Raw genomic sequence first — 288,358 nt, 5'->3', positions numbered from 1 at the left:
CAACCTCTCGATATACTACAGCATCATCCGCAAAAAGCCTCAGTGAACTTCCGATGTTATCCACAAGGTCATTTACGTATATTTTGAATAGCAACGGTCCTACGACACTCCCCTGCGGCACACCTGAAATCACTCTTACTTCGGAAGACTTCTCTCCATTGAGAATGACATGCTGCGTTCTGTTATCTAGGAACTCTTCAATCCAATCACACAATTGGCCTGATAGTCCATATGCTCTTACTTTGTTCATTAAACGACTGTGGGGAACTGTATCGAACGCCTTGCGGAAGTTAAGAAACACGGCATCTACCTGGGAACCCGTGTCTATGGCCCTCTTCGATGCAACTCTCAAAAATCACCGAGAAGATCGACTTTGAAATATACCGCATGTCTTTAACTCAATAACTCAGGTCGACGGCTCACACGGCGCTGTGGTAGAATGCTCGCCTGCAGCCTGGGTGGTGTGGGTTCGAGTCCTAATCAATGCAGATCTTTAAACCAATGTTGCATGTTCTACAAACATTTCCATGAAGCGTGAAGTACATAAAAATGCAAAAACATTGCAATTTTTAACGAAACAATCTGTATTAACAATATTTATAAAGAATAGGTAAGCAAGAACTTATATTTTGAATGCAATGTGTAGTTATAAATCAGAAAACATGCCTCGTTATAAAAAAACTGATAATTAAAAATGTGTTAATTAACATATATTTGATGAACTTTATATTTAAATTATTTAGGTGGCTGCTCTGCGGGGAAAAATAAGAAGCAAATGACCGAAACGAGACACAAACAAAAGATTATGAGTCTCCAAGGTTACCGAGTTTTTCGTATTTTATGCTTCATAGAAATTCTGGTAAAACATGTGTCATTGTTCAAAAATTTGCACTTTCCAGGAATCGAACCCAGGCGTCCACATTCCAGGGGAGCATTCTACCACATAGCCATGTGGCACTATGACAAAATTGGACGAGAATTACTGAATAAAAGACTCTCGGAAAGTTTAAATGAAGATTTTCTAGAAAGTACACAAACGTGTACCGTAGTCGGGAGCATGTAGATTATTCGTGCGTTGTTTCTAATCTCCTTAGTATACTTTTTTGTCCCCGTTCAGTTTGAAATACCGACATCCCATAATTATAAAACTCATCATTTTTTTGCGAATAATGCGCGTCTTCTTGTTTCTCATTACATATTTCAGGCAAAATTCCTGTTTCCATTTCAAATACAAACTCTTAATTATCGATGTTTTATGTAAGACTGCTCGTAAATGTTGTTTAAATTAAGAAAACATAATTTAATTTTTAAGTCAAAAATGAAAACCAAAATCTCTTTGTTTGGACTATGTCCATCGTTTTATACTACAGAGGTATATAAGTATCGTAGAAACACGAAAAACAATCGTTTTCTCAGCATCGAGCACATCATAGAAACGCTGCATTTTTCGTTTGCTACTGTACTATTACAACGTGAACCCTACAGAAGTGACCTGCAGCCAAGCCGCAGGATTTGGCCCGAGAAGTAACAAGACTGTTAAGCTGCCAGACGTACTGGAACTAACGTAAGCAGGTTTTTCACGTCACTGCCGAATGCTGGTGAAATATACAACGGCTCGTCGTAAAAGAAGAAGAAAAATGGTGCGCCTGGTTGGCTTCGTGGATTCTGTTGTTGATGGTTCGTTATCAACGTAGCAGGTGACACTTCCAGAACTGAAATGTATTTCTCGGATTCGGATAAGGAAGGAGTTACGAGATTACCAGACGACTGACTGTTAATAATACCTTCAGTAGGTTCAATATTTAGCTATACGGTGAAATACTTCAATACTCTCTTACGTTGCACACAGCTTACGCAGAAAAATTACCCTGTGGTTTTCTCAGGAATTTTCATCATTCTTCTTTTTAATTACAATAGTAATTTTGCTAAAAACGATAACATGTTGCGGTTTTCGTCTGTCGTCTAAGGACCGTATTGTGGGAGATTTTCAGTGTAGTATTTCATTCCGCTTCAAAATTAAATGACATTCGAAGCTGCATTGCTCCTCTGCTCGTCTCATTTTACGTGTGAACTGCAGCTGGCCATGTCACTGCAGGCTATCTGCACCAGCTGAACAGCCAGTGCTGTCCAAGTTACATGCGACGTTAAAGCTGTTGTCCCGTATTACCGCAAGGTCGACGTGAGCGTAACGCACAGCACAAAACGTACCCTTATTTTTGTTCTTGAAAGTACTTCAGACAGCTTGGCTGCAGTCCCACGTGAAACGGAAATCCAATGAGGTTCCAACAAACACGGAAGAATGCATAGTGCAATGTTTACATTAGGTTTATTCTTATGCTGAACGGATTATAGTACGAGAAGTTTCTAGCCACTGGGAGTGTAAACAGTCACTCAGTTTCTGGCTGTAAACGCACATTTGATGCAGAGGAGCTCAGAGAGACGTTCCAAAAAGGGACCGTCAAAGCCGTTTTGCCGAGCACCAGGAGAGGTAGACGTAACTCGCTCAACAGTACACAAGCTGCTAAATTAAAGACATCGCTTGCGCGCTTGCAAAGTTCAAACAGTGCAGGCACTGAAGCGAGACAACTTGCAGTTTCATCACGATTTCGATACTGAGATGCTGGACCTCATCGGTCAAAACTCCAAGTATCTATAAAATGTCGTTTTCTCTGACGAAGCAATCTTCCACACACGTGGGTAGGTTAAATGACACAACATTAGTATCTGAGATTCCGAAAGCCACCTTAGATTTCGAGAAAATGTCAGAGACAGCAGAAAGGCAAATGTGTGACGTGCACTGATGAAAGACGGCGTGGTTGTGCCATTTTTCTTCATCGAGTAAACAGTAACAGGAAGCATTTATCTAGACATGATTGAGCAATTTGCTATCCCTCAGCTTTTTCCCACCCTTCGTCAAATATGATCTTCCGGCAGGATGGTGCACCAACGCAATGGAGTTCACATGTTCATGACTTCCTGGACCGAAAATTACCACAGCAATGGATTGGGCGGAATGGGTCATCCGAGAAGCCACCGCAATCTCTGGACATAACCCCTCCGAATTTCTTTCTGTGGGTTTATGTGAAAGACAATGCGTATTCTACGTCTGTACGTGAGCTTGGCTATCTCGACAGAAGAGTTGTGAATGCAACAGCTTCCATCAGCCCAGACATCCTTGTGCACACATTGGTTAAGACAGAGTATCGTCTTGACATTTTACGAATTCCTAAAGTAGCCCATCTAGAAGCGTATTAATTTTTTACACCAAATTTTTGAGTTACTTTACATGATGCCGTAAACAGCAAATACCTCTGTTCCATAGGTTTTTAATTACATTTTTGTAAATTAGACAGCTTTGATGTGGACAATCTGTAATGTAACAATAGATCCCAAGTAGCTAAATGTTTTCAAAAAGTACAGTTGACGTACATGCTGATACACATCGTATTCTTTCTTGATTACCGCAAGAATTTTAGATAAAGTCTAAAGCACAAATGTCAACATAGTTGTGTGGGGACATTCCCATCAACACTAATATCATAAATGAATCCAGCAGCACCCTCATAAATATCCTTCAAAGTTTTGGCATGTCCCTATTGGTCAATAGTGCAACAAGGGTTACTACAATGACTGCGTCAGTAATTGACCAGGTGGCCACAAATACGGACAGGGAAAAATGTGATGTAGCTGTAAAAGATCTCGGACTATCAGATCATCTCTGTTCAAATAACAACAGCAAAATCAGGCGTCGAATCATTCCCTAAACTACAAGCCTACAAACATCTATCATAAATCAAAACAAAAGATTTTTCAAAAGAAATAGCAATACAAATCTGGAATGAAGTGTATAAGGAAACCAGTGTGAATATGAAATTCTCTAAATTCTGCACATTATTTAAATTGAACGTTGAAAAGGCATTTCTAAAAGTATGCATGTCTGTATAAACATATCACAAAAACAGATGGACAACAGCAGGTATTAAGAAGTTCTCCCAAACACTTAAATACCTGAGTTCCATGAAAAAAGAGTCGCAATTATCCAGAATTCTTAAATTTCTATCATAGATACAAAAAGCTCTATAGGAAGGTGCTGACTGCTGCAAAAAGTCATTTAATGACAAAATAACATATAATGCAGAGAATAAAAGCAAATCAGTCTGGAATATTATACAACAGGAAACGGGCAGAGGCAGAAAAACATACTGCTACGGCAGAGGGATAAAGTAATAAATGATCCACCACACTGAGCAAAGTATGTAAACGAGCATGTTTCAACAATTGCAAAGAAGTTACAGCAAAAATTTCCCAAAACAGGTATAACACCTGTAAATAATTTTGTACTAAATACAATGATGTTACTTCCAACCACAGAGAATGAAGTCAATAAAACCGTTCAAATACTAAAAAATAAAAAGTCATCAGGTTTAGATGAAGTACCAATGAGCGTACTGAAACAATGCATAGAGATTATACAAGACTCCCTAACAAATATAATAAATGAATCCTACACATCAGAGACATTTCCAGAGTAGTTACAACAGGCAAGAGTTGTACCTTTGCTTAAGAAAGGTAATGCAGAAGACAAAGAAAATTACTGGCACATTTCCCTGGTGTCACCATTCTCAAAAATAATAGAAGCAATTATGAAAGACAGATTAATGAATTACCTGAATAAATACAATCTTTCAAGCGAATCACAGTTTGGTTTCCGAAGTGGCAAATTACGAAGTCAGCCATAGTGGATTTCACAAAACTTGTACTTCATGCTCTCGATGAAGATGAGTGTGTCACAGGCATATTTTTGGATCTTTCCAAGGCCTTTGGTACAGTCGACCACAAGATTCTACTAAATAAATTAGAAGCGTTAGGAATAGACTGGTTTCGATCATACCTAGCAGATAGGGTATACATACTACAAATAGATCTAAACAGTATCAGAACATTATTAGAACCAAAATACATTAATATAGGGGTTCCGCAAGGTAGCATATTAGGACCAATACTATTCCTGATATACATCAATGATTTTCCCAGTTGTGTTACTAATGGTGAATAAATTCTCTTCGCTGGTGACAGCAATATCATAGTCTCTGAGAAACAAGACAACTCCTTGCAGAGAAAGCAAATGAAACTCTTAAGGAAGTTTATGATTGGTCAATAAGCAGTAAGGTGACATTGAACATAAAGAAAACTAATGCCATGAATTCCATTTTGAAGAGGGAAAATGACAATGTTAAATTAAATGTAGATGGCACATCTATAGACTGCATAACAAATGCAAAATTTCTAGGAATGAATATGATTCTCAGTTGAAGTGGTGTGGCCGGCCGGAGTGGCCGAGCGGTTCTAGGCGCTACAGTCTGGAACCGCGCGACCGCTACGGTCGCAGGTTCGAATCCTGCCTCGGGCATGGATGTGTGTGATGTCCTTAGGTTAGTTAGGTTTAAGTAGTTCTAAGTTCTAGGGGACTGATGACCACAGCAGTTAAGTCCCATGGTGCTCAGAGCCATCTGAACCATTTGAAGTGGTGTGAACACACAAAGGTCTTTGCAAAACAGAATGTCATCAGCATGTTATGACCTTAGAACCCTATCATCAGTGTGTAACATGCAGTGTCTTTTAGTTACATACTATTCATATGTGCACTCAATTCTTAGCTATGGCATTCTTTTTTGGGGAACAAATGCACAAAATATCAAAACAATTTTAAAACTCCAGAAAAGAGCCATAAGAATAATAACCAACACTACTAGTCGAGCTCATTGTAAAGATCTGTTCAAAACACGGGACTTTAACTGCTCCATGTGAATACCTTTACCAGTCACTTGTACACATCAAAAGTAACATTGGTAGCTACTGCACAAAGGGCTCTGTCCATGACCATGGAACAAGAGCTAGACTCAACTTACATTTGCCAAGAAAAAATAAACATAAAACTCAAAACAGCATTGCAAAAATACACTTATTTAAAAAAACAGCTAAAAAGTACCTGTTATGCAGTAAATTGTATACATTGAAGGATTACTTAAATAAAAGAGAGCAGCGTTTGGTAAACAAATGTTATACAAATACGTAATAATAATGATTACAAAACATCCAACATTCCTTATAACACCTTCCCCTTCACACTATACTTTTTCCTTCTTTTCTTTTTTTTTCTAGAAAAGCCTACGCCCAAACTATGCATAGCACAATACTAACACTTCTTCCTCTTTCTGAGCTCAACATCTCACTCATTATAGAAGGATGCTGACTCAGTTTTTAGGACAGCAAATGGGAAGTTGCGGTACAGAAAATGGCCCAGAGATCACCAGTGAGTGAGTGTTTGTATGTGTAGTGAGTGAACTGTTATGAAACAATATGTGTATAGTGTGTGCAGTGACTGACAGTGAGATATGAGTGGTGGCATTACATTATTTACTAAGTTATTTGTAAAAGGAGTATTGTTTATCAGGTGTAAATCTAAAGACTGTCTCTGACTAGAAGTCTGTAAATGTATGTTTATACGAATTAGCTTATTTTAAATTGGTCTAAACTTGTAAATACTTTGAGATGTCCTATATCCTTGTAAAAAGAGATCTACAAATGAATAAAGCTACTACTACTACTACTACTACTACTACTACTAATACGCATTCAGAAACTCATTTTGGAACTTTCATGTTCGCAATCAATCTTGAAGTGAATGCGTATTAAATTTCAAATTGTTAGCAGTGCCCAATAGTCGAGACGATTGGCGTCTTGCGTAATGATTATGGAGGACACGACACGACACCTCTAAAAATCGGGACGTCCCACGAAAATCAGCTCGTCTATTAGCGCTAGTTACTAGTGTGCTACTGAATCAGGCAAATTGATGTATTTAAAATTGTGGAAATCCCGAAACATTCAATTACAAGATCATGTCACAAGCTTTAATGTGCTTACCACAGTATACCTGGGACGTGATTCCACATCTGGCTTCGGGAGAAACGATCACAGTACGTTTTTTAATCACACTCTTGTAGAGATAACTGTTGACAGAGAACGTAATTATTGAAGTTCACTGCGTCCTCATTAAGAACTAATGTAGAGCTGATTCCTTAGTATCAGGTAAATCAATTGTTAATATCGTTATTTGTTTCGTTTAAATAACTGGTTTATCTTCGATTTATTCGTGGAATCCATACCGCCATTTCCGAAATTCGCTTCGTAACCTTGGAGGCAACGATCCGGTGTGATATGAAGTGGAACTAACACACAAGATCAGTCAAAAGTGAAAGCGGGATACGGACTTCGTTTCGTAGATACAATTCTGAGAAAATGTAGCGAATGTTCGTTGCTCAAGAACTTAAGCATTATGCTTCCTTAAACCCATTTCGAATGCTTTGAATTTCTGCGAGACCGATCCGAAGGAGGAACAAAGCCATTATTAGTGCTACTGAGATGGCAAGGTATCAGATCAATCAATACGAAAGCGTTAACTGGGTGACCTGGACGTTAAGCGAAAAACGAATTGGAGCACATAGCTCGTTAAAAGGGCAAGTTACGAATTGTCTCGTGAAACCAAGTCAAAATATTTACATAATGTTCAAAACATGGACAGCAAATATTTCAACACGAGTCTATGCATTCAGAAAGGTGTAGCTGCTTCTCCTGTGCAAATTATTATGTCATTTCTCAAGTAAGAAAGTTTTCCGGACATCAAAATATCTTACAGTCCAAGAAAATACGTATCTGCGAGCCTAAGTAAAGTTAATAACAACATTTGGACATAGAGGCACCGTAGACTACATGAAAATTTCAGAACTTGCATATAATTTTCGCCGCAGATAGAAACTTTAAACATCATACTTATTACGAGTTAAATATTATCACAATTGCTAAAACATGCTATTTTCTGAAGCCTATACTCACCAATTTAAAAAGAAATAATGTGAGTCTGGACTTAACTAAAACTGAGTATAGGTTTTGGACATGCTTAGAGCCACTTTAGAGATCTAACTGTACCATACTTGAATTTAAGGTCCGTTTAAGTTTTTTGTAGAAGACATATAATTTTAAAGTTATTTTCCATCGTTACGGAAGCGGACCTTAAACGCCAGATGCCAACTTATTATCCTTGTCACAGGCTAAATTTATGTAGTGCAGCGTGTGGTCCAGACAGGACTTGAATTCTCCGTTCCGTGACATTCGCATACAGAAAGCAGCCATTCTTTCTTCTGAAGAGATATCTCCATTTCTTACAAGGGCATAAACGTGAGCAACGCAGCACACAACCCCCCAGAATAGAAAAAAACGGAGGAAACAAAGCATCACTGCAGCTTACTGAAATGATAATTCAATAAAGAAACGTGCCCTCAGATTTACGATTAAATACAGAAAGATGTGGATCCTAAAATGAAATACTTTCTCACCTTAACTAGTGTCTTATTATTCATCACAGGGGTGAATATTACGATTATAAGGTTCAACGCCAATGCGTAATCCGACCCTTCTTTACTTTGAGAATTTCACTTTGCGGAACTTTATCAAAGTATCTGTAAGTTATTTAATTATGCTCAATTTGTTTATTCTGGAAATTGTAGAACTCTGGGATTGTAGTGAAAACTGAGGATGTTTAGAGCTAAACAGTAACCAGATGTAACTATATGAATCTCCCTCAGTTTAAAGCCGTGCAATATACTGCAGATGAAATGTAAGTATTGTGTAATGAAACAGTATAGCTCAATTTAGTTTAATTAATCATGCATACCAAGAGTCTTTTCTGTAGTATAGCCAAGCAATTTGGTTCGAGTTATTTTACAGTCTGTTTAATTGAATTCAGAATTACAGATGAGTTAATCTTCTTCGTTAGCGTTCAGTCCTAGGACTCTAAGCAACGGTGTTCTTCGTTGCAGATCTCCACTCTTCACGCTCTTTGCCTCCTTCTTCATTTCTGCGTGCGAGCTGCCAACCGACACATTTTATAATTGTATCGGAATCCTCACTCGTGTTCTTTCTACAGCTCTTATTCCACTGACGTATCACTATTATTGTTTTAAATAGTCTCTCATGTCTTAATAGATGTCCAACAATCTGAACCCTTCTATTTCGGTAGTGTTTCATAAACTCCACTTTACTGTTAAGGACTCCGTCGTTTTTGATTTAATAGTCTATATGATTTCATGATGCGTCTGCAACAGTACAGCGCAAAATAATTCAGTCTTGGCCTTTGCTCTGTCCCCAAGTCCAGATTTCTATTGAGATCTGTTTGAGTTTTTGAGTTTTGTGTTAATATTGCAGAAAATGTACCCAGTTAAATAAAAGAAAAGTTGATAATAGAACGAGTTGTCCAGAATACATGTCTTCAGCTTTCTTTAAGCTTCAGCTATTCTATCTATCAGGTATTTTATGTTGGCAGGTAAAGACTGAATCAAAGATTTTTACAGCATTATTTCTGAGCTACAGTTGTTTTCAACGACTTGTTGTTTATGTCACTTCTTCTTCTTGTATTTTTAGTCGTGGATATCTCTAGTCCTACTAAAGCCGTAATTGATTATTCACAACAAAATGCTTGGGAGAATACATGTACTATGATTTTGTAAATATGTATTAGGTTGATGCATAAGTTCGTAGCCTTTTTCCATAAGTTTAATAAACACAACAGATACATATATAACAGAGACTTTAGTCATCATAACATCTCCTTCACTTTTTACAACAGTCTGTCAATATTAGTGCAGCTTTTCAATTCGGCGACTGTAAAGATCACGTGGTTTTGAGACGAAGAACTCGCCGAATCAAGTTTGGAGCACATTTTCACCCAGAAACGAAGTTCCTTGAAGGTTCTGCGATAGAGAGGGAAAAAGGTGAAAATCTGAGGGCGCCAGATCAGGTGAATAAGTTGGATGTGGAATGAATTCCCGACCCATCTCTTGTATAGTGTTTATGGTCAGTCTAGCAGAATGGGGGAGGGAGTTATCATGGATTCTTCCCGGTCGTTGTTCTTGGATTGATTCTGCAAGGCGTTTCAGTTGTTGACAATAAATGCCAGCAGTGATGGTTATACCTTGGGGAAGTAATTTGTACTACAACACAACGTCACTGTTCCGCGAGATGCATAATATTATCTTTTGTAAATTCGCGCACATCCTTCCTTGTACGGGGAGTTGCTGCTTTGTTTGGGCTCAGTCATCTCTTTCTTTTCCTTATTTTAGCATAACGATACCATTTCTCGTCACCAGTAACTATACAGGACTGGTCGGTATTGTACACAAGCAGACTGATGACGAGGAAGCAGAGATGCACGTCAGCATCCGCTGATTTTTGTGGTTTTGGGTTAGAGCTTGGAGTACCCATACACCCTATTTTTGAACCTTTCCTACTGCATACAAATGTTGCACGATGATGGAATGATTACAGTTTACCACATTTGCAAGTTCTCGAGCACACTGACGTGGATCTTTGTGCATTAATGCGATTGATCGATCTTCATGTAGCTCGAAGGTCTTTCTGAACGTGTGGAGTCACTAATGTCAAAACGATCCTCCTTAAAACGAGAAAACCATTTTCTTGCCTTGCTTTGCCCAATGGCATTATTCCCATACACGGTGCAAACGTTCCTGGCTGCCTCCGCTACCGTCAGCCCTCGGCTCAACTCAAACAGAAAAATATGTCGGAAATGTTCAGCTGTGACCACTCCATTTTCTGACGTCTACAGCATCACTTGCTATGTCAAAATGGCAAAATGACAATATGTAAACAAAAATAGCAACAGTTAACTACAAATTAAAAAATGACTGTTAATAAACAAATCCATGGCAACTGGAATACCAACATGCAAAAAAAAAAAAAAAGCGCTACGAACTTACGCAGTTTTTTCAATACTCGTCTGAATGGCGATAGCTAGATAGTAGCTTAGCTTAGATTAGATTAGATTAGTGCTTGTTCCATAGATCATGAATACGACACTTCGTAACGATGTGGAACGTGTCAAGTTAATAAAAGGTGTCTATACAAGATATTACATTACACAAAATATTACATGACACTTAATATTTTTAATTTTTTTGTGAGGTTTGGGGAAATTACCCACTTACTACATCCAAAAATTCATCTAATGAGTAGTGTATAAATATTGTTACTATGTGCTGTTTTACAACAATAATATTGTTTCTAACAGAATATTAGTCACAGAAAAGACTAGTGATAAGCAAAGAAGTTAGTGGACTGAGTTGTCTACGTAGCTTCAGAGCCTCGCCTTTGTGTGTGTGTTTTTCAGATTTAATTTCTCATGCTTAAGCACGGGTGAAAATGTTGCTGGCTCCCCTTTTGAGGAAGACCATTCACTCATTAATAATTGTGATTTATACTACGCCTGATGTAGACATAGAAGCTCCTGTGTTCTTATGGGTACGGCTCACATTTATGGTCGTTCGCTGGTATTTTAGAATGTGTCAAACTGAGTAAGGAGAGCGTCACTCTAACTCCTTAATGCAACATCTTAAAAGTGAATGATTACGAGTTAGCGAACAGCTTTCTATTTTTCGTCCTCCACTGTCATCATTCTTTAAGTGAAGTGCAAAATGGTTAAAATGGCTCTGAGCACTATGGGACTTAACATATTAGGTCATCAGCCCCCTAAAACTTAGAACTACTTAAACCTAACTAACCTAAGAACATCACACACATCCATGCCCGAGGTAGCATTCGAACGTGCGACCGTAGCGGTCTCGCGGTTCCAGACTGAAGCGCCTAGAACCGCTCTGTCACATCGGCCGGCTTAGTGAAGTGCACCACATTATTAGTTTTCCTTTAATTGCGCAACGCTTCAATCATTATCAGTGTCAAAAATATTGAACAGTGTTCACCGCCCTCGAAAAGTATCTGAGAACAAGAAAACTTTGAAATTTTTGCATTATACACATCTCAGAATAACTATTAAAGTGAACAATATGCAATTATTACTGATTTGAGAACAGAATTTAAGTGTCACTTTATCCCCATTCCGTAATTATAAACTTGACTGCACACATTGAAAATATAATATGCAACGCCTTCAATTAAAATATTCATGCTTAACTGTTTTACGCAATGCAGTTCAGTGACAGTGGGTCATCCACGAATTTGTTACATTATTTCTCTTACTCTTGAACAAAATGAAAAAGGCAGCTGATATAAGAAGCAAATTGCGTCTGATGATTGGCCTGTAGCGACTGAAGCACATTGTGAAACACAATAAAGCACGAATTTTTGTGACTGAAAGCTCTGCCCGAAAATGTACGTCAGTTTCACTTTACAACTTACGTACGTTATAGTCTGAAAATCATTGTCCATTTACTTTTCCTCGTGTGGATTGTGGTACAAAAAACGTTCTGAGTATCGTGCGCCAGTGAATTTTCACTTGACTTGTAGATCATACAGCCATATCTCCGAATTTTTATGTTTTTCTTGGTATAAAGCCTTACTCTCATACTGAAAATTATTAACTGTGTGCTGTGTGTTTGGATGCACGCAGGGATTTGTGCAGTCGCTGCTAGAGGAATTTATCCGGATCTGTAAGCTAAATTCCACGTTCACATACAAATAATTACCGTCATCATTATCTATAATTCTTTCTGCATGGATTAAATGTTGCTCCTATACCATTATGTTCCAAAATTCGTAAGTCAGCCGACAAATATTTAATATCACGGTACATCGAGTTTTAATTGAAACTTGTTAGTTTACAAGCCATCAATCAAAACAGTCGTAGTTATAGGCGGTCATTTTTTTGTCTTTCATAGAACGGAATAGCGTAACAAACTTCATGACTATTTATTACCTTTGTCTTTGCTTCAATGAGGATGTGAAGATGCGTAATTATTTCTTAAAAAATGAAAATGAATTACCCGTAAATATTTGAAACGGTAGCAAGAATAATACTGTTTAGTTAAGTCGAAATGTCCTGTCGTCTATTAGATATGGAACCATCGAGGGATATTTTACGAAACGTCCACCATAGTCATTAAAGTTTAATTTTCACTGTTTCTGACGTACGTTTATTAAAACCTCCCAAGCTCAGGAAAAAAATAAGCTGCTTACGAGTCCACTTACCTAATTAAACTTGGGATCCTATTGGTAGGTTTTACTGATAGCTGGTAGTTCCGGCAGCGGACTGTGGTTTTGATTTCCAACGGCAGGACCAGCACGTTGACCACGGCTCGGCCGTGAACGTGAATCGCTGGCCTTGCTTCTTGGGAATATAAATCTCACTACATTGTCAGAGACCAGTTGCCCAACTGCGCATTAATTTAACATTTCCGTAAGAAATTAGGACGCGTGACATTACTACATTAGGCTGTGCGTGTTTAGATTATCTTAACCCGAAGTGTTTACCCACGCACACAGGTCTAGTAATCGTAGAACAAGCTGTAATTACTAAAAATCATAAAGATCAACTCTGAAGCATAACAACAGTGTGACTCTGTTTGTCAAATCGGAACTCGAACACGAAACTTTGATTTTCACTCTGACAACAGCGCCTTCTGACCCTGCCTCATGGTAGTTCTAGGAGACAGGTACTGTGTAAGAGGAGCCACGCTAATTGTATACGATATGAAAAGAGGAACTTCCGTGAGACAGGCGGAGATGGTGACACGTGGCAGTCAATTGCCGAAATGAGGCATCCATTTTTTAGTTTCATGATGTTATTTAATTTAATTGGTCTGAGTTCAGTAGAAGGCAGTTGATGTATGCCCACGTTTATAAGGAGCAATAGTAAGTGATCAAATGAAACTAGATGGTATCAGTCCCATTTTCAAGTCTTAAACATCTACGATGTATATATGCAGAGCGCAGCCACGAATTTGTATAAAGGTCGGTATTCGAACGCGGGTCTCCCGTTCACCGGACGGATCCGCTGACACAGTAGCTTTGCATAACAGCACGGACTACACTAGCACGCCTTCCCCTCGATCAAAATTCCCATTCACGGCTCAACTCTCTTGGTATTCCCCCTAAACTCAAACAGTATTGCAGAGGCAATCCAAACGCAAAAATTCAGTTCTGAGAGCGCATGCTGTTACAGCGTTACCTGTAAATACCACATTAATGCAATAAATGCTCAAAATGATGTCCGTCAACCTCAATGCATTTGGCAATACGTGTAACGACATTCCTCTCAACAGTGAGTAGTTCGCCTTCCGTAATGTTCGCACATGCATTGACAATGCGCTGACGCATGTTGTCAGGCGTTGTCGGTGGATCACTATATCAAATATCCGGGGACGTCAGATCCTGTGAACGTGCGGGCCATGGTATGTTGCTTCGACGACCAATCCACCTGTCATGAAATATGCTATTCATTACCGCTTCAACCACTATGTGTCGGACATCCATCATGTTGGAAGTACATCGCCATTCTGTCATGCAGTGAAACATCTTGTAGTAACATCGGTATAACATTACGTAGGAAATCGGCATACATTGCACTATTTAGATTGCTATTGATAAAATGGGGGCCAATTATACTTCCTCCGATAATGCCGCACCATACATTAACCCGCCAAGGTCGCTGATGTTCCACTTGTCGCAGCCATCGTGGATTTTCCGTTGTGCAATAGTGGACATCATGCCGGTTTACGTTACCGCTGTTGGTGAATGACACTTCGTCGCTAAATAGAACGCGCGCAAAAAATCTGTCATCGTCCCGTAATATCTCTTGTGCTCAGTGGCAGAACTGTACACGACGTTCAAAGTCGCCTCCATGCAATTCCTGATGCACAGAAATATGGCATGGGTGCAATCGATGTTGATGTAGCATTCTCAACACCGACGTTTTTGAGATTTCCGATTCTCGCGCAATTTGTCTGCTACTGAAGTGCTGATTAGCTGCGACAGCAGCTAAAACACCTACTTGGGCATCATCATTTGTTGCAGCTAGTGGTTGACGTTTCACATGTGGTTGAACAGTTCCCGTTCCCTTAAATAGCGTAACTATCCGGCGAACGGTCCGGACACTTGGATGATGTCGTCCAGGACACCGAGCAGCATACATAGCACACGCCAATTGGGCATTTTGATCGCAGTAGCCATACCTCAACACGATATCGACCTTTTCCGCAATTGGTAGACGGTCCATTTTAGCACGAGTAATGTATCAGAAGCAAATACCGTCCGCACTGGCGGAATGTTACGTGATACCACGTACTTATACGTTTGTGACTATTACAGCGCCATCTATCAAAAAGCGAAAAAAGTGGTCCAACTAAAACATTCATATTTCTTTACGTACTATACGAATATGTTATAAAAATGGGGGTTCCTATTTTAAAAAAACGCAGTTGATATCCGTTTGACCTATGGCAGCGCCATAGCTCCATCTAGCGGGGCAACCATAGCGCCATGTGGTTTCCCCCTTCAAGCTAAACAAGTTTCGTTCGATGTAGTTTTTTCGTTTGACGCTTATTTCGTGAGCTATTTGAACTGGTCACGATCAGTGGACCACCCTGTATACACCGTACAAGTCTGAGACTTCAAAGGGTTTCTAGAACCGCATGAAGTAGTTTAATTTTATTAGAGCACGGATGTCTGGGTTTCAGGCAGGATCTCCTGTTTCGTTCGAAGACGAGGTGTTGTTCCAGTACAGTCGGAGAAGCTCTACAATGTTGTTGGCGTTTAGGGGAAATAGCTGGTTGGTTGAGGCGTGAATGGGAATTTGGATCGAGGTGGGAGACGTACTAGTGTAGTCCGTGCTGTTGTGCGTGGCCACCCTACCAGGGTAGCGTAGTTGTTAGCGCAGCTGCCTAGTGAGCGGGAGACAGGGGTTCGAATACCGACCTTTGTACAAATTCGTCGTTGCAGTCTGCGTCTATACATCGCAATATTCAGTGGGTGCGGTTGTTATCACGTCAGTTAACATCTTGCTTTGTCTACGTATTGATAGTTCCATGCGAATTTTTTTGTAAACTTTCGTGAATGGAGAATCCCAGACCGAAGCACCACCTGAGGATTTTTTTTTTTCCGCAGTGAGGGAGGTCGCGTTAGAGCTACCATCCTTTGTGGCCTAAGTGACAGGTACTGGAAGGCCCAGTGTGGCTGAGCCTCCACCAATTTCTAGGTTTTGCGTACCATCCACAGTGAGGTCCAGTCACTGTGCCATATTTGTAGTAGGTGTGGTCCAGTGCCTTCCCAGTAGGTCATATAACGTAGAGAGAGAACAATTCAGTTCAGGTGACTCGACGAGCTTAGCGGGCCGGCGCAGCGAGGTTTTCCTGCTTCATAAAAGAAGTTTGTTATTAATTTAATAAGTCCTTCCCAGAAGCAAGTGTTGCGAGACGGTGAGAGCCCTTTGAGCTGTGCGCGGCTCCTGTTCGTGCCGTTTATTGCTTGACATCTTGTCTTTGTGGTACTGCCATTCCGTTTCTTATTCGATTTACTGGCGTTACTAAGTTGCTGGCTTGGCTGCCCGTGAGTGGCAGCAGCAGCGTTTATCGACTATCTTTGGTGCGACCGCTAGTAATTGCGGGTCGTCGTGTGTCGGGAGTTCAGTCAGGACGGAGCAACAGTGAGGTCCTGACAGCCATGACTCGCCCGAACATTGCCTACACACATGACTTGAGTGGGGATGACCTTGGTTGGTCGTTCGGTCGGTCGTCTCATCGGACGGCGTGTATCTGGTCGCCAACCGCTTCTGGGTCCTCCGTGTGTGTCGACTTGTGATTCGTCCTTGTTGTTCCATAGTCACTGGTTTTAATATTGTTCGAGATGTTTGTGGAAGTGTTCTACATCTACATATACATACATACTCCGCAATCCACCATACGGTGCGTGGCGGAGGGTACCTCGTACCACAAGTAGCATCTTCTCTCCTTGTTCCATTCCCAAACAGAGCGAGGGAAAAATGACTGCCTATATGCCTCTGTACCAGCCCTAATCTCTCTTATCTTATCTTTGTGGTCTTTCCGCGAAATGTAAGTTGGCGGCAGTAAAATTGTACTGCAGTCAGCCTCAAATGTTGGTTCCCTAAATTTCCTCAGTAGCGATTCACGAAAAGAACGCCTCCTTTCCTCTAGACTCCCTCCCCTGTTCCTGAAGCATTTCCGTGACACTCGCGTGATGATCAAACCTACCAGTAACAAATCTAGCAGCTCGCCTCTGAATTGCTTCTATATCTTCCCTCAATCCGACCTGACAGGGATCCCAAACCCTCGAGCTGTACTCAAGAATAGGTCGTATTAGTGTTTTGTAAGCGGTCTCCCTTACAGATGAACCACATCTTCCCAAACTTCTACCAATGAACCGAAGACGACTATCCGCCTTCCCCACAACTGCCATTACATGCTTGTCCCACGTCATATCGCTCTGCAGTGTTACGCCCAAATATTTAATCGACGTGACTGTGTCGAGCGCTACACTACTAATGGAGTATTCAAACATTACGGGATTCTTTTTCCTATTCATCTGCATTAATTTACATTTATCTATATTTAGAGTTAGCTGCCATTCTTTACACCAATCACAAATCCTGTCCAAGTTATCTTGTATCCACCTACAGTCACTCAACGACGACACCTCCCCGTACACCACAGCATCATCAGCAAACAGCTGCACATTGCTATCCACCCTATCCAAAAGATCATTTATGTAGATAGAAAACAACAGCGGAGCTACCACACTTTCCTGGGGCACTGCAGATGATACCCTCACCTCCGATGAACACTCACCATCGAGGACAACGTACTAGGTTCTATTACTTAAGAAGTCTTCGAGCCACTCACATATTTGGGAACCAGTCCCATATTCCAGTACCTTAGTTAGGAGTATGCAGTGGGGCACCGAGACAAACGCTTTCCGGAAGTCAAGGAATATGACAACCGTCTGATACCCTTCACCCATGGTTCGCAAGATATCATGTGAAAAAAGGGCGAGTTGCGTTTCGCAGGAGCGATGCTTTCTAAAGCCGTGCTGATGCGTGGACAGCAACTTCTCTGTCTCAAGGAAATTCATTATATTCGAACTGAGAATATGTTCGAGAATTCTGCAACAAACCGATATTAAGGATATTGGTCTGTAATTTTGAGGATCCGTCCTTCTAGCCTTCTTATATACAGGCGTCACCTGCGCTTTTTTCCAGTCGCTCGGGACTTTACGTTGGGCAAGAGATTCGCGATAAATGCAAGCTAAGTAAGGAGCCAATGCAGTAGAGTACTCTCTGTAAAACTGAATTGGAATCCCATCAGGACGTGGCGATTTATTTATTTTCAACCCATTCAGCTGCTTCACAACCCCAGGTAATCTGTACGAGACTCAAACGACGGTATGATTGTACGATCCTCCTGCGTGAAAGATTTCTCAAATGCTAAATTTAAAATTTCAGCTTTCGTTTTGCTGTCTTCCGTTGCCAGGCCAGACTGATCAGTGAGTCACTGGATGGAAGCCTTCGACCCGCTTTCCGATTTTACGTAAGACCAGAATTTCATTGGGTTTTCAGCAAGATCTTTTGCTGAGGTATGACGGTGGTAGTGGTTGAATGCTTCGCGCATCGCTCTTTTTACAGCAGCACGAATCTCTACTAACTTTTGCCTGTCCTCATTCTCCCGATCTTTCTTGTACCGCGAGTGCAACTGTCTTTGCTTCCTGAGCATTCTCCGAATTGCGCTGTTAAAGCACGGTGGGTCTTTTCCGTCCGTAACCCACTTTTTCGGCACATATTTGTCCAATGCGTGATTTACAATGTGTTTAAAATTTGCCCATAATTCTTCCACGTCCATCGTACCGGAAGAAAATGAAGTCGATTCATTTACCTAGTGGGATGCAAACAACTGCTTATCTGCTCTTTCTAGTAAGAATACTCTCCCAGCCTTCTTGACCGACTTTTTAACTTTCGTAACCATAGTCGTAATGACAACATCATGATCACTAATCCCTGGCTCAACATTGACAACGAGGTGTGGTCTCTTCGTGGCTACCAGATCTAAAATATTTCCATTACGCGTTGGCTGTCGATTTAGCTGCTCAAGACAGTTTTCGTATAATGTGTTCAAAAGTAATTCACTCTGCGGCTTTTCTGTACCACCTGTAATGAATCCATAGACATCCCAGTCTATACTAGGTAGGCTGAAGTCGCCTCCGACTAATATAGCATGATCCGGGTACTTCTGCGATACAGAGTGTATACTCCCTTTGAATGATTCTAGAACTGTCACGATGGAACCTGGTGGTCGGTAATAACACCAAACAATTAACTTGAAGGTCACTCTCGTACGTTTTTCTCGAATAACTCGAAAACCCTGGCCTTCAGCGAAAACGTCTCCCAGTATAAAATTTAATTACATTAAACTTTCTACAAAAAGGTTGTTCATTTTACTGTAGGACTAATAGTTTGCTCGTAGCGAGCGACAGAATATGAAAATCTGGCGCGTGGCTTTTAAAAGTCAGGTATAACATTTCGGGTTGCCTAAAACGACGTCGGTCGGGGCGGCTGAATTACCCTGTATATATACGAAGAGTACGCTGTGGACACATCCATTGTGACACAATTTCTGTGTCCACAGGGCTGCAAGCATACGTGAACTGGTTCGGCGAACATTCATACATCCTACGTCACCTCAAAAATGGTTCAAATGGCTCTGAGCACTATGGGACTTAACTGCTGAGGTCATCAGTCCCCTAGAACTTAGAACTACTTAAACCTAACTAACCTAAGGACATAACACACATCCATGCCCGAGGCTGGATTCGAACCTGTTACCGAAGCGGTCGCGCGGTTCCAGACTGAAGCGCCTAGAACCACTCGGTCACATCGGCCGTCCTAATCTCTGGTGTAAGACAGTATTAGCGCGATCTCTCCTGAGGGTCAATAATTATTTATCCGGTGTGCTTAGAAATAGCTTCTATTTTATAAAACAGTTCCTGTCTCAAAGTGCCGAAATGAGTACAAGTACATTGATCTGACTGGATTCATTAGGAACTAAAAATATATTGAAGTTTTCGTATTAATTGAAGACGAATAAGTATAAATGAACGGAAGGCATTGAACTGTTGTATACAAATGAAACAGTTTCTGCGCCAGTCACTAATTTATTTTGCCACTACGCACTACGCGTTTCGATGGTTCGCTCATCATCTTCAGGTGGATAATCGTTTGTTTACAGGGCTGGTGTTGCTGGAGAGTACAGACGTATTTTCACAGTCGGAGATCAAGGGCAGTGTAGGTTATTTTGCATCTTAAACTACACTGTTCTTGGTCTGCGACTGTGAGAAGACGTCTGTACTCTTCACCAGCACCAGCCATGTAAATAAATAATTGTCCTCCTGAGGATGATGGTGTGAACCATTGCAACACGCAGTGGCAAAATAAATAAGCGACTGACGCAGAAACTACTTTACTTGCATTGATTAACAGTCGCAGCCCTCACAATGCCATCCCTTACGGACGAAATATTCATTGGATTGTTGGTATGCCTTCCATTCTGGGAATGCCAGATGACAGCGTGTGGTTTGTGTTGTATTGGTCTACGGATAATGAAGCGGAATTTGAAGAGCAACGCAGGTAAATGACCAGAGAACGACTGTCATTCTTCTTAGGCACAGCGGTTTCAGGCCGGCCGCGGTGGTCTAGCGGTTCTAGGCGCTCAGTCCGGAGCCGCGCGACTGCTACGGTCGCAGGTTCGAATCCTGTCTCGGGCATGGATGTGTGTGATGTCCTTAGGTTAGTGAGGTTTAAGTAGTTCTAAGTTCTAGGGGACTGATGACCATAGATGTTAAGTCCCATAGTGCTCAGAGCCATTTGAACCATTTGAACAGCGGTTTCAGCTTCACGAAACGCTTACGCATTTCGCGACGCCTTTCTGTAAATAACGTTGTTACATCACTTCCTATTCTAATGAATATTTTTCCCACGCAAATGTCATTGAATACCAATTAATTCTTTTCACAGCGTCTTCTTATGGTGACAATGTTCGTAGACTATGACCTACATTGTTACAAACCCGCGTGCTCCTAGCCCATGAGAATTCTACAGAAATGTATGCAGCTGTCCTTCAGCGAGCGTTGCTCATGGTGAATGCTAATCAATGACACTACGCACTGGCGTCCCCGAAACCCCTCCCCCCCCCCCCCCTCTTGAAATCTGGTAGTCAGATATTTCATTCGTAATGGAATTCTCGCGAATTTCTAGCAAAGAAAATGCCGTTTTATGTACTAGGAGAAAAAGAAAAACGAGTGACGTTTCAAGGTAGAAACTATGTTCACTCTTGAAATTTTGGTCTTCTCAACATAGCGCCATATGCAGCCATTCTGTACTTCAGGTAGCACGACTGAACAATTATGTGACGAAGTGGAGAGACGGGGACTGGCTAACCAGGATGTGGCTTTGGGATGTATCCCACATTCAAGTAGTCGTAAACCCACCCAGAGCTACGCCCAGTGAACCTAAAACATAGCATAAAAAACACATTTTATTCAACTTTAACTATACGACTTTACAGTAAAAAAGGCAGAAATCATGAAAGTAGTGCAATGCAAACGAGGTGTCACAAAAATTGAAAAAACGTTTTTACAGTTCATTTCGCGTTTTTCTCAACTTCGAGGAACAGCAGTGTCGTCATATACACTCCTGGAAATTGAAATAAGAACACCGTGAATTCATTGTCCCAGGAAGGGGAAACTTTATTGACACATTCCTGGGGTCAGATACTTCACATGATCACACTGACAGAACCACAGGCACATAGACACAGGCAACAGAGCATGCACAATGTCGGCATTAGTACAGTGTATATCCACCTTTCGCAGCAATGCAGGCTGCTATTCTCCCATGGAGACGATCGTAGAGATGCTGGATGTAGTCCTGTGGAACGGCTTGCCATGCCATTTCCACCTGGCGCCTCAGTTGGACCAGCGTTCGTGCTGGACGTGCAGACCGCGTGAGACGACGCTTCATCCAGTCCCAAACATGCTCAATGGGGGACAGATCCGGAGATCTTGCTGGCCAGGGTAGTTGACTTACACCTTCTAGAGCACGTTGGGTGGCACGGGATACATGCGGACGTGCATTGTCCTGTTGGAACAGCAAGTTCCCTTGCCGGTCTAGGAATGGTAGAACGATGGGTTCGATGACGGTTTGGATGTACCGTGCACTATTCAGTGTCCCCTCAACGATCACCACTGGTGTACGGCCAGTGTAGGAGATCGCTCCCCACACCATGATGCCGGGTGTTGGCCCTGTGTGCCTCGGTCGTATGCAGTCCTGATTGTGGCGCTCACCTGCACGGCGCCAAACACGCATACGACCATCATTGGCACCAAGGCAGAAGCGACTCTCATCGCTGAAGACGACACATCTCCATTCGTCCCTCCATTCACGCCTGTCGCGACACCACTGGAGGCGGGCTGCACGATGTTGGGGCGTGAGCGGAAGACGGCCTAACGGTGTGCGGGACCGTAGCCCAGCTTCATGGAGACGGTTGCGAATGGTCCTCGCCGATACCCCAGGAGCAACAGTGTCCCTAATTTGCTGGGAAGTGGCGGTGCGGTCCCCTACGGCACTGCGTAGGATCCTATGGTCTTGGCGTGCATTCGTGCGTCGCTGCGGTCCGGTCCCAGGTCGACGGGCACGTGCACCTTCCGCCGACCACTGGCGACAACATCGATGTACTGTGGAGACCTCACGCCTCACGTGTTGAGCAATTTGGTGGTACGTCCACCCGGCCTCCCGCATGCCCGCTATACGCCCTCGCTCAAAGTCCGTCACTGCACATACGGTTCACGTCCACACTGTCGCGGCATGCTACCAGTGTTAAAGACTGCGATGGAGCTCCGTATGCCACGGCAAACTGGCTGACACTGACGGCGGCGGTGCACAAATGCTGCGCAGCTAGCGCCATTCGACGGCCAACACCGCGGTTCCTGGTGTGTCCGCTGTGCCGTGCGTGTGATCATTGCTTGTACAGCCCTCTCGCAGTGTCCGGAGCAGGTATGGTGGGTCTGACACACCGGTGTCAATGTGTTCTTTTTTCCATTTCCAGGAGTGTATATAGAGTGAGTCACTAACTACTGCCACCTAGAATAACTCGGAAAGTATGATAGGAGCTGAAAAGTTTGTGCGACAAAAGTTGCGTAGGACAACGGGGACCATTACACGCCATTGGTTTTTTGTTGCTGGGCGGGGTTGCTTCAGAGATACGAAGGTCAATTTTGTTGTTGTTTTTTTTGTTGGGATGCTATAGTTTGGTACTTATTTTCTGATAGCAGCTATCGAGGCGAATCTAATGATGTGTAACAGTAAGGTCTTTGAAGGTCAACAAAGGTGGCAAGAACGTCCATTTACAGAAGGTGTTCGAAGTGATGACCATTGGTATCAATGCAGTGCTGCAATCTTCTTATCATGGATTGAGTGGTATTCCTTATCACTTCGGCACTTATCGAAGCACATGCTCTGACAATTCTCTCTCGTATATAGTGCAAATAGTAAATATTCGCCGAATATGGCATATCCATCTTTCGTGCCATTGGCATGTGAACACCATTCGATGGTTTCGCAATACTAATAGGAACGGTACGACTAGTATCGTCGAATCAAGCGAATGTGAATGATATATTCCTTTGAAGAACAAGTCGACATGTTTCTCATTTACGGAGAATGCCAACTAAATTCAGTGAGAAATAGAGACTTATACGCTGAAAAATATCCTCAACGTACTCACCCTACACGTCATACATTTAAATATGTGTGAAACTGAGAACAACTGGATCTTCAACGCATCGGAAACATATCAGGCAAAGGGAAGTTACTTGGCAGGAAACGGAAATTGGTACACTTGCCACTGTGGTTCGAGATCCTTGTGTTAGTTGGCGCCAAATCGCAAGCGAATCTGGCATGAGCCAGAGTAGTGTTGTTTGTGTTCTGCATCGCCATAAATATCATCCTTTCCATATCAGACTCCACCAAGTGTTAACTGGTACGGATTGTATGCGCCGCATTTAATTCTGTCGATGGGCTCGACTTCAGATTCAGAGGGATGACACATTTATTAATTTGATTTTATTGACTGACGAGGCTACTTTCACGAACCATGGAAATGTTAATTTGCATAACATGCATTGTTGGGCAACTGAAAATCCATGTTCGCTGCGGCAAGTTGTACACCAAAAACCGTGGTCGGTGAATGAATGGTGTGGGATTCCGGAGGACAGAATTATAGGCCCCTATTCCATCGAAGGAAATCTTAATGGTAGTAAGTACACTACATTCCTGCAAGAAACATTAGGTTTGTTATTGGAAGAAATACCTTTAGGAACAAGGAACAGAATGTGGTGTCAACACGATGGGTGTCCGGCTCATTTTTCGCTGATGGCTAGAAACGAGTTGCAGAGACAATTCCCAAATCGTTGGATTGGACGCGGGGTAGATGTGTCGTGACCGGCTGGTTCGCCAAACTTGACACCTCTGGATTTTTTCTTGTAGGGGTACGTAAAAGACTTTTTTTTAAAAAGACATTCCAACTACACCTGAAGATATGCGAGAGAGAATTGTCAGAGCATGTGCTTCGGTAAGTGCCGATGTGATAAGCAATACCACTCAATCCATGATAAGAAGACTGCAGCACTGCATTGATACCAATGGTCATCACTTCGAACACCTTCTGTAAATGCACATTCATGCCACCATTGTGACGTTCGTTGACCTTCAGTGACCTTACTATTACACATCATTGCATTCGTCTCGATAGCCGCAGTCAGAAAATAAGCTCCAAACTATGGCATCACATTAAAAAGAAAAGTTGACCTTCATATCTCTAAAGCAATCCCATCCAGCAACAAAAAAATCAACGGCATATAATGGTCCCCTATGTCCTATGCAACTTCTTTTGAGCTCCTACAGTAGTTTCGGAGTTATTCTTGGTGGCAATGATTAGTGACTCACCCTGCATATATAATTCTGGAGTAATAAAAGCGTACCAAAGTTGGCTGGTTTGGAAGTACACCCTCGTCTTGACTTTCTTAGATGATGGGAGAGATCTTTCATTAATTACCACTTATGTTACACTGTCACTGTGTGATAATTTCTTATGTATTAGGGGTGTTTGAACTTAAATAATGTTTTTGAAAATACATGCACATGCTCGAAGTGAATATCCTCAGGATGTGTTATAAAAGACAAAACAATAATCGTCTTCCACAGGCTAATAGACCAACAGTAGTAGCTCATATATTATAGTGATGGAGAGGCCCGTTCTACTTCTTCTTTTTCTGCTGGCTTTCAGCATCATTGCGGAGTATTCTGTTAGCACCAAGTCCTTGTGACGAGGTTGTTTCATTCATGACTGCAGGTTTATATTAGCATGCAGGGGATTTTATAGGCAGAAAGAGGGGAAATATACATGGCTATAACACTTTTATTTTATTTACAAATTCTTACATTTATCGGGATATACGAGGTGCATTCAAGTTCTAAGGCCTCCGATTTTTTTTCTAATTAACTACTCACCCGAAATCGATGAAACTGGCGTTACTTCTCGACGTAATCACCCTGCAGACGTACACATTTTTCACAACGCTGACGCCATGATTCCATGGCAGCGGCGAAGGCTTCTTTAGGAGTCTGTTTTGACCACTGGAAAATCGCTGAGGCAATAGCAGCACGGCTGGTGAATGTGCGGCCACGGAGAGTGTCTTTCATTGTTGGAAAAAGCCAAAAGTCACTAGGAGCCAGGTCAGGTGAGTAGGGAGCATGAGGAATCACTTCAAAGTTGTTATCACGAAGAAACTGTTGCGTAACGTTAGCTCGATGTGCGGGTGCGTTGTCTTGGTGAAATAGCACACGCGCAGCCCTTCCCGGACGTTTTTGTTGCAGTGCAGTAAGGAATTTGTTCTTCAAAACATTTTCGTAGGATGCACCTGTTACCGTAGTGCCCTTTGGAACGCAATGGGTAAGGATTACGCCCTCGCTGTCCCAGAACATGGACACCATCATTTTTTCAGCAGTGGCGGTTACCCGAAATTTTTTTGGTGGCGGGGAATCTGTGTGCTTCCATTGAGCTGACTGGCGCTTTGTTTCTGGATTGAAAAATGGCATCCATGTCTCATCCATTGTCACAACCGACGAAAAGAAAGTCCCATTCATGCTGTCATTGCGCGTCAACATTGCTTGGCAACATGCCACATGGGCAGCCATGTGGTCGTCTGTCAGCATTCGTGGCACCCACCTGGATGACACTTTTCGCATTTTCAGGTCGTCATGCAGGATTGTGTGCACAGAACCCACAGAAATGCCAACTCTGGAGGCGATCTGTTCAACAGTCATTCGGCGATCCCCCAAAACAATTCTCTCCATTTTCTCGATCATGTCGTCAGACCGGCTTGTGCGAGCCCGAGGTTGTTTCGGTTTGTTGTCACACGATGTTCTGCCTTCATTAAACTGTCGCACCCACGAACGCACTTTCGACACATCCATAACTCCATCACCACATGTCTCCTTCAACTGTCGATGAATTTCAATTGGTTTCACACCATGCAAATTCAGAAAACGAATGATTGCACACTGTTCAAGTAAGGAAAACGTCGCCATTTTAAGTATTTAAAACAGTTCTCATTCTCGCCGCTGGCGGTAAAATTCCATCTGCCATATGGTGCTGCCATCTCTGGGACGTATTGACAATGAACGCGGCCTCATTTTAAAACAATGCGCATGTTTCTACCTCTTTCCAGTCCAGAGAAAAAAAAATTGGAGGCTTTAGAACTTGAATGCACCTCGTATGTTAGAGTTTAAATAGTACCATAATTTAGTGATCACATCTGATATGGCAGGTTCGTACATATTTCCACTCATTGACGCACTGCACGTGTCATAGAGCTGATTGATGCTTTCTTAAGGCAGATAAGAAGTTTGGTACACTAACTCCATCAACTGGGTACACATTTTCTTGAGAGATCTGTACGCATGTGGTTGCCAGCTCAGCCACTTGTCTAGAGCATGCTGGATCGTTTAACTGGAATAAAACAAATTATTGAATGTTTGCACCTGTATATGACTGTACCCCTTTTCTTTAAAAATTTAGTCATGCCTGTGATGTCTATTGAGGTGATCCTATGAGTACCTAGTATCACTGACAGAGCCGGATCAATTCCATTGAAAACTGCAGCAATCTGTATCAAAATTTCACATAGATGAACCCACTCATCTAGGGATAATATGACTTTGGATTCAGTGTAGCTATGATTTTCGAAAGCTACCACTGGGTAGAACTTGTGATCTGAGATTGTTCCCACACTGACACGTTTGCTACCACTGATGTAGAATATTTTCATGTCTTGTGACTGTGATGGCTTCACCTCACTTGCAAGAAGAAAAAATTGATTTAGATATACATGTACAGCCACTTTCCTCTTCTGCTTCTTCTTCTTTCTCTACTACTACTATTACTGCTACTATACTGCTATCACTACCACTAATACTTATATACTGCATGAGTGTATACTGCAAGTTCTGAACACTGAAGCATCTTTCAACCTTTTGAAATAGCCCATTAAGTCGCTGCTAAGGTTAGAATGATGACTGCAGGACTTTGGTGTTTCCAGTGAACCTGCTAAGTCCAGCCAACCTAATTATTCTCTTACCAATTATACCAGAATATACGATGATGTTGTACTTAAATACTATGTATTCAATAATACAGTGTTGACACATATTCCACTTTCAAGTGACTTTAACCTAAAAATGTGTACAAGGTGATTTTTGAAATTTATAAAAGAACACATGAAAGCATGCTGTAATTTGAATGCAGCTGACTAGTATTTGCTTCCTAAAGTACTGATGCCTGTTTTATGCAACATCACACACAGATTTGACACGCTATCACCAGTGTTACAGAGTGATGAGCTTATTTAATTACTGTGATAAGCTTTTTCATAAGGATGGAGAATGTCAACTTGACGGACCACTTCCTGTTAAACTGTACTGTGATGGCTGTGAAAGGAAACAAACGAAATAAATAATTTTTAAATGTGTTCTTGCTTTTCTTTCTCTTCATACATTAAACCGTGAGGTTGTTACAGAGCAGCCAGTTGGTAATTTACCCACTCTATTTCTCTTTCAGTGCAAGTGCTTTACTGATTGAGCTACACCAACAATGCATCTTGGATACTGTATACATCATGGGAGCCAATGGCAGAGACATTAGCCCATGCATGGCGCCCGTTTATCAAAGCAAGGAGATGGGTGTGCATGGTTCCCAACCTGTTGAGTCCATCATTCCAACTCTAGTGGTGTGGAAGATGTTCAGAACAGAGTTGATTCTGCCCTCGCCCGCCTCTTTGGGCGAGTACAGTGCTGGTGTGGAAGAAGACACCTGTTCCAGTGTGAATGTTTGTGTTATTTACAATAATATTATAGTGTCAGGGCACCCTATGTTTTTCTTCAGACAGGTTAGGAAGAGCATATTTGGTGCAGTATGATATCAGCTGTTAAACGTTTAAGGCTTGTATTTATGTGTGTATTCTTGAAGAGTGAGAGAAAATCGACAGAATTGTAATAAATACACCAAAAACGGTAAACAGCAGAGAATACCTCTGCCTATGATACTCTGCTGGAAATTGTAAAAACTGAAATGGCGAATATTACCTATCTTTGCTGCTGCTGATATTTGACAGTGTTCATTGACTGAGGAGAAGAGTACAAATGCTAAGTCCTGTCCCATGGTGCTGTGTATCCAAAGAGGGTGGTTGTGAGGAGGCTGATGGTGGAGGACCAATAGGAGCACCCTATTTGAATGGGAGAGGGAATGCCACCATTTTTGCAGAGTAAATTGTAGTTATTACGATTAAACAAAAATTATGATCATTAAGGTAACATCTATCAGATTAAGCTAAAAGCATTCAGTCACCTGTGCAAACACTAGTGCAGGTGCATTACTTGGTAGCCATCTTGGGCCATAAATTATGGTAGTTAAAATGAGAGTTATAGACCATTAACTTGATTCTAAATAAACAAAACTAAGAGCTGAAGTGAATGGATTGTTTACATAAAGATCATTAAATTAGGCTAGGGAATTGTCTAGTTTGTTTACATAAGAGAATAATGGACCCATTGTTCCAAGAATGTCCCACCTCCACTACTAACCGTCTCATAATATTCCGGGTGCAACTTTAATAACCCCCAATATTCACGAAACATCTACATGGCGATCGTGGATCAACACATTGTATGTTCAGTGATATGTGGACTGTATAATGTATATGCTGCACTGAATGAAACATTTCAGTTTTATTTTCTTTGTATAATTTGTCTTTGTATTGTATATTTTTGTTTTAAAGCATGAAACAAAATTTACTGTTGTAACAATATAGCTAATATAAGTGTGACATTATCCCTAATTGGTAATAAGATCGAAATTTGCTGAAAGAGGGGGACAGCTGCTGAGCATACATGCAACACAACTTCCAGGAGATGAAAATCGAATGTTGGAAACCAATTTTCGCTGACAAGTTTACATGTTAAGGACTGAATCAACTTTACTAGCCTGGTCAAATACCAGTTTCCTGTTTGTTAGCTGCTTTCCATGAATGGCCTCCAAAATCAGCTCTATTGATATATAACTATCCAACATGATGGTTGTTCCTCCTCAATTAAATATAGAACATGGATAATTTCTTGATCAGTCAGATATTTCATCTTTTCCTTCTCTGCATAAAACGTAATTCCATTCAGATTCATCAACATTTTTAATAACAAGTAGAAGCTGATACACTAGTGTGTTTCAGTAACGGCTGTGCATTCACCTGGAACAACGTCTGAAGGGTGGTTAGGCCATAGATCTGTTTTTAGCGAAATTTGTTATGAAAAAAATTATTGAAATAATCATCTAAATTAATGCAAAAGCAAATGTAGTAAATGTGCTATTTATTGGGCACAGTGTCGATACCTCCTTTGTTACACACTAACAGATCAATAATCGGAGGACCAGGAGATTATTGATGCTATGTTATTATGCAACTTCTCATGTGTACGCGGGACCCAATAGTTTCATCAGGGCGATGAAACAAGGTTACGTTTTTACTTTAAGAATATTGTTACCTAGATTATATACTGTGCATACGTAATTTTAGTAAAGTGTAGTTTCTTTTTTCAACCTGTAAGCGTTTCCCATACCTTTCCTGAGTGCCTTTCTTTATGTTTCAGCATCTCATCAGCTCAGATAGACACAGTTAAATACTTTTTTACCAAGAAAGAAAAATATTGCAACGAAAGCAAAGATGAGCAATTCTTAAAACTATTCTAGTTTCCCTGCAGACAAGTGTTGAGTAAACATTTATTTCCTGATGATTTTTAAAGAGTTCAAGTTGTCGGTCGGCCCTAAAAGAAGAGAAAATGTACTAAAATGATTTTTGGAAATTAGTGGTTCATATCACTAACTAAAATATTTGCTCCATAGTCCTTTTCTACACTGAGAGTAAATGGACTTTTAAACAGAACCAAGAAATACTTATCTTTAAATAATATTTTTTTTATCGGCATAACTCAGCTGTTTCTTGTGAGTATATGGACATTAATCGGTGAAACTGACTCTTGTAGCTATGTTGTTGATTATACAAAATAACTGTTCAGTAAACTCCTAGCTCATGAGCCCCTATGAGCAACCGCACAAATAATAAACTGTAAGTTAGAAAATCACTGTTTACATGGCCTCTGAATACATGGCTGGATTTGTTAAGTGTTGGCTATGCTGTTGTCTAGTGGCCAACAAATACATTTATCAAATTAAACTAAAAAAGGATCCAGTCACTAAGTTCAAATAAATGCTTTCAGGAGTTTTCGGTGAAAAGTAGTGTCCACTGCATTTTAAATTTTTAACAATATTGAATTTATTCAATTCACTGTAACACTCATCATAGGTTAATAATTCTTTGTCACTGAACTAATGAATGTTTGAGAGAGGGCTTAAATGAAACAGAACAGTACCTGAGATCCATATAAACTTTCAGAAAAATTTCGGAAAATAACAAAAGGTCGTTTAGTGCATTCTGAGCGCAGGTCGCTCACAGGAATAACCATGGTAAAGTTTTACTGTTCAGAGTAGATCATCTAATGTGAAATATTCAAAGTACATAAGTTGAAAATATTTCAGAGTATTCACTAGTGTCACACATAAATATTATAAGTCTGTGACTCAGTAGTTACAAAATATTTGAACACACTCGAGACAAAACATACTGCCGTGCATACATAGTGTCTGTCCCAGATCCCAATCCCAGATGTCCCCACATCTGAACTAAAAGTGTCCCATGCAATGCAGCTGTCTCTACTTAAGACCACGCTTTGACCAAAATCAAGCCCACACACTTTTGACTTCCGCAACACACATAAAAACCATACATTTAGAGTTATATGAATGTATAATACACCAGTTAATATGTAAATCTTCTAAGCTTTTTATTGCTGTTCTACATTCTCTGTAAGTTGAATAGTTTGTTCACAAATAATGATTTTACACAGGTAAATATTACTTTAAGCTCTGTCAGTACTGATTTTAATTCTGAGGTAAACATTACATTTCTTCCACATACACTCCTGGAAATGGAAAAAAGAACACATTGACACCGGTGTGTCAGACCCACCATACTTGCTCCGGACACTGCGAGAGGGCTGTACATGCAATGATCACACGCACGGCACAGCGGACACACCAGGAACCGCGGTGTTGGCCGTCGAATGGCGCTAGCTGCGCAGCATTTGTGCACCGCCGCCGTCAGTGTCAGCCAGTTTGCCGTGGCATACGGAGCTCCATGCCGCGACAGCGTGGACGTCAACCGTATGTGCAGTTGACGGACTTTGAGCGAGGGCGTATAGTGGGCATGCGGGAGGCCGGGTGGACGTACCGCCGAATTGCTCAACACGTGGGGCGTGAGGTCTCCACAGTACATCGATGTTGTCGCCAGTGGTCGGCGGAAGGTGCACGTGCCCGTCGACCTGGGACCGGACCGCAGCGACGCACGGATGCACGCCAAGACCGTAGGATCCTACGCAGTGCCGTAGGGGACCGCACCGCCACTTCCCAGCAAATTAGGGACACCGTTGCTCCTGGGGTATCGGCGAGGACCATTCGCAACCGTCTCCATGAACCTGGGCTACGGTCCCGCATACCGTTAGGCCGTCTTCCGCTCACGCCCCAACATCGTGCAGCCCGCCTCCAGTGGTGTCGCGACAGGCGTGAATGGAGGGACGAATGGAGACGTGTCGTCTTCAGCGATGAGAGTCGCTTCTGCCTTGGTGCCAATGATGGTCGTATGCGTGTTTGGCGCCGTGCAGGTGAGCGCCACAATCAGGACTGCATACGACCGAGGCACACAGGGCCAACACCCGGCATCATGGTGTGGGGAGCGATCTCCTACACTGGCCGTACACCAGTGGTGATCGTTGAGGGGACACTGAATAGTGCACGGTACATCCAAACCGTCATCGAACCCATCGTTCTACCATTCCTAGACCGGCAAGGGAACTTGCTGTTCCAACAGGACAATGCACGTCCGCATGTATCCCGTGCCACCCAACGTGCTCTAGAAGGTGTAAGTCAACTACCCTGGCCAGCAAGATCTCCGGATATGTCTCCCATTGAGCATGTTTGGGACTGGATGAAGCGTCGTCTCACGCAGTCTGCACGTCCAGCACGAACGCTAGTCCAACTGAGGCGCCAGGTGGAAATGGCATGGCAAGCCGTTCCACAGGACTACATCCAGCATCTCTACGATCGTCTTCATGGGAGAATAGCAGCCTGCATTGATGCGAAAGGTGGATATACACTGTACTAGTGCCGACATTGTGCATGCTCTGTTGCCTGTGTCTATGTGCCTGTGGTTCTGTCAGTGTGATCATGTGATGTATCTGACCCCAGGAATGTGTCAATAAAGTTTCCCCTTCCTGGGACAATGAATTCACGGTGTTCTTATTTCAATTTCCAGGAGTGTATAAGTAAATGATTTGTTTGCTTTTCAAATATTTTAAACATCTCTGCTTTCATTTACAATTATTTATTTGCCCTTCATTGGCTCAATTGAGGTGACCATTATTTCATGTTTGGTTGTAACTCAATAGTACTTCGCTGGGAAATGCTATTCCATTGTCTTTCTCCAGTCTGAGAACTGATGATAGCCGAAATAAGATACTCTAACTAGTGTAGAGCTTGGAATTTTTAATACAGCACTGCAACACGTGCAGATTTAATAGGTGGACTATGACACAGCATGCACCTAACCCAAGCGGTACTGTTAACAAAACGATAATCTTTAAAACTTCAATTATGGCTTGTTAAAACATGAAACTGTGAAAAAAGGTACGGCAGCTACTCAGTTTCATTTCAATGCAGTGTTTGTCGTATAAGAAAAAATGTGAGGCAAGAGAGAATTGCGTTATTTAATTATAACAACGAAATTCCTGCGCCATTTTACAAATACCGGTAAGTAACGCAAAGCTAACTCAGTTCTTATCTTAGAAACACGTTTACGTCTTGAATTCATTGTTAGATCCAATTACAGTAAAGTAGTCCTTTTTATCCTGTAGGATACCACTACCCACGGAACTTTCGCCACAATAAAAATCAACAAACATCGCATCTACAGCATAAACTAAATTTAATTTTAAACGTGAATAGTTGTCTGACGATGAATATGTAGGTTCGAATATGGTAGCGACACTATTTTATTTTTAATAAATAGCATTAGTAACAGTGGCTGGTAGCTACGTTAACTTTTTGTAAAAATTAACCTGAATTTTTACATATCCACAGTGTCACTGTGTCAGTTTTCAATGAAACACTCGAAGTCAAGCATTTGTAATTTGTCAAGCATTTCTAATTTTGGATTTTTTGACTTCGTCTCCTACCAAAAAAATGCATTTTTTTCTATTAATCGAAACACCTGTTTGTCATTTTCTGTGTTTTGCGATTTATATCTGTAAAATATTATTAATGTGTATGATTGTTTTTGTATTTAATGCCTAAGAATTTTAACAAGTATATATTATTATTTTGTTGTGATTTCTCACCTGAAACTACTTTAATTGAGTAAGTGGATCTGTACTGGTCGGCTTGATTTTATGTTCTTTTATCGCGTGTCAATTTTGTTTATGCAAATTAGTCGGAATAATTTGCTTCAGAAATTATTATTAATTTTGAAATACTGTTTAGAGAGTAATATTGGAGTGTGTCGTGTACTTTTGTTTTCCAACATGTTGGACATCTTTGGCATGTTTTCTTTTTCGGTTGTAATTACATAGACAGATTTTTACGCCTTTTACATTTCACTCTCCCCTTGTATCATACCTTTTCAAACACAAACTGAAATTTAGGCGAAAACTTGTGTCGTCATAATCATAGCGATTATGTTATTGCCGCTCCCCATTTCTTCATCGTTTTGTTTTGTCTGGTGTGGTGCAGTTGGGATTAGTTTTTGTGATAAATCTGTCGTGATAGTAGTTTGTGTGTGTGTGTGTGTGTGTGTGTGTGTGTGTGTGTGTGTGTGTGTGTGTGTGTGCGCGCGCGTGTTGAGAGAGAGAGAGATGGAGAGATGGCGATCAGAAGCACGTGTTTTCGAATAATCCAGGACGTTTGATATACGAGACCTATTCAGAAAGTAAGGTCCGACCGAGCACGAAATAGAAAACCACAATGAATAGCCGATGATGCTTTGCACAGATGTGTTGGACACTGTCTCTAGTGTCTGTCGATCACGTCATGTCGTTCTTTTCAGTTCCGAGCGCAGAGTGAGCACGTAGAGATGCCTCGAAAATAGTATCTCCCGCCAAGTATGAGGGCCTATTGTGAGATTTCGCCTGATTTCAAGCAGCCAGCATAACGTATCTGTCATTCATTTCCTTCTTCGTGTCAATTCTCGGCAGCACACTACAGGGGCAACGGAGAGGCTCCTCCAGCTTTTTCGATGGTTACTCTTTGCCCTCCCACTCACCATACACCCCAGTCGTAGCCCCTTCTGCTTTTCATCTGCTTGGATGAATCGCTGGCTATGAAGACAACATTTCAGCACAGACAACGAACTGCAGACCAGAGCAGAGAATTAGCGGAAAGCACAGGCGGCTGCCTTCCGTGGCGAGACGTGGTACAACAGCACGACAAAGTCGAAGTGGAGACTATGAAGAAAAGCAGCTGAAAGGTATAGCTAAGTATCGCAAATGAAACATTTTCACTGATCGGACCTTACCTTGCGAATAGTAATCGCAGTATGTTTTCGTTGAAGAAGTGTCTTCGTATAATTAATTAATTGTCACTACGAGTGTGTAAGACGTGTATATTTCTATTGTCAAATCACAATTTATGAAAGATATTTATACTTTATTAATATGATTAAGTAGGAATAATTAATATTTGTCATGTTGGAAATAGTTGTGGTAGCAGGGAATGTCTGCACCAAAGTATTGCTGGCAAGAGAGACCGCACATTGATATAATTTTAAAAAGGGCGGGAGAGACCGCGTATGGATACATTTTAAGAAAAGAGCGGGAAAGACCGCGCGTTGATACATTTTGTAATGGTAGCAGGGATTGTCTGCACCAGAAAGCGTTGTTGGCAGGAGAGACCGCACTTTAGCGTTCGTAGGAAGTCAGTAGTAAGCGAGATGTGAAGCGAGTCGGTAGCAGGTCTGAAGCGAGAGGTTGAGAGGAGTGGTGTGCCTGCCAGCCACTAGCTATGATTTATAAGAGATTATAAACGGATGTACAGAGACATCAGCTAACTATTATCGTAAGAGGAACTAATAATACTGAATTAATTTTTTGAGAGACTCAAGACTACTGAAGGTATGTTTGCGCATTGCTAGTTGTAAGATTATTGTAAAAAAAGTAAGTCCCATTTGAACGTTTGTAAAATCATTTCATTCAGAATATAATTAATTTTTGCGAGCAATATTGCATTACTGATTATAATCCATCTCAAAAACCATCAACGTAAAACTTCGCAAAATATTAATGTTGTCAAAAAAAAGTTTAACTATGAATTACGTAACTTCAGTCAAATTAATTAAAGAATAACCTCAGCTTTGCTATTAAAGAATAACGTCAGCTTTGGTAACAAATACAGCCACTTATTATGACGGCCCACCAGTAGCTAATAGAGTATAGTAGAACAGAGTAAGTATATTCATGTCGCAGTTCGATGTAGCAGTCAGATGGCGATCCAGTAACAGTAAAAAAGGTAAGGAACAGTTTTGGGTTATTGCAGGTAACGACTGAGGGCGACGACAACGACACTTTCTATGTTTCGTCGAAATAATCAGAAAATAACTTTTAATAAGCAGCAATTAAATTTGTATGCGAAGATTGAGAAAGAGAATAAATTTCAAAAAGAAGATTTCATTTGTTATTACTAAGCAAGAGATAGAAATAAGGGAAGGTTTCATAGGTTAATGTAGAAGGGAAGGTTGCGTAACAAAAGAGATACAGAGGAGACGGTTATTGCGTAACAAAAGAGATATAGAGGAGACGGGAAGGTTTCAAGTGTTTTGTTGCATACTGTTTCGTACTTGTGGGCGTTTGTGAGTGTTGTTAATGCTCAGAAGAACAGGAGTTCGCAGGGATTTTGACCCTGTACGTTGCCCTAAGCAGAGCATCGTACGCACGTGGATCTACGAATTCAGGCTCAGTGCCGACGTAGCCAGGTTCGTCGAGGAGCGCCTTGGAAAATCCGTTGGCGAGGGGGCGGGAGACTGGTCGTGGCTTACGTCACGTTTCGGTACCTCAGGCCGGGCGCGCCCACCGGCACACCAGCCGCTGAGGCCAGGGAGTGCGATCCGGGGCCAAGAAGCGGCAGCAGCGCACAGTTGCTAGCCACCGTATCGAACGCAGAACGATGAAAGTACAGAAATTCTGAGATACAGCATCAAATGCTTTTTTTCATTAGTCTTCTGACTGGTTTAATGCGGCCCGCCAAGAATTCCTCTCCTGTGGCAACTTATTCATCACATTTCACGTCCTCAATTATTTGCTGAATGTATACCAATCTCTTCCTCTGCAGATCTTTTCGCCCCCACAGTTCCCTCATGGAAGCAATTCGCCGGCCGCGGTGGCCGTGCGGTTCTGGGCGCTACAGTCCGGACCCTCGGGACTGCTACGGTCGCAGGTTCGAATCCTGCCTCGGGCATGGATGTGTGTGATGTCCTTAGGTTAGTTAGGTTTAAGTAGTTCTAAGTTCTAGGGGACTGATGACGTAAGATGTTAAGTCCCATAGTGCTCAGAGCCATTTGAAGCAATTCCCAGATGTCTTAACAGGTGCTCTAGCATTTTCACCTTCTTCTTATCAGTGTTTCACAAATATTCCTTCCCTTGAACGGTTCTGCAGAGAACCTCATCATTCCTCACCTCATCAATCCACCTAATTTTCAACTTCTTCTGTAAACCAGATCTGAAATGCTTCTCTTCTGTTCCGGTTTTCTCACAGTCCATGTCTCTCTGCCACACAACGCTATGCTCCAAACATACGTTCTCAGAAATTTGTCCCTCAAAATTAAGATCTATGTTTAATACTAGTAGACTTCTCATGACCGGGATTATTCTTTTTGCCACTGCCAGTCTGCCTTTTATGTCCTCCTTGCTCAGCGCGTCATGGGTTATTTTGCTGTCTAGGTAGCAGAATTTTTTAACTTCATCTACTTTGTGATCACCAATCCAATCCTGATCTTAAGTCCCTCGCTGTTCTCATTTCTCCTACTTTTCATTACTTTTGTCCTTCTTCAATTTACTTCCAATTCACATTCTGTACTCATTAGTCTGTTCATACCATTCAATATATCCTGTAATATAAATCTTAATATTGATATCCTTTCACCTTGAATTTTATTCTCACTCGTGAACATTTCTTTTATTTTCGTCATTGATTCTTTAACATATAGTTGGAAAAGCAGGGCCGAAAGACTACATCTCTGTCTTACACACTTTGTAATTCGTGCACTTCGTTCTTGTTCTTTCACTCTTACTGTTTCCTCTTGGTTCTTGTACATATTGTACATACCAGTCTCTCCCTAGAGCGTATCCCTAGTTTTCTCAGGATTTCGAACGTCTTGCATTATTTTACATTGTCGAAAGCTTTTTCCACGTGGACAAAACGAGTGAACCCTTCTTAATTTTTCTTGTCTTGCTTTCATTATCAGCCGCTAGGTCATAACTGCCTCTCTGGTCCCTTTATCGTTCGTAAAGCGAAACTGATCGTCATCTAACACATTCTCAAATTTCTTTTCCATAGTTATGTATATTATTCTTGTCAGAAACTTGGATGTATGAGCTGTTTAGCTGATTGTGCGATAATTATAGCACTTGTCGGCTCTTGCAATCTTGGAAATTGTGTGGATGATGTTTTTCCTTAAGGAAGAGGAGGAGGGGATTAGTGTCGATGCCCCTTCGACAACGAGTTCATTAGAGGTGGAGAACAACTTCGGATTATGGATGGATGAATAAGGAAATCAGCCGTGCCCTATCAAAGGAAGCATCGCGGGATTTGATTGAAGCCTTTTAGGGAAATAATGGGAAACCTAAGTCAGGAAGGCCGGACGTGGGTTTGAACCGTCGTCCTCCCAAATGCGAGCCCAGTGTTTTAACCACTGCGCCTCCTCGTTTGGTGTTTTTCTGAAAGTCTGATGGTACATCACCAGGCTCGTAATTCTACATTCCAACTTCACTAACAAAAGTGTTACCATTTCGCCCAATGATTTTACGAATTCCAATGGAATGTTATCGACCCTTCTTCTTTACTAGCTTTTAGGTCCTCTAGCGATCTTCTAAATTCTGATTCTAATACTGAACCCCCAATCTCTTCCCTACTGACCCTGTCATCAGATAAGTGCATCCCTCCACCCCTCCCCCTCACCCCCGCAAACCTCATATACGCACCCAATGTACTCTTTCCACCCATCCGCTCTCTCCTCTGCATTTAAAAGTGGAATTCCCATTGCACTCTTAGTGTTACAGCCTTTGCTTTTAATTTAGGCAAAGATTGTTTTGACTTTTCCATAAGCTGAGTCAGTCTACTTCTCACACTACTGTTATTAGAGGGTTTTCATTTACGTACGGAGCGCGAGAAGAATGATAGCCTAAATTTCTCTGCGCGGGTTGTGTTCGTAATTCGTCTAACATTGCCTTTGCGAGGGAGCAATACCTAGAGGCTTTTCAGGATTATAGATTCATCAATAAAGCTGGTTTTTGAAACTTCGTAAGCAGGCTTTCTTGCAATAGACACAAACTATTGGGTTGGTGCATAAGTTCGCAGTGTTTTTCTATAAGTTCTATAAACACCAGAGTTACGAGATAGTGGCAACTATTTATTTACAGCTCTTACAAAATAGATACACGTTTCAAAGTTTTACTGGCCTTCAAAGTAGTCACCAGCATTGTGTACAACACGTGCCAGCTATGTGGAAGTCGTAGGATACTCTTAGCAGTGCCACTTGTGTTGATAGTTCGAGCGGCGCGGTCTATTGCCCGACGAATTTGTAGCAGTTCTGAAGCGAATGCCGTGAAGTGTTTCCTTCAGTTTAGAAATCGAGTTGAACTCAAGAGGGCTTAAGTCAGGAGAGTGTAGTAGGTGGTATAGCACTTAGCAGCCCCATCAGTCAAACAAATCAGTAACTGCTTGCACTGTACATGCTTGAGCATCGTCCTGCAAAATGATGGTCAGGTCCTGCAGAAAGTGTCGTCACTTCTGTCTTTTTGGAACATAACCTACTACCAGCTTAGAGACAGAAGTGATGACACTTTCTGCAGGACCTAAGTCGTAGGTTGTGTTCCAAAAATAAACAGCTTAAAGAAATGACGCTTTCTACAGGACCTGACCATGATTTTGCAGGACAATGCTCGACCACGTACAGTGCAAGCAGTTACTGATTTGTTTGACTGATGAGGCTGCTAAGTGCTATGCCACCTACTGCACTCCCCTGACTTAAGCCCTCGTGAGTTCAACTCGATTTCTAAACTGAAGGAAACACTTCACGGCATTCGCTTCATAACTGCTACAAATTCGTCGGGCAATAGACCGCGCCGCTCGAACTGTCAACACAACTGGAACTGCTAAGATTACCCTACGACTTCCACATCGCTGGCACGTGTTGTACACCATGCTGGTGACTACTTTGAAGGTCAGTAAAACTTTGAAACACGTATCTATTTTGTGCGAGCTGTAAATAAATAGTTGCCACTATTAAAGTTCCAACTCTCGTACACATAACAGAGACATTAGTCATCAGTAATATATACCCTCACTACTTACAACAGTCTACCAACGCTAGGGTAACTTTTCAATTCCGTGACTGTAGAAATCACGTGGTTTTGAGGCGAAGAAATCGTCAAGCCATGTTCGGAGCGCATTTTCATCCGGAAAGGAAGTTCCTTGAAAGTTGTTCGGTAGAGAGCGTAAAATGTGAAAATCTAGGGGCGCAAGATCTGATGAATAGCGTGGGTGCGGAATGACTTCCCAACTCAACTCCTGTTTAGCGCTTTTGTCAGTCTAGCAGAACGCGCGTTATCGTGGAATGGCATCACTTCACGCAGTAGTCCTGGTCGTTGTTCCTGAACTGCGTCTGCAAGACGTCTTAGTTGTTGATAATAAATGTCAGCAGTGATGGTTAGACCTCGGGGAAGCAATTCGTAGTTCATCACACTGTCGGTGTTCTCCCAGAGGCGTAACATTTTCTTTTGTGAATGCGCGCAGGTCTTTGTGCGGGGAGCTGCTGCTTTGCTTGGGCTCAAGCATTCCTTCCTTTTCCGTAAGTTAGCATACAGACACCATTTCTCGTCACCACTGATGATGAGCAAGCAAAAATGCACATAGGCTGTGGCCATCTGCTGATATTTGTGGTTTTGGCATAGAGCATTTTTGAACTTCCTCATTGCATGCAAATCTCGCACGATAGTGGCACGATCACAGTTCATCGCTTTTCCCAGTTCCGCACTACACTTACGTGCCTCATTGTGGATTAACGCATTTACACGATCTTCATAAAATCCAAAAGGTCTTCCTGAACGTGAAGAGTCACCAATGTTAGAACGAGAGAACCCTTTTTTTGTCGTCCCCTGTCCCGTAGCATTACCCCATACACGGCACAAATGTTTCTGGATGCCTCCGCTGCCTGTCACCCCTTTACTCAAACAGAAGAATACATCGGAAACGTTCCGGTTTCTCCACTTGGCACTCCATTTTCTAGCGTCCGCAGCTCCACTCACTATCTCCAAATGACAAAATGATAATATGTAAACCCAAATAGCAAGAGTGAACTACAGATAAAAACTGACAATCGATAAATAAACACACAGTAACCGGAATTCCAGCATGCAAAACAAAAATGCTACGAACTTATGCACCAACGTAATATCTTCAAGTGTCTGCCAGTTTAGTTTCTTCCACATCTCTGTAATAATCTCCCACGGCCAAAAGGACTTGTGGCCATTCTAGCTGCCCTTTTCTGTATACATTAAATATTCTTTGCTAGTGGTGTTTGGCAGGATCCCATTCTCTTGAGCAAAATTTTAGAATGGGTCGAACGTCTGCTTTGCAAGCAACCTCCTTTGTAAACTGATTGCATATTTCTGGTCTCCTAGCAATGAATCGAAGTCTGACACCTGCTCCACCTACGAGCGAATATACAAGATCATTTCATATCCCTATATTCTGATAAACACGGGTATTTGTATGAGTCGAGTGGTTCTAACCTTGATTCATTGATATTCTAGTCACAGGGTTCTTATTTTCTCAGTAGGTGACATCGTGAAGGGTTCTTCAATACACGTTATAAACAATCTATCAACCACTGATTTCATGACATTTTTCCTTGACACTTTTACTGTTTGTCGTCATTACCGGTTTCGAACGATTTGATCAACATCAACTGGTCGCGGGATCATACGTATTTACAATACAAACTATTTATCAGCTGTTGTATGTTTGAATGCCATGGTGCCCTACAGTGAAAACATTTCAGACTGATGAGTTTTCGAAAAGGAAATGAAAATCGAATTGTACGATAAACTTATAGCGCATGTATTTACAACGAACGGTCCTAGTTGCTTTGAAGACTTAATTTTTTCGTGTAGCACGAAATACTGTACTGATTAAAGGTGCCAGTAACACTGCGTTGCAGGATTTTTAATCACAGTTAGCAATGTGCAGAGTTAAAATGGATCACCATTTGCACTTATGCATCTAACAACTTGATTTACATTAACTTCGCTTGTTCTAGAGGTATTGCTAACAAGCAAAGATGCTACAAATCAAAGATACGTGCTGTTTACGTTAGACATCATAGATGAGATACCTTCTCATTCAACTCATCTCTGATATCTAATGTAAATAACGTCATATCTGAGCTCAGTAGCATCTTTTTTTGTCAAAACTGCATGTACAACACTTGATATTAATATAAAATTAAGTTGCTCAATATATAAGTGCAAAAGATGATCCAATTTTAAGTCTGTGCATTCGTGATTTTGGTTGAAAAACATGCAACATAGTGATACCGATACGTAATTCAATAAAATATTTCGTGCTACACGGAAAAGAGTAAGCCTTCGAAGCGGCTAGGTCACATTCACACTCACTGTAAGTTCATGTGCCAAATGTTTATATTGTAATTCCAACATGAATGTATCCGCAATTTTCATCTTCTTTTAAAAAATTATCAATTTGAAATATTTTTACTCTAGAGAAACATGGCCTGATTAACAAAACATTCGAAACCTGTAACAAGAAACAATGAAATGTATTGAATAAGAAGCAGTCCAGAACAACCGAAAAGAGACTACAGTATCAGAATCCACGATGAATCTCGTATAACACACCAACGCAATATACTAACTACTTGCGTTGTGTGAGACAGAATAATATAACCCACCAAAGATATTTACTGCCAAGAGCTTAAATTCAAACACTGTTGTTTCCTGTAACTAGCTGAGTCGTTCCAGGACGCCTGATGACTCAAATGCTGTTAGTATATCCTCCTTTTCTTCAAATTCAAATGACTTCTTCCGACAATAAATTATCGGTCAACATCTCTCTAAGAAACATGTCCCACAATATACATTCCAACAGAATTTAGCAACAAAGTTCCGGAAACATACCGGCATTTGCATTTATACGTCACGAATTAAATCATGTTTCATTTAAATAAATGTGATGTAAATCTTTCTGGAAGATGCAGTTTCGTCGAGTATTCACATTAAAATTACATGAAGTTACAGTAGTAGTCAAAATGCTTAACTCAAATTGATGTCTACAAAATTATTGTCGGTGATCAGAACATATTATTCTTACGGCACGTTTTTGAGCAATGAAAACGTTCTTTCTTTAACATGAGTTGCGCCAGAATATTATTCCAAACGACATTGTAGAATGACAATGCGCAAAACTTGTTAACTTACTGATTTGTTGGAGTTTCCACCATTGTTATTATTTCGTACCCGTGTGTTAATTTTATAATTGCCGTAGTACCTTTAGATGACCAGAATTAAATATGTAGTGTCTTTCTCGAATAGAGATTGAGACCATTCGCAGAAAACTACTTAGTGATACTTTTAAGAACATTACGTACCATTTCTTCTGTTGCAGTAGGTATACGTGGATTGAATCCAATGTTGGCGTCATCTGCAAGATTAACTAATTATTCTAGTTGTACATTAAGAGGAACGACGTTTAAATATACAACCATAGTGACCTAAGACTGAGCCATGTGGAATTCCGTAACGAATTTCTCCCCAGTTGGAAGAATTTCTCCCGCTTACATTGGTTGAATTATTATGTATATCTGCATTCTTTTGGTCAGATATGACATTATACATTGGTCGACTATTCCACACCTTCCATCAAACTTAATTTTATCTAGGAAGATTTGTGATTCACACAGTTATATGCCTTAGGAAGATGGCAGAAGAATACAAACCGATACTATTTTTTTATTTAATGCTGGTAAAAAGTAAGAATAGTAGCTTTATTTCTAGGGTAGCCTGAAGGACAACCGAATCAAGAAAACAATTAAGACATTTCAACCAATTACAAAATAGTTACGACTCCAAAATATAGCGAACGAATGATCAGACGGTAAGCTAACAATTTTCTGGGGAGGGTAAACACAGCTCAGAGACATTGTGAATATCTACAATGTCATCATTATGAAACTACTCGTATAATCATCGTAAATCTGATGATGTTTCTACATTGACGAGAACCGATAGTTGTGAATAAAGCACTTCATGCAGCTATGCGGCTTTGGAAACATTTCATCATTCTTGACTCTTTTAACTGTTATAATTCTTATGACAATTTCTAGGCCTATGGTTATTGAGTGTTATTCACAGACAATCATTTACCATCACATATTTTTTTTATGAAAGGAACGCTTCTGGTAATAATACGTCTCCATAAACACATGTTAACATAGTCGAAACAGCGATGCAGGCGACGCCATTCTGACGGGTATCAGCTATGTTTGCTGCGGATAATGATCAGTCTCCTCCACACAAGCCGCACATTGGACCAAAGATAACCCGCACGACAACGTCGGAGAACGAAGGTCGCTCACAACAGACTCCTCAAATAGTGGGGCAGCCACTTCCCAGAATAGAAACAGCCCTCCAGAGTTCTATTCATGAGGAATCCAGTACTAGTTTCTGTGTTTCGTGCTTCAATACGTAACATGTGATTGGTAGGAGGTTTACCGGCATAAAGAATTAAAAACAAAAAACTCACCTTCAAAAATAGTATGTGTAAAGCCGAGACTAGAAGTCAGATTATAAGAGGAGAGTTATACGACAGTTCTCCTTCTATGAGAATTCACTCACTGGAACAAATGCTTCCGTTCAGTCAACCCCTGACCAGTCACTCCAATATTTTTATTTGTCATTTGATTGTTCTGTACAATGGAAGTATAATAAATCATATTATAAGAAGATCTTCAGTTGGGTACGTAAGATATTGCTGCTTTATATAGTAACAAACAAGTCTGTTTATGTATTTCATCTTTCCCTTGATTTATTTTAGTATCTTTCACTAGTACTAATTCCATTACCTGATCCTGTGAGTGGTCGTATTCGTATCGTATGTCATGACTGCTTTTTTCTCGTTTCTTGACACTGAAGTTCCATGAATTTTATTGTACATCACTATGTGGTATGGTTCATACCTTTTGTCAATACGTCATTTGTGCATAATTTTGGTTTTGTATAATTGGTTTGTATACCTTACGCATTTTATTTTATATGTCTATTCTGCTGATAGCATTTTATACCAGTGTAAAAATTGCTTTGCCGCGTGCTGTTTAACTTTCTTGCGTTCTGTACCTTTTTGAAAATTGTGTGATGTATTCAACAATTTTTAAGGAAACAAATTAAGGCTTATCATTCTATTTTCGCCGCAATGCAGCACCACCTACGTATGCTTCACCGTACTGTGCTGGGTTAAATTTTCTACCTAGAAAGCATGATGTAGTTTTGAAATTAGTATGTAGTTTTGAAATTAGTTTGCCATGACAGCTGTATCACTTACAACGTGTCTTCACGTATCTGGATACCTAGATGATCTGGTGTGTATGTCCGCTCTCAATATGACGAAACATCGTAATGCTTGTAGCCTACTCCTGTCATGTTGCTTGTATACCTCTGTGTATTTTCTGTCATTTGTATTTTGATTTATAAACGTTCTGATAATAGGTATCTTCCGAAATGCGTCAAATGAAGCCATTGGTTTTTTAATTAGCAGCATTTCATTTAGCGACCAATTCAGCAATTTTGCATACATATTAAAATCACAGATATCAGCAGGTGGCCATATGTGCATCTTCGCTTGCTCGTCGTCAATTGCCTCGTGAACAACACCTGTGTCGTTACTGGTGACGAGAAATGGTGTCTTTATGCTAACATAAGGAAAAGAACGGAATGATTGAGCCCAAACAAAGCAGCAACTTCCCGCACAAAGACATGCGCGCATCTACAAAAGGAAAGTTGTGCAACTGGTGGAACAGCGACGGTGAGATGCACTACGAACTGCTTCGCCGAGGTGTTACCGTCACTGCTGACATTTACTGTCAATTACCGACACGTCTTGCAAACGTATCCAAGAACAACGACCAAGAAGACTGCGTGAAGTGATGCTACTCTGCGATAACGCCCGCCCGCATTGTGACACGCTGACAAAAACACTGCACAGGAGTTCGGTTGGGAAGTAATTCCGCACCCACATTATTCACCTGATTTTGCACCCTCAGATTTTCACTTATACCGCTATCTATCGAACAACCTTCAAGGAACTTCTTTTGCAGATGAAAGTGCTCTTCGAATATAGTTCGACGAAACTTCCTGGCAGATTAAAACTGTGTGCCGGACCGAGACTCGAAGTCGGGACCTTTGCTTTTCGCGGGCAAGTGCTCTACCATCTGAGCTACCCAAGCACGTCTCACGACCCGTCCTCACAGCTTCAATTCTGCCAGTACCTCGTCTCCTACCTTCCAAACTTTACAGAAGCTCTTCTGCGAACCTTGCAGACCTAACACTCCTGGAAGAAAGGATATTGCGGAGACATGGCTTAGCCACAGCCTGGTGGATGTTTCTAGAATGAGATTTTCACTCTGCAGCTGATGGTAGGGCACTTGCACGCGAAAGGCAAAGGTCCCGAGTTAGAGTCTCGGTCCGGCACACAGTTCTAATCTGCCAGGAAGTTTCATATCAGCGCACACTTCGCTGCAAAGTGAAAATCTCACTATGGTTCAACGAGTTCTTCGCCTCAAAACCAGGTGATTTCTACAGTCGCGGAATCGAAAACTTACCCCAGCGTTGGCAGATTTTTGTTAACGGTGTACGGGTATATATTATTGATGACTAAAGTTTCTGTTATTTGTATGTTTTGTGATTAAACGTATGGAAAACTGCCACGCCCTTATGCACCAACGTAATAGTTTCATTTGTAAGAAATCGGTTTCATAACTCAGCAGCTATCAATATTAAAAAATTACTTACATACGTCGGAAAATTCGTCACATTGTCCACTACAGCTTAGAGTAAACTGCACTGCGATGTATTTACTTATTCTGTATTCATTTCTTGTAGCCATTCTTAGCTGCCTCACCTTGTATAGTTGCTGAAGAGGGTGACGAAATGCAGAGCCTTGCTTCAAGGCTGTTGCCGGTTAGTTTCGTGTTTACGAGGTTGCTGAGTGACACTTATTAAAGCGAACCGAAAAAAAATCGTTCATTTGCTGTCATGCCAAAGTTTAGAGTCTCAGACAGAGAAATACACTACTGGCCATTAAAATTGCTACACCACGAAGATGACGTGCTACAGACGCGAAATTTAACCGACAGGAAGAAGATGCTGTGAGATGCAAATGATAAGCTTTTCAGAGCATTCACTTACAACGTGCTGACATGAGGAAAGTTTCCAACCGATTTCTCATACACATACAGCAGTTGACCGGCGTTCCCTGGTGAAACTTTGTTGTGACACCTCGTGTAAGGAGGAGAAATGCGTACCATCACGTGTCCGACTTTGATAAAGCTCGGATTGTAGTCTATCGCGACTGCGGTTTATCGTATCGCGACATTGCTGCTCGCGATGGTCGAGATCCAATGACTGTTAGCAGAATATGGAATCAGTGGGCTCAGGAGGGTAATACGGAACTCCGTTCTGGATCCCAACGGCCTCGTATCACTAGCAGTCGAGATGACAGGCATCTTATCCGCATGGCTGTAATGGATCGTGCAGCCGCGTCTCGATGCCTGAGTCAACAGATGGGGACGTTTGCAAGACAACAACCATCTGCACGAACAGTTCGACGACGTTTGCAGCAGCATGGACTATCAGCTCGGAGACCATGGCTGCGATTACCCTTGACGCTGCATCACAGACAGGAGCGCCTGCGATGGTGTACTCAACGACGAACCTGGGTGCAAGAATGGTAAAACGTCATTTTTTCGGATGAATACAGGTTCTGTTTACAGCATCATGATGGTCGCATCCGTGTTTGGCGACATCGCGGTGAATGCACATTGGAAGCGTGTATTCGTCATCGTTATACTGGAGTATCACCCGGTGTGATGGATGGGGTACCGTTGGTTACACGTCTCGGTCACCTCTTGTTTGCATTGACGGCACTTTGAATAGTGGACGTTACATTTCAGATGTGTTACCACCCGTGGCCCTACCCTTCATTCTATCCCTGCGAAACCCTATCCAGCAGGATAATGCACGACCGCATGTTGTAGGTTATGTGAGTGATCCCTCTGCCTCTCGCATATCTCAGATGACCCGACGTCTTGAAATTTGTCTCGTCCTAACCGAACTGACAGAAATTTCCCCGGTCTTGCTATCATTGCGCTGCAGCCGCACCAAACAGTCGCGTCGTTTCCGTGGCAGCAGGGCTGATGTACACCATGCTCCACGATTCATCAGCGAAATTCGGAGAATTCAGCGTTAAGTGTGGCGCCGGCTCCAGACAAAGGGTAGACTAGCAGTGGAGACTGAACCAAGAGCGACTTTCCCTTAACTTCCCTCCTAAACTTCTTTGAGACGCTCTCTCACCACTGCTACGGCCAATCGCAGGGCATGGCGCGAACGCCCGTCCAATGACGAAAGTATAATAGTAAATTTTGCTCCCACGAAGTTTTTAAAATCTGTGCCGGTCACAGGCTAGGTCAAGTGAAAAGAGCCCTGAAACTGTTCTCAAGCGCTACGGAATGTCCGAAGTGCGCAAAAAAAGAAAAGAAAAAAAAGTGAGTAAAAAGTAAAACGAAAATCTGTGCTGTTGCTGCAGAAACAGTTCCCGCCTAAAGGAACGTCCAGCCTTGTGTTAATCACAGCCTCCCAGCCGGCTGACCGTTGTAAGAGGATTAGTGTCGACCACCACAAAAGGCAGCTTCCGTCCTCGGCACACCAGTGGGCACTCGAGGACTGAGCAAGATGCTTGCGTGAGGAACCCCATCGCGTATTTGTCTCCCCAAAGCATAGTAGAAATGTAAATAATATGAAGGTAGTGATTGTGTGTGTTTGCTCGTGTAACTAGAAATAAAAATAAGAAGTCGTTAGTTTAAATCTCCAGTATGTTCATCTTGTGGGCATTGAAGTTGACATATCGAATGAAGGAGAAAATAAAAAGAAAATTTACCTGTTCGACAATCTTGTAAGTAAAAGTAAAATGAGAGATGGCTGGCGAAACTGGCCACCGCCTCTTAAGCCTGTTAGGTGAAACTGAAACTGGTGATAGTGGGCCCACAAATGATTATACCGAGACTGGGAACTAAGGGACGAAAATTTACCGGGTGATCAAAAAGCCAGTACAAATTTGAAAACTTAATAAACCACGGAATAATGTAGATATAGAGGTAAAAATTGACACACATGCTTGGAATGACATGGGGTTTTATTGGAACCAACAAAAAAACAAATTTCACAAAAAGGTCCGACAGATGGCGCTGGACAGCAAAACGTCAGTGACTGCGCATGACAATCATCTATAAAAGGAGCTGTAATGAGAGAGAGACCTTCGTGATGACTGGGTGTTGTGTGATGTCCTTAGTTAGGCTTAAGTAGTTCTAAGTTCTAGGGGACTGATGACAATAGATGTTAAGTCGCGTAGTGCTCAGAGCCATTTGAACCATTTTGAGAGAGAGAATCAGATGCGCCAGCAGTCGCAGCATGTTGACGTTACCTGAAAAGGCGCTTTTAGTGAAGCTGTATTATCAGAATGGGGAATGTGCTAGTTCAGTGTTACGATCCTGTCGCCATAGGAAGGGGATTCCGAACGGGTAAAGGTCCGTTGACAAATGCGGCTGTGGCGAGAATGATTTCGATGTTCGAAGCCACGGGTTGTTTAGACGATAGACCCCGTAGTGGCCGACCGAGCACAAGGCGTCATGCTGCTGAGACAGTTCAGGAAGAAATGTAGCGGGTTCGTCTATGCACGGGGAAGTCAGCGCTCGTGCAGTCGCACGTCGCACCGGCATTCAATACACTACTGTTTGGTTGGCACTGAGGCGTACCCTCCGATGCTATCCGTACAAAACCCATCGGCATCATGAACTGTTACCTGGCGATTTACTGAAGCGGAGGGCACTTGCGGTGTGGGCGTTCCAAAAGATGGCGGAAGATGACGATTGGTTGAGTAACGCGTTGTGGACCGACGAAGCTCATTTCACGCTCCGAGGGTCTGTCAACGCCCACAACTGCAGAATTTGGGCTACCGAAAATCCTATAACTGTCGTGGACACTCCATTGCACGACGAGAGAGTCACGGTATGGGTTGGATTTACCACATCTACCGTTATCGGGCCTTTTTTCTTCGAGGAAATGCGTGATTCTGGTTTTGTAAGTGCTACCGTGACGGGTAAGAGGTACGCCGATATGTTACAGAATCGCATCATTCCGAGCCTGACTGATAAGCACCTGCTGGAATGTACGATGTTGATGCAGGATGGTGATCGTGTGCTCAGCCGCCACTTTCGTCATGCTTGGCCTCCCAGGTCCCCAGACCTCAGTCCGTGCGATTATTGGCTTTGGGGTTATCTGAAGTCGCAAGTGTATCGTGATCGACCGACATCTCTAGGGATGCTGAAAGACAACATCCGACGCCAGTGCCTCACCGTAACTCCGGACATGCTTTACAGTGTTGTTCACATTATTCCGCGACTACAGCTATTGTTGAGGAATGATGGTGGACAATTGAGCATTTCCTGCAAAGAACATCATCCTTGCTTTGTCTTACTTTGTTATACTAATTACTGCTATTCTGATCAGATGAAGCGCCATCTGTCGGACATTTTTTGAACTTTTGTATTTATTGTTCTAGTAAAACCCCATGTCATTCCAAGCATGTGTGTCAATTTGTACCTCTCTATCTACATTATTCCGTGATTTATTCAGTTTTCAAATTTATACTGACTTTTTGATCACCCGGTATATTTATTGTGTTATGGACATACACCGCGTAAACTACATGACAACATAGCTCACAGTATTCGTTCAAAGCGACGACCGTCAGTCTCAATGGATGCGTTGCAACGGCGCGTGCAATTCTGTCGCGCTATCGCGAAGATCGCACAGCGATTGTCTGTCTATGTATGGGCGGGCATTGTCCAAGATCACCTAACAGGTCTTTAATCTGTTTTGTCAAAAACTGACATTTTGAGCCTGTGGCCGTGTACAAAATGTAGGTTGACTCTTACATAGAAGATAACAACAGCCAGCCACTTTTTACAAAGTTATTTATTTATATAAACAGCACCGTTATAGGTTTGGAGCCGACAGGTTCATCTTCAGACGGCTAGTTCACGTTTTAAATTAGCTTTCGCCTTTTGTTTCTCCAGCTGAAGAAATTTCCTTGGGATGGTGGTTCCCTACATCCAAAACAATATGTGAAACAATGTCCTTTTAACTGTAATTGTGCTTTATACCGGTTTTAAGTGATGTAAACAAATTATTAGAGGAAGATGGTTCGGTTACTTACGATGAAATGAAACATTATGGTATGTTTACGTAATATCACCGCAGTAATACTTTATTACTGACTGCTTTATTTATTTATCTTAATTTTAATTAGTTCTCTTTCAATGCAAATACTAAGTACTAAACATTAGCAGTTTGTAAGTTTCTACTGTCACATACATGTACATAACTAAATATCTCTGAGAGTGGAAGTCTTTGGCATTGTTATGGTTGTAATATCGCCATCTTTGTATACATTTCTCCATGAGATGAAACGTCTTAGTGTGCGAGTGGTGCTTTACATTACGTGCATACATATGCATATAAAAAGAAGTGCATCATACAGTTTTCGCTGCTGCAATATCATAAGCAGTCTGCACCGAAACATAATGGGGCGGATTTTTCATCGTAAGTAACCGAAACATCTTCCTCTAATAATTTGTTTACACACTTAAAATAGGTGTGAGGCACAATTAGCGTTAAAAAGAGAGTGTCTCACATCTTCTTTTGGTTGTAGGGCACCACCACTCCAAGGAAATTTCTTCAGTTGGGGAAACAAAAGACGAAAGCTAATGTATAATGTGAAATAGCAGACTGAGGATGAACCTGTCGGTTCGAAACTGGTAACGCGCTGTTTATATGGATAAATAGCATTGTAATAAGTGGCTAGGACCTTTATTGCTGCCTCCCCGTTTGACTGGTCCACGTTATCCGGTGTTCCTGCGAGATGTGGTGTCGTAGTTCTTGAAAACTGTACCCATTGTTAGCCGCGAAAGGATATGGTTCCAACACGACATTGCACCAGCCCACTTCGATGTTAATATTTGCAACCACACTGGACTGGAAGGGAAGGTTCTGTACTGTCTGCTACGGTCGCAGGTTCGAATCCTGCCTCGGGCATGGATGTGTGTGATGCCCTTAGGTTAGTTAGGTTTAAGTAGTTCTAAGTTCTAGGGGACTGATGACCACAGATGTTAAGTCCCATAGTGCTCAGAGCCATTTGAACCATCCTGTACTGTGGCCAGCGCAATAGCCGAATCTCACACCTGTGAACTTTTTCCCCTTTGGTTGCGTCCAGACGTTGATGTGTGAAACCCTCGAAGAAATGGATAAAGATCTGCTTACTAAGGTCCAAGTTACCTGTGTACTGGTACAACAGACACCAAGTATCTTTCTGAGAGTGAGGCAGAGTTTTATGCGCCGTTGTCATGCATCACTGAGGCTGATCATCGCTTTGAACAGTTACTATGAGCTATGTTGTTATTCCGTGTACGTTGTGTATATCCTTAACACAATAAATATGCATTTACGACCACTGATTCCCTATCTCAATATAATCGGTTGTGGAGCCACTATCACCTGTTTCAATTTGACCCAAAACGTTTGAGACACCCTTTATAGAGGCAGGGTAGCCCAAGAAAGGCAGGCTTTGGCGAGGTAGCCACACAAAATGGCTGAAATGGCTCTGAGCACTATGGGACTTAACATCTGATGTCATCAAACCCCTAGAACTTACAACTACTCAAACCTAACTAACCTAAGGACTTCACACACATCCACGCCCGAGGCAGGATTCGAACCTGCGACCGTAGCGGTCGCGTGGTTCAAGAATGAAGTGCCTAGAGCCGCTCAGCCACAGTGGCCGGCGTAGCGACACATGTCCCAGAACCACAATAAAAAGAAAGAACAGACGCTCTTCAAATATGAACAACGAACCATTCCGTGATGCAGAACTGTTGTGTCGTTGCGTTTGCCGTTGGTGCTTGATGGGCATCTCGATGACGTTCTCGCGCTTGCTAAATGACCCGCGGACGCAACACGCCGTTGTTCTTTGGATTTTCTCTTTCTTCTTCATTAATCCTACTTAGTAAAGGTCGCATACTCGGGAAAAGTACTCACGAATCGGACAAACGCGGATTTTATAAACTGCCTCTTCCTGTCGGAGAAGACAGGTAAAAACTTTCTAAAGCCAAGATCGGACAAATATTTCTTTCGTTATGACAAACGGTTTCGACAGACTTTGCTGTCATCTTCAGGTCTTCTCCAAACGAGAAAATTCAAGTTATCTGATGCACTCTCCGCACTTCTCTATATAGCATATTTCCGAGTAGTATGAATATGTAGACGAAACGTACGCGAGTTGAACGTAGTTGCGTCAGGGGACCTATAAACAACAACAATGAAGATAAATGGCAGAGATCACGGTCGACGCCGACGACTGTATCTGCGGGAGCGGCGTGTTTGCTTGCTGTCTGGGTGAGTGGCGCGCTGTGGCAGCGAACGCGCCGGCCTTGACATTGAGCCAAGCGCGGGGGCCTGCGCCGGGTTCGAACCACACTCCGCTAGGCGGCGCCGTCACAGCTGGTGCGTAAGCGCGAACACGACTATCGCAGTGCTCTGGCGTTACGACTGACAAAAGACACACCGCTTTTCAGACCACGCTTCATATGCTGATTTCCAATTGCAGAACGTGGACACGTGAGCGTGATTTCGAGTTTGATTGCTGCTCGCTCAGAAACGTCAGAACAGTACGTGCTCGCCAATGCGGTACGCGACATCAACGCTTTAGAGAGGCAGTGACGTCAGCACATGCGACACGTCACACAGGGTTTTTTTTCCCAAAATGTGTACGTCTCACATAAGCTCTTCTTTTCCTTGAGCCTTTGTCGCACATCGGCGCAAGGACGGCAAATTATGAACGGATTTGGCATAGTTAATGTAAGGGGTGACTGGATGAAGTTCTTGTCACCATCTCATTACTCCCTCCCCCTCCACGGGACGGAATATTAGTACCCCAAATGTACGCATCTAGTGTTATTCAAGCGGAAATGAGCGAAAGTTTTCTGACTGTTTGCGTCGTTTATATACCTGTCCTGGAAGCAGCGCTTTAACACCCACGGCTATCCGGTCGGATCATATCAGAAACCACACAGGATAATCCTCCCCTTAATCGACTGAACTTGTGGTTTTGTAGCTGGTACCATGCGTCCTTGTGACTCGTCACAGCTGATGGAAGTTATGGCAGCGAAGTAGTATGTATGTGCCAGTCGGTGTTATGAAATCAGTGCAGTCAAATGAACACATGACGGAATGGCAGAAAGGAACTGCCGTATTTGGACGCATCAATGACCACACCGTGAATGAATTTGTCTGACTTGTTGGTGTATCAACGCGGACTGTCCAACGTAGCTGCGCGGAATGTCTTATCATTCTCACTCACGCAACACGGCGTAACACCAGTGGTAATCAAAACATCCTAACCAGCAAATGCTGAGGAGTGTTCCGCTGTCGGATCACCCATTTTCTGATATTTTTCTTTAAGTGCAAATATTTGTGCTGATGGCGCAAGTGGTGTTTCTGGGTCAAATACTCATTACGACTCCGAGAGCGCGCGTGCGAGGGAGAGATTATCTCTGCCTCGTAAAATACAAACTCTGCGGATATAATGTAGAACATTACGTCTACTAGGAACTTACTTACTTCGGATGTAGCAGTTTCGAGGAGTGTGACCGCAGCGGCATTGTTGAATGTTGCCATTTGAATACGAAATGTAATTTGATTAATTATGATAACATTTCACCTCATACAGCAAGATGATTTATCCTGAAATGTGACTACGAAGATCATTTATGGTAAAACATAATTTCATGAATGGAACAGGTACGTTTAATTCTTTGGTTATTTTAAATTCTCCCTTGTCGGTGGCTCGGAACATTATTTGTTGTGTCGTAACTCGTAGGGAACCTTGTATCCTTCGAAATCACCGCGGTCGCTTATGCTCAATTTTGAGAGAGTGATTTCTGGACTCTTATCGAAATTAACACGCAACTTGAACACTGATTGCCATGCTGCATAACGAAGAACGTCAGAGCATCCAAGACGGCTTCCCCACGGCGTACGCTTGTGCCTCTGACTATTTTAAGAATTTCCAGAGTCGACGATCGCCGGAATTCTACAGAGCCACAGAAATTTTACTCCAGGTCCTGACTTCGACATCGAGATTCCCACAGAGTATGATTACGTACTGTAATTGTCTAATCTTTTGTTTTATAGACTTGAGAATTCAAACAGGAATGAAATCTACACTACCTGGGAGTGTGGGCCGCGCGGGGTAGCCGTGCGTTCTGAAGCGCCTTGTCATGGTTCGCGCGTCTGCCCCCCGTCGGAGGTTCGAGTCCTCCCTCGGGCATGGTACGTGTGTTGTCCTAGCGTAAGTTAATTTAGTTAGATTAAGTAGTGTGGAAGCCTAGGGAGCCACGACCTCAGCAGTCTGGTCCCACAAGAAATTATCACCACCTCCCATAGGAGATATTTGTGTTAAAAGCGGATTCTCTCGCCCAAAAGTTTCCATTCAAGTAATTAGACATTAGTCAGTCCTAATAATTTAACTTCAAGTTAATGCGGAGAGAAGTAAATCGCCTCGTCGTCCGACACGAATTGTTGCTGTTGCTGAATACAAATGTACCTCAATTTCTGAGCGAAGACTGTGCGCACTTAAGAGTCGGGTACCCCACAAAAGACCGTTGCTCACAATGGCACATAAACATCTTCGTCTACTATACGCCAAACAACATGGAGACTGGACAGTAAGTGACAGGAGGCATGTAGAGTGTTCCGGAGTGTCTCTTTTCAAATGACGCAAGTCATCGAGTGCAAAAATAGCCCTGTGAGGTGTTTTACGCTCACCCAGTCTTAATCCCCTCGAAAATGTCAGGAACTATTAGCACCAGTGGGTGTAATTTAACAGCCAACATCCCCGTAGTTTGTTAGATCTATGGGGTCTATTCGTCAATGAGTGGCTTCAGCTGGATATGGCATACCTAAGTAAACTTTTGGTCTCGTACTCGACAAGTTGAGAGAAATATCAAAACCAGAACGGTGTTAAGCGGTATTAACCTGGTGACTTCCGGGTATGATGTAAGGGGCGATCACAAAGTTTCCGTTGGAAGGCCCTACTGTCCAGAATCGGTGTGCCAGTCTGGCAAAATCGCCTGGAGCACTGAGCTAATCATACCACTGACGCACCAGGTTGAAGATACCCGTTTGATAAAACACCATGTCCTGCTGCGTGAAGAAGCCCTGGCGAGTCACTGCCTGCTGCACATCCTCGTCCGAGAGGAATCGTCGAACCTTCAAGGCCATTTATAAGGGACCGAAGACATGATAATCGCATGGGTAGAGATCGGATATAGGGAGGTGCTCGATTGCTTCCGTCTTGAGTTGGCGCAAATTCTACATTACGACATTTGCGATATGAGCACGTGCGTTATCATGAAGCAGCAGTATCCAGTGGTCCAGTTTTCCCGGATGTTTCGTCGTAACTGCATACTCATTCTTCTTCCTCCGATGGATGTCTATCAATATTTGTCCTTCGGAAGCCAAGAAAAGAATAAGAGTACATTGGTCCTGTTTGGAAGCATTTGATAATAACGTCGCCATAGTTCACGTTCCGAAAGAGACGAATGACATGTCGGTGCTCATATTCTGGCATCGTAGTCGCGCTACGTTGCATATAAGCTGCAGCAATACCCCTCCGATCACCCCTTATAAAAGTGTGGGATCTGTGTTAGTTGGGCCACTTTTTTTTCTAGTTAAGGTCTCTGCCAAGACTGCCTCACCTGTGCCAACCCCCTAGTCTCAGAATAACACATACAACATCGCCAATTAATGTTGGATGTACTCCAATCTCTGGCTTGCACTACAGGTTTGTCGCTCTACGACTCCCTGTAGCAGCGCGGCAATTATTCCCTGCTGGCTAAACAAGTGTCCTACCATCCTGTCCGTCTAGTCAGTGATTCATTTGTTCCTTTCCTCGCCGATTCTACGGAGAACCTCGTCTTTTTATCAGACCGCTTAATTTCCAGCATCCTTTTGTAAAACCACGTCTCAGACCCTTCGATTCTCTTGTTTCCGGATTTCCACAGCCCATGATTCGTTTCCACGGACATTCTCATAAATTTCTTACACATCTTAAGGCATACACTTGGTCGGCTTTTTTAACGAACAATGACCTTTTTGCCTGTGCCTCTCTGCTTCGTGAGTTAGTTTGCTTCAAAAGTCGTAAAATCCTATGGTTTTGTCTACTGTATGATGGTGTGCAGTGTGTATTGAACTGGTGACCTAGAAACGACGGAGAGGCTTCGTCCCGCCGTAGCCCTCAGTGGTTCACAACCCCACAACAGGCCACAGCAGTCCACTCACCCCAACGAACAACCCACACCGAACCCAGGGTTATTGTATAGTTCGGCCTCCAATAGACACCCCCCCCCCCCCCCGTCCCCGTCCCACGCCCCCCGGGAATGTCTCATACCTGACGAGTGAAACCCAAAATGATCACGCGGTAGAGTGATTATGGTGTACGTGGAGACAGTATTTGCACAGCAATCGCCGGCATAGCGTAACTGAGGCGGAATAAGGTGAACCAACCCGCATTCGCCGAGGCAGATGGAAAACCGCCTTAAAAATCATCCACAGGCTGGCCGGCACACCGGACCTCGACACTAATCGGCCGGGCGGATTCGTGCGGGTGACCGGCACGCCTTCCCGCTCGGGAAGCAACGCGTTAGACCGCGCTGCTACCCGGGCATGCTATGTGATGGTAATTTTCATGTTGTGATACATCTATTGATTTTCGTTTCTCTTGCTATCCATTAATTCTGTCTTTCTTCGGTTTACTCTCAATTCATATCCTGTAACCGTTAAATTATTCATTCCACCTAAGTCCCGTAACTCTACTACTCTTTTCGGATTCTTATCGCTCCATGTAAACGGGACGTTAAATTCAAATCTTACTTTCTTATAGTTATTTCTGGGATCTAATCTGTATGTAAATATCTTGAATTTTTTCAAAGCTTGCCTCCATTATCAAGGGCAACGTCAGAACTGCGTGTCTAGTGACGTAACGTTTCCTGAACTCTAGCTGGTCGTCATCTGACGGGTCCTCAGTTTTATTACCAGTGTTCTCTATGTTATTATTCTTAGCACCTTGGAGCATGGGCTGTTATTCTGACAGTGCTGTAGTTCTCGCATTTATCTGCCTTTGCTGTCTTCAGGGTTGCGTGCATGATATTCTTCCGAAAGTACTATGGTTTGTCTCCAGTCTTATAACCATTTTATTGCCGCTTCTCCCAATGATTTTAGAAATTTCGAAGGCACGTTTCTGTCCCTTCGGCCTTGTTTTATTGCAAGTCTTCCAAGGTCCTGTCAAACATTTACTCTAAAACACTTGTCATCCATCTCCTCTTTCCTCTGCACTTAATAATGGAATTACTGTTATATTCTTAATGCGGACGATATGCTTTTAATTTCAACAAAATTTCAGCAACATTATCTCGTTAACATATCTGAATACAATTTCTTACTGGAAAATGATATCACATAAAAATGTGGCATTACATTTTCTGTTCACTATTTGCCAGCACGAGAATGTTACTCAAACTGTTTTTATTTGTATCCAAGAGGACTTAAAAAACAAAATTAAGTCTGATGAGTGTTCCGTGTGGAAAATAAAAGTATATATATTTGAAAGCGTTGGAGATTATGATTTTCTTCAAAAAATGTGATTACTCCTTGCACGTGGTTTCTTTAAAAAATGTGATTACTCCTTGCATGCTGTATAATCGGGAAGAAATGTAACCACTGCAGATGGCGACACAGAGTTTGCATCTGTTTGGGTCACTCTCCACGAAGATGTTCGTTGTTTCATATCTTATCTCAATGTGATTTATGTGTTTCTATGACTTTGAGCTGATGTCATCCTCTTTGTAGCTAATCATCTGAAATACTACCGAGCGTGGTGCACTCGCTTCAGGTCCGTCAAACATGCAGGCCTGTCCATTCGAGCTGCGTTCTTCGTATCGCGTGACTCAGTAATGCGGGGAGGTCTGTTTCAGTGGCCATCGTTGTTCATGAAACTGGTCTAGTGACCACCGAACAATTTTCAACGTGTATAGAACATCGTTACATGGCTAGTAGGGTGAGTCTTCGAAGAAGCTATTATCTGAGTCTTTGACGAGGCAGGGTTTTTTCGTTTCTTTTGGATTTCACCTGGAGAACAATACCTCGGTTTTAGTGATGAGTATCCGACCGAGTTTTCCTCTAACACAATCAGTAAAGCTACAAGCGCTTGCTTTGAGGTCTGGAAATGATAAACTCGATTTCCTTCGTCAGCGTGTTAAGTTTTTGCTGTAGTGGAGATATACAATATATGTTGTATGTTTGTTTTTTCCCTCTCAGTCACTTCAGATCCATTGAGGATACTAGGATCGGAGAAAGCAGCTGAAACCGTCATTAGACATTAAATGTATTTTTTAACATTTGCCGTGTGTGATTGGATCCTGCATCCCGTTTCTCCACTGAGCACTGTTGTTAATGCTGTCAGTATGAAAGGCCCAGGCTAGTACTGCTAAACGGTCAACACGTAGGACAATACCGTGTTCGCAGGCGGAAACCCTCTCACAGGAACTGCAATGTAAACAAGCGGGAGAGCAACGCGTTGCCACGACAGGATTTCACTTTATCTACAATTTTACGAGTTTTCAAACTTGAAAAGGAACTACATTACTGGCCATTAAAGTTTCTACACCACGAAAATGACGTGCTACAGACGCGAAATTTAACCGACAGGAAGAACATGCTGTGATATGCAAATGATAAGCTTTTCAGAGCATTCACATAAGGTTGGCGCCGGTGGCGACATCTACAACATGCTGACATCAGGAAAGTTTCCAACCGATTTCTCATACACAGACAGCAGTTGACCGGCGTTGCCTGGGGAAACTTTGTTGTGACGCCTCGTGTAAGGAGGAGAAATGCGTACCATCACATTTCCGACTTTGATAAAGGTCGGATTGTAGCCTATCGCGACTGCGGTTTATCGTATCGCGACATTGCTGCTCGCGTTGGTCGAGATCCAATGACTCTTACCAGACTATGGAATCGGTGGGTTCAGGAGGGTAATACGGAACGCCTTGCTGGATCCCAACGGCCTCGTATCACTAGCAGTCGAGATGACAGGCATCTCATCCGCATGGCTGTAACGGATCGTGCAGCCACGTCTCGATCCCTGAGTCAGCAGATGGGGACGTTTGCAAGACAACAACCATCTGCACGAACAGTTCGACGACGCTTGCAGCAGCATGGACTATCAGCTCGGAGACCATGGCTGCTGTTACCCATGACGCTGCATCACAGATAGGAGCGCCTGCGATGGTCTACTCAACGACGAACCTGGGTGCACGAATGGCAAAACGTCATTTTTTTCGGATGAATCCAGGTTCTGTTTACAGCATCATGATGGTCGTAACCGTGTTTGGCGACATCGCGGTGAACGCACATTGGAAGCGTGTATTCGTCATCGCCATACTGGCGTATCAGCCGGCGTGATGGTATGGGGTGCCATTGGTTACACGTCTCGGTCACCTCTTGTTCGCATTGACGGCACTTTGAACAGTGGACGTTACATTTCAGATGTGTTACGACCCGTGGCTCCACCCTTCATTCGATCCCTGCGAAAACCTACATTTCAGCAGGATAATGTACGACCGCATGTTGCAGGTCCTGTACGGGCCTTTCTGGATACAGAAAATGTTAGACTGCTGCCCTGGCCAGCACATTCTCCAGATCTCTCACCAATTGAAAAGGTCTGGCCAATGGTGGTCGAGCAACTGGCTCTTCACAAGACGCCAGTCACTACTCTTGATGAACTGTGGTATCGTGTTGAAGCTGCATGGGCAGCTGTTCCTGTACACGCCATCCAAGCTCTGTTTGACTCAATGCCCAGGCGTATCAAGGCCGTTATTACGGCCAGAGGTGGTTGTTCTGGGTACTGATTTCTCAGGATCTATGCTTGTAACTGTAATCACATGTCAGTTCTAGTATGATATATTTGTCCAATAAATACCCGTTTATCATCTACATTTCTTCTTGGTGTAGCAATTTTAATGACCAGTAGCGTAATAGAAAAGAATTCGGTCTTAGTGTTATACCTAAAGAATACAGTACACATCTTCTCTGTGCGACATATGTACTGTTTTCTTCCCCATGATTCCCCCATCCAAGCTTATTTCATCTCTAAGATTTCAAATCTCAGCATTACTTTCTTCCTTCATTAATTTACGTTTTATATAAATTACCTAAGCAAATAATTATTTATAATTTTGTTAGAGGTCCTAAAAATCTTCATATCCTAAGAAAATACCTTCATATATCCACACGCAACCTCACCTCTGCGCATATAAATAAGCTCATCGACTACTTTTTCTTCACCTTTGTTATTTCTTCTCTCCTCGATATGGGCAGGCTGGTAGCGGATGAAACTGCTCTTTAGCCTAAGGTTTCATGTTTTTAACAAAGTTATAATTATATAAAAATATTAAATAAATTAATTTTAAAAATATACTTTATCATACAGATAAGAAAACAACCGTATTTTGAAACTGAATTTATCTGCGTGTACGAAACATATAATACAAAGGCAAATGTTTAATTATGCATATTTTGATATGAGATAAGTAGTGATCCTTGGCAGCTCATCGCCATCCCATCTCGCCACTCCACTTCCATGATCCCTCAGTCAGCCCTGACACATGTAAGCAAGAACATGTGCAGAGGGCTACAGTATACGTTTAAGCGCCGAGAAATGTTTAAATGTGGCATATCAGTTGGAAAAAAACCTATACTATGTGCATGTATAAGCACTACAAGCAAAACAACTAATAGATGCATGAACGGTGCATAAAATGAATATAAGTGTTAAACAAATATAAGCATATAGTTATAAATAGAAATAATTATATTTAAGTGACTGGACAACCATCACTATACCTCATATATTAAAATACTCAGAATTAATTTTCTTTGAATTATACACCACTGAAGATGCCCAGAGTGAGTAGGCGAGACATGTTTGGTGCACACAAATAAATTCAGTTGCAAAACACGGAATTTTTCTTACCTGTATGATAAAGCATAATTGAAGTAGCCACTAAAGAGAAATGGCGCCAACATTCACAATCTTTTTAAAATTATACACTTGTGAATATTATTTTCTGGTTTTTCAATTTTAGACGATTTTACTCAAAAGATAAAACTGATTCGCGGATGTTGATAATCTTGAAAATCGGTGGTAATCGGTGATAATCGGTGATGCTGCTGATTCATGAAAATGATCAAGTTAATGATGGAGGTGGAATGGCCGGTACTGTAACGAGGCTCTGTTAAAGAACAGGAAGCAACTAATAGAAGGGCGGCGGAGAAAAAACGGCGGGGTTGAGCGTCGTTGACTAGGACCATACGGATGGATTTCATCGTTGAGAAATGGTAATTGCTTGAAGTTCGGCAGGGAGAGGATGAACAAGGTACGGAGATGGGGAAGAGATGTAGTGGTGTAGGGGGTATCTGGATTGGTTATTACTGGATAGGATACTCGGTACTGGGACTGGGTTTTACCATTATTGTATTGGATCCGAAGGTGCTCCACGAAGAGGTGTGGGACACGGGTGATATGGTATGGGATGCGAGTTGGGAATGACAGGCGAATGAGGAAGACTCCACTATATGACACATCGGTGTTATTAATTTCAAAATAATAATCAGACGAGAATATGTAGATCCACTAGCAGATTCATTTTCTGTGTGATGGTGCATATATCCAGTGTGAGGAACTAGAGAACGACACCGTAGCCAATGATCGCAAAACAAGTATGACCAGCGAAGCGAAGGCAGCGCCAAACAAGACGAGGCAGGTTTCCGGGGGCCAACGACCCAGCTGCTGCTCGTCACAGACTGCGGCCGCCGGCTGAGCTGGAAGTGGAGGATGAATGACCGTCCTTGAACAAAATTCTGCCCGCCCAACCAGTTCATTCCACGAGACCACGCTGGAAGCGTCGCCGCTCTTAGAAATTGACAAATTATGTTCCCCATCCTACAATTCTGTTATTATTAGCATTAGTATCGCAGCCATTTCCGGAAATTAACAGTAATTTCGAATTCGATAAGTCAGATGGTGAAAGCATATTGCTATGCAAAAAAAATACAAGGAGGCCGAAACACGGAACATCGAGAGGGTGCTCTGTAAACTAAGCCCAGTGAAATTTGGGCTCAGGAAAGGTCGTGGGAAGGCCCACTAATCCCCCTGTCCAAACTCCGCAACGTACCCGGCGAGTAGAAGAACGGAGGGCTCTTACGTGAAATTTTACCTACTAATGATTACTCTTGAAGAGGACTGGAGATGCTCGCACAAGAACAGTAAAGTTACAGCACTAACAGTCGAAAGTGATCATAATTTAATTTATTTACTGACAGACGTAATTACAATTTTCTTGATGCAATTAAAATTTTCTTGTCATGACCGGATCTTCATACAGTATGATGAGAAACGTAAAAGCCAAATTATAAAACGAAATTTAAAAATCGTATCTGTTCTACTTGATAAAGCATACTTTACAATAAACATAAAGAAAAAATAATTTTCCGTGCGTATGGATCAGCATATGATATGTGTAATGTACACAAAGTGCGTTGTCGTACTAATAAAAAACCAGGAGTATGCCCATATCTAGATGACATAAGCTGTAAATACACTCCTCGAAATGGAAAAAAGAGCACATTGACACCGGTGTGTCAGACCCACCATACTTGCTCCGGACACTGCGAGAGGGCTGTACAAGCAATGATCACACGCACGGCGCAGCGGACACACCAGGAACCGCGGTGTTGGCCGTCGAATGGCGCTAGCTGCGCAGCATTTGTGCACCGCCGCCGTCAGTGTCAGCCAGTTTGCCGTGGCATACGGAGCTCCATCGCAGTCTTTAACACTGGTAGCATGCCGCGACAGCGTGGACGTGAACCGTATGTGCAGTTGACGGACTTTGAGCGAGGGCGTATAGTGGGCATGCGGGAGGCCGGGTGGACGTACCGCCGAATTGCTCAACACGTGGGGCGTGAGGTCTCCACAGTACATCGATGTTGTCGCCAGTGGTCGGCGGAAGGTGCACGTGCCCGTCGACCTGGGACCGGACCGCAGCGACGCACGGATGCACGCCAAGACCGTAGGATCCTACGCAGTGCCGTAGGGGACCGCACCGCCACTTCCCAGCAAATTAGGGACACTGTTGCTCCTGGGGTATCGGCGAGGACCATTCGCAACCGTCTCCATGAAGCTGGGCTACGGTCCCGCACACCGTTAGGCCGTCTTCCGCTCACGCCCCAACATCGTGCAGCCCGCCTCCAGTGGTGTCGCGACAGGCGTGAATGGAGGGACGAATGGAGACGTGTCGTCTTCAGCGATGAGAGTCGCTTCTGCCTTGGTGCCAATGATGGTCGTATGCGTGTTTGGCGCCGTGCAGGTGAGCGCCACAATCAGGACTGCATACGACCGAGGCACACAGGGCCAACACCCGGCATCATGGTGTGGGGAGCGATCTCCTACACTGGCCGTACACCACTGGTGATCGTCGAGGGGACACTGAATAGTGCACGGTACATCCAAACCGTCATCGAACCCATCGTTCTAGCATTCCTAGACCGGCAAGGGAACTTGCTGTTCCAACAGGACAATGCACGTCCGCATGTATCCCGTGCCACCCAACGTGCTCTAGAAGGTGTAAGTCAACTACCCTGGCCAGCAAGATCTCCGGATCTGTCCCCCATTGAGCATGTTTGGGACTGGATGAAGCGTCGTCTCACGCGGTCTGCACGTCCAGCACGAACGCTGGTCCAACTGAGGCGCCAGGTGGAAATGGCATGGCAAGCCGTTCCACAGGACTACATCCAGCATCTCTACGATCGTCTCCATGGGAGAATAGCAGCCTGCATTGCTGCGAAAGGTGGATATACACTGTACTAATGCCGACATTGTGCATGCTCTGTTGCCTGTGTCTATGTGCCTGTGGTTCTGTCAGTGTGATCATGTGATGTATCTGACCCCAGGAATGTGTCAATAAAGTTTCCCCTTCCTGGGACAGTGAATTCACGGTGTTCTTATTTCAATTTCCAGGAGTGTAGCTTCTTCTCACATTCCTAGCGCTACATCTGTGCGTCCTTAATGTTTGATTTCAAAACATGAATACAATTTTCTTCGTATTTATAATACTGCATATAATTGTCATTATTGCTAAGTGGAAGATTTATGAGCGTTATAAAATTGTATATCAAATAAGGTATTGTTCAAAAGAACAGAGTAGCCTATGCGTCTTAAAATAACACGAAAAACAACCATAAAATTTTTCAAGGGACATCGCTTAACATGAGTTTTCATATTGTGATATAGTATGCGTCATGAAAGAAGTAAAAGAAAGAAGTAAATGAAAGAAGTAAAACCTTAAAAGATTTAAACCTTAAAACAATTACAATTAGTGCAACATGCGTATGTAAGAGTGCATATCTTAGAGCATTATGTCGACGACTGGAAGTGTCCTTCCGGGAGTAGGATGTTAACGTTGCTGGTCGTTTGCATAGCGGCGTTTTGAGCGGCACAGCTTCTCACTGCGAGCACCAGCCAGCTCTTGCAGAAATAAACTGCAGTATCTGCCTTAAACGGGCAGATCATGATAAATGTTAAAGCAGACATCAGTAGCAAATTAATTTTGATCATCAACCAGGCTTTTTGCAATGCGGATCTCCAGTTCTTCTAACGTGTGAAGTAGTTTGCCTTAAAAAAATGGCTCTAAGCACTCTGGGACTTAACTTCTGTGGTCATCAGTCCCCTAGACTTAGAACTACTTAAACGTAACAAACCTAAGACATCACACACATCCATGCCCGAGGCAGGATTCGAACCTGGGACCGTAGCAGCCGCGTGGTTCCGGACTGAAGCGCCTAGGACCGCTCGGCCACAACGTCCGGCCTTTTTTTTTATTTTGTGCATCATTTCCGTTTGCTCTTCGATGTTATCAATGCCAACTTTAATCCGTATCAAAATGCCAACGTAAGTTAGTCGTGCTAAGTGCGATTGTTCAAACGGTCATCCATTGGAGTGGAAGAGAGCTTTCGGAATGCAGGTGGAACGTACTTAATGAGCACGTCGTTTCCAGGATTATAGGGAGCAAATTTAAGTGATTTTTGTGTGGGTTTATATTTCAGTGATTTTTTTTTTTTTTTTTTTTTTTTTTTTTTTTTTTTTTTTTTTTTTTTTGTCTGAGCTTAAATTTCTGTAGGGGCAGTTTCAATGCATAAGAACGAGGGAGCGGCGGGGCCGTTGTGGCGTGGTGGGGCTTGGGGGAGGGGGTTCTCGTGAAGGGGGCCAACAAATACTTCCGCCAGGACAGAAATGTAATCTCGGACACTGGCCTAACACTCAAATAGAAGTTCCCCAGCCGTATGTTTGAGGCGCAGAACTGCATAGAAGTGGACGTAGTCACTACAAAAACTGTAAAGACGAAACCGGAGGCGTCTGAAACGTGGCGTTACTGAAGTGTGTTTTGAATTCACAAATGAAACCATGGCTAAGAGTGATGTGTACCGAGGACGACTCCGGTACCAAAGTTGATTGTGACATATGAGCGAAGTCATCCAACAGACGTACATTTAACTTACTTTACCCCGTCCCTCTATCTGGTCCGACTACAACTGACATAAGTCAAGAGGGACATGTCCGTCTGACAGTCACCCACCTATTAAACACAAGCTGTGTCACTTGTGGACGCAACCTGATGGTCCAGTGCTTTCTGCGTCTTGCGCATTTCATTTGTAACACTTATATCGATTAGAAGTAGGTTTCTATTATGTAACTGAGTATCTACAATTATGATGTATTTATTCTTTGTTAGTTAAAGTGCTTCATTTGTAACTGGAAATTAGAGTACTGTAATGTTTATATGGAAAAAGATAAATAATTTCATTATTTAAAATAATGAAATTTTATAATATGTGTATATTTATGAGAAAAACAATGTATACTGGAAACTGGTTCATGCTTAGGGCACTTATATTGTAAAATGTAGAAGATGTAGTAAAGTCCCTCCACAACGGATGTGGCATGGCGTGATGTAAAAGATGGTTTTGGCGATCGAACTGGGCGGCTCCCTGTTGTGAACGGTACGCAGTCAGTGACTAGCCGTTGCACGGTACACATCGACGGTGCCAAGGGAGGCAATCGGAAGCCGCTTTGCAAGGAAGTTTGCCTCGGATGTGGATTTGGCTGTTACTCGGTAGTCTCGGCAATAAGGAATGGCTCAAACACGTTAAAAATCTGTCGCCAAGAAGAAATTGTATAGAGCATTCAAACATCAAGAGCCGCGAGTACAGTTCAGCGGCCACGTCGCTTGCCACCACATCTTCGCCACTGCTCCACCAACTTCATGCATACAGATATGTATCAGAGCATGGACCACTTAATTTGTGTGAGTGAATTTTAATAATATTCCAAATGCTATAAATCTGTGTCTGGAACCATAACTTCTATCCTGACCATGAACCTAAGCGGGATCCTCTCCTAAATGCTTATAAAACCGAGTATCCTGTTTCAAATGAACGAGCGATTTTTTTACGTTGGTAAAATGTGCAAAGATTAGCAAAAGTGAAGTTATTTAGAAATTTGCTAAAGTACCCTCAGTTTACTGCACAGTATCTTTTTGCAAAAATACAGTGCCAGATTGTGTAAATGATACGATCTAAAATACCTGCTTCACATGTGATAGAAAAGATAAACAAGTTAAACTCGTTTTAAAATTAGTAGTGTCTTAATTACTATCATGAATGATTTTTTGGTGGTTAATTGAGCAAGGTGTCGGACAGTTTGTCTTAAAAAGGAAAAACATAAAGTATTCCTAGTGGGGCTACGAATTAACTTTTGTTGAATTAATTTTTGCTACTGAAATAATCATAGAGTTTGAGTAGTGATACAATAACAATTTATGAGTCCCCACATATTCTTCTCATATTAGAAAGATAACTCAAATATTATTGATACTAAAGAAATTTGATATATTTCTTTAAATGGGAGTATAAACAGTGCAATTGTAATATTGTTTTTATTAGTGGTTGTTACATGTCAGTTAAGTCAGAAGCCTCCCCCCCCCCCCCCCCCTCTCCTCCCGTCCAAGTTTAGTGCTGCACTTATTGCAGTAATATTTCAGTACTGATTCAATGATCTTTAGAGTAGCTCCTATTAGTCTGAGTTTGGCACAATTTTGCTTTCTATGATTACTAGTATGTGCATTATTGGTGACTGCTGCTACCCACAACTCAGAGCGCCATGTGTCCGTTTGTATCCTGTGATCTATTCAAAGGGAAATACTATTGAAAGTAATTTAAATAACTAATATTCCGTTTTCTTAAACATATGATTCCAAATTAATGTGCCTAATTGGGCTGGCGACCGTTCATTTCTTCATTCGTGTATGAATTTAACACTTTCATTAAAACCCCTAGTTAAAGTCTGTTTAGTTTTTCTATTAATTGCAGTATATTCAAAATTACAGTCCGACACCTTTATCCATTAGTCACAGACGCGGTCAAAATTTCCCAAATCCTTTCAGAGGGTAACAGTAGCTTGTGTTGTAGGAGGTTAGTGTCATACATTTTATGACGAGACTCTGCCGTGATCTTATTGGTTGCTATATGCGTCAGCAGTATAAGGTGAATGTTGGATTACATAGCACAGATTACTGAATGTGCTAAACCTAGACGGCGAAGAGACGTTTACGTCGAGATCACTAGATACAGAGCACTTGTTCGTTCGAAGAAATATGGGAAAGCAATCGGCCGTGAATTGTTTAAAGAGGACATCCCACCATTCGTAGGAGTGATTTATGGAAACTACAGGAAACTTAAACCAGCACGACTGGATGGAGATTTCAGCGGTTCTAGGCGCTTCAGAATTCTTCAGAAGAATTTGACAGAGCACTGAAAGACCTGAGTCGAAACAAGGCCCCCGGAGTAGAAAACATTCCATTGGAACTACTGACGGCCTTGGGAGAGCCAGTCCTGACAAAACTCTACCATCTGGTGAGCAAGATGTATGAAACAGGCGAAATACCCTCAGACTTCAAGAAGAATATAATAATTCCAATCCCAAAGAAAGCAGGTGTTGACAGATGTGAAAATTACCGAACTATCAGTTTAATAAGTCACAGCTGCAAAATACTAACACGAATTCTTTACAGACGAATGGAAAAACTAGTAGAAGCCGACCTCGGGGAAGATCGGTTTGGATCCCGTAGAAATACTGGAACACGTGAGGCAATACTGACCTTACGACTTATCTTAGAAGAAAGATTAAGAAAAGGCAAACCTACGTTACTAGCATTTGTAGACTTAGAGAAAGCTTTTGACAATGTTGACTGGAATACTCTCTTTCAAATTTTAAAGGTGGCAGGGGTAAAATACAGGGAGCGAAAGGCTATTTACAATTTGTACGGAATCCAGATGGCAGTTATAAGGGTCGAGGGACATGAATGGGAAACAGTGGTTGGGAAGGGAGTGAGACAGGGTTGTAGCCTATCCCTGATGTTATTCAATCTGTATATTGAGCAAGCAATAAAGGAAACAAAAGAAAAGTTCGGAGTAGGTATTAAAATCCATGGAGAAGAAATAAAAACTTTGAGGTTCGCCGATGACATTGTAATTCTGTCACAGACAGCAAAGGACTTGGAAGAGCAGTTGAATGGAATGGACAGTGTCTTGAAAGGAGGATATAAGATGAACATCAACAAAAGCAAAACGAGGATAATGGAATGTAGTCGAATTATTTCGGGTGATGCTGAGGGAATTAGATTAGGAAATCAGACACTTAAAGTAGTAAAGGAGTTTTGCTATTTGGGAAGCAAAATAACTGATGATGGTCGAAGTAGAGAGGATATAAAATGTAGACTGGCAGTGGCAAGGAAAGCGTTTCCGAAGAAGAAAAATTTGTTAACATCGAGTATATATTTAAATGTCAGGAAGTCGTTTCTGAAAGTATTTGTATGGAGTGTAGCCATGTATGGAAGTGAAACATGGACGATAAATAGTATGGACAAGAAGAGAATAGAAGCTTTCGAAATGTGGTGCTACAGAAAAATGCTGAAGATTAGATGGGTAGATCACATAACTAATGAGGAATAATTGAATAGGATTGGGGAGAAGTTTGTGGCACAACTTGACCAGAAGAAGGGATCGGTTGGTAGGACATGTTCTGAGGCATCAAGGGATCACCAATTTAGTATTGGAGGGCAGCGTGGAGGGTAAAAATCGTAGAGGGAGACTAAGAGATGAATACACTAAGCAGATTCAGAAGGATGTAGGTTGCAGTAGGTACTGGGAGATGAAGAAGCTTGCACAGGATAGAGTAGCATGGAGAGCTGCATCAAACCAGTCTCAGGACTGAAGACCACAACAACAACAACAGGCTGTTCAGTCCGGAACCGCGCGACTGCTACGGTGGCAGGTTCGAATCCTGCCTCGGGCATGAATGTGTGTGACGTCCTTAGATTAGTTAGGTTTAAGTAGTTCTAAGTTCTAGGGGACTGATGACCTCAGATTCTCAGTCCCATAGTGCTCAGAGCCATTTTTTGGATGGAGATTTAACCCCCATTCTCATCCACCCTCACCACCAATACCAATTATGTGTCTAATCTACTGCGTCATTTTGCTTATTTAGATGTGCGAAGATGAATACTTGGCATAGCGTAGCAAAGGATGGAGGAAACTGCTCAGTTGGCACGCTGATAACTAAGCGAAAGCGAGGTAGAGACGGTAGTTTTTAACTTCCCGTCGGCAACGAAATCGATAGGGACGGAAGGATGCCAGACAGTTGCGATCGCGGACATTTGGGGTCTGTTCGGTAGCTTCTTTCCACACTTATTGATTGCGACAGAAACCGCCCATCGCCATGGGAAGAAAAGTAAAGGTACGATGTAAAAAGAGAGCAAATGTTCAATAATCATTTTGAACGCTGCATTTGTGAATATTTGCATTACTATGACTCACATTTCAAAAGACAATAACGAAAGAAGAAATGGGTATGTGGATGGCTGAAAAGTATGACATACTCCACGTTAATTTACTCGCTAAAATCCGATTGCCGTTGCGGCCAAAACTTTATTAATAATGTGTCGTGGCACAATATTCAAAACAGAGAAAGAAAATTTGGTCACAGACCAGGAAATTTTTCGTTTAAAAAAGTTAGATATAAGTTGTAAGGTGGATATAATTTCGCACCTTACAAGCACTCATCCACATACTTTGCCGTGATTTACAACCGGAATTAGGTATCATTTGATATGTTGTACATCGTTTATATAAATATTTAAAGAAAACTGACATTTTCACGTACTGCTTGTAAATAGTTGCTAACGTTTATTGCAAAACAGAGTAATGAATGATTGCCTTTACTAGTAGAGGTTGGAACGCCAGTGGAAATGAAACGGCAGGCGTAACTCAAGCCCTGGATGGAAAAGCCCGCACAGGTGTGTTGGTCCTCTTTAAACACAGGACGTAGCCAAGACAGAGGGTCGGGGCACCTGAGCACTGAATCACAATACAGCGGAGGACAGTCGATATTGTAGCGGGGCCGGAAGGATAACCGGGAAATACTTCGGAAACTCTGAAAATCTTAGACGTAGTAGAGAGGAACGAAGAAGCGTTACCTCGGAAATTCCGAGGATTTTTACTCTGCGAAGTGTACCATTGTATCTATTCCTAATTAACGACCATGGGTATTTCCTCGCAAACTTTCCGCGCTGGACGACAAAAGACTAAAACATGGTTGGTCGGCGTTCGGAAGAATCTGTAGAGAGGGAGAATATTCTGTGGTTTGGAGAATATGATTCACCTTCTGCAGTTTTGAGGGAGGGGAGCCGACCTTTGCTGGGAAGCCATCAGGGGAGAGAAAGAGATCTTTCGTTTCGAGCACCCGTGTTTGACGGTAACTCAGTATCAGCTTTTGTTGGTACAGACGGACTTGCTGTCTTTGCTCGCATGAGATTTTATAGTTATAACGGTTAGGCACTGTACGGTTGCGAACTTATACGATTCTGGACTTCCCTCCCTCAGTGTTCTGTGACTGAGAGCACTTCTTCTGTCTACACTCACGTCGAGACATTATTTGAATTCCGTACTTGTGGCTGGGAGTCCGCGTTTCTTGTCTATAGAACACAGAGAGGAGAAGACAGTATTAGATTATACTAGTCACAGGACCGTCTTCTGCCGTCCTAGTGTTTGAAAGAGTTTATTTTGTGGCTGGAGTTGTTCCATCATCGCAGACGTGTACGAGAACCATCACTCCGACGCACCGGATGCAGTACATATGGTGATATTGCTAATTGCTTCGGCTTATTAGGGCTATAATACTAAACAGCTGTGACCATGTAAGTTTTATTTCCACTGAGGTTGCACACCACTGTAGATCATCTTTGAAAGTAGTGTTTCTAGTTTTGGTATGTAGATGACGTCGGTCATCTCCCGGTATTTATATTAGATGGGGCAGCTATAAAAAGGGGCAGATTTGGGCAATCGATCAGTAATATTAGTTACGAAATATAAACATTTGTAATATAAAGGGTTTTTTAATCTACAATAAATGTATACGCAGAAACAACATTTATCATTTAGTAGTTACTAGTTCCCTTAATCATTCATTTATGTTGAAGTTGTAATCTATATGTTAAAGAGCAAGAAGGAGGGAATAATATCACAATTAAGAGATCCTAAGATCTGCTTCAGGGGGTAGTTCGACAGGGCAAAATCTTGATCTTCGCATTCAGTATTTTCCGTTGCGCACATTCATTTCACACCCGCATGGAGTAGCATCTTGGAGATGGCCTACCCTACCAGGATGATACTTAGAATCTTCTGATAGTAGTCATAAAGTAGTTTGAAACCTCGGAAGTTTTCCAAAAAAAAATTTTTTTCTACCCGTTGATAATGTTTAGGTGTTATTGGTAGTGATCACCAGCTTGTGTGTATAGTTTGCAGTAGTAAAGTCACACGATAACATTTAAAATAGTATTTGTGTGTAATACTGTACTTCTTTTCAGAGTCGTTGCACTTCAGCCTGCTGGCTGCAATTTATAGATATTAATGTCAAGTCCTTTGTCGTTGTATTTTGTTTGTATTGTAACTACACTGCTCGTTCACGACGTTGCCATTAGTTGAGCTTCTTCGTTGTAGTTATTTTATCTTATGTGCCCGTTACATAATAAATTAGGGTAGTGTAAATTGTGTGTTTTTTTAAGAGACAACTGTTATCAGGGATCACTCCATGATAACTAGGGCGAAAGCGCGCTTAGTAGCACAACAGATCACTAGTTGTAACAACACGGGGTAGTCAAGAAAGCCTTTGGGATGAGAAAGAGTTAGCTTCATTAGCAGCACAAGGCACAGGTGAGGAGAATACCGATCCAAGGGAACATTTAGAGGATGTTAGACACTGTCAAGCACGTGGTGGGCAATCCTGATAGCGAAGTTGAGGATCAGAGACACGCTGAGGCAAACGTAAAGATACGGGACTATCATGTAGGGAGTCCAAGTGAACGCGGAACAACTAAGAATCGTGATAGATCGCCTTCAGTGACATCGTCACGAGGCAGCATATCAGGGGCGCTCGGTGATGACTTTCTTGAGTACCGAGAAAAGGAAAGAGAAAAGGGGAGAAGATCACCTGAGGGTAGAGGAAGAGAAAGTCACAATAGGAGAGGAGATTTAGATAACATAAATGTGTTGGACATCCCTGCATACCTAAAAGCAAAGGGAAGTAAAATTCAGGAGGTCAGCTCAGAAATGGGACATAAAATTCAGAAGTTCGGATCAGAAATGTGAAATAAAATTCAAAAGGTCAGCTCAGAATAGCGAAGCGAAATAAAAAAGGGGAATGATGAAGTATGCTCTGAAATCATCATCATCATCATTTAAGACTGATTATGCCTTTCAGCGTTCAGTCTGGAGCATAGCCCCCTTATAAAATTCCTCCATGATCCCCTATTCAGTGCTAACATTGGTGCCTCTTCTGATGTTAAACCTATTACTTCAAAATCATTCTTAACCGAATCCAGGTACCTTCTCCTTGGTCTGCCCCGACTCCTCCTACCCTCTACTGCTGAACCCATGAGTCTCTTGGGTAACCTTGCTTCTACCATGCGTGTAACATGACCCCACCATCTAAGCCTGTTCGCCCTGACTGCTACATCTATAGAGTTCATTCCCAGTTTTTCTTTGATTTCCTCATTGTGGACACCCTCCTGCCATTGTTCCCATCTACTAGTACCTGCAATCATCGTAGCTACTTTCATATCCGTAACCTCAACTTTGTTGATAAGGTAACCTGAATCCACCCAGCTTTCGCTCCCATACAACAAAGTTGGTCGGAAGATTGAACGGTGCACAGATGACTTAGTCTTGGTACTGACTTCCTTCTTGCAGAAAAGAGTAGATCGTAGCTGAGCGCTCACTGCATTAGCTTTGCTACACCTCGCTTCCAGTTCTTTCACTATGTTGCCATCCAGTGAGAATATGCATCCTAAGTACTTGAAACCGTCCACCTGTTCTAACTTTGTTCCTCCTATTTGGCACTCAATCTGTTTATATTTCTTTCCCACTGACATTACTTTCGTTTTGGAGATGCTAATCTTCATACTATAGTCCTTACATTTCTGGTCTAGCTCTGAAATATTACTTTGCAAACTTTCAATCGAATCTGCCATCACAACTAAGTCATCCGCATATACAAGACTGCTTATTTTGTGTTCACATATCTTGATCTCACCCAGCCAGTCTATTGTTTTCAACATATGATACATAAATAATATGAACAACAGTGGAGACAGGTTGCAGCCTTGTCTTACCCCTGAAACTACTCTGAACCATGAACTCAATTTACCGTCAACTCTAACTGCTGCCTGACTATCCATGTAAAGACCTTTAATTGCTTGCAAAAGTTTGCCTCCTATTCCATAATCTCGTAGAACAGACAATAACTTCCTCCTAGGAACCCAGTCATATGCCCTTTCTAGATCTATAAAGCATAGATACAATTCCCTGTTCCACTCATAACACTTCTCCATTATTTGCCGTAAGCTGAAGATCTGGTCCTGACAACCTCTAAGAGGCCTAAACCCACACTGATTTTCATCCAATTTGTCCTCAACTAATACTCGCACTTTCAACAATACCTGAGAAGATTTTACCCACAACGCTGATTAAAGAGATACCTCTGTAGTTGTTACAATCTTTTCTGTTTCCATGTTTAAAGATTGGTGTGATTACTGCTTTTATCCAGTCTGATGGAACCTGTCCCGACTCCCAGGCCAATTCAATTATCCTGTGTAGCCATTTAAGACCTGACATTCCACTGTATTTGGTGAGTTCCGACTTAATTTCATCCACCCCAGCTGCTTTATTGCACTGCAATCTATTGACAATTTTCTCCACTTCCTCAAATGTGATCCTATTTCCATCATCATTCCTATCCCATTCTACCTCGAAATCTGAAACATTGCTGATCGTATTTTCACCTACATTGAGCAACTCTTCAAAATATTCCCTCCATCTGCCCAAGGCATCCACAGGATTCACCAGCAGTTTTCCTGACCTGTCCAAAATACTTGTCATTTCCTTCTTACCTCCCTTTCGAAGACTGCTAATTACACTTCAGAATGGTTTTACAGCAGCTTGACCCATAGTCTCCAACCTGTTTCCAAAGTCTTCCCAAGATTTCTTCTTGGATGCTGCAATTATCTGTTTGGCTTTGTTTCTTTCTTCAACATAACTTTCTCTGTCTACCTGAGTTCTAGTATGAAGCCATTTTTGATATGCCTTCTTTTTCCTTTTACAGGCTGCCTTGACTGTGTCATTCCACCAAGCTGTTTGCTTCATCCTACTTTTACACACTACCGTTCCAAGACATTCTTTAGCCACTTCTAGTACTGTGTCCCTGTACCTTGTCCATTTCTTTTCCAATGACTGTAATTGACTACATTCAACTAACTGGTACCCTTCTGAGATCGCTGTTATGTACTTGTGCCTGATTTCCTTATCCTGAAGTTTCTCCACTCTTATCCTCCTACATATGGACCTGACCTCCTGCACTTTCGGCCTCACAATCCCAATTTCACTGCAGATTAAATAATGATCAGTGTCATCAAAGAATCCCCTGAATACACGTGTGTTCCTCACAGCCTTCCTGAATTCCTGATCTGTTATTATATAGTCAATGACAGATCTGGTTCCCCTGCCTTCTCAAGTATACCGGTGAATTTTCTTATGTTTAAAAAAGTAGTTTGTGGTTACTAAGCCCATACTGGCACAGAAATCCAAGAGTTGTTTCCCGTTCCTGTTGGCCCCCATATCCTCTCCAAATTTACCCATAACCTTTTCATACCCTTCTGTTCGATTTCCAATCCTGGCATTAAAATCACTCATGAGCAGAACACTGTCCTTGTCCTTTACTCTAACAACTACAACACTGAGTGCCTCATAAAAACTTTCCAACTTGTCTTGATCTGTCCCTTCACAATGCGAATATACTGACACAATCCTAATTTTTTTGCTAGACACTGTCAAATCTATCCACATCAGTCGTTCGTTTACATTCCTTACTGCAACTACGCTGGGTTCCATTTCTTTCCTGATGTAAAGCCCTACACCCCATTGTGCTATTCCTGCTTTGACTCCTGACAGGTAGACCTTGTATTCTCCCACTTTCTCTTCTTTCTCACCCCTTACCCGAATGTCACTAACAGCTAAAACGTCCAGCCCCATCTTACTTGCATGCTCTGCCAGCTCTACCTTCTTCCCAGAGTAGCACCCATTGATATTAATGGCTCCCCATCTCATTACCATTTGTTTGCCAATTCGTATCTTAGGAGTCCCTGGTTTGTCAGTTAGAGGTGGGACTCCGTCACCTCCAAAGGTCCGAGGCATTTTGCTCTGATTGTTGCCAGCATCATATTTAAAGTACCAGGGAAGCAGGTTGCTAGCCTTGCTTGCCCCGAGTTCCATTGGGTTTTACCCCTAACGGCTGAGGGACTAACCGGTGGATTTGGTAGTCTTTGCCGTATGAGCACAAAGGTGACCGCGACTCAGAATATGTCCGAGATGCCCAACCTTATTCCAAAGTAACTGGTATCCCGACTGTCGGGACCACTTACTTGGCCACTCATACGTTGCCCGTGGTTCATGAACTAGGACATGACTACAGGAACCCACACCATGCTCTGAAATGGGAAGTAAAATTGAAAGCCTTAGTGTCGAGATTCAGTCGATAAAACACGAAACGTAGGAAGTGAAAAATGAGGTAGTGATGCTCGAAACAAAACTAGAACGAGAGATTGCTGAGGGCGGAAGGTCCGCAAACGAGGTGCTGTTACTAGCGAGCAGGGCAAAGCGGATTGCTCTTGAAACATTAGAGAAGACAGAAAATACGACAAAGATAGGTAGAGGTGCATTAACGAAGTAGTAGAGGCGCGTGAAACGAGTAGAAAAAACACAGCTGCAAAAGACAGAAATTGCACCAAATAAGGCATTGACCGCAGAGCTCTCACAGTCTAAACGAAACGTAGAAAGCAAAATTAAGCAACTATCTCAGGAAGCCAAGTCGCAACCTAAGCAAAAATGGCATCTCAGAAAAGAAATAGTAGGCGATTTGGAAATAACAGAAACCGAAAGCGCCAGTTCAAACTCAGCACGATCATGTCCAAGCCCAGACGATACTAGAATGTGCTCTAATTTGAGTTTCTCGTCAACTACAGACTGAAAGCGTATCTGCAGAGCAACGAAATGTCGCTAGTGATATGATCCCCGCGTCTACAGAGGCATGACTGGGTCGCAAATTTCGAATATGGAGAACAGCAATGAGATATTTCATACGCATAATTGTAACCCGATAATGCGCACCATGGGACATTTTTCCAGTGATGAAAACGTGACAGGGAGTAGAAGAGAGGACGCCCAAGGTAACGGTAGACAGGAAACGTTACTGCTAAGTCAGAATGTGGCAGGCCAAGCGGGAAGAAATTCTAATGAACTTTTCGATTTTAAGCATTTTATCTCTGTACGAAAATTCCAGCATTACAAATACGAGGGTGATGTTTTACACCCAAAAACTTTCATTGGCCAATTTTTGATGTCCTTAGGTTTGGTTTAAGTAGTTCTAAGTTATAGGGGACAGGTGACCTCAGATGTTAAGTCCCACAGTGCTCAGAGTCATTTGAACTATTTGACGATTTGATTTATCATTACCTCCTCACTGGCCTCTGATGTACAAATTGGACTTCGTACGTTAACATATCGAGGGAATATCGGCCGATTACATGCGGAAGATTGGAAAAACATGCACGTCATACGAAGAGTTTCGTGACCCACTTTTAAACAAATACTGATCCAAGGAGACACAGGACAGAATCAAACTGGAAGTAGTGATGAGCAGGTTTCCGTAGTCCGGTGAAGTATATCGAAAACTTGACCAATAAAAATCAGAATTTAGACGACCCATGCACACCGGCTGAGATCATAAGATTGTTTTACATGAAGTTGCCAATTTCCTATCAGCAAACTCTTGTCGGCCGATGTGGAAGTGATGTACAAGGATTCAAGGGTATCCTAAGAGAGCTGGAGTTCGCTTTCAATGTGCAGAAGGCGCGAGATAAACGTAGGCAGAGAGGCAGAGGCAGAGAAAGAAGGGAGAAGAATGAAGGGAATAATAGAGGCCATAATTCGCAAATCAACATAACTCGGCCGCCTCACCAAAACATGGACCACAGATATCATAGTGGGAACAATGTACAATGGAAGAACTATGGCACGGAATATAGGCAACAATATGAACGGAGATGGGAGCCACAAAATAATGGCGCATCATGGGGCGACAATAGAGAAAAGCGTCAACGGTCTGACCAAGGATGGGGTGGGATGAATAACAACAGAAATCGTGAACAATCAAATGAAATTAGACCACCTAACCCTGGGAGAGTACGCCAAAAATCTTTTGGACTTAATCTTGTGAGCCATCTCAAACCATTTATAGAATGAGTAGGAAGACTTAAAGTGAGCTTGTACGGCGAAAGTAAATTATATTGTATATAGTTAGCAATTAAGTTTTTGCAATGAAAGGATACGTAGATTTATCAATAATTTCTGTGCTATTATCATGTTAAAAGAGGTACTACACTGCATAAAAGGACAGGAAGTCGAGAGTGAGAAAATTAGGGCATATTTCTTTGTGTAGGCTATAACTATGTGCGCAGCAAGCTGAGCGTACAATTTAAAAGGTGTCCGGAGTTTAAGATGTGCGATCTGTCCATGAAGAAATAAAGTAAACGTAAGAAACGTGTGGTATTGCAAAAAAAACAAAAAAAATGTTGTGGTACTGCAAAAAAAAATGTTGTAAAGATGTGCGAGTAGATAAGATTGTTATCCAACTGATGTGGAACGTATTAGCAGAGAATGTCTGCATTTTGAAAAGATTTTAGAAATACTTCATGAAATGAGTGGCTATTTTCCACGTTTAGCAATGTGGTCACAAATGAGTGACTTGCTATCAGTGGTTTGTGATGACATGCAGGTGTGTCGTCCAAGTATGATTTGTCTTCATTCAGAGAAACGAGAGTTCACTAGGTGGCCTGCTCAAAGTGGCTAAGCAAGAGCGCACCGTTACTTGTATATGGAAGTGTTGTATTTATGCTGTTCAGAGAGACGGAATAATTGTGTACATGTTGGCCAGTTCTATGGAATTCCGTATGAGCGCACCGAAATATTGTTTGAATGTTATAGCGACATGAAATGGAAGTGTAATAAGGCGATATAGACAAGTAAAAATTAATAAAGGAAAGTAAAAAATGCTATATGTTAAATCACATGACATTGTGGGTAATACATAATGGCATGGTAGTTGTGTTGATAAGCAGTGATTTTGTAAAATGTACTAAAATCTTTACATTTGCAGATGCCACTAGTAAAATAAAATGTAATTTTACTAACGTAAAAGGAAGAGTTAACGGCAGATAAAGGTAATAGCAGCAGCTCTTTAAAAAAGACAGCGGCAGAGAAGGTATTACTGAGTAAAAATATGGCTCTGAGCACTATGGGACTTAACATCTATGGTCATCAGTCTCCTAGAACTTAGAACTGGACATCACACAACATCCAGTAGTAAAAACATGAAAGAAGGTATGTGACAGTATGATTAAAGAAAGTGTCAGTAATTTTGTACTAAACTTGCTACACAGTTTATGATCGTCAGCAGGAAGCATGCCGAAGCATGAAATGATGAAGAGGCCCACCTAATCATTCTTTTGTGTATGTTTTGTGCAGACGTTCACTTTATTGTTCACAGGTGTTCACAACGACATCCACAACGAAACCAAGAGCCATGAGATCGGACGGTCTTGTGATACCCAAAGACAGTGTAGTACTTTGAATAGGGTTGTAGTTAGACTAGTATAAACATCCTACTGGCCCGTAGTTTAACAAGTAGTATTCGCAATTGTAAACATTGTGATCTGGTGATGATCATAATTCTACTGTTATGTGTATTTTTTCATAGATATTTAATAATTAAATTACGTAGGTTGAGGAATATGAACTTTTATAATTAACATTAATTTTGTACATTAAATTTTGATCCGAATAATAAGAGTAAATATGTGAGCGTATTGGCTGATTGTACTACTAGAACAATAATAAATGTAAAAATAAATGACCTCACTGGTAGGTGTATCTAAAAAAAAATTATATTTCATAACAGAAACATGCAATGATTTTGTGTTATGTATTGCATAGTATTTGTGTAAATCGGAAAGTAGTTGTATGTAATAGTGAGTACTGGTTTCACAAAAAGAACCTTTTGCGAGACACACTGGAAGCAACAAAGTGATGTGTGCATGGAACAGGAGGCTAAGGGCACAGCTGCAGAGAAAAGCGGAAGCAAGGGATGCCGTCGCTAAGCCAAAGCCATGTTGGAGACGAGGACTAACAGCAGGCCTATTCAAATGTGGCTACTCGGGTGTCAGGCGACGACTGAGCAGGTACGGTACTATGCGGCAATCCACGGCAGACCTGCTGGGTTAGGTCAAGATGGGTGTTTAAATGGCCACTAATGACTTGTCTCCTATTTTGTATTACACAACGGAGACGAGATAAGCAAATTGCACTTATGATACAGTCACTTAATCCTACAGCGCAACTGCTAATAGCTGTACGGGGCTGTGAACTCTGTTTGCTTTTTCCTTCTGCTGTTCTCTGCCAGACAGAGACTGATCCACATCATAGTCTGTAGCAGTCAATCACCTGGCACTGACTTCTGAGGAAGCTGAGTCACACACAGTGACTCAAGTTCCACGTATAATGTCACCAAACAGATAGCATACCTGTCCACAATTATCGATATCCTTATCCAAAATACGATATTTATATCAAGAAAAAGAAGCGACATGAAGAACAGAAGAGTAGGAACACAAACATAGTAAAAAGAAGAAACACAAAGAACTAAAGATTGCATACCATTACAGTTCTCTTACATGACGCAGAAGAATTTTAGGTGATCTATAAAGATCCTACCTGACTATACCTCTCTCGTACTGTGTGCAAATTCGACGAAAACTCGGCTTTTTCAGAACATACACCCATTTACCTTGCTGTATATTCTGAGGATCTTCCACATCATCAACTCTGCGAGAGACTTGTAACCTGTTGGGATCAACAATGAACGGTCGCAGGTTCGAATCCTGCCTCGGGCATGGATGTGTGTGATGTCCTTAGGTTAGTTAGGTTTAAGTAGTTGTAAGTTCTAGGGGACTGATGACCTTAGAAGTTAAGTCCCATAGTGCTCATAGCCATTTGAACCATTTTTTGATCAACAATGAGCTGAGGGTCCAAAAATGGACTTGAAAAGCCACCAAGACCGATCTCAAACAAGTTGTTGAACCGATCTTCACTTCATAAACTTCACAATAAACTGTAGCTTCTATCCCCATACACAAATCAAGATGAAACTGTGTTGTGAAATCCGAATCAGTGTGTGACTCCTGATAAAAAAAGGCGTATCATTTTATGAAACTAGTAGCTTCCGATACATTTATCATTTCTGTAAACATCTTGTACTTATTTTTCATGGTGGTCCTAAGAAAATAATTGTATTTATTCACGTGAAATTACTGTTCGTCATCCTCTTAGATTACGATGCTATATGCTTAAACGATTTTAAATATTTGTGTATTTATTTATGTAAAATTATTGTTTGTCAGTTTCTTTGATAATGATGCTATGAGTTTTAAAATTTTAATGTATTACATTTTTTATACACTGTGAACAAGAACTTTAGTTAAAATTGGTGGTCCATCCGAACTTTTATTACAAATATTAGTTGTCACAGTAAATGTAAATGCAGTTTGTCAAATAACGCTTTAGAAAATAAGATTTTTGAAATGTTTAAGGAGTATACACGTTATGGAAACAATAGACTTGGACAATCAGTTTGTGAAATGATTTTTTTTAATGCAAGTCAAGAGCATAAATACGACCACGTAAAATTTACGCAAGATGTTTCACAGAATTTTATATAATTGTATAATGACCAATAGATAACCTCCAGAATAATTAATGTAACTGCTTGTTTTGCATTCTAATGGCTAAATGAAGCACATGTAATTTCTTGGATGACCACCTTGAAAAGATCATAATACTGTAATATTTGTTGCCTCAACCTATGTCGTAGGGATGGATGAATGACAGAGAACATGGGCCTAAGTCTAAAGAAAAATGGGAACCGCCATTTCTGAAAGAGCATAATAAAAATTTTTGTAATGTTAGTGAAATTTCTTTTGATAACATGGGTTATTTTCCATGTTAATGTATATTCCAATTGTCATGTCCCGAAAAATTGTTCCAAGCATAAGGAGCAGACAAATTACATAATAAACCTGTAGTAAATAAATTTATGACAGTGAGCTCATGAATGACCGTAGAACGACCGTAGAAGAACATATCATGATTCAGTTGTTCCTCTGCCCTCATATTCTTATTAGTTTGCTTGTACAGAATATTGATGGTTAGATTATTTTCTACTGGATGAGATAATACTGTAAGGATTACCCAATCCTAGTACAAAATAGTTCATTATGTGGGGGTATTGTAAGGTGGCTATAATTTCGCACCTTACAGGCACTCATCTACATACTTTGCCGTGATTTACAACCGGGATTAGGTATCATTTGATAGGTTGTACATCGTTTATATGAATATTTAAACAAAACTGATATTGTCAGCTACGGCTAGTAAATAGTTGCTAACACTTAATGAAAGGTGTCGGAGTGTCTTTATTATCAAAACGGTTTAATGAATGATTGCCTTTACTAGTAGAGGTTGGAACGACAGTGGAAATGAAACGGCAGGCGTAACTCAAGCCCTGGATGGAAAAGCCCGCACAGACGTGTTGGTCCTGCGTAACACAGGACGTAGCCAAGACAGAGGGTCGGGGCACCTGAGCACTGAAGCACAATACAGCGGCGGACAGTCGATATTGTAACGGGGCCGGAAGGATAGCCGGATAATACTTCGGAAACTATGAAAATCTTGGACGTAGTAGAGAGGAGCGAGGAAGCGTTACCTCGGAAATCACGCAGGCTAGGTTATTTCCGAGAATTTTTACTCTGAGAAGCGTACCATTGCATATATTCCTAATGAACGACGACAAAAGACTAAAATATTGTTGGTCGGTATTCGGAAGAATCTGTAGAGAGGGAGAATATTCCATGGTTTCGAGAATATGATTCGCCTTCTGCAGTTACGAGGGAGGGGAGCCGGGCTCTGTTGGGAAGCCATCGGTGGAGAGAAAGAGGTCTTCCGTTTTGAGCGTCCGTGTTTGACGGTCGCTCAGTATCAGATTTCGTTGGTACAGACGGACTTGCTGTCTTTGCTCGCATGAGATTTTATAGCTAGAACGGTTAGGTACTGTACTGTTACAAACTTACACGATTCTGGACTTCCCTCCGGGTAGGGAGTCGTCGTTGAGTACCCAGCGTTCAGTGATTTCTTCTGTCTATACTCACGTATTCATGGAGAAGAAGTAAAAACTTTGTGGTTCGCCGATGACATTGTAATTCTGTCACAGACAGCAAAGGACTTGGAAGAGCAGTTGAACGGAATGGACAGTGTCTTGAAAGGAGGATATAAGATGAACATCAACAAAAGCAAAACGAGGATAATGGAATGTAGTCAAATTAAGTCGGGTGATGCTGAGGGAATTAGATTAGGAAATGAGACACTTAAAGTAGTAAAGGAGTTTTGCTATTTAGGGAGTAAAATAACCGATGATGGTCGAAGTAGAGAGGATACAAAATGTAGACTGGCAATGGCAAGGAAAGCGTTTCTCAAGAAGAGAAATTTGTTAACATCGAGTATAGATTTAAGTGTCAGGAAGTCGTTTCTGAAAGTATTTGTATGGAGTGTAGCCATGTATGGAAGTGAAACATGGACGATAAATAGTTTGGACAAGAAGAGAATAGAAGCTTTCGAAATGTGGTGCTACAGAAGAATGCTGAAGATAAGGTGGGTAGATCACATAACTAATGAGGAAGTATTGAATAGGATTGGGGAGAAGAGAAGTTTGTGGCACAACTTGACCAGAAGAAGGGATCGGTTGGTAGGACATGTTCTGAGGCATCAAGGGATCACCAATTTAGTATTGGAGGGCAGCGTGGAGGGTAAAAATCGTAGAGGGAGACCAAGAGATGAATACACTAAGCAGATTCAGAAGGATGTGGGTTGCAGTAGGTACTGGGAGATGAAAAGGCTTGCACAGGATAGAGTAGCATGGAGGGCTGCATCAAACCAGTCTCAGGACTGAAGACCACAACAACAACAACAACAATACTCACGTAGAGACGTTATTTAAATTCCGTCCTTGTAGCTGGGAATTAGCGTTTCTTGTCTGTAGAAGACAGAGAGGAGAAAACAGTTTAGATCATACTAGTCACAGGACCGCCTTCTGCCGTCCTAGTGTTTGAAAGAGTTTATTTTGTGGCTGGAGTTCTTCCATCATCACAGACGTGTTAGAGAACCATCACTCCGACGCACCGGACGCAGTACATATGGTGATGTTGCTAATTGCTTCTGATTATTATGGCTCTAAGACTAAACAGCTGTGATCACGAAAGTTTTATTTCCACTGCGGTTGCACACTACTGTAGATCATCTTTGAAAGTAGTATCTTCTAGTGTTTGGTACGTAGATGACGTAAGTCATCTCCCGTTATTTATATTAGACCGCGTAGCCATAAAAAGGGGCAGTTTTGGGCATTTGATCAGTAATATTAGTTAGGAAATATAAACATTTGTAATATAAATGAGTTTTTGATCTAAAATAAATGTATAAGCAGAAACGACATTTATCATTTAGTAGTTACTAATTCCCTTAATCATTCATTTATGTTTAGATTGTAATTTATATGTTAAAGAGAAAGAAGAAGGATATAATATCACAAGTAAGAGATCCTAAGATCTGCTTCAGGGTGTAGTTAGACAGGGCCAAATCTTGATCTTAGCATCAGTATTTTCCGTTGCGCACGTTCATTTTACACCCTCCTGGAGTAGCATCTTGGGAAGTATAATTTCTAGTGACAGGTGGATGCTTTGAGTGATTTTTATTGTTGGATTGGTTAAGCCAAATCCCACTGCTCACTGATTAAATGCTAGTGGACCGAGCTGCGACCAGCTAGTTTCATCATTAAGCTATTTAGGGATATTGTTATCAGGTCTGAACACTCTTTAATTTTTACAACCAATTAAGGCTTCATGATTTTTATGCAAGAACTACAGTACATTTTATTTATAACTATAACTTAATGTTAGCACTGACAGTGCTACTTCAGTATGCTCAATAATTGTAATTAAATAATCTGTCAGGACTCAGTAGTTTTCATACGTTTCTTTTGAACATATTTTAATGCAGCTTCCTATTATGGGCAATGGCTTTTAAGCTGAACCGAATGTTGTCAGTCTCTTCATAATTCTATGTCGTCCAGCTTCAAGTATTTCTTTTTTCCTTCAAGGTTCGATTCCACCATCATGTACATGCAGTTCACGAGCCTCACTTCCTTCTTCAAGTATTCCACCAAATAGATGATTCAGGGGTGAGGGTTTCCAATAACACAATTTGTTGTGCCATCTTTCAACAGCCTTCCTCGTTCCGTGCCTTTTCCCGTAGCAGTTCTGCGTTGCTACAAGTATCTCCTCATTCTGTAGCCAGTGTTCACAAAGCAGAGGAAAGTTAGATAGCCTTTCGTAACCTATCCATTACTTACGTCCGCCTGTTTAATAAATGGCAGCACTGTACACATGCTGACCTGAAGTCTTAAATCTTCTTTCTTGCGGTAATCCTCAGTTAGACCGAGATCTTTATATCTTCTCCATAAAATCTTCTTCGTATGGAAATAACATCCACTTATTTCACTTGAGGGAAAAATTTGACGAAGGGCCGATCCACAGCTGCCTCAGAATCGACGTTCACTTCTCTAAGACACCACCGAGGAACTAATTCTTTAATCAGATGAAACAGGCGAACGGATGTGTCTTTCTTCTTATTAAGAACAAATGCAGGTACCAGGAAGAAAGTTTGTTTCGTCACGCGGGCCTCCTAAGTCTGCGTGTATGATATAGATCTGCGCAAATTGCTTGCTGCAGCTCTTAAATGTTCCATCCACAAAAAATGGATAGACGTTTTTAAGCTTTCTTTTCTTCTTTTACACTAAAATGGTTATCCCCTCATCTAATTTATTGTCTTCAGGAAGAAATCTACTGTGATAATCCAGTTTTAAGATATCTTCATGAAAGTCAATCTCGTAAGAACTCTTGGGCTCGTGTTAGCTCCGCCGCGCTTAACTCCGCTGACGACGCTAGATCCTTCTCGTAGATCTTAAGGCAGGCATCACTCTAACAAAGTCAAAAACTTCATCATGAAGATTTCCATTTCATTCACATATATCTCGGATAAATGCGTAGTTTCTTCTCGGGCCCTCCTCTTCGCCATTTGCTTTTTCATTTCCAGAGCTGCATTATCAGGTGGTCCACAGAGATGTTCTCATATGTTAAACACTCCTCCGTTCTTCAAATGCATCCGTCCCTTACAATGATCGGACTTTTTGCGTAAGCCCACATACGTAACGACACCTTCTTTAGATTTCTCCACTTTAGGATATGCGTAATAGCTTTAATGAGCAGAAGACCTGCCCTCGATCGTTGTAATAACTTCCATATTGCTGGTCACACTAGGAACTTTGGAAGCGATCAACATGAGGACTTGTGTTTCGACCAGCGTGGAGATATCCCTTCGGAGCATGTGTCTGGACACCGACCAGCGGAATTCCAGGGGCCGAAGGAGGTGGAGACGTACCCAACCCCTCGGAGCAGGTAAGACCGCAGATATCAAGAGTTGCAAGTGTCCGAGTTCGCAAGTGTGCTGACACCGAGACGGAGCAGAGCCTCGGATCAAGGAAGGAAATCGACCGTCCACTTCAAAGGAACTATCCATGCATTTGCCTTAAGCAATTTCGGCAAACCTAAATCTGAATGACCGGACTGGGATTTAACCCGCGTCCTCCGGAATGCGAGTCCAGTCTCACCATTGCTCCTCCACGCTCGGTGGTAGGAAATTGGGGGAAGGGATCAAGGAGGGGGGGGGGGGGGTGGCATGTGGTTGTGTGAGGTCGCTAACAAGCACACATGCTGCTGGCAAGAACTTCAACCATAGACTCCTTATATTCTGTGATGGTTGACACAATTTCCATCCTGAATGAAAAATTTGACCCAAGAAAGCCGCCGGTTGGCATCGTATTGCTCCAAATGGCGAGCACCACATATCTGCATCTACGTATCATCGAACCTCTGTTTCGGTACGAGCCCTGAACACTTGTTTTCGTGATCCCTACTTGAGACAAATATGGAAACACCAAAAATATCGTAAAGCCGTTCTCGGATACTGGTTCTCCACATACACCCAACAGAATTTCGCGACAGCAACGTTTACTTTCTACAAAAGATTCCGTTTCAAGTCTTTGAGACTCTCTGTTACGATCCTCAATGCACATATCTTCATTCAATCGATGTTTACTTTCATGCCTACTGGATAAGGACACCAAAATTGGAAGGAGTCTTCTAAAATTAGACGCACTATCATCTTGTGTTTCCCTTCAAAGATGTACCCCTCCAAGAAACTCCAAATCTGTTAGCATTTCATTTGATTTCATGTGTTCATCCCGTTTTATATCGCTTCTTGGTAGCCTACTACTTCCATGAATTTAAATAATGGGCGAGTTCAAAATGCTTGGCACTAATACTTTAAGAGCGTACGATTTTTGTTATTTTTGTTTCGCTTTGGAGCATCATAGTTATTTGACTGTGAAATTTGACTTCGTGGAAGAGGTCTCCCTTCCAAGCATAATTTTAAGCTAACACTATCCGTAATCATTCTTTCCAACCTGCTACAAAGTGTCTCGGATGATTTTTTTTATCTACTAGAACTAGGAGATAGTCCAACTGGAAGAGAACTGCTGAAGTAAGGTAGCGATTTGAATTCTATTCCCGATTCACACACAGATTGCTGAATTTGCAGAACTTCAAATATTCTTGTAAAAGATTTTCATTCCACCCTAAAATTCATGTACCCCATGCTGACCACATTCTGGTTAATGCCATTATAAATCCCACCAGATGTGTAGAAAGCACGAAGTCACTTCTTCAAAATAGATCAATAAAAATATAAAGAAAGCCTCAATGATAAAACGTGGTCGAGGAGTCGTTGCGACAGAGAACCATCGTAGTTAGATGGGAACGGTGAATGTACTATCCGTTCTTTTGTTGAAGGAATCATTATTCTTATCCTGGAAAAATGTAAGAAACCTCATTAGAATTACCCGTATGTCCATATTTGAAAGGTAGTCACACTCAGTAATTACGATTACGAACCATAGACGCAAGTGCGACCAAAACAAAGACGAGTCTCTTGGTGCGTCGCGTTAACATGCGACTTAATTCGCAATTATCGCCACGTTAGTCTTAGCTTGTCGTGGCACAAAATGTGATTACGTTTCCTTTCAGTTATATCTCTTCGAAGAGCAGCAGTAATTATCGCTTGAAACAACGAAGGAATATCAGGGTTTAACGTAACGTAGACGACGCGGCCGTTAGAGACTGGGGAACAAACTTTCTTTGCAAAAGAACCATCTCGTCATTTTTCTTTAGGAGGTAGCTCTCTTTGAAGGCATGAAAAATTGGTGATTTCCATTATCTTTTTTTATCAAGTAAAATAAAAATTAATGCCAAATCTGATGGTATAGTCTTATTCCTTACACTTTTGTCCTGAATAAATCATTCTTGTGTCCACATCGAACTCTCCCTGTAAGCGCTGCACCAGACGGAAGGACGTATTGCAGCCGGAATATTGGTCATCGGGGGAATTTCCGAAGTTCTTCTATTGGACACGTAACAAATAATTTCGTCTAAGTCATTGTCTATATGTTTTCTATAAGCATATACAGGACAATTTAAAAATTTTCCTCATCCACAAAAACGAGACGAAAGTGTCTACCAAAAACAAAACAAACAAAAAAAAAAGTTCGAATGTGTGTGAAATCTTATGGGACTTAACTGCTAAGGTCATCAGTCCCTTTTGAAGATATCGCAAAACGGCCTCGTGTGAGAGAATTCGATTTAAAATGCTGGCATCGAATTCCGATCAAAATCGTATGTACCGTTCTCAAGTTATGTTTCCCGCCAATTTGAAAAATACACTTTCAAGATAAACGTGTTTAAAGCTTTGAGTTACATTTTCTGTAGTTAAACATACCTGTAGCCAGCGATCCCTGGACCATAGAGCAATCCTCCCAGATCCCAGAAGGAGAGCCTCCCCTATCTTCTTCGTGGCTATGGTGGTCCCGCGGGCCTTTTCAGCAGCTTCTGTCATCCTCTGCTCTGCTCGCTCGATACGCTTTTAGTCCGCTTTTGTCCAAAAGTTGTAGCAGGCTGGTTCGATCTCAAGTTCGAGTATGTTCATAACTTTCTTAATGCCTTTTTAGCCGTCGTTGAAGTTACGTGTCGATTGTTTTTTTGCCTGCTGTGAATGGTTTTTGGAGGAACTTTGTCACAAATCTCCTTGTAACTTAATAACGAAGTTTCTGGGCCATTAGGGGTGAACACAAGATTAACACAGACGTTCCACAAAATATTTTAAGCCAAAAAGAAAAAATCGATTTTTTAAATTTTTAAATAGGACTGGCACCTTCAAGCGACTTAACGAAACAACGCACGCGAACGTACAGACAGACAGGCAGACAGAATGTCTCTGTACCATATAAGCACATGCTCATGATAACATTTACTTACTGTTTCGTTTATTTGCTTTATTTAATTATTGTTATACACTGAAAGTTCATCCATACACCATACATGACACGCGCTACGTGCCACATAGCCGCAATGCCCAGTTTTCAGTGGTTGGGAGAGGGGAGGGGGGCGGATGTTGAGGAAAGAAAACGTTAACAGTACTAACTGAAAACTGTAACGCGATTTAAGATTATGTACATACGATATTGCTGCAATGGAAAGTGTTTGCATTTCCGAACACTTGAAGAAGACATTTGTCGTAATTCTACTTAATTAAATCATGTGTTACATATTACAGATTAGTACAAAAGTTTTATTTATATATTTCGAACTTGTATAACATCATACTCGACAGAGATTGTTTGCTTGGCATTGTTAACAAACTTCGCCTAAAAGTCATTTATTGATATGCCCTCGCACCAGCGGCGTAAGCCACAAAGCTAAACATTCTGACGATAAGAACTGGGGTTAGTTTGTGCGCTCTTGTTTTACCTTCTTTTCTCTTGTGTCTTTACAATAGGTTTATCTATCATTTTTCCACACAATTCTGTAAACCTTATATGCGTACGTAAATGTTTAACCAATCGAGATGCACCAGTGTGCTTAGTTTCTTCCACCGAATGTCGCAGTGTTTGGTTTTCAGCTTCACAACAAAAAGTAAACGTAGATGAGGCTCTCCAAAAAGGTAACTTGCCCCATTTTACGGCTATGCAAACTCCTGTCTACTGCACTGCGAAATCGGAGCGTTTTGCTTTTTAACATGAGTCGTAATTCGAGACAGCCTACAGAAGTCAGCGTCTGAAAATAAGTGCGATTGTCAATTCTGCTTGCCGTGATTTGAGCCATGGGAAGCTGGGAGCAGTGATTACCTTACTCTTCCCGCTTAGTAAAAATAAGAGTAAGAGCATTCTGATGAGTTGGTAACTTTCATTAGCTAGCAGCCGAAATTTATATTAGTTTTTTGGTGGAGAACGTACTACTCGTAAAAGACAAGCCAATGCTTAAATTAGCGAAATAAAATTTATTAGCTGTTACTTCATATCGTAGTAAATATTACGTTTAAAAAGTATCAGTTCGTATGGCTTATCAACGTTGCGGGCCTTATCAGCGTGATCTTTAGACCGTCCCTGCGCCTGGTGATTCTTGGCAGCGATCCAGCAAACCTGTAACCCCTGCTAACAATACAAGCATTTTTTTTTCAGACAATACTGGTTGCTATCACATAGAGCAAACAAATGCGGGTAGTTGGAGACGGACGAAAATGAGAACTTCTGGGAACAGAAAAATATGTCTCGACAATCAAAAGGAATAGAATACAATCTGATAACGGTGAACCTCTCCAAATACAGCAGTCCACTTACATTTGGTTTAATAATCCATCTGGCCCTTCATGCAGTTGAAAGTAGGACATGTACCAAAAAAAAGGTTCAAATGGCTCTGAGCACTATAGGACTTAACATCTAAGGTCATCAGTCCCCTAGAACTTACAAATACTTAAACCTAACTAACCTAAGGACATCACACACATCCATGCCCGAGACAGGATTCGAACCTGCGGCCGTAGCTATCGCGCGGTTCCAGACTGAAGCGCCTAGAACAACTCGGCCACAACGGCCGGCAGGACATGTACCCTCCTAGCGAACTGTTTGTTTCTTTTCGGAACTGGAGGTACTTGTCAGTAACCAGTGACCCGAAATTCTCACGAAAAAAAAATAATTTTTCGCGGTTTCGTGTCTCAACTAGTGAAAACGGAATCCTTACTGGACCACTTTGTTGCCCCTTGCGTCTTTTAAGACCCTTTTTTCTCTGGAATAGGTTGACGTATCAATTTCAAATTTATGTCAGATACTGAAGTTTATGATCCAGTGGCTGTGCAAACAATTTAAGGGTCTAAATCAACGCAATAAAAGATTCGGTTATTTATGTCACATATTTTGATACCCGCAAAGTCACTCATCAAAACCTATACGATACTTTCCGTTGACCTACAATTACGAAATTCGACGAGAAACAAGGTTTCAAAGTTCAACTAAAGTAAAAAATCTAAAACTTGTTACATTGCAATTATATCACACAAAAACGTCTTTCGCCATGTGAACTTACATTGCATTCATTCTGCGTCAAAAACATTAGTGGATGCAGGCATAAAACGGACACTGAGGTGACAAAAATCATGGGATCCTCCTACACTACTGGCCATCAAAATTGATACACCAAGATGAAATGCAGATGATAAACGGGTGGGTATTCATTGGACAAATACATTGTACTAGAACTGACATGTGATTACATTTTCACGCAATTTGGGTGCATATATCCTGAAAAATCAGTACCCAGAACAATCACCTCTGGCCTTGATACGCCTGGGCATTGAGTCAAACAGAGCTTGGATGGCGTGAACAGGTACAACTGCCCATGCAGCTTCAACACTATACCACAGTTCATCAAGAGTAGTGACTGGCGTGTCGTGACGAGCCAGTTGCTCGGCTACCACTGACCAGACGTTTTCAGTTGGTGAGAGATCTGGAGAATGTGCTGGCCAAGGCAACAGTCGAACGTTTACTGTATCCGGAAAAGCCCGTACAGGACCTGCAACATGCGGTCGTGCATTATCCTGCTGAAATGTAGGATTTCACAGGGCTCGAATGAAGGGTGGAGCCACGGGTCGTAACACATCTGAAATGTAACGTCCACTGTTCAAAGTGCCGTCAATGCGAACAAGAGGTGACCGAGACGTGTAACCAATGGCACCCCATACCATCACGCCGGCTGATACGCCAGTATGGCGATGACGAATACACGCTTCCAATGTGCGTTCACCGCGATGTCGCCAAACACGGTTACGACCATCATGATGCTGTAAACAGAACCTGGATTCATCCGAAAAAAATGACGTTTTGCCATTCGTGCACCCAGGTTCGTCGTTGAGTAGACCATCGCAGGCGCTCCTATCTGTGATGCAGCGTCATGGGTAACAGCAGCCATGGTCTCCGAGCTGATAGTCCATGCTGCTGCAAGCGTCGTCGAACTGTTCGTGCAGATGGTTGTTGTCTTGCAAACGTCCCCATCTGCTGACTCAGGGATCGAGACGTGGCTGCACGATCCGTTACAGCCATGCGGATGAGATGCCTGTCATCTCGACTGCTAGTGATACGAGGCCGTTGGGATCCAGCAAGGCGTTCCGTATTACCCTCCTGAACCCACCGATTCCATAGTCTGGTAAGAGTCATTGGATCTCGACCAACGCGAGCAGCAATGTCGCGATACGATAAACCGCAGTCGCGATAGGCTACAATCCCACCTTTATCAAAGTCGGAAACGTGATGGTACGCATTTCTCCTCCTTACACGAAGCATCACAACAACGTTTCACCAGGCAACGCCGGTGAACTGCTGTTTGTGTATGAGAAATCGGTTGGAAACTTTCCTCATTCAGCACGTTGTAGATGTCTCCACCGGCACCAACTTTTTGTGAATGCTCTGAAAAGCTAATCATTTGCATATCACAGCATCTTCTTACTGTCGGTTAAATTTCGCGTCTGTAGCACGTATCTTCGTGGTGTAGCAATTTTAATTGCCAGTAGTGTAATATCCCCGACCAGCAGCTCGACGTGGCATATACTCAACAAATCGTTGGAAGTCCGCTGCAAAGAGCTATGCTGCCTCTATAGCGGTCCATGATTGCGAAGGTGTTGGCGGTGCATAATTTTGTGCACGAACTAACCTCTCCAATACGCCCCATAAATGCTCGATGGGATTCACGTCGGGCTATCAGGGTAGCCAAATCATTCGCTCGAACTGCCCAGAATGTTCTTCAAACAAATTGGGAACAACTGTGGTTCAAATGGCTCTGAGCACTATGGGACTTAACTTCTGAGGTCATCAGTCTGGGAACGATTGTGGCCCGGTGACATGGTGCGTAGTCATCCGTTACAATCTCATCGTTGTTATGGAACATGGAGTCCTGCAAATGGTCTCCAGTAACCAAACATATCCATTTCTGTCAATGACCGGTTCAACTGGCCCAGAGCACAGACTCCAATCCATGTAAACACAGCCCAAACCATTATGCAGCCACTACCACTTTGCACTGTATCTTGTTGACAACTTGGGCGCCGGCCGAAGTGGCCGTGCGGTTCTAGGCGCTGCAGTCTGGAACCGCGAGACCGCTACCGTCGCAGGTTCGAATCCTGCCTCGGGCGTGGATGTGTGTGATGTCCTTAGGTTAGTTAGGTTTAATTAGTTCTAAGTTCTAGGGGACTAATGACCTCAGAAGTTGAGTCCCATAGTGCTCAGAGCCATTTGAACAACTTGGGCCCATGGCTTCGAGGTGGCTACGCCACACTCGAACCCTACCGTCAGCTCTTACCAACTGAAATCGGTACTAATATCACCAGGCCACGGTTTTCCAGTTGTCTATGATGCAACCGATATGATCACGAACCCAGGAGAGGCGCTGTGGACGATGTCGTGCTGTTGGCAAAGACACTCACATCTGACGTCTGCTGCCATAGCCAATTTCATTGCACTGTCCTAACGGATACGTTCATCGTATTTCGCCAATTGATTTATGCGGTTATTTCGCGCAGTGTTGCTTGTCTGTTAGCACTGACAACTCTACGCAAACGCCGCTGCTCTCAGTTGTTAAATGGAGGCCGTAGCACACTGTCTTGTCCATGGTGAGAGATAATGCTTGAAATTTGCTGTTCTCGGTACACTACTGACACTGTGGATCTTGGAATATTGAATTCCCTGACGATTCCCGAAACGGAGTGTCCCATGCGTCCTGTTCCCACTACCATTCCGCTTTAAAAGTCTGTTAATTCGCGTCTTGCGGCAGGAGAGACGCTCAGTAGCTCGGTACGGGCTTTTGTTGAAGTTTCGAGAACATACCTTCACCGAAGAGTCAAGCAGTATATTGCTCCCTCCTACGTATATCTCGCGAAGAGGCCATGAGGATAAAATCAGAGAGATTAGAGCCCACACAGGAGCATACCGACAATCCTTCTTTCCATGAGCAATGCGAGACTGGAATAGAAGGGAGAACCCATAGAGGTACTCAGGGTACCCTCCGCCACACACCGTCAGGCGGCTTGCGGAGTATGGATGTAGACGTAGATGTAGATAATCACATTGAAAACCTTTTTTCTTGAATCGTCTGAATACCGTTGACAGGTCCGCCAATGCACAGCCGTTTTATACCTCGGGTATACGACTGCCATCCGTACATGTGCATATCGCTATCCCATGGCTTTTGTCACCTCAGTGTAAGTTGTAGTCATGTTTTATTAAGTAAATAAAAATGTTTTATTAAATCTTCTCTCCCTACATATATAAGCTGAAGTCCTCTGCTCGCTTCTCTTTGTATGTCCGGGCTAGTCTGAGGAACAACTGCAGAAATTTGGTACGGCCTTGGAATTTCCGGGACCAATATCTTGCCAGTATCGATATCGGTAACAACAAAAGTCGTTGAGATTCTCGATTCCCACGATGGACGACATATATACACCCATGCTCATAAATTAAAGATAATGCTGGTACATGGTGAAACAACGATCTGGTGGGCGGTTTGCGGGTTTAAATCACCTCGGGGTATGACCATGAGGTGCATTTGACCCGCCGTCGTCGCACGGTGGCGCTGGCAGCAGTCCACATACGCAGAGGTGTGTTGGTGGATGTCAGAGTACGGTGCAGCGAGTAAGTGTGCAGACGTTTCCAGACGTGCTAATGGTGACTGTGTGTTGAAAATGACTCAAAGGACGCATATTAAAGCCGTTATGAGGGGTAGAATACTAGGGCGACTGGAGGCTGGTCAAACACAGCAGGTCGTAGCACGGGCCCTCAGTGTGCCACAAAGTGTGATCTCAAGATTATGGCAACGATTCCAGCAGAGAGGAAATGTGTCCAGTCGCTACAGTACGGGACGTCCACAGTGTACAACACCACAAGAAGACCGACATCTCACCAGCAGTGCCCGCAGACGGCCACGGAATACTCCAGGTAGCCCCGCTCGGGACCTTACCGCAGCCACTGGAACAGTTGTCTCCAGACACACAGTCTACAGACGACTGAACAGATATGGTTTATTCGCCCGGAGACTTGCAAGGTGCATTCCACTGACCCCTGGTCACAGGAGAGGCAGTAAAGCCTGGTATCAAGAAAAAGGTACATGGTCACTGGAACAGTGGTCCCAGGTTATGTTCACGGACAAGTCCAGGTATAGTCTGAACAGTGATTCTCGCCGGGTTTTCATCTGGCGTGAACCAGGAACCAGATACAAACCCCTTAATGTCCTTGAAAGTGACCTGTATGGAGGTCGTGGTTTGATGTTGTGGGATGGGATTATGATTGTTGCATGTACACCCCTGCATGTCTTCGACAGAGGAACTGTAACAGGTCAGGTGTATCGGGACGTCATTTTGCACCAGTATGTCGGCCTTTTCAGGTGCAGTGGGTCCCACCTTCCTCCTGATGGATGATAACGCATGGCCCCACCGAGCTGTCATGGTGGAGGAGTACCTTGAAACAGAAGATGTCAGGCAAGTGTAGTGGCCTGCCTGTTCTCCAGACCCAAACCCCATCGAGCACGTCTGGGATGCTTCCGGTCGACGTATCACTACACGTCTTCAAACCCCTACGACACTTCAGGAGCTCCCACAGGCACTGGTGCAAGAATGGGAGGCTATACCGCAGCAGCTGCTCGACCACCTGATCCAGAGTATGCCAACCCGTTGTGCGGCCTGTGTACGTGTGGATGGTGATCATATGCCATATTGGTGTCGGGGTACATGCGAAGGCAACAGTGGCGTTTAGTAGCACATGTGTTTCGGGACGGTCTTCTCAACTTATCACAAATACCGTAGACTTACAGATCTGTGTCGCGTGTGTTCCCTATGTGCCTATGCTATTAGCGCCAGTTTTTTGTAGTGCCACGTTGTGTGGCACCATATTTTGCAATTATCCTTAATTTATGAGCATGAGTGTATATTTAAGTTTGTGTGGAACCCTCAGTACGTGAGTCCCACTCACACATGGACAGCTTTTTACACTATCACTGTCTGTCATTCAAAGATTACATATTGACATCATATTAGTGGTTACATAGTAATTCGCCTGACAGAAATACCACCATTTTCTTAATATATATCAGTTTCGTAATCCATATAAAAGTGAAACCGACAATGTTTCTGTAAGACAGGTTGCTATGTAAGTACGAAAATGGCTCTGAGCACTATCAGTCGCCTAGAACTTAGATCTAATTAAACCTAACTAACCTAAGCACATCACACACATCCATGCCCGAGGCAGGATTCGAACCTGCGACCGTAGCGGTCGCTCGGTTCCAGACTGTAGTGCCTAGAACCGCACGGCCATTTCGGCCGGCTATGTAAGTACGAATATGATTTGAAATTCCGCGACAGTGCGTGCAACAGCAATCGACACACTGAAGAAAAAAGTGTTTCCCTAGATGAATACCACATATTTCGCGAGATAGCTCCCTAACTCTCGTCGGAGATTTCTATACTACGCTGTTTTTTTTTTTTTTTTTTTTAGTTTTTGAACTTTCCAACCACCATATACAAATGTTGATTTATGTGTGTATGTGTACAGGAAGAAGAATGATTTCTCAGAAAATAACGTGGAGAAAAAATATTCTCTTGATGACAGTTCCTTACTGAAGATTCTACAGAGCTTTGTTAATTTCGAAAAAAGATTCCAGAACGTTCTACAGAATCGTATTCGATTAAACTTTGGGATAAATGTCATCGGTCGTGTTATAAACCGGATTAGTGATTCCGAAAACTGAGTATTGGACCGTAATGTGGTCGTTTTCGGCACATGTAACCCTTTTCATGTTGCCTATTATAACTGTGCCACGGCGGTGTTATCCTCATAGTATTTTTGTCCAGACGGTAGGTCGTTGATACTGATCAAAATCTTTCACATATATCTTGAATATATACGCATAAATTTATTTGAATCTGTGCACCACTGTGACATTACGGATTATATATTCCGGATAATTTTCATCAGAACTTGTTTCCATGTTTCAACATGTCGAATCGAAATTTCAAGTTGGTTGACACTACCAGTCTGGTCCTTACAGATGCCGTACTCAGTAACGGCACATTTTAAAACCCATGCGCTTGAGCCGAACTCCTGAGCTCCACTGTAGTAGTCATAGGCGCTACTCCAAGAATGCCTGACACCGTTTACAATGCCTGGGCAGGCAGCAACTCAACAGCCGCGGCATCCCTCGGCTGCATTTACCCGTATTTTCGCGCCCCCAAAAAGATTATTGCCGTATCCCATTCCCCAAGTCTTTATTAAACAACTTGATTGAAATAACTTGTTTTCAAAATATTTCAGCTTCTTACATTTTCATAATCATTTTTAAAAGTCAGTGGAACATATCGTGGCGTAATGCCACGTGGATGTTATTACAAACACAACATACTATCTGATGTTTTAATATGTCTTTCAATCCAATGTACTACTTGGTGTCACAGTTAAACAAATTAGTGACTTTGTCCGAATCCTTAGAATAAGGGATAGTAGACACAAAATGGTAAAAAGATGAAATTCAAGAGCTAAGAACATTGGTCTCATTTTGTGAATCGAAACGAATACATTCCGACAAAAGTAAAACAAGAACTGAGTGGCAAGAACTGAAAAACGGGAAGCAAGACGCGAGAACTACTGGAAGTTCTGATTTCTCTCTTCAAGTTCACTAGCCGTAGTATCATGAATCAATAAAAAGCCAAGTTATAGACCAGAGGGAAATCGAAAACACTCTCTCTGATCAATAAACAGATCTATAATCACACAAGACGAGTGAGTGCAATGTTCGTTCCCTTCCCTGAATTTTTAAGCAATTAATGATTGAGTTTGGCCTCTGCGCGCAACGAAAACACCGACATAGTGAGACAACAACTTCCATGGAAAAGTTGTAGAACAGTAAAGGATCTTGAAATCTAAGTCAAGACCGACAGTAACAGATTTTTATTTGTCCTTAATGACTGACACAATTCACATAAAATTAACACACAAAAAACTTCTCTAAAAGTTCAAAATTAATTAAAAAATATTGCTGTTAATGTGGGGAGGTACCAAATTATATGGAAGACTGTATAGAGAAATCACAACAAGATATCCTCATCTGGGAGGCACGAAAATTCAAAGTTAATGACAAAAAAACACTGCATATGGGGACACATTCGATTACATACACCAAACATTTGAACCGAGAACAACCAACTTCCCCACGCTGGTACTGGGTTACCACAGTATTCTTCTTTGATGTACATACTTGTACATGATGTGGCCTGCGATTAAAAGAAAAGTGCCATGATGATCCCTCCATTGGCAAAAGATTCCGGAATAGCCCCCATTCAGATCTCCGGGAGGAGACTGCCATAGTGGAGGTGACCAAGAGGAAAAGATTAAATAATCCACGAAAGGATAACGTTCTACGAATCGGAGCATGGAATGTCAGAAGTATGAACGTGTAAGGGAAGCTAGGATATCTGAAAACAGAAATGCAAAGACTCAGTCTAGATATAGCAGAGGTCATTGAAATGAGATGCAAAGAAGACAAGGATTTCTGGTCAGATGAGTTTAGGGTAACATCAACAGCAACAGAAAATGGCAAAACGGGAATAGGATTCGTTATGAATAGGAAGGTAGGGCAGAGAGTGTGTGATAGGGTTATTCTCATAAGAATCGACAGCAACCCAGCACCAATAACGATAAGTTCAGGTATACAAGCCGACGTCGCAAGCCTAAGATGAAGAGGTAGAGAAGGTGTTTGAGGATACTGACAGGGTAATAAAATACGTAAAGGGAGACGAAAATCTAATACTTATGGGACACTGGAATGCAGTTGTAGGGGGAGTGGAAGAAAAGGTTACAGGAGAATATGGGCTTGAGACAAGAAATGAGAGAGGGGAAAAGACTAGTTGAGTTCTGTAATAAATTTCAGCTAGTAATAGCGAATACTCTGTTCAATAATCACAAGAGGAGTAGCTGTACCTGGAAATGGTCGCGTGGCACGGGAAAATTTGAGTCAGATTACATCACTGTCAGACAGAGATTCCGAAATCACATTCTGGATTGTAAGGCGTACCCAGGAGCAGATATAGACTCAGATCACAATGTAGTAGTGATGAAGAGCAGGCTGAAGTTTAAGAGATTAGTCAGGAAGAGTCAGTATGCACAGAATTGGGATACGGAAGTACTAAGTTCTCTAAGGCTACAGATACAACAGTAAGGAATAGCTCAGTTGACAGTACAGTTGAAGAGGAATGGACATCTCTAAAAAGGACAATCACAGCAGTTGGAAGAGCATAGGTACAAAGAAGGTAATTGCGAAGAAACCACGTATAACAGAAAATATACAGTACTTCAGTTGATCGACGAAAGAAGGAAGTACAAAAATGTTCAGGGAAATTCAGCAATACAGAAATGCAACTCGCTAAGGAATGAAATAAACAGGAAGTGTAGGGAAGCTAAGACAAAATGGCTGCATGAAAAATGTGAAGAAATCGAAAAAGAAACGATGGTCGGAAGGACTCACTCAGCATGTAGCAAAGTCAAAATAACCTTCGGTGAAATTAAAAGCAAGGGTGGTAATATTAAGAGTGCAATGGAAATTCCACTGTTAATTGCAGAGAAGGATGCAGGTAGGCGGAAAGAGTACACTGAAGGCCTCTATGATCAGGATGATTTGTCTGATGTGATAGAAAAAGATTTGAAGGGATAAGGGATCCACTATTAGAATCAGAATTTAAGAGAGCTTTGGAGGACTTAAGATCAAATAAGGCAGAAGAGGCAGATAACATTCCATCAGAATTTCTAAAATCATTAGGGGAAGTGGCAACAAAACGACTATTCACGTTGGTGTGTAGAATGTTTGAGTCTGGCGACATACCATCTGACTTTCAGCAAAATATCATCCACACAAATCCGCAGACTGCAAGAGCTGATAAATGCGAGAATTATCGCACAATCAGCTTAATAGCTCATCCATCCAAGTTGCTGACAAGAATAATATACAGAAGGATGGAAAAGAAAACTGAGGATGTGTTAGATGACGACCCGTTTGGCTTTAAAAAACGTAAAGTCACTATGTTCGAAATTCTGAAAAAAGTATGGGTAAGCTGTAGGGAGAGAAAGGTAATATACAATATGTTTAAGAGCCAAGAGGGAATAATAAGAGTGGACGACCAAGAACGAAGTGCTCGGATTAGAAAGGGTGTAAGACAGGGATGCAGTCTTTCTCCCTTACTGCTCAATCTGTACATCGAAGAAGCAATGAGGGAAATAAAAGAGAGGTTCAGGAGTGGAATTAAAATTCAAGGTGAAAGGATATCAATGATACGATTCGCAGACGAGATTGCTATCCTGAGTGAAAGTGAAGAAGAATTACATGATCTGCCGAATGGAACGAACAGTCTAATGAGCACAGAATACGGACTGAGAGCAAATCGAAGGAAGACGAAAGTAATGAGAGTAGCAGAAATGTGAACAGCGAAAAACTTAACATCAGGATTGATGATCACGTAGCAGATGAAGCTAAGGAATTCTACTTCCTACGCAGCAAAATAACCAATGACGGACGGAGTAAGGAAGACCTCAAAAGCAGACTAGCACTGCAAGAAGGGAGTTCCTGGATAAGAGAAGCTTACTAGTATCCAAACATAGGCTTTAATTTGAGGAAGAAATTTCTGTTAATGTACGTTTGTATGGTAGTGAAACATGGAGTGCGAGAAAACCGGAACAGAAGAGGATCGAAGCATTTGGGATGTGTTACTACAGACGAATGTTGGAAATTAGATGGATTGATACGGTAAGGAATGAGGAGGTTTGCGCAGAATCGGAGAGGAAAAGAATATGTGTAAAACACTGAGAAGAAGAAGGGACAGGATGATCGGACATCTGTTAAGACATCAGGGAATGACTTCCATGGTACTAGAGCAAGCTGCAGTGGGTAAAAACCATAGAGGTAGACAGAGACTGGAATACATCCAGCAAATAATTGAGGACGTAGCTGGCAAGTGCTACTCTGAGGTGGTGAGGTTAGCACAGGAGAGGAAGTCGTGGCGGGCCGCATCAAACCACTCAGAAGACTGATGACTCAAAAAGGAAAATAAAGAAAAAAGACAAAAATGTCACGCTCAGTTATTCTCTGGCGACGTCAGTGACGGCACAGCGTCCTCTGACCTGAGTGAGGCAGGCACCAGCTCTGCCAACAAAAGCACAAAGCAGCCAGCAGCCCAACTTCCGCGGAAACTGCCCAGCCCCACGGAGACGCTCAGCCCTCCTAATGAGACTCACTGGTAGCCTCCTGCCGACAAACAGGGACTGAGACCACACTGGGAGCACACTCAATAAAATAGCCACAAAACAGCAGAAAATTAAAAAATATCACATTGTGACATGTGATAGTCGTGTCACAGTGTGAAGTGAGAAAGCAGAAAAGTGATAACTAAGAGTTGAGAACAGAGAAGCGAGAGCCGAAAATCGAGATTAGGAGTCAATTCCCGAGAACAATGGGAACTCATTAATTTGGGAGTCTGCACATCACTAGGAGTAGTAGCTTGTGTAAGGCGTTAGTGTGTGCATGAAGAAATGTTAGCATTAAAATAATTATTGTGCAATTTCATATTGTATATGTATATATTGTTAAAGTGGATTTTATTAAAGTACTTCGTTTAAGAACTCGACAGGGCTAAGCTAAAACTATGTTTCTCATTCAAGTACAAACCTTTAATAATCTCCATCTAGATCATATTGATCAGTACAGTCGCAGAATTTTTATAACAGTGGTGACGTTAGCCGCTGTTATTAGGACGGCAGAAGACAATTAGGCGAGGTGGAGCGGCACAACCAGCATCTGCAGTGAATTATTTATGCCTATGATATTCACACTTCTGATGTGTTATGTGTGTCAACCATTTCCTTACGTACCTTGAAATAATCTGCTCATGTCGAACAGATCCTTATGGTTACAATGTTTGTAAATCTGAGGGAGCATGTGTTCTACTTTCGCCATGCTAACAGAAAGGTTGCTTAAATGACAGGAAAGGGCAGTACGCGTAACACTGATATAGATCGAAGGCAACTGTGAGTTGACAACAAGCCTGAATAAGAATCAAGGAAATCGCCATTCTCTTTCCTTTCTTTTCCGTTTAACCAGAGTGAGCCACAACAACGCGTGGACGGATAGAGATAGTAGGTCATATTTGTTATTTATGGACCGCCAAACCACGGCAAAATTGTAGGATAGTATTGCTGCTGTTGTGGTCTTCAGTCCTGAGACTGGTTTGATGCAGCTCTCCATGCTACCCTATCCTGTGCAAGCTTCTTCATCTCCCAGTACTTGCTGCAACCTACATCCTTCTGAATCTGCTTAGTGTACTCATCTCTTGATCTCCCTCTACGATTTTTACCCTCCACGCTGCCCTCCAATGCTAAAGTTGTGATCCCTTGATGCCTCAGAACATATCCTACTAACCGGTCCCTTCTTTTTGTCAAGTTGTGCCACAAGCTCCTCTTCTCCCCAATTCTATTCAATACTTCATCATTAGTTATGTGATCTACCCATCTAATCTTCAGCATTCTTCTGTAGCACCACATATCGAAAGCTTTGATTCTCTTCTTGTCCAAACTATTTATCGTCCATGTTTCACTTCCATACATGGCTACACTCCATACAAATACTTTCAGAAACGACTTCCTGACACTTCAATCTATACTAGATGTTAACAAATTTCTCTTCTTCAAAAACGCTTTCCTTGCCATTGCCAGTCTACATTTTATATCTTCTCTACTTCGACCATCATCAGTTATTTTGCTCCCCAAATAGCAAAACTCCTTTACTACTTTAAGTGTCTCATTTCCTAATCTAATTCCCTCAGCATCACACGACTTAATTCGACCACATTCCATTATCCTCGTTTTGCTTTTGTTGATGTTCAACTTATATCCTCCTTTCAAGACACTGTCCATTCCGTTCAATTGCTCTTCCAAGTCCTTTGCTGTCTCTGATAGAATTACAATGTCATCGGCGAACCTCAAAGTTTTTATTTCTTCTCCATGGATTTTAATACCTACTCCGAATTTTTCTTTTATTTCCTTTATTGCTTGCTCAATATACAGATTGAATAACATCGGGGAGAGGCTACAACCCTGTCTCACTCCCTTCCCAACCACTGTTTCCCATTCATGCCCCTCGACTCTTATAACTGCCATCTGGTTTCTGTACAAATTGTAAATAGCCTTTCGCTCCCTGTATTTTACCCCTGCCACTTTTAGAATTTGAAAGAGAGTATTCCAGTCAACATTGTCAAAAGCTTTCTCTAAGTGTACAAATGCTAGAAACGTAGGTTTGCCTTTCCTTAATCTTTCTTCTAACAAGGGGACCTCCCCATCGCACCCCCTTCAGATTTAGTTATAAGTTGGCACAGTGGATAGGCCTTGATAAACTGAACACAGATCAATTGAGAAAACAGGAAGAAGTTGTGTGGAACTGTGAAAAAATAAGCAAAATATACAAACTGAGTAGTCCATGGGCCACATAAGCAACATAATGGACCAGGTGAACCTAGGAGCGCTGTGGCCACGTGGTAGCGTGAGCAGCTGCAGAACGAGAGGTCCTTGGTTCAAATCTTCCCTCGACTGAAAATTGTACTTTCTTTATTTTTGCATAGTTATTATCTGTCCGTTCGTTCATTGACATCTCTGTTCACTGTAATAAGTTTAGTGTCTGTGTTTTGCGACCGCATCGCAAAACCGTGCGATTAGTAGACGAAAGGACGTGCCTCTCCAATGGGAACAGAAAACATTTGATCGCAAGGTCATAGGTCAACCGATTCCTCCACAGGAAAACACATCTGACGTATTCTATACGACACTGGGTGACGGCATGTGCGTCACATGACAGGAATATGTTGTCGACCCACCTAACTTGTACACTTGGCGAATGGGTAAAAAGATTCTTCTAACTTGCCCGATTTAGATTTTCTTGTGGATGTGACAATCCCTCCCAAAAAAGTGATGAAAACATAAGAGTTTGTCACATAAACTGAAAATAAAAAATTAACTCGATGGAAGATTTGAACCAAGGACCTTTCATTCCAGAACTGCTCACGTTACCACGAGACCACGACGTTCGTGCGTTCCAATCGTCCTTAATATTGCCTATCTTCCCTTGAACTACTCAGTTTGTATATTTTGCTTATTTTTTCACAGTTCCACACAACTTCTTCCTGTTTTCTCAGTTGATCTGTGTTCAGTTTTTCAAGGCCTATCCACTGTGCCAACTTATAACTAAATCTGAGGGGGGTGCGATGGGGAGGTTTCCTTGTAAGATAAGTCGTAAGGTCAGTATTGCCTCACGTGTTCCAACATTTCTACGGAATCCAAACTGATCTTCCCAGAGGTCGGCTTCTACCAGTTTTTCCATTCGTCTGTAAAGAATTCGCGTTAGTATTTTACAGCTGTGACTTATTAAACTGATAGTTCGGTAATTTTCACATCTGTCAACACCTGCTTTCTTTGAGATTGGAATTATTATATTCTTCTTGAAGTCTGATGATATTTCGCCTGTCTCATACATCTTGCTCACCAGACGGTAGAGTTTTGTCAGGACTGGCTCTCCCAAGGCCGTCAGTAGTTCTAATAGAATGTTGCCTACTCCCGGGGCCTTGTTTCGACTCAGGTCTTTCAGTGTTCTGTCAAACTCTTCACGCACTATCGTATCTCCCATTTCATCTTCATCTACATCCTCTTCCATTTCCATAATATTGTCCTCAAGTACATCGCCCTTGTATAGACCCTCTATATACTCCTTCCACCTCTCTGCTTTTCCTTATTTGCTTAGAACTTTGTTTCCATCTGAGCTCTTGATATTCATACAAGTGTTTCTCTTTTCTCCAAAGGTCTCTCTAATTTTCCTGTAGGCAGTATCTGTCTTACCCCTAGTGAGATAAGCCTCTACATCCTTACATTTGTCCTCTAGCCATCCCTGCTTAGCCATTTTGCACTTCCTGTCGATCTCATTTTTGAGGCGTCTGTATTCCTTTTTGCCTGCTTCATTTACTGCATTTTTATATTTTCTCCTTTCATCAATTAAGTTCAATATTTCTTCTGTTACCCAAGGATTTCTACTAGCCCTCGTCTTTTTACCTACTTGACCCTCTGCTGCCTTCACTACTTCATCCCTCAGAGCTACCCATTCTTCTTCTACTGTACTTCTTTCCCCCATTCCTGTCAATTGTTCCCTTATGCTCTCCCTGAAACTCTGTACAACCTCTGGTTCTTTCAGTTTATCCAGGTCCCATCTCCTTAAGGGGAGCCGGAGGTGCCTATGCTGCCCACGTCAAAATCACTAAGTTTGAGGAACATTTATGAATAAACTACCAAATAGAAAAATTTGAATATTTTTTACATATAGAGTGGTTTAGTATTGCAGTTATGACAGAGGGATTTTGGAGTATCTTTTCTAGTTTCCTTCCAATTATTTTTTTTATTAACGACCCAAATTTTTTTTACAAACAATTGCTTTATAATTAAACTGAAATGAAACTACTGAACATATTGCCAAATGGCTGTGTTACAATGTAAGTTTGACCACTAGGAGTGCTGTATGAAAATTTCATCTCTCTAGCTTGAGTGGATTTTGAGAAAATGTTCCTTATATTCGAAAAATTCTAATTTACGGGAAATGGCTATCAAAGTTTCTCAATACATTCCTGCACTATAGGATGGATTATCAGGGTCTTCTTCTTCATCCTCCAAAAGCTTCCTCTTCTTTTCTGGCCTGTTGTTCCATCGTACTTCATATGCCTTTCTCTTCTTTCTGCTCCTCTTATCCTTTCTCTGTCAATATTTCTTAGTGCTCGTACAGTGTTCACCCCAGCTGTAAATCCTAATGCCTTCAGAACTTCACACTTCACACTGTTCCCTTGGTTGTAGGTTGCTATTGCATCATAAATGCCAAAGTGCAGTGTTTTTATGCTTATAAACACCCTTTTAGGAATCACTTTCCAAATCAAATTGTTTATGCTCTCATTAGGATTCTGCGTCTTTCCGTGTAGACATTTGTGTAACAATTTTGGCTGTGCTAAGTCATGAAAATTTGGTTTTATTGCTTTTATCACAGCTGCTGGTAAACCATGTTTGTGATCATAGTCATTTTTTGCATTACGCTTGCACCAGGAATCTTTTGGGCACAGGCTGTGTTGAGGGTATTCATTGGAAGAGGCAGTACGAAGGAACAATGCCCACACTGCTTTTCGCATGTCACTAACATTACTAGTATTTTGCCTTATAGCATACCCATAGTGTCTCTGTAGACGTTCAATCACCTCATCAGTAAGCCTGCCTCTCCCTCCTATTGTCTTTCCATTACTGAGATTACTTGAACCCAAAGTTTGTTTGAGCCTTCGAAGCCATGCACCCATACGCTTTTGCACATGCCCAATGCATTCCAACTTTTCAACTACAAATTCATTTCCACATGGTTTCAGTTCCTCTATAGTCTTGAAACCTTTGGAGTCACCATCCCCAAGGTAGTATTTGTACCTAACGTTGTATCTGGGAACTGAACGTTCAAAAATTTGTTTCACTCCATCCACTTCCATTGCTCCACTTGATCCACTAAAACTTGCCTCACAGGTTCCACTGTGCTCTCCTTTGATTTTATTTTTGCACCTAGAATGTTTTGATAATATTGCAACGTCTATCACTTTTGAACTATCACCACAAGTAGCAGTTACAACCCCATTCAGGGATTTATGACCCCTCTTTTGCCAGGAACCATCTAATGCCACTACCAAATCCCTAGAACCACCGTTCATTTCTACAGATTCCTCCACTGCTTCCTTCATGGTTTTCAAAGCCACATCTTCAACAGAGGATCCTACCAGTTCACAGTAGTACCCAAATTTGCTTGGAGGCAATGGCAAGTTCATAATAACACATAATAGTTTACCAGCAGCAGATCCTTTTCCAATGGATCGAAGACCATACACAAGTCGAACATTCACATCAAACTCTCTAGATCGTCCATTTTCACCAAAGAGACTGGCATGTGAATTGTAGAAAGTCACTTGATACTTGCAACATGCACAGATTATCTTCATCTCACAAGCTAAACCAAAGTACTTTGTTATCTCTAGTCCCACTCCTAAACTTGAACACGTTTTGCACAGAACACTTTCTTTCAGCACAGAAGATAATAATCCAATATTCAGTACTTCGTTAATATCATCACTGTCAATAACATATTCACGAAATCTGTCACTTCCACCAGTCAGCTTCTTGCTAGAAGATGTCACAGGGCTATGGCCGGCCATGTGTTGCTTAGCAGAAGAACGCACTGTTTCAGTAATTGTAGTATCGCAACTTGGTATTAGTCTTAATTTTCTTTTCCCTACGTTCTTCCTCTTCTTATATACACGGTTACTAAAACGTGGCATCGTAACCAGAACAACGCTTTACACAAGAAGTATAATACTACCAACAACAGGCGCAACACTGAACTAATTCGAAACGGTAAACAGCAGAGAGACGATGTTCCGCGCTCTTAGCGCATCATTTGTCCCAAAAAACAATGTAGCCAACCCTTGCACACTCGCTCTATGCGTAACATAAAGCGCTGTATGCGTAACAGGCCGAGAAAATCCCAAGCAGTTCGCCAGGAAGTCACGAGAGGGTGTTAGATGCATTCAGCGGCCGCCCATTTCCTCTGCAGGCGTGGGGGAAAATGGTAATAACTCCACTTCTAGGGCGAGTAGAACAATAATTCAAGGTTTACATTAAAGAGGAATGATCCAATTAATTTTCGGTAGCAAAAAAAATCGTAATTTTTTGGATTTGACCACCTCTGGCTCCCCTTAAATTCCCACCTTTTTGCAGTTTCTTCAGTTTTAATCTACAGTTCATAACCAATAGACTGTGGTCAGAGTCCATATCTGCCACTGGAAATGTCTTACAATTTAAAACCTGGTTCCTAAATCTCTGTCTTACCATTATATAATCTATCTGATACCTTCTAGTATCTCCAGGATTCTTCCATGTATACAACCTTCTTTCATGATTCTTGAACCAAGTGTTAGCTATGATTAAGTTATGCTCTGTGCAAAACACTACCAGGCGGCTTCCTCTTTCATTTCTTAGCCCCAATCCATATTCACCTACTATGTTTCCTTCTCTTCCTTTTCCTACTCTCGAATTCCAGTCACCCACGACTATTAAATTTTCGTCTCCCTTCACTACCCGAAGTAAGGGATGTTGAAATCTAAATCAAGACTTAGAGTAACAGATATTGATTTGCTCTTAATTATGGTGCCACATTCATGTTATTACATGATTTATATTAACGTTTTACTACCACTTCAGTTCGAAATTGGAAAACTCAGAATCGTCCTTTTTCAGTTACCTCACAGTGGTATCTTGGACTATCAGTGAATAACTTCATTCCAAAGTCGATTCACCGCTTCATGAGAGCTTCAAAGCATCATACCGGGACTCGCAATAAACATAAGTAAAAAGCATTTGTAATTAATCAGTCACCGCCAATGTTGGTGGAGTTGCGTTAACAGTTCGAAGTGGTCCGAACGATATGTGCCGTCCCACGCTTAGACCAATGCGCAGCAAGAGCGGCGCGTTGTCAGAAGAGAGTACATGTTTCGGGTTTCCTGTAGAGACACTTCTGTTGCGGTACGGCTAACAAGTGTGATAGGGCCGTTACTGTCTACAGTATATACTGTATACATGATCTACACTACTGGACATTAAAATTGCTACACCAAGAAGAAATGCAGATGATAAACGGGTATTTATAGAACAAATATATTATACTAGAACTGACATGTGATTACATTTTCACGCAATCTGGGTGCATAGATCCTGAGAAATCAGTACCCAGAACAACCACCTCTGGCCGTAATAACGGCCTTGATACGCCTGGGCATTGAGTCAAACAGAGCTTCGATGGCGTGTACAGGTACAACTGCCCATGCAGCTTCAACACGATACTATAGTACATCAAGAGTAGTGACTGGTGTATTGTGACGAGCCAGTTGCTCGGCCACCATTGACCAGACGTTTTCAGTTGGTGAGAGATCTGGAGAATGTGCTGGCCAGGACAGCAGTCGAACATTTTCTGTATCCAGAAAGGTCCGTACAGGACCTGCAACATGCGGTCGTGCATTATCCTGCTGAAATGTAGGGTTTCGCAGGGATCGAATGAAGGGTACAGCCACGGGTCGTAACACATCTGAAATGTAACGTCCACTGTTCAAAGTGCCGTCAATGCGAACAAGAGGTGACCGAGACGTGTAACCAATGACACCCCATACCATCACGCCGGGTGATACGCCAGTATGGCGATGACGAATACACGCTTCCAATGTGCGTTCACCGCGATGTTGCCAAACACGGATGCGACCATCATGATGCTGTAAACAGAACCTGGATTCATCCGAAAAAATGACGTTTTGCCATTCGTGCACCCAGGCTCGTCACTGAGTACACCATCGCAGACGCTCCTATCTGTGATGCAGCGTCAAGGGTAACCGCAGCCATGGTGTCCGAGCTGATAGTCCATGCTGTTGTAAACGTCGTCGAACTGTTCGTGCAGATGGTTGCTGTCTTGCAAACGTCCCCATCTGTTGACTCAAGGATCGAGACGTGGCTGCACGATCCGTTACAGCCATGCGGATGAGATTCCTGTAATCTCGTCTGCTAGTGATACGAGGCCGTTGGGATCCAGCACGACGTTCCATATTACTCTCCTGAACCCACCGATTCCATATCCTGCTAACAGTCATTGAATCACGATCAACGCGAGCAGCAATGTGGCGATACGATAAACCGCAATCGCAATACGCTTCTATCCGACCTTTATCAAAGTCGGAAACGTGATGGTACGCATTTCTCCTCCTTACACGAGGCATCACAACAACGTTTCACCAGGCAACGCCGGTCAACTGCTGTTTGTGTATGAGAAATCGGTTGGAAACTTTCCTCATGTCCGCACGTTGTAGGTGTCGCCACCGGCGCCAACCTTGTGTGAATGCTCTGAAAAGCTAATCATTTGCATATCACAGCATCTTCTTCCTGTCGGTTAAATTTCGCGTCTGTAGCACGTTATCTTCGTGGTGTAGCAATTTTAATGGCCAGTAGTGCAGTAGAAACCGTCGATGCTCTCTAAGGCTGGTCGCAGACGATGCGATTGTTTGCAACAAAGTAGCAACGCCAGAAGATAGTAAAGATTTGTAGAATGACCTCCAGAGAATTGATGAATGCTGCAGGCTCTGGCAGTTGACCCTGAATGTAAATAGATGTAACACATTGCGCATACGTAGGAACAGAAATCCTCTACTGTACAGCTACACTACTGTTGACAAATCGCTGGAAACAGTATGTGCCGTAAAATATGTAGGGGTACCTGTCCGGAACGATCTTGAGTGGAATGGCCATATAAAACAAATAGTGGGAAAAGCAGATGGCAGACTCAAGATTCATAAGAAGAATCTGCAGGAATGTAACTCACCCACGAAGGAAGTGACTTATAAGCAGCTTGTTCGACCCATTCTAGAGTATTGTTCATCTATCTGGGATCCCTACCAGATAGGACTCGTAGAAGATCCAACGAAGAGCGGCGCATTTCGTCACGGGGGCGTTACCCAGGTGCTCAACATACTTCATTGGCAGACGTTACAAGAGAGGCGTTGTGCATCACGAAGCGATTTACTATCGAAATTTTGAGATAGCACTTTCCGGAAAGAGCCGGACAACATATTGCTTCCCCCTACATACGTCTCGCGTAATGATCACGAGGAGAAAATTCGAGAAATTAGAGCCACTACAGAGTATTAGCGATAATCATTCTTCCCTCACGCTATTCGCGAGTGGAACAGGGTTGGACAGCTCATTTGGTGGTACAAAAATTATCCTTCACCACACACCATTTGGTGGCTTGCGGAGTATGACGTAGATGTAGATGCACTGCAGTGTAGAAGCAAAATTGCACGACTATTGGAAACGTACTCCGCAGCTGAAGTGTGCTAGTGAGCGAAACGTCTAAATTGCACACAGATTCACCGTGAAATTCTGGTGGTATGTGGACCAACTGCAACATCGCATCCAGTCGTAGTAAAATGCTGCCAACAATGTGATTAGGGCCGCACACACGTGGATGATACTGATCGGGAAATACAGACCTTGCACCATAAGATTTAGATAGTTTTGGCAGACTGAATGAGCATCTGAGAAAGTTCTCACAGTGGTTCTCTAATGGCTCCATGACCAAGTACCGAATTTCTATCGTCAAGGAAGTGAACGATTTGTAGAACGTTTCAACCTTTGTTTACAGAAACTTGATGGCTATGTTGAAAAATAGTGTCATGTGTCTGTGCCACTTTGAAGTGTATTGCTGCATCCAACAAACGTTACTTGCCCTCCCATAGTAATTTGTAACTCACTTTTTTACCTCCCCTTATAAATGTAGGTAAAGCGCTGTCGTTGCAGCGTGCATTACTAACTTGGTTTGTGGTGGTGGTAAGGAGATGTTGATCAAGCTCGAAGACGATCGTTTAACAAATGAATGTATTTTCACACAAAAAAATTACGAGTAATGACTACATGGAAGCGCGGCCGTCAAATGACCTTCCTTTCGCCAAAGGCCATCTGCCGCTTAATGATGGCTATCATCATAGCCATTTGTCCCATCGACCTACTTTTACACAGGATTCTATCTGCCGTGCAATCATAAGCAATTCACTACTGAGAGAACACATTAACAGCCACGTACCTAACCAGTATCGTTAATTGCCGTAATACTTAGTTCGATCAGATACAAATGAGAATTTTGTAGTTGACGGTACTTTCCTCTGTGGTCGTTTATGAGCAAACTATCCGGCCGATAGTACTGCAAAAAACTGCAGTATCGTTAGGGAATCATGGAATAAACGTAAATTGTATATCAACTTGACGGATGCCGATGCAACTAAAGGATTAAAATTCTGACTAATGTAGCATCTGAATAACAAAACCGGATATTTTATGGAGCTGTATCTGTCAACAATGCGTATTCAGTATTTATATTTATAATCTGCGATTTATAGTACAGCTACATCACAAACGCAAAGTCTTGCAACATACACAAAAAAAAAAAAAACGACGCACGGTGAAGGAATTATCCAAATGGGACAGAAATCGGTAGATGTGATGTTCACGTACAGCCAAGCAAATGATTACGGTTTCAGAAAAATTGAATGATTTATTCAACAGAATAAGTTTCACAAATTGAACAAGTCAGTAACGCGTTGATCCACGACTTCTGGCTCTTATGCAAGCAATTACTTGGCAGCGATTCATATACCTGTTGGATGTCCTCCTGAGGGATATCGTGCAAAATTCTGTCCAATTGGCGCACTTCAGATCGTTCAAGTCCCGAGCTAGTGGCAGGGCCCTGATCATAATAATCCAAACGTTCTTATTTGGGGAGAGATCCGGCGGCTTTCCTGCTCAGTCTAATCTAAAAGCCATAAATTCAACTAAATACAATTACTAAATACAATTACGAACAACTTAAATTGGAAGGAACACGTAAAAAATGTTGTGGGGAAGGCTAACCAAAGACTGCGTTTTACTGGCAGGACATTTAGAAAATGTAACAGACCTACTTAGGAGACTGCCTACACTACGCTTGTCCGTTCTCTTTTAGAATACTGCTGCGCGGTGTGCGATCCTTACCAGATAGGACTGACGGAGTACATCGAAAAAGTTCAAAGAAAGGCAGCACGTTTTGTAGTATCGCGAAATATGGGAGAGAGTGTTACAGAAATAATACAGGATTTGGGTTGGAAATCATTAAAAGAAAGGCGTTTTTTGGTTGCGACCTAATCTCCTCACGAAATTCCAGTCGCCAACTTTCTCCTCCGGATGCGAAAATATTTTGTTAACACCGACCTACATAGGGAGGAACGAGCAGCACGATAAAATAAGGGAAATCAGAGCTCGTACGGAAAGATATAGGTGTTCATTCTTTCCGCGCGCTATACGAGATTTGAATAATAGAGAATTGTGAAGGTGGTTCGATGAACCCTCCGCCAGGCACTTGAATGTGATTTGCGGAGTATCCCTGTAGCTGTAGATGTAGATGTAGGATTTGGCAAAGCTCTAAGACAAGAATTAGAAACTCTCTTCATGTGCAACTGACCATTATATTGCTGAAATTTAAGCCCAGGACGCCAGCCGGTGTGGCCGTGCGGTTCTAGGCGCTTCAGTCTGGAACCGCGTGACCGCTACGGTCGCAGGTTCGAATCCTGCCTCGGGCATGGATGTGTGTGATGTCCTTAGGTTAGTTAGGTTTAAGTAGTTCTAAGTTCTAGGGGACTGATCACTACAGCTGTTAAGTCCCATAGTGCTCAGAGCCATTTGAGCTACTTTCCCATCGCTGGAAATAATTGCTCAAGGGATCTGCGTTAAGTTATGGGTAAAAGTGAATATAATTCAGTAGCAAATTATGTATGGAACTCAACAGCTACTCCGTTGACCGTTCAAGCTTTCTTGGGTATTCGTGATCACAGCTTTAGCTCCATTGCCATATAATATTATATCGTTCCTACCTTTTAGAAGTATAGCAACCGAACGGTGACAACGTTCGTCGTTTTTCCTTTGTGGAGGAACAACAGAAAGAAAAAATATTCCACCTACCGTTTTGTCGTTTGCTATTCCTGTTCCTGTGTCAAGACACTAATTTTATGCCACTGGAAAGCTTAAGGAACGGCATAAACTTGTTATAACTTGGTGTAGTAGCCATTGAATACACGTATTTCTCGCAATGCGGAATCTAAGAATTTCTATTAACATCTGATCACTGTTTACGCTTTGCGTTGTACATCGCTTCTTCTTCTCCTTCTTTTTCCTCGCAGACATCAGGTTTTCTTGTAGCCAACAGATCTGATATAGCTGCATGATCATTATGGTCTATCAACATGGTCAGGCAAATTTCAACAAAGGCTACACAGAAAGCTTCATCTTCTTTGCTTCAAAGTACCCGGTTAGAAAGGCAACTGACGTTTCTATGAGGAAGCAACTGCCACGCACCTTTCATTAGAACCCGCAGTTAGTTGATTGCATTGCTGTGACTAATCGTAATTGTTCTCTCAGTATCATATTTTCCACATCAGCTCCATCTACTTGCTCTTCCATTTGCGTAACGTTGTCTTTAAGTTAAATGACCTGACTCAGAAACTGAAACAGCACTCGCTCGCTGGGAACAAGATCAACGAATAGGCTCTGTGGTGGCTGTATCGGAGCCGCTTAAGGGCACGAGAATACCCAGTTTTGCTTGGAAGCGAGCACTGCACGCGGTGTGTAACTGTTAAGTGGCTTTTCTCTGCCTCGTGATGACTGGGTGTTGTGTGATGTCCTTAGGTTAGTTAGGTTTAAGTAATTCTAAGTTCTAGGGGACTGATGACCATAGATGTTAAGTCCCATAGTGCTCAGAGACATTTTTTTTCTTAAATGGCTTGGTTTCCGCGGGACCCTCGCTCCCGAAAGCGAAACGCTGCTGGTGGGGGAGTGGGCGGCTTCACTTTCATGTCTGGCCCTCGCCGCCAGTCTTCAGAGGACTTCTACCTGTTCCCTTCCCAGCCTCTGTTCTCTGACGCCGAGACCAAATTGTTTGCGCTGCTGCGGTGTTTGTTTGCCAGCCTCAACAGGAAACTTCCTACGCTCTTTGAGACAATAATCACCTTCAAATCATCGTACTGGATAGGACATGGTTTCGTTACTGGATAAGAGTTCAATTTCCAGCTGGCCCGATATTCTTTTCAGATACTTAAAGAGACTTCTACAACTGAAGGTGTTTTCTTAGTGCGAAAAAGTCAATATACTTTGTGATTCGAGTCCTACGTTAAGCTAAACATATCAGAAAAAAATTATAACGTCAATAAAAACAAGTACTCAACGAAGCATTAAAAAGTGTATTTATATTGGATTTTAAAAAACATTCCTGTTCTCCAGGCAGTTCACAATGGAGGAGACAAGGCACGTTTCAATCCATTGTCTACCTTTATTACCTATGTCAGCAACGTCTAAAATAATGCAATATCTGTGCATGCAGACTTTCCGTGCGTATGGGCCTACTGTTCGTTAAAAGCTCTCGTCCTTCCAGTGCTGCATAACCCCAAATATCCACGACTGTCGTTCTCATGATCGCCTGCCGATGCTGATTAGTTGAATCCTATCAAAACATCATGGTTTTTGGGCACCGCTTCCAGGCTGGAAACCCGTGAGTTTTTCAGTGGTAGTAGAATAGTATGGGCAGAAATAAATGAGTCTTTTTTCGGAATGTACACTATGTGACCAAAAGTATCCGGACATCTGGCTGAAAATGACTTGCAAGGTCGTGGCGCCCTCCATCGGTAATGCTGGAATTCAATATGGCGTTGGCACACCCTTAGCCTTGATGACAGCTTTCACTCTCGCACGCATACGTTCAATCAGGTGCTGGAAGGTTTCTTGGGGAATGGCAGCCCATTCTTCACGGAGTGCTGCACTGAGGAGAGGTATCGATGTCGGTCGGTGAGGCCTGGCACGAAGTCGGCTTTCCAAAACATCCCAAAGGTGTTCTATAGAATTCAGTTCAGGACTCTGTGCAGGCCAGTCCATTACAGGAACGTTATTGTCGTGTAATCACTCCGCCACAGGCCGTGCATTATGAAGACGTGCTCGATCGCGTTGAAAGATGCAGTCGCCATCCCCGAATTGCTCTTCAACAGTGGCAAGCAAGAAGCTGCTTAAAACATCAATGTGGAATTGTGCTGTTATTGTACCATGCAAAACAACAAGGGGTAGATGACGTTCACCGGGCATTCGCGACACCCACACCATGCCATCGGATCGCCACATTGTGTACCGTGATTCGTCACTCCACACAACGTTTTTCCACTGTTCAATCGTCCAATGTTTACGCTTCTTACACCAAGCGAGACGTCGTTTGGCATTTACCGGCGTGATGTGTGGCTTATGAGCAGCCGCTCAACCATGAAATCAAAGTTTTCTCACCTCCCGCCTATCTGTCGTAGTACTTGCAGTGGATCCTGACTCAGTTTGGAATTTCTGTGTGATGTTCTGGATAGATATCTGCCTATTACACATTGAGACCCTCTTCAGCTGTCGTCGGTCGCTGTAAGTCAACAGGTGAGGTCGGCCAGTACGCTTTTGTGCTGTACGTGTCCCTTCACGTTTCCACTTTACTATCACATCGGAAACAGTGGACCTAGGGATGTTTAGGAGTGTGGAAATCTTGCGTACAGACGTATGACACGAGAGACACCCAATCACCTGATCACGTTCGAGGTCCGTGAGTTCCGCGGAGCGCCCCATTCTGCTCTCTTACGCCGGCCGTTGTGGCCGAACAGTTCTAGGCGCTTCAGTCCGGAACCGCGCAGCTGCTACGGTCGTAGTTTCGAATCCTGCCTCGGGCATTCGGGCACGAATGTGTGTGAAAAAGTAGTTCTAGGTCTAGGGGACTAATGACCTTAGATGCTAAGTTCCATAGTGCTTACAGCCTTTTGAACTTTTTTTTTTTTTTTTTTTTTTGCTCTCTTACGAGATCTAATGACTACTTAGGTCTCTGACATGGAGTACCAGGCAGTAGGTGGCAGCACCATGCTCCTAATATGAAAAACGTATGTTTCTGGTGGTGTCCGGATATTTTTGATCACATAGTGTAATAATCTGCACAGTTCCATTTAATGTAGGTACAGATCCAGTATTTCTACTGGAATATATCTAGCTGCAAACAAATATTCATGGAATTATACCTGCAATGCACTTAGTAAGTGAATTCGGTTTTCGAGTCAGTGGACTCTACGCTACAGGAGTATTTCGCAAGACAGTTGAAAGTGCAAAACAGCAAAGAGTGCAAACACTGGATGTACACTACTGACAGGATTTCTCAGTATACAGCAGACAGAAAAACTACATATCAAGAAAGCACAAAACCTATAACTTATGTTAGATTGCCTTGTTTTTGTTAAAGAAAACTAAAGTAACTACGAGATTAGGATGTCGATTCGTGAACACAAGACAAGCAATGGGTATACAACTGACATATTGTATGCTAGATTCGCAAAATTTGATAACGTTTACAAACATTTTGACGTTGTTTATTTCTATGGATTACCTAAAAGGATACCTTCAATTCCTGGAAACATATTCAAAGCAGGCCTAACAAAATGGCTAAAATGTAAATCAAACTAAACACAATTTCAGGTCTGTGTAACTACCGTATTTGCTGATCAACTGTAGAAAACAGCGGACTGTAATATGAGAGAGATATATCACAAATATAGTACGAGTATACAGCATAAGGGAAAACGTTTGCATAAACCGTGTGTCACAAATACTCTGACGCTGGAGAGTGAAGACTACTTTCAGCTATGCCTGACAGTATAAATGTACCCTTGAAGCATAGTACTAAAACAATATCGTACATTCTATATCACGGTGCCATTCCACAATTTTATTAGGTTTCTAATCCTACAAATAATACTTAATAACTACAATAGGCCAATAGGTTTATTTGAATAAGCGATTAAATATAATCATAATTCATAAGCGAATGACAGTGCTGTATTCTAACTACAGGTATCGATGTCATTTCATGGGATGGAGGAAGGGAAATTCAATAGAATCACTCTGGTGTTCGGACTGAATATATAGAATTGACCAGCCCTTTATTTTGTAGGACGATGCACTTCATACCGAACACAGAAGTTTTTTAGCAATCCGTTTGCTCACAGACACTGGATCAATATACCTGGTGGTTATAATTAAACTTTCCCTATTTAACACGTTATAAAACGGAAACTGATTGCCGTACAAGTACCAAACTTGGTAGTTAATGTCCAGAGTATCGGGTGCATGATTTCCATCCGTCACAACGCCAACGTCCAGTTCCAACTATGGCCACCAGGTGCCGTGATCAGTCATCGTGATTCACAGTCTCACACACCGTACCAGTCGCAGTGCACTTGTTGACGTGTCAACATGAGCTCGGGCAAAAGGAGTAGGGCATTATTGGTGAAGCTCTATTATGAAAACAACAGTAGTGCTGCGATAATATCGCCGGTTGAAAGGATAACGGAAGGATCCTCTTTCTCCACCTACAGCGCAGAGCATGATGAGGAAGTTCAAATCAGCTGGGGAACCGGGTGTCGCTCCGAGAATAGGCCGACGACCGGTTGCACCACAGGTGGTTGATGAAATCGCTGTTGTTATGCGCTCAATTCCCGATCGCCAGGAGGGTGCCTTATCACGACATTTGAACATCCCGTGGCCCACTGTACGGAAGGTGCTTCGAACAATTCTCAAATGGTATGGGTACAAGATCCATATCGTACAGCACCACAAGACGTGCTGACTTCGCTCTCAACTTTCTCGCAAGGATTGAAGTTGACGAGGGCTGGCCCTGAACCATCCTACGGACATCAGAAGCTCGTTTTTCTCTGACGGGTGAGGTGAACATATATCCGAGTGTGGAGATCTTCACCTCCAGTCGCTGTGCTTGAAGTTCCTCTGTATGGTGAACGTGTCACCGTATGGTGTGGCTTCATCAATGGCCCATTCTTTTTTGAACAGTTTGGTGCTCATTGACCAAAGACGTGCAGTGTGACTGGAGACGTTACTGCGATATGCTTCGCCAGCATGTTGTACCCGCTCTGCAGAAGAGAGACTTATTGAACTCAATAGTTTTCATGCAAGACTGGGCCCCACCGCACATCGCTCGTGAATTTCACCCCCTTCCCAAAAACACATTTGGCCGGCGCGATCACCTGTCCTCATCCCCTGTGATTTCTGGTTGTGGGGTCATCTGAAGGACAGGATTTACTAGCGGAGCATATACACATATGCTGATCTGAAGCGCAGCACAGAAAAGAGTGGTAGCTACTGACATGCTTCATCCTGTTGTGCAGGATGTTATCCTGCGCATTCTGACTCTTCTGGACACTAATGGGCGCCATACTGAGACCCTTTTGTAGCAGTAATGGTACCGGTATGTAACAGTATGATGTATCGTAGCAACACATTAAAGGCGTTTTAAATGAAGTGATTCTGCGTTATTTCACTTCCCCATGTCCTTGACATAAATGCTACCAAGTTTGGCCCTCGTACGGTAATTAGTTTCAGTGTTATAACATGTTAAGTAGGGAAACTTTAATTATATACACCTGGTAACTTTTGGTCACACTTCTCACGTTTTGGCTAATGCTCAGTTTGTCAAACAGTGCTGGCACCCATCCTTCCTCTTTCAGAAATCCAAATTTTCTACACAGAGTGAGAGACTACAGCAGCCTCAAGAAGATTCAGTTTGTTTTAAACGACCTCTTCTCAGAACGTTAAAGCGCCAGCGAAACCCCATTAACATTCTGCAAAGAGTACTTTCTGGTCGTCATGCAGCCAGAAAATCCACTGTATGTCTGCCATTGGTTTCCGCCGAAAGTGGCGGGGAGAGGAGGGGTATGGGCTCTTTCTCTCTCTGGAATTTAGACTTTTCATTCATACTTTTTATTCAATTCAGAATTCAGAAGCATTTCTGAGAATGAGCTTCTGTGATCATTCAAAAACACAGATTTGGCTTTGCCGTGGGCGAAAGGAAGTATTTTGGATTTAACAGTCACTTCACAGTTTATTCGGTCGACCCGTAAATGAAGGGAAAATGTGTCTGTGACGCAGGGACGGTTTCGCCCCTGCCCTGCCGTCGAGGAGGATGCGAAGCTTTACGGGACATTTGCTCTGTCGCTTGCTCACGCAGCTGCAGGAAAGGGCTGGTCAGACATCCAATGCAGAGACAGGCGCCAGCTGCCAGGACGCCCGTCTCCTCGGTCAACAGCGGTATGTAAATATCGCTGCAATATCACCCCCTCCACATGTTTCACAACTTAATCAATGAAGTACCTCTTCTTCCTGGACAAACTAAACTGCTTGGAGGGGCTACATACGGTAGATTAATTGTAAGAAACCTTAAAAGAACGGCCATGTTACTCTATGTGTGTGCTCATTACGTTTCGTCTCTGGGCCCGAACGCAATAGTTAGCAAGATGAAACGCTATTTCCTGCGTTATAAAAAAGGAAAAAGTAACTGAGATTTCAAGGTCGAAAAGGTGTCCTCTCCACAAGTTGCAACCACCTTCATTTCCATTGGGATGCAACAGAGCGTTACAAACAATCATAAAGTTAGGAATTCGGCAAGGCTGCATAATAAGGTGTCGAGATGGGGAGGTTCAACCCTAGGTAGTTAGGAGTACGTCCTAAAGGCCAGTTTAATGGTAGGTTTGGATGACACCCCGCATTCACCTACACGAATTTTGCGGTGGGCAAACTTTTACAGAAACTACCCCATAAATTGTAGCTTCTGAAACTCATTTGGTTAAGTTTTAATTCATTCAAAGGATTTTAATTACGTTAGCCGCATTTGTGGATTAAAATGAGTCAGTTGTAACAGGCGAAAATTTGTGCCGGACCGCGACTCGAAATCGGATCTTCCGCTTAAGCCGAGCGGTCGCCATATAGTCCACTAGAATTAGCATTCAAATCGGAAATAATTGCTACAAAAGGTTTCACTGTTTTAATGGCTTCGTTTGTGTCCCAGTATGACTATCCTAGGTTTTCCCCCTCGGCGGTGGGGGCAAAAATGTACCCGAAAAATTGGTATTTTTTCGGTTTTGTGATTAAATCTCGAAAATAGCACTGAAAGACCTGAGTCGAAACAAGGCCCCGGGAGTAGACAACATTCCCTTAGAACTACTGACGACCTTGGGAGAGCCAGTCACGACAAAACTCTACCATCTGGTGAACAAGATGTATGAGACAGGCGAAATACCCTCAGACTTCAGGAAGAATATAATAATTCCAATCCCAAAGAAAGCAGCAAAATAACTGATGATGGTCGAAGTAGATAAGATATAAAATGTAGACTGGCAATGGCAAGGAAAGCGTTTCTGAAGAAGAGAAATTTGTTAACATCGAGTATAGATTGAAGTGTCAGGAAGTCGTTTGTGAAAGTATTTGTATGGAGCGTAGCCATGTATGGAAGTGAAACATGGACGATAAATAGTTTGGACAAGAAGAGAATAGAAGCTTTCGAAATGTGGTGCTACAGAAGAATGCTGAAGATTAGATGGGTAGATCACATAACTAATGATGAAGTATTGAATAGAATCGGGGAGAAGAGGAGTTTGTGGCACAAGTTGACAAGAAGAAGGGACCGGTTGGTAGGACATGTTCTGAGGCATCAGGGGATCACAAATTTAGCATTGGAGGGCAGCGTGGAGGGTAAAAATCGTAGAGGGAGATCAAGAGATGAATACACTAAGCAGATTCAGAAGGATTTAGGTTGCAGTAAGTACTGGGAGATAAAGAAACGTGCACAGGATAGAGTAGCATGGAGATGAAGAGCTGCACCAAACCAGTCTCAGGACTGAAGACCACAACAACAACAACATCTCGTAAATGACTCACAATATCGAAAACATAGTTGATTAAAATTGTAGGGCATGAAATTCAGCATTGAATGAGACCATCCGCATATTTTTTGGGCCACCCGTTTCCATACTAGTGCTCTTCAAAATTCGACCAATTTTACATGTTCATGAAAAATTCTCGTTTTAACCTCTGCTTTTTGGTAATGTCGTTAAAACCAACCCACCTATCAGTAATGTCGTTCATAAAAAAGATATGGAGAGATAAATTCTGCATTCGATGAAACCAAAAGTGAATTTATTGGACCACCCATTTGTGTACAGCTTCTCGTTAAAGTTTGACCATTTCTCATCATCAGTGAAGACAATTTCAAATGTAGTTCTTCAGTAATTCTTAGGTACACTCTTTTAAATACAGAACTATACCAACCCATTGTCTTGTACTTATTTAATATAGTAATAGAATAAAATATTAAAATTTTGTAAAATTTGAAAAATTATATTAAAAAAGGTTTTTATATATCGAGGGTTAAGAAGTGATCAAAATGTATGTTATAACAAAATGATGCAAAAAATACAATGCACAACCCTGATAGTATTAAATGATTATGCTCTAAATAAAGAAATCAAAGCAATCAAAATTTTTATTAAGAAGTTATATTTTGTAGCTCCCCTGTATAATTTGTCTTTTGTCAGATACGTGGTCTGCGTTCTTAACCCTCGATATAATATAGTAATACCCATTCAACTGATATGGAGGAGGCAGGAAGAGAGAGACACTCCTTGAAATTAAGTAGTGGTTATTATATTTCGTAATTACAAAATTTTACATAAATGTATGAGATGAAAAAGGTAAAAGTAGGTATGTACACAAATTTCACATACGTCGACGTGTGACTGTCATTGCACCACTCGGATCCTCAAAGTCTGTAATTTCCGAGTCCGACGCCCCGTCATTCGACTCTTCCAAGTCAGTAATTTTCGTCACCTCATATATACAGTCCAGGTTTTCGTCAACATATGGTTCGTCAGTTTCATCTGGTTGGAGGGAGTTAGTGCTTGAGTTCTCCTTGCAGTTTACACAAATTAATGAGCACTTTATACCAGCCTACTGATATCCACAACTACCTGCACAGCCATTGTTGCATTTGTAGGAAATTGTTGAGAGAAGAGACTGTGGAGCTCGTTCTCTGGAGAAGGAACGGGGCCAAGACCAAACTCTGAAGCCTGCCATCCCCCGAGGAGCGGACCCATCTGGTGTCCTATCCACATTTGTACTTGTATGTAGGTCCTGAAGCAATGCTGGTGAGCTGCTTCTGACGTTGATGGTAGGGATGCTAGGGTGTATATGGATTTCACAATCGCTTTGGAGAACAGGTCGAATCGCAATTTGTCTAAAGTGTCTTCTGCCGTACCTCCATAGAGGGTTGTTAAAAATAGGAGGCCAGCTTCGACAATAGCTTCAGCTTGAGTGTCATGCTCTAAGAAAGGTTTGATATCTTCCAGAAGATATTTATTTTTGACCAGTAGATTGACCACCAAGTCCTCAAACATAATACTCTTTAAAGGTGCTCCAGTATGTTCAAATGTTGTTACTGGAATTACACACAAATCTGCAACATTGCTGGCTTTTGGAACAGTAATTGTTCTAGCAATTACTGTACCTCTTGAAGAGGGAGAAATTGCTGGCGTTACACATTGGATACCACCCATAGCATGGAAATTATTACGGCCATCAGTACTGTCAACACTGACATCTGCTTTGTCAAACGCCCATTGAGAGAAAGAATTTGGATGGATAGGGCTCTGAGGCTGGTTCATACAAGACACCTCAAACATCCTGGCCTCGTCGTAGGAACAGCGGAAACCAAGTCCACTTGCTATTTGTATTAACTCCCTTGAGTCATATTTCCTGGACAGGAGGGCTCCAACCCCAACTTGGAGGGAAGAATGAAAAGATCTCGGCCTAGTGGCAGATATTACACCATGAGCAATAGAAATTACTTTGGTTCTGTCTTTCTGCCATTGGCCTCGATTGCTTCTGTGTATGATTGAAACAAGCGACATATGTAAGGTTTGTGGAATATCCTCCTCACAGTTTTCCAGAAAGCGTTGGGGATATGGGTGTCAAGGCGATACACTTTTGAACGGATATCTTCCCGGATTATGTCAGCTGCTGCTCGAACAACTCGGAGGCGTGTTCCTCCTCATTTGCCTGTTTGGATGTATACCATTTATGGGACAAGATTTTGTAACCAGTATTGCAGAAGCAGAGTACTGTCTCTCGGCGTTGACCAACTGATATGATGATGCCCATCCCATAATAGTCTTGAAATCTTTTCTTCGGAGTTTTCTCACTTACTTTGGGGCCAGGGAAGTCTTTCATGACGTCTTTCAAAGAAAATTGGCACTCATCTTCCATGCCCTCAATGTAGTTGCAAACATATTGCAAAGCATTAGTGATGTCTTTGTCCTGGGGCCTACCTTTGCTTTTTGTTGAAGGTACAGGCAAGAAAAATTTTCTCATACAGTTTTGATGGTATCTGCCCTCATCAGCAATCAAAGCATTCCCTAGTCGATATGTGACTTACTTTGCCCACTGGTCACAGCTGCAGTTTCCAGAACACTGTGTCTAAACCCTATAGTGGTTACGGTGCTAACAGTAACCCGTCAATGGACATTCCGTCTTAACTGTTTGGAAATTAATTCGTCACTGGCATCCGTGTTACAAAAAAAAAAAAAAAAAAAAAAAAAAAAAAAGAAAAAAAAGAAAAAAGAAAAGTTGTTTTAAAACTGAACACTGGCTGACTTCATCGGTCTCGTCGTGTATATCCACTTCCACTTGCTTTCTCTGCAGCAGCGACATTTTTGTCCCTGGTGTAAGATTTATGACAAGAGACATGAAGTTTTACAGTATTACATGTCTCAAAAAGAGCATCCATTCCATCACATCTCTTCTTACTGCACTCCAACAAAGTTCTGATTCCTCTTGCTTTCACAGTCACTGCCTCATCCTCCACTATAGACTTTTCGCACACAGGGCACAGTTCTGTCATTTTTACATCTGCTTGTTTCCAACCTGCTACAAAATTAATTTTCGTTTTAATCTCTGTTTATCGTTGAAACTAACCAATCTAGCAATAAACTGATTCATATAAATGATATAGAAGAATAAATTCTGCGTTTGATGAGACCAAAAGTGAACTGGACCACCCGTTTCTGTACGTCCAAGTTTACACTTTCATTGCTCTGCATCTAAAGTACTTCACATTTACAAGTCTAGGTTTCTAGATCAGTTTTGCGCAGATAATACAAAAATAATATTTTCATGGGTAAGGCTTGAGTAGCTTTTTCTTTAATTTTTGCAAAGGCAGGTGTAAATTCCGTGACAATGTAAGGTCAGTTTCGGGAATTCCTATTAAACGGCAAAGCCTTTTTACACCTTGTTATTCTGCTTTTGTGTATATGTTCTGCTGGGCAAGCCAGTGTAATAATGAAAAAGCTGTATCTTTTGTACTTCCTGAGATAATGGACCAGAAAGTTGCCTCCAGAAAATCAGAACACTACAAAATGGCTCTGAGCACTATGGGACTTAACTGCTGAGGTCATCAATCCCCCAGAACTTAGAACTACTTAAACCTAACTAACCTAAGGACATCACACACATCCATTCCCGAGACAGGATTCGAACCTGCGACCGTAGCGGTCCGTGGTGCCAGACTGTAGCGCCTAGAACCGCTCGGCCACTCCAGCCGGCCCAGAACACTACATTTGACCAAATTTGCAGGCAAATACCTTTGTAGAGGTTAACTCAGATTTTAATTTAAACTGAACCATTAGAAAGAGCAGCTTATTCTCTACTAGAATGATGTTTGTTTACCCTTGGTCCTCTATAGGTTGAATGGTTATAGAACTTGAAAGATGACGCAGCTCGTCATACGCAATGTATGTATTGATATGCAAAAACATGGTGCTCTTACTTACGGTAGCAGTGACGATGGCACAAGGGCGGCAAGGTGATGCGTGATGCGTAAATGCGTCGGAGGCGGCGCGAGGAAAACGCGTCGCGGGTGTGAGGCGCTGAGGCACGTTGGGGTCGCGGCACGCTGCACGTCGCACGTTGTGGTCGCGCGAAACGCCGGCACTTACCGCCGCGTGGCGTGTCGCTCTCTGTGGGTAAAGAACTGCGTCGTTTGGCGTGCGTCCACCCCGGAAGAAAGGTGGGAACTGGCGAGACCCGGCCAGAAAAAGCTTTTACCTGGTCCACACCTGTCCTTCTGTCCGCGGGTGGCGCCAGGCGCCACTAGAGAGCAACAAACTGTGTCGCCTAGTGGACGGACGCAGGATGTTGCCGCCCGGTAACTGCACGCTCACACTATGCGCAATATTCTAGTAAGGCAAAAGCTGCTCTTCCAAATGGTGCATTTTAAATTAAAATCAGAGGTGGTCTATATAAATATATTTGCCTCCAAATTTGGCCAAATGCAGGGTTCTGATTTTTTGAAGGTAACTTTCTGGACGGTTACCTGAAAAATTACAAAAGATACACTTTTGTCATTATTACACTGGCTTGCCAGGCAGAACGTATACACGAAGGCAGAATAACAAGGTGCAAAAAGGCTTTGCCGTTTAATAAGGGATTGCCAAAGTTGACCTTAAATTTTTTGTTACGGAATTTACCCCTGACTTTGAAAGTTTTATAATTTTTTTTCAATCTTTACTCATGATAATGTTATTTTTGAGTTCTCTGCATAAAACTGATCTAGAGACCTATATTTGTAAATTTGAAGTGCCTTACATGCATAGCAATGAAAGTACGAACTTAGCTGTACAGAAATAGGTGGTCCATTTCACTTTTGGTCTCATCAAACTCAGAATTTATTCCTCTACATCGTTTGTATGAACCACTTTATTGATAGATGGGTTAGTTTCAAAGATATTACCAAAAAACAGAGGTTAAAACGAAAATTTTTCATGAAAATGTAAAATTGGTCCAATTTTGAAGAGCACTAGTATGGAAACGGGTGGTTCAAAAAATATGCGGATGGTCTCATTCAATGCAGAATTTCATGCCCTACAATTTTTAATTCTGCTATGTTTTCGGTATTGTGAGTCATTTATGAGATGTAATCACAAAACCGAAAAAATACCCCTTTTTCGGGTACATTTTTGCCCCTCACCACTTTTCCACAACTCCGCCGAGGAGGAAAACCTAGGATAGTCATATTGGGCCACAAATGAAGCCATTAAAACAATAAAACCTTTTGTAACAATTATTTCCGATTTGTCTTATTTTTAAGTTGAACCCTACTGGACTAATAACCGCGTCGGCCATCCGATCACGCTTCCCTTCAGATCCAAGTTCCCAGTCTGTTACACACAAACTAGCGTAGCATCACTTACCCAAGAATCCCATACTCGTCATTTTCGATACCCGTTTGGTGTGAATTTGCACAGAAAGAATGGATCTTTGGTCGTCGCCCCATACTGATGTGTACATATACAGAGAGGTGCCAAAGTCATAAGATACCTCATAATATGGTGTCGGACCTCCTTTTCGCCGGGGTAGTGCAGCAGCTTAACGTGGCATGAACTTAAAAAATCGTTAGAAGTCTCCTGCAGAAATACTGAGCCGCGCTGCACCTATAGCCGTCCATAATGGTGAAACTTTGCCGGTGCAGGATTCTGTGCAAGAACTGACTTCTCGATTATGTCCCATAAATGTTCGATGGGATTTGTCGGCCGGTGTGGACCTCCAAATCAATCGCTCGAACTGTCCAGTTGTCTGGGAACATTAATTCCTTGCATGGCTGCAAATGGTCTCCAAGTAGCCGAACATAACCATTTCCGTCAATAATCGGTTCAATTGGACCAGAGGACTCACTGCATTCCACGTAAACACAGCCCACACCATTATGGAGCCACCACCAACTTTCATACTGCTTTGTTGGCAACTTCGGCACATTGCTACACTCATACCCTACCATCAGCTCTTATAACATGAAATTGGGACTCATCTGTCTAGGCCACCGTTTTCGAGTCGTCTAAGGTCCAACCGAAATGGTCAGGAAGCCAGGAGAAGAGCTGCAGGCGGCCGTACTGTCAGCAAAGGAAGTCGCGTCAGTTGGTTGCTGCCGTACACCGTTAACACCAGATTTGGCCGAACTGTCCTAACCGATACGGTCGTGGTACGTCCCACACTGCTGTGCTGGTTCTCTGTTGGCACTGACAGCTCTTCGCAAACGCAACTGCTCTCCGCCTGTACGTGAAGGCGTTGTCCATGTGAGATTTGAGCCTGAAATTTTATATTCTCAGCACACTGTTGACGCTGTGGATCTCGGAATTTTGAATCCCCTAACGATTTCTGAAATGAAATATCCTATGCTCCAACTACCATGCGCCTTCAAAGTTTGTTAATTCTCGTCGTGCAGCCAGAATAACGTCGGGAACTTTTTCAAGTGAATCACCTGTGTACAACTGACAACTTCGCCAATGCACTGCCCTTTTATACCTTGTACCGATATTAGCGCCATCTGTATAAGGGCGTATCGCTATTCCATGACTTTTTTTTTCCCCTCACAGTCAGTGTATTTGGTCTCTGTTCTTTGGGACGTGTCTGAAAGAAGACACCAAGTACATGTGGAAGACTTAATTGTGACAGTCGACACTGAAACATCGAAAGCATGAAAATAATGAAAGAAATCCATTAACATGTTCAGATGCGAAGCTTTCTATGTAAACGAAATGTTACTGATGGCATAAGTGTCGAATAACGTTTTTTTTTAAATTCATTTTTTTTATATTACTGTTCAAGGAGTATTAATCAACGATATATTTTCGTTGTTCAATATTTCCAGGAATTACTGCAACCAGTCGCCTTTTGTTTTATTCTTCAATCTTTTATCTTCCATTACCCGTTTCGAATCGCCTAGCGATTCTTCGTTAGGTGGTAAGTATTTATTGCATGCTTGCAGCATTGTGGGGCTCATGTAGCTTGAAACACGTATGTAACGCAGCAGCGATGGCGAGGCATTGTAGCATCTGTGACCAGAGAGTATGCGCTTGACCGCGCGAGTGTTGCGAGCGGTTCTCAGTCAGTAGCAGTTAGTCTGTCGTTGCGAGTCTGTCAGTTCAGTCGTTGCGAGTCTGTAGCTCTGTCTAGTTGAGAGCAGTACTCAGTCTGTAGTCGTCATGCAGAGCGGTCGGTCAGTAGTAGCAGCCCAGTGCGGTTGTGTGATGTAGGCGGTCGGCAACACTGGTCAAGATGAGGAATAAGGTATACTGTTAAATAATATAATCATTAGATAATGAAAAATTTTATTTATTGTAATTATTCTCCAACAAGTCTCCCAATAATAATTTTTTATTTCAAAAGCATTTTCTCAAAAATTTAATTTTTTATTGAACTCAAGATTTCGTTGCACTTCCCATTTCATTCCACTTCTTTTGAAGAAAATTTCCACTAAAATCACAAAAAAAGAGAATATTATTATTTGCGATGCAGTTCCTCCAAGCGGTGCGCAACAACAAGAGCAGATATGTGACATCCATTTATTCTGAGGTAAGACTTTAATTCTGATTGTTTTTACACAGGGCCAAAGACCGATATTTCGGTTTAATTGAATTTTCTTATCACTGAATAGACTTTAATTTTGAAGGATTTATATTTGAGTCAGATTGCGTATTTCACATTTTTTGTTGCCATTGTCAGTACATTTCATTGTGGGCAGGTTACGCATAGAGCAATGTCCATCAGCATTTCTAATTAGCATCGTCCTTTCTTTAAAAATTTTGTGGGGAGGTTACACTTGGCTCCCCATTTCTATTAAGTATTGTCCATTTTCTTTCTTTTAAAATTACGGTGGGAAGGTTACACTTGGCGACACCCAGTCCAGGATCGAATTTCGTTGAGAGTCTTTTGAGCGACAGTCAGATATCTGCTCTTGTTTGCTTAGATATAATTAGGATTTAGCGCAACGCTTTTAATAATATTGTGACTTTCTCTCTACAGGTCAACGGCAATTTGTTGCTTTGTTGTATTTGTGTGTTGCTTTTGCATTGTGTTGATTTGTTTTGTGAAAAATTTTGACTATTGTAAAAATGCCGCGAAAGACTGTGAATAGTGTATCGCGAAGTATTGTGAATGAAATTACCGACTTAAACAACGTGACCGATAGTAATTGTGATACGCAACGTTATGATGACAATCCTGCGTTCACTAACAATCAGTGCATTCCAACCACTAAAGATGACTTTCACCTTAATGATGAACAAACGAACTCAATTGTCTCGTCTGTTAACTTGACGACAATTGATGACGCAGAATGCTCTATGGTAATGAGCGTTGCCGAGCTTAACACACCCGATTTAGAAAATCCAAGTAATGTACAGACAAATCTGTCTAATGAAAATGAACAGGATACTGAAAGTACGACAGATTTATTTAATTCCGAAATAATGTCTGACAGTGTACATCCGACTGCTCAGAATAACCAAATGGTTACAGTAAGCGAGAAAGTTCCAGATCCACCACTAAACAGCACAGAGAATATAGTAGGTGATGTTACTAAGGATGAAATTAGAGTATTGGCACAACAAATGGGTAATGTTACTGAGGCTCAAGCTATCGCATTTTTACTACGAGTCAGTGAAATTCTCGACAACCATTACAAACAACTTAGCGAAATAATTGATAAAAGTTTCAAATTCACAAACGAAAAACAAGACGATCATAAAGAACAGAACAAACAAGTTAGTGAGCAGATTACAGCTGTTACCGTTCAATGTCAGGACAATACAGAACAATTACGTGTGGATAGTAAGGCTTGTGCTAATAACAGTAATGAAAAAGTTGGCACTGTTGCACAAGAATCAAGTAGCACACGTGTAGACACAACAAAATCACAGATACACGAAATTAATGCAGTCACCGAACAATGTCCTAAAAACGCAGTACAGATTCGCGACGAAGTTAATTTAGAGTCAGTGGAAGTTTTACACACTGTGAATAAGGAAGTTGTTAATAAAAGTGAACGACACAACAACCAAATTGACGAAAGTAGTAAAGTAATAGAATTAACAATTATTTCAGTCACCAATACGTCACAGAACCCGCCACGTTGCGAAGATTTGTCAGACTTACGCAGCGCGTATCATGTGAGCAATTTACAGAGACTACGAGACGTAAAATCCGAAAAGCCACGCGACTTAAAATCTGAAAAGCTATGCAACTTGAAATCAGAAATGACACAGACGAACAGATTCACTCACAAACCCGAACGTGTTATTAAACCGAGTGACGAGAACGTAGATTTCGAGCAATTTGCATTTGTAAGAAAATGTAAGGAACTTAATAATGACAGCGTACAGGTACACGATTTGCACTGTATACGACAATTTGTTTTTATGCTTTCACCGCTATTACCTGTAATGCAGAAGCTAGCTTTGAACCTGAGGCGACAATTTGCTATTGTATTTTCATCAGCATTACGTATTATGCAGAAACTGGAATTAGCAAGAATACAACAATTTGCTTTTGAATTTTTACCGCTATTGCGTGCAACGCAAAAGCTAAAATTTATTTGCAGTGCGTAATTGACCTCAGGGGATTCATTACGCTTTAATGAATATGTGCCGTAGCGAGCATAGGGCCCCGAGCTGTAGTAGTGCTGTTTCATCTTTAGTTTTCTGCACTGCTGCCTTCTCTTCTACTATCCTTTATATCTATCAAAACTGCTCTTTAACTATTGCTCTACCTAGAATTAAGGAAAATGACAATGAAAACCGGATATGACAAATTTTTACCGAATGTGACAATTTTCAGCAGGCACTCCCGTAATGACAACTACCGCCGTAATTTTAATTACAGATAAAAACGTAATCATCAGTATGTGTAAAATTATCAGCAATAGGAACCATATTTTTTGGTAACAATAGACCTTTTCACCACAACAGCATGAAAGTCAACCGCTTAGCATACCTAACCAACAATGCAGTCTACAAGGTCAAGCAAACTTTAATGTTTCGCCGCGTGCACGTATAGTCCCAGCTCCAACAAATAGTAACGCATGGCAGCAAAGAAATAACTACGTACAGATAACACACCATTTCAATTCCTATCGCAATGCGCCGTATAGAAATTACTATCATGACAGACGTAAAAATAACGAGCACATTTTCAGCGTACATTGAATAACAGTCGATCTTATGAGCAGCAACAACATCAGCAACAACAAATAATCATGAATGAAACAGACAATAGGTGTCATCGATAGCGTAACACGTCAATAAGAAATAAAAGAACAGTTCATATAGTGGATATGCCACAACATTCTCCCGTAAATAATAGCACGTACGACAGAATTTAACCAGATACAGCACAGATTGCATATTACAGTAACGCAAACATTACTTTTGACACGCAGAATTTTGCTCACGAGAATGTTATTTGAAACATGCTCTGTTGAATGCTCCACTTTTATCGCACCCAGATCTTACTAGAAATTTTTCCATTGCCACCGACAGTTCCAACACCGCTTTAGGCGTACATATTTTCCAGGAAATTGAAGAAGATGGTTCAATAGTAATCAAAAACATCGCATTTGCAAGCCGCATTCTGTCACCTGCTGAACGAAATTATTCTGTTACAGAATTGGAAACATTATGTGTTGTATGGGCTTTCACGAGATTTAGGCACTTTCTTTATGGCAGACATACCACCGTTTACACAGACCACAGAGCGATACAATTTTTACTTTCAGCTAAATTTACTCACGACAAGTTAAGTAGATGGAAACTTTATTTACAGGAATTTAATTTTACGATTGTTCACATTCCCGGCACACAAAATGTTATAGCAGACGCACTATCGCGTTCTCTCGGCAACAATCAGCAAGACGTAGCAACCAACTTCTGCAAAACAAATTTCAGTGTCATGTACATTCAGCAAGTTGCATTTGAAAACTTTATTTCATCGTCATTACAGGACATAGCAAAGGAGCAAAATAAAGACAATGTGTGGAAAGAAATTAAACAGCTTTGGCAAGATAAGAATAATGTTACGATTAGGAACCACTACACAGTACGCAATGACATTCTGTTTCGCCGCTCTCATCCTGATAGCAACAATTGGTTATTATGCATTCCTGACGAACTGGTTAACAAATTAATTTGGTACACTCATTTAAGTTACGCACATTACGGAGCAAGAAAATGTTTTCTTATACTGCGACAGAACTGTTATTTTGCTAACATGGAAAAACGTATACGACGAGTTTTAGCGTCTTGTAAAATTTGTCAGAAAGCTAAATCAGACACCACTTCACATATTCCTCCTTTATATCCCATTATACCTGTGAAATTAAGACACATGGCCGCAGTAGACATTTTTGGTCCGATTCCGAGAACTAACAGAGGTTTTTGCTACATTTTTGTCGCTGTTGAGCTCACTTCAAAATTTGTTACTTTCACTCCGTTACGCAAAGCTACTGCCAAAACTGTTTCAAATGCATTTGTAAAACATTTTCTATTTCATGTAGGGCATGTAATGAAAGTAATTTCTGACAATGGATCTCAATTCCGTAGTAGCGTATGGACACGCATGTTACGAGCCAGAAACATTTCTCCGATCTATATATCCAAGTACCACGCTTCTTCGAACCCTTGTGAAAGATTAATGAAAGAAATTGGTAAGCTGTGCCGAATATACTGCCACAAAAGACATATTGATTGGGATACACACATACTCTCATTCCAAGATGTAATTAATTCCATTCCAAATGAATCCACTATGCTATCTCCGACTGTTATACTGAAAAACGTTGAACCACCGAACAAAATTAAAGAATTAATAGAATTTCCCAAAAGTCGTCGCCTACGACACCACGAAATAATTGACATTGCGCTGAACAACATCAAACGTGCCGCAGAGCGCCGGAGAAGACAGCAAAAACAGGTTTGTACACGCCGCGTCTTTCACGTTGGACAGAAGATACTAGTACGTACACACTATTTATCCAGCAAATTAAAAGGTAAGTGCAGTAAATTTGAACTTCTATACGCAGGTCCATATCGGATTCGCAGCATCCCTCACCCCAATGTTGTACACGTCGAAACTTTGAGAACCAGAAAATCGAAAGGCAATCACCATATATCAAACATTAAACCGTTTATTGAGTGAAACCACTGTATGATTCAACACACTATGATGCCATGTACTAATGCAATTATTTCATGTGACTACTTATTGATGATTATCGTATTTTTTCTTGGCAAGTGCCCGACAAGGTAAGGTTAGCAGGTCGCTCTTCTTGTCGTTACACATCAGACCGTGCATATTTTTCCAGATGAATTTACACATTTATGACTATTTTTGCAATTATATTTATGTGACTACTTATTGATGATTATCGTATTTTTTCTTGGCAAGTGCCCGGCAAGGTAAGGTTAGCAGGTCGCTTTTCTTGTCGTTACACATCAGACCGTGCACATTTTCCATTTTTTTGTGTATATGACTGTACTCCAGTTTTGTTTGTATGGACTATGAAATAGTTAAGATATAACACACACCAGTCGACTTTGACATTTTTTTTTTGCCTTATGACATCTCAACATCGTGACTGTTTCACATTTTTTTTTTGCTGCTGCATTGTATTATTCTGTGTATAATTTTGTTTTTTGAACACTGTCAATGTTTTTGACATATTACGTTTTCTGTCATGTTATGCTGTAGGGTTAATTATGTTACCATAAACCAGTCATTATCTAGAGGGTATATGATTTAAATGCAGGACATTAATCTTTGTTCATCAATTTCAGAAAGGAATGATGATTCTAAGAAATAAATTTAACATAAATGGGAATTTCACCTACGGAATAAACGAAAGGAGATGCAATAACTTTATGAGGAAGAGTAAAGGGATCAGGATTAACAAACATTAACAAGAATATACTATACTCATCGAAGAATAGCAGTCTTAACTAATTTTTTCTTTCAGAATACAAGGTGATTGATGCAGGCTGTCAGAGAGAACTACACATCTTAGTTTTAGTGATGAAATATGCTAGAGATAAGGAATAGTTGAATAATGAGTAATGAAGTGATTTTTTGCAGATGATAATGAATACTGATGAATAATGATGAAGGATATGATGTTATGAATAATGAAGTTTTTCTTTACAGGTGATGATAATGGTGAAGTTATGATGATATGGATAATGAAGTTTTTTTTTCTTTACAGATGAGGATAATGTTGAAGTTATGTATTTATGCTACGTAGTTATTTAAGTATTTGTTGCAGTTTGCTTTGACAGCAGGTGTTACATTGCATAGTAGGATGACGGAAAGTTTTGGAAAGGACAGCTATGGAATACATTTTTATACACACTTCACTGCCTGTTAATTCGAAGTTCACTACTTTTCAGCATAGTGTGCGTTTCTTCTTTCAGGTCAATAATCCGTTTTTGTATTTTTTCCAGGAGAAGCTTTTCATGATACTTACTAAACCTGTTAGTTATTATACCTGTTCTAGTACTTGCATTTTTATTTTTTACCCATTTGTGTCTATCGCTTATAAATGTGATCACATGTACTGCCTTGTTACATAACCTTGCTACAGCTGACTCATGACGAATGACGTTACCTATCCTCATTTGCAGCAATAGGTCAAAAACAAATAGTGTTATGTTTCAGCAATTAATTATCGATCCCAACGCAATGCATTGCTAACAAAAAAAAAAAAAAATGAGAAAATTCTGAATAATACTGATCAACTCTGAATAGCATGTCACTTGAGTAATGACCTCTTAATGAGACTATATTCAAAATAATGCTTTGTCACTAGCTAATAACTGCCACTGTCTATTATAATGATACTACGTATAATGCCTGTGATTATTAATGATTTGCCTGTAATTAACTGATTTTAACAATGACTTTGTAATGGTCTGAATACTACTGAAGGAGGAACACTGTTTACTGTAATGTTACCACTTATAATGCTTGTGATTACTAATGATTTGACTGTAATTAACTGATTTTAATAATGACTTTGTAATGATCTGAATACTACTGAATGAGGAACACTGTTTATTGTAATGAGTACTTGTAATGCCCATGATTATTAATGCTATGACTATAATTAACTGATTTTTAATAATGACTTCGTAATAATTTGAATAATACTGAATGATGATTCTATTCAATACTTGCTGGCCACTGAGTGCCAATAATTAATATCACTTGAAGAATTGTTATTAATTATGCCATTAATTAGCCCTTTTTTCCATGTTGACTTTTCATGTTTTGGTTAGTGGCCAATGAGTGCCAATAATTTGTATCACTCAATGTATTATGTTAATGCTAGGCCAATAATTGACTCTCCTTTTTAACTAAGACTTCTGATGAACATTATTCTGTCTTACTAAATATACTTTGTAACTGGCGAAGGACCGCCACTGTTTATTGTAATACGATTACCCATGATGCCAGCTAGTGATTCTTAATAGATTGTAATGACACATAATTAATTAACTATGGTACTGTTTAATAATGCTTTGTAATTAATTAAGGCTAATAATTGTTACTATATTGAAATGACAAATGATCGATTAATTAACTGTAATTAGACAAATGATTAATTAATTAACTGTAATTAGACAAATGATTAATTAATTAACTGTAATTAGACAAATGATTAATTAACGACAAATGATTAATTAACTGTAATTAGGAAAAGGCTAAAGATTATTATTGGAATGACAAATGATTAATTAACTGTAATTAGGAGAAGGTTAATGATTCTTAATTATACTCTGTAACTGAAAAGAATGCGATTATTTCATAATGCTTTGTAACCAGGAAAAGAAGGCTACTGATTCTATGTAACACAATCAATGAACATTTTTCTGTAATACTACATACTTGGTACAGAAATGTTCAATAAGTGGGCTATGAATGCCACAAACTGTTAATTAAGTCTGTAATTGTCAATATTATGTGACTTGATGTCCTTCACCTCATAAGCTGACTACCCTGAATTACTGCAATGTCCATTTGTCCTGTTTATCCTAGTGATCATGGAGCACTATCTTTGGTTTTGCACTAATTCTACGTTGGTGTGCCTTGTAAGAGTGTGGTGTTGACACGACATGCTGTCCACCACCATGAGCGATGAAGACATTATTATGGTCCCACTGTTTGGTGTACGTAATGTACTGCCAAAATGAAAACATGGAACATTACTACGACAGTTCAGTGTCTTTGCTACACTGATAAATTCTGATGGGAAAAGAACTTCAAGTTGTGTCACTTGGTGTTGTACTTCTGTGGAAAGATATGGACTTTCAGAGCAGCTGTGTGCAATCTAAAGTGCTACAACCATGATGCAATCCTTCCCTTTCCTATCCTGATTCTTGTCACATAAAGAAAAAAATTTTTTGGTAACATCATTTATGTTCATAGGTTATACATTTTTCGATTCGCTGAACTCCAATGCGAGTACACTTATGTCACTTGTCAACATAATATTTTTTGCCAGTCTGTTTATTTGTTCTGAATATGCTAAAGAATTTTTTCAGTGCCTGTGCACTTTATCTGTCAAATAATTTGTATATACTTTTCTGATTTGCTACTATGTTTTGTACTCACATTTTGTCTTTGTCTGATATATTTTGTACTTAGTGCGTGTGCACAACATTTAAATATTCTGTAAGTTGTAGGATTTTGTTAATTAAAGAAAAATTTTGCCGCGATTGGCAAGTCCAAATGACTCACCATCGCTGCCAAAATTTTGCCCCCCCAGTGGAGGGTTATGAAACACGTATGTAACGCAGCAGCGATGGCGAGGCATTGTAGCATCTGTGACCAGAGAGTATGCGCTTGACCGCGCGAGTGTTGCGAGCGGTTCTCAGTCAGTAGCAGTTAGTCTGTCGTTGCGAGTCTGTCAGTTCAGTCGTTGCGAGTCTGTAGCTCTGTCTAGTTGAGAGCAGTACTCAGTCTGTAGTCGTCATGCAGAGCGGTCGGTCAGTAGTAGCAGCCCAGTGCGGTTGTGTGATGTAGGCGGTCGGCAACACTGGTCAAGATGAGGAATAAGGTATACTGTTAAATAATATAATCATTAGATAATGAAAAATTTTATTTATTGTAATTATTCTCCAACAAGTCTCCCAATAATAATTTTTTATTTCAAAAGCATTTTCTCAAAAATTTAATTTTTTATTGAACTCAAGATTTCGTTGCACTTCCCATTTCATTCCACTTCTTTTGAAGAAAATTTCCACTAAAATCACAAAAAAAGAGAATATTATTATTTGCGATGCAGTTCCTCCAAGCGGTGCGCAACAACAAGAGCAGATATGTGACATCCATTTATTCTGAGGTAAGACTTTAATTCTGATTGTTTTTACACAGGGCCAAAGACCGATATTTCGGTTTAATTGAATTTTCTTATCACTGAATAGACTTTAATTTTGAAGGATTTATATTTGAGTCAGATTGCGTATTTCACATTTTTTGTTGCCATTGTCAGTACATTTCATTGTGGGCAGGTTACGCATAGAGCAATGTCCATCAGCATTTCTAATTAGCATCGTCCTTTCTTTAAAAATTTTGTGGGGAGGTTACACTTGGCTCCCCATTTCTATTAAGTATTGTCCATTTTCTTTCTTTTAAAATTACGGTGGGAAGGTTACAAGCTATGACACGATGTAAAAACGAAACACGTAAGCACTGAATGTGGCGAGAATTATTCAAATTATGTAATCGATTTAGCTGCATTAATGAAAGTTATTAGCGCAAATAAATTTATCTCACAATGTGAATAATTCTCGCCACATTCAGTGGTTATAAAAATGGTTCAAATAGCTCTGAGCACTATGGGACTTAACATCTGAGGTTATCAGTCCCCTAGAACTTAGAACTACTTAAACCTAACTAACCTAAGGACATCACACGCATCCATGCCCGAGGCAGGATTCGAACCTGCGACCGTAGCGGTCGCGCGGCTCCAGACTGAAGCGCCTAGAACCGCTCGGCCACTCCGGCCGGCTCAGAGGCTATATTTCTCGTTTTTACATCTTGTCACACCAACACGACCACCACAATGCTGCAAATAAGCAATAGATATGTACCACCTGATGAGGAATCACTAGGCGATTCGAAACCGGCAAGTGAAAATAAAAATTGAAGAACAAAACAAAGGGCGGCGGGTTGCAATAATTCCTGGGAACCTTTATTCATCACAGTCGCAGTGTTCCACATCCATAATGAGTAAAAGATTTATTTCCTTATCTTTTCGTTATTCATTTTCGTTGACATACAACAGGGTTTCCCCTGTTTATTTTCCCATTCGAGATTTTTAATTTTTCACTATCAACCGTACAATATTGGTAAACGCATTACAGATCTTTTGCAATATTTCTTAACTCGTTACATTCGCTGGACATGATCATACACAGATGTAGTTTAGGATTATCAACTAAAAAGATGTGGCGTCAAAAACCATATTAATTAAAAACAAAAGTATTTCATGATCTTTCCTTCATGGGGTACCACGCTCATATAGAATTTTTGAAAGAAATTTACGCCTTTTGAATGTTAATTGTACGTTTAGTGTACACAATCATGATTTCGGCTTTGTAGCCATTCTCCAGTGCAAGTGTTTAAGTGATAAAATATGTATGACCTGTCTGTGACATTTCATGATGTCTTCGTCGAAAATACGTATTCAGAGACAGGTTACACATAATTTAACTTTTCAATATGTGCTTGAGATGGCTACAAAGACGAAACCATAACTGTGTACAATAAATGAACAATTAACAGTCAAATGGCGGAAATTTCTTTTAAAACAGTAAGAGTGGGTTTACTTTGCATTGTCTGGTATCAAAGTAATCTTCTCCAAAAAAAGCATCCAGTGTACAGCTATCGCTGCTGTGAGCTTGTGGGTGCTATTCTGTCATTCTGCGCAACGGATTAATCTGAGATGTACCCTTTACCCTGTGGTTCCTGCAAGATACAATTTCCAACCCCACACTACTACAGAAGTCAGACAGAAGCTTCTAACGTTCTAAAGAGAAATGCCTGAAAAACTTTCAGCAATAAATATCTTCTGGAGTAGTCCGCTGTAAGGAAATGACACAAAAATTCACAAAATTTCTTACGTTACTAGTGGGATACTTGGGTACTGGAGTAGTGCTAGTTAGTGTAAGAAAAACATGAAACTAACGAAAATTATTATTTATTTTGCAAAAATTCTGAGAAATCACAATGCCACTTTTAGCTATGAACTGAACAAGTTATTTCTGGGTTCTTTTCGGAATGTGAAGTTACCTCTTAAGGATAGGATTCGCTAATGAAATTTCTATACAAAGTTTAAGATTGTTATTGACTTGGCAGAATGGCTGAGAGCCGCGACTACTCAACTTGAATAATTATCCGTTAGAATGTTGCTAGGTAGCGTCGAGGCTGTCGTGTGTGAAATACACTGAAGTGTACTGTTGTGGAGGAAATATGGGGCTCGCAAGAGCTGTAGCGCACAATACCGTAAGCTGCGATGACTGCTGTCTGCGCCGCTCGCTGCTGACAAATAAGATAACTCTCGTTCTATCTGGATTGACCTTCACCAATCAATCTCTCCCTACGCCTTGATGAAGTCAGGGACTGCTATTCGCCCCTAGCCTAACTATTAGCGTGGTACACCGGTCAGTTAACCAGTCCACCGCAATGCCACTCAAAAATTCGCTTGCAGGCGTTTAACTATAACTCTGTCCGTTCACACCGCACAATAAGTGTGGGGTCCAACACAGCGAACAACGCTTAACTGCAAGTACTCAATATAGAGTTGCACTCCAATTCGCTCTCGACAGAGGTGCTCTCCCAGTGAAGTACTGAGGAGTGATTTGTTCCTCGCTCTTTGAGTACATGTACGAGCGCGCATGCTCTCGTTACATGTTCTCGTTCCAAGAGCGACAACGGAACGTCGCCTCTCCACGCCAGACGGTATATCTTTCGGTCTCTTCCATTACTCCTTCAGCTCAAGGTGTCAGAAATATCGTCTGCCAATCAGCATTGCTCTTCTAAAACGGGGGAATGACGTTTCGTTTAAGGCGACCAATCCGGAAATCTGTAGCATCGGCGTTTGGCGTTTGCTGTCTCCCTGTGAAAATCACTGAAACTGCATGCTATATTTGTAAAGAATGCGTAGGCTGGGCGCTCCCACACAATGTAGCGGAATTTGCTTTTAAGTTGAACACGGGGTCATTCTTCCTTTCACTCGGGCAAACGCTGTCTGCTCTACGGGCGGTCACCGGCCGACATAGATAGGCTGGGTCGCCCCCCGGCGTGCGGTTTGTGTCTCCCGAACTAAAAACCCCTCCGACGGTCGTGTCTTGAATGCGTGTGTGTACGCCAGCCTCGAGTATTAAAACCTCGGAGCGCATATCGTTTACTTGAATTCATACGACATTGACTTTATCTTATGGAGTTTGGGTTTGAATGAAGTGTCTTGATGTGCAGAATATGATTGTGAGGGCGGAATATGTCAGTAGACCATGACGTCTTACACTGCTTTGAGATAGAATGAGTTTTATGGATCTGTTGCCAAAACCCACGAAATCAGCTATGTCAGAAGTGACAATTTTTTAATCTTCCCACTGTTTGGTAAATTTCTATTGGTGTCTGTGTCGGGTTCAATGTACTGTGCAAATGTTTGAGTGGAGCGTAAACAATACTCCCTATAAATTATACAAAGGATTTTTGCCCGAATTTGCATAGTCAAATAAAAAGAGGAAATAGACAAGTGGCGTATCAAATTGTGAGGTCTAGTTCTGGAAAAAACGCCACAATTCCGCCCAAAGCCACCACGGACGTGTGAAACGGCGTGAATGTCGTCATACGCCCTCTTACCCACTATCATCCCTTCTTTTGACGTCCTTGCGTTGGAGGTCAGAATCGCAATATCCAACATCGAAATCACGTGGTTTCTTACACGTGGCCGAGAAAGGCGTTTCAGATCCACGACCGCTCACAATTGAAATGACTGAAGCCACCCGTTTCGCAACATATTTCGCAGTTAAAAACGACAGTTCGCCGTACGATCTGCAACAGAAAGATGTTCTTGACAACTTTTGACACTGCTGACACCCTTCGAGGTTTCAGCCTTTCTCTAGGGGCTCTAGGGGCAATGTGGGGCTGCATCCCCGTTGAATGTGCTCTTTGGAGTGCAGCGCGATGCAGTTTTTGCTGTTGTGATGGGTTGGAATCACTAGGGACCGTTCAAAACCATTCAACGAAATTTCAACGTTATCCGGAGCAGCAAAGGATACTTGACTTTTTTCAGCCCTCCTGTTTTCGATTCTCCTGTGGCTTCATCAGCCGGCCGGGGTGGCCGAGCGGCTCTAGGCGCTACAGTCTGAAACCGCGCGACAGCTCCGGTCGGAGGTTCGAATCCTGCCTCGGGCATGGGTGTGTGTGATGTCCTTAGGTTAGTTAGATTTAAGTAGTTCTAAGTTCTCGGGGGCTGATGACCTCAGAAGTTAAGTCTCATAGTGCTCAGAGCCATTTGGCTTCATCACATTGTAGTGCAACATTAACATAGACGTGAATAAAAGGGCAAAGGGTCCCTTTAAGACTTCCCAGTTTGGCAACAACCACAGTGCCACCCACACAACTTTGTTGAGCACTTTAGAAACGTTCCTCTCAGAAACTTCAACACGAGTTCAGCCTGGCGACTGCTCTAGCGCTTGAAGGTAACAGGTGTCGAAGTGATTGCTCAACTTCCGAGGTGTGGACTTTTTTCCGAATTTGTCGATACCTTTGCTGTTTGCAGCGTCGCCGGACCCGAGCGTGACGTTTCTGGGCCCCACGCTTCTGCACCATCACTGAAGAAGGTTGCAGGCACCTTTGAGCTAAATTCCTAACTTATGCGTCGCAATGGCAGACAACTACTTCTTCGAAGAAGTGATCCTTCAATTCTGTTGCGCATTGTACCTCTACGTAGAGTAAAAGTGGATAAAGGTGACAGTACAGGCGGGAGGGGCGGTATAACGCGGAAAGTGTTAGTCATTTCTGAAGAGCGCAGAACGAGAGCGAAGGAGGGACGCAGCCGCCGGCGCGGCAATGGCGGAAGCCGGTCGGCACAAATCTGTAGCGGTCGCCCGCAGTGGCAGCGAGGCCGCAGTGGTGGGGGGGCTCGCCGTGATCTTGGCAGTGGCCGGCGGCGGAGCGGGCCGAGTGCGGCCGAGCGGCGCCGACCGCAACCGAGCGCGGCTCCCCACTCCTCGCCGTGGCCTCTGCGGCGCGACTCAGGAAGCGGCAGCGAACAACGGTTCAGTCGGTCGCCGAGCAGCGGTTGTTGCGTGCTGTCCGTCCTGTGTGCCTGCCCGCCAGCCAAGAACAGTTAACTCTGGCTTGGGATGCTCCGCAAGGATTATACCTCGCTCGGCGTCTGTCTTCGCTAAACGAAACTCGATCCTACCTGTTACTTCGCGATTCACCTCCCAGTGTGTGTCGTCAATTGTTCCATTTTTTTTAATTTTATGTTTTTCGTGGAATTGTGTGACCTTGAGCTTCTAGACCCTTCCGAGAGCCCCGAGGGATACATTATCAAGTTACTTACCCCACAAATTTGACCGCAGATAGTCGTGGGCTCAATTTTCTTTTTATTTTTATTTTTGTTTTGTGTTGGTGCGCAGCAACGTTGCCGCGAGACTAGTCCCCTCGAGGCTGTGTGACCATGTTAAGGAGCCGCTCCGCGGCCGAGACAGAAGGTAACTGTTGAGGAATCGCTGGGTTCGGTGCAGTGAGTGAATCGCGAAGATGCCTAAGATCTTCCTGATAAAGAACCGGCTGCACCTGCAGCAGCAGCGCCTGCTCGAGTCGCAGAAGCGCGCCACCGAGGATGCGCCCGCTCTGAGCCCGCCCGGGTCGCCGCTATCGGAGAGCCAGCAGCACCAGGCGCAGCCGCTGTCTCTCATTGTGTGCAAATCGCCGTCTCAGCCATCGGCGCAGCAGAAGCTACCGCCGAGAGCCTCCGCAACAGGTGAGTACAGTACTCTGGTCTTCTACGGGACCCCTGCGTCATCCCACCGCGGTCGTGCTTGTTGCGCGCCTTTCAGGCGTTAAGGGGCTTTTTCCTACTCCACTGTCCAAGTGTGTATCCGAGAAGCCTCAAGACCCCTGGGTCAGAACCGTGTATCTGTACTGGAGTATTTACATACACAAACTATGCATTGAAAGGACCTGCTTTACGCAGAAATCTATGCCTCCAATGCCCTCGACATCTTGCGGATCATCTATGTTATGCTTAGAAACGCTTCTCCAACACTTTCGCACAATTTTTCATTAGTCTTGTGCCGATGTTGAGTCCCGGAATGAGTTTTATGGCGTTGTAAAGTCCGGGCAAGTATAATGAAATTCCAGCCCGTATCATAACATCAGGCTGTTGGGTTTTCCAAATCTTGGAACATTGTGGAGATTTTCTTTAGCCTAGGAAAACCATATTCCCCTATATTCATCAGACGATATCTTTGGAAATTGAGCCAAGAAAGCACGGCAGGTTGCAATTCGCTCCTGTAGGTAATCAGATAATTCATTAACAAACTTTTTCTCAAGTCCTTCCATTTTCAAATATTCTTGAATGTGATCATGCATAGACCGACGGCTACAGACATTCTCTCCCTCATTTTCATGGAAAAGAGGACCTCTCGTACACCCTGTTGATAGTGTGCCCGTATGGTTTGCCCCAACTGCTTAATTTTTAACTACATTTTTCCAAGCTTTGCGGAGACACAAGGCTTTGAGTTATGTTGGATAATGTCAGCAATCAAGGTTAGATGTAACTGACAGTAAAAACGTCACTTTGGAATGTTAGCAAGGAAAAACAAGTCGAGCTGGGGGATGTTCCTTCCACAAACAGAGTAATTTCCTGATTTTAATCTCCTCATCTCGCTGACAATGTTGTCTTGGAGGCATGCAGCTGCAATGTATTTTACTATGTGAAAGATTAGACTTCCTAAAGATGCTCATTAGTGATGTTGATTATGCACATAACATACATGGTAGATTTCGGAATACACAATGCAGCATTTGTTTTGGTTGGTAGTCCGTTTCGTTTGTACTACCAAAAAGGTAATAGTTTTCACATGATTTTACGTGATCTTACCTACTTTTGTAAAAATGGTATGGTAGGGTGTATTTTGTGACAGGGTACCGACGATTATCGGATATCCTAGAATGGAAGTATTTCATTGAGTCGGTATAGTTGTCGTTAGTTTCCTTGATATATCTGACGATGGTATGTTTCGAAATCGGTAATGCGCGTAAGTTATATGAATAACCGACAGCAATAAATTTCCGCCTGAGGAATTCTTTAATAACTCACGGCATCAAATAAACTCTTGTGGGGCAGCCGTAGTACTTTCGGTGTAAGCCGAAGGAAGGATTTCTGTCTGACGTAGCAAGTTCGAAACTGAGGGTTAAGTTTTTTGAGATTGTTCCGCCGTGCAGGAGGACAATAACATCGTTCTCACCTTCCGCCCCCCCCCCCCCCCCCCCCGCTCCTCACTGCAGTAACCCCTTCACAAGGTATTACTCAAGTTATATTCTGACAGTTGTTTACTGTAATCAGCTCACAAGCTACGTTCGCGGCACGATGCTGGTTTCACTGTCGATATTATCGTATCAAATGTTGATCAACGCGTGAAGGTCAAAGCGGATTACCATATTATAAGTTCATTCCAGGAAGACATCATGAAGCTCTCAACAGAACATGACGCTGCTCGATTTAAAATTTTTATGGTGAAATTTTTGTACTTGGTGTCCCACCTGACACCTTTCCACGTTTGAGGTGATGCTGTCAATGTTAAGAAGAGACCTGTACGTTCCACTAAAATCTTGATTTCGTTTACAAGACAGTTCCCCTTTGCAGCGTGGTTAGTTGGTGTAAAGTTAGACCTTGCCGATCGAAATTTTCGAATTAAATACGGGGAAAAGTGTTATTCTAGTCCTGCTTTTGCAGATAAGTACTATAGAGTGAAGACATAATTTGTGGTAGTGCAAAGATGGGACCATGTTCGATTAGCCATAAGTAATTTCCTTTTAATGTCTCTCACTTGTCCAGATGCCATTAACAGCAAAGCAAAAATTAATAATAATTATTATAACAATACGGTAAAGTGCTCGGAGACTGTGTAAAAGAAACGAACTTCTAATAAGCAACTGGGATGCTCTAAGATATCGGACTCAGCCCCTCCTCCCCTCCGTTCGGTTACGTGGCATTGGTAGTGGAAGCTGAGCAAAGGCAGTAAACCATCTAGACTCACTGTAATGCCCGTGTAACAGGAAATTCGCTAAGAGGAAAGTTTCCCGTGTTTTCCTTATACTAGGACGGACTAAAATAGCATACCGTATTCGCTCTTGCTCCTAGTGAGTCGAATCTCCGCTTAGAAATGTGCAGCAACAGCAGAGAGCAAGAGAGTTGCAATTCTGACGAAACCGCTACACGGCCTTCCTCTCCCACAACTACAACTTCGCGAAATTCGACCTACCGCGGTTCGGCGAAGATCCTTCTGGGTTTTCCATCCCTTTCAGGAACTCCCATATTAATCCCACTCTCGTTTAACGCAGCGATAAATCGTTATTGGTTTTTTATTCTAATAGATTCTCAGAATGTTTGGTATATTTTCCGCGACCTTAGATTTTGACCTTGTCATGACGTCCGGAGGACATGGAAGAGGATTCGCGGCGCAGTCAGGCTCATACTATGTCCAATGGGTGCAATAGGTGACATAAGACTTGTGAACTACATACTGGACGTAACTAGCCTTTTGAGAGGCTAATGTGTTATACGAATTTCTATTTACCGCCATTTCTGTTTCCCTCTCGAGAGGGATACTGTCCTTTTTTGAAACTGTCCTGATGAAAACCCTGAATATGCGCAATTTTAAAATGCTGGAAACAGCACTGGTTGAAATCCTTTCTACAAATATGACGCCTAGGAAGAGCAAGAGGACAAAAAATTGTTCTGAGAAAAGTGTCTGAAAATTCCTTTTGGTGATGATAACTCGACCATATTAGACAATATTGATCTCCCTCACTTGCCGTTGTCCAGGACCATTGTGATAATATTGAATGTTTTGTATGTGTACACCCATTCTCAGTGTACGCAATTGCTTGTCGGCAAACTTACCATTAATAAATCAAAATTAAGGTTTCACCCTTTAGCATTGATTCGTTCCAATTACTGGGTGACAAGCATCGCTAAGTTCGTAACTGACCTGCAGAGGGATGCAGGATGTCAATAGTTTAGTCATTATAGTCGAACGCCTCAATACGGTATTTCCTATAAGCCTGTAGGTAGCGAGAAGCACCTGTAAGATTGTGTCCCGTGGGAGGCTGGGTCTCGTTGGTGCCAGAGATGATGGACAGGGAAGTCGCCGGTGCTGTTGTTGGGCCCGGCGCGCTCTCCCCCCAGCTCTTAACATGACAATGGGCGCCCAGGAATGCACCGGGGGGCGAGGTTCCCGACTCCACGGCAGTTCCCCTTCTAGTCAAGGGGCCACAACTAATACCTTCTGACATCTACCACGTGCCTTCTGGAAGGTCACTCTGGGGCCCTGCAACATTTAATTACGTGGATCATACTATACGCTAAGTGATCACAATAGTTCGGTCCGCAGTTGGCTGTCTCTTGTGTACTATTGTTAGTTGGTTGCATGAAATGTTCACTTTCCTTCTTTTGTATAGTGTTACGCATCACCGAATTTGCTGGATAGACAAACAAGCAATACACCTCTCCTCTTCCCGGAACAGTCGCGTTCATCTACTTCTGTAAGAGGACTCGCAAACTCTAAACTTTTGTGGTTACAACAACTTATACATTCATTGGCTCATCTCCATGGTCCTTAAAATGTGTGAATCACGGAGAAAACGAAATCAGCTTTGGAAGTATTGTAGCACATAATGCTTTCAGAACTGCATGCCACACTTGCTAGAAGTTCGGCGTAGTCCGCCTGCGTGCTAAACAGACGGAAGGCATTAAATGTCTCCGGACTTTCTTGGTTACTTTCAGATTACTGTCAGTATTTTCGATAAGTTAAAACCTTAATGACAAGAGTATTATGCAGACATTCCGAATTTCCATCTCCGAAGTGGAATCATTTCATTCATAAGCATAACCTGGGTCCTAGATTCCGTAGATGTCAAAGCAAGCATATGCGTCATGTGTGTTTAAATTGGTTTAGTAACAGCACAACGTATTTAAAATCATACACATAAAGTGTCTGATACCTTCCGTAAACACAGAAAACGTTTGCACTGGAGACTTCAATAGTGGATCAGGAGAGGAGCCTTAAAAAACGTAACTCCCGTGTTGTTGCCACAGGTAGCGTGCATCACGAATATTATATGTAAACTATACGCCTACTAAATATTTCTGAGGTGGGAGAAAAAATTTTTTATTCAGTTTCTTAACTTAAAACTCCATTCCGGGAAAAATGCAATGGTTCTCTCAAGGCATCTCGGTTTTTCACTTTTTTACATTTAATAACGCGGACCCGACGAAATCTTTCAGCATTGAGGAATAATCAGCGAGGTGGTTGTTTTTTAGTGCGATGTTTCACAGTGTTTCATAACATCCCGTCCAGAAAGCACAAGCATGTATTTTTCTACCCAGTAGTGAGTTAGCAGGCTATGTTAACTAAAAACAATCGTACCAGTTAGCTCTTTCTACAACTTAGAGCCCATCAGTTGTTAGAACATTTAGTCGATTCTACTGTTTATCCTGCTGCCTCATAAAGCGCAGAACTTGATGGCTGAACAAGAAAATTTCGTAAAAATATTGTTGAATCTCAGCGTGCTCCGACTGTGCTTACTGTCCAATGAATGATGTAACCCGGCTTCTTATAGAAGGCATATTATTAGGTTTGCATTAGTTGCTTCATACAGCTTTTATAGGATCTAGAAACTAAATTCATTAGTTATATGCACAGTTGCATTCCTATTATTCGCAAGCGTTGTTTTCCTGATATTTTAAAAGTTGTCATTTGTGGAGATTGGGGGAGGGGCCTTACGTTTGTTGGACTTCTAAGTAGGAGTTCAGAACAGAAATTTAATTCAGTACGGCTCTGCACTGAGACGTTCTGATTACATTCCGTGCTTACCCGCTTCAGAAGTTGGACTTTCTTACACAGCTTCGGAACTATAATTCCTTCGGTTCGAGTATCGTGTATTATTTATCCCTTACTTGCACCATCATTTGTTAATATGAAGTGTCAAACTGCGCCGTGGTCCGAAGTCCTCTGTAATCTGTGGATGCCCTGTAACTGGCTTGTTACTTAAAAAACACTGCGGAGCTCAAACCTGCATTCAGGATGTAGAGAGCTGCACTTATTAGTCTAAAGTAACATTTAGCATGGAATTTAGCGTAATAACAGCTTGCCTAGAAATAAGTATACCAGTACGATATTGGAATTTTTTAAATTCCCGGTCCGTTTTGACAGGCGAAGAGAACGATTTCCAGGGACCTCGTATCATCCTCCCCCTTTGTGTTGCTGCCGTAAATCGACATCGGACAAACCGCTTCTGCATCAACAGGCGTCAGCTGTGACAGTTCCTTATATTTATGAGAACGACCCCTTGTTATTTCTAGAAAAGACAAGCAAAACAGAAGATTAAGTAATTTTCCTATTTGGGTTAACAGGCTTCTTGGCCCAAAACTTCGAAGTTTTTGGAGCTGCACGTCTGGCACATCTCACTGCATGGAGGTAAAATGTGGACAGCGAGAAATGGGTTAACAAGCTAAAATTATTTTAAGTGGTTTTGTATTGAGGTCGTCCGTCTTCGGTCTCTCAACCCTATAAATGTTCCTGCAAACACTGAGAAAATTCTGCTGGAGTCAAGGCATTCTCCTTATCCATAATGCGGACGTGAAAGCACCGTTGACGTGTTAGTTCAATATTATACTAAATTAATTCCTCCTTTCTTCCTCTCCATTGGCCTTACCGAGGGAATGTGTGCAGTGTTGCAATCGGGAGAAACACAATGCATCTACCCGTTCTGATTAATATTTTCATTTGTTTCTCTAAATAATGTGAATTTTCGGATAGCGTCTTAAAGTACACGTTCGCGTTTCTCCTCATTGATTGCCCAGATCCCGTCGTACTTGGTCTTTGATGCCCTATCTGTCGCGAAGTAGCTGTTCTTTAGTCTTCGTTTAGTTTCCGATCCCCCGTTTGCTGTCTCAGTCTATTAGAATGGTAACACATATCACGTACAAATCTTAGATGAGTGACTAAAGTAGTTCATAAGTTAGCCGAAATGACGATGAATGAATGAACCCGGATAGCTGCACCGGAGTTGACCTAAACTCTAATACACGCGACAATCAGTACTGGTTGAAGAAGCTACAACTCCAGACTGCTTAGTGAACGGACTACGGTTCAGAGTAAGTATGCGGATTATTTTACTCAGTGCGTAACATGGGTACGGGAACCAGACAGGGAGTTAATTGCCCCATTCCTCCTTAGGAATGTACTTGGTCTCCAGTACCGCTGTGGAGTCGGCCTTTTATTTAGCCGAGTGACGTGCTTCCGCCTCGGCGCAGGTGTACGTTGTTGAGTAACTTTTAAAGTTGCACGTGTGCTCAGAGTTTACCGCTATAAGCGTCCGCTGCAACCTCTCACCAGGGGGCCGTACGTTCACAGCTGCAACTCCAGCACAGCCTGCCACTGGTGCTTACCCCATCTACTATGGATCCGAAGATGTGATTCATGTCCATTGTACCCTGAAACTCATCATGTGCAGGTGTTAGAGGGAGAGAGAGGGAGAGATTATCTGGGGACTAGGGATGCAAAAATTTTAATCAGATGTGTACTGTCGGACGCATATAGAAAAATAAGTGACAAGGCCAGTTCCTTTGAATATTGAAGTGGTTTATCACAAATGGTTCCATCGCATGTTGTATTCAGATAGCATTCTGATCTGTGAGGAATCTTACCCAGGGAGTTAATGAAGACAGCTGAAATTTGACGGTCGCTTACACCAGAGCATAAAACTTGACCCAATGTGAATTTTAATGTGACGGAATCATCAAAGTCAGAAAGCACGAGGGCTACAGTGACTTGTTTGGGATACTAATATGATGATGAAAGTGCTACCACAAATAGTGAATAGCATCGTGATAACGTGAACAACGTCAAAAAATATAATAGATAACTGTCGTATGGAGTTGTTCGGTGGTTTGGGCCTTAGCTCTTCAGCCGCTTAAATCGACAAGTTTAGTTGCAAGTGTAGACGCCTTTACTCTTTTCAGAGTTCAAATGTTGCTCGACGGTTCGTAGACGGTTCAAAGCGAGACGAACTAATCACTTTGTCTGGCAACCATATTTTCCTCCCAGCTTTCTTCCTCTGTTCAAATTACATTACAATAGACTTCGGCACCTGCGAGTCCAGCTTAAAGCCCCTGAACGTGCACTTCGTATGTTGATGAGGGCACTCATCTACATAGATACGAATTATTGTGATCTAAATGTAATAAAGGTAATTACTAATTACAGGACCTACTTGAGGGCCTACTATGTCTGGTTTTGCTCCAGAACTCTTGGAGGCTTTCCATTCTTTCAGGTTTCTTAAAGGTTTAGCTTTTGGGTTCTCGGTTATGCGAAGAGGGTTTTACATTTATTTAAAGTACATCGCAGAATAATTCGAAAATTTGCATGAATAACAGCTGAGAAATAATTGGCATGATAATGTGGTAGTTGAAAACCCAACAAACTAGTTTCCTTAAACTTTACTAAATTATTAAAACAAGCTCCGGAACACTAATATGAAGAACATACATGTGAATTTAGCGGAGTTTGTTCAACTCCTGTGACCGTTCGAAAGTAAGAAAATGAGTCTTTTAACCTTGCGATAATGCAATCGGCAGATAAGGTGGACTACAGTAAAGTCGCAGCCCTCTGGGACGACAGTGGTACGGTTTGCCCAAGGTCAGAGATAACTAGTCGAGCTGCGTGTTTCCTTGCGCCTTTAGCGTTTGCTCCACGGTGGATTGTTAGATGCTTTAACGTAGACCATTTACTTCTTTCGCACCGACTTTACCACAAAGGACAATTTTACCACATTGTACTATGATCAGACTGCATATAATTTGAGTTTATGTACCATGACGATCACATCTGAAGGTGGTAATAAATTGCTGAAACCGGTAAAGTGAATATTGCAGTAATTACGTGGTAGTGACGAAATAATTATACAAGCTTGTAAATAGACCAGCACCGTTACCGATTGTGTCAAGTAATGGTGTTTCAATTCAGCCGTACTAAATGCACTCCCAGAGAATCTTTCAAACTGATTCAGTTAATGTAGTTCAAGATTTCTTTCGGAACTGTACTGGGTCGTCTTGAACTATTAGTCACTTTGGTACGATGGCATAAAATAGTCTTTTGATCAATTCGATATTAGAAAACGTTGCAGCAAATATTTAATTAAACATTGTTGACGGTATAGAGGAATAACTGCATGGCAACGATGGAAAATGTTCTCGAGATTTGTCCAGTCGCCTATTTTTTCTAATATTTCTAGGCCATAACTACCTTTTCTTCGTTGTCTTCCTCAAGAGCTGGGGCTGACACTCATGATAGTGCCTATCTATTATTGTTTGTGGCATCCTCCAAATATTTGTAGTGAACAACCATACTCTTGCACACGAGAGCAGTCTCCGATTTATTAACCCATGGTACACTTACGTCCAGTTTCTTCTCTGTGAGAAGTGTTATGCAGATAGCTTATTCTGAACAAAGTAGTTTCCTTTTAACCGTATGTTAATTTTCTCATTCATTGCCTTTTGTAAATCATCCATTTGTTCAAACCGATCACCATTAATCGTCTTCTGGAGATGTTTTGTTTCCCTGTAATCAATTAAAAGTACTGAAAAAGTGAACAAATTCTGAGGATAGACCTACAGTTAAAGTATTAAGAGTACTAGCAAATGAAACAAAAAATACTGTGGACATTAAGGTAGGAAGGAAAAAGTAAATTATTTTATCAAGATCTTACCGTGTTCTAAAATCTTTCTGAAATAGCAATAATTGTTTCGATCTCTGCAAGTAAGCACATAGCTTATGCTATTCAACTACGATAGTATTGCACTTGGCCTGCGATGGTCGTTATCGGATACTTGACGTTACAGTAAACACACACAGTGGTGACTGAGGAAAATGCATCACGCTGAACGCTTTCAGGACACTTGTACGTATACTGTCAAGTGGTTCAACATGTCCTCGTGATAAAACACGATGAAACCTGAGGACAAGCTGACCGAAGTGCCCCCACTCCCAGATGCAATAATATTGTAGCGAATATCACACACACACACACACACACACACACACACACACACACACACACACACACAGGGGGAGAGAGGGGGCTGATTGTCAGATTTTATGTCCACACAGTGCTCCTAAGTGGGCATCACTTCCGCGTGCTGTAACGAACCGTTAGCCACACCAGTTGGAGAAAAGTAAATTATTGTGCCACGCACAGTCAGAGGGCCAGCTTTCGGTTCTGACCTGTCAATATAAGGCAAAGACGAGTGAAATTTTTGCGTCTCTCCTCTGGCCAGCTACACCCTCGGCCTTGGCCGCACGCCCGCAACCAGGAAGACAGAGCGAGGTCGTTGACCTTCCATGTCCGCTGCGCTGCGCGGCCGCGGGCAAGCCCGCCGAGGAGACCTCTGTCGGCCGTCTCCACAAACTAGGAAACGCTCTATGCGTCACTTCTACCGCAACTAGAAGTGGTGGCGCGCAGTCTACACTGGACTCCACAGGATCCAGAAGAAATCCCAGCAGAGAAATCGAAACGTCGATCTTCTGAAGAAATATGTCGCGGCCTAAGGACCTAGATGATTTTCAGTGGCTCTGTATCCATAGTAATGGAAAAAAGTAAACAGGTAAAAAGTGATGCCACGGCGTAAGACTGCCCATGTGTCACGCTGCAAGAACTTTTTCGTCCGTGTCAAAGTGGCTTAGACTAGATCATGTAGTAGTTCAGTAAAACTTGGAAACGGCTTGACCTACGAAAGATCATGACTGAACTGGGTAGTCAACTGCGTTGTCTGAGAACATGGTACGATAAAGAATTTTTCTGTTAAAGGTTGACTGTATACACGGTGTCTTATCTGAGAGTTGATTGGCATTTGTTCCCATGAACCAAACAACCCAACAATATGTATACGAACAGTCTTCACCGTTGCATGTATCAACGAAAGACGGTGAGACAGCTGGTAGACGTGGTATTGTATGTCAGAGTGGGTGTGGTAAGCTTCCCCTTTCAGTAATTAACAAGACTGAAACAGCGGAGAAGGCAAGTGCATGGCGTGCAGCCTCAGGAAAGTATTATCACTGGAAACGTTTCTCGTACCAACCATTCCTTAAGAAACGTTCTAGTCGATTAACATAAAGTTCCTGATATTTCCTTGAGAATAATCTTGTAGAACAGTAGCTTAGTAGAACAACTCATGCTGATTTTTTTTTTAATTCGTACTACTCTAATTGTAAGCTTATAAAACACAAATAAGATTCGAAGAACACTTGCATCGCTGCATCAGGCCATTGCCCAGCCCTTTGGCAGAGAGCGTAAAAACATCACTGCTTCCTCATAGTACTCTCACAGGAAATAATTTGTGTACTAAACAGACTGGGTTTTCAAAATTTCATCCAAGGAGCACTCGGTTAGCACTCTTCATACACAGTAGATTAATTGGTATTCGGCAAAGTCGAAATATAACCACAATGTATGGTACCCGCTAAATAGAACAGATGCAAGTATTTCGCTCACAATACAATTAAAACTGATTTTGCTAACTAGAACAGATATTGTAAACATTTTGTCAACAATACAGTTAAAACAGCTGCTTGCATTGGACATGGTGCGTGCGCCGTCACATATTAAGAGTTAAGTTATCCTTTATAAAGGACTCAAAACCACTATAACTGAGATGAAATTTGTTTCCTGCCGTTAGGTAATACTAGTTTGACACACATTCCTAAGATGATTCGGCGCAAAAGCCTTGTCAGCGTAATACATTTCAACAACACGTGTAAATTAAGATAGTCTCGTTCGGCTCTCGTCTGCAAGTTACGCTTGTTTCTGCAAAGTCAGTTTCACGAGAATCACAACTACGTGCAAGCATAAGGAAAACTTTACAAGACACAGTGCCAAAGGACAAGTTGGCTGATAATTTGTCTGAAAGAATACGTTTACAATCGCAAGGAGCAAAACAAGGTATTAGAGGGAGAGGATTTTTCCAATAATCATTAAGGAAAAGGTTTATCGCCAGGTGTACTGCCGGTAGCTTAAGTGTAGAACCTAGTGGAACTCATTTTGCGTACTACTTTTGTACATAGCAGTAGCAAAAGGTCATAAAAATAACAAATGGTTACGCGGGCCAAATGCTATATACCGGGTGATCAAAAAGTCAGTATAAATTTGAAAACTTAATAAACCACGGAATAATGTAGATAGAGAGGTAAAAATTGACACACATGCTTGGAATGACATGGGGTTTAATTAGAACAAAAAAATTATTGCTAGACGCGTGAAAGATCTCTTACGTCCGTCGTTTGGTGATGATCATGTGCTCAGCCGCCACTTTCGTCATGCTTGGCCACCCAGGTCCCCAGACCTCAATCAGTGCGATTATTGGCTTTGGGGTTACCTGAAGTCGCAAGTGTATCGTGATCGACCGACATCTCTAGGGATGCTGAAAGACAACATCCGACGCCAATGCCTCACCATAGCTCCGGACATGCTTTACAGTGCTGTTCACAACATTATTCGTCGACTACAGCTATTGCTGAGGAATGATGGTGGACATATTGAGCATTTCCTGTAAAGATCATCATCTTTGCTTTGTCTTACTTTGTTTGCTAATTATTGCTATTCTGATCAGATGAAGCGTCATCTGACATTTTTTGAACGTTTGTATTTTTTTGGTTCTAATAAAACCCCATTTCATTCCTAGCATGTGAGTCAATTTGTACCTCTCTATCTACATTATTCCGTGATTTATTCAGTTTTCAAATTTATACTGACTTTTTGATCAACCAGTATTTGGAACGCGATTTTACACATGTAGCAATCTGAACAACGGAATGTAGAGACAGTTGGATGCACAGGAAACTTGGGTATGGAAGAAACTGGAGTGCGTTGAGAAGATTGGATGGGGAACGAGGTGTTGGGAAGATTCGGGGAGAACATAAACCTCCTGCATGTTACAGGGAAAATAAAATTGACTATGCCACATCTAGAAACGCCAGTATTTTCTGCAGCAAAAGATTAAAGGAATGGTAAAGGGAGGAGGAGGAGGAGATACCAACCAAGGGATAGTATCATTGGGGAAAGCGATGACTACGTGGAACTAAAGAAGTAAGCACAATACAGGGAGACGTGGCTAAGACCTGCCACAAGACAGAAGTACTAATTATTGGTTACATTAGCTGTTCGTTCGCGGGAATATTGATCTGCTTGCCTTCCCTACGCCATAGAAACAGAGACAAGTCTCTTAAACATATATTTATTCCTGCTCAAAACCTCTAAGCTTCTAATTTTTTAAAGTTACGTTGTTAATTCCAACAGTGAGGTTATTCCTTGCCGACCTGCAGTACGTTTTGTGTGCAGTATAGAATGTCTTCTCGCTGCGCGGCGCTTTGAACTGTTAAGGTTGGCACCGCTCGCTCGCAGTGACCTGCGCCTTGCGGAGGTCACGGCTGCGGAATGCCGCCACGTCGGCTGCCAGCTGGCGGACAACAGCGATTACCTCTCCCCGGAGGAAGGTACTCTGCGGCATTTTCGATACACAACTTATTTTCATATTGCCAGACTCAAATTTCGTAACAGCTCGCTTTTTCTGCAAGCGGTTAGCTAGTTTGAATCATGCTCCTTCTGCTGTTTTCTCATTTAGTGAGTAAACCGGTAATCAATCCGAAGATTGTTCCGAGCACCACAGTGCTTGACTAGCCGCGGTCATGTTGAACTACTGCAAAATTTCGCAGTAAAGCCATTGTCAAAGCAGCATACACAACAGTGTACGAAACAGCAATAAGGCGTACGCCGTCGCTCTAAATTGCTGCACTTTAATGTAGAGAGAACTAAATTTGGAAAAAGAATGACATCGGAGTAGTTTTCCACCATAAACTGTATACTAACATACTCTTTAACAGTAGAGCAGCTATGCAGATATATGGAACTCTGGTGCCTCTGTCAAACTCTCCCTTGAGGTACAGGAATGTATTATATTGCACTGCAAAACTTTAGGACCTGTGGTATACAGAAAGCTGAGTCACATGGCGTGAGTTCAGCATGACTATAGCGCCAAATGGGGCTGGCCCCGCAACACAAGGCAGTGGAAGAAACGGGGAAAGAGAGTGAGTGGCAAATAGCGAGTAGTTACGGTGCGCTGTGTTGCTCAATATAACACGGTCCGGAGACATCTGGGTGACTTCCTATAGGGAAGAATTATTGGCAAACTGGAAGAGAGATGAAGTGTGAAGATTGTAGGCCAGAAGTTTGGTATTACTCACAGCATTATTTTACTTGCGTGGAGAGTATTCCGAATCATAGACACCGCTGCGCTGAGAAGACGCGGTCAACCACGCTTAATTACAGCAGCAGACAAGAAGGGTCCTAGGTCAGACAGCAGGTGCAATTGCAGCTAAGTTTTATAGGCCGCATGGGGGTGGTCTCTTTGCCCGACGACCAGTACGTTGTGTTCCGTTGATATCCCCACATCGGCGCAACCGTTTCATATGGTGCCAAGAGCATCATACTATACTATATTATACTATACCCTTTCCTCACGTACGTCTTTTCGGGAGGTGCATTCGGACCTCACTTCATTTTTATGGATGGCAATGCGCAACAGCATCGAACAGCGCCCATATAGCAGCTGTTGGAACATATTTGGTGAATGCACCGGCCTACCTGTTCCCCAGATTTAAATCCCATCGAGCACATGTGGGATGCAGTGGAGAAAGCGCGTCCACGTGCACAAATGACAGCAATTGTCAATGACGCTGATGGAAGAATGGAACCACCGGACCAGCATGTGAGCACGTTGCAGAGCACGGATTGCTGTCCGTGATGACACACCCTATTAAGAAACATGTCTTGCCTTTCGTAATGTTCAGGGTACCATCATAAATCGCAGCGACTTCCGTGCAGTTATTGTCTTTTCAATGACGTGTCATTTCTGTTCGTGTCATAGCGTATTTCATTTCTTTCAATCATCTTCTGTACTGTACTGTAGCAGTTCTATGTGTGGTTGAAGTCTCATAAAGCAATGTTACTTGGCAGTGACAAATCATGCGCAAAATATTGCGTTCTTAAGTTCCGCACAAGAGCGCATAATTTTGTGCCGGTGTTCGTAGTGACAAACACTTGGCTGTGGAAATGGCTCACGAAGTCACCGCCACATTTTTAATAGCGGGCCGACCGGTCCGCTGGAACAGTAAACAGAAAGATGAAACCCCAAACACTCTGATTAAATATAAGTCGGTACTTATCTTTATTACTGAAGATACAGAAACACAGTAGTGAACTCGGTGTCTACAGAAATCTGTCTAGTTCGAGTCGGAGCGGCTAGGTCAGCGTCGGCTGACGACAAACAACTACTCTGCTGCGATGAACACACAACTGACTAGCAAGTACACAATTCGGAGGCGAGTATACAACTGAGCGGCGAATACAGAACTGTCCTAGCGCTCGCGACTCCAGCGCTTAAGAAGCCAGCGGTGGCGCGCGCAGACTTGCGGCGATTTCCTGTCTCGCTGGCGCTGCTTATGCGGACGGCGTCCGTACTTTGATGCTGCCAACCTTTTGGCAGCGGGCTCGGTTGGCATTACTGGCTAGGATACAACACATAATAAAAGGCAAGGCATAGGGATGCGCATGATAATTCACAGAGTAGGTCTACCCACAGAAAATAGATTTTTTTCGAATATGATCTGGCAACTTGCAGCTTACATCATTTTAGGCGAACTATACACGATCAGAATAACGTGGTTGACAACCCTCATGCCAGCTACCAATCGGGAATGAGGTTGATCATGCCTTCTGGTCACTCCCTCAAGTGCTAGTAACAACAGTGAGCTGTTGCAGCTGCAACCATGGTGTGCTCGCGGGCCAAGGCGAAACGACAGTCCCCCCTTTCACACTAAATTGTTCTCACTTTATTTTAATAGAGTTGCTGTACTATGTAAGTAAGAAAGGTTGAGTGGACAGTATGGGGTAGGATGGGGATAATCATTAGGACATCAGTCACACGTCATGTTTTTTCTTCTCGGGCTTTCTCACACTCCACATGTCGTGTCCATTATGACGTTAGACTGACTGACGAGTTTACAGTCCAAATAGGGTACTGAAGAGGGGCGGATATCGAGCACCAGGCTGTCCATTAGCAGGCGTGGGCGAGGCGCCTGCCCACTCACACGGCTGCTCGCTCCGCGCCTTTCTCCACAAGGACGCCCGCCGTCTCGAGACGCGAGGCCTCTTCGAGGCTCTGAGAAAACAGCGGCCCACATTCCCTGGAGAACGATAGCGCTGGCTGGAAGGAAAGGTAATAGCGCCGGCCAATGATGGACGCACCGCAGTGTCCGCAAATCTCTTCGCAACCCACGGCAACGTAAGATATGCGTCCGGAGTGGATACATTTCATCTCATTATACGACCGATACGTATCTCCCTCGACTCCTCCGCTGTCGTAACGGACGTATTCTTCTCTTATGACGTTTGTCCTGACGTAACGTAGCGTCTGTACAGTCGCAGAGCGCTTCGTACCCCTCTGCATCTCTTGTTACGCCGTAAGTGTGCTACCGAATATGAAAACGCAACAATTAAGATCACGGACTGGCGCCCGAAAGGAGCAGGCTTTAAAGCCTTGCACTTCAAGCCTGGTTTGTTCCTCCTACATTAGTTCCAGTAACTGGATAGACGGTTCCACCACCACTTACAACCAGACAGTAAATGCAACAGGTGAGTGAGAGTCACTCTCACATTATCCAAACGCATAGAAAGAAATTGGCATATCAATTGGAACACAGACTGAGCATTGTTCCAATCCCAAATGTGAGAGAAGAATGATTGTTCGTATCTCTCTGCGGTTACTAATAGGTATTTTATCTTTACGGTCAGGACGCGAATGTCATGTAAGAGGCTGAAAAGTGTCAATTGATTCTGTCCTGAACGCCAGTACGCGGTAGATACTCTTAGTTTAGGTGTTTCAACACTTCTATAGATGAGGCATCAAGGGATCACAAATTTAGCTTTGGAGGGCAGCGTGGAGGGTAAAAATGGGAGACCAAGAGATCAATACACCAAGCAGATTCAGAAGGATGTAGGTTGCAGTAGGTACTGGGAGATGAAGAAGCTTGCACAGGATAGAGTAGCATGGAGAGCTGCATCAAACCAGTCTCAGGACTGAAGACAACAACAACAACAACAACAACAACAACAACAATAGATGTACGCCAGTCAGACAATTCTGTAATCACTAGTTTTGCTTCTCTCTGTATAGCGCTATGAACACTGTCAGTCAGACCCTACATGTAGCCTATGAAATAGAGTAGTATTCCAGGAAGAGCAACAAAAATTTCAGCCAATATCTTTCGTAAGTGAAATGTTTTCCAGTGTCTTAATGATTACAAGCCTAATATTTGTTTCACTTACGTCTGAAGCTGTGACTGTTCTAGTTATTGTGCGCTTGAAATTTTACACTCGCGTATTTGCATTAGATGGCCGACTCTATTTACGACAGTCTCGTGTTGCCAAATTTCTTTCATTAAGGACATAATTTCTATTTGTCTACATTAAGAACGAGTCATTGCACTAAGCAACAATTTTGTCGAATTTTACTAGACGCTACTATAAATTTAAACAAATAGTTTACTATGTCATTTGCGAAAAGTCATATTTCTACTTGGTATATCAGCTAAGTCATTAAAATATAATACGAACAGCTGCAGTCCTATAGTACATTTCTGGGACACATCTAGAATTACTCCTGTACCAATAAATTACTCTCCAACTGGGATGTGTTCAACTTGGACTGAAGTACTGTGTCTGGTCTCAAATCAGACTAAGTATCCTGTATCAACGCTTCTTTTGGATATTGTATAGTACAAAATCGAAAGGGTTTTGAAAATCTAGAAACACTCGCCTACATAAATCCATTACACTTCGAATATCCTTTCGAAGCCACTATGTTTCGTTTGCTATCTTTACTACTTGTCACGGGCAAGACCGTTTGACAAGTCGATAAAAGAGGATTTTCTTTCGCCGTAGTTCGTTGTGCGTTTGAGTCACCTGCGATAGCCACGTGTTGCGACATAAGTAGGCTTTGCGGCCGTTTTTCCACTGACATTTTCTGCAGAGCCTTTGCCTTAAACACGGTTCTTTGCAGCGACTTTCTTGGCACTGACATCACGCCCGCAGGCAATGCGCTAACCTCTGCGGGGAACGCTCGTACGTCAGGGCCCTGGCCGTACATCTTGCGCAGACAGGCATGCGCAACCGTTCCGCGCGCACGAAACGGCCTGCCTGCTACGGGGCGAGCTCGTCTCTGGTGAATCCCAGTCCTACTCTGTTGGCTCCGTCAAGGGGAAAAGCAGCCTTTGGGACTAAGAAACAGCTGAGGGCATTCCGATAAGTGCAACATGTTGCAAGGCTGGCAACTGGCACTATTTTAATTTAGCGGTATCACATACCAACTTCACAGAAAAAAAAGCTCTACTATATCAGCTAATACTCCAACTTCTGGTTTAGCTGGAAAATTTGCGTATGGGCTTCCTGGATGAGGTGTGTTCATAACATCTCTTCCGCTCGTACTATTTAAATTTGCTGTGCTTTGAAATGAATCGGCGGATTGTTGCATCACGCCCCGGTTAAATCAGTGCTCATGCTCCAAATAATTAGGCGCTATTGGGATGTTAATGTTTAATCTTCCCCTTCCTCTACAAGGCCTCCAAATAAACGTCTAGTGTTTAGGGATCGTTTCTGCAATTCAAAGTGATTCTGAAGTTTGGTAGAATTAGGAACTGCGCGGAAGACGTCAAAGAGCACAGCGACAGAGGCAAGGATTGCAACAAAATGAGCTTCACTCAGGTCTACCCATAGGAGCATCCCCCCACCCCTCACCGAAGCCAATTTTTTAAAAAGCGTTTGATTCATGTCTACTGTACTCTTAAATCGTACAGGATGGAAAAAACATTAAAATGGTCATTCTGATACGTCATAGTAATACTTGTTTTGACCATGAATATTATTTACTCTCTTAAGGGTTCACGATATTACATTTTATACAGATACTAATTTGACTGTCTTTCTCTAATCTTTATACTAACTGATTAACATGCTTTTTTTAAAAAAAGGGAAGCATACATGCTAAAACTCTAAGGCACAAAAATACATTTGTCGAAAGAGTTAACTCAAATTTTAATTAATTTATGGTTGAGAATTGATAACTTGATTTGATCTGATGCGGCCCACCAGGACGTCTTCATCTCAGAGCAGTGCTTGCACCCAACGTCCACAGTTATTTGTAGGATGTATTCTAGTTTCTGTCGTCTCCTACAGCCTTTTCAAATACCATGTAAGATATAACTTGATGTCTTAACACATGTTTATTATTCTACCCCTTTTTTGGGGTTTACCACGTATTCCTTTCCTGCCGTTTCTGTGAATCTCATTTATCAGTAGCCCACCTAGTTTTGTAAATCATTTTATAGCACCACATCTTAAATGCTTGGATACTCTTCCCCCCCCCCCTCCCCCCCCGCCCCCCCCCCCCCGCCCCCGTTTTCCCACCGCCCAAATTTCCATACAATGTTGTGCTCAAAACGAACGTCCTCAGAATTATGTTCCTGAAATTAAAGTCGATGTTTGGTACTAATGACTCTCTGCCTGTGCTGGTCTGCTTTCTTGTAGTCCTTCCTTCGTCCATGCTCTTTTTTTTCTTTTTTTTTCGCTCAAAGGTACCACTTTACTCCGTAGTTCCCAATTTCGATAAGTTCATCGCTTATATCTGCTACCACTCAATACTTCGTCTTTCTTCGGTTTGTTCTGTCAACAGCGTGTGCTCATTACCCCGTTTCTCAGACAGGTCCGGCAATTCTTCCTCGCTATCCATGCAGAACAGTTAAGTGATTAACCGATCATTAATATCCTTTCACAATGACTTTTAATACCACTCATGAACCTTTTTTTATTTAATCTGTTCAGTGTTGGAGTATCTTTCACACGCCTGTCTTTGCCCCCTTACTTAAACCGTGACCTGCTGCGGGAAACAGCGAGGCATTTTTAGCACATCCAACAGGACGATGATTTCCAATGTGATGTTGATAACAAAATTCTGGTTGAAAGCTGCTAAATTAGAGCGTCTTCGATAAAGACTTTAACAGGAAATGTTCGTAATCGCTTCTGCCGCAGACAAGAATGGAAACGTAAAATGTAAACCCATCAACGATAGTGATGGTTTGTATACGGCATGTAAAAATAAATACTCTCGTCACAATCCCAACAATCGTTGCATGAATCACGCGTACCTTCTCTGACGAAAACGGCATTGTAAGGATAGGGTAGAGCGCGTTAATGCAGCGATTAGAGGCGCTATGCGCAGAGGACATCCACCTGCCTCAGCGGCGTGCCTGGAATGTTCCCCGCAGTCGACAGCCTTGGGCCGTGGAGCGCTTGCTGCCAAATCCAGAACCCCGTTTGGCCATCCAAGGTAAACTGTCCTCCAGTCGAGGAGGTGTAAGACGCGGCGATTCACGCCCGTTTCCGAATTCTCTTACGGATAGCGATTACCGCGCAAACTAACAGTCGTTAGGTCTGTGTCAATTTTCAGCTTTGTCAATTAATTACTGTGGATTAACCTTCCATGGAGATAGGTTCTGATTCATCTTTCCAGGAGCCTAAAGATGAAGTCTATAACTGTCCCTTCTTGTATAGTTTACTGACTGGCCAACAAGACTACAACTGAGCAAAAACAACTTTGCCTTATTAATCTTACAAAAAATTTGGTAACATTTTCGGGAAGCAGCGATCTTGTAATCCATACAAAATCAGTGAAGAAATAGTCTAGGTCGCGATGGTACTTAATTAAAATGACCGGTTTCGGCCTATACTTAGGCAGCATCATCAGCTGAAGCTGACGGTGCGTAGAACAGCCAGTTGATCTCAGTCGCTGAAACTGCCGAGCAGTAAAACTGGCTGTAGCACGCACCGAGAACGTCAACTGATGGTGCTGTCTGAAGATGGCCTAAAATAGCCCGAAACCGGTCATTTTAATAAAATATCATCGTGATCTAGACAGTTTTTTCACTGATTTTATTTGGTTATCTTTGTTTCGAATATTGCTCTGGCGCTAATTTTAATAATGGCCTACTGAGGTACTCTCAAATTTTTGCCACTGCCTTTTCTTTGCAGGCACCAGTCCGAAGATTGACTTGAGGTCGCCTTCAGTTCCTTATGTTTCTCGTCTCGTTTCTCATATCTACTGCACTGTTATATTTACAATATTTCTTTGATACCTTCTGTCTCTAGCATTTTCCGCACATCATGTTCCTTGAAGTTCCAAATTATCGTCTTAAATTTTGTGTATCACAAGTGCGACATCCTAGTAAGGGCTTTCGATGGACTTCATTGCAATGCTCCCTCCTATGGGTTTCGCACGGCCCATGTTTAGTTTCGATAAATTTGTGCTCTTCAGAGCTACAGAAATACCTCGCTCATTTCAGTGTTATATTTGATACTAGTAGAACTTTCGCGTTATACAGAAGTTCATTCACATGAGGTAGTTTTCTCCAGAGATCGCTCTTGCTTTGGCCACCCTGCGTTTGTAAATAGTATTATTTCATAAATTAAGACAGTATTTTCTCAGATTATTGTATTTAGCAAGTACTTCTCTTTCCTATAAGTCTTTGTTCCCTCTTTAATCAAAGTTCTGTTTTTTATGGTGAAACTCCCAAAAACTGTTTCTGTATCTCGTGGCAAAATCAGTGCAACAGACACAATTTTTTCCCCCCTTCATTGTTTCTTAACTTAGATTTAGCGACTGCCTTCAGCCCTTTAAATGACGACTCGTAATTACCCATTATTACTTCTTCGTGTTAATTACACGTATTGTGGATTGCTCTGTCCTTAAGCTCCCATTCTCGAGAGGTTTTCTGGCATATAATTTCCTCTCAGCTTACCCGCCTTGTCTTGTCGGGGCATGTAATTACTGTGTCGGAGTTTAACAAGTATACTGCAGTGTGTGCGTCAGTCAGATGGTGCGGCCCGGTCTTTGCGCTTAGTGTTCGGTACGCAGCAGACTAGGGGTCCGTGCTGGGCTGTGCAGAATGTACTGCCGTGGGCGGCCCGCTAGGTGGGACAAGGCGAGCGCGCGCTTACACACACACACACACATCGCGAGGACGCCGCGCTGCTAGGACACGCAGAGGCTGCCTGCCCCCAGCTGATGCGACTACTGCGCACTTCGTGCTTCATCTCGTTCCCTGGATCTCTGCTGTGCGCTATCAGATCATCTTTACAATGACTACATAAAAAGAACCACACTGTCACCGCTAGGGAGAGTTAATAAGAGTGCTGGAAGATCTGGAGAGGATGTGTGGGATTTGCAGTTTACCTTCAGTTGAAACAAATGCGAGGTTTCATCGCACACAGGAAAATATCCACCTCTTGTAAATATCAAGATGTACGCGTGCGGAACGATGTAAAGTGGAACGACCACGTGAAACTTATCGCGAGACATGCTGATGGTGCCCGACTGGAGATTCAGTGAAAGAGTTCTCAAGAAGTACGGTCTACTCACGGAGGAGATAGCTCACAAAACCCTTGTTAGACTGTGACTCGTACTGCTCGTCACAGTGGAACCCTTACCACAAAGGATTGACAGATGAATTATACAAAATCCAAAGAAGAGCAGCGCGTTCTGGTTAGTAACCCCAAAATAGTCACAGACGCTAAAACAGATGTTCGGCATCAATTGTGGTTTACTGTTCCCAGAGAGCACACTTCTGGAAGAGTCAGTAGATACGTTGTTTTTCCCAACTTACATCTCGGGAAAAGCCCATGAAAGTAAAATTAGATATGTTAGAACTCACACGGAGGCTTGCGAACAATCTTCCTTGCCGCACATCATTCTCGACTGGAACAAAATAATCTGAACTGACATCGGTAACGAAGTACCCCTCCGCCATATACCATACGATGGCTTGTGGTATATGGATCTAAATGGAAAGCAGCTCCTTGCTGATAATTCCATATTAAACTGTAGATCAGAGACAATGTAACCCTCTCCATCAGTTTCTAGGTCAACTGAAGCTGATGAAGGCCGTGGCCATGCGAATTGCTTGCTTGCTGCTTGGTTCGTTGATTTACGATTTGGTGCTGGGGAGGGGGGGGGGGAGGAGGAGGAGGAGGAGGAGGAGGAGAGACGAAACAGCGAGATCATCGGTACCATTGGATTAGGGAAGGATGGAGAAGGAAGTCAGTCGTGCCCTTTCAGAGGAACCATCCTGGGATTTGTCTGAACAGACTTAGAGAAATCAGGAAAACCTAAATCACGATGGCCGCACGCGGGTTTTAAACGTCGTCTTCTTGAATGGGAGTCCGGTCGGTAACCACTACGCCACCTCCCTCGGTCACTCGAATAGGAAAATGTCCATTGCACCACTGCGAGGTCGGTGTTAGCGTGTGGCCGACTACTGATTCACTTTGCTCACACTTGTTGCGTTTAGCAGTTTTCTCCAGCTAGTACGACCTTGAGCTTCTGGGATGTTTCCATTATTGGCTTTCTCGTTTGCTCTCAGGGCTGTCGGAATGCCGTCGGGCGTAATTATGACGTTGCACGATAACGCCCGCCCCCCACACTGCCAATCGGACTAAAGCTACATTTTCACTGTGCAATTTTCACTTATTTGGCGACCTGCAGAAAGTTTCAATCGGACGAAGTAGTGCAAGTGTGGGTGCGTTTGTGGACCTATCAGTGACTGACCGCATTCTACGAAGCAGGAATTCGTCATCTCGTCCCCCAGTGGGATAAATGTCTTAACGCGTGTGGGGATTATTTTCGTGGTGATCAGTTTGTGGCGGGTTTTCGGTTTTCATTTGATTGCTCCCTCGTATTATCGGCATCAGACCTTAATTGATGCGTTCCACAAAAGCGTTTTCTTTTGCAGTCCATGGCAGGTTCCAGTAGAGTTTTTGTTCCTGACCGCAGGACTCAGGTTAACCTCCACAAGTTGGATGAGTCACCACCGGAGTTGCGACCACTTCCAAGGTGCTAAAAGGTCGCCTTAGGCAGGAACAGCGGCTGGCACGGTTTGGGAAACTGGGAATGAATGTCAGAGGGCAGCTGAGCCGTGAAATAATGGCCGCGGCTGCGTTGTGGTGTCTGGCCGGCAGGCCTTGGTCCGCACTTCTACAATGGAAGTGGCCACACTGGCGCGTAAACTGACAAAGCGTCCGTGTCGCCACAGAACGTGGCCACTGTGGCAGTTGCGCGGGGCGATAAATCCTGCCAGCAGTCACGGGGAGAGTGATGAGGCCCGGAAAGGCCAAGGCCGGACCGCCACGCCAGCGAGCTGCTGGAGAGAGTCGCTGCCGCAGCTCGCAGCCCGCGAGGGAAGTGCCCGGCGCGCCACGTAAGGCGCTGGCTTATGCAAGCAGCCTATCCCGTCGGCGTAACTGCTCTTGTTCCTGCTGATCATCGCCCGTGTCACCGGTGAACAAGCAGTTGTGTAAGTGCGTAAGCTCCCACACATCCGTACACCGCAGGGAATCTTGCATGGCGGAGAATTATTTGTGCACCACATTCAATTCCCCTTTGCCTGTTCCAGTCGCGAATGGTGCGCGTGAAGAAACATTCTTGGTAAGCCTCCGTGAGAGCCTGAATGTCACTGATTTTACATTCGCGGTCTTTTCGCGTGATATACGCAGGCGGGAGCGTCGTGTTAGTTGACTCTTAGGAATTCAAACAGTAAAGCTTGTGATGTAAAATCTTTTTTGCATCTACCGCTGGAATTGACTGAGAATGTCCGTGACGCTTTCGCATTTACTAAACGAAACTGTCCTTATAAGCGTACCACACTGACGAAAAATGTTGAAGTGACGGTGGAAGAATGTTTTTGTAAGCTGCCTCCTTGGTATGTGGATTTCCTGAGAATCGTTCCACTGAATCTGTTTGCCATCTACCTTTCCTATGATTACTTTTGTATAGTCGTTCTACTTTAAATCGCTACTTGCGCATTCTCACAGATATTTAGGGATGTCACTGCTTCCAGTGCTTGTTCGTCAATCGCGTAATGTCATAATGGGCTTTTCCGCCTGTTTGTGTGCAATGAGTTACATAAATGTAATCCCGGCACCAAGCTTGGGTTCTCTACGGGTCTTTCTAGTATTGTCTTCTTTGTATACAACAGCAGCAATCTATAAAATGATCAGAGAAATAGATAAATTCCAGGTTTCGGCCAAGATTGCAGTGGCCTCGTCTTGGTTCTTGTAACGGAGCAAATGATGTAAGTGGCGAAGCCAGGACGAGAAATGTCCAGTCCCTTTTTTACCGTCAGACTTATTTTGGAAGAGCTCCAAACCATCAATAAATTCCGAGAAAGACTTAACTTGCTCCAGGCTATTGCGTTAAAGTAAGATCGTGTTATTAATCACTGCTAACCAGTTCAGAGCTTTAGCTCATTTTAAAGTATAGAAATGTTCGTGGACGCTTTCTCCTCGTAAATAAATGTCATGTACCATGCAATTACTCGTGGCGTATGATGATTGGCAGCAATGAAAAAGGTTTGGTGTACTTTTTATTTGTAGGTACTTTGACACGGCAGGTAATTAAGGCAAGGTATCAAATGATTTTGAGTTCTATCCACAGTCGATCTTAATCTTTACTGTGATTTGTGACTTTTCCTCCGCCCTTTCTCTGGATACAGGAACTCGTATCACTAGCTGCACTGTGTATGATTTAACGTTAATAACGTTAAATCGTGGGTTCCTCAGTAACCTGAAGTTTGAGCTGGTTCTCAGGTCTGAGGGTGACGAGGGTACATCAGCTTCAACAGAACCGGTAGTAAAGACACTGTGCTGGTTAAACCAACATCCGATTTCATCATTGATTTTTCTCAGAATGCTGTTTCATTGCCGGTACATCGATGATACACCTGTTTGAAATATGAAACGAGGGTCGTACGAGACGGAGGCAGTGATGAAATGGTGTGTATTAGTAACCTTTACTGAGAGATTCTCTCAATAAACAAACGCAGGAGGCACCAGTTACACGCGACAGTGGAATGTGAATCATCGTACGGCTTTGCTCATCGCTTCCTACCTTGTATGTTTGTGTAAGAGGCGCGTAGTCCTTGTGAGTTTATTGTTGTTGCTATTTGTAAGTGGGACAAGGCTGACGCGTTCGTATCTCGCGATCTGGACGGCAGCAGTAACTGAAGCAAGCTGAGAGGCGAAGCAGTGGGCCGCTGTGTGTGTCGGACCGTGGGACGGAAGAGGTGTGGGCTTGTCCTGGGATGTCGTGTGCCCCGCCGTGAGGCGACGGCCGCGGAGGTCACGGCCGCACAACAACGCTCTCACTACGGCAAGGCGCGCGGCCATCTGCAGACACCGCACCTTTGTCTGCCGACGGCTCGGTCACCATCTCCGGGATATTCTTCCTGTTCGCGTAATAAGGCAGCGTCCAGATTCACTGGTGGCCCAAGGCAGATTTCGCTAGGGATAATTCTTTCCTTCGCTCTTTTTCAATACGTAGTGGCAAAGCCTTAAATTAGATCGGATAAATTACGCACTACTTCGTAAAATACTGCACCGATGATTGATTCTTAAAACTACTACAGCTTCAAAAAGGTAAAATGTGCTGCTGAAAGTAGTTTTTTTATTTGGGCAACAAAATAATTGATGGTGGCTGAAGCGAAGAGGGCACAAAACTCAGTCTGGTAATAGTGAGTAAAGCGTTTGTGACAAGACACCGAACAGAGTATTGTTTGGAAGTATTTCCTGAAATTGTCTGCAAAGAACACATTCTTTTTCCAAGACTAATGACAGAAAGTAGAGAACCCGCGTTTGAAGGTGACTGCAGAATGATTCTGTTGATGTCAACGTAAAGTTACATGCAGTAAGGACCACGAAGAGAAATGAGGGCTTGTGCCAGGCTAGTAGACGTTTCTCCCTCACTCTGACTGATGATGGTACAAGCTACTCTGTCATGCATCGTACGGTGGCTTGCATAGTATAGATTTAGATGAAACATGGACAATAAACAGGGCAGACAAGAAAATGTAGCTTTTCAGTGTGATGCTGCAGGAGAATGCTGAAGGTTAGATGGGTTAATGGGATAACTGAGATACGGGACCGAATTGGGGATAAGTGATGTTTATGGCAGAGGAAGAATTTGTCGATCGGACGTGGGGTGAGGTATCGAGTAAGTGGAAGGATAAATATAGTACAGTGAGACAAATGCTTGGCTGCAGTAAAATTCATGCGGATGTTGGTTGCAGTAGTTACGCAGAGACGAAGAGGCTTGAACAGAGTAGAGTAGCATGAAGAGGTGCATTAGACCAGTCTTAGGACTGAAGACAACGATAATTCGATATGCTAGTGACTCGTCAGAAATTATCTCCTGTTAATCTAATCACAGACCAAAAATCATTAACAATGAAGCGTCAGGTTTTTAGAGAGCTATAATTTTCTACTGTCGGAATATTTTTTAATCTGCTGCAATAGACTTAGAACTGGTGCTCAAATAGACTCCTTGTAAGACTGACATTTAGATAACTGTAAATGCCGTGTGACCAGGGCCTCCCGTGGGGTAGGCCGTTCGCCGGGTGCAAGTCTTTAGATTTGACGCCACTTCTACGACTTGCGCGTCGATGGGGATGAAATGATGATGATTAGGACAACACAACACCCAGTCCCTGAGCGGAGAAAATCTCCGAACCAGCCGGGAATCGAACCCGGGCCCTTAGGATTGACATTCTGTCGCGCTGACAACTCAGTTACAGGAGACGGACGACATTTAGATTATCAACAGCGATTATCTTAAAATGTGGGCGTGTCGAAAGATACTTTCATAAAGATCGTGCTCAGGAGCCAGTCCACAGATCTATATGTACGAAGATCAACCTTCAATCGTACGATTTTTGTCATTTCTTTCACCACTGCCTATGATTTTTATACGTGAAGACTGCAAAGCTGCCTGCAGAAACCAGAGTTATCCTATCAACACCTCGGTAAGCTAGCTGCAAGATAGGAGAAAGGCAAGGGCGTAGAGCTTCTAGTCAGAATAACGTTTAGTGAGGCACATGGAGTTTGGACAGCAGTGTTAGTTTGAACGCTATATTGATATCTGATGACGAGCTTCGGAAGATTTTCCGCGATTCCAAAGTATATCCTGCTAAGCGTCTGCAGATTTAGACATGTTGGGAGCCCAGTATTGTTAGTGCAGTATGTCTGTAGGTGGTTTAAGGCGTCCTGTTATCAATCTGACAGGTATGTTGAGTACTAGATCTACTTGTTTCGCTTATATGAATTTCCATCAGCCGTGGCATTTTGAGGCGGAACGAGTCAGCATGGTGACTTAACGGGCATTATCTGCAGTGCTAGTGGCTACAGACTGAAAGGAAGCAGCGCACGCCGAAACCAGTGAGCCGGACAAATGGGCGGCGCGGGCGGGTGGCCCAAGGCCCGCCGCAGGCTTTCGCAAGGCGAGGCGCGGAGCACCGTTTTTGCGGCCTGTGGCCCCGGCGGTAGACCCCGAGTCCAGCCCTACAGCTGAGCAGAAGCACGTGCGCCTGTACACCTCCTGCCCACAGTCGTTCACCGCCGTCCAAAGAAAGCCTCATTCCTAGAATAACGGAGCGATGTGGCGTGCTGCCTAATACCCGTATACTGGAGTTTTAATTAAACTACGACGAATTCTAAAGATTTTTCTATTAGCGAAGTGGCAGTTGATTTCCTCCCCATTGGAATATTCCTCAGACCTGTGCAATAAATGTCTGCGAGAAGCTGGACTCCCTTTACTTTCTTACCGGAGCAAGCGCCATTTAAAAAAAGTAATAAGAAGGAAAAAGCATAGCGAAGCGGTTACTTTCAGTAGAGTCCATACATCAACATTATGTTACAGGAACTGTTGCAATCACCTGCTTAAATGCACTGTCTAGTCACATTAATGCGACTGTCAAAAACCTGAGTAACTACCTTTTGAGAGCGTGACAAGCAGGAAGAATGTCAATGAAGTTCCGGAATGTGATCGACAGGGATGCGGAGCCTTGCCGTGGTCAGCTCCGCTTGGTTTCTTAATTGAGAATGAATGGCGCGACATGGCCCCACAGATTCTCGACTGGGCTTAAATCCTCGGTACTACGGTCAACTCATTCTGGTGATCTTCGAACGAGGCTCGTGCACTGCGAGTTGTGTGACACGTTGCGCACTGTCCTGATGGTAGATGCCATCGCGCCGAAGATAGATGATTTAGGAATGGATGTGGTTCCCAAGGATAAATGGATATTTGATCCGTTGTGCCTTCCGCAATGACGAGATCTCCCAGAGAATGCCAGAAAAATATTCCCCAGACCATAATGCTCACTTCTAGTTGCAAAAATTTTGCTTCCAGAAGTTTCACGCCGTACCGCCAATAGCCATCCGACCGCTTTCAGCCCACAGTGACTATCTTCGGATGCTGTACGCGGCATTGGTAAACAACGCATAAACATTTGTTCACCAAATGGTGCCCATTGCATCTGGAGATGGCCATTGTGGGCCGAGACCAGTTATTCTCATAAACAGTGATTGTGTAAAAAATAAATTTTTATAACGAGTCAATCACAGTCTCCTTAAAGGTAATGTCGTTCCGAAACTTGAATAAGTCTTCGTAATTTTCTCTCGTTGACTTACCTCTACATTCGATTCTGATTCATCGAGAGAAGCAACAGCGAACTAGTCCGGTAAATTTTATCCTTCTGGCATCTGTAAAAGCGTAAATAGATTCTATAAGTACAGGCCATACGTTTATTTAACCAAAACTAGTGCGCGCTGGGGAGCACAAATCTAAATATGCTCGTAAAAAGATAGTGGTTCTTTGCCAGAAACATGATCCGCTGCAATAGATCTGAGTTAGAGGTTCCGTAACCGTGAAAATGTTTCGTTCGTTATTCTGATCATGGTATTGAGCTGAGCAATGTCATAATAAAGTCAAGAGGTCATTATCTACGCATTTTGCCGCGGTTGGTCAGTAATTCTTCAAGGCTTGTATCTTAATTTACAAATGAACGATAGATACGGTGAAGGGAAATACATGTTCAGGTAAATCTTTAAGTATTGCTGGGAATGGACAGCACCAAATTCCGTAAGCTAGCGGAATAATGTAGTGTTAGCCTTTAGAGGTTGATCTATTGAGACATTTAGCAAAGCTGATTCTGCGAGTTTTCGCGGGACCGCTTAGCCCCCTCAGGGTAGGTACTAGTGGCAGTAACGGTGCGTGCATCATTAGGCAGGAACCCGGGTGACGCGTCGTGGTACCTGAGTAAGACACGCCACGCCACGTCACGTCACCAGCCGTTCTCGGAGGCCAGTGCGCCGTGCGTCCAGACCTCGTGCGCGCAAGGACGGCTCGCTCCGCCGCTGTATTCAGCGCTCCCCAGCCTCGCGGGTCGTTAGGGACGATGCCGTCACGCATCACTGCTGCTTTCACTACAGAATTGCGTCATCTACGTTCCGTTAGCCACTATTCGCGCTGTTGTCTTCGTGCCTCCTGTATCAATCACCAGCAAACAAAGCGGCGCTGTAGTGACGAAAGGGCAGACGACACATCACTGAATCTCGTTCTCACTTCCGATGTTCCCTCCATGTAAATAGCAAGCCGATCCAAACTTTTCCAGTTCCAGAATCTTCCATACCTAACCTGCCTTCTGAAAGTTAAATAATAATCACCACTCATTATTCTCCACCTTCACGTTTGCCTAACTTTCCGCCTTCCAGTTCTCCAGTTTCCCTCATATCTCAGCTTTTATCCTCTGAGCCTCAATGTTTCCTGCCTGCAACCCCAGTTTTATTACTGTAAGTACCAATGCCTTGGCATGAAAACACCACCGATGCTATTGCAAGACAGAGGATTCTAGTGGCACACTGTGGTACTTAGAGTGTAGAACGATGTAGCAGTCACTTATAGCTTTCAAAGCGTCGGCGCGGAGATTGTGCTACGTGATTGTAGGAGAAGAGGATGTCTGACTTTTTTATGGTTTCCCCGAACTATAATTTGTTTTGGGGGTTATCAGTTCACCCAAGTTTACAGATGCTTTTTTTTTTTTAGCAATAAAGCGAATTTGCTTTCAAATATATCACATGGAATGATAATTGGTTGATAAATGTGTCCGTGTGGTTTCAAAGTGAAATCTCCTCCTTAAAAACAATTGATTCTATCCGTTTTGCCAATTTCCTCGTGTTCGTTGGTTACTATGATGATCAAGGTTAATTGAGTGAAAAACTGAAATTTCTCTTCAAATTTTTGAGTCAAAGGGTTAAAACCTGATCCTCGAAAAATTCTTCCGTTCCTAGATCAATTGATCATAAATCCTTAGCAAACATGCCAGCATTTTTCTGGTAGGAGGTTGTCTACGATTTTATTTTTGCGTATTTCATGCTTCTGACACGTATGTCTTCTGGTTCGTCTGATGCAGGATACCACGACTTTCTCTCAACTTCTAATCTCTCTTACGCCAAACGTTCTAAAGTGTATTTTTACTGTGTCTCATTCCGTACAATTTTTGTCACTTCATGGCTTCCTCTAGTATCTTGTAAGTCACTGCCTGATACCGTAACATAAGTCCCTCCATCCTTCCTTCTTCTAGTAATTGTTTTGCATATATTCCGTAAATTGTCAATTCTACGCAGAATCTTCTGTTTTTTCTTGCCAGTCCACTAAATTTTCAGTAATCTTCTACAGCACCACACCTGAAACACTTCGATTATCTTCTTTTCCCAATTTATACCAGCTCTATTTTGCAGAGAACACGTGACACCGAGTTATCTCTAATGTACTGCCATAGTGTCCGAAAAAAGTGTACGTTAAGACAGTTGGCTTCAGGGCCATTAGCTCTGACTGCACTGCTATTGTATGAGCCTTCAATGGACACCATCGGCGATTTAGGTGACGGAAGGTACAACATCCAAAGAAGTCAAATGATGGTCTATCGGTATCGACTGGTTTCGTTTTATCATCAACACTAGCTAACAGGTATCACTTTGTTTAGTGCTTATGTCCGCCCATAACGCACGGTTTGAGAAAGAAAGGTAAAGTTTGTGGCCGTGTCAAATAAGTCAGACACCGAAGCTTCTTCACTGTGGCAAACATGCTCGTCCCAGTACTTAATCAGTATTGGCTGTTTTTTACTACTAAGCGGCTGGAAACCTGAAGGAGGTTGTGAAGGCCAGTTCATAAAGCGGCATTCGTATCTGTGTGGAAATATGGTAGGACCTTTGGGCGTCGTGGGTCCACACCCATTAAAAATGTCGCGCGGTGAAGCCTTGAGTAGTTGTGATTTACCATTTTTCTACTGTATGATAAATGTAGGTGCATTCTTGTGCCTATGTGAAACATCAATCTGTTTCCCATTTGTTAAACTTCCCTAGTTCGCAGTGATTTTTTTTTTCCTGGCTGTGCGTAAAAACTGCATCGCAACTTGTTAGAGGTTGTAGCAGCTCGCTTATTGCCGTGTTAGTCCAGAGGCTGGTTTGGACAGCCGTGGTAAATCGAAGGCCACTGGGTCCGGTGGCGGTGGCGGTGACAGCGCCTGCTTGCCTAACTGTTCCCTATGCAAAGCAGGCGAAGTCACACAGGACGAACTGACTCGCCTGTTCACATTTTTTATCCAAGATTAATCAAGCACGGATTGCATAACCTAAAAGTGGCCTACGTTCATCTGCAAACATACATATTAATCAGCTGTGTAGCGAACATTGGCTGAACTGATGTTTATTAAGGAAATCAAAACGAGAAAATATTTTCGATGTTTTAAATACGAAGGACAATGGAAGTGGAGCTTCATCGGTCATTTGTTGTGGGTAATAGACATCGTGTACGCTCATGTGTGTTAGTAAAGCCTAACAGGAAAGTGATTAGCGGTTGTGAATTAACATACAGTAGAAATTCCGTTGTCAGACTGTCATGCAGACCTCCATTGAGTCAAGACTATTGTCTTGTTGACTGTGAGACGTTCGACGCTCCGCACGTAACAATTACGTGAATTGGTGCTCGTGCGACAGCATGCGCTACCTAATATGTTCCAAAACGGTGCGCATAAAAAACTGGATTCTTCTGGGGCTCATACCTCGGGTCCTATTGGCCATGGAAAGGTAGTAAAGTGTTTTATACCCCTTGGGCGATGGACCATTTGTAGACACAACAGAAGAATCGCCCTTGTCGCCATCATACAGTACAAGGTCAAAGTATGAACATTACATGCTTCCTCCCGCTTAGGCAGTTCGTAATTTTATTACATGTCCATTAGCCAGCTATCACGCCAATGAAGGCTATATCATGAGATGATACGAGGCCTATAAAGCGACTTGCAGTTTGCATAGAAATCTTTCGCTATTGTAACCACAATCGCGGTGTTCAGAGGCCAGAATGGATGAAATAAATTTGTGTGTTTGGAAGGTGAGGAAACATTTTGATAGAATTCTCTCCATAGTCCTATGTATGAAGTTTCTTCCAATTCGGATAATACAGCATCCGGTGTAAAATTTGAGACAAAAATACAGTTTTGGTTGCGGAGGCTTTTATTTTCAAATTTCAATGACTCGTTTCGCCTGTGGTAGTCATCTTCAGATTGTAGAAACTGGTCACGGCGCACGCCGTCCATAAAATCATTACACAATGCGAATACATACACAAAATGCCGGTGGGATATAAACAGGTTGAAAATCCCCACTTGACAGTTATTGGAGATTTTCAACTTTTTGGTTTCCTAATCGCATTTTGCCGAAGTATTCGCAACGTGTATTCATTTTACGGACGGCGATCGCCGCGACCAGTTACTGTAATCTGAAGACGGCTACCACAGGCAAAACATGTAAAATTGAAAAAACCTTCTGCAATAAAGACTATTTTATCTCACCATAGTATCTTTGTAAACGGTAGTATGACGACCATTTACTTTATGAAACATTTGTTATTTAGGCCTACATAAAGCTGGATATTACATTCTAGCATTGTGGTTATCACGAGCCGTTAAATCTTAAGGGGAGTAGAAAAGAGGCGTGTGAGGCAGTTAAAGAAACGTGACTGCTGTTGTTCGTGTTCCCTCCGTGTTGTGTATCTGGCGATCTGTTGCGTGCTGCAGCTGCCTTTCAAGAAGTTGCAGCTGCCGGAGCCGATATACTGTATTGGTTCCAGGCAGACACAAATAGGATTGCACGCAGAGATTGCGTAGCGCAGGACTTTCCGTGTGCAAAGGGTGCACCACGCGACAATGAGATGGCGTGCTGGCGCTACCTGGAGGGCCGCAGCCGCGCAGCTGGAGGGACACGTGTGAGCCGTGCGTGGGCGGGGTTCTGGCGTGGGTGGCAGCTGCTCCCGCCGTCGCCTCTCCTGAGGGCCTACGCAAACTATAGAGCTGGTGGGCGCAGTCACCGGACTCCCAAACACCTGCCAGCGTTAGCCACCCTCCGCATACTGCGCAAGAGGTATCGAGACAATTCGTACATAAATACTTCGGTTACAATATCTTCATATAATTCGTGCCGTCAATTGTATCTGTGAAGTTACTTCGATCGCGGATGGAGCCAGAAGCTTCTGGAGTAAAATGCTAGGGCATACAGTAAGTAATGAAAATGTTTTATCATTTCTAAAGCCCTTAGTTTTATCATTTCTAAAGCCCTTACGACTGGAAGAAAGTCTCTCACATGATTGTGTTCAGAGTTACTGCTGGACTGTAAGCTCATAACACTAGTTTCCTCTGTCCGTCCCTATAATGATTCCGTAACATGGTGTCGGCTAATAGTACATACTTCAGAGAGTCGAGAAAGTGCTCCAGAACGTCAACCATGCGCCAAAGCCGGCGCAAGTAATTCAAATGAATCCAGAATGAGATTTTCACTCTGCAGCGGAGTGTGCGCTGATATGAAACTTCCTGGCAGATTAAAACTGTGTGCCCGACCGAGACTCGAACTCGGGACCTTTGCCTTTCGCGGGCAAGTGCTCTACCATCTGAGCTAAGCCATGTCTCCGCAATATCCTTTCTTTCAGGAGTGCTAGTTCTGCAAGTTTCGCAGGAGAGCTTCTGTAAAGTTTGGAAGGTAGGAGACGAGATACTGGCAAAAGCAAAGCTGTGAGGGCCGGGCGAGAGTCGTGCTTCGGTAGCTCAGATGGTAGAGCACTTGCCCGCGAAAGGCAAAGGTCCCGAATTCGAGTCTCGGTCGGGTACACAGTTTTAATCTGCCAGGAAGTTTAAATTCGAATGAAGTTAGTATTTTTGTAGTCAATAATACATGTCAAATGTTCCACTGCCTTGCTTGGGGTAATGATCAGTGATTGACCAATCTGGCAGTCTCTGTACTCAAAAGGATTAATCAGATTGTGACATGGTGGTCGGAGGAATACACAGTACTGTCTACACGCCTTTGGAGTTGGAGTAGCCCATCCCGTACTTGACGCTCCAAGGATCTGACGCGACCAAATGCGCTGACACCTAATACTAATCAGCCAGAACATTATGACCACCTACCTAATAGCCGGTATGCCCATTTTTGGCACGGATAACAGCGGCGACCGTGGTGACGCGGAAGCAATGGGGCCTTGGTAGGAGGAAGCTGGCACCGGATCTGCGCTTACAAGTCACCTATTTCCCGTAAATTCCGGGGGAGGAGGTCGATGAGCTCTGACTCTACGTTCAATCGCATCGGATTCAGATATGACGAGTTCGGGGGCCAGCACATCAATTGAAGGGCTTCTTTCAATAGTGGTACAAGTCCATTACCTCCACTTTTCTGTGTATAATGCTGAAATTGAGCCAAACAAACAGAAAGAAAGGTTCATATCTAGCAAGAAGCCACTTGATTTAATATTTCTGATATCTCAACTGCAGATATTTCAGCGCTCATTTAACTTTAGGCCTTTGTATCTCAATATGAACAAAAAATTGACTTGTACCATTATTGAAATAAGCTCTTCAGTTGGAACTCGTCAGTGTGTTCCTCGAGCCACTCCATCACATTCCTAGCCTTCTGAGAGGGCGTGTTATCTTGTTGAAAATGCCACTGCCGTCGGGAAACATGGTCGTCATGAAGGGGTTTACGTGGTCTGCAACCAATGTACGATACCCCTTGGAGGTCATGATGCCTTGCACGAGCTCCACTGGGTCCATGGGTGCCCACGTGTGAATGTTCTCCAGAGCACGAGCCGCCGGCATCTTGTCCCTGTCCCGCAATACAGGTTTCAAGGAGCAGTTCATCTGGAAGACGACGGATTCTCGCCCTCCTATCGGCACGATGAAGGTATTAATCAGACCACGCAACACCCCGCTACTACACTAACATCCAGTGTTGACGGTGACGTGCCTATTTCAGTCTTAATTACCGATGTCGTGGTGTTAACATTGGCACAAGCACAGGTCGTTGGCTGTGGAGGCCCATCGTTAGGAGTGTTCGGTGCACTGTGTGTTCAGATACGTTTGCATTTTACTCAGTTCCGCCACAGTTCGCCGCCTTTTCTATTCTACCACTGCTCTGCATGTGGGGACAGCCTTCGTCCCTGCCCATGAGATTTCCTGTTTATTTTTCGTCAGGGCGCTGATGACCGTGATGTCGTGCGCCCCCTCAACCCAACTCATAATCATCACGTTTTCTGTTTTACCAGTTTGTCCAGCCTAGACGCCCTACATTTGTAATGAGGTATGGCCGCCCAGCTCGTGGTCTTGCGGCATCGTTCTCACTTCTCGCGCACGGGGTCCCGGGTTCGATTCCCGGCGGGGTCAGGGATTTTTACTGCCTCGAGGTGACTGGGTGGTGTTGTGTCGTGTTTATCGTCGTCATTCATCCCCATTACGGTCGGAGGAAGGCAAAGGCAAACCACCTCCACTAGGACCTTGCCTAGTACAGCGGTGCGGGTTTCCCGCAGCGTCCCCTACGCTTCTCGGAGTATGGGTCATCATCATGATCATCATCATCATGGCCGCCTAACCCCTCGACGTCTGGACGTGGTTCCACTTCGGTTTCGCCATGTATCGAAGACATCAAGGCACTCCTTGAACACCAGACAAGTGACGCAGTTTCCGAAATGATCGAGCCTATCTTCCGGGCCATCATAATCTTTCTGTGAAACTCAGATAAATCGCGCACTTTCCCCATTTTATACACGGACAGCACGCTCAATGATACTACACGCACAGTGCATGTCTCTATCAGTCATTCCTCGCCAGGTGACGCTGCTATCGCCTGGACGGTTTTATATCGATAGTAGGTCGGTGGTCACATTGTTCTCGCTGATTAGTGTATATCCCGCATGCTGTTCCTAACGGTCATGCTAGTTTATACTATACATGTCTGGAGACCAGCGCAAATGAAGCCAAATTATTTTAAACGCTGAGCGAAGGCAACAGGAGTGCTTTCTCTCTCCATCTAGCTTTCTAATATGCCTCAAATGTAACTAACATGCCGGAGACATCTGCACCCGATGTGTGGTGCAGTAGGGGTCTGCAGAAACAAAATTATAAAGATTAAGGGAAAAGCAGCGTCTCGGAAGCAGCTGCTTTTCCCGCGCACGCCCTGTGAATGGAGCCGGAAGGGTTGTGGAATTAGTGCCTCACGTGGAGGATGAGCCACGGAGCGGCAGGCAGGTGCTGGTCTGGGCCAGCTGCTGCCCCCGTGTTTGCGTGCCCCAGATCAGGCCTGCTGCCGCCGCCCCCGCCTCGTCCGTTGCGCACAGCTGACGCGTCTTCGCTGGCCGGTTGCGTATTTCGGGAAAATGCGTCGTGCGAGGCCCGGGCCTGCTTTTGTGCCGCCGCGCCGGCCGCTCGCAGCTGCACGCTGGCAGACTCATTGTGCCGCCTGCTGGCGCCTTACGCCTGCTGGACGGACCTCCATCGTGTGTCCAGAACAGCCCGCCCCAAACTGGGACACAGGAAGGAAACCGAACCTGCTGTTTGCGAGGGAGCACTGCAGTCTTTCCAACGATGGCACCGTCTGACCTAGACTTCACGAATGAATTAGGCAGTACATAAAGTTGGAGAGGGAAATGTAAAAGCTCAAGCAAACGTCTCGACTTCGTGGCTTGCTCGTTGATTAAACTAACGAAACCATCGGAAAACAGAAAAGCTGTTCTGAAGAACACTTAATCACGGATGTATAAATGACCTAGTAGATAGTGTCGGAAGTTCCATGCGGCTTTTCGCGGATGATGCTGTAGTATACAGAGAAGTTGCAGCATTAGAAAATTGCAGCGAAATATAGGAAGATCTGCAGCGATTAGGCACTTGGTGCAGGGAGTGGCAACTGACCCTTAACATAGACAGATGTAATGTATTGCGAATACATAGAAAGAAGGATCCTTTATTGTATGATTATATGATAGCGGAACAAACACTGGTAGCAGTTACTTCTGTAAAATATCTGGGAGTAAGCGTACGGAACGATTTGAAGTGGAATGGTCATATAAAATTAATTGTTGGTAAGGCGAGTGACAGGTTGAAATTCATTAGGAGAGTCCTTAGAAAATGTATTCCATTAACAAAGGAGGTGGCTTACAAAACACTCGTTCGACCTATACTCGAGTATTGCTCATCAGTGTGGGATCCGTACCAGGTCGGGTTGACGGAGCAGATAGAGAAGATCCAAAGAAGAGCGGCGCGTTTCGTCACAGGGTTATTTGGTAAGCGCGATAGCGTTACGGAGATGTTTAGCAAACTCAAGTGGCAGACTCTGCAAGAGGGACGCTCTGCATCGCGGTGTAGCTTGCTGTCCAGGTTTCGAGAGGGTGCGTTTCTGGATGAGGTATCGAATATATTGCTTCCCCCTACTTATACCTCCCGAGGAGATCACGAATGTAAAATTAGAGAGATTCGAGCGCGCACGGAGGATTTCCGGCAGTCGTTCTTCCCGTGAACCATACGCGACTGGAATAGGAAAGGGAGGTAATGACAGTGTCACGTAAAGGGCCCTCCGCCACACAACGTTGGGTGGCTTGCGAAGTATAAATGTAGATGTAGATAACTAAAGAGGTAAAGCAAGCATCTTCAAATCATGACCTAACACTAAATCAAGTTTAAGGAAGTAGGATTTCGAACGGATATCAGGTTTATAACTTTGAACACTAAGCAGCCACATACGTTTTAAAAATGTGTATCTAAATCAAACTGAAATTAAAATTTCTTACAAATCGCTCTTCAGATGCCTCCTACAGACTTTCTTGCGTTTTGTGCTAAGTATTCTTCGGATATTTATGTTGTAGACCAAGGTACGAAACTAGTAACGACTACGAAATGATGTCCTAGTAGGAAAGAAAAGAAGTCTATGGTGATGTCTGTAGATGGGTTTGTGAGCTATCGGACTGGCTATGTAACGCCACTACAGCTACTGTTGCAGCTGTCATTGATCCCGACGACGACGATAAATGTGAATCGCTGCGGAAGACTCGTTCAAAATAAAGTGAACCAGACAAATCATAGTGATTGCAGCCTGCTCCAAATCGGAGCCGTTTGTGATAAGATAGCACAATGGCTGCGCGAGGGTGCACAGTCAAAGGCAGTCGACCAAAGAGAAAACTATAGCTTAGGTGAAGAATGATATTGAGAAATTCGATTTAGAGCAATATCGCATTACTTAAGCCTATTGCATATGAGTACCCATTAAAATCACCGTAGCCCCGTTACTTGGAGTATCGAAGCAGCTGGTGCGGCCATCCTCCGAATGGTCGCCAGCAAGTATTTGCTGAGGCCACACACTACTTGTTTGCTCAGCTATCCGGAAGCGCTGACTCGGGCTATCTCCCTATTCCAACACCGACTCTGAGTGTTTCCCAACAGCCCTGCTCGGTCGGTAGTAGCCCTTTAGCATACAACACACCCCAGAGGCTTAAAGTACTCGTTATACATCAGTAGCATGACGTGTGAATTCAAATCAGGGAGACGGTTTGCAGACATGGTTTGAGAGTTACATCCTAGTAGGTTAAAGATCAAAACTGTTAACAGAGATCGGAGTGCGATGTTAAAGACTAGTCTTTTGCCGGAAAGGTTAAAGGTCATGGTTAAACTCTGCATTTACATGAAATTATTGATGGTGCTGAAGGGCTTGCCTTAGCGTGACAATAGATACCACTGTCCCAGAAACATACGTAGAACTCCGCTTACATGCTTCAGTATTTGGTTTCCAACGTAATGGTAACCCTTAAGAAAAAATAAGTTTGTACCAGATTTCTCATCTCCACTCCCGTTATTTGAAATTTGACTGGCTAAAGTAATACAGATGTCTATATTGCGCAAGGCAATACCTGTAAAAAAAGTGAAGGCCAAAATCCTCGAAGCATCTGCAAATTTCTATTTCCCTCGTGCTGCTGGAATATTTCAAGCGAGACCCCACTTGAGTGACCTTCGTAAGGTTCTGTTGACGTCGAGTTTCTAACAGTAGAATCAACCGGCTTGGAAAGATGCTGCAAGTTCACAACACTAGTTCTTGATTTAATTGTAATTGAGAAAAGAATTGCACTGGAGAAGCCTTACTCAGATGCCGGTATCACATTTCTGGTACGGTTCCTCTAACAAGATCACACTTGCTAGCATACTCCATACCGAGAAAACTAATTTCTTATCTGCTTGGTACTTGGCAGACGTGTACAATAAATCACATTATTTTCACCACATCACTACGTTCTGAATTACTTGTTAATACCATTTTATGTAAGATTAGTAAATAGCAAATTTGCAGTGGTGACTTTGTACCAAGTATCAAAGCGAGCTGGGTGGTTTTTTCGGGTGAGTACCTTGCAAGCTGACAGGCCGGTTGCCTTGCTCGATACAGCGCCCACGCCGAGGTCACTAGAGCTGGCCAGCTTTCTACAACAGACTCAGTCTGTGTGCTGCCGCGCTGAACGAACTCGCTCGTGAAGGTCGCCTACCTGAAACTCGGACTAAATTTATCGACCACTTGCGAAGAAAAGAATACGGTTCTGCTTGCGCTGTATTTTAGCTTCCACATTCGCAGCAGGCTGCCATCATCAGTAACCATGTTTCCATCGAAATATGTTTCACATCACCATAGTGACATGAAAGGTTCGTTACTTTACTTGACTCTGATACTCTTTCAGCAGGCATACATATTACAGCAGAAGGTCACCCGAGGATGGCAGCCGGCTGCTGAAAAGCATTGTGCCCTACTTTGCGAAATACTGTAACCCAAACACAAAACTGCGTTTATACTCTGCAATTATAGGGGCAATCAGACTTGAAACTCCATTGTGTAGCAAATGAAAATCTCCACTAAAGTACTTCATCTTCGACGCAATCGAAATACTCGTACCAAGAAACGCACAGCAAATTGTCATCCAAATGTCACCCACTAACAAAATGGTTCAAATGGCTCTGAGCACTATGGGACCTAACATCGTAGGTCATCAGTCCCCTAGAACTTAGAGCTACTTAAACCTAACTAACCTAAGGACATCACACACATCCATGCCCGAGGCAGGATGCGAACCTGCGACCGTAGAAGCAGCGAGGTTCCGGACTGAAGCGCAAGAACCGCCCGGGCACAACGGCCGGCTCACCACTAACAAAGAAACTGTTAGTGTCACCACAAAAATATCAGTTTAAGCTGATAGGTTAAAGAGAATTGCGTCGTAGTGTCGCGAACAGTTGGGTAAAACCGAAACCAACTAATTTTACTGGTGAAGGAGAACCTTTATCCACTGTGATAATCTCGATCTGGTGAGGGAATTGAGCTTTCCAGGGCACTTTGCTCTGGATGAGCAGAGATTGAGTGTATTTGTTCTGTGACATATTTTCAGTAAACAGGATCATATCGCGAACCTCGTGCTCGCCCAGTTTGTTCGTAGCTGGCGCTTTGAACTTCACTCTAAAGTTCTCCTCAGTATACTGGGCTGGGCGCCTAGCGACAAATATTTGCGGAGATGCGAGCCTGTCCTTCGTCGAGGTAGTTGTCCTACTCTCGCTAGAGGAAATGAAGGCGAGGATGAACGAAGGAGCTTGTAAGGAAAAAACCGGATGGGCTTACGAACAGGTGTTCCAGTTAATGCAGCACAAGGCTGTAGACTGTTTAAAAAGGAAAGCGTTTCGTCTAAAGAGGAAACTTTGGCCTTTCCTTGCAGTCACTTTTGTAGCTCACAGTAATACAGATCTCGCTGGCTTGTAATGCTGTTGCACAAGTATCTCTTAATGAGGATTGTCTGAGATCAGCAACAGCCTGGAATTTGAAATGTTAGATGGGCACCAGGTGATAAAATAGTAAATCCATTGGACTTAAATTTTCGCTGTTGACAAGAATACTTTGCCGCTTTGTGTTAAGAACAAATGATTCCATTCTTTTTTCTGTTTGCCTTTGGAACCATGTTTCACACATGTAACTTAGTCAGTAGACTTTTCCGTTGTATTGCCGTATAAAGGGCATTTGCAGTTTTTTTACGTGTCTGGTTTTGCATCAATGTTAGATCTGTTTCCTCATGTCAGATATAAATTTTGCGTTATATCGCTGCTCAAGCATTTCTTGTCACAGTAGATACAATAAAAAGGAGTCTGTAGTTAATTATCCGCCCGTTTTCTTGTTAAACAGCGAGTCGTCGTCTATCGGTATCACAAGTCACTGTGGCATGTTCCACTCTTGCATTTCTTTCCTTTCTCGTTTTTCCCCAATAAGCTGTTAATCTACCTACCGATAAAAACAGCGGAATTTTGTATGATATTGTGCTTTTGAAATGTCACTGGCAGAACACGAATTACAGGTCTTCGTGCGGCAGCCACGAGTGCTGTACTGGAACTGCAGTACAGCACTCGTGGCGACCGCATCGCGGTCGCGAAGTGGGGCCGAGACAGTTCCAGGTAAGTTTTATAGTCTGACGATAATTTACGGATTTGCAGTTTTAGCTTGACGATGTCCACTATGGACAAACGGTAGTTACTGTTATTCTGAAGAAGATTGGGTTATCCGACTGAAACCTAGGCAAATTCTAGGTAAACGGTACAACTGAGGCTGTTAATTATTAAAATTAAAATTAACATAAAAATGACGCCCGTGATTTTCAAACAGTTGTGCGTCAGAATCGGTTGGAAAAAAGGCAAACGTTCATTTGAAGTTTTTTTGTTCAAAACCACCAATACTATCACCCTCAAAGAATGTACCTTTCCTCCTAACACACTGCAGAATTCAGTCACTTGTGACTGACTGCCTTCTCCCCTGACAGATTTATTAATATGAAAAATGAGTTTCATTTTTACTGTCAGTCGACTTATAACTGGTCAGGTAGTCAGTTCAAAGGTAAGGGGTACTTTTCTACACCACTCTGTTGAAATGAAATTCAACATGACCAGTAGTTTCTGACGCTGTAGTTGCTGATCTTACGTACAAGCTTCCTGCTGAAACAGTTCTATTAGCTTGAAAACTGTTCTTCCACACGAGCTACTAAAAGACGGGAAGAAACGTATTCACAGCCTTTGAACATAAACCTTGACTTACTTGCCAGGCAGGAACAGCGATTAGATTCGTGGTAAGGTGCATTATCTGCGCAACTTACTGCTTCCGGCGGACAGGGAACGGCGTGTAACAGGAAACGGGCAAGTTTACCAAAAAATTATTGCTCCGGCGGCCGTGCGCTGACACGAGACGCGAAGTTGGAGGCGTGGCCTGGGCGACATGTAACGGGCTTCAATTTGCCTAATGAAGAGCGGGCATGCGCAGAGCACTGACCTGCACCACTGCGCTCTAATTGTGGCCGCCACCAATTTCCTGTAATCGGCCGAGCCAGCCGAACAGCCGTTTGGCCTTGGGGCGCGGCAGCTGGCCTGGGCTGTGCCTCGCGTATACCTGTTCCCTGGCCTCCAGCGCCAGTCTGGCTGGAGATCCTGTGTATGGCTTTAACGAGACAGCGCACGTGTCGTGGTCAAACCCCGGTAAGCAGTTCGGGACCTGGGAAAGTAATTTCCCTCGCTCCCTCACGTCCCGTGACAACCTACACAGAGATGACAAAAGTCACGGGTTATGGATGTGCCCATATACAGATGCCGGTAGTACCGTGTACACAAGATACAAAGGGCGGTGCATTGAAGGAGCTGTCGTTTGTACTAAACTGATTTATGTGGACAGGTTTTCGACGTGAATTAAGACTTCGAACGCGAAATTGTGGTTGTGCGGCGGCGCGGTTCTTTCCGTCGCTTTACGACGAACCTGCACTTACCTGTGAACATTGTCTCAGCAGATCATCAGTAGGAAAGCCGAGCGAAACCTACTGTACTTCGACGTGAACCAGGCTGCAATTAACGTCACTAAGCTACGTTTCGGGAGAAAGTTTTCACACGAAATGAAAGGTTGGAAATTTTGTCCTTAATATATTCTGAACTTAGGTGAACAAGTATCACTGCCAAGCCCGTGCTAGTCTTAACACAGTCACTCACAATCCCTTTCACTTATGTTAGCAAGTTTAGGGTGTTACATTCCCGAAAACGTAATAGCTACAAAAATACGTATTGTTTTTGATTGAGAATGCTCACCAAATATTAGGTCTGCCGGTACCTAATGCAGTCAGTTTTTAGCCACCGTCCTGCTCAATAGACCGCGCGGAATATGTCTTTTCTCGTCGCAAAATTCACTTAAAAATTCCGAAATTTCTACACGCCCATCGGAATAATTATGCCGTCACATTACCACACTTTTGATGTATGAAACACTGCTAGATACGGCAACTTATTTCCATTGGAACTACTACTACACACGTCCGAACTGTTACATGGCTAGGCTCCGACTCTTCCCTAGAATACTCTAAGTCTTCTCTACCAGCATAGAAAGGCGCGCGAAGAATATTGCTTTACCATTGGTCAGTTTACTCAACAGTAAATAGCAAAAAAACATTCTCCCGCGTCAGTCCGCGCTTTTCATCAATAACCAATCGCAAAATAGTAAACCTAACGACTGCACTTTTTACCGACGTAATTATCTAACATGCTGAAGTTTTGTTTATGCATATTTATTTACTATTGTTATTTATACCTGAATTAACTTTCCCTTTACCATAAACTTACTTTACAAATCTATTCTACAAAAATACCCTTTGTCCATATCCATACTTCTTCGAAATGTCCCGACACTAAATCCTATTACATAACTCGTTAAACAATTATCTTCATATTAACCTTAAACCACACTCACGCATCAGTCCTACTGCTAAAACACATTTCTAACCTTTTACATACACAAAAAGAAATAACACTTTATGAAAATACTAGAACAGTTTATGGAAAACATTCTATTACTTTCGTGCACTCTAGTGGGCACAATTGAAACTAAATCAGTCCCCTATCCAATACTGTCCTCTATCCGCTGATACATAAACTACGTCCGCATCCAGTCTCGCGTCACCATCTGTCACTATCCAGCTCTGAGACACATCTCCCACTTCGCCTCCAAGGCAGGATCGTTATATGGCGCTACGCCTCAGTTGGAGCTAGAGGCATTTCGCATATAGTTAGGGACTCGATATTCCAAGAGCATAGTATCAAGAGTATGCTGAGAATACCAAATTTCAGGCATTACCTCTCAGCACGAAGAACGCAGTGGTAGACAACCCTTACTTAACGACAGAGAGCAACGTCTTGTCAATGCTTACAAACAAGCAACGCCACATGAAATAACCGCAGAAATCAATGTGGGGCGTACGACCAGTGTATTCGTTAAGAATGTACGCGGAAATCTGGCTTTAATGGGCTATGGCAGCAGACGACCGACGCGATTACCTTTGATAAAAGCAGGACGTCATACGTAGCGCCCCTCCGGAGCTCGTGACCATATCGGTTGTACCCTAGACTGGAAAACAGTGGCCTGGTCAGATGAGTGCCGATTTCAGTTCAGAGTTGGTGGTAAGGTTGATATCTCCATAATTACATGGGCTGTCTCTACATGGAATGGACTGGTCCTCTGGTCCGACTGACATAAAAATGTTTGTTCCACTACTTGTTCCCAAACAACGAATCAATTTTTATAGATGACAATGCGCTATGTCATCGGGCCACAGCTGTTCACGATTGGTTTTAAAATCGTTTTGGACAATTCGAGTGAATGATTTAGCCACCCAAATCGCCCGACGCGAATCCCGTCAAACATTTATGGTACTTAATCAAGATGTCGGAACGTGCACAAAATTCTGCACCAGCAACACTTTCGCAATTGTGGACGGCAATAGAAGCAGCATGGCTCAATGTTTCTGCAGGGGACTTCAAACGACTTGTTCAGCGCATTGTACAACGACATGCTGCACTAGGTCGGACGAGACGTGGTCCTACACGATATTAGGAGGTATCCCATAGTGCTCAGAGCCATTTGAACCATTTGATCGTAATGAAATAAGTGCTTGCACGGAAAGAGTTAAGAGTTTTTCCGGCGTTTATTCGAGTGTTTATTCCAGATTCCATTAGAGAGTACGACGAAAGTGTGTAATGAAAGTGGTACGACAAAACGTCTGCCAAACACATCGGTGTGGAGTGCAAAATAGTTATGTAGATGTAGGTGAAGAAAATATGCATCTCAATAGTTGGCCCTGTTCCTGGGACGACATCTCCATCCTCCATCCTTTTCTATATCTAACGCGCCTTGGTCCGCCCATTCGTTTGATGAAGTAAAAAGTACGCAGTTCAATTTCTTTTGTATTTTCTGACAATTCAAAGCTTGCAACGCAGGCAGTACAAAAGTCATTGCTTGCAGCAACCCGGCGATTCGTCTGCTTGACTTAGAAAAGAACAAACGCAAAATGTACTCTTAAGACATTAGTTGCACTGGCGCACTTGGATTAAGATTTATTCAGTAGCCAAGAAGAAACCAGGGAACCATAGGTCTCGTAGAACTGTTGCTCATAACAATCCAGTCTGAATCTCCTCGTGATTTCCTTTCCTAGATTTCCGCGCAATCGCAGTTCGGTGCTCTCCAGTTCCTTCCCTTCTACTGCTACTGCTTCCTTCTCCTACTCCTCTCCCTTCTTCGCCGCCCCTCTTTTTCTTTCCACTTCATTTTATGTGTCTTATCACAAAACTTGTGTTCCGACTGAAACAGTGTCCAGGGCATGCGTCGCGACTGCCCTATCCTAGTTGCGTCACTACCTGTGTGCCAAAAGATGTAGAAGCCAAATAATATTGTTACAGGAAATATATTCGCAGTTGCTAATATGAACCACCGTCGCCTGTGTGTTGGAATAATGAAAATTTGTGCTGAATCGCGACTGGAATCCTGATATCCCGCTTTAAGCGAGCGGTCGCCTCAACAGTTTCGGCCATCCGGGCACGAATCACGGCCAGATCGAAACTTCGATATGTCGCCGTCCATGTGCCACAACTTGCACTCGTACGTTACATATATTGAGGTCCAGGACAGGCATATTTGAGAGTCGAGGACCTGATATTTTCGGAGATATACGAAATAGCAGTGCCTTTGTTATTAAGAAGTACCTGCAATGTTCCTCTGGACACGGCTGCATGCTTCTAAACGCAGACAGTGCTATTTAGTATTCGTTAGTAATATTGTTACAGTTGCGATGCCTCTGTTTGCTCACGCCTGGCATGAAGAGGTGGCCTAGAGGCCCGGGGCCCGTTGCACAAGCCTGTCCGGCAGGACAAATATTGTCTCGCCGCGGCCATCAAGCGCGTGACGCCTGGCCGGTGATACGTGGCAACAGAGCAGCGAGCCGGCGCGTCTGCTGCCGGGATCACTCGGTGTCCACACATCTCGTCTATTCACGGACCAATTTACTTGTGAGAATATCCCGATGTGCGCACACTGTATTTTACGTTACACACATGAAAACTCTGGACAAACTGTTTGTTGGATCAAAAGTCAGTACTGTTCCTTACATTTATCTCATCCTTAAAATCCACCTTAAATATTTGTCCGTCACTATTCGATTTAGTAGTTCAGAATGTTACGTGATTCTATTTAGCTCTATTCCTGGTAAGAAAAACGGTTTTTTAGCGATAATTTTCTTCTGGGTACGCGCCACAGCCTCGATAAAGTTTATAAAAACGTTGTTGCACCGCGCTATATTTTAAAATACTTCATTTTGCACTACTAGTTTCGGGGAAGGCCCATTTCCAAGTACATCTATTGCTACAGGATTTAAATACATCTTTTTATCGTAATACTTGTTGTATGTACTAGGCCGTCGGTTTCAACACATTTTATACACATAGAGCAAAAGCTGCTTTAAATTTCTTGACACTAGCCTTTTGTTCGGCGCGAGGCTTTTCTTCCAATTTCAGATAAACACTAGAGTTCAGCGACTGCCCCCATTTGGGCATGTCGTGCTATGTCGTATTAACTCTGCTGTGCGAACGATGACGTGCTGTAAGATTTACATCTGTATTATGAATGACTAACACGGGACACGGTAAGCCCAACAGACTTTAAATCTTTTCCGAATTATTTCTCGCTTAACGTTAAATATTCAACACATTAACTCGTTTGTAAAGTAACCTTAAGTTTGAAGCTTTTTACGCATGGGAGTTCGATTCTTCTCATAAAAATCGGTAATTTACTCATACTTTTTATGTGATATAGCTCGATAAAAGTAGGATCATATTAGCATATCGCTAATAATGAATTAAGTGTTTATTCCAATTTCAAGAAATGTCATGCCGGAAAATGACTTATTCCAGGAACTGATTTAGGAACACGCATCTTTGCGCTTTCCATGAAATTATTCTGGGCTATAGTCCGCGTCGTGTTTTAAAATGACGCAAGCGTACCAACGTTTCGGTCACTGGACTTGATTAAAGTGTGGCAATACTAAGGCATCGTCCTCTGCCGTCGCTGAGTACGCCCTAGCACTAATATAGCATTATACAGTATATCCCGATGCCACTTGAATAAGCCGCCGAAATAGTGCTACGGTCTAAAAACCAGAACAGTTTCATGGAAACCACCACCTACCAAGAAAGCCTGTGAACTTGAACACGTTGACACTGTAGAGAAAATAGTTGAAAATGGATCCACAGAATTCGAAGTGCTACAGTGATTGGTTTAGATAATTTTACGAGCAGACTCTGTACTTACACATTCGGAGCATTTGAATTATCATAGTCGTGGATACTTGTATCGTAATGTACAATACTAACAAAATTGGGTGTGAATGGCTTCCTACACTGTTTCTTTTAGAGAGACTCTTAAAAGATATTTGACGGTGCACTGGGGTACTTTTATCACACATCTTACAAAAAGAATGTAGTGCTGGTTTTGTATAACGGATTGGCCAAACATATTTGGCAGTGTATTACGCTATTGGACATTAAAATTGCTACACCAAGAAGAAATGCAGATGATAAATGGGTATTCATTGGACAAATATACTAGAACTGACGTGATTACATTGTCACGCAATTTGGGTGCATAGATTCTGAGAAATGAGTACCCAGTAGAACCACCTTTGGTCGCAATAACGACCTTGATACGCCTGGACATTGAGTCACAGAGCTTGGATGGCGTGTACAGGTACAGCTGCCCATGCAGCTTCAACACGATACCACAGTTCATCAAGAGTAGTGACTGGCGTATTGTGACGAGCCTGTTGCTCGGCCACCATTAACCAGACGTTTTCAATTGGTGAGAGATCTGGAGAATGTGCTGGCCAGGGCATCAGTCGAACATTTTCTGTATCCACAAAGGCCCGTACAGGACCTGCAACATGCGGTCGTGCATTATCCTGCTGAAATGTAGGGTTTCACAGGGATCGAATGAAGGGTAGAGCCACGGGTCGTAACACATCTGAAATGTAACGACCACTGTTCAAAGTACCGTCAATGCGAACAAGAGGTGACCGAGACGTGTAACCAATGGCACCCCATACCATCACGCCGGGTGATACGCCAGTATGGCGATGACGAATACACGCTTCCAATGTGCGTTCACCGCGATGTCGCCAAACACGGATGTGACCATCATGATGCTGTAAATAGAACCTGGATTCATCCGAAAAATGACGTTTTGCCATTCGTGCACCCAGGTTCGTCGTTGAGTACACCATCGCAGGCGCTCCTGTCTGTGATGCATCGTCAAGGGTAACTGCAGCCATGGTCTCAGAGCTGCCAGTTCATGCTGATGCAAACGCCGTCGAACTTTTCGTGCAGATGGTTGTTGTCTTGCAAACGTCCCCATCTGTTGACTCGGGGATCGAGAGTGGCTGCACGATCCGTTACAGCCATGCGGATAAGATGCCTGTCATCTCGACTGCTAGTGATAGGAGGCCGTTGGGATCCAGCACGACGTTCCGTATCACCCTCCTGAACCCACCGATTCCATATTCTGCTAACAGTCATTGGATCTCGATCAACGCGAGCACCAATGTCGCGATACGATAAACCGCAATCGCGATGGCTACAATCCGACATTTATCAAAGTCAGAAACGTGATGGTAGGTATGTCTCCTCCTTACACGAGGCATTACAACAACGTTTCACCGGGCAACGCCGGTCACCTGCTGTTAGTGTATGAGAAATCGGTTGTAAACTTTCCTCATGTCTGCACGTTGTAGGTGTCGCCACCGGCGCCAACCTTGTGTGAATGCTCCGAGGAGCTAATCATTTGCATATCACAGCATCATCTTCCTGTCGGTTAAATTTCGCGTCTGTAGCAAGTCACCATGGTGGTGTAGCAATTTTAATGGTCGGTAGTGTATCTCCAAACACGATGACGGAATGGCTACATTGGGTAGGGGCGACTGTTCCAAACTATTGGTGAGCGACGTGTTCCCGGAAACAGAGGAGCCGTGGCATTACAGAGACACAGATGCAGGCAGGCAGGCAGACGAGGCCTTGACTCGTGGGCGCGGCCGGCGGCGCGGGCCACCCCCGCGATCTGATAGCGCTCCGCTGCCATCGCGAGCATCGCCCCCACGTACACTTACCATTGTCTGGCCGTTCCGCTCTGTCTCCCTCCCACAATAACACCAACCTTTCCCCTCACTTTTATCCTGCCCTTCAAGCTCTGCCATTCCACACAGTCCAGCGAAGAATTGGCGTTTTCCAGGCAACTTCGCCTTCAGATTCAATACGTCTCAAACCAACCCATTCTCAAAGACACTGGATTTCGTATCATTTGGTCAATTATTTTTGGCTGTCACGTAATATTATTTTCTGTCCTCCCCCTCCCCCTTCCGGTAATCTTTAAGACTACTGACTTTCAGACACACAAACGATCAGGTTTCGTTAGTGTCTTGCACTCATATCGAAATTAAGTTCTATACACGAGTTTTCCGACTCGAAGTGAACGTCACTGTGAAAATCCTCACAGAGATATAAAACTGCTAAAATAATTCACAGCAACGTGGTCCATGGGCCCTGGTAAACTTACGCCTATTTGCATTCTGATTTAGGTTTTCCGTGATTTCCCTAAATCGCTCCAGGCAAATGCCGGGATGGTTCCTTTCAAAGGGCACGGCCGACTTCCTTCCCCGTCCTTCCCTAATCCGATGAGGCCGATGACCTCGCTGTCTGGTCTCCTTCTCCAAAACAACCAACCAACCTACCTATTTGCATCGATCGATGGACTTCAACAACGTCAAAAAGCATTTCGTCGATCCTTACTTTTGTCAAACAAGAAAACTTGTATTGTTTGAGCGGAGATGTAGAGAAGAAATACTGACGCATCCTCCATTCTGACTTCTAAGACTTGCCGTCTGCGATGAGAATTAACACTTGTGCCTGCGTGATAAATATTCAGATGTCGGTAAAAATGATTTCCACATTATACATAAACTTGCTGTTCGTAGAAATATATCTTTAATTGTCCACAGGCAATGAGAATTTACAATCTGAGGAGAGCCACCATTATAATGTTTTATATAAGTTACGTTTACAGAAGGGTGTAAGGGAAAGCAACAACTGCTACATACAGTGTACCTACGTGTAGGGACAAGTATGGGAAAAGAAATTACGCACGTCAATCTACACACGGCAACCAGAATAAGTTACAGAAAATCCACGGAACTGCTGAACATTCTACCACAGATTTAAAAAGTTAAAGATCTAGATAGAGCTCACATAAATTCGCAAGTTTTAGAAAACCGCGTAGACAAAAAAATTGACAGATGGACACTGCAACTGAAGAACGAAACTGCAAAGAAAACTAGCAAAATGGCTGAGAGAAGTTCACGGAGAAAATGAGCCGCTGGGAAACTTCAAAAACTGAATCATTAATGTTTGTGTGATCCAGTAGTATCAGTCGGCAGTTAACATGCGACGCCAAGTACAACTGGGAAGTTTTTAAGGAGTTGATGTAGTCCCTAGAGTTTGGTGTCACTGCAATAGAAAATCAAGGTGTCAGGGACTGTTTTATGAGCGATCCAGAACTGTTAATTTCTACTTGGCTCGTACACAAACACCTAGCTAGTGTATTTAAGTTACTGAGAATAGCTCCGCCGTGAACCAGGAATCCGTCGCAATGAGAGTGACGCCATGCTGTCGATCTCTGGCGCGCCCCGCTGGTCACGTGACGCGATTAAAGAGAAGCGGGCCCGCCCCTCGCGTCCCTGTGGCTTATGCTTCGACCGGGGCCAGCCACGCCCCACCAATGGCGGCAGCGACACTGCGTCTATTCGCCAGAGATCCGTAGCTATGAAATTTAGCTCAGACCGACGACTTCGCTTCATCCAGAGATTTCCCTGTCATCTCCAGAGTATTATTTCTTTCCTCTGTCCATTGTGGTCCTGTTTCCTTAAATGTTCGGCCCCCGACTGTTATTTTCGTATGTTCGTTTTTGTCTGTTTTTCTATCCAACATGTCGACGAATTCATCTGCGCTCTTTGTAGATTTTTTGCTTGTTGAATACAGGGTATAGTCCAGTCGTTCCGTTTATATTAAAATTTTGGGACTATCTTCTTGCTGGGAGTCCGTGCATGTAAAGAAAGTTTTAATTTTCTTTCTCGGATTTTACTTAAAACCTAATCGCGGTCTCTCTTTCGATTCCAGAAATTAAGATTTTTAAAGCTGTAGCAGCTCGCCACATCCATTTTATATTCCAGAGTGGTATTAATGTGACGTTTTCGCGGGCATATACTGTATGTAGTGAATAACATGTACTAAAAGAAAGTTAAGATAATCAGTCGTTCACCGACGACTGCAGCTGTGTCCGTCAAGTACAATCGACTAAAGAAATCTGAATTGGCGAGACACGGCAACATTTCTGCTGCTCTCGGTAACCAATTACCGAATACTAGTACACTTTTTCAATGAGCTACGCCATTTCGTTTCGTTTTCTCGCGCAGCATGTTACAGTACTGTGACGAAATGGTCTCACTGTGTATCAAGACGACAGGCACGAACCGGCAGCCAAAAAATTACGTTACTAGACTTTTTAATAAAAGTTCTGTATGTTTGTTTCCATGACCGTCCTCCGCAGAAGCTGTTACATGCTAATTAGATTTTTCAGGCCTAAGCGTGCTGCCGTTAGTGTTTTATACCAGAGGCATTTCGGGTGTGCAACCGCATAAATTCAGCTTCTAATATTTCGGCTAAATACTGTCCAGCCATATTCAGAGTGAGCCGAGGTGACTAACGCCCCAGCACTTGCTCCGTCCTTTTTAAGCTCGAGGACCGAAGCACTGCGTCTGCGGCCAAAGATACACAAGGCACCAGAGACGTTGATAGGCGGCAAAGAGGTGTAACATATGCATGGAAATTAGATCTATGGCTGTGCAGTCGATCCACACGGTGATATCGATGTGTGACGGAGAGCTGCACCGTCGCGACGTCTTTGTGATTTAATTGCAGAAATTGCCGGATTCCATGGCATGTCCAAGCTGAAGCCGCTATCTCTATTAATTAAATTCGTCGCCAAGTGAATTTAAATTGCTTCTTTCACTACTGTAGTCCCAGAAAGATGAAGTGGAGGCTAAAATTTCGACATTATCGTACACCATAGAGTACCCAGTGTCAATACGGTGCATCACCTACCAATGTCTCAGGCGCCTTGTGTGTATCTTGTGCAGTGGTTCGGTTCTCGAGTTTAAGGACGCAGCAGGTCCTGGAGCGTCGATCTCCTCGGCTCACTCTGAAGATGGCTGGACGGTATTCAGCCGAAAAATTAGAAGAAGCTGAATTTATGCGGCTGCACGCTCGAAATTTTATGGAACAATCATTACGCCGCGAAAATATGATGCATTTCGCTTTTATTTACAAAGCACCAGTGGACGTTCGGTAAATGTAGAACACATTTTCCTTTCCGCAGAGAGTTTTTCTTGCTGAATTTAGTTTCCTTGCACACTGGTTACTGCACTTTCTTCAAAATCTTGCTGTTTTTATGAATTTCGTATGAAATTTTCGTACGGCATATGCACACTTCTTTTACCTGGTCTGATGCAGACAGGTTTTTGTCCCATTGTTAGTAAACTTGAAGATTCACCCCCACGAGATTACAAAAGTGAAATGCAAAGGACGCAAATTTAGCAAAGAGTGAAGCAGGTTACCGCAAGCAGTAGGAAAAAAAAATCGTAAAAGGTGAAACTGCAATAAGACTTTTTTCTCGGATAGTTACGAAGAAAAAGTAGCAAACTTCACAACATGAACTGCACGCGACATTCATGAAGTAAAATAGCCAAATTTATACTTACTATGCATATTATATTTACAGAATGCCCACCGATCATATGTAAACAAAAGTTTATCGCGTTGGTGTGGTGGTCGTACATAAGAGTACGCGTAAGAGGAAAAATTTCGATAAAAATCGATAAAAAGCTCAGAGTATCCCTCGTGCTGTCGGTAGGTGAGGACAAGAAGCTGCCGCACTACTTGAAGGACGTAGGTGCCAGAGTACAGGGAGTGTGGAGACCGGTAGCGGGCAGACAGGGCGTCGCCTTGGCGACGGTTCACAGCGCGCGACCTCGGAGCCGGCACCCGGATTCGAAGCAAGGACCGCGCAGTGTGCCCGTCCGGCCTTCCATTGTGCCGGGCTGCGCGCATTTGCATTCCTGCTGCGCCGCTGGCGCTGCTTCCTAGCGTTGCACAGGGCGCGGCATGCGGCTGTTATCTGCACTACTACTGCATGCGCCGCTCGCTCGTCTTTATAACGGCCTGGAGCAGGGTAGTGGAAGTCGGATCGAGCGAAATTTTCCAGATAACCTTAGGTCGGAAATTCGCCATTGTGGATACATGGGCAAGAAACAGCCAGTTGCGTGCGCTCGCCCGTATGTGTGTGTGTGTGTGTGTGTGTGTGTGTGTGTGTGTGTGTGTGTGTGTGTGTGTTTGATGTGTATCTCAAAGCTTACAGTTGTCAGACTGCGATCATTTGTCTTAAAATGAGGTTTTTTTTGTATAGGCTTTGCGCCTACTTCTTTTCCCAAGGGATCGATTCCCGTTACGTAAGCCCCAACACAGCCAATGCATCGGATGTGGACCATACTGCAGTGTGTCTGCCACAACGCTGTTCCCTCGGCCGGCCCGGCGATGTGATAACTGCCCGCCGTCCGAGCGGCAGTCGTTCTACTAGCAGGCAGCTCCTGAAAAAAGTGTCTGGTCAGTTGAAACGTTGCTCCTCATCCTCGGTTTCGGTCCCAGAGTACCTGTAGGGTCAGGCGAAGTTTCTTCACGGTTGCGACTAGTCCGCGAACTCCTGGCGCCGTGCGGTGCGCGAGACAACTCGCGCGACGAATTGTTTCACAGACTGCCTCAGCAGGTTTGCTGTCGGACCTGCTGCATATACGCTGTCGGGTTCGATATGGGTCGCCAACCTTGCCTTCACCCACGAGATATGGTTAAAGCAGTTTGTTCTTGTACAGTGCTCTGAAGCCATATCTACCTACCTTCAAAAGCTCCCAGGTTCGACCACTGGACTGGACAACCAACAGTGCAATCACCACACCGTCAAAAATCGGTCTCTCCCAACTCTTCCGCAAAAAAGAATAAAACAAAACACCACTGGGACAGAATCTAAAATCAGAGAATAAGAACGTAGCCGAGGACTCCACACTTAGTTTCTATCGGGGCAAAACTCAATTTATTATTCTTTCAATAACTGTTGGCAAGTCTGCCCCGTTCGTTAGTCAACGCCTACAGCTAGACGGTTGCTGCACTCTATTAAGCGGCCTTATACTTCGTGTACGTTCGCTGACAAACACCCAACTCGAGAACCAGCTATAGATGGAGACGTTCCCACGTGTGCGAGACAGAATGAACTTCCGAACACTTCCATGAGCTTGCCATATCTAAACAACCTTACTGCTCCCTGACTACGAACTCCGAAATATGCCTCCACACCACCTCCGCCGCAGAGGACTCAAACGGCTCTCTCGCTCGCTACCATGTCCAAAGACCGACTTCGCGATCTCGCAGGGACCCCACAGCTCCATGACACTGCTTTCACGCCAGCCTCGACAGTAGACAAAAAGATTGGGAATTCCTACTCTGGCTGGTACTGCTACCGCATAATGCTGCTACCTATCGACAATTTCAGTAGTCTACTTCCAAAATGGTACCAAGTAACTCCACTCAGTCTGCGGAAGACACCTTCGCCTTGGCAGGTCACCCAAGAGGACCAGGCAAGCGCCCGTTAGCCAGATTAAGAGAAGCCAGTCCTTTGTCTGAGGCTAGAGAACAGTCGCAGTCCAGTTTGCCACTGTCACTCTCAATAGCGACGGCACAGTCTAGTTCTCACCCACTTCCCCAGCCTTCTGCATTAGCCGTGACACCGTCGTTACTTTATTCAGCCACGTCAAAAAAATTGTGGTGGGACTGCAACCTAAACTTCAGGCTACAATTACAATACAAAAACATGTAACATCAGTATACATAGATATCAAAGTTCCTCTCTACAATTTTGGCATGCGCAGTCCAGAAAGAGAATTTCAGGATGACCAAGGCACATACCAGAACTGTACATAGCTACGTGAATATCGATGTACACACAGGTTAAACGTTTTTATATTGTCATTGTCGCCTGAAGGGTTTATACCTCGAAACAAGAGTCACTGTCCACTTGAATGAGGGACTGCATAGCCTAACTTCGAAGGTTTTCTTATCAACAACATTAGCGTAAGGACTCAAATAATTACCACGAAAAAACTACTCAGTACCTGTTCCAAGGTGAGACTCTGTAGTTCAGCCCAGTCTCAGAGTTCATTTAATAGGTGTCTACCCAAATTGGCCCACTGTCGACAAGATGAGCTTGGCTCCTGGGCGAGCAGCTCCGGACCATTCGGGTATTAGGCATGCCATGTGCCTCGCGAGGGAGACAATGGCCAAACTTAACGGATACCGGCAGCGGCGTCACGTCCCGCTTTGTACATTGTGTTGGGTCGCCGCTCGCACATACTGATATTGTTCAGCACACCAGGCTGCATTGTCATTCACACGGTCCGGGCACTTAAGGCGTGCCCCCACAACCGCTGCTGCGGGCCACGTCCGTGGAATATCCGCTGCTCGCTCCTTTTTTTACTTTCTTTTGCTTGCAGTTTAGAATAACAATTCTTGTCTCTTAAACAGCTCATGTGTGTCTTCCGAAAGCAGCAGCAGAGGGAGGAAGGAGGGTAGCCGCACGCTTAATGGCTAACCGGCTTGTCTTGGCTCAGTGATCTGCGGTGTGGCACACTGAGATCGACATCGGTGGCTTAAATGTTTGTTGACGTCACCCATGGTGACTCCGTATATTTTACCGTGGGACTACTTCAAAATACGTCTGAATTGGTAGCGCAGTAAAAAAGGCACCAACAGAGTGCAGTATCACACACCTCACCTGGCTGCACATAACTTTCTGTTTAGTTTCATTGTGTCAGATATCGTTAACGTAGTTCTTTTTGTTCTGTCCGTTTCCGTAGGAGCAAAAGTCAAGAGACAATAGAGCTAATTTAATGGCTTCTGTGTGGTCCTTCCATTCTGAAAGACAGGCGACTGACTCAAACAGAACAGTTATCATTGTTAATTACTGATTATCTGAGTCTTTAAATTATGAGTTAGTATTTAGTAGGATAATTAAGTAATAATATGTGCTGTATAATTTGTGTAAGAATCAATACAGTCTATGTTTAAATTATAGGTAACTGGCTACAAAGGAATAAATATATATATTTAAATTAAAAAGGCAGTTATGAGTAAAATGTGTTTTTTGCATCAATATATTGTTGGTTTTCAATAGGTATACTAGGAAGAAACAAATGTTTTTAACGCCGCGATAACGAAGACTAAAGATAGAGAACAACCTCGGATAGGTTAGTAGGAACATACACTCCTGGAAATTGAAATAAGAACACCGTGAATTCATTGTCCCAGGAAGGGGAAACTTCATTGACACATTCCTGGGGTCAGATACATCACATGATCACACTGACAGCACCACAGGCACATAGACACAGGCAACAGAGCATGCACAATGTCGGCACTAGTACATTGTATATCCACCTTTCGCAGCAATGCAGGCTGCTATTCTCCCATGGAGACGATCGTAGAGATGCTGGATGTAGTCCTGTGGAACGGCTTGCCATGCCATTTCCACCTGGCGCCTCAGTTGGACCAGCGTTCGTGCTGGACGTGCAGACCGCGTGAGACGACGCTTCATCCAGTCCCAAACATGCTCAATGGGGGACAGATCCGGAGATCTTGCTGGCCAGGGTAGTTGACTTACACCTTCTAGAGCACGTTGGGTGGCACGGGATACATGCGGACGTGCATTGTCCTGTTGGAACAGCAAGTTCCCTTGCCGGTCTAGGAATGGTAGAACGATGGGTTCGATGACGGTTTGGATGTACCGTGCACTATTCAGTGTCCCCTCGACGATCACCAGTGGTGTACGGCCAGTGTAGGAGATCGCTCCCCACACCATGATGCCGGGTGTTGGCCCTGTGTGCCTCGGTCGTATGCAGTCCTGATTGTGGCGCTCACCTGCACGGCGCCAAACACGCATACGACCATCATTGGCACCAAGGCAGAAGCGACTCTCATCGCTGAAGACGACACGTCTCCATTCGTCCCTCCATTCACGCCTGTCGCGACACCACTGGAGGCGGGCTGCACGATGTTGGGGCGTGAGCGGAAGACGGCCTAACGGTGTGCGGGACCGTAGCCCAGCTTCATGGAGACGGTTGCGAATGGTCCTCGCCGATACCCCAGGAGCAACAGTGTCCCTAATTTGCTGGGAAGTGGCGGTGCGGTCCCCTACGGCACTGCGTAGGATCCTACGGTCTTGGCGTGCATCCGTGCGTCGCTGCGGTCCGGTCCCAGGTCGACGGGCACGTGCACCTTCCGCCGACCACTGGCGACAACATCGATGTACTGTGGAGACCTCACGCCCCACGTGTTGAGCAATTCGGCGGTACGTCCACCCGGCCTCCCGCATGCCCACTATACGCCCTCGCTCAAAGTCCGTCAACTGCACATACGGTTCACGTCCACGCTGTCGCGGCATGCTACCAGTGTTAAAGACTGCGATGGAGCTCCGTACGCCGCGGCAAACTGGCTGACACTGACGGCGGCGGTGCACAAATGCTGCGCAGCTAGCGCCATTCGACGGCCAACACCGCGGTTCCTGGTGTGTCCGCTGTGCCGTGCGTGTGATCATTGCTTGTACAGCCCTCTCGCAGTGTCCGTAGCAAGTATGGTGGGTCTGACACACCGGTGTCAATGTGTTCTTTTTTCCATTTCCAGGAGTGTATATCAGCTGTGTCCTCTCGGTGCGTACTTTAAGGGGGGTAGGACGTCAAACGGGCCGACTTGGAGCAGGAGGGGCATCACATGACATTTTAATTTCCAGTGTCTATACTTTTACAAATAAATTCATAAAACTTTGTCAGCATCACCACGAAGAAGTCAGGATTCACACTCATTGCAGTGGAACTTCGAAAACATGACATTTTTTTACATGTGAAACTTCATCATTTTTTCACTTACTAATGGGTGCATTTGTTGCTATAGGTACACTTTTCTTCATAAGTTAGAGAGATTCTTCGATGAATTTTGCACAGCATACATACCATACTTACTGGTGCGTGAAACTCTAGAATTTATTTAATTTATGAAAAAACGAATGAGCTGCTATATTTTAAAGTTCATGTTTAGAAAAAACACAAATTTTATACTTAATTACCTCAATTTTTACCACAGTTTTTAATAGATTTGGAAAATTCTAGAGTTTCATACACCTTTAAGTATGGTTTGTATCTGTGCAAAATTCATCGAAGAATTTCTTACTTACGAGGAAAAGTGTACCTATAGCAACAAATGCTGCCATTAGTAAGTAAAAAAAAATATTTCAGATGTAGAAAAAAATCACTTCGTTATGTTTTCGAACTTCCACTGCTATAAGTGTGAATTCTGAATCCTCCTTGGTCATGCTGACAAAGTTTTATGAATTTATTTGTAAAAGTATAGACAGTGGAAATTAAAATGTCCTGTGGTGCCTCTCCTGCTCCAAGTCGGCCAGTTTGACGTCCTACCCCCCTTAAACTATTTAAGGGAACCACGGAAACCCTAAATTAAGACCGCGCGGCGTTATAAACAGACTTTATTCATAATGGGAATAAAGTGTCTTACTGTTGCAACACTTCGCTCAGTGTGAACTTCGACAACAAAGACAGCTATTTTTGTACGCCGCCTGTAAAAACTCTTTGAAGGCTGAAGCATTTTTGCAGTTTTGAAGAATCAGACATTGAATTAAACAGTACCTTTACTGTTTCTATCTTACGTACAATACAATATTATAGCGTTGCTTTGTGCTCGCCACATTACCTTGCAGCCTGCCTTCCGTAACCATAAAAATGCGGGCTTTCTGCCTCTGGCGACCTCGCTGACGACTGAATGCCTAACAACGGTAACAGATGAAACAAGAAACAGCTTGCCACAAGAAAGAAGGGAATATATTTTTTCCGTGCCTCGTAGTATTGAGAGAACACCATTGAATAAATAATTGTTTTGTAACTAAAACTGCTAGTTACTTTATTTATCCCATACGCATTATCATCAGTGGGATCCATAACGATACAGTTTTGTTAGTTATAGATTATCAAACAGTTCACATCGCGATTTTTTGTAAAAAAAGTAATAACTTATGATTTGTTGATCTGCGTTTCCTCACATCTGGTCTGGAGGTCGCACTACCACTTTTATCACGGACTGGTCACAGTATTGCGTATGAACCCTGGGGCAGTAACTTTCAGTATATCGTAGGTTATTCGGAAAATGTTACCTGAACTACTGCCGCTACCCCGCCCCCCCCCTCCCCCCTCCATACACAGCTCTTTTGGATTATCGATGTTCTAATGTGTAGCGCTTCTTTGGTTTCACTTGACCCGGCATTCAGGAGGGGACAACAACGGAGCTGACACGCGTGCATTTACGAGGGTTGCTTTTTACCATTCAACCTCCACGAGCACGTGTAGCGCACCGTCGTTTTCCCACTTCTTGCTGACGAACCATTTACTCATTTTTGTAGTGTCGTCAGTCAAGCAGCGTGAATAAACCAGCCAAGTCCACAAATATCTGACCTGTCCTTAATCATACAGCAGAAGGGAGTGAAACGCCCCCAAAGCAGGCGGCAGGAAACCGGTGGCCCCTCCCCTGTTCTTCCTGTGGGAGCAGGACGGCAGGTGTCCTTGTAGCAGTGCGGACTGAGGAGCACGGACCAGACCCTCCCGCACACAAACCTGTCGCAGTTGTCGAGTTCCCTCCCGCTCCGTCCCCTTCAGCCCTGCCCCTAGACTATTGTTCCGAGCTCCGTCGCGAAGCCGACGCACTAGAAACGACCACAATACAAACACGGAAGCCCATTTAAAAAAGCAGTCGCCAAGGTGTAATTTCAAGATACTAATAACAAATGTCTCTACGTAATAACAAATTACCTAGGTGATTTAAACTCAATCAAGTGGATTTACTTACATTTGTATTTATAGAAACTGCGTGAAATGTAAATAGACTCTTAAAGCTGGCTGCGGCCAAACAGAGCCATTGGCTACCCACCAAAACTCGTAAATACAAATCACGAGTCTTAATTACTCAAATAATCCACTTGATGGCAGCATAATCCGACGAACAATTATGGTGGGACGAACAATTATGGTGGGACGAACAATTATGGTGGGACGAACAATTATGGTGGGACGAACAATTATGGTGGGACGAACAATTATGGTGGGACGAACAATAGCTGTGACCGGTTACAGTAATTTGTATTTTTAATTAATATTCGTAAATCACGGTCTATCATATTAATCACGCACACAGATGAAATTCGGCGCAGTGCCTGATGGGAGTGGCATAATTATTCTATATTCTTCTTAAAACAAAATTCGCTGGACAGTTAAAGACTTGGGTCAGATTCACTTGTTTTAGGGGTGGCTGCCAACCGTAACCCATAATAGAATGCAGTATATATTGGCATTGTTGTCGCCACTTTTTGTTGTTTCGGCTGTGATGTTTTGTTGCGTGCGTTAAGTCGTCGTGTCACATCTGCTTTCGTATATAGAAGCAGTCGACATGGTAAACTTGCTGTTGTCAGCTAATGATGTCAGTCTAGGTTGGCAGCGAGGGGAAGCTGTCAGCGTCGTTAAAGTACCTTGGATTTGCACCGATACAGCGAGCCATCAGTCACTCTGAGTGTCTTCGAGTGCATAGGTAATAAAATGTGCAGATGAAACCGCTAGTGATCGCGTAACGCTTGCTTTATTGATTAGTCAGTCGCGAGCATCGTCAGATCCGTGGAAATTACGATGTGTCAACAATATTATGAAAAGGATAGTTGCTAATCACCTTATAGCGGAGATGCCGCGTCGCAGATAGGCACAACAAAAGGACTGTCAGAAGTTTCCGCCAAAAAGGCCTTCATCATAATATTCCTCCCCCCCCCCTCCCCCACACACAAACGCGCGCGCTATATGGTGAGTAGCAACTATCCTATTGACAATAATATTATTATTCTATCCTAGATTTTTCATTGTTTGAAATTACGGTATGTAACAATAGCATCAATTTCTCACAATAGACTTGCAACGTAGTAACTACCATTCATCGCCTTGGTGGCAACACTTCCAGGCAAAGGTCCCGAGTTCGAGTCTCGGTCGGGCACACAGTTTTAATCTGCCAGGAAGTTTCACTTCCGAGTTGTTAAAAGCATCTTTCGGAAGCATCATCGCCACGGTACCGTGAATAGGATCTGCAATATTCTTAGTGCGCTGATTGGTCGCATGCACCAGCCAAAGCACAACTGCTGCAGTAGTAGGCATACCGACGTACAAAGGTGGAAGTTGTAACGAGCGCATATTATGCTTGTAGGTTTTTTTAGTCTAGTGTGAACTTGGTTTGTTATGTAACTGCTTCCACCTTTGACCTGAAGAGATGGGGTCACTTCGCAGCTGTGTTTTGGATCGAGACTTACAATTGACTAACTTACAATAAACGTAGCAGATGTAATTCACGTCACTTCGTGATAACAACGGTGCTGAGCAGTGCCTTAACCCGCAACGTGTTGTCACCTAGACACTGAATGTCAGGTACCGCGTTCTAAGTCGAGTTGTAGTGATCAACTTTATCTGATACTATTGTACACATGATATTTATCTGTTCTAGATACAGATAAAAGGGGGTGAATAGAGGACAATGAAACAAACAAACAAACAAGCAAGCAATCCTAATAAATACAGGTCCAGAACTTGCGTATTCACAAGTGTAGTAACGCCAACGTTACAATGTTGTTCATGTCTAAGGCTACGGGTTCGATAATGTTCCTTGTGATGAAGGGATACGTTTGTTGCACCTGCGCGATGGTGCCCCTACAAGATTTTTCATCTTGCCGTTCGGCAATACAGAGAGACAATATTAGATAAACAGTGTATCGGTCGTGTACCTCCAATACCATAGCTACCCAAGTCCCTCGACTTCAACGTGTTTTTGGGTAGAGACATTAAAAGTTTCGATGTATTCCAGCCCTGTTCATGTTGCTGATGAATTCTGGGAACGCATCGTGCATGACTGTCGGTGTATACGAACACGCCTGGGATTTTTGAACGTGTAAGTACTAGAGGGCAGCGTGGAGGGTAAAAATCGTAGAGGGAGACCAAGAGATGAATACACTAAGCAGATGCAGAAGGATGTAGGCTGCAGTAGGTACTGGGAGATGAAGAAGCTAGCACAGGATAGAGTAGCATGGAGAGCTGCATCAAACCAGTCTCAGGACTGAAGACAACAACAACAACAACAACAACAACAACAACAAACGATGAGAAGAGGTGCTAATGCCAGCCCTTACAAGGACAGCTGTCATATGGAATACTCTTGTTTGTCCTCTTAAAGTGCATATCTGCAGCTTGAATCATCTGGGACGACGTTATAAGGTGTGAATGTGCTCGGTCGGAATACTCGTATCGGGGGAACATTTAATTTCCGGACCTACCTTTATTAGGGGTACTTGCTATTTCAAAGCCTCTACTCACCTCTTGAGTTTGCACCGATCATAGTGCAACGCCCACTATACTGTTATATTTACAGATGAGAGGCTGCTCTGCCCCTGTAGGCCACGTTCAGCGGAACATTTTAAATAATTCACACTGAGTTGAAGATAGTGGTAGAAGAGACAAGAGTACAGACAGTTGTCAGGAAGCTTAGGTAGTAAAAATAAACATCCGGAATTCCAGTTTCCGAAGTGCGTGCGTGCGTGCTCCTGGCTTCTGGAGCGCTGGCGGTGCGGTCCACCTTGACGGGATGGGCGTGACCCCGGCCGCCACGGGCGCGGTCACGTGGTGTGTGACGCAACGCAGTACCGGATTGTTGGGGGAGGAGCAGCCGTCTCCTAGCAACCGGTCCGGCAACGGTGCTTCCAGAGCCGGGCGAAAGCTTTGTGCGTCACCCGGCCTCGTGCTCTGCAACGCGCTCTCCTCGTAATTGCAGAACCTGCCGGCAGATTCCCGGGATGTGTTCAGACATCGCTGCGTTAGGTTACGGTCAACACTTCACGATTCATATCTCAAATGCACTTGTGCCCGTAATATAGTAAGCTAAATGTGTAGTCACTCGAATGACCATTCTGATTATATCAGAAAACTGAATAACATTTCCAGCTTCAAAAGACATCTGATGTACCTACTAAAACAACGTCTGCTTATGCTCCTGTATATACTGTCAAAGCAAATTTTATTAACACCATTTTATTACATTAAAACTGTCATGTAGTAAGTGACTATGAGAATGATATACATATTCTGTAAAGCACTGTTGCTAACCTGATCGGTTTAAATAACTTATAGATTTTATCTTTTAAAAAGGTCTGCTGAAGCTATTATGTACATGTTATTGACTGTATAGGGGCCACATTTCCATTTGGATATATTTTTAAGTTATTCGTATTACATTATCAGTTCTGAAATTACAGTCTCATCCTCAGATGTGTAACACTTTTGATTAATCACACACGTTATTCAAAACAAAAACTTCATAGGTTTCAAAGTGGCGTAATCTCAAAGACTAAAGACACCGTATGTGACATATTTGTCCGCAATTGAGATTTCTTGCCATTTCTATGCTAAAAACTACAGACCAACTCATTGCCTGCTAGAATCGTCGGAATTTCAAACAAGCATCAACAGATCTGCAGCAACCACTATAAAATTCTTAATAAGGGGACACATTTATCTCATGATACCTTCAGACATCATGCCACTCAGAAAACTCTAAATGTTGTTTCGGTTTAAAGACTTGCGGGGATTTAGATTACTCGGAGAAACTCCATACATGCTGAAGATGAGACTGTATTATCCTTGTATCGCTAATGTAACATAAAGATCTTAAATAAAAGCTAGTTGAAGACTGGCCCTGTATGCGGTAACCAACAATCTTTTCTGAGTAAGTAAACAAGTCAACAATACGGGCAAATTAACTTTGACAGCACACTCTTCGAGGTCCGTACTTCACATAGGCTAAAATATCGGTTTTCTAATCTACCTCAAAGCAGTACGTGACCATTTCTAGATTTTTTCCTTAACGGATTTTATGTATTACTAAAACCAGCATCTATGTTCTCTCAAAAGAACGTTGACACTGCTGTGTAGCAACGTACGACAATCATACAGTGTCCAGCGGAACGTTGACGCATCGTCTTTTGTCTTCCCTGTTTTTCATGAGATCAGTCTCTGCTTGCGGTCAGTCTTCCTAAGGAGTGGTGTCTTCCGCTTAATGCTTGCCCAGGGAAAACGAAGGGAGTGACAAGAAGCGATGCTTTAAAGACACATTGTGCTTCAGGCTATACAGTGACTGCTATAACAGTAAGACCAAAGCGAACTACTGACACAATCTCTTTAAACTGGAAAGTCAATATGCCTAAAGTGGTATATCACAATAGTTCCGTAGTTGCTAAATACGCTGGATTCGATTTGTCGCCTGGGAAATATCACGCTATGATCATAAAAAAGGCTCAACTGCAATATATGTCACTGATACTGTAAATCAGGGGTAGTTAGCCCTTTTTACCTACCACCCACTCTCATATTTTGTGTGTAGCAACATTTTCCGACCGACCGCTACATCCACAGTAATGGTGGTTTATAAGAGAGAACCGTATAAAATTTATAAAGCAGAGTTACTGATGGTTAAAGCAAGTAATAATAATTACTTGCCAAAAAGCTTTACACCAAAATTTTATGAAAAGCTATTTAGAATGTTTTTAAAATTCATACCGTCTGCCGTCAGCAACGAAAGCTGGGACGCCCACTTCGGCGCGGTGGGAACAGGGTGAATACCGCGGCTGTAAATGAAAGAAGGCAAGGAAAACAATGTCAAAGGTAAAATTCTTGTGTAATGAGCAAACACGTAATGCATCCTTTCGAAAGTCAGAAATAGAAATATACACCTCAACTGATAGGTTTAAAGTAGGATGTGACGTGTATAATGATCAAAAGACGCATTTTAGTATCTCACAGCGATTACTATGAAGAAAGTATTCATATCATTGCTCACGATGTATGGGCCTTCAGAGCGTACACTAATTGAATGCAAACCACGAAAGACGAGACAACAATGCTGACAAAGAACTCTACTGGCAAGGCAACATTTTTCGAACGGCCAATGCAACTGATCAGCAGCGACAGCGAGGGGAAGGATTTTCCCGCTCTCCATCTCCTCCTTGTAGGCATTCTTCTCACCTGCTTATTGGCGAATTTCTCAAATTCACCCTAAAGTGCAGCTACAATTTTGAAACCACAGAAATCAGTAGTTACTCTCAGTAAAATAAAAGCATATATGTCCAGTAAAAGCAGCACTTTCAGTTGTGTAGAAATCGGGTCGCTGAGAATCTTGCCCATTCCAATATTGGTTTGACAGGCGTGTTGCTTGCGGTGTCTCCCGCAGAAACTTTGTTTGAAAGTTTGCCGCCACCGGGTTGTCCTTGACGAGCGGACTGTCCCGGCGGGAACAAAGCATTCGTAGCCATTGTCTGACAGAACCCTTTGCGGGCCCGCCACGCCCTCTGCCTGTCACTCATGTGGGTCGCGCTGCTGGCCAGTCAAAGAGATCCCCACTTGAAATGCGGAATCGCTTTTCCCGGCCACATTCTTACCTTCGGTAGGCATTTCAAGCAGCTCCGGACAAGAAGAAGACATCCCCGCAGAAAGGCTTAAATCCTGCAGTTGTAAATTTTCCTAACGGTTACGGGCCTAGAGGATTAGTAGTTAGCTTCTTCATTCGAAGAGATAAATTACTGTTCTCTTTCGCTATTACCGATTAGCCACTGGACACAGTAACAACCCCGTGATGCACTGCAATAACCTTAAGTGGAATGACCACATAAAATTTAACTGTAGGAGAAGCAGATTCAAAGTTTTCTTGGAAAAATATTAGGGAAATGTGTGTTCTTTTTTTTTCTCAAAAAAGTAGTAGCTTGTAAAACACTGATTCTTGGCTATTGCTCGTCAGTGTCGGACCTCTCCTGTGACAGAGTAATCGAAGAGACAGAAGATCCGATGCAAGGAGGCACGTTTCGTCACGGTAACATTTAATGCTAAACTACGGTGGCAGAAGTTACAAGAGAGGCGTTGTGTACCACGGAAAGCTACACTGTTGAAACTGCGAGAAGCGTATGTTCTCAGAGAAGTCGGCAGACATATTACTTCCACATCTGTCTCGCGAAATTACTGCGGCGAGCAACATTCGTTCTTGTCAAACTGCATTCGCGAGTGGAACAGAAAAAGAGAAATTGAGTGCTACCAGAAGAACTCATCGCCACACAGTGCAAGGTCTCTTGCCGGGCTATAGATGTTGTCATTTAGATAGATGACAGCAATTAACGGCTTGCCCTAATTAAACTCGAACTCCACCGGCAAAATTTCAGAGGTGAAGGGATATTTCCCGAGTTTTGGTACAAGGAATCCGTGGGCTCCAGTGACTCGTTACAGAGTAATAATGAAATTGATTTACTATGTTTGTTACACACAGTTGCTTAGCTTTAGCTGAAAATACAAATATGTAATACGCAGTCACCAAAACGTAAGATATGAAACAGTAATTTAACAACACTCAGAGGACACACATTTATCATTTTGTATCATAACTACGTAAAGAAATGATATCTTAATGGCCGGCCGCGGTGGTCTAGCGGTTCTAGGCGCGCAGTCCGGAACCGCGCGGCTGCTGCGGTCGCAGGTTCGAATGCTGCCTCGGGCATGGATGTGTGTGATGTCCTTAGGTTAGTTAGGTTTAAGTAGTTCTAAGTTCTAGGGGACTGATGACCACAGATGTTAAGTCCCATAGTGCTCAGAGCCATTTTTTTGATATCTTAATGAAATGTTTCATCCAGTCTCCATTTACTATATCCATGCAAAGAGAGACAGAAACAGAATTCCGAACTCCAGATATCTGAAAAAGCAAAGAAAGGTGTGGTAAAAGGACATATTTTATTTCCTCAGGACTGAAAACTTTTTCGTTTGTAGTTAACCAGTGCGAATTAAGTATGGGACAGTACAGAACACAATTTCAAGAGTTCTGAGACTGAAGTATGTTTTTGAATCTTGTAATTAGCAATAGAAACGTATACGCGGTAGCGATTTACACTGTCAAAATTGTTCATTGCAAAACACAGTAGAGGTGAAATGAAATGGAGTCAGGCTGACGACAAACGTGTGCAAACTGTACTTCTTATACCTCTACGTCTATAATAGAATTGACAACACTGGGCTAATTTTGAGTGTCGTCCTCCACGACCGTTAATGACTTACGGGGAACAAACATAGGAGTATTTCTGGAACGAGCTATTTATAAAACTGAAGAGCTTCCGTACACAACTTGTATCAGGTAGCCACGTGTCGATCGATCCTGTCCCTCCTGAGCATTTTCCCCTCTAATGACTTGCTGTGGAAAGCATGTCGCGTCGTTAGAAATGAGACTACTGTGCTGTGGACGGAGCCGCTGTGGGTCAGCGCACCCACTGGCGCACTCCAGACCTCTCAAAGACCGGCCATTCGAGTTGCGTTTCTGCGCTGTATAGCGCCCTTGTCTGCCGGCCTGTTGTTATTAAACACAATCGCGTGAAGAGCTACTAATAGACGACCGCGCTATCTCCTATAAACTCACAAATACAGATATTGACATGCTAATGACTTCGTTAGGATACAGAAAGGGTTCACTTTCTTATAAGATAATGGATAGTTCTTAGAACCGAATTCCAGACGTAATTGTCTTCGATGCGACACTACATGGAAGTTGAGTCTGAACAATTTGAAATAAGAGACACAAGGGAGCCGTAGAAGAATATGCTTCAGAACAAGTTCGGATTGGGGAAGCAAGATACAGGAAACTGGTTGTACCGCTTCGAAGCAACCAACTCGTCATTTCCCAACAGCAATTTACTGAAATCCCGAGAAGTCTAAATCAGGATGGCCGGATGAAAATTAAAGCCTCCAGCCACAAATACAAGGCCAGTCTTGTGTAAAACATCGTCCCATTTCCTTGCCTGAGAAATTGAGTCAGCGTTCCACATTATTAGTGATATTTGAGCTCAGAAAGAGGTTGTTGTTGTTGTTGTTGTTGTTGTTGTTGTTGTTGATGTTGTTGTTGTTGTTGTTGTCTTCAGTCCTGAGACTGGTTTGATGCAGCTCTCCATGCTACTCTATCCTGTGCAAGCTACATCTCCCAGTGCTTACTGCAACCTACATCCTTCTGATTCTGGTTAGTGTATTCATCGCTTGGTCTCCCTCTACAATTTTTACTCTCCACGCTGCCCTCCTAGGCTAAATTTGTGATCCCTTGATGCCTCAGAACATGTCCTACCAACTGGTCCCCCCTTCTTGTGAAGTTGTACCACAAACTCCTATCAAATTCCATTCAATACCTCCTCATTAGTTATGTGATCTACCCATCTAATCTTCAGCATTCTTCTGTAGCACCACATTTCGAAAGCTTCTATTCTCTTCTTGTCCAAACTATTTATCGTCCATGTTTCACTTCCATACATGACTACAATCCATACAAATACTTCCAGAAATGACTTCCTGACACTTAAACCCATACTCGATGATAACAAATTTCTCTTCTTCAGAAACGCTTTCCTTGCCATTGCCAGTCTGCATTTTATATCTTCTCTACTTCGACCATCATCAGTTATTTTGCTCCCCAAATAGCAAAACTCCTTTACTACTTTGTGTCATTTCCTAATCTAATTCCCTCAGCATCACCCGACTTAATTAGACTACATTCCATTATCCTTGTTTTGCTTTTGTTGATGTTGATCTTATATCCTCCTTTCAAGACACTGTCCATTCCGTTCAACTGCCCTTCCAAGTCCTTTGCTGCCTCTGACAGAATTACAATGTCATCGGCGAACCTCAAAGTTTTCATTTCTTCTCCATGGATTTTAATACCTACTCCGAAATTTTCTTTTGTTTCCTTTACTGCTTGCTCTATATACAGATTGAATAACATCGGGAAGAGGCTACAACCCTGTCTCACTCCCTTCCCAAGCACTGCTTCCCTTTCATGCCCCTCGATTCTTATAACTGCCATCTGGCTTCTGTACAAATTGTAAATAGCCTTTCGCTCCTTGTATTTTACCCCTACCGCCTCCAGAATTTGAAAGAGAGTATTCCAGTCAACATTGTCAAAAGCTTTCTCTAAGTCTACAAATGCTAGAAACGTAGGTTTGCCTTTCCTTAATCTTTCTTGTAAGATAAGTCGTAGGGTCAGTATTTCCTCAGGTGTTCCAACACTTCTACGGAATCCAAACTGATCTTCCCCGAGGTCGGCTTCTACTAGGTTTTTCCATTCGTCTGTAAAGAATTCGCGTTAGTATTTTGCAGCTGTGACTTATTAAACTGATAGTTCGGTAATTTTCACATCTGTGGACACCTGCTTTCTTTGAGATTGGAATTATTATATTCTTCTTGAAGTCTGAGGGTATTTCGCTTGTCTCATACATTTTTCTCACCAGATGGTAGAGTTTTGTCAGAAAGAGGATAAGACGTTAGAAATGTCCACTGAAGAGCTTTGAAATAATGTTTCACAGGAAAGGAAAAATATACAGTCCGTGTGCGTGGTGCAAATATAGTTTTACCAAATTCCTACTGTATCTAAGTGATTCTTACTTGTATGGGACATACTGGACATCGCGCCTCCTCGCCTTGTGTAGCGTAAAAAATGTGGATGTTAATTTACAAATAGACCATTAAGAATCTTATTGAATTGCTTCTTGGTGAGCAAACTTCCCTTGGCTGAGTCGTCGTGCCCAAGTCAGCTGATTCCTCAAACTGGGGGCTATCATGTACAGGGTCCCACAGGGTTCGGTCTTAGGTCCTTTACTGTTCTTGACTTACCATCCCACATTGATGAAGATGCAAAGTTAGTTCTTTTTGCTGATGATACAAGTACAGTAATAACATCCAAAAACCAAGAACTAAGTGATGTAATTGTAAATAATGTTTTTCACAAAATTAAGTAGTTCTCAGCAAACGGACTCTCTTTAACTTTTTGTAAAACACAGTATATACAGTTCCGTACAGTAAATGGCACAACTCCAGTAATAAATATAGACTTTGAACAGAAGTCTGTAGCTAAAGTAGAATTTTCAAAATTTTTAGGTGTGTCCATTGATGGGAGGTTAAACTGGAAGCAACACATTGATGGTCTGCTGAAACGTCTGAGTTCAGCTATTAGGGTTATTGCTATTTAAGGATCTAGGGATCCTCACAGTATATATATTCACTTATGAAATTTGTTGTTAATAATCCAACCCAGTTCAAAAGTAATAGCAGTGTGCATAGCTATAACACCAGGAGAAAGGATGATCTTCACTACGCAGGGTTAAATCTGACTTTGGCACAGAAAGGGGTAAATTATGCTGCCACAAAATTCTATGGTCACCTACCAAACAGTATCAAAAGCCTGACAGATAGCCAACTAACATTTAAAAATAAATTAAAAGAATTTCTAGATGACAACTCGTTCTACTCATTGGTTGAATTTTTAGATATAAATTAAGGGAAAAAACAACAAATTAAACATTAGTGTCGTGCAATATTTTGTGCAATGTAATATCTTGTACAGACATCTTTTATTAATCTGACACTTTCCACATCATTACGAAGTGTCGTATTCATGATCTATGGAACAAGTATTAATCTAATGTAATCTAATCTAGTCGCTACTGCATGCAGTACGAGACTGGCCTGCACACGTTAGACCACGTGCGCGAAATCAACAACTGCCGGACATCCACTGCAGCGACTCCTTGCTTGCAGTCTGGTGAGCAACAAGGGCAGGGGCAGGGACGTACTCAAGGCCCCCGGCCGCCCCCATGTGAATGCAGCCAAACAAACCGTCCCGCGAAGAATGGCGACCGCACTTCCGGGAGCTCGGCGTGCATATTCATTAGGCACGCCGGCCGAAGGAAGCCACCGGCCAACCTGCTGGCCTGCTGCTATTCAGGTGCACCTCATTCACCGTATGATTACCCTCCCCGTGTGTTTATACCATGCACGCACAATAGCACCACCTGCGCTTAATCCCCGCTGCGTGCTTACCCGGTCCCCGAGAAACGGCTCCGCGCGCCTGCGTTTATTCTCATTTTATACTTAGTGCGCCCTTTTTGTGGTATTAAATGACAGTCCGCAGCTGTTTGGCTGGATGTAGGTCTCTGGAGGAAACTCGTTAAGCTTAAATCGGTGTCTGTTACACCGTCTCAGAGAAGGAGTGGGACATTCGTACCATATGCTCTGGCGCTGTCTGCTTTACTTCCGGACACTGCACAGTGGCGGTATCAGGTGAACTGACTAACATGTTGTTCGATGTAACGCCAGTTACATATACAGCCGAACGATTTAATAGGTTTCGCCTATATATTACAAAAATGTTGACCCTGCGTCCCGTAGCGACGACCAAGGACACTTTCACAAATATGGTGGCGACAAGACGATTAGTGCCCAGCGCCATATACAACGTTTTACACTTGTAGTGATCCTTCTTCGCATTCCCGCTAACAAGACAGACCCTTTACTTTTTTGGCGTAATTATTGCGAATGGTGTAAAACTTTCCGTAATAGCGGCATTCCTACCACTTCATAACTCCATGCCGGTTTGAAGGTCCTACTGCTAAAACATCCTATGGTGTGATTGGCCCCGTTAATTTAAAACTACAGAAATAAATGTTCAAATGTGTGTGAATTCCTAAGGGACCAAGCTGCTGAGGTCATCCGTCCCTAGACTTGCACACTACTTAAACTAACTTATGTTAAGAACAACAACACACATCCATGCCCGAAGGAGGACTCGAACCTCCGGCGATAGTGGCCGCCCAGTCCGTGGCATGGCGGCTCAAACCGCGCGGCCACTCTGAGCGACCGAGAAATAAGGTTTTATTGTATCTGACTACATAAATTTATTCTAGTTTCTGTAAACTACTAAAATCGACGTAGTAATTCAGTAGTTATATGAAATATTGTTACAAAAGTATCCGTTTCAGTAAAAGATGAATTGTATCAAAATGTATCACGCTATTATGAGATAGAAAACGAGGCTTCTACTTAAATATTTCAAAATGATTGAAGCCCGGAAGTAGCACCGTGGAGACTACAACGCGCGGTTGGGAAGCAAACTTGAAAAAGCTCACTTCGACTTCATAAAATTATTTCCTCTGTTGTACCAGAGAGACCTATGTATTGGAGCTTATGTTGGTAAAAAAAAATCGTCCGCTGCCTTTATTGTTCTGCATGACTGACCAACACAGCGAAGCGCTGTAGTTAATCATGAATCGTTAAAACTTCGTAAAATTTATGATTGCATGTGGCCCAATTCACCGTTCTTAACAATCTCGCATTGTCATTATAGGTTGTCAATAGGTTATTTTGTGTGTATTTTGTCTGTGACATACCATTAGAGGACCTTACATTTGTAAATAAGTAGTGCATAAACTATAGATTAAGACTTCCTTTGGATAAAACGTGGGGTAGTGACATTTACGATGATTTAGTGACAATGTAACATTCTAACCCCCCCCCCTCCCCTTTTAGTGTTCTAGCGTTAACAGAGTGGAAGAGGCCACTTCCGATCACATTCACAAAAACACTGTCTCATGATCCAAATATACCAACGCCATGGCCACCGTTATTCTTTAATACTAGGCCTATACTGCTCTTAAATGCCAACGGTGTGCAAATGAAGTTTGAATAATAGAGGCGAAGGGCTGTCATGTAGCATTCTTACGAAAGGTAACTTGATGCAGTACCTTTGTAGTTACTAGAACCGAGAGACGAAGAGTCTCTATTATAATTTTTAAAGGGAATAATCGTAACCTTATAAATACGTCCTTCAAAGAAAATTACCATGTTCGACAATATAGACAGTCAAATTTGTATATGCGGCTCTTTGGAAGTGGTAGAAACATTCTGTATTTTTAAGATTTTTCCTGACAGAGTTCATAATTCTTCGTAATTATCCGATATTTTCGAAACTGCTTACCTCTGAAATGCATGCCAAGCAGTGAACAAGAACCAGCAAGGGGGAAAGTTCTATAGACTTAGTTTCGTATGTGTTTTAGTCTTCACCCAACCAAACTTGGGACAGCTACTGCTCTTGTGACAGTAGACTGACTCCGGTAAGTGGTGTCCCTGATAGCTGAAAGATACACGGGTTAAAATCCCATCCACACTCACGGAAGGATCAGTAATCAGTTTCTAACAACACAGACGATCAGACCTGATGGTGTTAGGAAGCTTTTTCTATAGAGGAGTCTTCCGCGACGTAATGTGGTGTATTCGTATTTCCAAACGAGTGGACACGCATAGTGCTCAAAACGGGCTACCTTGGCTTGCAGGATCAGAGAAATGAGAGCGCAATGCCGCGACGTGTCGGCAGCGTACGGTGGGCGCGGCCAGCCAGAGGCTGCTGCTGCTGCTGCGGCCTTGGCATTCAGAAAGCACGCGCCGGCCGCGGGCGCTGCCAGAGCTCCCGTAGCCGCAGTGGCGTCTCACTGCAGCGGAAAGGTCCCACACCAGATACCGTGTCTCGCACACAGGAAACTCTTCTTGTCCCCCCACACATCACGATAAATAGCGTGGCGGAGGCTACTTTGAGTGTGCAGTGACCTTTGCGATAGAAACCGGGGAAGAGTGACTGCTGAAACGTTTACAGTTAGCGCACAGAAAACTTGAAGCCATTGGTGCATGTGTCATATATACTGTCTAATCGTATTAATGTGAGCACCTGTCAATCCCAAAGAAAGCAGATGTTGACAGATGTGAAAATTACCGAGCTATCAGTTTAATAAATCACGGCTGCAAAATACTAACGCGAATTCTTTACAGACGAATGGAAAAACTGGCAGAAGCCGACCTCGGGAGAGATCAGTTTGGATTCCATAGAAATGTTAGAACACCTGAGGAAATGCTGACCCTACGACTTATCTTACAAGAAAGATTAAGGAAAGGCAAACCTACATTTCTAGCATTTGTAGACTTAGAGAAAGCTATTGACAATGTTGACTGGAATACTCCTTTAAATTCTAAAGGTGGCAGGGGTAAAATACAGGGAGCGAAAAGCTATTAACAATTTGTACAGAAGCCAGATGGCAGTTATAAGAATCGAGGGGCATGAAAGGGAAGCAGTGGTTGGGAAGGGAGTGCGACAGGGTTGTAGCCTCTCCCCGATGTTATTCAATCTGTATATTGAGCATGCAGTAAAGGAAACAAAAGAAAAATTTGGCGTAGGTATTAAAATCCAGGGAGAAGAAATAAAAACTTTGAGGTTCGCCGATGACATTGCAATTCTGTCACAGAAGGCAAAGGACTTGGAGGAGCAGTTGAACGGAATGGATAGTGGGCTTGAAAGGAGGGTATAAGATGCACATCAACAAAAGCAAAATGAGGAGAATGGAATGTAGTCGAATTAAGTCAGGTGATGCTGCGGGAATTAGATTCGGAAATGAGACACTTAAAGTTGTAGATAAGTTCTGCTATTTGGGGAGCAAAATAACTGATGATGGCTGAAGTAGTGAGGATATAAAATGTAGACTGGCAATGGAAAGGAAAGCGTTTCTGAAGAAGAGAAATTTGTTAACATCGAGTATAGATTGAAGTGTCGGGAAGTCGTTTCTGAAAGTATTTGTATGGAATGTAGCCATGTATGGAAGTGAAACGTGGATGATAAATAGTTTAGACAAGAAGAGAATAGAAGCTTTCGAAATGTGGTGCTACAGAAGAATGCTGAAGATTAGATGGGTAGATCACATAACTAATGAGGAGGTATTGAATAGAATTCGGGAAAAAGAAGTTTGTGACACAACTTGACAAGAAGAACGGACCGGTTGGTAGGACATGTTCTGAGGCAACAAGGGATCCCAAACTTAGCATTGCAGGCCAGCGTGGCGGGTAAAAATCGTAGAGGGAGACCAAGAGATGAATACACTAAACAGATGCAGAAGGATGTAGGTTGCAGTAGGTACTGGGAGATGATGAAGCTTCCAGAGGATAGAGTAGCATGGAGAGCTGCATCAGAGTCTCAGGACTCAAAACCACCACCACCACCACCACCACCACCTGACAAAAGCCTGAATAGCCATTTTTTGCGGTGCAAATCGTTTAGAGACGTGCAGGAAGAGTCAGTGAGGTTCTGCGAAATACCGACAGCGCTGTGGAGCCGTGCCGATTCCAATGCCGTGGCGAGTTGCGCTAGGATTCTCGGCAAAGGTTAGGTAGGCCTACATGGTGTCAATTGCCCGCTCGAGGTGGTCCTACAGATTCCAGATTGGCATTTAATCCGGCGAGGGTGGTTGACAGAGGAATCCTGTGAGCTCGTCCAGGTGTTCTTCGAACCACGCACTTACATTGCGAGCTGTGCGAGATGTTGCGTTGTCCTGCTGGTAGATGCTATCGTGCTGACGAGAAACAAACTGCATGAATGAATGGAATGGGCATGATCTCCAACGACAGATACTTTTGTTGATGCATTGTGCCTTCCGCAATGACGGCATCACCGAGGTAATGCCACGAAACATTCCCCAGACCATAATGCTCCCTGCTCCAGCCTGGACCCATCCAACGATTGTTGGTGTTTGCTTTACGACATTTCATGCCGTACACGCTAACGGCAATCTGTCCGATGGAACATAAAAGGCGATTCACCTGGTAAGGCTACCTATCGCTACCCCATGGACGTTCAGTTAAGCTACTGGCTTGCAAATTCCAGCGTCCGTCACAGACGAACAGCAGTCGTAACGGATACACGATCCAGGCACTTGCTGTGGAGGTGCATACGCAGTTCATCTGGGCGACAGCTGCATGTCTATTCACGCGTATAAATCTCCCCATCCATCGATCACCCTTGTCATCTGTGACTGGTAGTGCACCACACTTCCCTCGGCGCCGGTTTTGGTTAGCGCCGTTTTGCCGTGCACGGTATACTTTAACCGCGGCAACACGAGAACGGATCACAAACTTAGCTGCTTGGGAAGTGCTTCCACCCTTGGCCCGAAACCCAATGGTCATGCCATTTTGGACGTCGGATAACATCGCTCTGTTTCCGGATTAGGACAACTGTACTATTTTCTGCGTCCCCCGGACATGATTTATACACCCTTCATTGCAAGTGCTGCCACATGCCGTCTGTGACTGGTTATTGCGCGGTGATGTCGAACCTAGGCGGTAGTTACTTCAATGAGGCTGGATCACGTAGATAACGAAATAAGATTTGGCGCCACAATTTCGGTGATGCAGGAAAATCAAAGGATGCTCAATGGTACGAACATCACAGTACTCTGTGTACAGTTAGACATTTACACCACAAGTAGAATTGATCTATTCCCCCTAGATGCAGAGATATCTTATATAAATATCATTAACCGCAAAGCATTACAAGTAAAGTGAAGGGATCACTGTTGACAGTTGTATCGGGACATTACGCGGCACCAGCGGCGACGAGCGAAAATGTGTACCGGGCTGGGATTAGAACCTGAGATCTCACGATAACAACTGTGCCATCCGGGACAGAACGTTATCGCCTCCGCGCGGACTATCTCGGCACGGCCGATCCACACTACCACAGAGCCATCTATCCGCAGTCCCCGTCCATTAACTCAGTGTTCGCTACTCTGAGATTCCCACAATACGTCGGACATATTTGCGCATGCGCACTGAAGGTGGATCTATTGTCCCGCTAGGGGTATCAATTCCCCCCCCACCCCCTCCCCCCTGTGGGAATGTCACTAGCGAACAGGGAGTGCGGGCGGATAGGTGGCGCACTGTGGGAATGTGGATCGGCCGTGAGGCGTGCCGGGACAGTTCGCGCAGTTGCGATAACACTGTGTCCCGGATGGCGCAGTGGTTAACGCACCTCCCTACCAACCAGATCCTGGGTTCGAATCACTGTCCGGTACACATTTTCTCTCGGTGCCGCCGATTCCGCGTAATGTCCCGATGCAGCTGACAGCAGTGATGCCCTTCAGTTTAGTTATAAGGATATCTTAGATTATTATTTTGTAGATTAGGCGCCAATGACTGTCAGCCTCCATTTCCTTTATGCATTGCTTAGGGGACTGATACGTGACTGAAATTGCTCTTAAAAAATCAATTATCTAAATTTAATCCTGTAATTTCTTAAAAATTTCTGTTGTTTCTCATTTATGGCTTCTGCCACTTGGTGTTTGTCGACATTTACGTGGCTGAAGCAGAAAAGCATGTCTGTAAAAGAAAAGAGCTGCCAATATCACGCTTACAGATTAGAAACTAGTACTCCCGAATCTGAATCGGTGCGAGGTGTGTGAAAAGGAGGGAAAAAAAACTGCCAGAGTAATGAGAGTTCACAAAGAAGACTCAGGAAGACAGCTGGTGAAGACGTTAATGCAAAAATAAAAAGTGAACTATAAAAAGCTATTAGAACAGTTACAATTACAGTACTTAAATCATGATAAAAACTGTACTGTCAGTGTAAGATAGTGTTTATCAGCCTGTTTGGTATCATAGAGAATTGCCACCTACGTTTTGTGAGGAATGTAAGTGTAGTCTAGGACAGGAATTCTGTAAGAAGCTTATTCTTTTTGTCGAACGTTGCTGAATCAGAAAAATTATATTGAGACTGCCGTGACCTCGACGCCTCATGCAGCTAAGCTGGCCTGCCTCGACTTCTCGGTCCCCTGTGCTAGTATTCCTGGAGCTTCGAGACTGGTTGCAGCGTGTTGGCTGGGTCTGTCTGCGGCGTGGTTGCGCAACCATCCGCTAACTGGGCCCGTCAAGGTTACTGCAGACGCTGGCGGTCGGGTCTCCTCCCTTGCTCGCTTTCTGAGCAAACCGCTTTCTCCTTAATCTGCCCCCACCTCCTCAGCGCCCGGCCAGGTGATTCTTGAGCCGTGATGCTAAGGCCAAGCATGCGGAGGAACCGTGCAAGTGGCGCTTTAAGCTGAACAGCTGCTTAAATATGCGGCGTTTGGTGCCAAGTACGTTTTAGACGTTGTTTCCTGTTTGATTTATTTAATGATTAAAGCATCAAAGTGATAAATAAAATGCTCTAGAGCCAAGAGGGAATAATAAGAGTGGATGACGAAGATCGAAGTGCTCGGATTGAAAAGGGCGTAAGACAGGGACGTAGTCTTTCGCCCAAACTGCTCAATCTGTACATCGAAGAAGCAGTGATGCGAAAAAAAAAGTAAGGGTCAGGATTGGGATTAAAATTAGAGGTGAAACGATGTTAACGATACGATTCCGCTGATGACATTGCTATCCTGAGTGAAAGAGAACAGTTACGTGATCTGCTAAATGGAATGAACTCTCTAATGAGTACAGAACACGGATTGAGACTGAATCGAAGAAAGGCAATGAGAACAGCGAGACACTTAACATCAGGATTGATGGCCACGAGTTGGACGAAGTTAAGGAATTCTGATACCTGGGCAGCAAAATGACCAATGACGGGCGGAGCGAGGAGGACATCAAAAGCAGACTAGCACTGGCAAAAAGGGCATTCCTGTCCAAGAGAAGTCTACTAGTATTATACATGGGCCTTAATTTGAGGAAGAAATTTCTGAGGATGTATCTTTGGAGCTCAGCATTGTACGGTAGTGAAACGGACTGTTGGAAAACCGGAACAGAAGAGAATCGAAGCGTTTGAGATGTGGTGCTGCAGACGAATGTTGAAAATTAGGTGGAGTGATAAAGTAAGGATTCTGCGCAGAATCGGAATGTGTGGAAAACCCCGATAAGGAGAAGGGGCAGTAAGATAGGACATACGTTAAGACAGGTGGGAATGACTTCCAATGGTACTAGATGGAGCTGTACAGGGAAAACAGAGTTTGGAATACACCCAGCAAATAATTGAGGACGTATGTTGCAAGTGCTACTCTGAGATGAAGAGGTTGGCACAGGAGAGGAATTCGTGGCGGGCTGCTGCAAACCAGTTAGAAGACTGCTGACTCAAAAAGCATCCGGAGATTCTGAAAGATTACAAATGCAGCTACTAGATTTACATATTCGGACAACACTAAGGCATCAGCGAATTGTTCTGAGGAAAGTGATTGACACACAACTGCAGACTCATTCAATCTAATTTCTGCCAATTGCGGTGGATTAAGGGAATGAAAATAAAAATTGCATACATCTACATCGATACTCACCAAATCACATTTAAGTGCCTGGCAGAGGGTTCATCGAACCACCAATTCTCTATTATTCCAATCTCCTACACCGCGTGGAAAGAACGAACACCTACATCTTTCCGTACGAGCTCTGGTTTCCCTTATTTTATAGTGGTGATCGTTTCTCCCTATGAAGGTTGGTGTCAACAAAATATTTTCGCATTCGAAGGAGAAAGTTGGTGATTGGTATTTCGTGAGAAGATTCCGTCGCAACGAAAAATTCCTTTCTTTTAATAATGTCTAGCCCAAATCGTGTATCATTTCTGTGACACTCCCATATTTCGCGATAATGCGAAACGTGCTGCCAATCTTTGAACTTTTTCGATGTTGCCCTGAGAGCGATTTACAAATTCCCTGTCTTAATCTCGACCAGCCTAACTTTTAATAGCAGCCTTCGGATAAGTGAATAAAAGCTGTCATTGCGGTTCCATATTAATAATGTTGGCTGCTGATTCTGCCCCTGCTCGGACATGTAGGTAAAGTAATTCTCTCGCGAGGTTTTGTGGAATGTTCGGAATACGTATTCAAATACCTGGATCTTAGGTGGCCCACACTGTGTTGTCTGCAGGAAGACTGCAGCAGCAGCAACAGCAGCGCTCCCAGCGACCGGATGCCCTTAGTACGAATCGCCCGCGGCCGCGCTGTGTATGGGAGGCCACCTCTGGGTTAGCAATGCCTACCTCTCTCGCAGTTTCTGTGGGGGAGGCCCTCTGTGTTCTCGCTGACCTGTGTTTGGTTACTATGTCGCGCCTCTAGTTAGGAGAATTTACAAGCATTACACACACCTGTAATCAGGCAATCATAATTACATTATAACTACGGAGATCGAATTGAAATTATATCATTCGACATGGGAGGAAAGAGCTCTGGAGCATGACTTGAAAAAAAACACACACACACACACACACACACACACACACACACACACAGAGTGAGAGAGAGAGAGAGAGAGAGAGAGAGAGAGAGAGAGAGAGAGGGGGGGGGGCAGATTGACGGGGCAGCATCGTAAGGCGTCAAGCAGTAGTTAATGGCGAGAAGTGTGGGTGGCGAAAGGGTGGGGTAGAAACAGTAGGTACCAACGTTCAAATGTATGTACTCCTATGTTGCACGACTTGAAAAATACGAACTAGCGTGGAGAGCTGTATAAACAGGTTTTAGGACTCCAGACTGAGATTCACTCTGCAGCGGAGTGTACGCTATTATGAAACTTCCTGGCAGATTAAAACTGTGTGCCAGACCGAGGCTCGAACTCGGGACCTTTGTCCCGAGTTAGTCTCGGTCCGGCACACAGTTTTAATCTGCCAGGAAGTTTCAGGTTTTAGGACTGATTACTAGGACAACAGAATTTTTGTCGCTCTCTGGTAGTTTCACTTCCGCATGATCGTTACCTCGTTTCTCTATAAAAAAAAACTGAAGACTGTTAGATTCGTATAAAGACGATATGTTATCCACATTTGTGACTGCTTCATGTATCATACAGGCGGAGAAATTTCTAAGAACTATGCATCGCAGTTTATGCTTTTGTGGCTGACTATTTCGGAGAAATGTCCTTCATCAGGTGACGAACTGGGCTCAGTTTGTATTCGTTAGTGCCTGACCCACAGTGTGGAATAAATTCATCTTGTTTTCCTATACGTACTTTGTGACCTCAGAACTACACACATAAAGAAATTTACAAATTCAGTTCATTACGTTATGTGGATATTTCAAGCGATAAACGCATTATCAGCGATTGACGACTGAGTTCCTTCGTGCATGGTAAACAATGCCATTAATAAGCTTTTGAGCCGATTCATTGCCGCATTAGTGGGCTTCAGAGCCACTGCAGGTTCACCGTCGGATGGTAGGTATTACCAGCAGTTTTTTCCTTCCGCATGCAGTTTTAGAGCTGTGGTGACTCAAAGGCATCCGAAGATATTGTCTACGAAGTTTACCGTCTGTTGACACGCACTATCAAACGACAAGCCAGCTACTGGGACAAAAAATCGGCTGAGAGAGAGAGAGAGAGAGAGAGAGAGAGAGAGAGAGAGAGAGAGAGAGAGAGAGAGAGAGAGAGACTGACTGCAGCTTCTTCACAAATCGTCTATTCACAAAAAATGGTTCAAATGGCTCTGAGCACTATGCGACTTAACTTCTGAGGTCATCAGTCGCCTAGAACTTAGAACTAATTAAACCTAACTAACCTAAGGACCTCACACACATCCATGCCCGAGGTAGGATTCGAACCTGCGACCATAGCGGTCGCTCGGTTCCAGATTGTAGCGCCTAGAACCGCACGTCTATTCACATAATTGCATTGTTCAACAAACTACTTCTCCTGCAATGCTGATTAATCCATCAAAGTTAATCTGTCTTTCGCAGCATAGTATTACACTGATTTTCGCTTACTGATATTACTGATATCGCTTTGACGAAGTCTGGAAACAGTTCGTTGCTTTCATTGTGAATCTAGTAATAAGATAAGTTAAAACACACAGATACGGAGATAAGAAATGACAACCACATGCTGAGTACACCGCCGATGCATGCAGTTTTCCATTCCCTGCACACAAACGTAATGTTTCGTTCACCGATCGCGACTGCTGATTACTGGCTGCACACGTGATTCATGCGACGTTCAGAAAGGTCTCTCAAATGGATCCACAGGGTCTTGTAAAGATGGACATCATTTCAAGCATGCTGCCGTTCTGCAGAGATTGTAATAAAAGGAGCCATACTTTACGCAAATATCTTGCTACGTCCTTCAGCCTTTGCAACGCGCTTCAGCACGACGGGGTGCAACGAATGAAAAATACCCTATAGTTGGTATGAATTACTAAATACGAAGTGACCTCGGACTGAATCTGTTACTGTAAAAGTAAAATACGGCGAAAGCAGTGTTACGAGCTCTCGGACCTTTTTTATATTTCATGTAGGCAACGTAATAAAAACGGCAAAAATATTCCCTGTCATTGTCTTTATGAATGAGGGGGGAAAATGGTGTGCGGCTTCTGTGACCACACTATACTACTAGCATCCTCCCATAATAGCTTAACAACAGACTGCTTTGAGGAAATAATTACGTTTAAGAAAAAGCTTGTTTTCACAGATTATTCGAACGAATCACATATTGAATGTCAGACATTTAATTGACAAATAAAGTCACTGGCTGCTTAGCCTCTTTCGCTAGCTTCCGAAGTACTAGTTGTTTCATATACTATATACTTCGTCCCATTATGGAGACGATGTACTCCCCTCTCCTTCAGAACTAAGAACCCGTTCACCCACCAGTTGTGAGAAAAACATTGAATCAAATATGGAATGGTGATATCTTTCATATGTACAAGGCCCTTCATATCAATTACTAAGTGTACACTCGTGATTATGATGTTTCGTAGAGAGAGAACTTCGAAACAGGGAGTACAAAAACTAGCGGAGAGAAATATTTCGAAAATAACTCAGCCCTGTCGCTTCGATGGTAACAACTAGGAGATGCCCATCTAGCCACATCGACCTTGGTGACATTCCGGTTTTGCTACTTGGATACATGATGTTGGCAATAAAAAGTGTAGCCTCCGTTTGTGAGATCCACGTACGGAGAAAGGTGTTAAACTTGACCGACGTCGAAAAAGAATGCTTGCTAATTTTATTCGTAAAAGTAGAAATAACAAATTAACTCTTACCGTGTAGGCTTTCAAGGTCAGTACTATCGTCCTTGATTTCTATTACATCGGCATTATGCTGTGACCTAAGAAATGTTTCCGTGCGTAGCGTTTAGCATTTCTTGCATTGATTTTAGCGCTATGTATTAAGAACGAAAACAGTCCCTGGTCCAGCAAATGGCTGAAATTCATAGACAAATATACCAATGAATATCTGCTAAGAGAAATACTACACTCAGAACCTGATGAAGATTACATCTACATCAGAGTGAATAGTCAAACTTTTAACAACTTGGTGGAATTACTTCGCAGTCACGTTGAAAAAATAAACGCAGTTACGTGAAAATCTATTCTCATCTACTGGCTCTCTAATGAAAGTACTTTAAAATAAAAAACGTGGGAAACATACACATCGTCCGGTGATGGAACCGGAAAGATGAGATTATTTTATATTTTATTGCACTCCCACTTTGTTGCACGCGAAATATTGATTTTCTCCTTAATTTCTTGGTGAGCAATATATAGCTGGAAAAAAAAGTATCAACTCTACTATTTTTGGTAACTGTCAGAGCTATTTCTTTATCTTTGATCGTAGTTTCCACTGTTGTAAAAGTTCTCGATACAGTGAGACAAATTGTAGTAAAACTCTTTTTAGTTAAATATGCGCGGCGGTACTAACAAAAAAGTCCGCCGTCTTGCCAAATCGGGCGTCAGTCAAAATGTTTGACCTGTTTGACAGACTTTGTGTGGCTTTGGTTTGCCGTGTTTGTGAAACAATGTCAGATAACTTGACAAACTGAAGCGTGCCTTCCGGCATAAGTTAGTAGTAAGTGACGCGACAACGTAGCATATGAATCTTCAGTTTACGTAAAGTATTTACGAATTCCTTCCTCATCAACACTGTTGCGTTTTTCCTGGACGTACGTGCATTGTTCGTTCATGCCAACATTGAAAAAATGAATTGTTGTCATAAACGGACATTAAACATAAATAATGAGCAAAATTTTAAAAATTACATCCTTAAAAAATTAAGTTTACATTTCTATAGACAGAACATAGGGGATTTTAGTACCTGCGAGCAATGAGTAACCCATAAGGAAAGAAAGATGATAACGAACTCCAGCCGTTACTGATAGGCTAGTTAATTGCATGTGTGTGTACAATACGAGAAAAGGAACAAGTGAACTGCAATTCTGTTGGCCACAGCTGGCCAGGAGGTGAATCCGTTGAGGCAGGAATGCCGCTATCGTGTCTGGCATCTGCGCCGTTGCCCGTCTTCCCCTCCTAACTCCCCGCCACCCCGACCTTCCCCTGGCCCGCCGCCGCCCGTTCCTCGGACTCCCACTGGCGTCCTCTTTGTTTTTCCAAGTAGCTTGCCGCTGTTCGCGGGCCGCTACAGAAGACGACTTTTAATATACGGCCGCTCGCCCGCCTAGCGGTACCCCCACACACGTGCGCGCCGGCAGAGGGCGTGCTTTTCGAGTTGACAGCCTCCTCAACGGACGCTCGACGAGAAAAGAAAGTTAGAGGTGCTCAACCAGAGAACACTTACGTTACCTTTCTTACGGTAAGATCATTCAAATGCCCGGTCTCCCTTTCGCGTGGCAAAACAGAACAAGCGGAAAATGTTTCTTCCACCTTAATGAAAGTGTGGCACAATATTGATTCTTCCTCTTAGCATATGCTCACGCGAACGGAAGGAAATGTCTGTAAACATAATTTTATTCGCGACTGAATCAGTCAGCTTCTGTTACCTACTGAATATTTCAGAAAGATTCATTCGACTTCACAGAACTGAGTCTTTCACACGAATGAAGATAGAAACTAAGAGTAATTTTTAACTTACGCTTACGAATATATAGTTCTTACTTTCTAAATAAACCCCTTGTTACAACAATGTATCTTCTACATGTGTGCAGATAAAACTTCGCTCTACTTTCTACGGAAGCGTCTAGGATCAAACTTTTCACTTTCCTTCCACAAATTTTCAATGCGTGCTCTCCACCGGTTGCACATCATTAACACCATATTACGTAGGCGAGACAATACTCGCCTTCTTCCAATGTGGCCCAGATAAGCTAAAGTGTTGGATACAACCTTTCAGCTTACCTGGGCCATATTGGAAGAAGAGTTTCTTCAGCCCTACGTAATATACTTACACTAAAAATAATAGAGAAGAACATGATGGACCAATAGGTAATGGCATCGTGTGGCGGGAATTTCATATTGAAAATATTCAATTTACCATAACTTTACACAAACGGAATTTTACGGAATCTTCTTTTTTATCGATCGTGTGATAGATGCTCACATCTTGGGGTCGCTTTGATATTCGATTTGGACTACATGCGGGCCGCGGATTGGAAATCCCTGATCTAGTCGAGCATGTCTGGGGTTATTGGATTACTGCTGTTGCTGTGCGTCTTCGCAATCGATCCGTTGGTATTGGAAGGAAACACACAATCGGAGTCTTTCACAAACTCCACTAAACAATCACATACGGTGAGATCACGCGACCTTGGAAGTCAGTAGTTCAACGCGAGATTAGCGCGCCTTATCCGCTGTAAGAGCTGCAGCGTCGTGCTCTCGACGAAAATCACGCCGTACAGTTGGATCTGAGTTGGCACCTTTTGAAACAGAACTCGTAGCGCCTGTTACCCGGTTACAGGGCGACGCGTCTCACATTAGGTAATTAGTGAAGGAAGAGCGCTGACTACGCAGACCTTCGATCTTTCTCATTCATGTAGACTATGTTCCTGGGAAATGAACCTTATTGAACACGCTACATACACACACACACACACACACACACACACACACACACACTCACACTCTCTCTCTTATATATATATATATATATATATATATATATATATATATATATATATATATATATATATATATATGTTTTAAAATATGACTCTTCGTATACATAACAAATTCAATTTACTTGGCTCGGACAGTACCGATAGCGCCGCACTTACTGTCATGTCGTTACTTCATTTCGCGGAACAGAGCTTGAGCGTAGCTAAGTTTCACTAAGGACGCAGCGAAAAAAATAGGTTCTAATTGTGCAAACATACTCAGCCACTTCTATGTAGGGGACAGTTTCGAGCAATACAGTATGTTGTATATGCTTCTGTATAACATACTTTCGGTGCCCAAAATAATATTTTAACACGTTCTATGGATATTATCTTTCCATTTGAAAGGTATACGAAGTAATTTATGAAGTTTCCTGTACACTGTGGAGGTTTATATTTAAAATGTGAAATTTGTACTTCATTCAGTACAATGATACTGCTAATACAGCTTACTTGCTATCATTTCATTCCGAGATACCAGCACATAACACGCGGGAAGTAAACCTGGTAGCTTTCTTTGGCATTATTCTTGCTTTTGAGGGACAGGCACGAAACTCGTCCACTGCTTAACTGCCCCCATTTCCGCCTTTTAAGCCGAGCGGCTGATGCAGCTACACGCGGATGTGAAATTTTTTGTGCGTGGTCCTGTGTGTGGAGCGGCCACTCCCAGCTGTGCTGGGGTCAGAGGAGACGGTGGTTCAGCGTTTCCCGGCTGCAGAGTTTGCCCAAAGGTCACACACGCCTGCAGTGTGACACGCTTCCAGTATAGCCGTTGTTTGCACAACTCGCCCAACCAAGTTGGGCTGTATTCCGTTGCACAATATTGTGTAGAATGTAAGCCCTTATCAGTACAAAGTAACCAAAGTTACAGACAAAATGTGTGTTATGTTGATTGTTCAATAACTGTGTACAAAATTCCAATCAGACTAGTTTAACACTGGCCTTCCCATTTCTTTCTGGGCTGTGCCTGTCTAATTGCTGACCACTCTGATGAGACTATTACAGTCTGAAACCAGGACGTTAAGATTTCGTACATTTCTATTCACCTACTACCATTCTCATATTTTTCTCCCAGCACTCGGGCTGTTTCTTCTCATAGGTGTAGCTCAATTTCTTATCCCTATCTAATTTAAAACTGTTTGATTTCCTTCGTAGTATGTCCACTAAATTTAAACAACCGTCTGTGACGTAACATTTTCAATCGCCTCAGGCTTTTACCCTTTCTGTTTCAATTGCCCTTATATACTCCACCTGTTTGTAATAATATCAAAGACTGTAAATATACCATCGTAGAAGAAAGACCTGTAACGCGAAGCCAAGCTACACAGCTCCTTCTGATGATATTTGTGGGAGACAAGCTGGTAAGATGAGCAAAGCACACGACAATACTAGGAATTCGTATACAAAGTACTGGCAAGTTGTTATGCGCAGTTGCAGCTCTGCTTAGGATTTAGCAACGCTGCACACACGTCATTTTTTGATCATTTACCGTTAGTGAAAAACCTTTATCACTTCATCCTTTGCGGTTCTTCAAATTTTGAAATATATCCAGTGTGGAAAAGATGATAAACCGATTAAGGAATCGGGAAGGAATTTGCCGAAAGTGATTGGAGAAAACTAATCAAAACTTAAAACTGAGCTGGTTTGACAAGGATTAGAAGTATGCTGCTCGCCGAAGGCAAGTAACCTGTCTCGAGCACTTCGTCAAAGACAACTATTACGCGCAGCAAATAATACATATGTTTGTATCTAAGTATATCAGATTATCAGCTGTTGAGGACTATCCTTCCGTGGAATAAGATGCATAGTGTTTCAAGCTCTTCTGCCCCGCTGTAAAATCTACATAATTTGCAGCTGTTAGTGCGTTGGGTTGTAGCACCTGACTATTACGCGACTCGCGATTATGCTAGTATTTACAAAACGGGTACGTACTTCCGTATCCGCTCTTCTAACAGCATTGGCTTCTGAGTAGCGACTTCGGTATGGAAATGTCAAGTTAGTAATTATGGCCGCATCTTCTTACTTTGCTTTTAAAGAATTCTTTCCGTACAGTGATATAGCTATGAAGGCGAGCATTGACAAGGAGACACTGGCAGACGAGTAAGTGGCGTTGCACCGTTGACGGGGACGGAGACGGCAACGACAGACAGAGCGCTGAATATGTATCAGCATGAATATGCGGCCCGCCGGCCAGTGGCGGCTGACTCACTAACTGTCCGTCAAACTGAGAGGTCCGCCGCGAAGGTCACCAGCACCAGCACGCCGGCGTCCGTTGCCGCTAATCGGGCTGCCCGTGCAGTCTTCGGCCAGATTTCCCACGTAAATCTGCAGTCGACAGCTGCAAGTGTACTGTCTTCTCACTGTCGGCGAATCGAGGAACTCCCGTTCGTTGCACATTGTAAATTACTTAATGCATTCATATGAGTGATCCTACGGCCTAGAATTCGATCGACAAGATGGAGCAATTGCTAAGATACAGAAGACTTTGCTGTCGGACGGAGTTACTCTCCCATGTCGTCACCTCAGTTTAGGTTTAACATAGGCGTTTTCCACGATTTCCTCAAATCGCCAAAGAATCTGAAAAGGACAAGGGGGACTTCCTTCTAATCGTCGCAGAAATAGAGCGTCACGGCACACACACCTTTTTGTAAAACGTCTTCTGACAGGGATCTGAAAAAATTGATCAACGATCCTTAAAAAGAAACCCATCATAAGTGTATTCTTCCATTTGAGCAATGACAGGACACTGAGCATTTAAAATCAAATTTGTCTTCTCGATATAGCTTGGAGATTCGCCGACGAAATTGTGGGCGTAAATTCTTCCGCAGAGCGTGTCGGAAATGCTAAATTGTGGTTAGATTTCAGTTCCCACGACAGCTCGTGCAAATGGATTGACAGATCGACGGAGTAAAGCGTGTTCAGCGTCATTCAGAAGCATTACCAGTTAACCAGTTGCTCCAACGAATAACCGGAGTTGTTTCTGTCTGTTACTTTTCACTCCTAGCTACTGAACTGTCAAATGACTGCATGTTGTTTGTCCTACCTGTCCGGGTGTGGACGAAGGTGTGACGCACTATGGTAAACGTTGTTGATTAGTGGAACGCAGGTGTTTACCGCTCTCCGTACATAATTCTAAACTTTCGTCGTTGTCAAGGTTATCAGACGTGACAACACCACTGCCGAAAAGGGACGCGAAAGTAAATGGGCGGTGGTGGCATGTAGGAAACGTCCCAGCGATCGTCTGAAGAGTTAAATCAGAACGGCCGAAAACAATATTTTAATAATTCTGTCTCCCGGAGAACGCTGTACTGACTTAACCACTATGACCTCTCGCTCACCTGCGGCATTGGTACAAGGGGTTGATAGAACGAAAGGCTACAGATCTGCCGATCAATACAGATCGTAGAATTTCTTGTAGCCTAGTTTGTTCATTCGCATCACCAGCTTCTAAGTTCGTGTAAATTGACAAATAAGGTAGAAATAAGAATTGGCCCTCGCGGAGAATACCTCATGTAAAATCAGTTTAGCTTTATATTTTGTGATACGAGGACTGTATGCAAATTCAAAAAAAATCATCTAATCCCTTCCCTACGTCGGTAACTCAAAAGCGAGGAAAGTACAACGCGTTCGGGAGAGGCATGGGATGCTGTCCGTGACCAGTGAAGTAAAAAGTCTGATGTCGGACTGTCCCTGTGTTCGTGCAAAACTGTTGCTTTTCCTTCATCTGCTTGTAACCTTGACCGTGCCTCCTTGTTGGAACTGCTCTACGTGGCTTACAGTAGATCTGAATGGCAGATCGCAAGTCAGGAGTTTCTGATCCAACCAGCCACTTAACGATAAACATCCTGTTGAGTGTGTTTACGGAGATCGGGGGGGGGGGGGGTGTAAGGAATCGGTGATAACATTCTCGCAGCCTGTTGGGCAAGAGGCAGCCGGCGTGGGCTTCCTTTCGCCGCGGCGACAGACGGCCAGGAATGCTGCGCGCGGCGGCCATGTTGGCGTCCCAAGGTGACCTCGCCGGGGACCGGTTCGGCCTCCCGCTCTGCCCCGCTCCTCGCCGCTGCAGCCAGGTGGAACCGCGGCGCTCCCGGCCTCTGCCGCCTTGGCTTTTGTTTTTGCCGCGCGGCTCGGGCCCGGCCGCCTCAGTCATCTCCGTACGGGACGCGGGCTGCTCCACGGACGAGACTGTACCAGGCGGTCAGGTGCCTCTGCCACCGTAATTGCTTCCGTTCCGTGTCCGGCGACGGCGCACCAAGCCTGACACGACCGCGGTATGTGCTCGGAGCGTCAGTACAAAAGCTCGATGATCCGGTTGAATATCTGCATCCTGTTGGAGGGAAGGGGAATCTCCATGCAGCGTCGACCCCCATACACCAGCTTTTGATCCTGTTTGTCTGCAGCACTGTCCCAAGAATTGTCATTCGGGTGCAAATGGAAAAGACGCCATCTAAGGAGCACGTGAAGTTACAATTTCCACTCTGAAGGACTGCTTTGTGGGGTTGCCTCAATGAGGCCAGTTATTTAGCTTTCGTAGTTCAAGACTTGGCGAGGCTTGAGCATCTCGTAGAGTCCCAATCATTTCCTTGCAAAGATCCTTCAAGAGTGCATAGTGGATGGGCGAAACACAAGACGAGTGAAGGAAAAAGAAAAGTTTGCTGCAAGGTTCCTCGAGATTTTTGAAGCTGTTTCAAAGTTTTCATCGAAGTCGGTAATTCTCTAGAATGCATGCGCTCTGCGTATCCAAAGGTCACTCGATCGCAGCTGTTGTTTCAGTAGCCCGTGCTCGCTCTCCGACACTGTGTCCGATTATCGCTCATCGTACTTTCCTCTATTTATGATTAGCTGTCAGTTTAGGGAGGCAGTGTTTGACTGCTTGCGTTTCCGTTTTTCGAAGTTTTGAAATTGAAACGAAAATTTTGACTTACATGGATGAGTATTGGGATAATTTTCGTTCCGACAGTAGACCTCTTAAGTGTGGGATTAAGTGGGTGGAGACCAAAGCTCTTTGGAACAGGAAGATAGGAGATTAGTGTTAAACTTCCCGTCGACGCGCGGTCATTAGAGACGGAACACAAGCTCGGATTGGGGAAGGATGAGGAAGGAAATCAGCCGCGCCCTTTGAAAGGAAACGTCCTGGCATTTGCCTTAACTGATGTAGGGAAATGAGGGAAAACTTAAATCGTCCTTCAGAATGAGAGTCCAATGTGCAGATCCTCTTGGAACCGCTATGCCATTCTGTGCCTACCTGTATGGTGCAAACAGCCCCTCAGCGAGACGAGAGACTCGCCTTTAGTCCTATCACGAAGGGAAAACAATTGTCAGTATTGGGAATCGAACTTGGTCTTTTGGTGTCTGTCAGGTTTGACGAGCACTCGGCTCGATTACCAGTCCCGTCGTAACTATCGGCTTAGAAACATCGGAATTAAAGCTGTGAGGACGGGGCGTGAGTCGTGCTTGGGTAGCTCAGTTGGTAGAGCACTTGCCCGCGAAAGGCAAAGGTCCCAAGTTCGCGTCTCGGTCCAGCACACAGTTTTAATCTGCCAGGAAGTTTCATATCAGCGCACACTCCGCTGTAGAGTGAAAATTTCATTCTAGAAATATCGGGTTAGAGCTCGGGTAACTGGGAGAGGTGGTCTTAGTGCATTTACTCTCACTTACATTTTATGCCTTTTTCCTGAATGACACCGAGCGGGGTGGCGCAGTGGTTAGCACTCTCGACTTGCAAGCGGGAGGACGACGGTTCAGACCCGCGTCCGGCCATCCTGACTTTGGTTTTCCGTTATTTCCCTAAAGCTTCAGAGAAATGCCGGGATGGTTCCTTTTTAAGTGCACGACCGACTTCCTTCCCCACCTTTCTCTAGTCCGATGGGACCGATGATCTCGCAGTTTGGTGCCCTCCCCCAAATCAACCATCATAAATAACTTCAGTCATGGTTCTTTCAAAATCACTGCGGCCTCTTTACTGCACCATCCTTGTCCAATTTGAGCTCGACGGCACGACAAAGCGCTAAAGTTCCTTTCAGTTTTAATCATTGTTTCCTAGTTCGTTAAAGACCAATAGCTAGCTAAAACAATGACTGTGATCTGTTAATATATTTATCATTGGAACACGTTATTTGAGTCGAATTACCTGTTACATATACTAGTTCTGAAATGTTCAACGCTGGAATGGAATCCGCAGGAATAATTAACTCGTGACACATTCTCGTACTCGGCGGAAGCAGGGTTAAAATCTCCGTATTCGTTTTCGTATATTTTTTTAAAATCCCAGTATGCTCCACGTAGCATAACTACATTAAGCACATGCGCACTCAAAGAGTACTCTGAGGATGGCTAATGGGAGGGGCTGAACTGATGGGAATTGAAATCTGTGGATGGCTTATGAATGCATTCCGGTTGCTATAAGCAGTCAAATAGTTTACTGCGTCTACGCAGAAATAAGTAATAGCGATTGAAATTCAGCTACACATAATACAGTGTTTCAGTGATTTTCCTTACAGAGTCGCTTCTGCTTCGTGGACGCAAACGCACTGAACACTGTGTCGTCCGGGAGCTAACACACATTGTTCATGACAAGAAAGGAGTGGCAAGAATAACCGTCGATAAACCATCTTATGAACTCCAATCTCTGTGATTTTTCTCGTCGGGGACATCTCGCGAGACATATTGGGGAAGAAATAATAGCTATCCGAGTCTTCTAGGAAAGTACGATCTTGAAATTTCTGCAGGAACCTCTCCATGATGCACAGTGCCTATTTTGTAGCGTGTGTCACTAGAGTTTGTTGAGCATCTCTGCAATGTTCTCGCGCTGAGCGCACGATCTTATTTCGAAACACGTCTCTCTTCGTAGCTTCTTTTTTAACACTCACAATCCAGTCGGATAAGGGTGCAGAACGATGAACGATATTAAGGACTTGGTCTTAAAATTGTTTTGTAAGCCCTCCTTTTGTGGATTAAGTTTCCTTAATTTTCTTCCAATGAATTTCAACCTGCCGTCTGCATCTTCTATGATTAGTTTTGTGCGTCCAGTCCACATTACGCGCTGTTGGGCGGTTACTACAAGGTTTACTGTGGTTGCCGCTATTTCCAGTGGTTTATTGCCATTAGCGTAATAGAACAGTAACAGGCGTCCTAGCCAATTAATGTGGGTCGCACTTCTGTACATTCTGGGTATACTGCTATTCCCTGCACCAATCATTGTTTGGGGTATACTGCTATTCCCTGCACCAATCATTGTTTGTCGGTAGGGTTTCCCGTATTTCGCTACAGTCACCTCGCGTTGCAACCTTTCCAGAATAAATAAATAAATAAATCCCAATCGAGGTCATTTCGTGTTTGTCGATACAGCTACTCCCACCAGCCACTTCGCCGAGTCTTGTTGGAGTGCGCACTTAGTAGACACGGGACCACCTCCTCCTAGGAGAGTACCTGGACCTAGCTAGAGCAGTGTGTCGGTGGTGTGTGTTGGATCCTCAAACAGCTGGGACGTTGGGCCTGCCGTGTCACAGTCCACCTGGCGGCGACCCTTTGAGGCCGCCAGGTGCCTCCGTCTCCACCGCCGCCCCCGCAGAGCGTGGGAACGGCGGCGCTTCCTCGGGGCGCAGCTGGATCCCGCCGTGGGACGATTCGCCAAGCCAGCTCTGGCGATGGTGGAGGGCCGCCAGCTGCCGACAATCTGGAACCTGGCGCAATGCCTTAGCCCACCTCTGCAATCCACTAGTCCCGGCGTATCACATGCCACCAGGTAGACGGTGACGTGGAGGGAGTCCACATTGTAATCGGCCTCACACATCCCTGTAGGATCTCACTGTAGGCATCGAAAAAGCTATAACCCTGTTTTTAAGGTCTTTGGATCAAATAATTGTCGTAGATAGTAGAATCTTTGCTGTGTATTGTTCCTATAAAATAACGGAACACTTTATCGCCAAAATGTCATTTGTTTCGACGCCCCATCTTATTTTTCTTTTCTTGAACATCTTGCGATGTTCCTTCGAGTCACTGGTGGTCCATAATGAATGTGGTGATGGAGGTTCGATATGAGAACAATGACACTTCCATCAGGAACGGTAAATTATTAGTTCACCGTACCCAACATAGTTTCACAGCAGACGGCGCTACGACAGAACGACAAATTTACACTGAAATTCTAGATCGCGTGTCTAGTTAGTTTTCTCATGATCTAGTCAAATGAAGTACCACAAACACAGGCAGCTCTATTACTGCTTTTTATGGTGTATTGTTGTCAGTCAGCGATATCTTTCGACAGTTAGATATTACTTGACGTGCTATCACGAACTGCATAAGAAATATATTATTAGATAAAAATATTAGCGTCCATACACGGCAAGTGAGAGAGTTAAATGAAAGGGATTTAAGTGTGTATGATAAATCCGTTCCCTCGAGAATTTTCTTCCTTCATACGTCCTCTGTTACCACAGATGACTTGCCACTGATCTCATTTGTACTGAGATTCCGTACACAACTGGTATTGTATAAATAATTAAATTTTGAATTAGTTTTTTAAACGGAATTCCACTCGCTTTTTGTTAACAGAATAAGAGAAACTGAATAACAAATAATTTCCGTTCTTCACACTTTCACGGAGAATAAACAAAACTATGAACTGCGTGTTCGCGTAATTACTATGAAAGCAGTTCTCAATTACATGTGCAAAAGCCAGAGATCGATAATTGTTTTTTAACCACTACGGACCGCGGTAGGCAACATGCCTGCGCTCATAAACTATCGACCGGCAAAGACCTCCGGAGTACTTCGTCTGTCTCTTCGTTTAGCGACTGTTTACTATTCTCCTGGTAATTAACACTTCTCAAATAATGGAATGATAGCCTACTACTGAGAGATGCTTTCATATGAAAGGCAAATAAATTCATTGTTTACTTTTTCTAATATTTATGACCCTATGTTCATCATTTTGGCGCGCTGCTTGGGAACACATCAGCCAATCGCGGAGAAGAATCTCAATTAAGGCGACCTTTCTTACGGTAATCGTACCGAATAAACCATTTGTCACCGGTACCAGCACCACATTACGTCATCTTGCCACTGCTGGTGTCTTAACTGCTCTAAGAAGAGCTTCTTGTAACTGAATATTATGGCTGTAAAGCCAGAAATATTAAACATAACATCGTTACTAATGTAACAGACGATTTACAGCATTAAACACTACCATCAGCTTGGAAGATGTCTACTATATCATAAATCAACTGACAGATTTCTCTAACGATCGTCGTCATACTTTGGTATGAAGACTCCCTTTCACTGTTCCAAGAGTTATTGTTTTAGTATATTTGGCGTCCCAGCAGTATCCCGTATAACAATAAGATGATACCGTATCGGGTAGTGTAGAAATGTTGATTAGTTGATTAGTTTCTGGTAAACTTGAAAACTCTAGTAACGAGCACCATTTTGATTGGTGACGTGATATTAAGCTTACTTATAGTTGGCAAAGGGTTCTAAATTGCGAATAATGGGTTTCACAGAATGCTGACGTCTATATTTGACTGACGTTCTTACAAATCTTTCGTCTCTTTGTCAAGTGACCAAGACTTTCATCACACACAAAGTTGCGTAAGGTTACTCAGTCTACTGTTGTCGGATGCGCACAAAGCAGATATTTCAGCTTCGTCTTTCTTCAAAATTGCTTCTAGCTTTTGAAGACTGATAAGCAATTAAATTGGAAATTCGGAGCGATAGGTACGTTGCTTAATTGTCTGGCTTGTCAGCAGTAAATTGCGCATATATTTGCGGAGTTCAGATAAGTAGCGTGACTCAGTGGTCGTCGAATAAGAATCCCCGGTCAGTCATAATTTTTTTCCATTTATGATTTATTTCATCCTTGATAATTTTTCGTGGTGTGAAAAACGCCGAGTTGCATCATGGTTTGAAGTACACGTTAAACTGTAGGTCTCCCTGTCTGGCCGGCCGAAGTGGCCGTGCGGTTCTAGGCGCTGCAGTCTGGAACCGCGAGACTGCTACGGTCGCAGGTTCGAATCCTGCCTCGGGCATGGATGTGTGTGATGTCGTTAGGTTAGTTAGGTTTAAGTAGTTCTAAGTTCTAGGGGACTAATAACCTCAGAAGTTGAGTCCCACAGTGCTCAGAACCATTTGAACCATTTCTCCCTGTCTGTCAGAGGCAGTCAGTTCAAAGATAGATAGACAGGGCATACCACCTCCGATGCAAAATTTACAGTGCAGCAATCTAGTGTTCGAACACACTTTAGAGTTGATGACAACTTTACCTTAAAAGGTAATATTCACATCTGACAATTTTGGCTGTGAGAAAAATATAAAGGCCTACATTTCAGTTACTGCTTGAACTGTGATCTCAGGCACTTCACAACCTCTTAGATCAGCTGGTTCATATTTCCGACGAAGTTGAAAGCATAATGTTTGTTAAATAACTGTGTTGTCAGAGATTCGTCGGCCTGAACACTGCGTTAAACGCAATTGCATATTGAACAGTGCATCGTGCCAATCGTAAGTGGAGCCCCCTGTGGGCTCTGGCCGGAGTGGTTTGCGGGTGGTCGGTGTCAGTAGCTCGTCCTGTCGTGTCCTGTCCGCCCTGACCTTGCGGGGGAGCTTTGCAGATTTGGCAGCGAACCCCCCACAAAGGGTGTTTACGACGAAAACCAAAGCCACCCTTTTGGCAACACGGGGGACCACTGCTTCCGGGAGGACCGCTGCTCAGCGCACAGTCCGATGCAAGTAGCGTGAAGCTGTGGTAAGTCCACTCGTTGCCGCCTCCGCTGCAGAGCTTCGCTAGGAGTGACCCTTTACATCTTCATCCTAGCTTCACAATCTGCCTCATGGCGTGTGGAGGAGTGGTACTTTCATGTACCACTGTCGCTTCCCACTTTGTCCCTCACGCGAATTGCGCGCGGGAAGAAAGCATCTCTGTAAGCTCGATACAGTTTTATCTCCTTAGTCTTTCCGCTATGTACAGGGAGCAGGAAACAACGTATTAAGTGTCTTCTAGAAAAGTACCAGAACAGCTTTAACAGCAAAAGACACTGATGCCAAACGCCTCTCTTGTAACGTCCACTACTGGACATAGAAGAAATTTTGTCGCATGTTTAGTAAGCACGAAAGGTCACGTACATTTTCATCCTATCAGTACTTTCTGGTACGACTCCCAAAGTAATGAGCAGTATTATACTACTGATGGAATGAGGGTTGTGCAAGCTTCATCTTCCATGGGTGGACTAACCTTCACATGAATTCTTCCGATGAAGCAGGCTGGCATCTGTCTTTCTTGCGATTGTTTTGTGGCCGTTCCACTTTAAACTCTCCGCACTCTTAGTTCATATATTTAATGAATGTGACTGCTTCAAGTGCCCTTAGGAGATAATGCCTCACTGCTTATACTACTCTTTTATTAAGAAGTAGTGTGTGTGTGTGTGTGTGTGTGTGTGTGTGTGTGTAACTGGACAATACTGTCGCATTAAATGGCATAAATAATCTTAGCATCAATAGGATGTAGAACTCTCATATCACTAGATTACGAATTCACATTTTCAAGGCCTCTCTGGTGTTCCTGGTGACGTGCGCAATGTCTCCTCTGCTCAAGGTCACAAGGTGGAACACAATCTGGAATATTCGCACACTTTTCCAGCAGCCTGCTCAGACCCACTGCGCATGGAGAGGTGCTAGACTTACTATCATTCATAATGGTTCAAATGGCTCTGAGCACTATGGGACTTAACCTCTGTGGTCGTCAGTCCCCAAGAACTTCGAACTACTTAAACCTAACAAACCTAAGGACGACACACAACACCCAGTCATTACGAGGCAGAGAAAATCCCTGACCCCGCTGGGAATCGAACCCGGGCGTAGGAAGCGAGAACGCTACCGCACGACCACGAGCTGCGGACTACGATCATTCCTATGAATTCCGTTAGTCTTCGCTTCTGTACGTACGATTACACTGCAGTATTGTCAAAAAAATGACGCACATGATAAAGTGTAGTAAACCAGTTTTGCTATTTGGGGAACAAAATAACTGATGATGGTCGAAGTGGAGAGGATATAAAATGTAGACTGGTAATGGCAAGGAAAGAGTTTCTGAAAAGGAGAAATTTGTTAACATTGAGTATAGATTTGTCAGAAAGTTGTTTACGAAAGTATTTGTATGGTGTGTGGAGTATGGAAGTGAAACATAGACGATAAATAGTTTGGACAAGAAGAGAATAGAAGCTTTCGAAATGTGGTGCTACAGAAGAATGCTGAAGATTAGATGGGTAGATCACATAACTAATGAGGAGGTATTGAATAGGATTGGGAAGAAGAGAAGTTTGTGGCACAACTTGACTAGAAGAAGGGATCGGTTGGTAGGACATGTTCTGAGGCATCAAGGGATCACCAATTTAGTATTGGAGGGCAGCGTGGAGGGTAAAAATCGTAGAGGGAGACCAAGAGATGAATACACTAAGCAGATTCAGGAGGATGTAGGTTGCAGTAGTTACTGGGAGATGAAGAAGCTTCCAGTGGATAGAGTAGCATGGAGAGCTGCATCAAACCAGTCTCAGGACTTAAGACGACAACAACAACAACCACCACCCTTGGGCAATCAAGCTACGCCATGATTGGATTGGTAGCACTAACAATTACCCGTATGTATTTTTCACAGTAATGAACCATATTTTATCACTCCACTTGGTACGTAAGACACTACGGAAGAATGTTTGAAGGATTTCTCATATTCCTCTAGTATCTCGGTTGTAAGAATAAAGGTAATATTTGACAAGAAGTAGAAAACTATTGACCAATTTCTTAAGCGATAGAACTTGGATGGAGCCTTTCCGCTTGGAGCTCTCTCTCTCTCTCTCTCTCTCTCTCTCTCTCTCTCTCTCTCTCTGGAGAGACCCTGCCCCAGTCCCGCGGGGGAAACCCGCCGCAACTCCACAATGGCCTCGAGCACTCCTAACAAGTGAGGCTGAGATGGAGCAGACCTGTCGCGCGTCTGCCATTCAAAGCCACGGTGTGGGGGTAGAGCCAGCAGGTAGAATCAACCCTGCACCCTTACCTCTTGTCAGAGGTTCTCCAGCCCCAGTTCAGCATTCGGGTGCCGCGCTAGGAGACTGCAAAGCTTTGGCGCGCCCAGAGACTGCCACTTAATCACCGTGCAAAAGAGAGATTTTTGTTACATCTGATCTTACTAAGGTATGGATATTAAACTCGCCAAAGGTGACGAAATAGTTGCAATGGTTTTGTTTTTCCGGAAATAGGCAGTTTTTTCCTCCGCATAGGGCACATTCGAAGAAACGCCGCTAGTTCCACACTATCACAGGCATTCGCACATCTTTCTCAGACGTTCAGGCATTTCGTTGAATTTACTTTCTAGGAGTGTATTTGTTTGATATTTCGGTGCCGCAGCTAATACAGTTAGAAATTTCAGCACTTTACTAGGTCCGGCCACGTTAGCCAGTAGGAAAGTTCCCGGTTCCAACAAACGGCTGACATGAACTCCCCAACGCCAGTATGCTCTACTATAATCATACAGCATCATTCGCGTTTTCTGTGTTCAGTTCCCGCAAAAAATAGTCAGTAATCCATGATGAGACGGTGACCAATAATAAGCTAAATAGTACTACTACATTTTATTACGAATTTTTTAAATGTTAAATTATCTTAATAATATTCTTACAGGGCGACAACGACAAATTGTTTTAAGGAAAGAGAATACATCAGAACGAGCTTCAACTGCAAGTACTTCTATTCTAAAGATGTTTTCAAGCTTTGAGCATTTCATCATTTATCCATTCCACAATTCTGTTCTGGATTAATACTCCTGAGTTTCTTGTCCGGTTCTGGTACGGAACCAGAGTCTTCACTATTAAGCCGATTGCAAGAACATTTGGGCTCTAAGTTGCTTATAAAAAGCCGGCCGCTGTGGCCGAGCGGTTCTAGGCGCTTCAGTCTGGAACCGCGCGACCGCTACGGTCCCATAGTGCTCAGAGCCATTTGAACCATTTATTTATAAAAATGCAAATGTGAGAGCGAGCCGATTGAAACAGAGGTAGTACGATAATGAAAACTCTTGATCGCCTTCGTCTTCTCCAAAGCGCAGAAGCTCGTCTCTCCAAATACATTACATGTATGCACTCTTTCACTGGAGGGGCAAATTACGTAATTCGGGTACAGGAGTCAATGGACCCTTCCTCGACCTTTTCTGAATCTACCTATACACCCCGCCAGTTACCGTAGTCTGTGGCGGAGGGTAGTTTCTTTACCACTGTCACTCAATCTTTTTTTCCTCTTCCAGTACACACACACACACACACACACAGGAGGAAACCATGTTGATCTACTCTTCCTACGAACCTACGCTCGCGGAACTTCTAACAGTAAAAAACATCGTGATGCGGAACATCTCTTGCAGCATTTATCACTTGAGTTAGCTGAGCATTTCCGTGACGCTTTCTAATATCGAACCTGTAACGAAACACGCTGCTCCTCTTTGGATTTTCTCTATTTCCTCTATCAGTCTCATTTCTTACGGATCTCTCACTGACGAGCAGTATCAAAGTATTGGTCGAACGAGGGTTCATTTTTGCTAGGGTCCACTGTAATGAAATTCTAAATAATTGTCAAGTCTTAATTATTTAACTCGCAAGTTATCGAGTACCGGCTTTTGCTGAAACCGAACTTCAAAAATCTAACGACAAAATTTGTCAAATAACACATTGTTCTCTTACGGCAGTAGCAAAATGTGATACTGGCCGCAGAATATATCCATCCATTCCTCGCCCCCCCCCCCCCCCCACACACACACACACGTTTTCCAACGTCTAGTGTGCTCTGCAAATGCTCTGTAGTACTCCCTGGGAAATCGGTAAATGTCAAACTGATTCCTCACGCAGCCGTCTTTCAACTGGTGTTGTGCACTCTGGCAAGCCCTGGGCCCCATGTTTTGGCTACGATGTTCAGAAGTTTGACACAGCACCAGCAAGGGTGAAGCAGCTGAATCCTTGTGGTTGCGACAAACAAGTGGCTGTCGTGAGAACGCCGGGCCAGCCCGCCACCCACGGAAACACATGTTTGCTGACTGCAGTCCACGGAGCAAGTGTCGAAAGCTCCCCGACCTCCGGACGGGATGCCTCCCTGTTGTTAGTCCTCCACGCACCTCACTAGTGACGAATGTCTGTTTCCAGAGCTCGTCACTTACTCAGGTCCTTAAAAAACGCATTACGTCTTGCGATCGCCTGTACTTCGGACGTATGTATGACTGTAAGGTCAACTCCAATCAATTTTATAGTACTCTATTAACAAAAGCTACGAAACCTCTGTAAGACATTCTAAAGAAAATAGCAAAGCCTGAACGATATCGCCCTTTTGTCTCCGCTGATGTATCAACTAAATGGCTATATTTAAAATTGACGTTTTTCGCGGTCGCATGGACACAGAGCAAAATAATCTGCAATTTAGTGAAACGCACCAGCTATTTAGAAAGAAGAGGCATGAAAAAATTGTTTTAGCATTATGTCTTGTTTTCTTTCGATTAAAGTATTTACATTGTCTGAAGGAATAAGTATCGTACGGCAGATCGATCGCTGTCTTAAGTTTAAACAGCTTATCACTGTTAACTTAATGAAATACAACTAACTTTTATATAATACTGTTGTTTTCGTGACTTTCAGATGGAACCATAACACACAATTACACGAAACCAGATATTTTAAAAAGTTCAGTTCCATTTACAGAGGATGAGGGTCTCTACTCACAAACAAATTTCAGAATTAGTAGCAAAATTTTGTACCATATCGGCAAGTGTGGAAAATGAAGTTTTGACGTGATCACTTAACGATTATTAGAATTGCCCTCAGACACGCAAGTAACTTATTTAATTATTTGATTCATGCATTTTTATCAATTGCTGTAATTTAAACTGTTTACATTTTCGGTATCAATTTACCTGCCAATAAAGCTACACTTCCGAAGTGCTGCCACGTATAAAAGATTGTCAGTTTTTGTTCCGTATCTGAGAGAGACAATCTGCTCAGTCATTTCGTTGCTTTGTCTACAGTAGCATGCCATTTACACCGAGACAACGTTTTAATATTTTGTCTTCAGCGTACTTGTGTTTAGGAATGTGATAGGAATACGAGAGAGAGGGTTGAATATATGAAGAAATAGTTACTGATTCGTCTTTCTGTATATCAATGCGTCACACATTACTTACAAATTTACGTCGGAAGTCCTAGAAGATCCCTGCCTCGCTCACTGAGAGCATAGTGTGCCGAGGGCTTTTATTTCACACGAAGGAATACTAGTGTTAACTATGCCAGTATCATAGCAAGTATTTTGTAGTCACTTGCTAGAAAACAATATTTGAGCCCGCGCAACAAAACGTTAAACGTAAAAAATGATGGTATATAAATGTTCAGATACGTAACCAGACGCCGAAGCGTTACTATAAAATTTACGTCATTGAATTTCAAGGTTGATATCCACTTTTACATTTTTGATCACCACCACTTACGTGTCGGTGCTCCTATAAAATCAAACTGAGACGATCAGCTGGTTGCTATGTCTGGCAGCTACGCAGCTTGCCTCCCAGCTGATGTATCAGGCTCCCTTTTCGTGGACGATTTTACCATCTATTGCAGCGCGCAGCGTACATGTTTCCTGGAGCGCTGTCTTCAGCGTTCTCTTGACCGTCTTTACTCCTGGAGTGTCGCCAATGGCTTCCGTTTTTCTGCCGAGAAGACGGTCTGTATTAACTTCTGGCGCTACAAAGGGTTTCTCCCACCGTCCTTACGGCTCGGTCCCATTGCTCTCCCATTCGTGGAGACAACAAAATTTTTAGGTCTTACATTTGACAGGAAACTTAGCTGGTCTCCACATGTCATATTTGGCTGCCCGTTGTACCCGTTCTCTAAATGTCCTCCGTGTTCTCAGTGGTATGTCGTGGGGAGCGGATCGAACCGTCCTACTTCGTCTATATCGGTCGATCGTCCACTCCAAGCTGGATAATGGGAGCTTCGTATACTCCTCTGCACGGCCATCCATCTTACGCCGCCTCAACTCCATGCACAACATCGGGGTTTACGACTTGCGATCGGAGCGTTTTATACTAGTCCCGTCGAGAGTCTTCATGCTGACGCTGGTGAATTGCCACTCACCTACCGGCGCGATATACTGCTTTGTCGGTTTGCCTGTCGGCTACTGTCAATGCCCGACCACCCGTCTTATCGTTCCTTTTTTGACGACTCTCTCGACCGTCAATACGGGTTGTATGCCTCTGCCCTGCTACCCCCTGGAGTTCGCTTTCTTCGCCTCCTTCAACACGTTAATTTTTCATTCCCTGCAACCTTTCGAGTGGGCGAGAGCCACACGCCACCTTGGCTCCAGGCTCAGGTTCGCGTTCACCTTGACCTCAGCTCGCTCCCAAAGGAGGTTACCCCCGGTTCGGTATGCCGCTCCCGTTTTGTCGAACTTCGTTCGAAGTTCATTAATATGACCTTCATTTATACAGATGGCTCTAAGACCAATGTCGGGGTCGGTTGTTCTTTTATTGTCGGGGCACAAAGTTCCAAATACCGGCTCCATGGCCATTGTTCGGTCTTCACAGCTGAGCTCTTTGCCCTCTACCAGGCTGTTCTTTACATCTGCCGCCACCGACATTCTGCTTATGTCATCTGCTCTGATTCCCTGACCGCCATCCAGAGCCTCAGTGATCCGTATCCGGTTCACCCTTTCGTGCACCGGATCCAACGCTCTCTTCAGCAGCTGGTGGACGTCGGTTCTCCGGTTAGCTTTATGTGGGTTCCTGGCCATGTCGGTATCCCTGGGAACGAAGCTGCAGATGCCGCGGCCAAGGCTGCGGTCCTCCAGCCTCGGACAGCTTCTTGTTGTGTCCCTTCGTCGGATTGTAGCAGGGTCATTTGTCGGCGCATTTTATCGCTGTGGCATGCCGATTGGGCTGCACTTACAGACAACAAGCTTCGGGCCTTGAAACCTCTTCCCGCGGCTTGGACGTCCTCCTCCCGCCCTTCTCGGCGGGAGGAGGTCGTCTTGGCCCGGTTACGAATTGGACACTGCCGGTTCAGCCATCGCCATCTGCTGACGGCTGCGCCGGCGCCGTTCTGCCCATGTGGGCAATTGCTGACGGTCCGCCACATTTTAACGTCCTGTCCGGATTTTAACACACTGCGTCTTGATCTTGGCCTGCCATGTACTCTAGATGCCATTTTAGCGGATGACCCACGAGCAGCTGCTCGCGTTCTTCGTTTTATCAACTTGACAAACCTCTCTAAGAACATTTGATTATGCTGTTTTTTAATCCTGTGCCTGTCAGTCTGTCTTTTGTCGTGTTTTCCCTTTTAGTTGCTGTTTTAAACTTGTGCCTCGCGGTGCATTCCTAACGTAGTCTGGGCGCTAATGACCATTGAAGTTGTGCGCCCTAAAACCACAAAAAAAAAGCCACGCAGCTATAGCGTTATTTCAATACCAGATTACCATACGTGAATTCTATCTCATAGCTAAATCATTTTCCACGCCATCTATATACATATTAAGAGTTTCATTTGATACAGAAAACCATCATGCATCTGCGCTGTAGCCCTTTGCTTTCCTTGCTGCATCCCTCCTATTATATGCTTGGAAGCTGTAGTGCCCATATGTCTTTGGACTAGAGATAAGTTTCTTTTATGTAGGAACAGCTTAGCCAACTTTTGTATACAGCAAAGGCGAATTCTTCTGGGTCAGAGATACACCGGCGAGCGATGATCCGTCGCTTTCGTTAAGTTGGCACAGGTAGAAAGGGCGTATTGTTTGTGCGTCGGGTTGCGGTCCGCAGTAGCCAGCCAGCGTGGGTGAAGTAGCGAACTGTCTCACTGCGCTGGGAGTCGTGGAAGAGGTAACACGTAGTAGCTTAATCCATAGTGCTGTAGTTTTGTGAAAGTGCAAGTTGCAGGTTAACTGAGTCCTCAATTCATTTCACAGTAGTTTTCAGCTATTATAGAATAACTCGGAATACCTTGCGTAGGCAGGAATTGAGAATAATTACGTGATTTTTCGTATTAATAGTGTTTCTTTTGTGCTCTTTAAATTTGGGACTGTGGAACATGTCATGTGGCTCTGAGTATGACTAGATTTCTGAATAAATCATGTAACTGAGTAGGAGCAATGTTCATGGTTTTAACATTAAGTAGTAATATTAATAAAATCCATTGTTTTTTGTGCTGATTTGAGTGTTTTCTTTGTTCAGGGTTGGTAGCCTCCACCACGTGCTTTGTTTGTGAGATTGTACTTCAGTATTCTATTGCTTGCAAGTGAAGCAGTTTGCTTGCTCCAATAAATTCTCGTACTCTGTTTAATTTCGTGATCTTTCTTGTCGTGATTTTAAAAAAATATTTTACCGATTTTTCTTTGTGGTGGTAGCCACGTGGTTACTCGAGATTTTTAGGTGGCTCCTACCTTTTGGAAGAATTGTCCACAGGACGGTAGGTCCTATTCATTGTTCTTAATTGCAGTCTCACGTAATTTTTTTTTGTAAGTTTCGGAATATTTTTTTGGTAAAGCTAACGCCATTTAGGCTAGCCTCTCAAACCCAATTTAGACCTTGTTCCCATTATTAAATTATTGAAGAACTTCATGTGCGATGAATGGTTAGTCTGAATGTATGTGCCGGGTGATAAAAAAATCAGTATAAATTTGAAAACTTAATAAACCACGGAATAATGTAAATAGAGAGGTAAAAATTGACGCACATGCTAGGAATGACATGGGGTTTTATTAGAACCAAAAAAACCCACTCCATATTGCTAGACGCGTGAAAGAGCTCTTGCGCCCGTAGTTTGGTGATGATCGTGTGCTCAGCCGCCACTTTCGTCATGCTTGGCCCCCCAGACCTCTGTCCGTGCGATTATTAGCATTGGCGTTACCTGAAGTCGCAAGTGTATCGTGATCGACCGACATTTCTAGGGATGCTGAAAGACAACATCCGACGCCAATGCCTCACAATAACTCCGGACATGCTTTACAGTGCTGTTCACAACATTATTCCTAGACTACAGCTATTGTTGAGGAGTGATGGTGGACATATTGAGCATTTCCTGCAAAGAACATCATCTTTGTTTTGTCTTACTTTGTTATGCTAATTATTGCTATTCTGATCAGATAAAGGACCATCTGTCGGACATTTTGTGAACGTTTGTATTTTTTTGGTTCTAATAAAACCCCATGTCATTCCAAGCATGTGTGTCAATTCATACCTCTCTATCTACATTATTCCGTGATTTATTCAGTTTTCAAATTTATACTGATTTTTTGATCACCCGGTATGTGTTATCCATCTTTCCCACAGCATTCAAGATTTCAAACGATCGTGTTATCCATGTAGGCAGTTCAATCCGTTTTACAGCAAAGCAACACTCCATTGTAGGTTAACCTTTAGATATACGTTTGTTCATGAGCTTTCCTTTTAAAGAATTAATCCTGAAATGTACAGTAAAAGGTATTCCTGATGCTCAATAACTCACCCACTCTTCATCCAATTTCCTATCGAGGCTCTTCCAAGCCAGCTCACACGCGTATAATTATTAGTGTATTTCAGAGAATTTCCGAAGCTGATGGTCCCGAGAATTAATCAAGAACTATAAAGGTACATTAAGATCACATTAATCATTCCTGAATTGTGGCCTATTCACTAATTTTTAAGCTAATGTTCAGGGTAATTAAGTGGTTGGTCAATTCATGTGGCGCCCGAGATACCTTCCGTAATAAATTCCCAGTTTAAATTCAGGTGTTAATGTACCAGGCTGCGTAACAGAATTATTTTCCATCAGCCGAATAAACCGTGGTTGAAGAGGTTGTTAAAACCTTAAAACTTAAGACTGACTAAATAGTTCCCTCAGATGGGCGGTGACATTTGGTGAACCAGAAACCCGTGTCTGACTGGGAGCGTAGGCCTGGGCTGCTCAACTGTGCCAAGGACACAGGCGGCGGAGGACGCTCGGGGACACCTGGGAACGACCGCCACTGGGTCCTTGTTTGGCAGCGGGAAGCTGCCTGCCAACAGACTGGAGTTTCAGAGGTCGTCTCGGGCACTTAATCTCGCGGAACTTGACTCTGTCTGTGTATCTAACGAGTAAACATATGCAAAGGATAGGACTGCACTTACCTGTTGATGGGGTTTGAATGTGTTGTTGTGTAGAGCAAAAGCTCCTCTCCCCACCCCCCACCCTCCCACACACACCTTGAAAAAAATTAGTTTAATATTTCTGAATGAATCACGCTGCAACGATAGCAGACATAAAAATAATTCAGATAAAAGTTCTATTGTTTTAAATGTACGATACAATAGTGCACCCAGATTTGCCGAAATTCTTGCGCACTCTACCTTGTTTCTCATTTCCACATTTGACAAATAGCAAAACGTGTAGCATCGTTAACACCAAATTCATACACATATATAGTGAAGTGGTACTCCACAGACGCATGTCAGAAATCGGGTACAAATACCTTTCTGTCGCTGTGCACGCACCTGCTATGTCCTTCCAACGCCAGTTGTCGTGTTGGGTTGTTCAGTAATGCTTTCCAAGTTAAATACACTTTAAATGTATATTCTGCATGTATATTTATTCCTTTTAATTTTATTTATCTTTTTATCTTGTGTTGTATTTCTTTTTATATTTTCCGTATTTTTTCAAGTTGTAACATTTTCAGAGTTAATTATTTTATATTTGAAATTGTTTTAATTATTGTTGTAGTATTACTGTAAATCTGTACCGAGGAAGCGCAGAACTGTTTGGGTCACAAAAATCTGAACGTACTTCGATTTTGAGCACCAAGAATAGGGGATTTCGAAAAAGACTTTTGACAAATCTGGATGCACCGTTGCAGCGCACATTAACAACGATAGAACTTTCATTTGATATCTCTTTTCGTGTCTATTACTGTTTCAACGGTGAGAGATTTTTTTCTTTTTCAAATGAAATTTCTTAAAGAGTATCACCCCGCTTAATGGCCGTATGGGCACATATAAAAAAACTATTTTTCTCTACACTATAGCATATTCAAAGCCGACCAAAATCGAATTGTATTCTTTGGGTAGGTTTACTTGTAAGATACACGGAGAGTTTAGTTGTAAGGATACACGGAATGCTGTAGACTTGGCGACCTGGTTGATGCCGTGTAACTTGTTTCGGTACGCATTCGATACAGATTCGCGCTGTCTAGTGAACACATGCGAGCTTGGCGAGTATCGCACCTGTTTTGCAACTGTGTGCAGAATTTCCGTGCAGATAGTAATCGACAAGTAGTTCTTAACGTGACGAAATAAGCGGATGTCAAGATAATTTCCGGGGTAACCAAAAGGAGTGTTACAGGAACGTTACACTATATATTAATGATCTAGATGATATTTTTAGAAGCTGAATGATTGCAGACGCTGTTGTATACGGGAAGCGTGCAACGCCAGAAGAACGGAGTTAGTGACACTTGTGCAGAGTAACACTCGTGACATGGAATGTGTTGACATTTCTTCGGAGCGCAAGACACCTCAAGTAGTTTCTTGTTTTCACGTCAGTCACCGTAAAGAGACTGGTCGCAGTTTTTCAAGCTGTCAAGCAACACGTTTTGCACACTACAGCCCGCTTTGCTACATGGTAGAAACGAAAGAAATTCTTTGTGCCTTCCTGTGAAAAGTCGCTTGTCCCAGCAAGACCCACATGTTCCACAGAAGAGTCACTCCAGCCCTGAAGACTGTGGCGAAATGTTGCAGGCAGACTTGCAGAGAATAGACTAATCATGCACGGAATGACAATTGACCCTCCAAGTAAATAAACGCAACGTGCTGCGTATACGTTCGTGAAGATACCACTGTTCGATTACGCTGAGCCGATATTAAAGGTGTGATCCAAAAGCGACGGGAATTCTTGTTTTTTTAAGAATATTTATTCAACAACTACTTTGTCCCTTCAAAGTAATTCCCCTCACATACGAAACACCTGTGCCAGCGCTTTTTCCTGGCAGTCGCTTTTCGTTGTGGTGGTCAGCTCCTTCAGCGATTCCGTTTTTAGCATATCAGAGGTAGCAAAACGATGTCCTTTCATCGTTCTCCTCAGCCTTGGGAACAGAAATAGGTAGCAGAGGGTCATATCCAGGGAAAAGATGGGTAGGGAAACTTAACGGTTTTGTTTTTGCCAAAATATCACAAAGTTTTTAGGTGTTAGCGGGAACGAATGTGATTAAATTTCAACGAGTGGTTATGTCACAATTCTGGTGGTTTCCTTGGCATTACTTACTCAAAAGCGCTAGATTCCCAAGTAGTATTCCTTACTGACCGTACGACCGTAAGGCAGCAACTCTTGGTACACTGTCTAATTGTAATTGAAGAAATCAGTAAGAAGAACCATCAGTTGTAATCGAAATTACAAGTTTTTTTCTATCTTGGGTTGTCAGGCAACTTCCATCGGGACGATGGGACCTTGATTTCGAAGTCATACCTTATATAACCGTATTTCATCAGCTCCTATAACCTTCTTTAGAAGTTTTGACCCATTGTCAACTTCATTCAGTAATTCCTAAGCGATGCCTGCGCGACGTCGTTTTTGGTCAAAATTCAACAAATTTGGAACAAATGTTGCTGCTACACGTTTCTGCCCAAAATATCCGAAAAAATTGCTTGGCATCAGCCAAAAAGATATGCAGACATCAGCAGCAACCTCTCTGGTGATTTTCCAGAACAATTTTATTCACCTTTCCGCTTGTCGGCAGTGATCTGCTAGGGCATTCAGGGCCGTCGTAGTTTTCAGCGGCTTCTCCGGTTACTCGACCCTCTACGAAACGTTTATACCACTCGTAAACTCCTGTGTTACTGATAGTAGATTCGCCAAAATCGCCGGTCAACATTTCGAATGCGCTGCTGCACTTCTTCTTTCAAGCAAAATTTAATGCCAATTCTTTGATCCATCTTTTCCGAAGGTAGTTCTCAGAGCACTCAAACACGTACGACCTTTTCGACTGTCAAAAAGAAACTAAATATTCAAAACTGCTGAAAATGCAGATACACACGAGGAACATTTGTACGAACGAGATAAAAAATTTGAGAATCGCATGTTTAATGACCTCGAAATTAAAAATTTCCTTTAATTTCTGATCACGCCTCATACCTTATTGAAAACGGAAACAACCTTAATATACCTAGGAGCAACCATCCAGAAAGACCTAAAGTGAAACGGTTTAAATTGTCGTACGTAAAGCAAATGCCAGGCAGAGATGCATTGGAAGAATCTTAAGGAAGGTATTCATTCGCCAAATAAATATTGGACCAGTTCGTGAATGTTGTTTACCAGTGTGGCCCTTACCGGTTTGGATTCGTAGAAGAAATACAGAATATCCGACGAAGAGCGGCGCGTTTTGTCACATGATGATTTAAGAATGGCGAGAGCGTTACGAAAATGCTAAAAAATCTCCTGTGAAAGACGCTAAAAGATAATCCTTGTGCATCCCAAAGAGGTTTGCTGCCTAAATTCAGAGTCCGTACGTTCCAAGAAGTCAAGCAACTTACTGTTTTCTCCACCATGTTTTTCGTGGCTTGACAGAGACGAGAAAATCAGAAATCAGAGCTCATACGGAGAGTTACCGGCAGTCGTTATTGTCACTCACTACGTACAAATTGAACAGGAAAGTGGGGCTGCAAAATCGTGGTACCAGGAGCACCTCATTCCAATGTCGTAAGGCGGCCTGTGGAGTGCGAAGATAGACCACGGGTCTCCTCTAGCAGAGTACAAAGACCCTGAACAACCTCTGAAAGTTTGCCGGAGTCTGAGTAAATTCTGTGTAGCCTCCTGCCAGCCGTTGTTGGTACCTCGTGCGCAGACGCAGGCGACGGAAGCGGCGTAGCGGTCCGCGGACGTCACGTCGCCTTGCCGGGCGCTGGTCGCGCTGCGGCGGCCATTTACAGAGGCGCCGGATGCCGCCGCCCCTGCTCCATTTGGTGGCTTCCGAAGGCCCTCCGCCCAGCCCTCGGCAGGTGCTCGCCCGCGCCCCAATATACACTACTGTCCTTCTGCCCACTCTTACGCGTTCACAGCACACCAAACATCTGCATAAAATGAGCTCGTGGGCTCCGCCGGAGTTGGCATCCGAGCTACTTAAATGAACACAGCAAGGGCCGTCACATAAAAAAAGGGATGGATCTGATGTCAACAGTTACCGTCCAATCTCCCTTCTAACAGCTTTATCCAAAATTTTTGAGAAAGTAATGTATTCAAGAGTAGCTTCACATGTCTGTAAAAATGAAGTACTAACAAAATGTCAGTTTGGTTTCCAGAATGGTTTTTCAACAGAATTGCCATATATACTTTCACCAATCAAATTTTGAATGATGAATAACCGAACACCACCCATCGGGTTTTTTGTGATCTCTCAAAAGCTTTCGATTGTGTAAATCATGAAATTTTGCTAGACAAGCTCAAGTATTGTGGCATGAGTGGGACAGTGCACAAATGGTTTAATTCGTACCTAACTGGAATAGTGCAGAAAGTTGAAATAAGCAGTTCTCATAATATGCAAAGATCAGCACATTCCTCAAACTTGGAGAACTATCAAGAATGGGGTTCCACAAGGGTCGGTCTTGGGTCCTTTGTTGTTCTTAATATATATTAATGACTTGCCATTCTATATTCATGAACAGGCAAAGTTAGTTCTTTTTGCTGATGATAAAAGTGTAGTAATCACACTTGACAAACAAGAATTAACTGATAAAATTGTCAATGTCTTTCAGAAAATTACTAAGTGGTTCCTTGTAAACGGACTCTCACTGAATTTTGATAAGACACACTACATACAGTTCCGTACAGTAAATGGTATGACGCCGTTAATAAATATAGACCTTAATCAGAAGCATATAGCTAAGGTAGAATATTCAAAAATTTTAGGTGTGTCCTTTGATGAGAGATTAAATTGGAAGAAACACATTCATGATCTGCTGAAACGTTGAGTTCAGTTACTTATGCAATAAGGGTCATTGCAAATTTTGGTGATAAACATCTTAGTAAATTAGCTTACTACGCCTATTTTCACTCATTGCTTGCATATGGCATCATATTTTGGAGTAATTCATCACTGAGGAATAAAGTATTTATTGCACAAAAGCGTGTAATCAGAATAATAGCTGGAATCCACCCAAGATCATCCTGCAGACATTTTTTAAGGATCCAGGGATATTCACAGTAGCTTCTCAGTATATATACTCTCTTATGAAATTTGTTATTAACAACCAAACCCAATTCAAAAGTAATAGCAGTGTGCATAACTACAATACTAGGAGAAATGATGATCTTCACTATTCAAGATTAAATCTAACTTTGGCACAGAAAGGGGTGAATTACACTGCCACTAAAGTCTTTGGTCACTTACCAAATAGTATCAAAAGTCTGACAGATAACCAACAAGTATTTGAGAAGATTTTAAAAGAATTTCTGAATGACAACTCCTTCTACTCCATAGAGGAATTTTTAGATATAAATTAAGAAAAAAAGAAAAAAATAACCAAACAAAAATTATAAAAAAGTTGTTATATTAACTTAATTATGTTGTTAAATTAACTTAATTATGCCATGTATTGGAAAATTTGACTCGTTCCACATCATTACGAAATATCGTATTCATGATTCATGGAACTAGTATTAATCTAATCTACACGATTTCCCATGGACTTTCCTCAGTGGAAGAGGAGTCAAAATAAGCGAACACGTGTCTCGTCCATTTCTGAAAATGCGATGGTCAAAGGTTTCGAGGTACTCTGTGTTTACCGTGCAATATCGTCAGACGAAATGATGGCTCAGTGGTTAGCATCGTCGCTTCTTAATATTGCAACCCGTTTTCGAAAGCCAATTGTTCTTATTTATTTTATTTCTGTTTTCATTTGTCTTCCATGTCCGTAGGTTACTACAAGAATGTTTCATATCAAATTGGGCGATATTAATTGTAACATTACGACCGGATTCACAATAAGTGTTAGACATTTATTATATAACGTATGTATCTAATGGAATGTTGAGGGGGTTACAGTCGTCTTAAATTCTCATTTTAATTCATCCTCGTATCAGTTCTTATATTATTCCTTACATTTTACTCATATGTTTATTCTCCAGAAAGAACAGACCTACTAAGGAGACTGCCTACACTACGCTTGTCCGTCCTCTTTTAGAATACTGCTGCGCGGTGTGGGATCCTTACCAGATAGGACTGACGGAGTACATCGAAAAAGTTCAAAGAAAGGCAGCACGCTTTGTATTATCGTGAAATGTGGGAGAGAGAGTCACTGAAATGATACAGGAATTGGGCTGGAAATCATTAAAAGAAAGGCGCTTTTCGTTGCGACGGAATCTTCTCACGAAATTCCAATCACCAACTTTCTCATCAGAATGCGAAAATATTTTGCTGGCACTGACCTACATAGGGAGGAACGACCACCACGATAAAATAAGAGAAATCAGAGCTCGTAGGGAAAGATATAAGCGTCCATTCTTTCCGCGCGCTATACGAGACTGGAATAATAGAGAATTGTAAAGATGGTTCGATGAACCCTCTGCCAGGCACTTAAATGTGATTTGCAGAGTATCCATGTACATGTAGATGATGTAGATTTGATGCATTGCCTTGGATGATACCGATCGTAGAAACATTCAAAACACAGATATTCCGACCATCACGAGCATCACGCCAAGACAGTTTTGCCACAGTGACTTTTCTTCGTATGAAGATCACTCCGGAAAGAAACATCACTGACACTGGTGAAGACTTCGCGCGTTGACAATTTCGCGGCAAACCATGCATAATGGTCACTTTTCCGAAAACAGGGGCTTGAAACGGGCTTGAGACAGATTATGAAGCAAGATACGCTAAAGGAGATGGCTGAAAACATTCACCTGACGTACAGTGGGACGAATAAGGACAGCGTTACATCAATATACACAGGAAAACATGCATGTAGTCCTATTCTACAGACGTGGGTATATAAATGAAAAATAAAAGTGCATTATGTGAGGGAACCTAAATTTAAAATCGGAGGTGGTAAAATAGTCTACATCATAACTGAGTGAAAGTCCAAATCAGCAATAGCTGATTATTCAATAAACAACTATTGTGAATTTAGACTTCCTCAGTTTTAATATAGACTATTTTACCACCTGATTTTAAATTGATTGTCGTTCAAATTATGTAATAGTTTTAGCTGTGATTTCTAAGGTTATTTTAAAAACGAAAGTAGTTATCGGGGGTCGAACACGGGGTGCAAAATTAAGAAGTCGCGACGCTGATGTGCCACCTTTTCGTCTGAGGATATCGTGTGGTAAAGAGCATGAACACTACCTCGAAAACTTTGACCGCCGTTTTTTCAGGAACGGCCGAGTATGAACGGATAAGCGGAGACACGTGTTCGCTTATTTTTACCCCTCCTCCACTGAGTGAAGTTTCTGGGAAATCAGGTTAAGGCCCTTGCCGTGTTCTCCTCGTCAGCGTGGCAAAGCATTGTCAGATGAAACACAATACCTGATAAGATCCAGTAAACGTTGAAAGGTTGAGAGAGAGAGAGAGAGAGAGATAGATAGAAAGAAAACACTTTCTTGGGGAACACTGACTTCGTATCACGTACACCATAGCCGTTCATTCGAAACACCTACTTCAGATGATTAATTTCGTGGTCCTCGTCAGTAACAGTTTTTGTTCTGTGTACCAATGTATTGAAGACTGCTCCTTTTTGGATTGGATGATAAGAACTCTGAGCGCTAAGACATAAATCAGTGTGCGTCAGCTTGCGGTAGAAAAGAAAAGGAAACGTGAACATGTTGACAATTCACAGGATGAGCGGACGATTGTATTCCTTCCTTAATGTGGCGCTATATCCAGCAAAATAGACAGAGCCCTGGGAAGACGAGGTGTAAGATATATTTCCCGACCTCCTAAGAAGATAAAGATGATGCTACACCCAGTTAAGGATAGCCTCGGTCTTGGTATCCTTGGGATTTATAACATGCCTTGTGAGTGCGGAAGCAATTATATCGGTCGGTCCACCCGCGCAGAACAACAGCATATTTAAAAATAGAGAACTGAAGAAACAGCACTTGCTGAGCACAGCCTTATAAACACAAAATACTGTTCGTCGAAAAAGAAGTTCAGTCCATGATTCTACATACTGGTGGTATGTAATTAGACGCTGTAGAAATTAGAATGTGTGAGATCATCTTCAACCGTTGCAGCGAATATAATCTTTGCGGTGCATAGACCGAGCTCTCGATGTAAAAGAAGATATAGATATTCGTCGCAATGTTTGTTTACTGCGGGAGCAGTGGCGCCACCATCTGCGATAGCGTTACGTCATTACAGACCAATCAGAATCCGTCTATGGGCTAGATAGTCACCACAGCATTAGTTCAGTCATTTGCTCCTGACGAAAACGAAGAAGGTAATCGTTGAAAGCTCGAAGTTTTATCCCGAATTGACGCGGTAAGAAGTTTCAGAAGGTTTTATACAACAGTACCATCGCGAAAGAATTGGTTTTCGAATTACAGTTTTGTGTAAATGGCGCCATCGAGGCGCAGCCGTCGTGTTTCCAAATCAACGTTGGTAGTGACGAGTGTTCCACGGTACTTGCCACAGAGTGGTTAAAATTCTTAAAAGCCACATGGTTCCTCAGAAATGGTAGCACAGCGACGGAACGTTTCGCTGAAGAGCAGGCGCTCCCAAATGTAGTAGCGGTGGCAGTCGCGACCGCCTTTTAGGGGCCAGAAGGGTGCAGGGCAGGTGCGACTGCGTCCAGCATCCCGGATGGCGAGCACTTTTTTACCGGTAGCAGAGTCCAGCCGGGCCGGGTCTTCCCATCTTCACAGGTGAGCTGCGACGCTGCCAGACTTCAGCCCCCGGCCCCCACCCCACAGCTAACGGCGTGTGCTCTACTGTGTTCACTCTCACTCTGCCCGCAACGACCTTCTGCTTTCTCAAGGTCGATACCTGCAAAGCAGTAAAAGTAGAACTTTTCATTCATCTAGTTCACAAGAGGGTTTTGCAATAACTACTCTACAGTTACACGTTTTTCCTACAATTTCCGCCTTTGTTTTCGTTGTCACTGTGCTGTGTAAGATTCATGCTGACCTCATCCATCACTTTCGTGTCGATCTTCTTCCTATCAGATGTAACAACTCCGTCGTCATTCGTGTTTATGGCAGTGGTTCATGTTACCTGCCACTGTTGTCAGCAAGCATTTTGCAGCCTTTGTATGTGCTCTGTGGGACACACACATAATGCAGGGATCTCTTCTTCTGTGCAGACGGGAAATGCGATGCAGATGGCGACGGCAAGTCGTCCTCTTCCCCGGGCCCAGAGGGTTCTCAGGCTGTGACACCGGGTGTCAGCGTCAGCACAGGTGTGGGCTCCGGTGACGGTGATGCCAGGCCGCCTACTCCTGCGACCAAACCTAACGCTGCTAGTGACCACAAACCACACCGCTTCTACTCGTCCCTATTGGGTGCAGACCTGCAGCAGGCATCCACTACCCCTGCTAACGGTAAGTTCTTAGTTTAATTGGGGGGATGGGGCTAAAGTTGCCTAAAATTGCAAATAAATACTCTTTACTTTATAGTCACATTTAAATGTTGGTGCTTTTTTATACTGTAACTTTTTAAAAACTGGCCATCAACACTGCAATGACATGTGCACCTTCATTTCAATACTGACTGATAAAACATGAAATTTCGAGCATTTGGTTAAATTGTTTCTTATTAACAGGTGGAACCCAACGCGCCCACGTACTGACACGTGCTGAACGCAAGGAATATGCTGGTGTTGCAACAGCTCCGCCACCACCTCCACCACCTTCTGCTCCACCGTCGGAGGACTCGGTGTCATCACCGCCACCGCCACCTCCAGGTACTGGCACTCCTAGTGCAGGTGCAGTACCAGATGCCGGTATCACCCCGACGCCACCACCGGCTGCCGCTGAGCGCGTATCGGTCATTCAGCGTGCGCCCACATCTGCTCCCAGTAATGCTCCTGAGTTAGGCCCTGAGCAGGACGCACCAATAGACTACCACGTGCCCAAGAAGAGAGATGGGTCTGCCACAGATCAGGATACCTCCCAGGTCAGTTGAGCATATGTGATAAAATTTTCCATCTCTCAGGTCGTCTTTTTATTTTCGTCAGAAATTCAGACTTGGGACAATTTAGTCGAAGGGCCTTGGAGTCTGGTTAAATTACAAATAAAATAGTCCCTTCTTATGTTTTCTGTTATTCTTCAGTTCCATGATTTTATTACTCTGCACTGCTCAGCTGTTACCTATAATTGAAAACTTTGTGTCTGCTGCATGTTAGTAGTAATACTTTGTAGTCAGAGTTGTATCGGCTGTTTTATCTGAACCGCAAGCCCACAGGGGTGCTAACGAAGAATGAGTTGTTGGAAACAGATCGTAATTTACATGTGTGATGAATATAGTATCTGTTTTTTATGATGTGATTCTAGTTTCACATTAACTACAAATTTTACAGCTGTCAAAATACATTGTTGTCCTAGCATAAACATGGAAATGTTGTGATTTAATATTAATAATAAACATAATCTTAAATATTAGTATTTCATAACCTAAAGTGGGTACATGTTTTTGTAGGAAGTGTGAGATGTTTATAAATTTCATTTTCACAAAAATCTATTTTTCTAAGAACCTAATTTCTCTGCCTTGAGCCCTTATAGTTCTTAGTGCCTGAACTGCATACTGAAGAGCTTTCTGCACTTAGTCAAATTTTTTAGTCACTGTGACCTTGTGTCTCCATAACTGTCATTGTGTTTATAGAAGGATAGTGACAACAGTTGTGATGACCATACCACATAAAATTGGCTTCAAACAAATCTGCCAAAAGCTCATGGATATTTGAAGCTTGATGCAACTGAAATCCTAAAACATTTCTTTGATGTAGAGAAAGCTGAGTGGGGAATGTAGAGTCTATAAATAACAATTTAAAGCTGGCTACTTACGTGCACTGCACCAAACATAAAGAACTGCATCTGCTATATCCCTACTTTCTAGAAAAATGCCACATTTAGCTAATAAGCTGTTTCACACATGAGAAGTAATTGGAATAATTAGACTACTGTTATCAAATTGACAAATATTTTTCTTATAGCATTGTAGCTAGTATGGAATGACATATAATGTAAGAATTCAGATAGCTACATGACATTATATTTTGGTAATGGAGTAAAATGTAGTTTCCTGGCAAATGGAAATTATATTTTCTTATCAAAATCCATAGTACTGCATTGTTTTGTTAGGTCAAGCAAAGCCAAAAAAACTGGGGAAACTCTGCACTTCAAAAGTGCTGCTTAAAGGTGAAGTGTGAAATAGCAGATTTGATTTCCTGCAGTGGCTATAGATAAAAATATTGCAAGAATTGTTAAACATGGTAACTGTTGTTGCACATTTCTGTGCAAATACATTCCTAGATCAGATATACAAAGTACAGTACATTAAAATTGAAGTTACCATAATACACAGACAACATAGTGACAAGAGTGCACTTTCCACAGATTGATGACAGGAGGGCTCGACCACGTTTCCAGTTGTTCAAAGTAGGTAGCAGGTTACCACCTCTTCCCATTCAGCACCTCCTGGCTCGCCACGGTGCAGGAACTCCACGCACAGCGGCTGCTGGCCATGGCCATAGCAGTAGCCGTGGTAGTGGTGGTGGTGGCAGCAGTGGAGGCAGCGGAAGTTCATCTGGAAGTGGGTCCTCAGGAGGCAGTCTCGGTGGCTACTCGGGTGGTGGCGGCCTCGGAGGTGGTGGTGGCGGCGTTTTGGGTGGTGGTGGCGGAGGAGGCGGTGGCTCGATGAACCCGGGAGGTGGTGGTGGTGGACACCGTGGTGGTTCCAATATGTATGGACCCAATAGTCCTCCTACAGGTAACTGAAATCTGAGCTATAATTGAATATTTTCAGACATTTCTATTATTGTTGGCTAGGATATAAAGCTGGTTCTCAGTGGCTAAATTCTTTCAATTTTGTATTCCTGTAAACATATTTCTTTTAATCTAACATTTTCTACGGAGATAATGTAAGTTTCTATGGAAATTTGTTTGACTGAAATTGAAATAACTTTCAGAACCCTCATAAATTTTCACTGTTAGAAGAGTGAAGTCTGCAGTGTTTCTTTTTTAAAAGTTATTTACATTACATGCCTCTTACTGCAAGTGAAATCTTTAGAATGAACTTTCCTCCTCCTCTGAAGAGTTAGTGTTAGATTAAGTAAACAATCCAATAACTCTTCAGAGGAGGAGGAAAGTTCATAATATTGCTGTGACCAGATGTTGCAAAGAGGTTTTGTTGTTTCAGTATTGCTAACCGTAAATTAGTTTAATATCCACAAAAATATATTCCTAGAACATATTAAAAATTGAAAATGTTGTAATTTGATGTTTTAAATTCTTTGTATCCATTATTTGCATGAAACTGAGTTATTTTGTTAAATTTTAGGTTCACTGCCTCCATTCTATGAGAGCCTGAAAGCTGGTAGCCTTGGTGGTGGTGCAGGAAGCAATGGTAATGGCTTGGGAGGTGTATTTGCTCAGCATTACGCAAATTACTCTCTGCTAGGTCCACTTGCAATGGACTGTGACACTGGGCAACACCACCACCAACAGCAACAACAGCAGGACATATACAATCAGCAGAAGCAATACTCTCTCCTTCAGAATGTATGTGAATCATATGGCATTTCTTTCAAAGAGGAGGAGGAGGATGAACTGAGCGAGTATGTTGCCGCAGCAGTGGCTGCACAGCAGCAAGAGCAGCAGCAGCAGCAACAACAACAGCAGCAGCAGCAGCAGCAGCAAAATCAACGCCAGCAAGTGGTTCCTAAAGTTGAGGGCAGTGTCTTGCCTCCTGTTCATCTGCTTGGTGCCCCTCAGCATACATACAATATGTTCAGGTACATAAAACAAGGTTCTGTTTCATGACATATTCTAACATATCTACATGTAAATGTTTTGATGAACACAAGGAAAAACTTGTTAGTGAAACACTTAATCCATGAGAATTACTTAATTCTTACAGTGTGGATACAGCTGCTGCAGCTGCAGCAGACCAGATGGTGGTGGATATGGTGTCGGGAAGTGTTGTTGATCCCCTACCCTTCACAGCAACATTAGCATTTTCAAGCCCCGCACATGACCACAATGCTCTCATTGCTTCTCTCTCTGATGATCTCTTCCTTCAACGGATGTCTTCGCCAGAGGCTGATGATACAGATGCTGCCATGGAGAGCACAGGAAATGCTGATGCAAATGGCCTACTGGATGATGACAGCCAAGGTACACATTACAATGGTTAAATGATTAGGTCGGTTTCTAATGAGTAAACAAGTTGCAATGTACTTGTCAAAAAATTGCATTCTTAATTAACAACAGGCCAAATACTTAGACTGGTTAAACTTTGCTGGAGTATGTTGAAAGATGTGAAATCTCATCCTGATAACTTGCTTACTAATAAAAATATGTAATCCTTTTGTGTGTGATGTTACTAGTGTACTCTGGCAATTAGTAATTTTTGTCTTCGCAAGGATAAGGAAATATTTGTAGCTGGTTGCAGATCAGTGTCTTTAAATGTAACGTGTGTCTGACACGAATTTTTTAGTCTTAAAACACTCTGTAATAAAGTGACTCTTATGATATGAAAACAGTGATGCAATCATAGCATAAGAAGTCAGCTATATAATTTTCATTGTAACAAAAGTTGGCAGAGTTTTGGTAGGTAGAATTAACTGAATATCTTTACTTCTATACTTGAACTTAAATTTACTGATGTAAACCCTATTAAAAGATTCTTATATCCTCTTTCATCTATTTAGACACTGTTGTGCAGAACAGATTTCAATCAAGATTTACGAGAGGAATTGTTCAAGCTTTTTGGTTACTTTGAAATTGATGTATATACTTTGCAGGTCAGCAAAATGTCAGTGGCAACAGCAGCAATACAAATATTCCACCACCAGTCGAACCAAGTGTAGATCCATTTCCAGAACATTGTCAGAATGTACTTGGCCTTTCTACATCTGCAGGTATGAATGTTTTGGCAACAATCTTCCTGTAACTTGAGCGACTGCTTTCATATATTTACTTATTTTGTCATAGAACTGATAGATACTGTGTCCCAAGTATGGGAATATGTATTTTATATGTAACAAAAGTGTCATATGGCTGCAGATTAAATTAATTGAAGAAATACAGCAGCAAGTCTAGTTTCTTCTTACTTTATGCCAAGATTTGTTTGGACTTTCATCCATCTTAAAATGAAGTAATATAGTTATGATTTTGCTGTAGGAGTATATAGATGTCATTTTGAATGCTGCAGCTGTTTCTCATTTTTCTGTCTGGTAGCTCATTGTGCAATACAGTGTATAACATACACTTTTACACACAGTGACCAATTATTATGTATCATTATTTCCCATGTTCCTGAGTGAAAATAGTTTTCTTGTGAATAACATTTTACTTAGACTCACTTTGAGTAATGGCCTGCTTACCAGGTTTGGGAGCATTACAGGTAGCTTGAGAAATACCCATAACACTACACCATTACACATATTTATATTTAGATAGTTAAGTCTCATCACAATATTTCAGCTCAGTTATGTAATGAAATATTACTTTTTCAGCTAACAACAATGGACAGCGCAGTTTTGACACTTCACGTAATTTTGCTGCACCCTCTCAATTTGGAAAGAATGGTGTTTCATCCTCCTCCTATGGAAATGGAGAAAACAATCCCTCAGCAAACAATGTTGGCTATAGTCCTCTCCCAAAGGAGCGTGCAGAGTTGGCACTACATATATCATCATCAGCTTCCCCTCCGACAGATGCTACTTCTCCAGCCCCGGATGCTGTGCCTCATATGCAGCAACTGCAGATACAGGTATGGATTTCCATTGCACCTTCCTGCCACTCAATGCCATTGCTCTGTGGTGAGCAGCAGCCTTATCTCTTCTTCATGTTCTTGTTCACTCCCAGATTTTCCACTTCTTTTGCACTTCGAAAACTATTTCATAAAATCTTGAAAGGTCCTAGCATTGTAATAAGTGCACAAAAAAGGTCCAAAATGAAATTACAATAAAATAGAAACCGTTACTAGCTTACCGGCTAGCACCAGACATGGACTTAAATAAAAGGTGATGTCAGCATCACCCTATGTAGCTGAAGAGAAGCAAGTTGAAGGAAATAGGAATGTAGGTAGTTAATGTAGGGATCTTGATCAGAGTGCTAAATCTGTGTTAAAAGAGAGAGATGATAATCGATAAGTATAACGAATAGTATAACGAATAGTATAACGAATAGTATAACGAATAGTATAACGAATAGTATAACGAATAGTATAACGAATAGTATAACGAATAGTATAACGAATAGTATAACGAATAGTATAACGAATAGTATAACGAATAGTATAACGAATAGTATAACGAATAGTATAATGAATAGTATAATTGGCATGTTATTTAATTCAGCATCTCTAAGTTCTTATGTGTAAATCTACAGTGGGGCCTGAATGCTTTTGCAGTGAAAATTATTTAAGCAATTAGTTTTTTTAGGTCACTAAATGGATAAAACAGTGAGTATAGATAAATAATTGAGATCAGTGGAAATGTGAAGTAAAAATCAATAGAATCTTGTTACGGATATAGGTAGTTCTACTTGAGAGAGAGAGAGAGAACTGTGTAATTCTTAAATACTAGCGAACTCAGTAATGCTTCACAATTGTTAAATAGATACGTGAATTGGATTTTCATTGTAATCTCGTTCTGCCCACTCTTCGTCCATGTCCATCCTGCCTAAGTGTTACAGTAAATAGGTGTTAATATCAGGTCTTTAGATTCTTCTTATTTCTTTTCTTAAAGTTCTAAGTATCGAATCAAATCAAATTATCATTAACTTGTCATCAGTTTATAATGAGAATTTTTTAAAATATTATTACAGGTGCAGATGTCACAACAGCAGCACATGGTCCAGCAGCATTCATCAGCTAGCTCACAGCTACAGCTGTCACCAGGGCTTTCATCCTTCACAGCTGGTGGAGGCCTAGAGCTGCATTCACCTGGGGCAGTTTCACTTCCATCACCCGCCTCCTGCAGCCTCGATGGAGCTGGCTCGGGACCTGGTTCTCTATCACCGCCTGCTTCAATTTCTGGAGGACCAAGTCGCAGAACGGCAAACAGCTCAGATGCAAACACTGTACAGACAGACATCAGCAACATACCATCATTGCAAGTTCGTGTTAACATCTTGCAGCAAAGGGTAATAATTTTATTCTTTGCATTCTGGTTCTCCATTTTCTTTCCTGTATTTGTGATAGTAATGAGGTTTTTCCTTACAGCTTGGTTTGCCTGTGGAGGTGCCATTGGAGTTTGTCAATGGTGGTCATGGCATCAAAAACCCATTGGCAAACCATGAAATGACACCTGCAGTGCCTGGAGGAAGACCTTCTTCAAGGGCAGCCCATGTTACAAATGATTCTGTGGAACGTCCCTCAGCCAATCCTGATGATCCTACACGTTTTACATGTCGTATCTGCGCCAAAACCTTCAGTCTGCAGAGACTTCTCAATAGGCATATGAAGTGTCACAGTGATGTGAAACGTTACCTTTGCACTTTTTGTGGAAAAGGGTTTAATGACACTTTTGACTTGAAGCGGCATACCAGGACACATACAGGTGTGTGTACATATTTATCACATTCTTAATAAAACAGCACTGTTTGAAAAGGTAGAGATGCGTTTTACTTAAAATTTCTCAGAAGCAATGACTGTGGTCTGTTGTATTTTGAGTTAATGACCATTCAGTCAACATAACTTTACCTGTTGTCAGCTGTTCAAAGTTGTTTTAAAAGGACAAATATTTTATGCATTGGTTTGTTTAACTGGTGATAGAGAGCAGGCAGTAATAACAACCATAAAGATATGCAAGATGAATCACAGAATAGTAATCACAGAACAGTATTGAGATTAATAATAAAGTCTAATGGAATGTGTTTTCATGCATAGGTATTCTGTTGGGCGAACTCTCATTATAGTCTTTTGTTGCAGGCGTTCGCCCATATAAATGCAACCTGTGTGAAAAATCCTTCACACAGCGGTGTTCTCTAGAATCTCATTGCCTCAAGGTCCATGGGGTCCAGCATCAGTATGCTTACAAAGAAAGGAGAACAAAGGTAACTAAAATTTCCATTAGTGATGCAGTAACAATGGTTTATTAAGAAAAAGGGAATGGTGAGAAAGTAACTAGCAGTCTTCCAAGAATTTCTGAGCATTTGAGAAAAAAATTTCATTTTATCACACCTTTTCTTGGAGATTGTTACTTCCCTGTGATAATCACCATTTTGTTTTTATCTTTCAGTTTATCATTTTTTACATTATATTTCTAACTCAGAAAATAATTTTTCAGATGTACGTGTGCGAGGAATGTGGTCACACAACCAGTGAACCTGAAGTTCATTACCTACACTTGAAAGACAACCATCCATACAGCCCAGCACTTCTGAAATTTTATGACAAACGTCATTTCAAGTTTACAAATGCAAACTTCGCCAACATGCTTCTGCAAGTGCGATCATAAAGCATTACCTTCAATGTGACTTCATGACAAGCTTAATAACAGCTGAAGGAACATATGTGAGTGAGTGAGTGAGTGTGTGTGTGTGTGTGTGTGTGTGTGTGTGTGTGTGTGTGTGTGTTTTTTTTCTGTTATGAATATGCACTGCTGTCATTATGCTGAAGAAGTTAACAGTTAACCAAAGACAACAGACATTTTTGGAAAGTGAGTAAGAATCTCAGTGAATAGTGAAACTTTAGAGCAAGGACACAGTTGTGCATATAAAGGTGGACTTGGTGATAACCATTCATTGCGACTCTGTACTCGCAATTGGCATCAACTAGCTGACTATTGTTCTAAAGTACAGTATTGCTTTGAGAGTTTGTATTTTGTCTAAATATCAACTGGCTTTTTTCTAAATGTCTTTTAGATCACTAATCAGTTTTATGTTGACCTTTCTTTTAGATTTTTATAACAGGAAGTAAGGGGGTTGTGCATTAAAGGCCTATTGGTAATCAGACATTATGTAAACTCTTTGTTATATGTTAAAATGTTTCAAAATTTAGCATATTTCAGTATTTAAAGTATTTGTTATCTAGTACAATCTTATAAGGTGGTATTGAACTCATATTTTGTCATCTAGTGGGATTGTTAGTGTATATCTATTGTGATAAAAGTTGTTAGTGTACAGGAGGCATTGAGAGTAGCAATTCCAAAATCAGTTTCAGAGCTCTAGGTAGTTTGTATGACCATATGTGCAATACAATTCATTTTCCACAACCAGAAGAATGGAAAAATATTTTTTTTTTTGTAATATCTGGACTGCTGCAACAATCTTACCAAGAAAGTGGATGTACTGAATACTATTTGTATGTAGACTATATTTTTAATTACAGACTTTAACAGTATGTACCTGTGATATATATATATATATACTACATTAATATTTGTGATAAGTACAATTGAAAATAATAGATATTTAATGAAAGAAAAGACGCTACATGTTGTGCTACTTTTTGGTGCAGTTATTTGTTGTCTTGTTGAAATGTTGTATCTAATAATATAATTGAAAAAAAACATTGCATGTTCCAGACTGTTCATTACTAAAGTGAAAAGTAAATTCACAATTAAAGAAGACTTGAACTTGTGAGTTGACATTGTTCGTTCACAATTAGAATACATGTGGCTGAGGGATGGTTACTTGTAAATAATGGGCTGGTATTTGGTTGTGTAGGTCTGTATAAACAGTTTCCTGTGTGGTGTGTAGCCGCAAACATGATAATCACACTATGAAGTATTCACATTTTTGCAAATGAAATGTGTAATAAAATACATTTCTGAATTTGTCATAAAAGTTCTCTATTCTTAGTGATAGTACATTTTGTTATAGAAATGTTGCTGAAGGGCAAGAACTGGAAAAAAGTACTCAGTTTATTACACCTTAAGAAATTTCTTCTTGTATATAATTGGGCTTCATCCACCACTGAATGGTTATAATAGAGCCAGGTTGTAACAGAAAAGTCTGCCAGACTATTTATTTAAATTCTGCACTATCTTAAAGGAAGCATAAAATATGGGTTGTACACACTTGTGTAAGTAAACTGTAGCCATAATATATGCTTGGTATCATTTCTTAAAACAAAAAGAAATGGATTTTAGGATCAAATGTTCACATTTCAGGGAAAAAATATGTATCCTACATATGTATTCATTAAACTGTACAGGGTTATATCTGAATCTGTATTACAAAGCAGACTGATATCATGACACATACAGTTCCTGGGTAGAAGCAAAGACATCTGTGGGTAGGTGGAAAGATTCTGTTTTGCCTTTGCATTACCTCATTCTTTCCAATCACATCAGTGAAAAAGTGTGCATGGAAAATAAATTATTTGATAAAGCAAAAAACTTACAGCAAAACTTAAAGGTTCAAACACTTCAATACTGACGTGTGTTGCGGTTTCTTTCTTTCTTTCTGGAAGGCTACATCTAAAAAGGTGTACAGTTTTGCATGGACATGCAATTTTATAGTGTAACAGAAAAGTCCATATTTTCTGAATTTCAGCATGGGCAATAAAATTGTAACAAATGTCTATAAAAATCACAGGCTTATTGCAACATGGTAAAAAAATTACAATACATGCTACAGTCCATTTGAATAAAAAGTGACTTGACAACTGTGAAGTTTGCATGCAAAAGTTATGGTAAAATGTAACTATGGCATATGTGCTGATTTGAGTAATTTTTTGAGATGTGAGCAATGACTGTAGTTGAAATTGAAATTATGTTCTTAATTTATCTCAATGGGGAAAATATATTCATAAAAATACATCCAAAGCTGAAACCTGCAGAAAAGCATTGCAAATATTATAAGTAATGTAAATTTCAGTGCTTGTATTTATTACTTAATTAAAGGATTGTTAACTAATAACTCTTGTTCAACACTTACTTGGAAGGCTAGTCTTATCTAAGTATGTATAGTTGCTCCATGTACAAGATCTACTTTCAGAGTGTTAGCTGCAGCTAGTCTGTCTTTCAAGACAATATCTTTAAGCAGCATTTATAAAAGAGAAGAGGTTTTGTGTGTGTGTGTGTGTGTGTGTGTGTGTGTGTGTGTGTGTGTGTGTGTGTGTGGGGCCCCTAAAATACTAACGATGGTTTTTTTCTGACCAAAAGGCCAATTTAACTAATATCAGCATGTTTTATATTCTACTCTAGCTGTAACTTGTCAATGTATCTGATACCACCAACAACTTTTGTTTCATAAGGCTAGTTTCCACCTACTTACATAATTTTGTACTAAAAGTAATTTCTGTTGCCTCTGTGATTTCTAGTTCATACTTTCTTTCCACCTTCCTATATGCTCTTAGAGATGTGACTATTTAATTGCATTGGTTATGAAGAGAGTTTCTGACATCAGTTTAAATTGAACGGTTGCAGGTCGATGCAAATATCTTGATATTTCAAAGTAAACCTGCAATACTGTACTGAATTCAAGTTGTTTATTTTTAATCCTTATTAACACCAGATTTCCTCCTGACATGGTCTCAAGCTAGTCAGAGCATTAGATACAGGAAAAAAAATCCTATGTTTAAGACTGGTCTAAACATAATCTGAGTGTACCAGTATTAAAATTGAAATTTTACTGTAACAAGGCATAATTATTCTGAATTTTCACTTCTTCAGGCACACAGTAGCTATTGATGTAAAATGTTGCGATGTCTGTTGTTATGTGCAGTTTGTGTTCAGTATTTTAACAGAATTGCAAAACTGGTAAAAGGTTACCCCATTCACTGTAGTGAAGGGAAACAATTGTAAATAACATGAATAAAACATTCAGAGAGAATTTACAAGGACAACAGCACCAAGAGATTATGCATATTTGCCATGTAATATCACAGTATCTTATCCGGAAGAATGAATGCTATCTAAATTCAGATGCTTAGCCGCAGTAAAGAACGAAGGATTATAGTGACAAATTTTCAAATTATCACCAAAAAATTGTACACAATCAATTAAAATAAATGTTCTGAAAATGATCAGAAAAATTGTTAAATTTGGATTGTTGGCCATAAAAGACAAGAGCTTTGCCTAAGAGTAGCTGAAAACAATGGGACAAAGAATGGACCACGAAAATTAGATTGATTAGGCTTGCTTGGACACAAGTTTAGCAAATCAACTGTCGGAGGGATCACAAAAAGACTGTTTTTAAAAAGCAGCAGTTCTTTGATTACATACAGTATTAAAACCATCTGCTAACTTAGTAGCACCTCCCTTGTTACTTTTCTAACCATTTCAGTAGTTGGTGTGTTATCTAAAGGGCTGAAGTGAGCAATGGTAATACCCAGTTATAAAAGTGGAAATAAACAAGTGACCTCTAATATAAAACCATCTGCCCCCTCCGTATCTCTTAAGTAGCTTACAACAGAAAGTAAAAACACTTTCCTGAGAATAACCTCTTAATCACAGCTCAATTTCTTTCATAAAGGTGTCTGTATTGAACAAGCAATAAGATTTCTCCAAACTCTGTTCTAGCAGAAGAAAAACAAACAAACAAACAAAATCATCTTGGCTTTTTTTTTTTACCTTGTCAGCACATTTGTGTACATGACAAAATTTTAGTAGGGAAGCTAAAATGTTAGACATGCCTCCCCCTTGCTTGGATGGAGTCTTGTCTTAATAAAAAAAGTGTCACATTAACTAATGAAATGATAGCAATGAGATTAATTTCACAGTTGAAAGATTAAACTTGGTGTCCTGCAAGTTTTTTTACCTATAAGATTTGTGTCATTGTACGACTGTATAAAAACAGTAATGTTTGCTGATAAGACATTCTAAAAAGGTCCCAAACACATTCATACCAGATTCAGATATGAAAGTAATGGAACAGGTTTATGGCTGGTTCAAAGCAAACAGCTTAACCTATAATCCTACAAAGGCTCATATCATACTAATTCAAACTAACTGGAGTTAGTGCCAGAACTGACATTAAAGGGGACACACTGAATGAGACTTTCTGTAATGTGGCACCACCATGTGGATAAGTTAAGCAAACAGCTCAGATCTGCCTGCTTTGCACTTCAAAATCTCTATTGTGATATTAAACTGTAGACATGATTGCTGGCATACCTTGAATTCTTTCACTCTATTGTCCTGTGACATTAACTTACGGGGCACTGTAGCTAAGGCCAAAAATTATTTATTCTTCAGAAGTATGCAGTAAAAATATTAAGTAGTTTATTAGAAAACATCTCACAGAAGTTTCTTAAAAAACATCAGGATTCTTGCTCAGCATTTTTTGTTAGTAAGCAGAGTTAGTTCATGAGGAACTATGCCATTCATAACCAGCAAAACTAGCAGCAAAAATTGCCATATAGACTAAGCATCTATGCCTACAGTTTCAGGATGAATTTTTATATTCTGGTGGAAAAATTCTGTAACAGTTATGTTCTCTGATATATTTCAAGCAGGAAATTTTAAATTCCAAATATTCAGAAACACATAAAAGAATATGTCATTAGCCACTCCAATTCGTTAGAAAATCTGCACTTAAGGGTCTCTTCACTTAACCAGTATATAGACAGCTGGTTTATTATACACTCCTTCTATAATTTATAAGATTATTATTACACATAGATGTAAATTTCAGTTAACAAACAAGCCAAGGTTGTTTCGACAATGCTTCAGAAGTTTCATTGGGAAGCCCTTACCCATCCCAGTTGGTGTCCATGTGATTTGCACATTCTTGTAGTCCTGAAGAAAGTCATTAATGGCTGTTGATTTGCTTTGGAAGAAGTGCTTGCTGGGTTCAGTTGATCATTTCTATATGCAACCATAAACATTTTTTCATCAAGGCATTGGCAGTGTTGTCTCAGCAGGATAAGTGTATTACAGTTGTTGCCACTGCTTCTGAAATAGTGTGTTTACTGTTTCCCATATGTCATGTTTTCATTTGATTGCCCTTATACTTAAGATAAACCAGCTATTGGATGAATCTGCATATCATGAACTAAATAAGAACACCACAGCCAAAATGCAGTGAGGAACTTTTGAGCTCCTCAAGAATGGCACGATCTCAGATGTTGTGGCCAAGATGCTACACACATATGCACCAATCCTTCCCAGACTCTATGGATTGCCTGAAACTGATAAGGGTAGTGTAGCACTTTGACCAATGGTAGTATTGGCATGCCACAATGCAAACTAGCAAAACATGCAGCAGTGCAGTTGAGCCCTTTACTAAAAAAAGTAGCACTGTAATCTTTCACTCCCTCATGTCATTTGTTGTTTTTCATGCACTTCGTAATTGACTCTTTTATTAAGCTTTGACAGGAGTAAGCTTTGCAATAAACTTTTTTCTTCTTTTCTGATAGTTGGTTCCAGTTCTTCACATCTAGGTGTTGATTCTTGAAGCTGAAATTTTTGACATTGTAGCTTTCAAATGACATGATATTGCTGAAGTAAGCCTGTTCTGTAATTTCTGTTTCTGTATTATTTATTAGATCACATTTTTCTATATCCACTCTTTACAATTTCAACTTTAAAATCATAAATTACATTGTTATTGCCAAACATAAAAACACATCCGATAACATCAGAGGCATGCTTAGTACTACTCCATTCTGCAGTACTAACAATATTCCAGAGAGTTTACAAACTTTCTTGACAAATCACTTTCTAGTCATTTCTATTATTATTACACTCCTGGAAATGGAAAAAAGAACACATTGACACCGGTGTGTCAGACCCACCATACTTGCTCCGGACACTGCGAGAGGGCTGTACAAGCAATGATCACACGCACGGCACAGCGGACACACCAGGAACCGCGGTGTTGGCCGTCGAATGGCGCTAGCTGCGCAGCATTTGTGCACCGCCGCCGTCAGTGTCAGCCAGTTTGCCGTGGCATACGGAGCTCCATCGCAGTCTTTAACACTGGTAGCATGCCGCGACAGCGTGGACGTGAACCGTATGTGCAGTTGACGGACTTTGAGCGAGGGCGTATAGTGGGCATGCGGGAGGCCGGGTGGACGTACCGCCGAATTGCTCAACACGTGGGGCGTGAGGTCTCCACAGTACATCGATGTTGTCGCCAGTGGTCGGCGGAAGGTGCACGTGCCCGTCGACCTGGGACCGGACCGCAGCGACGCACGGATGCACGCCAAGACCGTAGGATCCTACGCAGTGCCGTAGGGGACCGCACCGCCACTTCCCAGCAAATTAGGGACACTGTTGCTCCTGGGGTATCGGCGAGGACCATTCGCAACCGTCTCCATGAAGCTGGGCTACGGTCTCGCACACCGTTAGGCCGTCTTCCGCTCACGCCCCAACATCGTGCAGCCCGCCTCCAGTGGTGTCGCGACAGGCGTGAATGGAGGGACGAATGGAGACGTGTCGTCTTCAGCGATGAGAGTCGCTTCTGCCTTGGTGCCAATGATGGTCGTATGCGTGTTTGGCGCCGTGCAGGTGAGCGCCACAATCAGGACTGCATACGACCGAGGCACACAGGGCCAACACCCGGCATCATGGTGTGGGGAGCGATCTCCTACACTGGCCGTACACCACTGGTGATCGTCGAGGGGACACTGAATAGTGCACGGTACATCCAAACCGTCATCGAACCCATCGTTCTACCATTCCTAGACCGGCAAGGGAACTTGCTGTTCCAACAGGACAATGCACGTCCGCATGTATCCCGTGCCACCCAACGTGCTCTAGAAGGTGTAAGTCAACTACCCTGGCCAGCAAGATCTCCAGATCTGTCCCCCATTGAGCATGTTTGGGACTGGATGAAGCGTCGTCTCACGCGGTCTGCACGTCCAGCACGAACGCTGGTCCAACTGAGGCGCCAGGTGGAAATGGCATGGCAAGCCGTTCCACAGGACTACATCCAGCATCTCTACGATCGTCTCCATGGGAGAATAGCAGCCTGCATTGCTGCGAAAGGTGGATATACACTGTACTAGTGCCGACATTGTGCATGCTCTGTTGCCTGTGTCTATGTGCCTGTGGTTCTGTCAGTGTGATCATGTGATGTATCTGACCCCAGGAATGTGTCAATAAAGTTTCCCCTTCGTGGGACAATGAATTCACGGTGTTCTTATTTCAATTTCCAGGAGTGTATTATTATTATTATTATTATTATTATTATTATTATTATTATTATTATTATTATTATTATTATTATTTTATAAATGAATCCAGAAATAAATTTAATAAGTAACATCAGATTGTGCAATTAATAATAGCAATTTAAGTGTGTCGAATATTCCATAATTTGAAATGTTTCTAAAAGAAGAATTTTAACTGTACATACAGAGTTAGTACATATAAACTGTAACAAAGAATGTAAAGCAACTTCTTTTCGTACGTTTTAGCTTGAAATATAATACATCATGTACAATATCATATGAAATTCTTTTATAAAAAACAGATGAGAGAGTTTAAAAGGCATAAAATATTTTTGGTATAGATAACTTTTGTAGAAGAAAAGTACTACTAGAGGATGTTCCTTTACAGTACCATATACACAACTCGGAAGACTGTGTTTATAAACTCAAGAACTCACACCGTCATACATACTAGAGTTTAAATCTAGTGCCATTACAGGAACTGCTGTTGCTCATTGGTGAGAAGCTGGAAGGAGAACTTAGTGTTATTCATACACATGCTCAACTTGACCTTTTTTTTTTTTTTTATTCAGTGACCAATACTTTGTGCAGACTGATGGTGTTGCAGTGGATGTCTAATCTTTTTACAGAAGATTTCGAACAGGGAACACTTCAGTTGGTAGAGTTAAAACCTTTTGGTGGTATGTTAGTGACATCTTCATAATCTGGCCTCCTGGCACTGCATTCTTAGATGTATAAAATACATGTTTATTTTGTAAACATTTAAATTATCTTCATTCCAAAATTAGGTTTACATTCCATATGGAGAAAAAATGGCAAACTACCATTCCAGGATGTGTTGGGGTGTAGAAAAAAGGCTGGCAAATGGGGTCACACTGTGTACTGTAAACACACGCGCACACACGTGCCTATACTTGCAGGAAACCAACTGTCACCATCATCTGTAATAAAGCAGCAATCTTAGGACATTTGTAGACAGAGCATGAGCCATATTGAATTCAGACAGCTTATCTGGTGAGCTATTCTGCCTATTCTGAGTGGGAAATTCAATGTGCCTTAAATGTGGCACATGTTAGACAATGTTGGGAATTATATGAAAGTGAAGAAGAAAGAAGAGTGTTTGTCTTACTATACATTGGTGGTGTTTCTTCAAAAATAGGAAGATTACTGAAGAAACATGAAGTTTAAAGTCTTGCATTTGCCAGTGAAACACTGAGCTCTTTTAGGCCCAGTGAAGGACAATTTTACTTCAAAAAGTTTTGGCATTTATAAGATTTCTTGTAGCTGCAGGAAGTTATACTCTGGAAAAACTTGTCGCACCATGGAAGGCAGGTGCTCTGAACATTGATAACACACATCTGTACTAACAAGGGAAACTTGCAGTGGCTATGCACTGTCTCAGTACAGAGCACAATATGGACAACAAAAATACCAAAATTCTCTTGTTGATATCTTTGTACAGCATAATAAAAGAAACAGAAGAGTCACAGCTCAATAAATCTTATGGACAGAGATACCATGTTCCAACGTAACACAGCATGGGATCCATAACAAGCAATATTAGTCACAGCAACCACAAAGGGAAACTGCTGGTCATACAAGAAATGATGCTTCAATGGCGACTGCCACATACCAGTGAGAATGCATATTTCAGCATGTGGCTTCAGATACGGTGTTGGAGTGGCCTACACCAGCACACAGTAGAAACAGCCTTTGCATGAGCACTGAAGTCCTTGGTTCATTGTCTGACAGGTGGCATGTCTATCAAAAATATGTTCAAATATGTGTGAAATCCCATGGGACTTAACTGGTAACATCGTCGTTCCTTAAGCTTACACACTACTAAACCTAAATTATCCTAAGGGCAAACACACACACCCATGCCCGAGGGAGGGCTCGAACCTCCACCGGGACCAGCTGCACAGTCCAGGATTGCAGCGCTTTAAGAGCATTTGGCAAATCCCGCGCGGCGTATTTCTGTCCTTCCTGGAACCAACCAGGAAATTGTCACTATTGGTCACTGAACTTGGCATCTTCACATTTGCTACTTTTACTGCCTTAAACAGGAAGCTTCATTCACATCTCAGCGGTGTTTGTTGCACCTAAAGATGTGGCTCAGTTGTGCCAAATAAATATTGTAGGGATTTCACAATGACATCAGATATCTTGCCCAAGAACCATTTCTATAATCTATAAGCAATTCTCAGTTATCAATGTGGGTGGATTAGCACTAGTCATGATTTGTTGTAAGTATGAATTTCCTACTTGTTCCTGTTAAAATACAGGTTGACACATCAATGAAGACTTGCCCTCATGATGAGATTTCCAGAACATTGTGGTTGACTGAATAGGTCAGTTTTATGGTAAATTCAACTGAAAGACAAAGCTGCTCAACATAGATTCATAAATCCATTTAGAACTCTGTTAGCAACCTTCCATCAGGACATCAGAAGCCTCATTAATGCCGAAATTCAAATATGCACACGAAAAATTAAAGGGCAAATGGAATGTCAGCAGATAAGAATATCACACAGAATAAAATTAAATTGAACGGATACATGTTGATGGATACCAGCTAATACTGTAGTACTATAAAAGTTTCATTACTATATAAGTAAGAGGACACAGTTGTTCGACCTCCAGCTTTGCCATAAAAGTTTTGTGTGGGAACTGGACTTGGTGCCACTGACAATTTGTTTTTAGATAAAACTACATTCAGTGATTTAGATACAAAAGTGATGGTCCTTGTATATCTGACCAACTTTGTCAAAAGTTAACTAATAGAGTATATGTACCAGTAAGGCATAAACTACACCAAAAAGTATTGTCACAAAATCATAAAGCAGACACTGCTGTTGGGAAAATGCAACTGTTTCTTTAACGTAGTCCTACAGCAGTGTCTTGTTTTTCCCAAAAACAAACAAGAGCAAAATTGAACAAAAGAAAGGATAAGATTAAAATGTATTGTGTTACGAAGAGAGTTGGAACTCATTTGGAGGATTAGTTGTAATCAAAAGTTGAAATTCCATATTGTAGAGTTTCCCAGTCTATTAGCAAAAAAATAAAATAAAAGAAATGAAAAACTTGGAACATTATTAAACAAAAAAATAGTGATACAACTAAAACAGAGTACAGAAAATAACTGACAGATATGAGGATGCACTGAAATGTTTTACTACCCATGCACATGCAGACCCAGGATGAACTATCAAGACAGTAGTTCCATAAATATAATCCAAAAGGAAATTACAAAGTGTTTAGAGCAGATTAGTCTTGAACTAATTTGGCAGCCTAACAGCCTTAAATATGATGTAATATCCATCTACTACATGTCTACATCTACATATACATGGATACTCTGCAAATCACATTTAAGTGCCTGGCAGAGGGTTCATCGAACCACCTTCACAATTCTCTATTATTCCAGTCTCGTATAGTGTGCAGAAAGAATGAACGCCTGTATCTTTCCATACGAGCTCTGATTTTCCTTATTTTATCTTGGTGATCGTTCCTCCCTATGTAGGTCAGTGTCAACAAAATATTTTCACATTTGGAGGAGACAGTTGGTGATTGGAATTTTGTGAGAAGATTCCGTCGCAACGAAAAATGCCTTTCTTTTAATGATGTCCAGCCCAAATCCTGTATCATTTCTGCGACACACTCTCCCATATTTTGTGATAATACAAAACGTGCTGTCTTTCCTTGAACTTTTTCGATGTACTCCATCAGTCCTATCTGGTAAGGATCCCACACCACACAGTAGTCTAAAAAGAGTATGGACAAGCATAGTGTAGGCAGTCTCCGTAGTAGATCTGTTACATTTTCTAAGTGTCCTGCCAATAAAACACAGTCTTTAGTTAGCCTTCCCCCACAACATTTTCTGTGTGTTCCTTCCAATTTAAGTTGTTCATAATTGTAATACCTAGGTATTTACTTGAATTCATGGCTTTTAGATTCGACTGCTTTACCATGTAACTGAAGTTTAATGACTTCCTTTTAGTATTGATATGGATGACCTCGCACTTTTCATTATTTAAGGTCAACTGCCACTTTTCGCACCATACAGATACCTTTTCTAAATCGTTTTGCAGTTTGTTTTGGTCTTGTGATGACTTTATTAGTCTATAAACGACTGCATCATTTGCAAGCAACTGAAGACAGCTGCTCAGATTGTCTCCAGAATAATTAATATACGAGGGGGGGGGACACAAGTAATCGGAATCATAATGCTGCACATTGTGTACTTGTAGTAGCAGGTTGCGCCGCCAGAGGGTTGTAGTAGGAGCTCTGCTGAGTCATTCTGTCACGTGGCATCACCCAACAGTGAGAAGTGTGGTTTCTTTGGCAGTTCTTTGAGTGTGTGTACAGTGCAGACGTGACATGAGGAAATGGCTAGTTCTTACGAACAATGTGCGGCAGTGAAGTTTTGTTTCTTGCTCGGCAAGAATGCAGCAGAAACTGTTGCGATGATTCAGACAGCCTACAAAGACCTTGCTCTTAGTAAAATGCAAGTGTATGAATGGTTTTCTTGGTTTAAAAAGGGAGAAGTGGTGACTGAAGATCAGCCCCGTTCCAGTCGACCTTCAACTGCTTGAAGCGAAGACATCGACAAAATCCGTGATCTCATCAGTGAAGATTGATGCAGGACAATCGACCAACTCGAGAACTTGTCCGGGTTATCCTGGAGCTCAATTCAGTGCTTCTTGACCATCGATTTGAGGATGCAAAGAGTGGCAGCAAAATTCGTGCTGAAGCTTCTTACCAAAGATCAAAGGGATCATCGCGTTCAAGCCTGTCTCGAAATGGACGCGTTCAAAGATGATCCACATTTTTTCAACAAAATCGTTACAGGTGATGAGTCATGGTGCTATGGGTATGATCCAGAAAGTAAACAAGTCATCACAGTGGAAGTCACCTGACTCATCTTGACCAAAAAAAGCATGACAAGTGAAATCGAATGTGAAAACAATGTCTGTCTGTTTTTTTGACATCAGAGGGATTGTACACTCTGTATTTGTCCCTGAAAACCAGACAGTAAACCAACAATTCTATTTGGAGGTCATAAAATGGCTTCGCAGAAGTTTGTCATGAAAACATCCGGCTTTGTGGGATTCTGGCGTGTGGTTCCTGCATGATGACAACACTCCCGTGCACACGGCTCTCAGCGTTTGCCAGTTTTTGGCCTCAACGAAGATGACTACCTTAACCCATGTGCCCTATTCACCAGATTTAGCACCCTTGGACTTCTTCCTATTCCCGAGGATGAAAAGAGACTTGAGAGGCAAGCGTTTTGCAGATGTGGAAGATGTAAAACGCAATGTCATGAAAGTGCTAGCAGGTATCAAAGAGGACAAATTTAAAAGGTGCTTCGAACGCTGGAATGAACTTTTGGACAAGTGTATTAATGCTAATGGAGAGTACTTCGAAAGAGATTAAGGGTGTATTCGAAAACAATAAAGTATATGCTTTCTAGAAAGAAATTACGGTTAGTTTTGGGTCCCCCCTCATAGGTAAGGAACAGCAAAGGACCTATAACACTACCTTGGGGAATGCCAGAAATCATTTCTGTTTTATGCGATGACTTTCCATCAATTACTACGAACTGTGACCTCTCTGACAGGAAATCACAAATCCAGTCACATAACTCAGACGATATTCCATAAGCAAGCAATTTCACTATGAGCCACTTGTGTGGTACAGTGTCAAAAGTCTTCCGGAAATCCAGAAATACGGTATCAATCTGAAATCCCTTGTCAATAGCACTCAACACTTCATGTGAATAAAGAGATAGTTGTGTTTCACAGGAACGATGTTTTCTAAGTCCATGTTGACTCTGTGTCAATAGACCATTTTCTTCGAGATAATTCATAATGTTTGAACACAATATATGTTCTAAAATCCTGCTGGATTTTGACATTAATGATATGGGCCTGTAATTTAGTGGATTATTCCTATCCTACTACTTTTCTTGAATATCGGTGTGACCTGTGTAACTTTCCAGTCTTTGGGTATGGATCTTTCATCAAGCGAACGGTTGTATATGATTGTTAAGTATGGAGCTAATGCATCAGCATACTCCAAAAGGAACCTAATTGGTATACAGTCTGGACCAGAAGACTTTATTTTGTTAAGTGATTCAAGTTGCTTCACTACCCCGAGGATATTTACTTCTACGTAACTAATGTTGGCAGCTGTTCTCGATTCGAATTCTGGAATATTTACTTCATCCTCCTTTGTGAAGGCATATCAGAAGGCTGTGTTTAGTAACTCAGCTTTGGCAGCACTGTCTTCAATAGTATGTCCATTGCTATCGCGCAGAGAAGGCATTGACCATTTCTTGCTGCTAACATACTTCACATACGACCAGAATCTCTTTGGACTTTCTGCCAGGTTTCAAGACTAAAGTTTCAATTTGGAAACTGTTATAGGCATCTCGCATTGAAGTCCATGCTAAATTTTGAGCTTCTGTAAAAGATTGCCATCTTGGGGATTTTGCATCTGTTTAAATTTGGCATGTTTGTTTTGTGTACCAAGGAGGATCAGCTCCGTCTTTTGTTAATTTATTTGGTATAAATCTCTCAATTGCTGCCGATTCTATTTCTTTTAATTCAAGCTACATCTGGTCTACACTTATATTATTAATTTGGAATGAGTGGAGATTGTCTCTCAGGAAGGCGTCAAGTGAATTTTTAACTGCTTTTTTGAATAGGTATATTTTTCTCTTATTTTTCAAGGATTTGGGGATTACAGTATTCAATCTCGCTACAACAACCCTGTGTTCATTAATCCCTGAATCAGTTTTGGTGCTCGTTATTAACTAAGGATTATTTATTGCTAAGAGGTCAAGTGTGTTTTCACAACCGTTTATTATTCGCGTGGGCTCATGAACTAACTGCTCGAAATAATTTTCAGAGAATGTGTTTAGCACAATTTCGGATGATATTTTATGCATACCTCCAGAATTAAACATGTATTTTCACCAACATATCGAGGGTAAATTAAAGTCACCACCAACTATTATCATATGAGTGGGGTACGTGTTTGAAATCGGACAAAAGTTTTCTTTGAACCTTTCAGCAACTGTATCATCTGAATTGGGAGGTCAGTAAAAGGATCCAATTATTATTTTATTCTGGTTGCCAACAATGACCTCTACCCATACTAACTCACAGGAAGTATCTACTTCAATTTTGCGACAAGTTAAACTACTTCTGACAGCAACAAACATGCCACTGCCAATCGTGTTTAGCCTAACCTTTCAGAACACCATTAGGTTCTTCGCAAAAATTTTGGCTGAGCTTATATCCGGCTTTAGCCAGCTTTCAGTGCCTATATCGATTTGAGCATCAGTGCTTTCTATTAGTGCTTGGAGCTTTGGTACTTTCCCAACACAGCTACGACAATTTACAACAGTTATACCAATGGTTCCTGTACCTACGTTTTTCCTGTGTTCAGCATGCACCCTTTGTGTCTGAAGCCCTTCTGGTGTTTTCCCAAGATCCTTTAACCTAAAAAACTGCCCAGTCCATGCCACACAGCCCCTGCTACCCATGTAGCCACCTCCTGCGTATAGTGGACACCTCACCTATTCAGCGGAACCCGAAACCCAACCACCCTTTGGCGCAAGTCAGGGAATCTGCAGCCTACACAGTCGCAGAACTGTCTGAGCCTCTGATTCAGACCCTTCACTTGGCTCTGTACCAGAGGTCCGCAATCGGTCCTGCCAACTATGCTGCAAATGGTCAGCTCTGCTTTCATCTTGCAAGAAAGACTGTCAGCCTTTAGCACTTCTGTTAGCAGCTCGAAACCAGAGAGGATCTCTTCTGATCCAAAGTGACACACATCATTCATACCAATGTGAGCCACCACCTGCAGTTGGCTGCACCCTGTGCTCTGCATGGCATCCAGGAGGACCCTTTCCACATCTGGAATGACTCCACCCAGTATGCACATGGAGTGCACATTGGATTTCTTACCCTCCTTGTCAGCCAAGTCTCTAAGGGGCCTCATAACGCGCCTAATGTTGGAGCTCCCAACTACCAGTAATCCCACTGTCTGTGACTGCCCGGATCTTGCAGGCTGAGTAGTTTCCTCTGAAACAGGACAGGCGACAGCATCTGGCTCAGTGACAGTGTCAGCCACAGACAGCACCTGGAACCTGTTTGTCAGACAAACCGGGCAGGCCTCAAATGTGGCTGCCTGGGAAGTCTTTCGCTGCCTGCTTCACCCCTGGATGACCTCCCACTTGAACACAGGTGAGGGGTCAGCCTCAGTGCCAGCAGTAACTGGGTTGGCCACCAGTGAAGACCGATCAGAGGACTCTGATGTGCTGGATGTCTGTTGGATCCCCATGGCCGGCCCACAACAGTGGTGCCCATCAACTGCAGCCTCAAGTTGTGTAACCAAAGCCATCACAGCCTGAAGCTGAGAGCAAAGTGTCACCAACTCGGCTCACATCCGCACACAACAATCGCAGTCCCTGTCCATACTAAAGGCCGTGGAAAACTAAACTATGCAGATAAACAGACTATTGGCACGTGCTGTGCAACTCTTCTGTAGACCCTGACATAAATGCATGAACTGCGTCTAGTAATACGCAGATATTCAAAAACCTATCTACCAAAGCACTCAGGTGAAACTTAATAATTTGCCCCTGATTAGGAGCTTTTAATATGTCGCAAAATCGGTTTGCTTTCCGACGCAAATGAGAACGCGACAACTGTGGCTATTAGATATTAAATTTACATGGAGAAACACGAGAAACTGAACTATTAAAGCACACAGTTGATATAATAAAATTTGCTTCTGGTTAGGAACTTGTAAATGACAAAAGCTGTTTACTTCCCTGTGCTGCATCTGCCTGGGTCAGCTACTGCTGCCTGACTGAGTATAAAAGAATATGCAAGCAAATCATTTTGAATTGCAGGATGATCTCACTACTTAGTTTTCTCAGTGCTACTTCAGAATTACATCATTGATAATATGACCATTGTTAACATTCTCTATTTGGCTTTCATGAAGGATTCTCTTCAGAGAAACCCATTACACAACTCACAAATGAAGTACAGACAGAGCTAAAAGAGGAACACTGTCATAGTGTATTCTGTGACTTAATCAGAGTATTTTACCATGTAAACCACAAATTTCTATTGATAGATTAAGATTTTATGGCATTAATCATGTGTGTCTCATGGATAGAGTCTTACCTTTGTAACAGAAAGCAGATATTCATATTGACAGACTATATCACAGGAATATCCTAGAAAGGGAAGAGGACATTAATGAAGATGGGAGATTAGATATTGCAAGAAGAATTTTACAGAGCAGTGAAAGACTTGTGTCCAAACGAGCTCCCTGGCATAGACAACATTCCACCAGAACTGCTGATGTCGTTGGGAGAACCAGCCATGACAAAACTATTCCACCTGGTGTGCAAGATAAGAGACAGGTGAAATACTCATTGACTTATAGAAGAATGTAATACTTCTAGTTATAAGGAAAGCTGGTGCTGAAAGATGTGAATATTACTGAACTATCAGTTTATTTAGTCACAGCTGCAAAATACTAACATGAATTCTTTATGAAAGAATGGAAAAACTGGTAGAAGCTGAACTCGGTGAAGACCACTTTGGGTTCTGGAGAAACGTAGGAATATGTGAGGCAACACTGAGCCTAAGACTCATCTTAACCTATTTTCTAAGAAAAGGCAGAGCTACATTTATAGCTTTTGTAGAGTTGGAGAAACTTTTGACTTTGTCAACTGGAATACACACTTTGAAATTCTGCATGCAACAGGGGTAAGATTATATACAACTTGTACAGAAACCAGGCAGCAGTCATGAGTGTCAAAGGGCATAAAAGGGACACAGTGGTATAGGAGGGAGTGAGAATAGGTTTGCAGCCTATACCAGGTATTATTCAACCTGTACACTGAGCAAGCAGTAAAGGAAAGCAAAAATTTGGAGAAGGGATTAAAGTTCAGGGAGAAAAAATAAAAACTATGGGGTTTACAGATGAAATTGTAATTCTGTCAGACTCTGCAAATGACTTGGAAGAGCAGTTGACTGGAATGGCCTGTCTTGACAGGATGTAAATAAAGATAAACAAAAGAAAACAAGGGTAGTGGAGTGTAGTACAATTAAATCAGGTGT

General features: G+C 42.6%; 1 protein-coding gene across 1 annotated transcript; it reads left to right on the top strand.

Annotated features, from left to right (window-relative positions):
- The first annotated feature begins 144,502 nt into the window (after positions 1 to 144,502).
- On the top strand, positions 144,503 to 273,727 carry LOC124787839 (transcriptional regulator ovo-like). The gene is made up of 12 exons (XM_047254781.1): positions 144,503 to 145,212; positions 262,280 to 262,516; positions 262,738 to 263,090; positions 264,530 to 264,902; positions 265,473 to 265,926; positions 266,052 to 266,308; positions 266,938 to 267,054; positions 267,652 to 267,908; positions 268,967 to 269,284; positions 269,364 to 269,700; positions 270,072 to 270,196; positions 270,430 to 273,727. Exons 1-12 carry the CDS (start codon positions 144,990 to 144,992, stop codon positions 270,598 to 270,600), a joined length of 3,222 nt encoding a protein of 1,073 aa, XP_047110737.1. The 5' UTR covers positions 144,503 to 144,989; the 3' UTR covers positions 270,601 to 273,727.
- The last annotated feature ends 14,631 nt before the right edge of the window (positions 273,728 to 288,358 follow it).

This window comes from Schistocerca piceifrons, chromosome 3 (assembly GCF_021461385.2).
Source record: "Schistocerca piceifrons isolate TAMUIC-IGC-003096 chromosome 3, iqSchPice1.1, whole genome shotgun sequence".
Lineage (NCBI taxonomy): Eukaryota > Metazoa > Arthropoda > Insecta > Orthoptera > Acrididae > Schistocerca > Schistocerca piceifrons.
This window is presented reverse-complemented; position numbering and strand designations above follow the sequence as displayed.

Bases quoted from the DNA above. Each gene is read 5' to 3' on its own strand.
- LOC124787839 (XM_047254781.1), top strand. From the start codon at position 144,990: ATGCCTAAGATCTTCCTGATAAAGAACCGGCTGCACCTGCAGCAGCAG. The intron at 267,909-268,966 runs GTATGGATTTCC...ATATTATTACAG, and splicing joins TGCAGCAACTGCAGATACAG to GTGCAGATGTCACAACAGCA. The intron at 269,701-270,071 runs GTGTGTGTACAT...CTTTTGTTGCAG, and splicing joins GCATACCAGGACACATACAG to GCGTTCGCCCATATAAATGC.